This window comes from Camelus ferus, chromosome 8 (genome assembly GCF_009834535.1).
Source record: "Camelus ferus isolate YT-003-E chromosome 8, BCGSAC_Cfer_1.0, whole genome shotgun sequence".
Classification (NCBI taxonomy): Eukaryota; Metazoa; Chordata; class Mammalia; order Artiodactyla; family Camelidae; genus Camelus; species Camelus ferus.
The window spans coordinates 41729175-42017532 of NC_045703.1; the positions used below are offsets into that span (position 1 = coordinate 41729175).

General features: G+C 39.6%; 3 protein-coding genes, 1 long non-coding RNA gene and 1 other non-coding gene across 15 annotated transcripts in view; 2 read left to right on the forward strand and 3 right to left on the reverse strand.

Moving 5' to 3' along the window:
* Window positions 1–7564: 7564 nt before the first annotated feature.
* Window positions 7565–170285, reverse strand: LOC116665380. Of its 2 annotated transcripts, XR_004321974.1 has the most exons (6): window positions 169975–170285; window positions 152977–153095; window positions 140822–140931; window positions 25490–25623; window positions 22543–22759; window positions 7565–8543 (listed from the first exon to the last, which is right to left on the reverse strand). It is a non-coding gene; the product is annotated as an uncharacterized LOC116665380 (long non-coding RNA). The 2 variants fall into 2 exon arrangements; XR_004321973.1 differs by lacking the exons at window positions 22543–22759; window positions 25490–25623.
* Window positions 144192–151683, reverse strand: LOC102510952 (60S ribosomal protein L10a). Of its 2 annotated transcripts, XM_032484826.1 has the most exons (2): window positions 151211–151683; window positions 144192–144435 (listed from the first exon to the last, which is right to left on the reverse strand). In XM_032484826.1, the coding sequence occupies exons 1-2, from the start codon at window positions 151338–151340 to the stop codon at window positions 144221–144223; spliced, it is 345 nt and encodes a 114-aa protein (XP_032340717.1). In that variant the 5' UTR covers window positions 151341–151683; the 3' UTR covers window positions 144192–144220. The 2 variants fall into 2 exon arrangements, with proteins under 2 accessions (XP_032340717.1, XP_014418847.1); XM_014563361.2 differs by lacking the exon at window positions 144192–144435 and having other exon boundaries at window positions 150885–151683.
* Window positions 170286–170652: 367 nt separating the features above from the next.
* HEY2 (hes related family bHLH transcription factor with YRPW motif 2) lies at window positions 170653–184010 on the forward strand. 2 transcript variants are annotated; one of them, XM_032484824.1, is made up of 5 exons: window positions 170654–170944; window positions 172894–172972; window positions 173101–173184; window positions 175510–175591; window positions 179505–184008. In XM_032484824.1, the coding sequence occupies exons 1-5, from the start codon at window positions 170862–170864 to the stop codon at window positions 180188–180190; spliced, it is 1014 nt and encodes a 337-aa protein (XP_032340715.1). In that variant the 5' UTR covers window positions 170654–170861; the 3' UTR covers window positions 180191–184008. The 2 variants fall into 2 exon arrangements, with proteins under 2 accessions (XP_032340716.1, XP_032340715.1); XM_032484825.1 differs by lacking the exon at window positions 173101–173184 and having other exon boundaries at window positions 170653–170944; window positions 179505–184010.
* Window positions 184011–194791: 10781 nt separating this feature from the next.
* On the reverse strand, window positions 194792–194863 carry TRNAE-CUC. Its single transcript has one exon. It is a non-coding gene; the product is annotated as a tRNA-Glu (tRNA).
* Window positions 194864–202420: 7557 nt separating this feature from the next.
* NCOA7 (nuclear receptor coactivator 7) overlaps window positions 202421–288358 on the forward strand; it is a 130639-nt gene continuing 44701 nt past the window's right edge. The window contains exons 1-8 of one of the 8 annotated variants that reach the window (XM_032484827.1): window positions 202421–202840; window positions 203278–203551; window positions 223686–223796; window positions 262361–262581; window positions 279228–279307; window positions 282497–282604; window positions 286959–287072; window positions 287634–287759. In XM_032484827.1, the coding sequence (XP_032340718.1) occupies window positions 223747–223796; window positions 262361–262581; window positions 279228–279307; window positions 282497–282604; window positions 286959–287072; window positions 287634–287759 (699 nt within the window). In that variant the 5' untranslated portion in view covers window positions 202421–202840; window positions 203278–203551; window positions 223686–223746. Of the gene's footprint in view, window positions 202841–202881; window positions 203552–204240; window positions 204302–223685; window positions 223797–262360; window positions 262582–279227; window positions 279308–282496; window positions 282605–286958; window positions 287073–287633; window positions 287760–288358 lie in introns of those variants that run through there. The other 7 variants (XM_032484829.1, XM_032484833.1, XR_004321976.1 and 4 more) reach the window with 7 other exon arrangements.

Consider the following 288358-nt stretch of genomic DNA (forward strand, 5'->3'; position numbering starts at 1 on the left):
TCACCGAGTGAAATGTGTCACCGGCGCCGAGGTCCCTGGCTGCACTGCTTGGGGGGGACCCGAGCCTGAACCGCATGCTCCCCAGTGGCTGCTCTGTCCAGCTCGACTTTGTTTTCCTAGTCTGTTTCTCCCCGGGCTTGTTTGTGTAAGAAAACGTCTCTCCCTGTTTCCTGTGTCTCTGTCATTTCCTCCCATTGCCATTCTGCACCGTGGCACTGAGAGCCATTGTTTTTCTTTCTAACCATATTCTAAGTCTCTGGGAATTGGCCAGTAGGTGCACGACAATGTGGAGGAAGGCAGGTCTGCCGGTGCTATTTCAGAACCACTCTCAAGCACCAGAATATCACAGTAAATGGGCGGGGTGAGTGGTGTTTGCTTGTCAGCTAGGGAAGGAAGAAACTCAGTATCAGGAGACAGCTTCTTGCCAATTAATCCTCAGACGCTATCTAAAAGAAGGCGTGTTCCCAGGAGCGGAGACTGGAGATGCCTGATAGCACTGATAACCATCTTTGCGAAAGGAAGCTGAGACAGTCCCATTTGCTCTCTGGTTTTTGTTGTTGTTGTTGTTGTTATTGTTTTGACATGTTCTTACAGCTTTTTAATTAACTAAAAAATTGACTGAGCTGTATTTAAAGGGGAACTAAACAGAGACCTGAAACCATACACAGGACACAAGGATGCAGAGTGAAACCCACTTAGGAATGGATTTCCTTGTGGTTCTGTTCAGGGCTCCAGCCTGCTGTCCTTTTTGATCAGCCTGCTATTCACCCAACCTGTATTGTGGTGTAAGGTAAACTACTTCATGTTTTCCTGGCAGAGTGTAAATCAGACAGGTTCTCACAGGAGCTCAGATCCTGGGCTGTGCTCCTGAGCACAGGAAGAGGGAACTGAGAAAGTAGTTGGCCCGAGGACAGAGAAATGTGATACCTTTTTATTTACCATGGAAATGCTGATGCTGGGTTTATGTGCTGATTTCCAGCTATAAATCAGAGGAACACTGTGGTCCATGTGCCACTGAAGGACTAAGCAACACACGGGCTTAGTTTTGTAAACCTGACAGTTTTTTTAGTGCAATTCCGATCATGTGAACTGAGCAAGATTTGACATAGGACTTTAGCTTGGTTTTCATAAGAGATGTTTCAAAAAAACACCTTTATTTTGTTGACTGTCACCAAACAGAAGTATGTGGTTCTATTTTGGTAGCATTTGTTCCATAGAACCTTCACAGGTTTTGCCAGTTCCTTTCATGACACTTTTCCCACCAATTATGATACTAAGGGTCACTCATCAAAGAGATTTTGTTTATTTCAGGTTTTAAAGGGCAACATGGTTGCCAAGAACATTTAAACTTCCAGGTTTATGTTAGAAGAGTAGAAAATTGTAAAGCACAAAGGTAACAGAAACATCAAATTCTCTTATTTCAAATAAAGTTGTGTTTTTCATTAAAGGATTAAGGCATGCCCTGTGCCGCCCCCAGGCTGCAAAGCATGATCTTGGGACACATTTTTAAATATCCAACTAGTCTCCATTTACAATTCAAGGAAACAATGGTCCCTCCTACTTAAGACTAGGAGCATATTTTATAAGTTGCAAAATTTTTTCAGGGACCCCTCCCCCAAAAAATCAGATTAATAAAAGTCATTTTAGAGGAGACATTCTACTAAAAATAGAGGGGCATTCTTTTTTTAAAAATGGAGAGAGATTTCTTTTTCAAAGTCAAGTATTTTTCAAAGATTCTTTTATTGTTGGGATTAAGTCACTGCTCTATATTTGGGTTTAAAAGAAAACTCTAGAACATACTAAAATATTTAAGGATTAAATAAAATGATTTTTGAGCTGTGCTTCGAAGTAAAAAGAGAGGTGAATTGGGGAGGTTTATATGAGACAAGACTGAAGAGGAGTTAATGATGTCTGGGGGTGATGGGTAAAGAAGGGTCCGTTATAGTAAACTGTCTACTTTTGCATGTTTCAATTAATCTATAATAATAACGTACAAAATAAGAAAGAATTAACAGAGGCAAAAATAAATGTATTTTCCAGTATAGAAAATTAACTGCTATTATTTCTTGATTTAGTTTCTCTAATTAAGTAACACTTTATAAGCATGCTACTCTGATGAGTCTTCTAGAAGAGGTCAGACATGTTGGGACCATTGGAAGTCCAGAGACCTGAGTAGGTACACCAGTTTTCAGATGTCCAATGAAAGAAATGCAAATCACGTTAAGTGCGTGCAATGGCTTGACAATAACCCAGCTAATAATAATTGTTCGGTCTAAACAATTCCCAATTCAGACCCTCTATTTGTTCCTCCTTAGGCTTGGGGTGGCCTTTTCCTTCAAAGGTATTCCTTAGAAGTCTCTGGTGAAATTTTTTGAGGAGTCAATTATTTTTATCGTTGGATATATTTCTGGATAGAGTGAGCTTTATAAGGAAAATCTGAGACATAGCAAGCAGTATTAGTAAATAAATCTGAGAAACGGGCTTTTCCATCTCTGGCTCTAGAACAAGTAAACACACAGGAGCTTAGCGAGAAATGGTCCAGAATGTGCTTCAGCTAGAGGAGGTCCTTATATGAAAAGATAAAGCTTCCTCAGCATGTGAAAGAGAAAGGGCCATTTTACTTCCATCAATAACAATTCTCGATCCACTCAAATCCGTATTTTCTAGGACTGCATTTCAGGCTCATGCCAGTGTTCCTTCTCGGTATGTCTGAGGACAGTCTGGTGTATTAAGATTTTTCCATCACAGTTTTGCCCATCAGTTATTACGACACCTCCTCCTGGGATATTTCATTTTCCTCAGTTTACCTATTTTACCCAAATTACATTTAGAGACACATAGGTAACCAAAGCATTAAGTAATAAATCACTGAGATAATTTTTTTCATTGTCGAGGTGGCCTGTGATGAGTTCCTTTAAACTTCCACAACCAGCAAATAGGCTACACTTGAAAGTCGGTTAGGATCCTGGCCCAGAGGTGGTTAATCCATTTCATTATGTGGCCTGGATGAGGAGCAGATAACACAGCCCAATATTTTTGTAACCAAACATTTATGGTATTTAGAGTTTGCCCTCCCAGAGGAGATTCGACGACCAGCCTTGGGCACTGCATGGGGAAATACTTCCCTTTGGCGTGCACAGTATTTGTATTTCAGGCCATTCGAGAGACAGGCTGTCCACTAAACTGAGCTGAAATGGAAAAGAATTCCTACCTCTGCGCAGGTTAAATAAAGATCACAGGTTACAACCGTCGGCCTCAAAGGGCTGAATGGGCCTCTCCCCAGACACTCATTCTCCTTATCTGGGGTCTTAATCCCAGTCTGCACCTTTTGATCTGGCAGCCCCCAGACCATGGATGACTTATCAAAGGGGCTGGAATTTGCACTGTGCCCCATACACCCCATCTTGCTGGGCACTTGTAGGCTGGATTATGGGACTAACACTTCAACACTCACAAGTGGAGGCCTGGGGGCGGCTCATGGTGTCCTTCGCAGGCGAGGTGCCACGAGTCAAGTGGGAGGTCAAGCAGAACATGCCAGAAGGCCTCCTGCAGCCTCCGTGGCTCTTCCCCACGCTCCGCGTTAACAGGAACATCCTTCCTCACCTCACAGCAGCAGGGCTCACTTTTCTTTGGAATGTAAGCTCGAAAGTCAGGTTCTGAGTCTTCCTTCCCTTCCGCACATCCTTTCCTTGTCAGGGTGGTCTCTGATCTTGCCTTGCTGTCTCACTGGCTTCCCATTTCACCCCAGGAGGTGGCTCCCACCTGTGCAACCAGACGGCAGAGTCTTTCGAATCTTCCCATCTGGTCTGGTCTGCCTGATTTCTGTTATCAGCCTCCAGGCCTGCTGTCTCCCAGGGTCCACTTGTAGGGACAGTAATAGTCCCCAGGCTTCAACTCATTTCCACGGTAAGCTGGACCACTACTAAGATTAATTAGTACTCTGCTCCCGGTTGGATTTTCCCATCACACATGCCCCAAACCCGAATTCAGAGTCAACCTTAGCTAAAAATTATTACAAAGAGATATGTAAACCTTGGTGGCCCTTCTCTCTGCCTTGAACTAACTCCTGGAATTGCATGCAGATCACTCACTACAAACCCCCACCTTGTCCTGCCATCCTTGCATAGTTTCTCCTCCAAAACTTCCTTCTCCACCTTCCAGAGTATTTAGAAATTAAAATTAGTTTCCTTGCATTGCATTTCTTCCTATCTCATCCCAATGACTTGTCCCCTGAAGAACAAGTTTTGAACAAGTTAATTGGTATTAATTAGCACAGAGATGTTAATAGATAAACGGGGCTGAATGTGTGATACTGAAAGTATCTTAATCGTGACTTAAACAAAAGCAATATTTTTAATGCCAGAATTTTCAAGTACCCAGAGAGATGACTGGCCCAAGAAATATTCATTTAGGGGGAAAGGGTTCTTATCTCTTTTGTCTCTTCTCATATAACACACCCAGCCCTTACTCTATAGGATTGACTATGAGTCGATTCCCATTAACCCTTCCCAAGCTGGAACTCACATAGATGGTTGTTATTAATGCTGCTGCTGGTCACTCAGGGTGGCAGATGCAATGGAGAGAGCCCCAGCTTTGGAATCAGACAGACTTGGCTTCCAGGCCAAGTCCACTGTCTGTTAGGCTGGTGACCTTGACAAGTTATTAACTTCCTTGATCCCTCGGTTTCCTCATCTGTAAAATGGGAATTTGTCACCTACTTCCAAGTTGCTCAGCAAACTGAGTGAGATGAGCTGTGTAATTGTAATTTTTCAGTGCAGCAAGTTGCCTTTAAAGCTAGTGACCGGTAGTTCTTTGAATCATGTTTTTTTAATTTGACAGTTTATAATGTCACTTTACTTTTTTTTAACTTGTATTTTTCTCTTTTTTTTCTATATTTTTTTTTTCTTTTTGAAGCCCAGTATTTTATCCTTGGTTTTTTCTGAGGGGGTGGGAGAGGAAGGTAATTAAGTTTTTATTATTATTATTATTATTATTAATTATTATTATTATTATTATTATTATATTGTTGTTGTTGTTGTTATTATTTTAATGGAAGTACTGGGGATTGAACCCAGGGCCTCGTGCATGCTAAGCACACAGTCTACCACTGAGCTGTAGTCTTCCCTCGTGAATCTTGGTTTTTGACCATAAATGTAGTCTGACAACTGCGGTAAATATGGGTTAATTTTTCATCACTTAACTTTTTATTTTTCACTAATAACTGCTTCATTCAATACAGCAGAACTAGCTAAGTAGCCTACCTGTTGACTTTAAATGCTAGAAAACTCAGGAAGATATTAAGGTCATTTGAAATACAATTTTTGGCTTACGTCTGGACTACTTAGTGACATATCAGGGGAGTTTAAAAATAAATGTGAAAAAAATGTGGAAAGTGAAAAAACTGAATGTTTTAATCCTGCTGCAGACAGGAAATGCCTTCACATTCAAATTTTGAATATAAAGGCTAGTACAGCTTCTAAGTAGTACAAAATTTGGACTTTCCAACCTGTCCCTTGAGAACAGTCATTATAAAATGATAAGTCTTACAGGGAAGAAGTCTTCCCAAATAACAAACCTAAAATGTCCCTGCTTTTTGACAATTCCAGAGGATCTTAAAATATCCAGGAATGCTTCATCTGGTGAAATAGCTTATATCTATATAAAAACAGTTTTCTAAGCACACCTTAGAAACAGAAAACATTTCTTGTTTCTTTAAGCCTCTCAGGAAGGGAAACGCATTTTATCGCAGTTACCACTTCCTCTTACACCAGGGATGCTCTCCCTTCATGGAGCCAGTCTCTCACAGCTTAATAGATTCCTCTTTTAGTTGATTTGTACTATTCATGTAAAAAGCTGAAACTTCCCTACGTCCTGGGCTGGGAAAGGAGATGCCAATATTTTCTTTATTTCACCCTGAATCACTGTTGTAACAAGTTCATTTTCTTGATTAGAAAGTTTAAAATAACAATCAAAAGGTGGCAAATATTTATTGCCCCGACTCAGAGTCAAGGCTTCAAGTCTCCAGGAGATGCTGGATGTGCCTAAGGTCACCTAGACATTGGTGGCAGAATTGAGACTCCAGCATCCAATACCACATCCAATACCATTAAGGTTGTCAGCACAGACTGGCCGAGGGGAGCCAGTCAGCTTTGTGTCGTTCGCGTCACCTCAGCCCCAGCCACGTGTCCTTCCAGAGGGGGACTGGTGCCACAAGTGGTGCCAACAGGTGAAAGGGCGAGAGACGGAGCAGCACACACAGCCCCTGCCACAGTCGGTGCGCCGGAGGGCGCTTGCTCCAGGGGTGAGCCAGTTTGTCTGACTCTGTTTCTCTGTCCTTTCAGAACCCTAGTCCTTCCCTCCGTGCTTCAGTTGGAATAACTAACACGTCTAATTCAGAGTTTACCTTTCCCATATATAATCTAAATAGGCTCCCCTCCAGGCTTTCGTCACCTTTGGTAAACCCTTCACTCCTCTTTCCTGTCACTCAAGAAATCAAGCAACTCTTCCTTTCAAACATTTCCACGATCCATTCCTTCATTTCTACTCCTGCTGCCTTCACCCTGGTCCTGTGTTCTATAGTTTCAAACCTAGGTTCTTGCAACAAGCTCTGAACTGCTTCCCAAGGCTCCAGAATCCCCCTACAACCACTCTCAACACACAGAGATAAACTCACAAACGTACCTCTCAGTCTACTTTCTATGGTATGTCCAGATTTATCAGCCTAACGTCCCGTCGATGTGGTGGAAATCCCTGCTTTTAGTACTGGCTCTGCCGCTGACAGATCTTTGGTTGAGTTATAGAAAAGGTTGACTTGAAGGCTGAACTAGATTAAGTGGTAAATGAAGTGAAGCAGGGGTCTCAGTTTCATATCAGAGTGGCTCAATCTGCCACTTACTTTCCCTGTGCCCCACTGCCTAAATCCAGGAGGCTGACACCTGTGGATGGTATTATTGGACTCCCCTTCGGCTGTCTTCCTTTTGGCCAAAATCAGCAATTTTTAAATTGTCCCAGATGTTTCCAATAGGCACCAAGGTTGAGAACCTCTGCAGAACAGTTTCCTTAGCTAGTTAATTGAACCAGTAAATGAGGCTGAAATATCACAACTGCCCTTGGAAGAATAAGAACTCCAAAAGTTTAGAGAGGTGGGAGTGTTGAAGTAGATCCATTATATGCAAAGTGCCCAACACTTCTCCACCCCTGTTCTGCCTCACCCCTACTTTAGAAAACCTGTATGATGCTCCTCCATCTCAGAAATGCCGTGGTAGGAGAAAACTCTACTATAGGAGGCTCTGCAGGGATGCAGGGCTGTCTATCTGCCAGAGATGGGGGCTAGGGGATGCTGCTGTGGAGCTGGGTTCTGATTTCAATGGCAGTAATGGAATCCTGCTGTGGAGACTAGGAGGGAGGAAGTACCATAGTAGGCTGCAGAGACAGGGAGAGGTGACCAGAGTGCAGACCTGAAGGAATGTGATGGTGACTTACTGATCACAGCACCCTTAGGAATAGGAAAGATGAGCGGGTTACCAGGGTATTGGTTGATTCACATATCTGAAAACAAAACAAAACAAAACAAAACTCTGCGTTTAATCAGCAGGAACCAGACTAGTTTACCTGGAGAAAACTCTAAACGTACAGATGCCATCCCTCCACATGGTCCCCATCAGATGTACAGAGTCTGCAAAGGGAGAGAAGTGGACATTTTTTTGAAAAAGTATCCAAGTGACACTATTATGTCCTGACCAATCCCACCTCCTCTAAGGCTGAGAATGAGTGAATTAAATAATTTTTATTGGAGTCATTCCTGGGTCTAAGACTTCATAGCTCTGTGACAAGGCTAATCTTGTGTCAATCAGAATCCTTCAGCAGTTCTTCCCTGTCCTCCAGGAAACACCAAATTCTTTACCCCGGCACTCACTTCCTTGCAGTAGGGCGTCATGCTACATTTCCCGTCTCATCTTCCGCTAGTCTTGGAGCAGTGCTTCCCAACCTTTGTTATTCATGGCACATCTTGAAAATGATAATATTTGCCTGGCACTTTAGGGTAGATGGTCAGAGCTGGTCACAGCTGGAGGTGGCTGCTCTCAGAGCTCCAGTCCCCTCCAGGTCATCCCAAAGGCTGAGGACATCAGTCTCACACACCTATTCCCAGCTAAGCCACATCCTTGTGCTTCACCCAGGATTGTCTATTCTTAGTGCTCTTAAAAAGTCTTACTCATTATCACCTCAGCATCTTTACTTTCCCATTTCCTACACCCCCAATCTATCCCTCTCTGTCTCTCCAAGCCCCAGCACACCCTCTGATAAGCGGTGGGAGTCTAAGTCTTCCACGGCGTCTCCCCCACAGTGGAATTCCCAGGGCTTGATCTCAGGAGCTCGAATGGGAACTTGACACCGGATGGTAGTCAAACCGGAATCATCACCACACTTCACATGCGACCGCATGTTGCAGGGCCATGGCTCCAGAGCTCAACGGTTTTGAGAAGGCACCGCCAGCACCGCTGCCTTTCGGGGCAATGGCAGTGAAAGAATTCACACCGGAGTAGCTGGAACAGGAGAAAAGAACAGTGAACACCAAGGAGTGGCAAGGGGACTCCCGCAGACTACCTGTGAGGCTCTCTGAGGGACTGCCACACGATCTGCCAGTCATGGGCTTCCAGAGAGAAGTGCTGAGGTGGAGCGGTGGTGGAGACACTGTTTCCAGCCCCAGTCGGGATGGCCTGGGAAACATGGGGTAGACTGGGGCCTGAGCTTCTCAAAATCAGAAAGCACAGCTCATATCTCAGGGAGTGTGCATGCAGTGAATATACAAGGACTCACTCAATCAATATTACTTAAAATTCACTAAAATTGATCTGGGAGAGAGCCTTTATCAATTAATATTTTCAGTGGCAAGAAACAAAAGCTATGACTCAAGCAAAAGAAAGGAGTTTTCTGAAAAACTGTGGGGCAGTTCACAGATTGGAAGGAAAGGCTAAACATCCAAGCCTGAGAAAGGGCAGCAAGGATGTTCTACACAGGAGCTGGTGGGCTCCCTCAGACACTGCTGCCATGCCAGTGGCCTTCATTACCTGGGTGTCTGTCTGCACATGGTCCCAGTTCCCAGGAGACAGAAACTGTCTGGTCTAGCCACAGTCACATGTCCCCATCTGAGATCAAGGCAGGGGCACAGCATAGTCACATGGAATGGAGAAAGGGTATTTCCCCGAGGAGATGATTAACAGGACAGAAAAAGAGTAATAATTGACTCCACAACGCCCAATAGCCTTTTGTATCTGATTGACTTCTTGATTCACTGTCAACATTTCATCTAGCTTTACAGTTAACAAGACGATTTTCACATTTATTATCTAATCTCATTTTAAAAGTCCTGAGTTAAATTTTCTTTATATGCTGCTTTTAGAGATGAGGAAACTGGGTCTAAGAAAAGATGTTCCTTACACACAACGAAATCCAGATCTTCCAAGTACAAACTCCAAGCTCTTCCCATTATATAACACTATGCCCTTTAAATAATTTTCTTTTCCAAAATATGACATTTTGGAATCAGGTCTCCACTGATTTGGACTCAGTGCATGCAGTATTTTTTTCCAAAATACAAAAGTTCTGTAACAATATGAGCAAAAAATAATTCCTGGATCCTACGTCTATATCCATTATAAGCATTTTACTCAATTAAAATAAATTCAATAAATTTACTTAAGCATATAGAATGTGTCCCAGATGCCAGGGAATCAAATATATATGAGATCCAGTCTCTGTGCTCATATAGTTCAAATTAGGTCATCAAAATAAAAAGTACAACAGAGATGTTCTGGGAACAGTGTATTGTAATTAGTCCCTGAACACCAGGCTTCTCGGAATCAGGGGCCCTGTCTTTTTTTGCATTCCTAGCACTAATCACAGAGTCTGGGATGGAACAGATCCTTGATAAATACTTAGAAAATAAATAAATAAATGAAATCATAAAAAAAAAAAGATAAATGTAATGGAAACCTTTGAAAGAGACTGTTTTAATTTCTGTATGGGAAAGCTACATTTTGACAAATGGTAGGATGAGTTTGTAAGAATCCATGAAAACAATTCATCAGCAGGCTGGAATTTGCTGTGTAGGTGAGCATTCTTATGCTCATGACTGGAACAGTTGGAGCATAATCAGAGCATAATCATAATCCTTTGTCCTGTGCATTGAGTTGCATTGTTAGGTTGAAACAAATAGATCCTTCTGTTCCTACCAACAGATACTCCAAAAGCAGACTCGGTTTAGTTCCTTTAAGACCTGCTTCTAATCTTCTCACACCTGCTGCATTTAAATCTAACCCCTCTCCAAACACTTCTACAGTCTCAATTTTCTCGAGCTATCCATTTGTATCATGGAAATTGCCCATCTAGGCATTATTTTTTCATTGTTTTTCTCATATCATGTACACATTCCTTTATTTATTCAATAATCTACTAAGCATAAAGCCATCTACTGTCCATTCTGTGATTCTGGGACCTACATCCTTCCAGCTCAAACATAAAAACCTCCATCATTTCTCTCTAAGCTCATTCCTGCAGTCTGGAACTAACATGTTTTTCATCAGATATTCAGCAAAATGCTTGCCATCTGACAAACTTCACTGAAAGCATCTCCCTCCCAGATATTAGAACAAGGACCACTGTTGTCTTGGTTCGAGTCTAGCATCGACCCCAAATGATACATCCACTCCATTGCAGTTCAAGGGTCAAAGGGACAAAACCCAGGAAACCTACAGGGTGAATGAGAGTCACTTGAAATAATCTGGCACCTCCTGTCAGTTCAACAGTTGGAAAAATGGATTCTTGAAATACTTGGATCTACAAAGTTTAGGGAGTCCTGCCTAAGGGGACCCAAAAAGGAATGGTACAAAATTTAGTTGCCATTTTTGACCCACTTTGAAGGAAAGCATTTTTGGTGGCTGATTTAAATGTTAGTCTTCAATTCAGAGCTCATATTTGATCCTAGACCAAAATCTGTATCCCAAATTGCAAATGAAACTGTTAAAATACCCAGAATGGCCATGGTGGGGTAGTCTTCAGAAACAGCGCCAAAGGCACATGTACAAGCAAAGCCCTGGGCCGCTTTGCAAAACCTTTAACATATCAGCATCAACTCAAAACATCTGGCAGCTCAAAGGAGCCTTTCACTTCCCGGAGAGACGCCAGTCTTCTGTTGGTAGCACTGGAAGGTTCTGTCACAGGAGAGGCTTGTGGGGAAGATACAGTGGCCTGTGTGAAATACATTGGTGGGGGTCTGTCTCCTTTTTCATTGCCCCATATGCTAATGTACATGGTGCAAATTATCCTTTAAGTTGGCATGAAATGGTATTTTATGTTGCCTAGAGAAACTTGGAAACACTTTATCATCATCATTCAGATGTAGACCTTCTCACATAGGGGACTGTGTGGAACCAAGTAAGAGCCACTAATTAAATAATTATTAATAAAAACGTAATTCCTTAAGTGAATAAACTTGCAGCCACAGAGTTGTAAGCCCCAGATTGTCCATAAAAGCAGGAGAATACAGTGTTCTATTAATTGGATCTTCTATGTACAGAGTTGTGTAGGTCCCATACATACATAGACCACCAGTTTCAAAACATTAGAAGACAGCATGCTTACCTAGTATTAAAACCATACTGAGCAAAACCATGCCTGATTCAGCAGTGCCTCAGAATGTTATGTGCCTCAGGGTCATCATTAAACATGTGGTTTTTAAAAGTTGGGGAAGAATAAACTCATTCCCCACAGACCTATCCTGGGATGGGCAGTGTTAAGCAAATTCTTCACACTAACTTAGTTTCTTTTGATTTCTTTCTTTCTCATAAAGTGGAGCTCAGTGTATGAAAAAAAAAAAAAAAGAAATTCCATTGATTTGGATGTGGGAATCTGGATATAGGAACTCAGATTCCCACGTTCAGATAGAACCAGCCTTTTTTCTGTGCATGGTTTTACATGGCTGAGGTTATACCACATAGAAAAATTAACCTCTTCATTTCTCATTTAACAGTGCCTTTACATGTCATGGAAATCCTTTATTACATATCTTAATTGCAATGTAATATTACCTCAAATCAATCACTTGTAATATATCACTTTCCAGTACTGGACATTTATTTAAACTGTCTATGATTTAGCTATTATAAATACTGTGATCATCTTAATGTGTTCATCTGTATCTGATCATCTGCTTAAAATAATTCCCTGGAAGTGAAATTATAATCCAAGTGTTTGGTTCTTGGGTGTTAATTAAACTTACTGTGTAATCATTTCACAATATATACATAAATCAAGTCATTATGTTGGACACTGTAAACTTATTACATACGAATGTCAATTATATCTCAATAAAACTGGGGGGGAAATCAAAGTGTTTGTTTCTTGATGTATGTATCTATATCTGTATCTACCTACCTATCTATCTACATATCTTGACATACAGAGTCTCCCCAATTTATTCTCTCTATATGTTACATATATAAATAAATATGATATCATATAAATAAACATATGGTACATAAATAATTTATATATAAATACATGTATATTAAACATACACATAATTGTAACTGACTATAATCATAAAATAAAATAAAATCAGTTGTAAGATAAATAGGTACTAGGGATGTAATGTATAACATGGTAAGTATAAATTAACACCGCTGTTCATTATATGCGAAAGTTGTTAAAAGAGTAAGTCCTTAGTTCTCATCACAAGAAAAAATATTTTTTCCAATTCTTTGATTTTTTTATCTAAATGAGATGAATGTTCACTAAACTTACTGTGATGATCATTTCATGATGTATGTGAGTCAAATCATTGTGCTGCACACCTTGCTGTATGTCATTAAGTGAATGTACTCAATGCCACAGAGCGATACACTGGAACATGGTTAAAATGGTAAATTTCATGTTGCGTATATTTTACCCACCACTACACCTCCCCCAACCCCAAAAAAAGGAAAAGCGGTGGAGGCTTTTCTATTTTTTTCTTGGCCTCTCTGAGCCCGCTGCTGTCCATGAATCTGCCACGGCTCGCTAGCTGCTGCCAGGGGCTTCAGATCATCCAAGGAAGCTAATTAACTCAGAAACCCCACCCCAGCCGTTCTTCCAAATTAGCAGCAATGTAAGTAGAGCTGTAAACATAAGATATTGGAGACAAGAATCCTGGAAGAGGAGCAGCTGCTGCTTCACTATTGCTGGGTGACTGGAGACAAGGTTTAGGATTGCCACCAGAGGCCCTGACCACAGGCAGCCTCACCGTAAGTGTTCCTCACATTCCGCGATGGGCACATTTCTGGAAACACAGTATATACGTTGAAATTAATGAAATGAATCATTTTACACAGAGAGGAAAGTGGTAGTTGTAGTTCAGTTATATAAATAAAGCAGATGGTGCGAAACACTCTAAAATACGACGTCAACTCTTTAGAAATATAATTTAAACATAAAATTTTGCTTTGTTTATACAATGCACGCCCCTAAGAAGCCCATAAAATTCAACTTATTTCTTGGCTGAAATTAAACAGAAAGACAAGCAAGTCTAAATAAATGTTATAATAGCTATAAGAATATGTTAAAGAAGTAATCATTTTAAATATATGAAAAATTTAAATAGTAAAAAAAAATTGTTGTTGTTGTTGTTTAAGACTTAAGAGCAGCTAAAGTGTGCGGAGCACGTCCTCTGAGCCAGGCCCTGTTCCAAGTGCTTACTTGTACTCACCCTTCATTCCTCCCACGGCGCTACTAGCTAAGCTGCTACTACTGCCCCATCTTACAGATAAGGAAACTGAGAGCCAGAGAGTTTGGCAGCTTGCCCAAGGCTTGCAGTTAGCTGCAATGCTCTTCACCTACACACACTGCTCTTCCAGACTATATCTAGAATCTTACCCTGTGCATAAGATGGCTATGATCTGAAAGAAGAGAAAAGCTGAAAAAAAAAAGCATCTGCTGACTTTTACAAGCCCTCCAAGCACCTCTTTGAAAAAATAATCCTAATTCGTATCTAAAGAAAATTTAAAAGACAACGAGTTATGTTCTCCTGACTCTCACATTTAGTTAATTAAACTATTGCTATGCCTTCAGATTTTCCTCATGATTCAGATTGCTTCCTAGAGACATCAGCTGGAGCCTGACTGAGGACTGGTGAGGGGGAGCCTTCTTGACAGTAGATCCAGAGCGGCATCTTTCCCTGCACGCTGGGATCTTGGCACGGTTACTTTCCATCACAGGAGTCTGCTGCTGGGATGACAGTGAGAATGAGTGTTGTTCAAACTGAAATTCATCCTTTTTAGACCCTGCTCATTAGAAAGTCCAGAACGCTTTGCCAGCCCTACTTCCTGTCTTGAAAGCCTTTGTTACTTGCCTCTACCCAACTCAACTCCCACCACCAGCCCCAGGCTTCCTGCCCCTGGTTATAGACCCAGAGAGAAATCAATAAATCTTAAACATCTACTTACTGAATTCAACAATGGCAAGCCCAGGACTCAGGGCAGGAGAATAACTTCAAACTGGACCCATCTGCAAATGTTTGGAGGTTCTGATCACATCTGACTGGGGTTGGGGAAATGAGGGTTGGGTGGCTGATAATCTATCAGCACTCTGTGCTACTCAGTTAAACCAATGAGCATTCTCTGGGGAAGTGGCCAACAGCTACTCACTCACCTGACCTTGGACAGAAAGGAACTGACAAGTCCATCCTCCACAAAGCTGGGGGCTCAAGGGTTGCCATTAGTGACCAACTTATTTACTTATTTCCTGAGTTTTCATCTTTAGGACTACTTATCTATTCATAAAACAAAGATTATGCTATATTTATTTCCAAGATAATGTTCCAGTGTCAATATGGAAATTAGGACTCCAGCAGAGGACAGAGCATGGCCTCTACTACGGATTCTGGTTCTTTCTAAGGAGAAGCATTAGCACCAGAAATAACATGAGAGACTTCCAGGCCTCTCCTTTACTGTGTGACCAGAAGCAAATCATTAAGTAACCAGAGCTACAGGCTCTTGTTAGAAAATAGAGATAACACTCCTAGGTCTGCTTTTCACACCTGAATGGCGAGACGATCAAATTAAGCAATGTAAATAATCATGTTCATAATAATGTAACAATAATAAAAATGTTTGAGTGCTAAACTATTACCACGTTACCAAGGTGCTAAATGAGATGTTCCACCTATGAGCAAACTAAACAGTCACTTCTTAAAGGCGTTTCTAGATCTCATCTTCTGTAGTTTAGCAGATGGAAGTAAACTTTACTATTTAATTCTGTCAGATAATCACCTTCAATGAGTCCACGGTTGTTCAGTCCAGCCCACTGAGTTCACAACCCCTTCCAAACACTTTGCACATATTGTTTATATGATTCACTTGGAAATTAATTACATGCTGCTTAAGGGTGCTCTGTATTGTTATTTGCCTCTTTTTTAATGTTATTTTATGCACTCAAATATATGTCTCATCTCTCCAACTAGGTAGTAAATTGTTTCAGGACTATTTAATGAGCTTGCATGCATGTTTAAAGAAATTATATATATATATATATATCAAGGACCTAGTATAGTATTTAGCACATGGTAAGAGCTCAATAAACAGCAGTTTTAATTTTTTTCAAAGTATTTTATACAGACTTAGGTCCAGAGTATGTGCAAGTTATCAGTTAAGCATTGCATGTAGGAAACACCACACTGTGGGATATTGTTTGAAGACTTCCTTGAGCAATAATTACACAGGACTTGAAAAGAATACTCCAGGCCTGTATCAAATGACATTCCCAATTGAGCAACAATATTTAAGGGTTAAGAGGGGGCAGTGATGATGAACGCAGGCTTTGGAGTCTGGCAGACCCTGGTTTGAATGTCTACTCCAGCCCTTACTAGATGGGTAGACTTAGCCAAATTACATCACTCTGTCACCGCCAGATGAGAATGGTGACACCTGCTCCAGCAATGTGGTAAGAATTAAAGGAATCAATGTACGTGAAGAACTGACACAGAACCAAACAATATTAGTTACTCCTCTTATTAAGCCTCCAAAAATTTTATGTTCTAGGATTGAGTATAGGATAAAAATTAACATGTTCATAAGAGAGAGAAATGAGAACTTGGTCTGACAATCTCCTCGTCCACCAACCCAACCTTCACACTTTGAGAATTAAGTGGAATAGATAGCATATATATGAACACATTTAACGTATATATATTTTCTGGGAAAAAAAGTTTGAAATTCTAGAAAATGTATTCTGGTTGTTGAAAAGCATGCCTTTCTGGTTTAGACTAAAATTGGATTAGTGGCCATCAGGGAAATGTAAATCAAAACCAAAAGTAAGATACCACTTCATACCCACTAAGATGACTATAATTAAAAAGACAGACAATAACAAATGTTGTTGAGGATATAAAGGAAATTTTTGGAACCGTCATTCACCACTGGTGGGAATGGAAAATGGAGCAGCCACTTTGGAAAAATAGACTGACAGTTCCTCAAAATTGTAAGAATTACCATTAGAGTTGGCATTAAAGTTACCATATGACCCAGCAATCCCACTTTTAGGAATAAACCCAAAAGAAATAAAAGCATGTCGACACAACAAATACTCATCTTAGCTGTATTAACAATGGACAAAAAGTGGAAATAATCCAAATGTCCATCAACTGATGAACAGCTAAACAAAATGTGATATATCCATACAATAATTATTCCGCAGTGAAAGGAATGAAGTGTTGATGAATACTGCAGCATAGGTGAATCTTGGAAATCCTGTATCAAGTGAGAGAAACCAGTCACAAAAGGCCACATTGTATATGATTCCATTTATAAGAAAAGTTCAGAATGGGCAAATTCACAGAGACATAAAGCAAATCAGTGATTGTCTAGGGCTAGGAAGAATGGGGGAAAACAAGGAGAGATTGCAAATGGGTACAGTTTCCTTTTTGGAGTGATGAAAGTGTTTTAAAATTGATTATGGTAATAGTTGCCCAAGTCAGTGAATATACTAAAACCACTGAATCGTACACTTTAAATGAATGAATTGTATGGCTTGTGAATTATTTCACAATAAAAATGTTAATTTAAAAAGATTCCATTAGTGCTATATTAATTAGAAAGAACTCATTATCTCACAGAAAGTGAAAAAGAGCAAACCCCAGAAAACCCACTAACAGTAAAGATTAAAGAGTTTTTAAAATATGTAACTCTATCACTAAAATGTAACTATATTTGACAGTTGAATTTTTAAATGTGCTACAATACATGCAAAAATTAAGTTAGACAATAATTAATAAGACTCCATATCAGTGACATGTTTTCATAAGCTACATAGCTATTAAATTTATGGTTATAGATTATATAACTATTTTGAATGAAAAGTAATTAATTTCAAATTGCGTTTTGTTTCTAATCTTTAGTTTATGTCATCAAAATCTTGATAGATTTGTATTTATAGAATTTGTAGACCTTTTCTAGTCAATCAATAGAAATTGTATAAATATTATGGAGAGCAAGGTGTTACCAATACACATAGTTAAGAAACTGAAAAGATAAAGCATGTGTACCAACCATAATTTGCTACCTAATATGTTGTTCTAAGAATTGCAATTGGATATTTAGTAATATAGTGATCGGTGTGTCTTTTTACCTTTTTGCTGAAAATAATAGTAACTTCATGGAGTTTTCCTTTGGAGGCGGATTCTTACACATGCTTTCATGACTTTCTATGTTGGTAATTATATTCGGGCTTTATAGCATCAATATTTGACATTTTAATTTGAAAATGGTTTTCCTTCTTAAGCTACCTTGAAGAGTCCTGTATTTTATAGTTAAATTACTTATAAATAGATAAAACATTGTTGCTTAAAATACATTCACTCTGTAAATGTATCTAGTATGCAAATAAAATATTTTCTTATGACTTCTAGGAAAATAAAAGTGCCAAGTTTTAGAAAATTCTTTTAGAAAAGAAATAGATGTTGTGTAATAGATAATGCTATTTAATTCTAATGTAAAAAGAAGACAATCTGTGGTAATTTAAAACTTTCAGGAAAGTGTATCTGTAAGTCTTTGCAGAAGAGAAACATAAATTTTTATTAAAGTATAGTTGATATACAATATTATATGAGTTTGGGGTATACAGCATAGTGATTTGATAATCAAATGCATTATGAAATAATCACCTCAATAAGCCTAGCCCATTTGTCACTATGAAAAATTCTTATAGTATTATTGTGACTATATTCCTTAGGCTGTATATTGCATCCCGGTGACTGACTTATTTTATACCTGAAAGCGTGTACCTCTTATTAATCCCCTTCACCTGTTTCACTCAGCCACCAGCCCCAGCCTGCCTCTAGCAACTACCAGTTTGCTTTCAGTGTCTGAATCTGTTTTGTTTTGTTTGCTCATTTGTTTTATGTTTTAGATTGCACATATAAGTAAGATCATACAGTATTTGTCTTTTCCTGACTGACATTTCATTTAGCATAATGCCCTCTAGGTCCATCTAAGTTGTGGCCATTCACAAGATGCCATTATTTTTCATGGCTGAGTAAATCACTTCTTTATTCATCCATCAGTGGACATTTACATTGCTTCCGTACCTTGGCTCTTGTAAATAATGCTACAATGAACGTAGGATGCATATATCTTTTTGAATTAGTGCTTTTGTTTTCTTCAGGTGAGTATCCAGAAGTAGGACTGCTTGGTTGTATGGTAGTTCCATTTCTAATTTTTTGAAGAACATTTCATACTGTTTTTCACAGTGGCTGCACCAATTTATACTTCCACCAATAGTGCACAAGGGTTTCCTTTCCTCCCCATCCTAACCAGTTATTATCTCTTGTCTTTTTGATGATGGCCATTCTAACAGGTATGAGGTCACATCTCATCGTGGTTTTGATTAGCATTTTCCAGATGATTAGTGATATTGAGCATTTTTTCATGTATCTATTGGCCATTTGTACATCTTCCTTGAAATGTCTATTCAGATCCTCTGTCCATTTTTTAACTGGGTTGTTTGGTTTTTTTGATATTGAGCTGTGTGACTTATGTAATTTGGATATTAATCCCTTAGTGGATGTATCATTTGCAAATGTCTTCTTTCATTCAGTAGGTTGCTTTTTTGTTTTGTGAATGGTTTCCTTCACTGTGCAAAAGCTTTTTAGTCTGACATATTCTCATTTGTTTATTTTTGCTTTTGTTGCCCTTGCCTGAGAAGACAGGTCCAAAAACATATTGCTAAGACTGATGTCAAAGAGTGTAGTGCCTTTGTATTCTTCCAGGAGTTTTAGGGTTTCAGGTGTTACATTTAAGTCTTTAATTCATTTTGAGTATTTTTTGTATATGGTACAAGAAAAATATTCCGGTTTTATTATTTTGCAAGTAACCCTCTAGTTTTCTCAATACTATTTATTGAGGAGGCTGTCTTTTCCCCATTGTATAGTTTTGCCTTCTTTGTTGTAGATTAATTGACAATATATGTGAGGAATCTTCCTAACACTCACTCTGATTAAGGATCATGGATCACAGGGAACGCTAACATGGAATTACATGCATTTACATGTTAGCTTTAGAAAATAGCTCAACTTTCAAAGAAGTGATAATTATTAGATGAATCATAAAGAAAGTCTTTAAAAGTCAGTAAAAAGATAGAAATTTCAAATTTATTCCTCCCAGTACCATAATTTGACATACTTAAAACTATTCTTGTAGCCAGAAGTACTATAGAAATCTGGAAGTCATTCTGATTTTAAAAGACAACATTTTCAGCAGCTTACAGTTCCCTTTTAAGTGAAAATTAAAAGCCATGGTTAATGTTTCGTTTTAGTTGGATTTGTTACCCTGAACATTAACAAGATAAAGCTAATGGAAGTAACAAAATATATACTAGATATAACTTAATTTCAGATTACTGAATATGCATTGTATATGGTGAAAATACATTGAATATATGTAACATATTTAAAATTACTAAATGCTATCCACACATTTTTCAAAGGCAGAAAACCAACTTTTCAAAGATCTAACCAAAACCTCCTTATGTACATGCTTTTGAGAGAAATCAAATTGGAGTTCTCAAATTATTTAAATAAACTGATTTGTAATTGCCCAATGGAAATAAGTAAGTTTAGATTAATTTTATTTTAAATGTATAAAAAAGAGCCCAACGTGTGTGTGTGTGTAAATTTTAGCAATAAATTTAGGGCCAAGCAATGTCATTGGAATGAATTCCTTTAACAGATGTAAAGGTCTTGATGACAGTTATTTTCCAGGTCTAGGATCCCATAATCTCATCTCTGAAAGATTTTCGACATGAAGTGTTTGAAGAAGTGGTGGACGTGTCACTGATCTCTGTGGTCCATTCTGGGTCTCCCTTAAGGTGGAGGTGGGGCAAATAGGACAGAATAAAAGGTAATGCTGATAAGGGAATGTGAACCAAATGTTGTCGCATGCTAGAAATGATTAGATGCCCTTGTCAAGGAGCTGTTATAGAGGTCCAGGGTGAAAGAGGGAAACAAGAGGTCAAGTGTGGGCACATGAGCAAAAAAAAGTTTGTGCTGTATAGTACGGGAGAAAATGAATCCTTAATCTACTCCTAAATCTCTCCTTTTCCTCTTTAAATGTTCTTTGGTCCTGGGATGGGAAGAATGGAGGTGGGTCTTGTTGCTATGTATTAACACATATCAGGTTTAGCTACACAATATGTTTGTAATTAAAATGAAAGCTTTAGCAAGAACATTCTGTGCCTTTCCCTTGAGGTTCACAGCACATGGGCTTGGGGCACAGCTACTGAACTGACCTTCGTTACTCAATGCCTATTTTTAAATGTCTATGTCTTATCACCCTGGTTACTTTCTGGCAGGAGACAAGTCTTACACATTCATTCAATAACTATGCATCGAGGACCAGCTAGGGGCCAGATCTTCTAGACAATGATCAGACACACCTAAATCTTTGGTCTCATGGAGTTTACATAATAGCATTCATTTTTAAATGATGGTGAGACGTATTGTATTTTATTTGGTGTTTTTTTTCTTTATAGAGGGCCATAAAGTAATAATACAAACCTTCAGTGACAGCATTTAGGGTTCAACAAAATACAGTAGACTATCAGAGAGTAATAAATACTTTAAGAGAAGAATAGAGAGTGGAATATTGTCATTTTTAATAGTGTAGTCAGGGACAGCCTCACTGAGAAAGTGCTTTTGGAGGCCAGACTTAAAAGATTAGGGAATAAGCCACACAGAGCATTCTAAGCAGAAGAAACTGCAAATGCCAATACCCTGAGACAGGAGAGTGCCCATTTACGCTCCAGGAATACAAGTCCAGTGTAGCTGGAACTGAATGGTGGTGAGGACAGCAGTAGTAAAAGGTGACATCAGAGAAGTAACAAGGGAGCCAGACTGTATAGGGCCTGGCAGATCATTGTAAGGACTTTGGCTTTTACTCTGTGTGAGATGGGGACACATAGGAGAGTTGTACCTGATATGATATGAATTATACACAAAAGGTAAAAAGTACCGCTAGCTGCCATGTTGAGAATGGCCAGACCAAAAGGGAGCAAAGTGGACAGAGAGACCGATTAAGAATCAGTTGCATTATTCCAAATAAAAGATGGTGGTGATCACCAGGCTGTACGCAGTAGAAGTGATGAGAGGTGGTAGGTGGTCAGATTCTGAATAGATCTGGACAATAAAACCAACAAGATCTGTTAATTTGGGATGTGGCGTTTGAGAGAGAGGTAAGTCATGGATGACCTCAAGGTTTTTGGCTTGAAAAACTGGAACTGGGTGTTACCATTAATTAGTCTGATTGTAAACCAGAGGTTCCTCATACCAAATCAACAAGATTCTAACTGAATAGGGACATGTGTATTCAAAATGGAAAATTTCAAACAGTAATGACCATGAGAGTTCTGGACTACAGTACCTGAGAACTGCTCAACAAAGGAAGGGAAAGACAGAGGAAAGGCAGGAGTGAAGGGGACTCACTTCATTGTAACCAATGGTTCAAGTACAGTATCTCATTTAATCCCAGCAACAACCACACAGGGTCAGTGTTACTCTCCCCATTTTACAAGTAAGGGATTTGGCCCTTAGGTTGGTTAAGTAACTTACCAAGGTCATATAGCTATGATTGTCCTTCAGGGCCCTCCCCTTGGAACTGGTTGCAATTCTTTAACCAGGTTTCCAAATCAAGTGCCCCATTCTCAGTTTTCTTACCTTTTCCAGCTGTTTGACTTCCTTCTCCCAGAGGATAGGAAGGATATATTTTTTCCTTGCTGGTCAGTGGAAGAATATTTCAGTTGGTACTACATTGCATTGTTCCAAAATACATCTTTCAGCCAATGTGTGTCAATGTCTCTTACATTTCATCAACCAGGATACCAGTTTTTATCCAACATTCAGCCCCCCTTACACACCCATTTACTATTTTTCCCAAGACTCTTCATCCTGGAAGTCAAACCACAGAACATACAAGTTTTCTAAATGCCTTTGCCCACATCATCATGTGGTGCATGGCAACGTACCCTCAAGCAGTGGTTACACAAGAGCTCCTCATGCTGTGATGCTTGCTGTTAAGTGGTGAGCCTTCCCCAAACAGGTTTATCGAATCCAGGGCAGCAATGAAGAGTGAGGGCTTGGGTGCCTGCTTAACCTTGGTTCAGAAATCTGAGTTTCTGACACTTTCCGGCTCCATGACCAATGGCAAGGTACCCAACTTTTTGAACTTCAATTTCTTTGTCACTAAAAAGCAGAAAATTGAAACGGTGTTGTGAGAATGAAATGTGACAGTGTTTGGGGAGCTCCTAGGGTCTGATACTAGGAAGTGCTTCCTAATGTACGCTGTTACTACTTCCTGGCTCCTGTCCTAAGCAACGCCAATAACAGAGGATGTGTAGTTCCTGCCCTGTGAGCTCCTGGGTTGCAATGGGAGCTCTGCGTTCAGAACCCCACATTAATTTTTCTAATCTGCTTTTTCTCCTAAATAGTCAAGGCTGCATGGTGTTCCCTGTATCTCTGGCTGCTCAGCTCAGCTGGTGAACTGTAACTAAGTTGAGGCAGGGTCATGAATGAGCAAATCAGCAGGGAATGTTGGAAAAGCTACCACTGCTGGAAAATAGAAGAAAAGCCTCACGCAGGGGCTGGCCACACAACCTCTTTGGCATCAGCCGTCTTACTCATGGGCTGGAAAAAAACTTTGAGAAGTGAGCTAGCTTTCTTTATGCTCCTAAAACTACTGCCAGTTACATCAACAGCTATTTTGTAGTTAGACTTAAAAAAAAAAAAAGATTCTCTAGTCTCTTTCAATGTTGTTTTTCACGTGGTTGATTCATTTTTGTTGTTTCATGAAGATGATATTTTTGGAGTCAGTTCTCATTCCCTGCCTCCTGGGTAATTGGTACTAAACTAAGGACATGTGGAGAAGTGGTCCAGTATGGAGGCCTCCTCTCTGCCATGTCTGCGCTGACTCCCTGGAATGAACATTAATTATCATCTCTCTCTGCCAGAGGTCTTAGTTAACAAGATGTCTTATGGGCACTTTAGTCTTAGTTTGTCTAAAACAAACATCCCTCTTACTCCAACCTGCTCCTACTCCTGTGTTCCCAGCACTGATTGGAGATATGCTCATCCCAAAACTCTAAGCTATCACCGCAACAGATCAGGCTCTGAATCTTGTGGATTCAGACAATTCTCTTTAAAATATCCCTCCTTTCAAACTACTCTTTGGTCTTTGTCCTCACTGCCTAACCACCTCTCATCTGGCACGGTGTAACTGCCTTGCCCAAGTCTCCCCATGTCCAGTCTCTTCCATGTCCAACCACCCCAGTAACACAGGACTTATGATTCTAGCCCTGATTTTAGCCTGAACTCTCAACATCCATCACTCAGTTAAGACCTATTATACTCCAGAAATGTGCTGTCCAATATAGTAGCCACTAGCTACGTGTGGCTATTGAGCACTTGCAACATGGCTAGTCCAAACCAAGATATGCTAGAAGTGTAAAAGACACATCAAATTTCAAAGACTTGGTATGAAAACAAGAATATAAAATATTTTATAATTTTTTATGCTGACCATATCCTAAAATGATAATATGAGGGGACATTTGAAGTTAAATAAAATGTATCATTAAGATTAACTTCATTTGCTCTCTTTTACTTTCCCATTATGACTACTAGAAAAACTTAATTTACATATACAGTATGTAGCTTGTATCATAGTTCTATTTAACAATTTGCCCTGGTGCGAAGTCCTTCCTAATTCATAACCTTTGTACCGACTATTCTTTCCTTTTCCCTAAAACATCCTTCATCAAGCCAACCCCTACTTACCCAATATTTAATTAAAATATTACTTCCTCTGTGAAAACTTCTCTACCTCCCCTTTGTAAGTCCCTTTGGTACCTTTACCTGATTTAAGTATTTAGACATTTATTTCTTTAATTTTTATCTCACTCACTAGACTGCAAGGTCCACAAAGGAAGAGATGCAGCTTTGTCTTGAGTCTTTACTAATCTTATGCATTTTTTTTAATGTCTGGGAAACATTGATGTTCAATAAATTCTACTTGAATATTTGAACGAATGGGACATCTGATGTCCTTGCCAGGAAGTGTTGGTCAGGCTGAGCAGTAAGCTAATATTCCATTCCCTACCTGGCATCAATGAGTCAGAATGAAAAAGGGCAAAGTAAGGCTGGTCCACTCTCTGGTTCCTCATTTATCCCTCCATCAGTGGGTTCAGTGAAGAGCTGAGCCTCCACTCCAAACCAGCACCAGTGAAGTGGTAAGAGTTGTCAGGAGGCACCAGAAAGAAGGATGCAGGGGTGACGGGAGGAATGCTGTCTCCTCCTCCCCACTTACCCTGCATTCTCTTCTCTGGGTCAACAGGGCCCAGGGGAGATGAGTTTACACCTAGACTTAGAAACAATAGGACAATGCCCCTCTTTCTTCTGGAAAGTGTCAGTGGAACAAAGGAAAACTAAAGGGCCACGCCTCCTATCTGCAGCAAGGCAATATGAATGAGTGCTCCACTCTGCTGGAATGACGTCAGTGAATTCCAGCATGAAGTTCAACATATACACTCACCCAGCCCTCAAGCTCTACATCTCAACTGAGACTTCCTGCTAAATAAAGAAATTAAATAGAATAGCGAGCTTCATAATATAATATCAAAAATTCTGTGATACCAAAAAGAAAAAAAAAAAACAAAAACCCAAAACCCTAACCCACTGGTCATACCAGAATGAGGAGAATCACAACTTGAATGAGAAAAAACACTCAATAGATGGCAATACAGAAAGGAATCAGATGCTGAAATTTTTTGACAAGGATTTTAAAGGAGCCATCATAAAAATGCTTCAACAAACAATTATTAATTCTATTGAAACATGAAAAATACACAAAATCTCAGCAAATAAATAGAAACTATAAAGAGTAAAAAAACCTAAAAATAACAGAAATAAAAAACTTACTAAGTTCCATAGTACAGTAGAGATGACAGAGGATAAAAGCAGTGAATTTGAGGACAGATCAATATTACTGATCCATTCTAAACAATAGAGAGAGAACTGGAATGGGGTAGGAAAGTGAACAGCGTCTCAGGAACCTGTAGAACAATGAAAAAAGAGCTGAGTTATATCATCGAGTCCCAGAGGGAGAGGAGAGAGAAGGGCAGAAAACATATTCCAAGAAATAATGACTGAAATCTTCCCAAATTTGCAGAAAGACATAAACTTATACAATCAAGAGACTAAACCCCAAATAGAATAAACCCAAAGAAATCTACACAAGACATATCATAATTAAACTTCTGAAAACTGAGAAGAAGCCTTAAAGGAACCAGAAAAATAATGACATGTTAGTACTGGGAAAAAAAGAAAAAACCTGTCAACTGCAGATTCTATGTCCAGGGAAAATACTCTTCAATAACAAAGGGGAAACAAACATATTTTGAAGTGAAGAAAAACTAAGAAAATTTATTGCTTGCAAACTTACCTTTAAAAAGAATGGCTAAAGAAAGTTCTCTGTACAGAAAGGAAATGATAACAGAAGACTTGTAATTTCAGAAGGAAAAATAGAACACAGAAATGGGTAAAAGGTAAAATGGGTAAACACAATAGACTACCCTTCTCATTAGTTTTTTATATTATATTTGATGTTTGAAGCAAAAATCATAAAACCATCTGATGTGAGGATCAATGCATGAAAATGAAATAAAGACAATTATATTTAAAAAGTAGGGAGGTAAAGCGACTAAAATAAAAGTAAGCTTTCTATACTTCACTTGAAGTAATAACATGTCAAGTGAAAAATAAGCTGATATCAGTGGACTCTGGTCAATTGCACATGCACATTGTAATACAGAAAGCAGCCACTGAGAAAAGCACACAAAGCGCGACACTCCCAAAAACGATACGTCCATCAGGATGAAGTGAATGAATGAAGAATGAATGGATGGAAATTAGTTCTCAGGAACTTTGTTTTTTAAATCTTGCTTTCAAAAAAAATTATTGCATAGAATTTTTTTAAACCATCACAATTACCTGTGACCACGATCAAAAGATTTTTGTAAAGTATTGGATTAGGTGATTAAAATGTTGAATCATGAAAAACTACAAAATGAGTATAAATGAAAAATGCAATCACTCTGACAAAAGCAGAAAGTGTGATCATTTCATCCTCAGGATCGTGTCCTGATCCCCTCATTTCATTCATGTTACTTCTGTTTGTTAATTTACTGCCTCTAACTTGATCCAAAGCAGCTGTTTTCCCACAAAAGAATCTTATCTTTTTCAGCAAGGGGAGTAAACTAGGGTTAAAATTGCAGCCAGAGACAGTCCCATCTCCGTGAAGCTTCAGGCTGGAACAGGCTATGAGCAGAGCCAGAAGCTCATAAAGTTGGTTTGAAGGTGGGATTATCTTGTTCTCTCAAGACCAGAGTCATTAGAACAAGGTGGAGGGCGGCGGCTCCCAGACAGCTCCACAGCCAGCAAACGCCAGACCTCTTTCCTCGTCCTTGGCTGCGATGAACTCTTCAAAGGAGACATGTGGGCCCCGGCCGAGGTCAGCTCTGCTGCTCCTCACCCAGTGACCTCTGGCCCAAGTGCACAGAAAAAGGGACACAGCCATTTAGGAGATCAAAGCCCCAGCTTTCCTCACTGCTCCTCTTGACTCTGCTCTGAGGAGGCTGAAGGGGCGGTTAATGAGGGAGGAGGTGGGAGAAAAAGACAGGGCATTTTAGCACAATGTGAATCATTGTGAATCAAGCAACACCTTGCTGAGGCCTCACTGGCCAGGTCGCTAAAACGTAACCAGCCATCTGCTTCTGTCACACCTGCTTTCAGAGACACCAGCCCCTGAGGAGAAGGCAGGGTTGCTACAGGTAATGAGATGAGCAGAAATGAAGTCTGGAGAGTGGCTCTGACAGACAGAACTGCTCTCTAAGGTCTCTCCTTGCAGCAGAAGCCTCTGACTCACTTCATCACAGCTGTCAAATCGGAGGTCAGAAGGAGAAGGGGCACCTCAGGGCCAATCCCCCTTCTCAGAGTTTTGCTTTCTCCTGCACTGATATCTCACAGCAGGAGCTTCCAAGCCTCCAGGGTGCTGATGTTGGTCACACAGTCTTCGTTTTGTTGTAGGGTCACCAGCCAACCCGGGTTACCTGGGTTGCTCCTTCCTCTTGTTCTAGCACTGAAAACTCCACTGCCAGGAATTTGCACGCAGGGAAAACCGGGACAGTGGGCCAGCCTAGCTGTGGAACAGCAAGTTTGCACAGTTTACTGTGCTGTCTGAGGAAAGGTAACTATAGTGGTGTCCTCCCAGAAAGATACAGCCACACCCTAATCCCTCAAACCTATGAATGTGACCTTATTTGGGGAAAAAAAGGTCTTTGCAGATGTAATTAAACATCTTGAGATCATCCTGCAGCATCAGCCATCTTTATAAGAAACAGAAGAGGAGAGGACACAGAGACAACTTGGAGAAGGTGATGTAAAAGCAGAGGCAGACATTGGAGTGAGCTAACACGCACCAGAAACTGAGCAACAAAAAGAACAGAATCTACCCAGGAGGCTTTGGAGGGAGCACTGCCCTGCCAACACTTTGACTTTTAGACTACCAGTTTCCAGAACTGTGAGAATAAATTGCTGTTGCCTTAAGCCACTCAGTTTGTAGTAATTTGTTATAGCAACCAAGGAAACTAATATAGAGAGCCGGGTATTTGAGTGTTCCCTGAGACCTCGACAAATTAAGATTTTTTCTTATGCGAGGACACTGGATGGCTATAGGTAGAACAAAGAAAAGTATGCAGTCCATTAGGCTGAAAAAGAGGTTTAAGATGAATCCTTAGTAATCACCAATGAGTTTAGCCTATTGACTTTTTTCATAAACATTTGTTGAATACAAATTTGCCTCAGGGAGAAAATTCTGACCTCCCTCAGGTATATATATATATATATATATATATATCCCCTCAGAACAACACATCCATAGGGTCTCATATTTTTGCCCAGTGTAGATATAGGTTGACCTTTCATTTTTTAAATTTCTCTCATGAATTAAACTTCCCAAGATAATTTCCCAAGATTAGAAATTCTTTCTGTCTGTCATAGAAGATTCAAGTCTTCTAATAATGTGGCACATATGAAAGGGGGATTGACTGTGACATCCGATTCCTAATTCTGGCTCTGGTATTAAACATCTGGTGATCTTGTGCAAGTCACTGCCTCTCTGGTCCTCATTTTTATCACCTATAAAATCAGGAGATTCCACTAAATTATTTCAAAAACGTATTTTAGCACTCAAGAAATACGGGTCTAAAGCCAGATTTCAAATGTTAGAAGTATCTTATTTCCACATCCAAAAAAAAATCATCTTTTTATAGCAAGAATTACATACGAACTTTTCTGGGTGAAATTACTTTTGTTTCAAGGTGAAGTCATCCCCTATTTTTGCTTCCTTTTATATATAAATAAATTTCGTTATGTATTTTTTTTAACAGACTGAGGAGGGCCAGAACATTTTATTCAGCAAAACGTTATGCTGAAGACATTACAGTTTATTTTTATTGAAATTCTTTAAAGGCTAAAAATGAGAAGGCAGAATTTTTAAAAAATAAATAAATAAAAAGAAAAGGGAGAAGGCAGAAAGTAAACCCATGAAATAAGTATGAAAGCAACACTAAAAGAGATAATGCAATTAGCATCTTAGCTCACTTAAAATGAATGGACTCACTACAGAGCACACCTCCAAACAACGCAACAAGTAGGTAAAACATCTATCAATATCCCCAGAGATATGGGAAAGGAGACTTACGTGTTCTAACTCTCCTTAGACCATGCCCACAAGGATTCGTCTTTAAAAAATTAATCAATTAATTAATTTTAAATTTTTTTTATTGAGGTATGGTCAGTTTACAATGTTGTGTTAATTTCTGGTACACAGCATAGTGTTTCAGTTATACACACGTGTGTGTATATATGTATTCCTTTTCATAGTCTTTTTCATTATAGGTTATTCCAAGATATTGAATACAGTTCCCTGTGCTATATGGTAGAACTTTGTTGTTTATCTATTGTATAAATAGTAGTTAGTATCTGTAAATCCCGAACTCCCAATGTAGCCCCTCCCACTCCCTTCCCCCTCTGTTAACTGTAAGTTTGTTTTCTATGGCTGTGAGTCTGTTTCTGTTTTGTAAATAAGTTCATTTGTCTCATTTTTTTAGATTCCACATATGAGTGATATCTGATGGTATTTTTCCTCCCCTTTCTGTCTCATGTCACTTAGTGTGACAATCTCCAGGTCCATCAATGTTGCTTCAAATGGCATTATTTTATTCTTTTTTATGGTTGAGTAGTATTCCATATATATATATATATATATATATATACACACTGCAATTTCTTTATCCAGTCATCCGTTGATAGACATTTAGTTTGCTTCCACGTCTTGGCTATTGTGGATACTACTGCTCTGAACACTGGGGTGCATGTATCTTTTCAAATTAGAGTTTCCTCCAGATACATCCCCAGGAGTGGGATTGCTGGTATGTCTATTTTTAATTTTTTAAGGAATCACCATATGTTTTCCATATGGCTGCACCAAACTACATTCCCCACCAACAGTATAGTAGGGTTCCCTTTTCTCTACACCCTCTCCAGCATTTATCGTTTGTAGACTTTTTAACGATGGCCATCCTGACTGGTGTGAGGTGATACTTCATTGTAGTTTTGATTTCATTTCTCTGATAATTAGTTATATTGAGCATTTTTTCATGTGCCTATTGGCCATTTGTATGTCTTCATTGGAGAAATGCTCCCTTAGGTCTTCCGCCCATTTTTGGATTGGGTTATTTGGTTTTTTGTTATTGAGTTGTATGAGCTGCCAAGCAGTATCTTACTGATCTCAGTGAGTATCTGCTACAACCCAGTAAGAGAAGCTAATTACAATTTGTCCATTTACTCATCTTTCTTTTCCTTCATGTTGCCCATCTAGCCCCTAAAGTGTAGAGCATGTGCCCCTCCCACGTGTGCCCACGCACTCTCACTTCCCTCATTATTGTTTCTTATGGAGCTACCTTTTTCTCTCCCATAGACTGCAAGGTCCTGGGTGTCAGTGGTACCTCGGTCTTCTTAATCACTGTGTGCCCAGCATTTTATAACCTTGGCTGAACCTATCACAGTGCTTTGCCCCACTACATGCCAGGCCACTGAATTAAAACAAACCACACCAAATACTTTCTCTGTGGACTCTCCTGGATGCATCTAGGTGAATGTGATCACTACACAAGCCGGCTTCACATGAAAAAGCTTGCCACCTTGTCATTCACAAGGTACCTCAAGCGCCCCTACTTTTCCAGCCCACCTAAATATATACATAAATAATTGTCCTCTTCTCCTGAGCACCCTGAGAGATGGATGATGGGTGTCTTCAGAAAAGCATTTTTCAACAAGTGTATCTATTACCTGGGAGGGGGATTAAGGACTCTCAATAGGTGCCTCTACCCAGAAATTCCTAACCTCAACACTATTGATACTTGGGGCTGGATAATTCTTTGTTGTGCAGGTCTGTCCTATGCACTGAAGAATGTTTAGCATCATCTCCAGTCTCTAACCACTCAGTGCCAGTAGTGAGCTCGGTTGTAACAACAAAAAATGTCCCTGAATATTGTCAAATGTCCCGGGAGGTGGGGTCAAAACTGTGCCAGGTTGAGAATGACTACTCTAATCTTTTCTCATGAGCACCTTGGGGGAGGAAAGAAATAGTTTATTAAATTATTGTCACCTTGAAAGCTACCAAGAGTCCTCTCTGAAGTGCATAGGTTTCAATAGGACCAAGGTGAATGAAAGGTGCACAGTAGAACAAAAACCCCAAACGTTTCTCCCATTCAGCGAGCTCCACCTTGAACCTGTCTTCCCTCCCCTCCATGCGGCCCCACCCAGCTCCCAGGGCGAAGTGGAGCGATGGCTGGCCCACCTCTGTGCTCTGAGCTTCCTTTGACTGGACAGACTTTTCTGCCTCCGCAAAGTGGTATAATACCTTCCTCCAAGAGAAACAGCATGTTTTATGACTGGCAAGTTTTATTTCCAGCTCAAGCCGGTTCATTTTCCTTTCTGGACACCCCACTACAGATTATCAGTAGTAGCAACTGCCTTATATAAAGGAAACAATCTTTGTCCCGAATTCAGTTATGAAGAATTCTCAATACGCCATTATAAACCACTGCTCCCAACCAACTGTATTTATTAGAAGTAACAGACAATAGATCACTGAATTCCACCGCTAAAAGTAAAACCCAACTCTCATCCTAAATTTCAGCATACTCTCTCCCACCACCATTAACCACAGAAATGAACAAACAACATGTGATTCTTTTTCCTTGTATCATTTCTCTTTCCACATGCCTTATCCTGATGAGTGTCGGAGAGTTCATCTATGAAAGGGCAAAACACAAATAGATAAATAAAAAGTTGAAAGGAGATGGGAGGTGAGGAAGAAGAGACATAAAGTGTCTGGATAATTTGCAAAGTAATTAGTCAGTCCTTGAGTAATCAAGAGCTAGAGATGCAGGAAGTGCCACACCGATGATGGGGAGGGGGGGAAATGAGCCAGTCACGATGGTGCTAACTGCAGAGGACAACAGATCCTCTGCAGGGGACCTTCTCAGCACCGCAGAACAACTGCCTCCCGTGTGTCCTGGCGTCTGAGAAACAAAGTCCACGTGAAGAAAGCAAATAGAGGCACAAGAAAGAATCCTTTCCTCAGGTAACTGGCTGTCCACAATTACAGTCATCACTGAAGACAGGAAATAAAACTGGAAATGACCACAGACGTTGCCAAAACCTCAGCCAGAATAAAACAAAGTCAGACGGCATGGAAGCCTTACATGCCTGAATGAAAAATGACTAAATAAAACCAAATAAAATGGGTTTTATCCCACAATAAAAATGGGTAAAACTTTTACCAAATTAGAGAAACTCCATCGTGATCAAATATGAGCCACATAATTATTACATGGAACAGTAAACATTTTAATTATATAATTAGATACAAATGTAAGGTTTTTGTTTTCTTCTTTTGTGTGCTTGTATTTTTCTGCTTTCATGGTCAGCAGCCTAATGTAGTGATTTAATTACCTCAGAGTCAGTCAGTTAAGCTCGCTGTCTGAAAACTGCCTTTTCATAATGCCCCGAACTGACCTGAAGTGAAACTCAAACTCACTCTTTGTGTCCAGGGCTTTCCTGACAACAAAAGAGGTATTGGTTCCCCTTTCCCCAGATACTAGCCCTGGGCTCACTTCCCAGTCCTTTCTCTTACTCCCCAGGTCTCCTTCTCCACCAGTTCCTTGCCCTCACCCCACCCTCCAGCTCATTCCCCAACCCCACCCCCCAGCAATGGAAAGGAAGGCCCGATCCACCATCTTATCACAGGGACTGTCCTGTATCTCTGGGCACACAAAATCCCTCAGTCTCTAACTGCTCCGACCTTGGCTGCTACATCATGCAAGTGCTCCAGGAGCAGATCCTAAGATCCCACTTTGGAGTCACATGTAAGAAAAGGAATCAGAAACATCTCCTGGTGAAATGAGCTGGGCAGTCCCATGGCTGTTAGAAGAACCAGAATTAGGCCAGGCGTCTTCAGCTTCTGCTTTTCTGACTCAGGTCCTACTACACTAAGGAGAAATACCTTCTCCAGGAAAGGGCTTAAATGGATAGAGGTGGATTCTCTATCTAGTGTGTCTTCATTGGTTTTTTTCTCTGCAAACCGCACTGCATATGACACACACCAAGATTAGAGCGCATTTGAGAGATCCCTGATACTTTGAGGGTAAGAACAAAGCTCAGAACCTCCTGTCTCCATTTTTCACACAGAACACACCGCCTTGCCCTCATCTAACTCAAAGTTATTATGCTGGTTCGTTCAGAGGGAGGTGATCAGAAGTGAACATCATAATAAAGCAATCATCCAGTATGGACGGGTGTTCTTAAGCACAGAGAGAAGGGTGGTAGGAACAGACAGACACGGTATTCTTGTTACAAACGATGCAGATCGATACACTCAGTCTCTGTTAAGATCTGATAAAAAGAGGTAAGGGGCCTAAGCTTTGGGGAGAGGGCATAGCTCCATGGTAGAATATGTGCTTAGCATGCCTGAGTCCCTAGGTTCAATCCCCAGGACCTCCATTTTAAAAAGTTCAAAAAAAAAAAAAAAAAAGAAAAAGAAAAAAGAATCTAAGCTTTGGCATAGCATAATTGGATGAAGTGAAACAAAAGCCTGTGTTTCTGTGGAGATTATTAAAGTGATTCATAAAGATGACAGACTCGATTTCTCTGTATTTTTTAGTGGATTCTTACCCCATTAATGTGGTTGTTGACAAATAAGAGCAGAATGAATTCCTAGGGACTCTTCCAACATAATTATTTGATTTCAGAAAGATGTTTTAACTGTTAAAGGTAGTTCAAGACTATATATTAAGATAATTTCAAACAAATACGGCTGCTTCCAATTGCTTTGGAAATTGTTATTGCTCTACTGCAGAACATTTATTTTGTACTTAATTGGTTATAAACTGCTGTTAAACTGCTTTTATTGGCCATTCAAGGCCATGCAATATGGCTCTCTGATAAGAACTTACTTGTACACACTTAGCTCTGAATATCCAAATATACGGCAACCCCTTTCTACCAAATGCTACTCAGCTTTTATCTATTTTCTCTGCTGTTTCAGTTAGAGGAAGTGTTGTAAGGATGTCTATGCCAGGTACAAGATGTGCATACTTCGGTGTGAAATCAGCTGAGATCAGGCACTGCACTGACCTAAGGAAATAGGATGGTGAATTTTAACTTTTAGGTCTTTGGCTACCTTTACCTTATAAAATAATTCAGCTTAAAGGAAATAGGGATTTTTTACAATTAGCATGCACTACTTTTGTAAAAACCAAGGAGTAAGTAAATAAATATGCAAAAAATAAATTCAAAATAGTACTGAAATGATCAGCAGTTAGACTCTACCGGCTCATTTACCTTTTCAGTCTCCCCTCCTTCCCTTCCACCCACACATACCCTCCCAGCCATTCTGGTCTTGCTGGTCTTCCCAGATCACCAGACACCTCATACCTGCTTAGCATTGCTCACACTGGCTCCGCTCCCTCGAGGACTGTCCCGTCCCTTTCCTGATGAAATTGCATTCATCCTCCAACACCCAGTTTAGCATCACATCCTCTATAAATAAATGTGCCCTTGACCTCTCCTGCAGCCGGCCAACCTGATACCATTAGAGCATGTCACCTTTTGTCCTGTGCCCCAGTTCCTGAGATCTTATTTCTGTTGTAGTACTTTCACCACGCCAGACTCCTTAAAGCTAAGTCCATTCCTCATTCCCATTTGTTTCTCAGGAACTCCCTTAGGGGCTAGGATGTGGAAGATCTCAAAAATATGGTTGAGATGGCTATAGCTAACACTGCTACCTGATACGTAGGAAAGTTGTTAAGACAGTAAATCCTAAGACTTCTCCTCAGAAGGAGGGTCCCCCCCTTTTTCTTCTTTTCTTTTTATTATATCTATATGAGAAGATGAATAGCTAAACCTACCATAATGATTTCACAGTATATGTAAATCAGACCATCATGCTGCATGCTTCAAGTTATATATTGGTGCATGTCAATTACTCCTCAATAAAACTAGGGGGAAAAGTAAATATAAAAATGTACTTATACGTGGAATACATATATATATATATATGTATGATATGAAAAAAGCACCTAGCTTACCTCTTTTAGTCATTACCTAGAAAAATATTGCTTTTCACAGTGTTGCCATAAGTACCAAATCATTACTGCTGTTACTAAAATTTTAATGCTGTCTAATAATTTGAAATACTATAAATACATAGTCAAGAGTAGTAAAAACAACTATTTGATAATACTGAAAATAAAAACAGACAGAATTTTGAAAAAAACAAAAATATGAATGAGTAGCTAACCTGGCCTATAAGAAGTAAGTAAAATTTTCACCCCTTAAGTCAGCATGGCTAGGCTATGGTGCCCTGATGTTTGATCAAACCCCAAGCTAGATGTCCCTGTGAAGGTTTTTTTAAGATGAAATTAACATTTAAATCAGTGGACTTTGAGTAAAGCAGATTGCCCGATCAAATGAAGGCCTTAAGAGATAAGCACTAACTCCCAAGGAAGAGGGATTTCTGCCTTCACGTGGCCCCCAGACTTGAGCTGCAGCATCAGCCCTTTCCTGAGTTTCCAGCCTGCAGACTTTGAACTTGCCAGCCCTTCCAACTGTGTGAGCCAATTCATCAATAAAAACCAGTAAGTCAGTCAATCCCTCCCTCTATTTTCTCTTTTATACATATACATATGAGACAGAGATGATGATGTATGTATGTGTGTGTGTATATACACATATACTGCTTCTGTTTGGCTAGAGACCTTGATCCTGACAAACACACACCCTTAAAAACTTTAAATTTTTGTATTTTTGTATTATACTAGTCTAAACACCTGGCTTTATAATTATGGATGTTGCCATTAGTGCTTACATATAGTAGACTCAAAAATGCAAGTTAATTTGAATTCAGTAGAATTGAAAGAAATAAATCATGCAGATTTGGTTATTTGATAACCTGATATTTCTGCCTCCTTGTACCCTAAGGGGCACAAACACAGCAAAATAAGCTCAGCTTTCTGACTGACATTATGGAAATCACTAATATCTGTGGTCATCAAACACTTCTCTTTAAAATGAAGACACTGGAATAGATTGATGGGTCTCCAACCATGAGTTTCTAAAATGGCCCTTACTGGGGAAGGATAATTAGAGCCTGGCCCAGACTTTCCAGACCGCTTGCTGCAAGGCAACCTTTGGCCGCCACAGGTATCTTTATTTTAATGTTGTTCTTATATTATATCTTCTTACCTGCAATAAACCAAAGATTCATCAACATCGTTATTTTGATCCTATGAATCTTCCTTAGCAATTGTTACTGTCCCTGTGACTGTCACCATTATCATACCTGGGGACCAAATTTTAACAGGAATTGAATCTGAAGATGGAAAACAAAATGTAGGACAACCTGAAACCATGTCACATATTGAAGAACTGAAAGAAACAGAGAGGTATCATCTAGAAAAAAAGATCTGAAGAATTGTAATATGTAATAGGATTTTGTCTATACATTTTTTCAACTTTAAGACTGCATTAATTTTTCACGTATTTCTAGAAGACAAAACAAAGCAGTAGAACGGTATTACCTGGAGGCCTTTAAATACGAGAATGACTTATCCAACCAGGTTGGGGCTATTTTAACTGGAATGGGCTTCTTTGTAAGGCTGAAGACTCCTTGTCTCTAGATGTTTATAAGAGACTAGCCGACAACATTTCAAGTATGTATAGATGGTGTTTCGTTATGAGATTACACATGGTAATTTTGATTTTCCCTTTCAGTGCTAATCCCTTAAAACACTAAGATTTTTGTGAATATAGACAAGAAGATTCCCTAGGACAATGACATCAAGATTCACTAACTTCGTTCATGGTGTCTGTGAAAAGTCTTCCTAATCCATATGTCTGAATTCATTATACACTGTGTATACCACACACCCCTTCCCACTCCTCAGCAAAAGTGAGCATCTAAGTTTCAACTTAAAGTCTAAAAAAACCCAAAGCTTCTTTTCTCACAAATTTGCTTGTGACTAAAACAAGAAGGCCAAAAGGGAAACTGCAACTGAGAATTAGCACCACCTCTGGGCTGGCTGTCAAGAGCTGGAACGATGCATCCAGGAAACAAATATAACTGAGGCGTGTTGGGCACACGCCAGGGGCACTTAGGGGAGGAACTGAGGTGGCTGCCAGAAAAGCCTACCCTTGTACTTCAAGCATCTAGGGCCTCAGGGTAGCAGCTTGGTTCTGTGAGGTGCACACCAGGGGTAGATCGCCCGAGGGACCAAGCACAGAATGAGGCTCAAAAACAGACAATGGTGCCGCAGAGAGCGAGGCTAACCTCGATGCTGGCGCTGTGGTCTGAGCCGATGCTGATGGGGCAGCGGGGGTGGAAGACGAGTCTGGGATCAGCCCGCAGAGGGCGGATCCGGAGCTTTCCAGGGTGGTCGGTGGAGAAGCAAACAGCCACCAGAGTCTGAGTCACCAGGAACTGAGGACATTTTGAAATGCTGATTCCAAAGGAGAGGCCAGAGAGGATGATGGGACCTAACCTAAGGCCAGGTTGGAAAGGAGAAGGCGCCTTGGCTGCAGCCGTGGGAGGGAGGGAAGGAAGGAGGGACAGAGGGAGGGAGGGCTCAGGTGCCAAGCGGTTCCGACGGCGAACGCCCACGCTCCCACTCCCAGAGCAGTCCAGGAAAAGTCTTGGGCTTTTCTCCTCAGAACGACTTGTGAATAAAATGCAGTCGGTCCAGGAGGTTTCCATTTCATCCCCAAAGGCAGCATCCTATCCAGGCAAGTATTTGAAAAGCCTCTCGGCCCAAGCCCCCAGTGCAGGTAAAATGTCCGCAAAGGAAGCCTGGAAAGAGGTGGGCATTCCCCCCAACCCCTGACTCGGGCATCACGATCCATTGTGGTCTAGCACCTCATAAATTACCAAAGAGGAAAACTTTCCTCATCTCATTTGAAACAGTGAGGTGTATATGGCTTTAGCAGACCCAGGACACTTATCTCAAGCTGAGAGTGTAATTTCATGGTACTAATGTGTCTAAAGTGTTGCTGATTGCTTCCTATTTCTCCCCGTTAATGACTTTTGCACCTTTCCTCTGTTCCTTTTATATGGGCTGCTATGGCAGTTGCCCTGCAGGAGGCTGTTTAGACAGCACAGAGCCTTTCAACAGGCTGCTGGGAACTCTACTGGACACTCCAAAGATCTGGGCACCTCTTTCATATAGAGTCTTCTTTTTTTTGGAAAAAAAAAATGTCTTTTACCCTCCGTCAGTACATAGCTCCCTCATGATGACTACTTCTCTGGTAGTGGATAGATATTCAGGAAGCAAGTGAGCAAAGCTCATTTGCTGTTCATAAATTTCCTGGTGACTGAAACCAGCCTGAGAAAGGTGGTGAGGAGTGGCTCGATTTGAACGCATCAAAGAACACATCTTGGTTAGGCTTCAAGGCCAACGTGGAATGTCTTGGAAAGTGTGTTAGCAGTTGGAGGGTCATTTGAGAGCCTTTTCATCTTTACATTTTTAAAGCACCCTGTGCTTGCAAATTTTGGCAAAGTATTTTCTTCCCCTGTTGGCAAAGGTTTCAAATTTGAATGATGAAGTAGCTTTTTCCTTATTTTGTGGAGAAAAATAAACAGTGTGTTCCTCATGTCATCAGGGAGCATAATGTCTGAAAATGCCAGGCAGTGCGGGGCACACACAGAAAATGAACAACGCTGCTCTCCTCCACCCTCCCCACCAGCCTGCCTTCTCCTCTCTCAGTGTCAGCACGTCTGTTCTTTCCATTTATTCACCTTCTTCCAGCCATTGCTGTTCTCTGTTCCCTGCCCTTCTCAATGCACTTTAATTCTGGCAGAGGCAGGGCAGTCCTGGGATCGGAGAAGAGGCCAGACAGCACAAAAGCCTGGCCACTCAGCTTTGGGTTCCACTGAGCAAGTTCACCATTTCAGCCAAAGGTGAGTGTGAATGAGGAACGGGACAGAGATCCAAGATAGCACACGTGTGTCCGCACCGCTGTGACAGCCCAGGCTCCAGTCACGAGGCGCTTTAATCCCTCAATGGCAGACCCACCTAAGGAAAGGGATACCTGAAACTGGACCAGGAAATATTTGTGCAGGAGGCAGGGAACTTGATCCACCCCGCTTTTCTCAGTCACTCAGATTCTAATTAAAAACAAGGACAAGTCCTAACTTCCAAAACAGAGTGTTCTCACCCCCCAAGTCAGTCCTCCTGAAGTGTAACACAGGAGGAGTTTACCAGGCCTATCATTTCAAGATTCCTTTTTTGGTTCGCCTTCAGGAAAGTCTTCTCCTCAGGGTCCATGCTTTCCTGCTGCCACATCCTTCTTGTTAGGGAAGTAACTTCTGCAGCCTCAGTCTCTGGAGAAGTTAATCACCCCAGTTCATTTCATATTCATCAGACAATCAACTTCATCATGTATAGGTTTCATTCATTCTTCCAGTAAACATATATAAAGTGCCTACTGTGTGCCACACATTGTTGTAGGTGCTTGAGGTACATCAATGGTTCCTGCCTTCATGGAGCTTATATTCCAGTGGTGAGTGGGAGGGACCAGAAACACAGTGAGTAAGTAAATTACCTCATATGTTAAAAGGCAGTAAGTGCTATCAAACAACTGAATAAGGAAGGTCGATGGGGAAGTGGCAATAAAAATAGGGTGGTCACAGTGGATCTTATTGAAGAGAAGACATTTGAGCCAAGTCTTAAAGAAGTGAGGGAGTTATCCGAGCAGACATCAAGGAGAAAGCATTAAGAAGCAAACACCCTATGACAAGAGCATGCATAATGTGATCCAGGAGCAACAAGGAAGCCCCTGGGGCAGGAGCTGAGTAAGAGGGGGAAGGTAGAAGACAGTGAGGTCAGAAAGGGAACATGGGTGTTTCAGGTCCCCGTATGGACTTGGAATTTTATTCAGAGCTAAGTGAAGAATCATCTGAAAGTTTTTGAATAGAGAAATTGAACGACCTGGCTTTCATTTTTTAAAGAATCTCTCTGGCTGCCCTGTTGAGAAGAGAGAGAGAGAGAGAGAGAGAGAGTGTGTGTGTGTGTGTGTGTGTGTGTGTGTGTGTGTGTGTGTGTGTTTTGGAGAGTGGGTGGGAGGGTGAAGGAGAGGAGTCAGGAGGCCACTTAATCCAAGTAAGAGATGTTGGCAGCTCCACCAGCGTGGTAGGAGCAGAGGTGGTGCAAAGGAGTCATATTCTGGAAAAATTCTGAAAGTAGAGCTGGCAGGATTTCCTGATGGATTGGTTGTGAGATGAAAGTGAAAGAAGAGTCAAGGATGACAGAAATGTTTGACCTAAGCAGCTGCAGAGGTGGGAGCTATCATCAGCAGAAATGGGGAAAGACAGTAGGTAGCAGAAGCTGGATTGTGGAGATCAGAAGTTAAGTTTAAAATATATTGAGTTTAAAAATAAAATAAAATATATTGAGTTTAATAGATTTCTATCATATAATAATTACTACCAATATTATAATACTACTGTATGCTATCTTATTAGTTGACAGATCGTGATAATTGAGATTTGCGCTTTGTGCACATCTAGAAAAGATAAAAAGTCACAATTAAGAAGAATAAAGCTGAAAGCAGCCTAAGATCTACAGATAGTGATTCTATGCATTAATAGTACCAGTAAGTTTAAAAAGTACACTGTCTTTTCTGGAGGAGACCACTGGATGTTAGACAAACTCCTTACTTGAGGACAGTGACCAGCTTCATTCCCTCTGTTCCCCTGCCAGGCTCACACAGGATTTCCTGTGCACAGAGCATGGCTCACAGCCTACAGAAGGTGCCAGACCCAGAACACAGATCAGAGAAATGGGGGCTTTACCCCCAAACTGATAGTTTCCATACCAAAATGGTCCATGCTTATGCTGGAAGTAGTAGCAGCAAAAAGTCTTCACGTTAGATGAAACACAGAGTTTCTCGTGGCAGTCATATAGGAAGTGTCTGAAAGCTCAAGGAAAAACCTCTCTAGGGTTTGGTAGTTTGGTAGTTTGGGTGCTACAAGCAGGATGGAACAAAGAATATGTCTGGCTGTTCTGCCTCTTCAGCACACTAACCCAATCTTAACCAAACTGGAAATCAGGTCTGGGCTGGTGTTGCCCAGGCACTGAATTCACTGAAGAATCTGATGGTCCCTAGTGTGTGTTATTCCTGGAGCAAAGGACCCGTAGAGTACATTTTTTTCTCTTTTCTCTTTGGAACATTGGCTTCAGCAAAATAGATACTTGATTCTTGTCAAATAACTATGGAAATTAAACATAATTCCAGAGCTGCATTAGATCAAATAAGTGAATAAGTAGCTTTAAGAAGAGACCTAACAATCATGTGGCTCAAAGAGCAAAGAAATGTATTCCTCTCTTATCTAACAGCTCCAGGGTCAGCATTTCAGGCAACAGGCAGCTCTGATCATTGTGGCCATTCCAGAACCCAGACTGATGGCAGCTCTGCCATCTTCCAAATTAAGGTGTCCAAGGTCACAATTCCTGGAGGAGGGAGGAAAGAATAGAAGTCGTCCACTTCATTTCTGCTCACATTCACTGGTAAGGACCAAGATACATGAGCAATCTTTGCTGCAAGGGGTGCTGGGAAATGCAGTCCTGACCCAGTGGTCACATGCTAGGTGTAGCTCTACCATTACGGAAGAAGACAGGAACCCAGTTTGGGAGGACAATTAGCTGTTTCCACTCCAACTGCATTCTTTACTGTGAGATGGACTGGAATGTATGCACAGAGCTACAAGGAAGGGAAGACATCTGTCTGAAGAGAACTTTGCTCTGTAAAACTGGTCTTATGACATCATTACCACCTCAGCTCTTCCTAACCAAGGTAGAGTTATGCAAAGAGTTAATCTGCCCTGAAATTCTCTAAGGAGAGATTTCAGGTTATCAGGGAGTTTAAGAACTTGATCTGAAATCAAGTTCATCTAATTCAAACACGTCACTTAAGACCCTAGGATCCTAGGATTCCAATTTATTTGGACACTTGACCAATATCAATGTGTACAGCTTGGGTAGCCAAAATCAGTTAGATATATCTGGAGAAACTACACACACACACACACAAAATAACCACACCAGCAATATCAAACATGTACTGACAGCTGGCTGAAAAACTTCCTTTTGTTATATTACTCACTCACACCAAAAGTCACTTGCCTGTGCACTGTGGACTAGAGGAGGCCTTAGTTTAACCAACAGTCTGAGATTAACCTACGCAGGGTAGCAAAACACTTGTACCCTTTACCAGAGAAAAGATTAGCTTATAATAATTGCTAATCTTTATTGAACGCCTGCAACATGCTCATTCTCTCATCCCAACCCTCAGAACTGTCCTGCAAAATCTTTATGAAGATATGGAAACTGATGGTCAGAGAAGTTAAGTTCCTTAGGCTCTTAGAAGTAAGGAGTGACTGAGCCAGAATTTGATCAGACTTTCTGACTGTAAAATCTATGCTCTTTCCTCTACACTACACTGCCTCCAACTGTGCTGGGAATAATTTGTGTATAAGTCACACGGGGAGACCAAGGAATATGTGATAAATTGGGATTATCTTGCAGAGCAGAGGTTAGATTATTCTGTGTGGTACTAGCAGAGCCAGATAAAATGGAAGGAAGGCACTGTAAAGTAGATTTATGTTGAGAAGAAATTAGAGCTTTCCAACAGTCCCAGCCATCTGATAGGAGTGTCAGCTTCACACATGGAAGTGAGTTCCACGCTGCTGGGGGTATCCAGGCAAAGGCTTGGCAAACAGTCTCCTGAGTTCCTTGTAATGGAAAGTAAGTTCAGCGACTTCGGAGGTCCCTTCCAATTCTGTGGTTCCTCTGCTCTAACTTGTATATGATGTCATTTTATCTTTTTTGAAAACTTTTTACATACTTAGGATAATCACAATTTTACTTATAGAGACTTAGATAACTGATTATCTGCTTTCTGAACCCGTTTTAATTCCTGTCAATGATTGTAGAATATAACTGAGAAACAGTGGAGCATATAGGTTGAGAGTTCATTTTTGGAGTCAGATAGTGGGCCCAGTGATACCAAAGCTTACTAGCTGTGTCATTTAAGCTCTTTAGGCTTTGGTCTCCTCAACTGTAAATGAGAGTAATCAAATCTCTTTTACAGTGTTATTATATTACATGCCATATTATTTATAAAATCCCTGGCATAGAACTTTGGGCATGATAAGGACTCAATAAATGATGACTTTTAATAAATAACAATAATATACAATTCAGAGAGCAATGAATAATCTTAATCACACCTCTAGTCCCAGAATTCTTACCCTTCTCTTGGTAGACAACTATCCGTAAATGTAACAGCTACACACACAACATACTACCATCCTCCGAGGTGCTTGATTAGTTGGTTGGTTCAAACCCAAAGTTCACTTGGGTGGCTTTACTGCCCTCTCCCCATGGGAAGAAGTGTGGCAGTGAGGATGGAAAGGGAGGAGGGTCGCCATCCTCCCTGCCACCAGTGAATATGTGAGAAGATCTTTCTCATTTATCACTTCTCTCAGGGATCAGATGTACAAAACCACCTGGCCTAGAGTGAATAGGACCTACAGCTCACTCCCCAGGTATACCTGGAATACGCCACAACCTTCAGAGCTCCACGCAGCCTGCTCTAGCTTTTGAGACAAGTTGATATAAATGTCAAGTAGAAATGTTTAAATGCTGAGAAAGACTAGTGGAACACTGCAATTTTGCTGAAAGTTTAAGAATATGTGTTTATATCTAAGCCTGTTTGAAAATTGCCATATACTATATTTTTTATTTTGTTTTGTTTGCTTAAGGTGTAGAATTTTATATGCATTCTAAGATACATAATTTATATGCTAAAAGTATTTGTCCTTTTGGTGTAGACACATTTGAATTATTGGAAACCTCAGAGGTACCATAACTGATGTGTGATATGTCTCTAACGATTGGTATAGAATAACACTTAACACTTATGAAGGATGTGGTATGTGTTAGGAACTATTTCAGTACTTTGTATGCATTGATTCATTTATTCCTCAAATAATTTATGAAGAAGATGCTCTTATAATCCATTTGATAGATGAGGAAGAATGCACAGGGAGTTAAATAATTCGCCCTGAGTCACACAGCTACAGTCAGAGAGAGGATGTGAACCCAGGCAGTCTAGCTCCAGAGCCTACATAATGATCATTATTTCTGGTTATCTGACTCTGACCAAGACCCAGGCCAGATTTGCAAGGGGCAGCTAGACAGAGGTCCCAGAGGACCACAGCTGCAGCCCTGGCTTTGCAGTTGGTTGACTTACAACATGCACTCACCATGCCTCATAGCACCTCATGGATGACTCTTGATAAATTGACTCTAGTGTTTATATGTTTAGTCTCCCCAAATACACGTCACAGTTGCTCATCTGTCAGTTACATTATTAGTATGTTCATAAATGTCAGCCTCCATTCCTCTACTGAGCTCTCCGCAGGCCTCTCTCCCTCCTCAGTAATGGTGCATTATAGCAGTGGGGGCCCTGGGTCCAAATCCTGTTTCCACAACTCATCATCTGTGTGACGTTGGCCAAGTGACCTAACCTCCTAGAGCAGCCACATCTGTAGACTGAAAGTGATGCTTACTGATAGGGTTGTGGAAGTTTAAGGTAATGCATGTAAAGCATACTGCCAGTTCCCTTTCCCCCAGGGCCTAACATTTAGGCTCTGTAATTCCTGGTTTCTGAACTGGATTTGCTTCTTGCCACATACGCATGTTGGAAAAACACAGAAAATGGCCATTTAATTTTACTTTCAACATTATTTCTTAATGTGGAAACATTAATATTCTTTGAAAATCATCAAATTTCAGGAAGGACATTCCATGATGATGCTAGGGTCTCTCCATGAAGCTCTGTTAAAAATCTCTCTCATATAAACTGACTTTATTAAAAATTGCAGTAAAATACACATAACCTAAAATTCACCATCTTCGCCATTTTTAAGTGTCCAGTTCAGTAGTTTAATACACTCACATTGCTGTGTACCCATCTCCAGAACTCTTTGTGTCTTGCAAAACTGAAACTCTATACCCACAGAACAACTTCCATTCTCCTCTTCCCCAGCTTCTGACAATACCTTCCTACTTTCATCTCTATGAACGAGAGTACTTCACGTGAGTAATCAGACAGTGTTTGTTCTTCTGTGACTGGCTTATTAACTTAGCATAATGTCTTCCATGTTGTAGCATATGTCAGGATCTCCTTCCTGTTTAAGGCTAAGTAATACCTCATCGTGTACATACACCACTTTTTGTGTTTATTCATTCATTTGTCAATGAATACTTGTGTTACTTCCATTTTCAGCTATCATGAATAATTTTGCTATGAACATAGGTATAAAAATATCTCTTTCAGACCCTGCTTTCAATTCTTTTGGGTATACAACTGGAAATAGAATCACTGGTCATATGGCAATTTTATTTTTAATTTTTTGAGTAACTCCCATACTGTTTTCCATAGCAACTGCGCCATTTTGCATTCTCATCAACAGTTCACAAGGGTTCCAGTTTCTCCTCATCCTCACCAACACTTGTTTTTATTTTCCAGTTTTGTTGATAGTAGCCATGCTAATGTGAGATGGTACCTCACTGTGGTTTTAATTTGCATTTCCCTAATAATTAATGATGTCTTGAGCACCTTTTCATGTGCTTCTTGGCCATTTGTATATCTTCTTTGGGGAAATGTCTATTCAAGGCCTTCCTTTGTCCATTTTTAAATTAGATTGTTTGGGTTTCTTTTGTTGTTGAGTTGTATGAGTTCTTTATATATTTCTGATATTAACTGCTTATCAGATATATGGTTTGCAGACATTTTCTCCCAATCTGCAGATTGCCTTTTCACTGTTAATCGTGTCCTTTGACCCACAGTGCTTTTAACTTTGATGTAATCCAGTTTATCCGTTTTTCCTTCTATTGCCTATGCTTTTGTATATATATATAAACAGTTTTGTATAGGTATACAAAATTTTCTGCAGAGGGGTAATAAGGCAAGAATCACTGCCTCTTTCCAGAAGGTCTGGGAATCCAAAACCTTTGCTTCAAACATTCCCAAGGGAGCCTTGCAGGGCTGTGAGTAAATAAACAGAGCAAACCCTGTTGCGGGAACACTACCAAGGCTACTAGGCATAAAATTGGAATCTCTTGTTTGTTTATTTGGCAGCCTGTGCGTAGAAGCCAGAGGGCACTGAGATGCCAGGCTCATGCTTGAGAAGCGCCTGCAGTTCAGCCCAGCCTGCCGTCACCCACAGGACGGGCAGCCCGTGTGGAGGGTCATGTGTCAGTGACTAATTACTAAGAAAAGCAGCTCTCTGAAGGGCTGATCAACACGTCAGGGTCAAGATGCGTCACATGGACATGGAGATGCCTCTGCGTGTGTGTGCACTCATTTTAAGTACCTATTAAAATCTGTCAAACATGATCACGTGTCTTTAATTAAGTGCTTGGGCCAGTCTGTATGCACACATGTGCAACTGTTCATTTCTACCCACTGTAACTTGATAAACATTTTCTAGGGAATTTCATCTTAACTTACTTACCTAAGCAAAGAAATCAAACACACGTTGAAAGAATTTTTTCCTTTGCCCACTCTTGGTATTCCAGTAAACATTTTTCTATTTCATACACATAAAATTCTCTCCAACTATTTATGCAGCCAAAATAGGATTTAGACTCTAGAGGTGGGTGAACTGTCACTTAACTGTCAAAAATCTCTAGTGAACTTTGTTTGTTCCAAATGCTCTGACTAGCATTTTGAAACAATGCACTGTGTCTAGCACTACTTCTCTTAATTTTTAATTTCAAGGGGAATTTAATCCATCTGGTTCTGATTCACTTACTCAGCTCATCAAAGTAGTACTTTGTAATTGATGTTGGTTGTCCAGGATGCCTTGTGGGTTTTCAGGTCCTTAAAAAGATTTACCCCTGCCTGCCCGTCTGCCCCTCCGCAGCACTGGCCATATCAAGAAGTTATATTTTATTTACCTGACATAGTTTCAAATGACCAGAAGTGAGTATTTGACCAAACCTCAGTGCCTGCAGCCCTCCATAGTCCAATTCTGGAGTGTGATAAAGAGCAGTGCCCAGGGTGGCACATCTCTGGGGGCTATGCGTGCTCAGAGGGGCCCGAGTGCCCAGGGGGCAAGACCACACACTCTGTGCTGTCCCCTGGCTCAGGGTCGGTGACCACAGTGGATATCCCTAGGTGCTGGGAGCAGAGTTCTGAAACCGCTTTCATCCAGCACTCACACACAGCACCACAACCACTGCCACGCCCATAGCACTTGCAGACATGAACGGCCCCGGGACAGGCTTTCTCAGCATGCATGCAGTCTCTTTATGATTACTTCAAAATGAGCAATAAAGCCTGGCTGTATCAGGAAACTGATATGCTCTGCTGCTCTGACCTTCCACATCCTACCAATAGGAAACTTTCTACCATCTTCTCAAAGCTCAGCCTTTCTCACAGTCTTTCAAAGAAGATCACAGAATGCTCACATCTCTCTCATGATGAGAGGAAATTCGTCTATAATTTCCAAAAAATGCTGCAGAATTTTAGCGCCGGAAGTGGTCTTTAGGATCACAGGATCTTGACCATCCATGTATCTGCAAATCAGAAATTGTCTGTTTTATTTCTGTATTTGTTCTTTCTTTTAAATATTAGTGACATATAGTTATGGCCTTAGTTGGTTTCTGCACCCAGTAAACCTTTGCTGAGCACCTCCCTTGTGTTGGACACCCGGGCAGGCCCTGAGGCTTCCAGAAGCCAGGCCTGTCCTTGCAAGAGCACTCCCCGCCTAGCAAAAGCTATCAGCTCAGAGTCCTTTCTCCACTGATGCTGCGTCCTTGTGAACCCACAAGAGATGTCAACTGCACATAAGCAGAGTTCCAGGGGTTGCCAGATTGTTACAGACGACTTCTGAGAACTCGGTTTCATTCCCAAGGCTACCATCAATAACGCTTGCCTGACAGCCCTCTTGTTTTGATTTGTGAACTGTAGCTCTATTCGTTTTCCTACCCGACCAAGTCTCTTTGGATGGCATTTTGGAATTCATGGGAAATAAAGAAAACCTATATTGATCTATGTCTGTCGATGAACTCTATTCAGCTCAAAAATGAGCATTCTGCCAGCCAGCCCAGACCCCCACCCTACAGAGAGCTGCAGAGAAACTTCACGGAGAGTGGAGGCAATGGTGAAACACTTCTTAAAAAGAGGTCAACTAGCCAGAAAAATTCTTTCTTCCTTTTATTTTTTTTCTTAAAGGGCTCTATATTTAAGCTTCTGAAAACTTAAGAGTCTGAACAGAAATAAAGAGTCAGTGTTAACATGCCAAAAAAAAAACAAAAATAAACCACATGAGGGCAAAGTAGATAAGAGGTAAAGGGCCACCAGCACATTACACACAAATGCTTCTTGCTTTCTCTTAAAAACAGTCTCTTCAGCTTAAAATCATTCGTCTTTTGCAACATCAAAGACCAAATGTATGAACATTTAATGTCATCTCTAGGACTCTGAATATCACAGTGCCTCATTGCATCTCGACAATCTGCATGTTGAAGATTTTACTGGTGCTTTTAGGTTGTAACGTGAATATGGAATTCTTAGACGTGAGAAGGTAATAAGCCATTACTGGCAACTTTGTCTTTGTGTTATTTACTTCAATCCGTTTATAGAAATAGAAAGCTTCTTTTCAAACCGACCTTTGCTCACTTTTCCCTTTCCTTAACTACTGCGTTTTACTATCATACCACAGAGGAAACGTTTTCAGGCTACTGATTCACACTGTAGTGAGGTCATCTGAATTTTTAGGACCTTAAATAGGAATCAGATTGTGAAAAGAAAGAGCCTAGCTCATACCAGACAAGCCGAGAGCTTATCTTACCAGGACATAGGCTCCCCAGTGGGTGGAGGAGATGGCCACTGCCGCCTTTCTTTCCTTCTCCACCGGAGTTAAGTAGATGTGGTTAGTCACCGTGTAAGGGAGCGTGTGGAAATCTAAGTATTCGAGTTTATGTGTGGTTTCCAGGTCTAAATCAGCCAGGCAGTCATTTCTCTGGGAGCCCCTGTAGGCACTAAATTTTGCACTCACCCACCAAATGGGTACACTTGCCCCTTAATCTGTCTTCCTGCAGGAGGGCTCCCCTGGCACCATCCTCCCTGAACCTGGGGCCAGCCTTTCCCTGCAGCCCCGTCCCATGAATTATGGCCTGCAGTGCAGGGGGCTGAATAGAAAACAGCCTCCAGAAACCCAACTGGAAGGGCTGACCGGAATTCAGCCTAATGTGGAGAATGGCAGGAAAGCTTCTATTATTCTGCTTCATTCTATCTGCTGTGGGGCAGCACGGCGCCTGGAGTCTGACGGAGCTTAACTCATTTCCCTGGATTTCCGAGTCACAGCCACAGTGCCTACTAAAGCCAAATATCTCACTCCTGAGGCTCACTACACTTCCTGATATAGGATGCACTTGCCTGTCTCTTGGTGACCTTAAACACTAATAAAGGAGTCATAATATGACCTAGACAAGACTTGGAAGCCAACCAGAATGCAAATGATTGACAGCACTGCTTTCAGCTATCTACTGTTTGTCCTGACACTTTGGCGTGGTTCTCTTTATTATGACTGTGGGAGTAGGAAGCTTAACAATACATTACAGGCATTGCTTTCCACTTTGGTGGAGGTTAATCCTAAGGCGTGGAAAAAGAAACTCCATGTTACAGACTGGAAACCCACAGGCACCAGCAACAATTTTTGCTCTCTCTTCCCGTGGCTTACTAGAAGGATGAGGTGGCACTTTGGAAACAATTCTTGAATGTGAATTGTCTCCAATTCTGGGTACAGGGTAGATCCACAATTAAAATATTTGCTCCAATTACAGTCAGGACTGGGGAGATTATTGGAGTCATCTCTTAGGTTTGCTGGTTGTCATGTTTCAGTGTCTCTAAGCTCAAATTCCTCTTTTTTTGAGAAATTTTTTTTAAATATATTTCCCTATTCCTATCCCTATCTACTTAATATATTTAGATTCAGATGGCCAACTTATATCCAGCTGGACAGAGAGGTAGGCTGCCAAAATGTTGGTTGCCCTTTTGTATTTGGAAAGTATCGACTGGATAGTCAACTTGCAAGGTGTTCTTGTGAAACCTGCCCTGGCAGTTTCAGTCTGCCATCCTCAAAGACCAGTGACCTAAGGTGATCATCACAGCCATGACTAGGAATGGTCATCCTTCCTACCTGAGCAGAAAGAAATGGGATCAGATTCCTCCACCCAGGGTACCAGGGTCAGAATGGACCAGCACATTATTCTCCATGATAACAGCCCCCAGCAGGCAAGGGTATGCTATGAATATCATTTCTAATGTATTGCCTTAAAACTTACATTTCTGTGTTGAAGAATCCCTCCCCCTCTTTTTAATCGCTTCTATTAGATTCAGATTTAACTAATACTTTTGAGTTCCCACTATGTGCTGGGCATTGTGTTAAATTCTTTCTTATATGATAATATTAATAATAAATACCTTATATTTATTGAGCTTTGTGCATGCCGGGCACTGTTGAAACACCTTACATGGATTAACACATTTAATTCTTGCAACAATCCTATGAGACGTTTTATTTCATTTACCAAGAATAACATTATGGGGGATGGGGAGTGGGAAGGGACACACTGGGATTTCAAAATGTACAACAGATAAACAAGATTGTACTGTGTAGCTCAGGGAAGTATATACAGGATCTTATGGTGGCTCACAGCGAAGGAGAATGTGACAGTGAACGTATGTATGGTCATGTACAACTGAAAAATTGTGCTCTACACTGGAATTTGACACAATATTATAAAATGACTATAATTCAATAAAAAATAAGTTTAAAAAAATTTTTAAAAAAGAATAACATTATGGATTTATATGGTGATTCTTACTATATAGATGATAATTCTAAGGTTCAGAGAATTTTTAGGACCTTGCTCAAGGCCGAGGACAAAGAACCAAGATTCACACCTGAAACATTACCTATGTATAGCATCCTCCAGCCATCTTGGCCATGTTGCATAAATCCATAAGAAACCAACTTTAATTCTAGTGGATGGGTGCTACATCTAACTAATACTTAGAGCCGGGTTGTTTCTGACATGTAATACAGATTTTTTTAAAGTAAATCTCTGAATTATTCTTCCACTGGTCTGTTGTAGACTGATACTACTAATACACAAAGAAGTTAACCTGATACAGCATCTGAACACAATAGAATTGTAGAAGAGCAGACTCAGCCATCAAATAGAAACCATGGTATAAACATACTTTAATTCTCACCTCCTACAAGGTTGCAAATTCCATGTCCTACACAAACAATTCAAGCAAAACCGTTGTTAGCACCTCTGGAACTTACTTCAATTCATTTGCTGTGTTTGGTTACTCACACTTTGGTTATAGAAATGTTATAATACATTAGTGATCTTCTATTGAATGGATATTCCCCAGGAAATAAACTGAAACAAGAAGCTAAAATGAGGTCTCTAAAATTATTTAAATATGTTCATGTTCAAAGGGCTTTTCCTTTTACTGTCCTTTATATTCAAACCTTTTTCCATAATCCTTTCTGCCAAAGATTATTCTCCATCTTTTCGTTCACCTTTGAAGATTCTCCAAGTTCTCTGTTTCTTCTCAAGTTGTGAAGCTCAGAAATGGACATAACTTGCCAACACTGAGTAAGACATGGAGTCTATTGAGAGATCCTTTCCCGCCCTTCTTATGTTTTAAATTCTACTCTAACACATTGCCTCTTTAGCACAAAAAATAATCTCCAGGTTTTTATTTATGTATTTATTTTTTGCAACCCAGATTAAAATATACATATATGTGGCCTGATTTTCTTCTTAAATTAACCACTTTGCCTTTCTCCCTTAATCTCAGACCTGGGTGGGCTTTGTTTTGGCCTGTCCCTCACTGTGGAGGTGTCTGCATCCTTTGTGTTTGCTCTGTTACCCTGTCCAAGACTTTAATTTTAAATATGATTCCAGGATCATAACCTGTACAATAAACTACTTCTCCAGGATGCTACAGTGACCTGGTAATAATGCCCCTCTTTGAGTATGTTGTACCCCAGTCCCCAAATGTAGCTGGTGCAAAATTTCATATAAAAATAACATCATCTGCAAAGTGCTGCGTCAATTGCTTTTTAAATCAGCAAGCTCCTAACATAAATTTGATCTCATTTCCAGATGAGAAAAACTGGGCTGGATGAAATTGACTGCTTCAGTGACGTAACCAATCCTGCCTCAACTCCACTCTAACTAGAGAGGGAAGCAGAGGCTTCATAAACACATGGGATTCCTCGTAGCTCACCGAGCCTGGGGCTATTGGTTTTAAGCAGGGCTGCTCTCCACTGCAGTATCTTGAATCTCCCAGAGTTGGCTTTTTCCAAGAGGCTGATTCAGACACAGAGTCTAGTCTTTTTCTTCTTTTTTTTTTAAATATGCATCAGGAAGAAAGCCCTAAGTTCTCTTGCAGAAATGTCACCAAAATGTTTCCTAGTGATTTCTCAGCAGCTATTTGTCCCTGACACAGATTTTTTTCACTAGCATTTCATTAATGGAAATGCTAAGCTAAATTTTTAGCCATCCTTGCATGCTTTGATAATTAATCAACCTACTTCCACTATTTCTGGTCTTGGTTATATGAATTATAGTGAGGAGGGACGATTAAACCATTATAAAGTACAATAATTTTTTTCAGTTTTTGCATAAAGATTATTCCAAGGGTAAATAGAGATTTCTTATGGATTTTAAATTATTTATAAACAATGAAATAACAATATCCTTTTTGATTTTCAAATACATTACTTAAGCCAAAATGGGGTCCCATTTTTAGTTTTTGTGGATGCTTGACTTTTGTTCCATTTGTTTCAGACGGTGATTCATGAAAAGGGTAAGTTTTTTTCGAAGTAGGGAGGGGGTTTGATTGCATTTTATTTCCTCCAAAGCTTATTAGTCTTGGGAATAAAAATTCTATACTTTCCCAGAAAAATCTAAGATGTTTGGCCTAAAAGAAGCTTCAGAGATGATCAATATCAGTATTGCTCAGAGGAGCCCTCAGGGCTCCTCAAACACACCTGAAGACAGGGGCAAGGGAAAAAGTCAGTGCAGGCGGGGATGGGGAGGGTGGAGATGGCTAGTATGGTCCCCACTTTTGATCTGTGTCACACATCGGACTTCTGTGCAAGGTTTCATGTGAAGAAAGCTACATGTGCTACCTGGAGTATTAATAATATTGCTAACAATGAAAAAGACTTGAAACCCAATAGTCAAATGCCTAAATTTTATAAGTGAGGAAACTGAAGTTCAGAGAGAATAAATGATTTGCTCAAACCAACATAGTTTGGAAAAAGTTGGCAGACTTAATGATTCTTAAAAATTAAAAGGTTATGTTCAGTTCCAGCAAAATTTATCAAAGGCCTACCAAGTGTAAGGTACTATGCTAAGCCCCCAAGGAATAAAGAAAGTAGCACAGAGCCCTAGCATAGAAACCTAGGGTAAAATGCTAAGGAGTACTAGAGATCATCCCATCCAACCTCTTTGTTTTAGAGTCAGCAGCTTTCGCAAAGCCACACCTCAAGTTAATGGCAGAATCAGGACATGAATCTAACTTTTTTACGCCCATTATGATGCACTTTCCACCATACCATGATGTCCCCAAACTTGGTTCATGGACACCCAGTCTCTCAGGATGATCCTCCACTTGAAAAATCCAACTGAACGTCTGCATTTTAAAAGTTCTGAAAAGTCCTAGAGTAAAGAACTGTGCTTAAACTGCAGTTCCAAAACTATTGCCCTGGAATTCTATTCATGTCCTCGGTATTTACATCCCAAAGTACACAATTGAGAGACTGCACCATGCCTCTCCTCTCTTAGGTTTTACCAGATTCAAAACTGAACTGTGGTAGGACGTTCTTTTAAAAACCACATTTCAATGTTTTACATATAAATGGGGCTTGAGAGATGTACTCTCAGTGATGTATTAGACCAGAAATACTCTTTACTTACATATATTGTATTTGAATGTTACAGAAAATATTATGTACATATGTCCAAATAAGCATAAATTAAGTGCAATATACAAAATGCTAACAATGTATTGTTTTAGCCTTGATATCAGTGCACACCTGTTCATATCCACTATGAGATGCTCAATGCTATTTATTTTCTTCTTAAGTATAATGTATGCATTATAACTCACCAGAAATGGTGAAATAATTTTAGTAAGGTAAGAATCGGCAAATAACTTCTTGTCCAGTTTTCAGAGATAAAATGATTTTTCTGCAAAATGAAAATCAATTTGTTTTTCCTATAAAATACATATAACTTTGTTTTGGTCAGAATGTTTTGGTCAAAAATAGAAAAGGAATAAATAGCAAACTTTCCCCCAAAACCACCACGTAAGCTACACTAAACCAAAATAATACTGTAAATCTTGGGAGGGAACCTGTTCTTGCAAGATTTGCAGACCGATTTTTCAAGATCAAAAGTGTTTATATAAGCTCACAAAATCTTGGATCTTTTCCCAGACTAAATCTCCAATACTTCTGAGGTTGGCCCATCACTAATATTTACAATATTTTGACATTTCATAGGATGGACTCCTAGGCCTTTATGATAGGCAGGTTTCCTACCACGATGGAGTGCTGGAACAGCACACTGTGTGTCAAAGGCGATCAGACAGCATTGGCATTTTGCAACAGGAAGGAAATGATTTGTAGGTACAAGGAGCCTGCTGTATCTTGTCAGCTTTGTTAGCTGATAAAATCATGAGGGGGACTCATTACATAGGGGGCCATGCTGCCCATCTGACAAGCACTCCTTGCCAAGCGACTTGAGACCTGTGTTTAAGTGATGTTCCTTCCTGTAGCATTATGTTTCCATAGAGAAAACTTTTACAAGCAGAGTCTCAAGTGTGCTGATTCTCTTCACCCTTTTAAATTAGACCTAGAGTAATGCCTTACACTTAGTAGGACTTTATCATAAGAATTTTCAACAAATTCATGCATTTACCAAGTTGAAACATGTAAGGTAAAGTAAACCCTGTGCTCTCTGGTAACATATACCTCTAATGATCCATTTATCCATTGTGGCTTGTTATTTTTTTCCAGTTTGGTCATTTCTAATAATGCTTCTTTAAAAATTCCATGATTATCGTACTTTCATTGTCAGCAACAATAATAGAAAAAAAAAGCTACAGGTGCTCTCTTATGCACCAAATTAGAATTCTCCTCAAAAATCATCATTACCTGGCCCCTTTTAAGTGATCCATTTCCCTTAGATTATGCGGGTTCACACCTGCAATATTTATGCTCAGGTCTCTCTAATCGCAATAGTTTTCATGTGCAATCAGGTGTAAGAAACTGTTAGGAAAGACAGAAATGGATGGGATGTCAGTCCTGCTCTCAGAGAGCTTCAGTCTCATTGTGGAATCAAGACAAACACAAATACAGGCAGTAACACTTCTGGTCACTAATTAGTGCTACTGGAGGAGTAAGGATGTGGATGCTTCCGTTGACAAAGCGGAGGATTGATGATTGCATATTTCCACCTGCCCTTTGGAGAATAGGGGATATAAACAAGACTATCCTCATTCATCATATGATTTAAAGCCCCAAATCGAAACTCAGCACTTGCCCTCCAGCTTCTTCCATCGCCAGCATCACTGCCATTCTTCTTGAAGTACGTGTGCTTTCTCCTCCATCTTCCCCCGGAGTGCCCAAGACCTTGGTCCTTTTCTTTCCTACCCTGGCCCAACCTCACTCTTTATAGGAGTTTGATCTTTCACTTTCAGAGCTCTACAGCAGGATGAGAGGGGCCAATCTAACAACGGAAAAGAAGTGAGCTCACCCGTAATGGTAATCCCAACTGGGTTCTCTTCTTCTAACCGGTCACCATATCTATCGCTGTAATTGATAATTTACAACTTGCAGTCCTGTAACATGGGCCAGGCTATTTGCAAGGCAGCTCCAGCAGTGAAATGTTTACAGTGGCAAGCAAAAGTGCCTGTCTGGGAGTCCAGCCCTAGTAGACTATGTCCTGTGAGGCAAGGCTGCCAGTTAAAGGGAATAATGACAAGAAGCTGTGTAACTACCATGGCAGCAGAAACCTAACCCAAGGTTTTCAGGTAACTGCCAGCCCTCGGCCTGGCTCCCTTCCACGGGTCCCACAGCCCACGGCCCCATGTGAAGTGGGTATTTTACAGCAAGTTACAGCAATGCAGCTGTTTGCACTGGAACTTAACCCAGGTATGCCAGACAGCTGTGCCAAAGCACGTCTTACTGTTTCATTAATTCAAAAGCAACCCACATGAAAAAAAACCCAAAAATCTATTTGACCCTGACTGTTAGTTTCAGTTCCTTGTCAAGAACTGGTTATTTAATTCAACTTAATAAAACATTTTTGTGGACCAGATATGTGTTTGACCCCTGGAAATGAAGAAGGTACAGGCCCTGACCCAAATACAAAAGCATCACCCCAACTGATGAGTAACACGTTATAATTCAATGATAGGTGCAAAAGTAGAAACAAATGTGAACTAAATGGTGATAGAGAAAAAAGAATGGTCCCTTCCGACTACTCCTGGTAGCCAGGAATGACTTCCCAAAGGTGATGCTGTTTGAACTGGAATTTGTAGGATAAATAAAAATTCTCTAGGCCAATAAAGGAGGGACAAGGCCTAATAGACAGGGGGATATAATGCACCAAAGTATAAAATGCAAAATCCGGTGGGCACGAAAATAAGCAGATTAGATTTATTGAGGTTAATTCTTGAACAAATGAGCCTGGGTGAGGAGCTCCTGCTTATAGAGCCCTGGGTGCCACGCTTGGAATAGGAACCTGTACGGCATACATGGGGGGTGGGGGGGCTTTAAAGGGTGTTGTACAGGGTGTAACATGACCAGGTTTGCTTTTCAATGCTCACTCTGGCGGCCCCTGCCGGAAGCTACATTGGAGGAGGACACTCAAGGCAGCTGAGAGACGATTGCAACAGTTCAGGCAACAAAAACTGAGGGACTGGAATGAGGTGTTCACTGTGGTGACACTGAGGAAAGGGTAATTCTGCTGGATGAGCTCAGAGAAACTGCAACCATTTCCCCATTCCTTCTATAGCTGGACTTTGGGTTTTGTTGTACATCAGTTTGTTGGTGAGAAAGAAAGACCATCACGGTCTCAGAACTACTAGTGGAAGAATCCTGAAATGACAGAATTATAGAAGATTAAAACTGAAACTATCCAAAAAGGTCTATTACAACTCCCTCATTTACCTACAAGTTAGCTGGCTAATTAATGGCAAATTTCAGCCTGGCAGCCAGGTCCACCAGCCAGTGAGAAACTGGGTTGTTTTGTGGGGTATTGTTATGGGTTGAACTGTGTACCCAAAAAACATAGATTGAAGAAGTCCTAACGCCCAGTATCTATGAATGTGAGCTTATTTGGAAATAGAGTCTTTGCAGATGCGATCAAAATGAGGTCACAGAGTGGGCCCTAATCCAATATGGCTGATGTCCTTATAAGAAGCATATAGCCATGTGATGTCACAGAGACACAGGCAGGTGTGAAGGTGGAAGCAGAGATGGTAGTCACCCAGCTGCAAGCCAAGGACTGACGGCCACCACCAGAAGTTAGGAAGAGGCAAGAAGGATTCTACCCAGAGTCTCAGAGGGAGCACGGCCCTGCCAACACCTTGATTTCAGACTTTAAGCCTTGACAACTATGCGAGAAAAAATTCCTGTTGTTTTAAGCTTCCTGTCTGTAGTACTTCTTATAGCAGCCTTAGGAAATTAATACAGATATGTTAAAGTTTAAATGGTGTGAGAGTGTGTGTGTGTGTGTGTGTGTATGTGTGAGAGAGAGAGAGAGAGACAGGGCTTAAATAGCTTTGAAGGTAATGCCACATGCAGGGCTACATTTTAAAAAAAAAGCAAGACTATAAATTTTACACACTGTAAACCAATTTGGTTCGATAGTAAATCTCATTTTCACAGTTTTCACACAATGAAAAGATAGTAGCAACTAAAATTGAGTATACTTTATAAAGCATTTTCATCCATTATCTCATATAATCCTCACACCAGTTCTGGGAGGTGGGAATCCTGAGAAACCTGTTGATTGTCCCAAAGTTACCCAGGGATGGAGTGAAAGTCAAATTATGAGACTTCTAGCTGCAAATCTTCCGCTGTTGCCACATTTTGCCCCATTGACTCTGATAGCTCATGTCTGCTGAGACTCTTTCAGGGTAAACTGAGGTTGTGGACAAGGAAGCTCTCTGTCCTGGAATCACTTAAGTACTACTCAAGAAGAGTGGACTTAAGCTATCAGTGCACGTGAGACAGAGGGGAAGGGGGCAGGGGACAACCAGTAAACAAATGACACAGCAATTAGCACCAAGATGGCAGAAGATTCAACTCCCAGTAGACCTTGAGCTTCATTATACACAGCTCACTGTAAATAACATGCTAAATGGCACTCCCACAGGCACCATGACAGTTGTGAGGCTGACCATAAAAGGTCAAAAAGTGGGTGATGGCCCAGTTCCTGGGAATCCCCACCCCTTCCCCAAAGTAGTTGGAATAATCCTCCCACTTGTTAGCATATGAAGTTACCCAGCCCATAAAACCTAACAGCCCCACACCTTGTGGGGTTGCTGTCTCTTGCCTTCTGAGACTCTGCCTATGGAGTGTGTGTCTCTCTGAATAAATCTGCCTTCCCTCAACTATGGCTCACTCTTGAATTCTTTCCTGCTCAAAGCCAAGCACCCTCCCTCCCTTGGTGGGGGCGCATCCTAGGGACTCATCTGAGACCTGAGACATGACCATCCTCTCACGCCCCATTTTCCTGTATCACAAGTGCCAGCAAGCAGTCCTACTTCCAGGAAAGAAACGTTGGTGATATAATGGAATAATGTAAATAGTCTAATTCATTCCACCAAACATTTATATTCAGAGATTTGGGGAGTGGAAGAAGAGAGTCTCTAAGATGACATGTTGTTGCATCTCCTTCCGAGTCTGAAAAAATAAGCTTTCTTTATAAAAAGGGGTATTTATAGCTTTGGAAACCAGAACCAACTCAGCTTCTCTTAAACAAGCTGGGTCTCCTCTTGCCTCATGCATCTTCCTATAATTTACCATCTCAGTTCTCGTGGTGGGATTTTTACGGTTGGTAAGGAAAACTAATGCCTCAGGCAAGTGACACAAATCAGGTTTTGTTGGTTTTGACTTGGAGTTTTTGTTTGTTTATGTACTTTTTTTTTTTTTGAGGCATTAAAAAGCTCATGTAGGTAGTTGCAGGGAGACAGAATTGGCCAATAATTAGACAGAAGAGAAGGAATCAACTTCTTGAAATGATATGGTATATGGCCCAAAATGCCATCTATCAGAAATCAGGTAGCAGTGTTGTGTTAATTACAGCTGTGCCATGCATCTGACCTGTGGAGGAAGGAGAGGGAGGGAGGAAAGAGGAAGAGGAAGAGGAAGGAAGCCCCTCCACTTGCGCAGATCAATGAACGACAGTACTTTCCCACTAGCCATCTTACTGGTCTTTATTAAAGTAGCAGGAGAGTGATATCCAGCCTCAACCAGGAGTCGCCCTCAGCACAGCAACAGCGAAGCACTACATTCCTGAGAAATAACAAAGCTCAGGGTCGTTCTCTATTTGTTTCATCTCCTAAAAGTCAGGGATGGTAACTCAGAGGGGAACTTGAGCTTTTCATCTTTCCTACTGGGCTGAAGGCAAATTCATTACTAGTCCTCCATCCAGGCCATAAATGTTCGTCATGTTTGGTCTCAGGACAGACACCAGGAACACAGCAAATAACCACATGTGAAATGTCCCCACATCTGCAGTTAAGATCTCCACTAGAGCTGTGACTGAGTGTGTGGAAGAGTTCTCCAGACTCATGGTATTTGTGCAGTCAGTGAAGAGTTTGAGTTGCTGCTTTGAATGTCCTGACACACGCTCACATAGCCGTCTCCACCCTTCATCCACTCACACCTTTAAAGTCAGGTCAGTTACGTGACAATATAATCCTTCACTGGAATGTCATGTATCCTCCATTATTTTATATAAAGAAGTCAAGAATCACATGCTGGAAGTTTTTTGTTTCTTTTCTTTCTTTCTTTCTTTCTTTCTTTCTTTCTTTCTTTCTTTCTTTCTTTCTTTCTTTCTTTCTTTCTTTCTTTCTTTCTATCTCTTTTATTTTTGGAGAGAAGAGGTAGCAGATCTTTCATTTTAATATTTATTATAAAAGGATTTGGATTTGCCCTATAGCTTTTAAAGTAATAATTTCCATCCCTCATCCACCCAGCATCCTTATATTCTTGCAAATGTGTACAAAGATTTTATTCAAAAGTTCCAAAGAAGCTTGAGAAGCATTTCCTATGGATAATTGAGACTCAACAACTAAACCCAGCAGATTAATGCAGATAGATTTTTGTGGATTAGAATTGAAACACCAGGACCCCCCCCCCACCTCTTTATATCTGCCCCTACATTGCATAAGAGAAGCTGAGCACCTAGCCAACCCAGAGGCTACGAAGAGCCATCCAGGAATAGAAGCCCACAGCTGACCCAGGGCAGTACACACAGCTTTTGACTTTTCCCTGTTTGTTCGTTACTCTTCCCAGATTTCCAAGAGGAGGACAAGCCTGCCTGCTCCCCCACTGCCCCAGGGCTGTGAGTGACCTCCCAGAAGCACAAAGGAACTCCGAGAGCAGTAGCTGTGAGGTCCGGGACTCCCCCAGCACTGAAGCAGTTAACTTGGAGGAAGACCCGGGGAAAGAAAAACAGACGAAGAACTGCCTTGTGCTGGGAGGAGGGCTAGAAAACGAGGCTGTTGCTGTTGTTTTCATTGTGTGCACTCTAATCAGGGAGAGTAAGAACAATGATGCATGTAATGCTGATTTTGGAACGTGTCCATGCAGCTTTTCCCAGGCTAGACAGCCTTGGGAACCACTGATAGAGTGGCACACCAGGAGCACAGCCTCAATCACCAAGCCCAGGGCAGGGCAGCCTTTTCTGTGGATAAAATATGTGAGGGATGACAAGAATCTTCCCAGCATGGGAAGTGGCAGTAACAAAAAAACACACACCAGGGGAAAACTGTGACGGCTTTGCCTCTCCCAGCCTGGCCACGGGGACGTGTTATTGGAAAGACAGGCGACTTCTCCTTCTGCCCACCCATCCCATTTCTCCTCTCTGTTTGTTTGTTTCCCTCTTTGCATTCAACTTGCCCTCCCTTCTCCCCCTCCCTGCCCCCCTCCCCCAGACCCCCTCCCCCAGACCCCACCACCACACTTTGAAGCCGAGATGAAAGCCCTGTGTTGTGGCTGCTGGCACCACACGAGCAGGGGGACCGACCGCTGACGTGTGCTTTAGTTTAAGATGCTGCACTTTTCTCCCAAGGAAAAGGGGGGAAAATCAGCTTGAAACAATACATGGAGAGCATACTTTATGTATCTAGGCCTCAAACATGGTCCTAATTTTTCAAAGCTTTTTGTCTCCAAGGATAAGAAAAGAGCCTAAAATGTGGTGTGCGCCCTCAAAGTGAATGCCTGTGAACTACGAAGGGTTTGGGGCTGCTCTTTTTTTCCCTATGGTGATTTTTTTTCAGTTGAAGTATAGTCAGTTACAATTTGTCAACTTCTGGTGTACAGCACAGTATCCCCATCATGCATATATATACATATATTTATTTTCATAATCTTTTGCATTGAAGGTTATTACAAGATACTGAATATAGTCCCCTGTGCTATAACAGAAGAAATTTTTTTATTTATGTTTATAGATAGTGGTTATCATTTGCAAATCTCAAACTCCCAAATTTATCCCTTCCCACCCCCTTTCCTTGGGGGTGCTCTTGTTTATAAACATGAAACAGGAAAGAGGCAAAAATCCAGCACAGGAGCTTTTTGGTACTGACAGAACAGCAGATCACAACTTCCTCAAGTGTTGTTGACACAGCTTCTTTATTTTGAAATAGCATATTCAAGCGATGCTATACTAAATGATTCTGAAGGAATGAGTTCCAGACATTTGCTTAATTATTCGGTTACCAGGTTTAGCAGATAAAAATTCAGGACACCCAATTAAATCCAAATTCCAGCTAAACAATGATAAATCTTTAGTGTATGTGCCCATATCTGGGATAAGCTCATGCTAAAAATTTACTTGCTAGCTGTGTGAAATTCAAATTTAACTAAGTGTCCTATAATATACGTGGCAACTGCACTAGTTATGACAGTTTTTAAATCAATTTATCTTTTAAAAATTTATATTAAAACATTTTAAAGCCTTGTTATAATATGAATTTAATTGCCATTCATCAAATTTGAACATAGGGAATAATTAATCTATCATTCTTACTACAACACAGGCTGCCTGTAGTAAGGCCTTTCGGTGCCCCTGTCAACCCATCCCCTAAACATACACACATATATACAGCCCCCCACACTATCCTCTATGTGCCCCCAGCACACATATCCCATAGGGGTTTAAAAGGATTCTATGTATGTAATTTTTCCATCAAAGAAAGGATTGGCTAATGTGTTGCTTCAAGCAATAGGTCAGTATTTATAATCAACTCCTACCATGGAAAGTGCATATAGTTCCCACTTGGCCATTTCTTAAAACTGCAGCTGCTTTGTCAAATAGCAATAGCTCATGAGATCTAAATGAAGCATAATTATTTTTGGTTAAAACATTTTCCCCAATTTATCTACTTAATGCCCTGAAACCTGATTTTATTATCTTTTGTTTACTTTAAAAAAAAAAAGGTGCTTATAGACACAAAATCAACCCAAAGGAACCATTTGGAAAGCTCAGCTGATTTGGTTCTGAACGCCGCGTCTGCAGACCTCTCATGTCCACTCTAGCTCATGTGATCTTGTGTTCACTTGGAACTTGGGCAAAGTTGAAGGCCTGGTATTTTTGCCCCTAACCACCACCAATCATGGAGACTGAAGAGGGGGCTAAAAGAAAAACTAGGAAGGGAGAAGATGTCCAAGTGGTTTGGAAATCTCAATGTACATGAAATGCAAATGGTGCTCAGATAAGTGGTGCAAGCTGCATTTAAACCTGTGGCTGGAAGATCGTTGAGCATTGGCTAGAGAGTCGTGTCTCCCTTGATCAGCCATCTTCCTCCCTACCAATACTATTGCTTTTGATTATGCAAAACATTTCTGTGTTAGAAAAGTGGTTCTTATTAATCAGATTTTCAGTGTTAAGTTCACTTCTGCTTCCTCTTTAATCAGCACCAGAAAAGGAATTATTAGAAAATTTCTTGAACATCAATATACTTTCCAGGAGAACTAACAGGGTTTCAACTTGAGACTGACTTGAAACTAGATGGCTTTGACACAAACCTAGATAATGTTACATGATCTTAACTCTTCCAGTTTTCCAAACGTAGGCAAGCCAACCTTCTTAAGTGAGTTTTAAAATCTACCTTATTTGTGAAAAATAAAATGGAAGGAATATAGTTATTCACCTCCTTGTCCCACTATTCAAACACTCATCTGCACTCACCCTGTCTCCACTTCTCTGCTTGTACAGAACGAGAGCTTGTTTACCTCACAGATCCACGTATGTGTTTAGCTGGTGAAGTAGTGATGACTGAGTCTGGAGAATTTGGTCTAATTTCAACTTTGATGCTAATAACTATATAAACTTGGACAAGTCTACTCCTCATTTCTAGCCCAAAGGCTGAGAAATAATAATATGCTTGATTTTTTTGAAAATTGGAATGTAAACCAGATGCTCAAAAATTCTTAATCTGAAATTCTGTTTCTACACCAATTTCCATCAATAGGTCTTCTTTCTACTCTCAGTATCAAAAGACAACATTGTATCAATTAATTTCACTCAATTCAACATTTTTTTATGGCAATGGATCATCTTTGGGAAAACTTACCCCCAAACAGAATTACAAAGAATTACATGTAAAGGACTGAAATTGTCAACCATGAGATCTATGAATCCTTTCCTTTGGGAAATTAGAACTTGTGAATATTGTTTTGGCCATTGAATTTTCAAATAAGGACAGCACATGGATATAAATAAGTTTCTATTCATTCAGAGAGTGTGGGCATCACATATGTGGGCATCACAAATTCGAGGATTTTAGCTGCACTGGAGTACAGACAGACACCCAAGGAAAACACACAGTTTTCTTTTAAGAGAACAAATGACACCATCATTGCTTTCAGCAGTATAATCAAATATAAGAGGACTTGGATCAATTATAGGGTTGATACGGCATATGGCAAATGCTGTTCTTTTAGGAAAAAATGCAAAATATGGAGACTGGGAACCAGGAACCAATCAAGGGAATATCTGAAAAATGAAACAAACATCTAGTTTGCTGATCAGAACCAGGACCCAAGGATTATTGTGGAGAAATCATTGAAATCATCAATCGGGCCCAGGGAGAGTAAAAATGACAACCTGGATAAAGGGATCGAGGGAGAAACTGCACAACAAAAGCATCATGAGGGAGCTGTTAGAGTCCAGAGGTCCTTTCTTCAGAACTCCAGGTCTCTGGGGTCAGCTTTCTTCTCTCTGCAGCTCCCCAGCAAATGGAACCAGCCAGGTTCCTGTGCATTCTTCCCAGATTCAGACTTCAACAATCTGGAGGCAGTCTCCAAAGAGGGAATTCATTGCTCTCTCTGTCCTTGTAGGTCTCCTTTTTCCCTTAACATACCATTCCAAAAGCTCTTTAATAATGAGATCACTTAAAAATGAATTCAATATCTTGTAGTAGCTCACGGTGAAAAAGAATGTGAAAATGAATATATGTATATTCATGTATGACTGAAAAAGTGCGCTGTACACCAGACATTGACACAATATTGTAAACTGACTGTAACACTATAAAAAATTTTTTTAAAAAAGGAAAGAAAGAAATCACATACCAAGTTAGAATATTTGACTTCACTGCTGCCAGAACTTCTCTGTGATTAAAAGCTTTTACCTACCTAGGTATTTTACTTAAATATGTGTTTGGGGGGAAAAAGGGGGCTTTTCTATAGCACACATGGTCTTTTGTATGTTTGTTTTATTATTTTGTTCATTATTTTAAGAATGAATCATGTCCTTTAAAAAATAAATGTAAGCCAACATAAAGAGTCTCTTCAATGCAAAGTTTTCTGCACTGACAGCTAACACTACTTTGCACACATCCTTCTTTAACTGGGCCAAGTTATTATTCAAGTTGTCTTCCTATTGTGACCAACTATCTCTCAAGATACAGAAAATGCGCTCAATATTTCACCAAAGATGGGGATAAGAAGTCCACGCATGGAGCCCACTTCTCTACTGATTTGCATGCTCAACTTAGAACTCTGTTTCCTGTTTTTTAAAGGACGTGAAGAGGAGATCTGCATCAGCTTGCCCAGCACCTACCTTAGCTAGAAAGGAGGACAGGAGAAGAGAGGTGGCCCCATGGGAGTCTATTCCAGAGGAGCCTCACAGCCCCTCTTCTGAAAAGGGTCCTGAATATCCTGGGCTTGGGACATTGACTCCAACTCAGAAGAAAGAAATCCCCATTTTTTCTGAGAAACTGAAAGCCTCATTCCTCATTCTGACCATAGCATGGACATTCTAGATGTTTTACCTCACCCTCCTTCTTCTACTTGCCAGCAAGAATTGGAAGGATGTGGCGATCCTTGGGGCCACATAAGCCACACAGCACTGTCCCCGTCCCCCTCGTGAAGCTGAGAGGCATACAGGTATCATGTCTAGCTTGCCTCCTTCTCAAACTGTAGTCCCAGGAGAGGAAGAATTTGTTCACTCATTTAACAATTATTTAACGAGTAATGTACTAGGAGCCGACGGTATGTGTCAGAAACCAGATGGGGCAGATGCAGTGGTAAGCAAGAGAGATGTGGTTCAGGCAACCAAGAAGCTTGCAGTCCAGTGAGAGAGCTGACCATTAGTTGACTGATCACTCAAACATAGGAATGATTTAAAACTGGTAAGTGCTGTGAAGAGGTGTTATAGAATGTCAGGAGGATATAGGGATTTCTAAATACATTTTCACAAGTGCTCCTATACAGTGCTGTAGAACTGATTTTTGAGGGGTTGTGGGGTGCGGGAATGTGGAAGAGGGCATAACTTGAATGCTTAAAGCCTATCCATTCATCAAAAAAAGGTTCCTCAATACTATGCTCTTCTTGAATTTGGTAAAGCTTACATATTCACTGTTTATAAACTTCTATCATAACCCAGTAACACAATATTAATTTCTGTTATTTCTATGTGTGAGAGGAATTGATAAATTTTGTATGGTATCAATTCCTATCTAACCTGACCTTGCCAGCTCCTTCAAACAATGATGTCTACATTATAACAGCTTTACCTGTTCTGGAGTTCTGAAATACACTCCACTGGAAGGTTATCTTCTGTTTGTAGCCATTTGTCCTCTTCATTTGTATCTGAATGGAACGACTGTAGATCTTCTCAGTGGCCATTTTCCAAGACTTACACATGAAATAATACATGCTTGTGAAATTTGTAAACTAGCAAATTTTTTAAATTAATGTAAAAAAATTAAAGAATATTTATTCTATCCAGAATACAACAGATCTAAAGTATGTATGTACTAGTGTACGCCCATGTATGTAAGTAAACAAACCTTCCTCTCTTTACCAGGTGGAAAAATGGGCAATAATAAATGTCAAATACTTGATTCTTCAAGAGGTTTGTTGAAGCTTCCAATAACCTTAAAGCCCTTAATCTCCATTTCATGTCTTTTAAACATGTAAATGAATTCAGTTACACTACCTTCTTATGTGTATCACAAAACTTTTTCAAAATGTATTAATAATGGCAGTGTTTCCATCATGGTTTTTTTTTTTTCCCCAAATTCTAGCACAAAGCTTTAACAGCTAGAAAAAACATTGCTGCTACTGGTAATAACAATAACAAACTCTGCCACTTGCTGTCTGTGTAATCTGGGTCAAGCAACTTATTTTCCTCATCTGTAAAAGGAGTGAATTAAGACCTAGCTTACAAAATTATTGTTACGATTAAAGATAACATGTGAAAAGTGTCTGGGACTTATAAACACTCCACAAATTGCCATGGATGGTGCTGAGTATTATAAGATTCTGGTGGTTTAATTTAGCCTCCAAAGAATAGAAAACAAACATAGAATCCCATATGCAAATTATATTATGAAAATAAGAAAGCTTCAATAAGATAGTTCCTTTTCATAATGGGCTGAGCATTCAAAGTTAGCAAAGTTAACAAAGCTAAGCAAAGTTAACAAGTTCCTACATGAAGCTACACTGTTGAGGTAGAATGAAACAGCTGGGCTCTGAGAATGAGGCAAAGAAAAAAAAAAGAAAGAAAAGAAAAAGACCTAAAATTGCAACCAGAAAGATCTCTAGTTGTGAGACATCAGTTGGGGGATAAAACAAAACTGGCATCTCCTTGGGTGGTTTAGTAAGTGGAAGATCTGGCTTTGGTTAGCCAACAGCCCACCAGCAAAGTAAGTAAGGGCTAGGAAATCCATCAAGGTGCCAATGACCAACTGGAAGTCGTTCATTATGTCTAAAAATGAAATCAAACTCAAATTAAAAGGACTAGTATTGCATGCCACAAGGCTGCATGTGGTATCACTTGACCCAATGAAATAATCTTTTCTCACAGCTTCTGGGAATTGCTGCTACCAACTTGTACATGATTGAGTCAACCAGAGAAGAGGGCAGAGCCATTATGATTGGTTTAATATATTATTCTTATTCACTTTTCAAATGGCATTTATCCCAAAGAATATTATGCTCTGCAAGATAGCTCAATTTGGGTTGCCAATGGGTCTGAACTTCTTAGTTATTTTCAGAAACCATGATTCTACCCTTTGGCAATACAACTGACTAACACATTCTACATTTGGTGAACAGACACTAGTTCCTGCAGAATTGTTTATTTATTACTTTAAATTAACTACAAAGACAGTCCACTGGAAATACTAAACTGGTATTTCAGGAAGATTGCTAATAATTTAGAATTAAATGCCTCCTGACTTAACCATTTGGGAGAAACTACCAAATTTTCATTCTCTAAAAAACTTTAAAAGTACTTCTGTTGCAATTTGTATAACATATGCTCTGCATACAGAGCTTTTTAAATAGGATTAGGTTAATCCACAGTCTTAACATTAAAAACTATTTGACTGTGTGTAGCATGGTCTCCAAATGTGTGAGAGACATGTGGACTGGTCCTCACTACCATGAAATTCTTAGGAAGAATCCCTCAAGCACTTGAATCTCAGCTGGATGCCATGAATTTACATATTATAATGTGTGTTCTGTACTTAAGTAACTCTCTTGTTTGGAGGAATTTACAAGTCAGCAAGAAGACAGCAAAACACAAATGTATGTGTGTGTGTGTGTGTGTGTGTGTATCTATCTATCTATCTATTTATCTATTTATCTATCTATCTATAGAGAGAGAATATGTATATAGAAGGTATATGTGTATGTGCATATCTGTCTCAAAACTCAATACTAAGAAAACAAACAACCCAATTTAAAGAGTGAGCAAACAATTGGAACAGACACTTCACCAAAAAATTATGAATAGCAAATAAGCACATGAAAAGATGTTTAACATCAATAGTCACTAGAGAAATGCAAATTAAAACCACAGTGAGATATCACTACACACCTATGAGAAGAACTAAAAGTAGAAAAACTGGCCATACCAAGTACTAGTGAGAATGTGGAGGAACTGAAACTCTCATACACTTGAGTTGGTAAGAATGTAAAATGGTACAACCGCTTTGGGAAACAGTATCTCTTGATAAATCTATGAGGGCGAGTCTGGGAGGCATACTACAGGGCAAAGGTATACAGTAGTGCACAGCAAACTTCAGCACTATTCACTTCACTGTTGTCTGTGTGCATAGTTTGCCCCCCAGAGACATAAAAAGCATAATCTGGGTGGCCTTCTGTGGCAAATCCTACTAAGGAAGTTGGTTTTGAGGTGATGAATAGGATGTGGCTGGGGGTGGGGGCTGGCGAGACAATACATGTGAAAGCTGAGCAAGGAAGGCCATTCTTGAGGGGCAAGAAACCAGTTTTGCCTGCTGACTGCTGTATGAAAGTACTTGAAATGAGAAGAAGGGCATGTGTGATTCTGTAGGCAGGTCCCAGTGGTATGTGCCCCCAAAGCTGGTGACAAAGAATGAAAAACTCACTCAATACAAACCAGTATTGGCCTTTAAATAGAGGAAAATGAGGTCAATGAAGTGAAATTGCTATACTGGACAGTGTTTTTCTATTAAGCAGCACTGACTTCCGGAAGAAACCGAGAGCCACGTAAGAAAATGGCAAATATTTTGTAGGGCTGGAGAGAGGGCTGGTGCACACGGAGAGATATTGTTTCAGGTTTCTTAAAGAGAACTCAGGCAGGGAGGAGGATGAGGAGAAACTAAGATACTGAGCATCTGTCAGCTATATGTTGACTAACTGTAGCGGGAAAGCTAAGAATGAGTAAGAGTAAAGGTAGCTGCTACTCATTGATACTTCATTAAGTGCAAGGCTCCTTACTCAGATTAAACAGTCTTCATACATAATCCAGTCTAATCTTCACAACAACAAACTGAGACCCATATTATTGTCCCCATTTTATAGACGAGGACATCAAAGAACAGAGACTTAAGGAAATTGCCCATTTTCCTTGGAAGAGGAAAAGTTGGGACTTTGACTCAGATCTTACTTACTCTTTCATTTACCCAAAACTGAGACCAAGAATATAAAATACCATTCTGCAAAAACAGTAAATAGTGTGATTCCAGAAACTTCTACATAGTAATTAATGTCACTAGCTGATGAAAGAGACAGAGTGTGAGAGCAACAGAGGGAAGAGAGGGGAGGGTAGCAAGTGGGGAACACTTTGTCAGCAGTCACCACTTCATGACCCTTGTCCCACCTCGAAGGGTCTCCAGGGTCAGTCTAAGACCGCAGGGTAAATTATCATCTGTTTTAATCTGCCCTCCAAGAGGATTTGCAGTTCTTTCTAAATATGAAAGCAGCTTGTTTTCTTTTTAAACAAATTGCACTTCTAAAATGAAGTTTGATTTTTCCTAGAAATCCTGGGAATTTTGTGTGAATGAGAAGGAACAACAAAAACATAAATTTTTACTTTACAAAAAAAAAGTTTACTTTCCAATGCATCTTGACTCCGTGTCACATTAGAATCAGCGGAGATGCTGGTGCCCAGGGCCTCCGCTCAGACCAGTGAAGTCAGAACCTCTGTGGGGGAGGCCTGGGCATCAGGATATTCTTTCACACGGCTCCTCCATCAGGTATTTCTAATGAATAGCCAAGTTTGAACACAGAGTTTGGAACCTTCTGGGTCACAGCTAATTCATTTAACTAGGATCCTGCAAGTCACATGACATTAAAAGCTATGTGATGACCTCACCCTTGTCTTCGAAAACTATGAAGTGCTTCATCCTGTGTGCTTCAGTGGCTCACTCAAGAGGAGATGAACGTCTACAGGTCTTGCACACAGCCCACCGGAAGATGAGAAGAGGATTTGGATCTCAGTTCAAGTTTTCTGTCACGGGTATGGATGACAGGGGCTGAGGCAGGAGTGAGAGTGGGTAGGCTCTGCCAAGAGCAGGCCAAGTGACAATCTCTCAGCTGTTTGGTTTTTACATTAATGTCTTTCGTAAAAGCTTAGGAAGGAAACATACATGTGTAATATCTATACCAACATAAAGTTCAGAATTTTTCAAGTTTTCAGAGATAAAGTCAAAGCACTGAATGATCCTTCTACTTAGAGTTTATCAGGAAAGGAAAAAATACATCAGGAAACACTTGACATCATTCAACTGTAGAAATGACTTGAAGGCTTGTTTTCTCCATCTCTCGCACCCCAAGCACCTGCGTAGCATGCACTTCACAGGCAGTATTTGGGTGCAGGATTAGGTAACAATCAGAAAACTCTGGTCCAAATCCAGGTTTACCCGCTAGTAACTCTGTTATCAGGCGACTGACCATAATGACCTGTAGAATGGGGGAGAGACACTGTAACTGCTGCCTACCTCTGGATACCAAGTCAGAGAGGAGATAACACACATGAAAACATTTTGTATGGAAGCCCTGTATATATAAATTGTTTTCATTATTTTTTCATTTGCATTACATGAGATTTAGCACCCTGCCTCTAGGCAGGAATGAGGCTTAAACCTCTTGCTAACCTCAGACTAATTGGAACCAACATTTGACAGCTTCCCATTGGCCTGCTTCCATGTGCTGTGGAGTCCTCAGACTTGTCAGCCCCCAGGCCAGTGGAATGGCTAAAATAAAGGGTAGGTGATCTCGTCTTCCACCTGGTATATTCGATTGATTCAACATTTGCAATTATTGGGAAGCATCATGTCCTTGTATATATCAAAATCATTGTATATATCAAAATCATAATCATAAATTATTTTTTAAAGAAATCCTGTATCTCCCTTGCATTCTGCAGGCAGATATTCACAAACTCTTGCACACCCTAAGCAATGTTTGCAGGCCTCTCCATTATTATTCATATTGTTAAGCCCTTGAGGAGCAGATTTCTACCTACTGGGCAAAAACTGGGGACCTGAGACAATAAAAGAGAGAAATCACACTTTCTCTTCAATAAGCCAGATCACAAGTTAAATGATCTGACAAAAGTAGGCCATCTTCTGTACTGTCCAATAGGGTAGCCACTACCCACATGCAGGTATGGAGCATTTGAAAAGTGGCAAAACCAAACTGAAATTCACTGCATACCAGATTTCTAAGAGCTAGTTCCAAAAAGAAGGAAAACAAAATAGTTCAATCATTTTATATCGATTACCTGAAATGGTAAGATTTTGGATTTTTGGATTAAATGAAATAATTATTAAAATGAATTTCACATTTTTTTTCATTTTTTTATTGATTTATAATCATTTTACAATGTTGTGTCAAATTCCAGTGTTCAGCACAATTTTTCAGTCATTCATGGACATACACACACTCATTGTCACATTTTTTTCTCTGTGAGTTATCATAACATTTTGTGTATATTTCCCTGTGCTATACAGTGTAATCTTGTTTATCTATTCTACAATTTTGAAATCCCAGTCTATCCCTTCCCACCCTCCACCCTCCTGGCAACCACAAGTCTGTATTCTCTGCCTGTGAGTCTATTTCTGTCCTGTGTTTACGCTTTGTTTTTGTTTGTTGGTTTGTTTTTGTTTTTGTTTTTTAGATTCCACATATGAGCGATCTCATATGGTATTTTTCTTTCTCCTTCTGGCTTACTTCACTTAGAATGACATTCCCCAGGAGCATCCATGTTGCTGCAAATGGCATTATGTTGTCGGTTTTTATGGCTGAGTAGTATTCCATTGTATAAATATACCACCTCTTCTTTATCCAGTCACCTGTTGATGGACATTTAGGCTGTTTCCATGTTTTGGCTATTGTAAATAGTGCTGCTATGAACATTGGGGTGCAGGTGTCATTCTGAAGTAGATTTCCTTCTGGATACAAGCCCAGGAGTGGGATTCCTGGGTCAGATGGTAAGTCTATTCCTAGTCTTTTGAGGAATCTCCACACTGTTTTCCATAGTGGCTGCACCAAACTGCATTCCCACCAGCAGTGTAGGAGGGTTCCCCTTTCTCCACAGCCTCTCCAGCATTTGTCATTTGTGGATTTTTGAATGACGGCCATTCTGACTGGTGTGAGGTGATACCTCATTGTAGTTTTGATTTGCATTTCTCTGATAATTAGTGATATTGAGCATTTTTTCATGTGCTTTTTGATCATTTGTATGTCTTCCTTGGAGAATTGCTTGTTTAGGTCCTCTGCCCATTTTTGGATTGGGTTGTTTATTTTTTTCTTATTGAGTCGTATGAGCTGCTTATATATTCTGGAGATCAAGCCTTTGTCGGTTTCACTTGCAAAAATTTTCTCCCATTCCGTAGGTTTTCTTCTTGTTTTACTTCTGGTTTCCTTTGCTGTGCAGAAGCTTGTAAGTTTCATTAGGTCCCATTTGTTTATTCTTGCTTTTATTTCTTCTAGGAGAAAATATTTTTTTTGAGTGTGCCTCCTGAAAAATTTAAATTACATATGCGGTTTGCACTGTATTCCTATTGTACAGAGCTGATCTAGATTCTTGTTTCACCCTCAGGAAGACTATTCATAGTTTTCTGGTTGTCTCTACAATGTCCATCTGGATAGAGCTACCACTCTTAAGGACACAAGCATAAACAATAAACTGAACAGGGAAATTAAGTAGTCTCTGGATGTGTGTGTGTGTGTCTACAAGTAGGACTAAGAAGAAAAGTCTGGCTCAGTTGTCCTTTGTGGTTCAAAATAAAAGCTACTCAACCCCTAGAGCAGTGGTGTGGGGTCGCCAGCAGCAGCTTCACCACCTGGGAATGTGTGACCAATGCCAAGTCTCCAGCCCCATCCTCAGCCCTAATGAGTCAGAGACTGAACGGAGGTGGGAGCCCAAAGTCTGTGCTTTGACAAGGCCTCCAGTGATTCCAATGTGTCCTGGATTTGAGAACAATTGCCCTGGACAAATTGAGGCCTGAGACAGGGATTTTCCAGATCTGTATGCTTGATTTTACCAAATTTTTCTAACATTTAACTTTGTAAACGGAGCATACAGCCCAGACTGACCAAATGATGACTTAAATTGAGATCATTAACTTTTATCTGTTTGGCAAATGATGATCATGTTGCTATTAAGTAGAGAGGTCACTTTGGGGGTCCAATTAAAAATGGTATCTTACACTCGAGATATATTTGATCATTTATTGACTTTCAAAATTTTCAGAGACATCTTACAACGTCTTTCTGGTGAGCACGGAAAGAACTGTATTCAAGGCAGGAGATGCTGTTGGTGACTCTCCCAGGTCACCTTTACCAGCCAGTGTGCCCATTCCTCCAGCTTCTGCCAGTGGTGAGCTAAAGGCTTACACCTGTCACATTTTCCAGAGCTTTGCCCGGGGCTGATTGGAGCCACTTCACTGGGGAGCCTTGGGAGGTTACACCACAACCATCACCATAACACCCATACTTCCCCATCCCCAGCAGGTAGCCAATGACTGATAGGAAGATACAAAGGATACAAAGCCTGGCCCCTTGGCCTCCAGGTGGGGCGAGATTTAAACTTCCCACAATCAGATCAAGGACCACACCCTTGCCCAGCTCCTTCCCCTTCCTTATCTTGCTTCCCTCCCTCCCTTACAAGGGTTTCCCAAGAAATGTCTGTCAATAAGTCACATAAAACTGAATCCCTGTCTAAAGATCTGCCTTTAGGCAACCTCACTAAGACAACTGCATTAGAGTTACCTGCTTTATGTTTTATCTACCGAACATTTTTCAACAGAGCCTTCGCCTCATTACCCAGGCATCTGCAGGATGCTCCTCCCTGTCATCTAGCCACTGATTAGAAAGGAATGCAAAATAACTTAATAATATCCCAACCAAAACATGTATAACAGGGTAAATCTGCACATATTCAGCATTCCTAAAACAGATGTCAATGTTAGCTAAGTAGACAGAGGGAGGGGACTAACAACACATCTTCCAAAGAACCTGAGGAGAGGTATGTTCATCTACTGAGGTTAGAGCAATGGTTTTTAATCATTTGGAATCCTGGCAGCTTCTAGGAATTTGATGAACGTTAAGGATCCTTCCCCTCAAATAGGCACAAAACCCCATATACACAGTATTTTCATGAATTTTCAGAAATTTTGTTAGACTTCTGAAATAAATTCTGGATCCCAAGGAAAGAATTTCTGCCTTAATGACCTCCATAATTTGAAGGATTGAAATGCAAGTTAGTGTTAATAATATTTTTAATTCCTATTTCATCTTCCATATTTAAGGTATAGGGCTAAATCTATTACCCCTCTACCCAAACGCAGGCTCCTCAGCCTCTCCCCCAGGCACTGTGGGCCCACCTCTCCTGCGAGGCTGCCTGCAGACTGTCCTGAAGCTGCAAGTTCGACACCAGGAGGCCAAGACATCAGATTCACAGCCATCTCAGCCCAGCCCAGCCCTGAACCAGGCTGACTCGAAAGCAATTAGGCTTAGATTTAACACTATAGAAAATTGATACCATCCCCTCCCTGGCATGCCTTGTTACCACCCAGAACATAACACCCCCCAGAAGTCTCTTCTCTTTAAACTCTCCTCTCCACATTGTCCTCTGCTTCCTCTTCTCTCCTCCACCTTCTCTCTGGCCTTCCAAGCCTTTCCTCTCTTCCCTCCGGATCCTCCATGCTAAGCTAAACAAAACTCTCTATACTCTTGACCTCTGTATTGAATGTTGATTTCCTTCACTCCTTGTGCCTTAATTAACGCTGGGCTTTTCCTCCAGATGCAGATGGAGCAGATGCTTCTATCCGGTCTTCCATGCTCCACGGCCCAGGAAGGAGGGTCAGTAAGAGAACTGGACTATTCTGTTTGCCTAGAGCAGCACCACCCTCCTCTGCTGGCATGTTTCTCCCCCTACCAGATCCCCAACCTTATTCAAAAACAGGCTGTATTTTCCCTCATCTATTTCAGGAAATTTCATCATGTACCAATTTTTCAAGAAGAAGATTCAATTTTAAAATTTGCAAAACAGGTAACTTGAACATAGATGTATTAAGTTAGGCTTCCTAGAAGCAGATCCTGAATGGGGACTCAGTTATACCTGATTTATTGTGGGGACAGTCTCAGGAAACTCTTGTAAGGGAGGAAATAAAGCTGGCCGGGGAAAGGGGTGGAGCTGAACACGGATGGGGTCCTTGACTGCTTGTGGACAGACAAGCTCTAAGATTTAAATCTCACTGCAGAAGGGGCCAGGCTCCATTCAAGGCGCTGAATATACAGTGCTACACCAAACAGACAAAATCTCTACTCCCATGGGGCTGCCGTTCTCTTGGTGGAGGCAAGATAAACAAATATACATCAGAAAGCAGCAAGTGTCATGAAGAAACAGGCAGGGGTGGCTAGAGATTAGAGGGTTGGGGGCATTTTTTTGGACACAGTGGTCAGGGAAGACCTCTCTGGGAGGTGATATGTGAATGAAGTGAGGAACTGAATCACACAGCATCCGGAGGGAAAGCACTTCTGGGAGACAGCAGAGACAGAGATCCTGACTCAGAAGCACATTTGATGTATTCAAGGAAGGGCTGGGAGACCTGTGTGGCAGGAATGGGGACATAGGTGAAGAGCTGACAGGGAATCTGATGGGTTAGATTGCACACATGGTAAGACCTTGGGCTTAATTCCGAAAACAGTCTTACAGGTCCCACCTCCCTAGGCAAAGTGATTGGTCTATGGCTGGACTCTTGATCCTAATTGGATTAATCATAGCCTCCCCACATTACCAGCCACAGTATCAGACCCAACAATGGCACCTAACTGGGCCAGAGTTCTCCCCACCAAATGTTCTCATTGGAGCTAAGGGTTCTTCTCATGTGGCAAAGCTGAAAAAATACAAGAATAGAAGCCAAAAGGTGGAAAGATGCAAAATGAGTGGTAGAGAAAGACAGTGCCTTTGTGGGGGCTGGGCAGCCTTGATTCTGATCACCCAGGAGCAACTCCATCTACTCACACCTTCTCCTCAGTTTGGCCACATTTACCAGTAAATGCTCCTTAACCTGCACTAATGCGACTTGGATTTTCATCACTTGGAAGTCAGCATTCTCCTAACTCCTAGTGCTTCTTCAGACTTAATTCTTTCGCTCATTGGGAGGAAAAAAAGCCACTTGCTTGTGCCATCTCTTTATGGCACATACCATCTTTTCTTGTAACTGTCATTTAGCAACTTCCCAGGCACTCCCTTTCATTCATAGAAAATTGGCATGCATTTCAAAGCGTTCCCTCCTACCCCAGCTCCAGCGTCATCCTGAACATGTACTTGTCAGGACTCTTGACCCTGGCCTCACACTTCCTTGGCTTCCTCAGTTCACACTACTTCCATCTCTGCCTTACTTTAATTAACTATTTGCATGGCCAGACTCTGCAATATGTTATCCCTGAGAAGTGTTCCATATCAGAAATCTTGAATAAACTCCAGCATCTCAAACTCAATCTTATCCTTCCAAATAGAATGAAAGTCTGGATCTCCTGCTACCATGGGGGACCACCTGCTTTAGAACTAGGGCAACTCAGACAGGAGCAGATCCTGAAAGTTCCTAAGGACACTGTTTGATGTCTAATCATGTAGGCTAACATATACTTTTTTCTTAAGACTTGGTTGACTTTTCATCACTTGCAGCAGAAAGAGTTGCTGCAAATGACTAATTCAAGTTCTGGGTTAGTTGCCTGTTATTTTCCTTAGCAAATATTACACGTATGTTTTGTCCCATATCAATATATATTCACTATTCACTAGTCTCCTCAACCTTTCTCATATTTTAAGCATGCTCATATTTATAATTGTTGACCAACCACACTGTTTATCACTTCTTGAGAAAACTAAAGCACACACACTCGTGCATAAAATGCATCCATTTTAAAACTCAACTTCCTTCCTCTCTCTCATCTTTCCTCTAGTCTCAGAGAACATGCTCTCTCTCCTACATGCCAAAACTCCACCTTGTCTAGACCCAGTTCTCCATCCTGTCCCTACCATTTTTTCCTGAGAAATCCCATCTCAACCCTGACTCTTCACTTTCTCCATTCTCTAAGCAGACTCCTTTCCTCAGCTTAAAACCATGCTTATATTTCCACCGCCTAGAAGACTCCCTTTCCTTTATGCCGTGTCCTCCTCCAGCTAGCCTCTGTCTCCACAATTACAAACTCGGTCTGCTAACCTTCACAGGTAAACTCACCCACCTCTCACCTATACCTACCCAGCTATGGGCTGGTAACTGACAAATTTTTATCCAGCCCAAATCTCCCCCCATAGCTTCAGAATCCCAAGTCTAATACCTCCTGACATTTCAGCATCTCAGGGTACATGTCTGTAATTGAGTTCACCATCTCTCTCTCATTCTAAGCCTGCTCTTTTTCCAACGTTCCTTACCTCACTTACCATCACTGCCATCCACCTACTCATCCAAGCTAACCAACCATTCTCCAGTCTTGAGCATCAACTTTCTAAATATTCCTCAAATCTCTGCCTGCCTTTCCACCTCATCACCTAGACCACTGCAGCTAAGTCAGGCATCCCCCAGACCCATCCTCCACTGCTGAAACAACTTCCTATCCAAAATGCAGACATGACCATGTCACTCTGACAAAAATCTGTCACATTTTACAGATCTATCTGAAACTAAACAAATGTTTCTGGGAATATCGAGACTCATCAGTTCATAGAGGCACTAGTCATTCTTAAACCAAACTGGAAATTTTTTCTCCTTTCAGCCAGTTTGAATGATCCATGGCAACTTTACTCCTCATTAAAATGCCATCAAAGACTATGTCCAGCTTTCATCCATCATGTCAATTGTTTGTCCCTCTCTCCATAAAATCTGATGAGTAACATCAATGTAGAAATGAAGAAATGTGTTGGCACAGTAATGGAGTTCATAAGAATATAAGGTATGGGATTTAGATCAATATGAAATATTTGAGGGGTAAGCGGGTTCAGTATCCAGTATGCTTGGTCTTAGCCAAACACGGCTTCCCAAAAAAACACCCAAAATGCTTAAAAAGTTTCCATCAGATGGATTGAAAAGGCTCTGCAGACTTCAAAGTCTGTTTTAAATGTTTTGATGAGTTACGTGTAAATGAACATGCAGATTAAATTTGCATCTAAGTCCACATGCTCTTAAAATATTGAGGGAAAGTTGCTTTGCCAAACATGCTCGGGGTTGTTCTGAACTCAAATCAGCTTGCAATGTTCAACAAACCTAAATGTGGCAGCGCTCACCCATCTCTTCATCAGTCTCTTTACTACTTCAAAGCATAGTCACTAACCAGTAAGTGTCAATGAGAAAGGGGAATGTACGCAGAGGATTAAACTGAAGGGAAACTGACTTTCAGCTCAGCTAAAGGAGCAGATGACGGCTGTTGAGCTATGAAAGTTAGTTTCTTTCTCCAGATTCTAGCTGTCCAAAATCTGACTTGCTCAACAGATGGTGTATTTTTTGAGCACCTACTACATGCCAGGCCCCATAAAGGAATCAAAGAGTTACATGGATCTTCCCTTGGCTTTCCTGGGAGATAGAAAAATTACTTCCTTTACAAGCCTAAATACATCACTACTATCTGGAAGACAGTACCCAAATGCAAAAAAAGCCATGGGAAAAATGGAGTAGAAGGTATAGGAAATGTTCACACACATACACTCACCAGCCTACACAGCAAGAGACAGGCACACTGTGGTTTATGCAGTCCTAGGGTACTTGAAGGGCTAGAAAGCACATCCTCAGCCTCTTGTCCTCCTCAGCACTGGCTGGTCCTGTGTGTCCTGGATCTCAGCATCCCATCTTCCTGCCTGGAGCATCCAGATTGTCACTGGAGTTACGGAAAGCCCAGGTTTGCTAAACACTGTTGACTGTCCCAAACGGAGAACTACCTAGCTCAGAAATCACTTTGCCAGCATACAGCTTGGTGACAAAAGCAAGAGATGCTTAATTTGGGGGTTTCTAGCTTAAAAAAAAAGTTACCAGCTCCCCCTTGCTGACTATGCTGGTCAAAATTCCCTGCAACCCAAGCTCTCAGTCCACGGAGACTGATTCTCTCTTGAGATTCCACCTGATTCAAAGTGGCTGCTGCTAATTAATATTTTTAAATTTTGTAAGTTCTTCCACATTTTCCTGATGAGAAATAAAATATGATTATCTTACTCCCCCCAAAAAAAACTCACAAAAGGGAGAAGAGTTGAGGGACTACCTTTAAAATTTCCAAAACAGAAAGGAAAAACCTTACAGGATAAGGAGCCCTTTGATTACAGGCATTCTGAGAGCAGGGGCCTCACTTTTTTTTTTTTTTTCATTCTTCCCAATAATGCTTAATTCAAAAATCACCATCCATTAATTAACAAAAACCCCCAACACTAAAATCAAGGCTAAAAGAGGGAAGGGCAGGGTAGGGTAGGAGGAAAGTGGAGGAGATTAAGGAGCAAGGATCCCAGAGAAGAAGACTCTCTGGTGACAAACTACATCCTTTTCACCTTCTCCTGGTTTGTACTTTGTCAGTCATTTTCAGCTAGGTAAGACATGGGAACATTCCCCGCCTAAATGATGAGGCTCAATTGACTCCACATCTCTAACATTCTCTGGACAGACTGGAAACAAACACGGCAAGGGAATGAATGAAAGGACCGGGACCATGCTCCAGAAGTAAAGGAGGGTTTTGGTGTGGGTCGCCGCTGTCAGTCTTTTCCTCAGTAATCGTCTCACGGCGATTGAGTTACATTAGATATTGTGGGAATGAATTCTTATGCTGGCAGTGGCCTCGTGTTAGAGCAACTCTCCCCTAGATCAAGGGTTGCAAAACTGAACAAGAAAAATGCACACCCACAAAAAGTCTCCTCCGGAATGTGGAGGCTTTATTATTTCCATTTTGAGTGGTGTTGCATCCTTGCCACAAATTCCAAGGTCATGTGGAGAATTCTCAATTTTTGACCTGCTTCCGAGCTTCCCAAGAACAAAGACTCACCAAATCAGATTTTCCCAGTACATAAATTACATCCAGGGAGTAAATCAGGCACCTCTGGAAGCAGCACTGACTTTTTTAGGCCACCGGGACAACTATAACTGAATTACTGCTTCTGTGAAATAACTAGACCCTTGTCTTGATCTGAAAGAGCTAATTCAGGCTCTTAAAGGGCCGAATCTAGTATTTTTTAAATATTCTGGAAGACTGTGGGTTCAACAGCATGGGTTGGGATTACGTAGGTTCATGTCAGATCAAAGACGGATAGTCTGGTGGTCAGAGGATGTGATAAAGACCTGTAGCAGAGAGCCAAAGTCTTCACTGATGGATATACTCCTGAAAGATTAGTCTTGACTCTCTCCTCATGTCCATTTACTTATCCGTTAACCACAGTGGTCCTGGACGGGACAAGAAGGGGATAAGCAAGCCAGAAGTTGCCCAAACCTCCAGTCATCAAGCAGTAAGGCTACTACCTGTGGTAAAAACAGCAGGAGGAGACTGCTGATGGATGAGTCCAGGGCTAGAAGCTGTCTCTCCCTACCTTAGCCCCACCTTGATCACAGCACTGTTGTGTGGTTAATTCACTGGCTGAATGAAAATTGTTAAATACCACACATGTGCTCAGCTGAATACTAAACAAATCAAGAAAGAGTGATTTCTATAAGTACGCATTTACTTATTAAGTAATTAGAGTTTTGGAGAAATTTTTTAATTTTGCTAATACTTTCAAATGAATGAACATCTTCAAACATCATCATTATGGAAAAGAATGTAAGAAGCAAGCAAATACACTAAATGATACAATTAAATCTGGGGGTAAGATTTACATGATGCAAGTGCTTAAACTATTTCAGGAATTATTTTAAGCACTTTATATTTTAAATTTTTTCTTTGTTCCTCATGTGGAAATACATATTCTCAGGATAATAAAACTTGAAAGTATCTAGTGAATATTTAACCTGATCCCTTTGTTTTTACCGGTTCACTTCATGCTTTACTATATTTGTTAATGTTTTTACTTGAAAGTATGAAAAACAAAAAAGAGACATTCATAAGTCCACAACTTAATCACTGCCATGAAGAAGTTTATAAAGTAAGATATTAAAGTACACCTCTCCGATCACACTATCCAGGAGCAGTTTGGGGTCTTCTCTTTCTTTTTCCTGTATTTATCAAGATATTTCTACATTAGGAAAGAGAGAGAGAAAGAGAGGGCAGGAGGCATTTTTAAAAATCTTGTTCTAGCTTTTGATTTAGAAAATGCTTTTTCAGTCTACAATATATCAGTGACATTACTCGGGGTAAGCAAACAGAGATTCTACTGTTTTTAATGGTTGCATGGTATTTAATCACATTATGAACCATAGTCTAGTCAATCCTTCCTGTACTGATGAACAGTTAAATTCTTTTCTATTTTTTTCTATTACAACCTTAACTAAAATAAAGAATCTTGCATAAATATATATATATATTTTAAATTTTTCTAGGCTCTGGTGAAGTGCTGAAAGGGAAGATGCTAGATCAAAGACTCCCCTTTTCGCTCGCAGAGGAACTGATGCCCCAGCACAGGTCTGTGGAGATTAGCTTGATGTAAGCAGGGGGCTCAGCACCCGCGGAAGTGGATAAAGCAAAGTGAACAGAGGAAGCGTCGAGAAGAGAATTAGACATCAAGGATTCCCGTTTCACTCTGAGAGTTAGGTACCTACTTGAACAGTCATGTGCTGCTATCAGGGCCTCACTACAAAAGGGACTTTGGACAGAGTCCCCTAACCCAATGGAAGATCAGCCATGGTGGAAGCCGGGAGCCTGGACCTGCTGTTTGGTGGCAGCCCCTGAGGATAGAGGAGTGAGAAGGGACTGCAATTCGGACCAGGAACTGTAAGAAGAGGAGAACATGACTAGAGATCGAGGCAGAAGAGGCCCAGCCCCACAGCCACCGGTGGAGACCACAGACAAGAACACTCCCTGGGGGCTTCCAAGACATTGCCTGTTCTGTGATCACTCTCCTTTGTCCCCAGACTGTCCATGGAAGCTGCTATACCCCAAAGCCTTATAGTACTAACACAACAAGCAAGAGAAAGGCTGTCCCAAGTTCCAGGAGGGGCAAAGGCAGCAGAGGCCAGGTTACGTGGGGAGATGGAGGCAACAGCAGAGAAGCAAGCTGATGCCTGGCCCGACTCCGAGCAGAAGAGACCAGACTCTTATCCGAATGTACCAGGGGAAGGTGGCCTGGAAGAGAGAGGCAGAGTCCAGATCCTTCTGTTTTACCCAAAAAAGGGTCTGCAGCAGACACGTGGGCCACAAATGTACAGCACTGTAATCTGAAATCTTTTTCATTCTGGCAAATGTACCAGAAACACATTCACCTCAAAAATCCAATAGCGGCTTCAAGAGGATTTTTTAAGTCACTCATTCCTTACCACACAGATTTTAAACTTCAGTTACCAAATCTCTGTGCCAGATCCAGCGATTTGCTTCCACTACCTCCAGCCTCTGCCAGCCCCTCACCCATGCCGCCTGCCTCCCGCTGGCCCCGAGCCACAGCTCTCTTGTTGCCGTTGCCGACTGCGCCAGGCTGCCAAGTGCTCCCAGTGGCGCACAGACACATTTGGCATGGAGGGGAGAAGGCCAGGACTTATTTTTCCCCTCTGCTGGCTCTTTCTTTCCCCTCCCTTTCCCATCCTTTCCTTCTCCTCCACTGCTCTCTCTCTCTTTCTCTGTCCCTGTCTGTTTCCCTCTGCAGTTTCTCGCCTGCTGTAAGTCACAAACCAAACCACACATTTCTCTCTAGATCCTCTGTTACCTCTCTAGCTATTACATATTACTCTAGGCACCTATTACTCAGGGACACATTGCACCTCGGACTTTGATGTAGTGAAAAGACAGAGAAGAAAAAAACTGGTGAATTCTCTAGGGAAGACCATGTCTGAAACTAAGATTCCTGCAGTTAATCCTTCCACATGTCCTTGCTAACAAATGTTGCAGTAAGTAATTACACCATCATTCCCGTTCAGCCAAAGAACCCAAAGAGTATGAACTCCAACCCCACCACCATCCCCCCAACCACCGCCACCAAAAAAGTGTTTGACTTTCCGACACCATGACCGACTTTATTAGAGTCGGAGTTTGGGAGGAAGCGCTCTGTCTCTTGCTTATCCTTTACACCTTGAGAGTTCAGGTTTAGGGCGCAGTACAGCATACCTTCTTTTTAGGACCATTATGCACTGTGGCACAGGAAATCTGGACTGCTCCCTGCAAGTAGGGATTTACTGGACAGTGACTTGCTGCCAGGAGAATACAATTATTTGTGAAATGAGAGGGCTTTGAGGAAGCAATGTGGCATACTAGAAAGTGGACAGATTCCACATGGCAAGACCCATACCCACCTTAGAGGAATAAATAGGTGATATGTGCAACATGAGTGGTAAAATCCCTCACCCAGGAAGGGTGCTCAGGACTGCGGTTGTCCTTTGCTTTGGCCTGTGGGGCTCTGGGATGTGCGACAGCTTACCCTAGGCTCATCCTTCCCTCTTACCAGGACCCGTTGTTATGACTATTGGATAAATGTGTATATGATTATAGACAAGGGCTGTGGTTGTAAGTAAAAAATAAATGACTGAGGGAAAGAGATGAGTCTGACACTGGCTGGATGTCTCCTATGGACCAGCGTGGTGTTGGACCTTTGTGTATTATCTTCACTTGGGTTTCCTGGAAACAGATTTTGAGATGCAGAGTTGCATGCAGGTTTGTTGGGGAGTGTTCTCGGGAGATACACGTGTAAGGAAGAAAGGAGGCAAGGATCATGCAGAGAGAGAAGCTGATCCATGACAGTAACAGCTGAGACTTCAGCTTATCCCGTGGGAAGCTTTGGAGCTGAAATGCCTTCACTGATATGCCAAATTGAGGCAAGAGGCTGGATTTTGGATGTCCACATAAGCCAGTCATTGACCAGAGACGATTCCCTTGGGAGGGAGTATAACCTTGGGTGAGGCAGTTCCATGCTGCTAGGGCAACTCCTATAGGGACACGGATGTGTGTGAGCCCTCAGGAGCCAATATTCCCAGCTTTGGGTCAGGGGTAGGGGCGGCGCATCAACCCTAAAGAGGGGATCCAGGCAGAATGCCACAGCTTCCACTGCAGTCCATGCCTTGCACCGTTCAGGTCCACTTGCTTCTCCTATCTGGGAACAGCATCTCCAGATTCTAGCTTATCTTGTTTCTTGGGATGAACCAAGTCACCATAGCTGGAGCTGACCTCAAAGCCGTAACAGATAGTCATCACTTCTCCTCCACCTTCCATTCTAGATACCTCTCACTCTCAACTAGCATCTCTGCTGGTCAAGGAAGCTTGCCTGGTATGGTGACCCAGGCCCTTCTTCCTGGCCACCATGCGTTTCCTAGGCCATGGCTGATATACTTGTCCATGTACCGTTACAACTGGGTGTGGGAGCACCGATCATATTCTTCCCTCTGCTCACTGTCTGGCAGCAGCCCTACCTTCTCTTGATGGTCAGGTCAATTGCTCCTGCCCGTATGGTGACTCTTTTTCTGTTGGCCTCTTAGCAAAAAGAAAACTGAGGTGACCAGATGATAACCAAGTTTGCGGCACTCCTACTGTTCCCTAGTGGACACATTCTCCCTCTGGGAACTAAGACCTCTTGACCCACAGAGCCTAAAGCTAAGATTGCATGCTATGTTTTGGAGGATGGTGCCCCACCCTCAGATAGTATTATTGTCATACTGGCATCTCACTTGTGTATTTAAAAGGCCACGACACCATTCAGGTCAGCAGCTTCTGTGTGTGATGGGACCAAGAAATCCATAATCGTGGGCCCAATGATGCATATCCTTTGCTGTAAAGTGGACCCAGTGGCCCAAGGCAACGTTATGCAGTATTCCATGTTGATGAATCAGACTCTCTGTAAGTGCTCAGATAGTGGTGCTGGGCAGAGTTTCTATGGGCAGGAAAGGCAAACTCATATCCCAGAATATGTGATGATTCCGGTAAAGATGAATATTGCCTTTTCCAGAGTAAAAGAGATCCAGAGTAATCAACTAAACCTACATCAGCATATCATAATCACCAAAATCCATAGTTTAACTTAGGGTTTACTCTTGGTAGTGTACATTCTACAGTTTTGCACAAAAGTATGACTTGTATCCATCATTATAGTATCATATAGAGTATTTTTACTACCGTAAAAATCTTCTGTGCTCTGCCTATTCATTCCAACTACCCCCCCTCACCAACCCCTGACGCCTGGCAGACAATGATCTTTTATTGTCTCCACGGTTTTGCCTTTTCCAGAATGTCATATAGTTGGAATCATACAGGATGTAGCCTTTTCAGACTGGCTTCTTTCAATTACTAATATGCATTTAAGGTTTCTCCAGGTCTTTTCATGGCTTGATAGCTCTTTCTTTTTAGCACTGAATAATAGTCTATTGTCTGGACGTACCGCCATTTATGTATATCCACTCACCTACTACAGGACATCTTGGTTTCTTCCTAGTTTTGCAATTATGAACAAAATTTCTACAAACATCCACAGACAAGTTTTTGTGGGAGCATAAGTTTTCAAGTTTCTTTGGGTAATTACCAAAGAGCATGATCGCTGGATTGTGTGGTAAGAGATTGACTATCGTCATTTGTTTGCAAGGAAGGAAAGGGAAGGTAGATATTGGGGGACAGGGGGAGCATTTCCCTCATTGCTGAGTCTCCTGCATGACCTTCAAGCAAAGCACAGCCACTATCTTCTAGTAAGGGAAGATCCGTCACTTCTGCAAGCTCAGCAGACTTAAGGGAATGGGAGCTTTCAAAGTTCGCGCCTGCATCTACCTAGATATCCTCAGCCCAAGTCTCAGGATTCCACTCCTCTCCTGCTTAGGCCCTGACATTGGCTCAGGAGAACTGCCAGGATGTGAGTTCAAACTTCTCCAAAGCTCCAGTACTTTTGTGATTAAGTCCTGAACTTGGTCCTCCTCTTTGCCCTCCAGCTGTGAGAGATTAGGATTTCCCTGAATACTGCCGAAGAGGCCGTCTAATTTTCACAGTCTGTCTTGAATTGGTAATTAATCACTCTAAGCCTGTCATTATCCCTCTTTGATGAGTCAGTGGTGCTAAGCAACAGCCATCAAATTCCAAAGTCCCTAATGTTACCATTTCTGTATACTTCTCAGTACCAGCCAGTATAATGTACCAGCCAGCATACCTCCTTCCACCAACATCCCAATCCAACTTCCTACCAGTGAGAGTTTAACAGTTACACCAGGACAACATGGCAGGGACTGTATATATTCTACTTGCAAGTAGTGATGGGGTCCCCCTTGCCATCCAGACAGCAAATAATTCTTCTCTCAGAGTCTATTTCCTATGACCATTCCTGGTACCAAGTGTCTTCAATTGGGTTCCCTGGAAACACTCTCAGAATGGAACATTGTGCACAGAATATTTTTTGAGGAATGTTCTCAGAAGAGACAACTGTCAGGAAGCAAAAAAAGGTAGAACCCCACAGAGGGAGAAGGTGATCCATGTGAGGTTACAGGTGAACTTGGGCAGATTCTATGGTCAGCCTTAGAGCTGGATGGCCCTTCAGAGTTGCTCCAGATTGAAGCAGGGGGACAGACCCATGAATCCCCACAGAGGCCAAGCTCCAGTTTCAGGTCACCTTTTGGGAGGAGATGTGATCTCGGGTGAGACAGTTCTCTGCTAAGGAGGGCAAGTCCCAGTGAGGAGGACAGCTCTGAGCCATCACTAGCCGTTTCCCCCAGGACCTGGGGTGGCAAACATCAGCCCAGAGGAGAGGATCCTGGAAGAGCTTTATAGGACACATTATTCATATTTTATCTACACTACAACCGTGTGCAACCAAGAGCTTCAACCCTGATTTTTTCCCTGCCTCTAGAAGGACAGTATTTTTTTCATGAACTAAGAGAAATTAGCTTCCCTGCCTGAGACTGAAAAAGTTAGTGAGGGACAGAGACAGCAGGATCAGGCAGACAAGCTGGGTGGATCACTATGAGCATGAGGACAGGGGTGGAGTCACAGTCTTCAGCTGAAGGATCTGAGCTATATCCAGGAAGTCTCTAGAAGAGCTTCAGTATTTGGAGTCCAAAAGTCTTATGAAGCTCATTGTCATAGCACCAGTAGGTGGGGTATGGCACAGGGTTCTCAGACATTGGCAAGAGGGCTTCTGCTTGTTTTGAAGGGGAAACAACTTAGGCCAAAGTACCCTACCCACCCTTCCAGAACAGACTTATGTCATTAAAAGGCTCCTGCTGGTCTCTGACTAGAACTCTCTCCACTGCCCATCTCCAGACAGTATCATCTTGCCTTGTGGCCTGCAAGTATACCAAGAGAGAGTGCCAAGTATCCAGCGATCTTGTCTAAGACTCCACCTTGCTTTGTCATTTTCTCATCACCAGGCAGAATCATGGTCACTCTCAAAGTCAGTGACACCAACCACAGTTGCTTCTCTAAGAAAATGTGTTTGCAACAGTACTTCATCCTCCACCACTGCCGAGTGAGATGTTCTTGAGAGAAGATACACAACCATTGCCACAAACACTACCAGATACCCTTTCAAAGCATATAAAAATATGAATTCATCCCAAAGTTTGCCAGAGATCAAGTTCAATGGCTTCACTTCCAAATCATTGTTGTCACTTTATATAGTTGTTACTAATGAGCCTGAGAACCACTGATTTTGTTGCAAAGTGAGCCCTGTTCTGTGACCATAAGCCACACCTCCAAACACAGGCAGCTTGGTCCCAGATGCAGACTGGGTTACAGGGGAACAGACTGGGCATACGAATGGACCACAAGGGAAGATCACAGCCCGAAGGTCACCCTCCTGATAGCAGGCCAACTATCTTACCCTCCTGAGGGAAATGAAATCCCTGGAAGGGACTGTGAGTGCTGAACAGTTGTCTGTGAAATCAATGGACAAACTCCTTAAAGGAAGCAACTGTTCTCTGCATTTCACATGTCTGCCCGTGGCTTGCCATTTCCGTGGTGGAACTAGAAACTGATGCTGAGCAGACCTTTCCCTCCACCTCATCCACTGGCAGAAAACATATCATGTCTCAGCACACCAGGGGATGCCCGGTGACCTGCTGGGGAGCGTGAGCTGGAGCCGTTCCTACGACAGCATGTGCCACTTTGCCTTAATAAAAATCACCAAACTGAAAACAGATGACAGGCGCAGATGCTGAGAAACTGAAATGTATAAACAGTCTCCTCTCCTTGTTATAGTTTTTTCTCATTTGGTCAGGGTTTTTTTGGCCAACTGGGGGGTGTGTGTGTTTGTGCGTGTGTATGTGTGTGTGCGTGTGTGTGTGTGTCGCCCGTGTGTTAATGAAGACTGTGGGAGGTTCCTGGCCCAGTGCTGTGCACCAGGCTGTAGCCTGAAGACAAGGCTCCCCGGGACACTGACCAGACTTGATGAAATGGCAGGGTGGTCTGCTCTAGAAGAATCCACTTCACACAGGGGGTTTCCTTTGATTATTTCTACTTTTGTCATCAGAAAGAAATATGGGAGTTTGGTCTATTTTCCAGAATTTTGCTGTGTTGGACCAGCTCCCCTCATTTCACACTCTCTTTCCCCTTTAGGTCATCCTATCAGTCAACAATATTTATTAAAACCCTGTTGTAGGTAGAACAGTTTTTCCATAAAAAAACAAAGAAATAAGCAAAATGATCCCTGCCACTGAGGAGTATCTAGCTCAGTATTGGAGAAACCACACACAAGCATGAGGCCACATGACATTTTGTGAAAACAGCGCACCACAGTGCAAAATGTTGTTATAAACTGTAAAGCAAAAAAGCACAAGTGAAAACAGAGTTAAGCAACATGTAAACAGGGCTCCTAGAAGATGTGAGTTTTGAAAAATATCATTGATAACACCTCCATCTACTGTATCCCAAGTTGCCAATAATTCAAATTATCAAGTTCCTTTGATTCCACCTTCAAGTCTCCTTTTGTGTTATTTTTCAAAACTGCTTTTCTTACTACCACCATGACTACAAGTACTTTGCTCCAATAACTGTTTTAACTGGCCTTCCTGTGTCTAGTCTCTCTTCCATTCCATCTCTTTAATATACAATTTTCAGATTTTCTTTGTTAAATGTAACAATTTCTATTGAATAATTGGCCTGCTCAAAAACCAATAATGGCCCCACACTGCTTCTCCAGAGAGAGTAGAGGGGTTACACGTATAGAATTCCAGTATAATCTACATATAAGTCAGCATGTAACAGCTAAACACTATGCAATAGTATTATTAAATTATTGTTATTATTATATAGGTAAATGTTTAGTAAATGGTATATACATAGAGTTGGTTTCATCATTCATGGAGAATTGAGTCCTGAATTAAGAGATGGCCTTCAAGCCATAAAACTACATCAAGTAGAAGTAAAAACAAAATTTAGAATCATTAGCCTAACGTTCAGAGTGGGAAAAAAGAAAGATATATGTTCAAATCTAGATATACCATCCTTTACCGAGATACTCACCACCTAGATGGTAAGTTGATGGGGCAACAAACAGGAAAAGTCTCAGGTTAAAAAGTGCTAACATTTAAATTAATATTATATTTCATAATTTCTCCAGCAAAGCAAGTGACAGCATCTTCCTGGAACCCTGGACATTTTTTCTCACTTAATACTTTTCAGAGATAAAGGTGAAGCCTCCCAAGAACTCCTAGTGTCAAATGAGCTAATCAAGTCAAGAAGAGTGGACCAAATAAGAAAAGTTGAAAACTTTTTTGAAAATTATAATGCATAAGAAAACTAAAATAACTAAAACAATATGGTGTGGGTTCCTAAACAGGCAATCAGATTAATGAAACAAAATGCGTAAGGTCAAAAATAGCTCTTCATTACCTAGGAGAAATTAACATGTATAACATTTTTAAGCAATGATGGAAAGACAGTACTCAGATGAATAGGTAGCCACCTTGGGAAAAATTACTTATTTTTCTGCTTCAACTCTGATTTCAAAACAAAATTTAGGATAAATATAAGACTTAAATATATTTTAAAAAGAAGCAATGAAACTCTGAAAAGAAAATATGCCAAAAATATTTTATAAAACAGAATAGAGGGGTAGCTGTTTGGGAAATCAGTTTGTTAGTTCCTCAAAAAGTTAAACACAGCTACTATATGACCCAGCAATTCCACTCCTAGGGGAATATCCAAGAGAATTAAAAATATGTGTTCATACGAAAACATTCATGTATGTGAATGTTTATTCATAATAGCCAAAGGATGAAAACAATCTTGATATCCTTCAGCTAGCAAATATATAAACAAAATGTGTTCTGCTTGATTCTGCTGTGAACCTGAAACTGCTCTAAAAGAATAAAATCTATTAAAAATGTGGTATATCCATACGTAGGAATATTATTCAGTCATAAAAAATAATTAACTACAGATACATGTTACCACATGGATAAACCTTGAAAACAATATGCTAAGTGAAAGAAACCAGACACAAAAGAACACGCACATGCTGAATGATTCTATTCAAATGAACTATCCAGAACAGGCAAATCCATAGAGACAGAAGGTAGATCAGTGGTTGCCAGGGACTGAAAGGAGGTGGGGATGAGGAAGGGTTTTTTTGTTTTTTGTTTTCTTTTTTTTTTGGATGATGAAAATGGTCTCAGGTTAGATAGTGATGAGGGTAGCATAAACTTGTGAATACACCAAAAACCAATGAACCATACATTCTTAAAAAATTGAATGGGGACAGACCAAAGAAGACACCTCAAGGGAAATTTTGTTAAAAATGCATTCAACTGAGTGAAAATAAAGATGGAACATATCAAAATTTGTGGGACACAGTTAAAACAATGCTGAGAAGGACATTTATAGCTCTAAATAGTTAGAAAAGAGCAAAAATCTCAAATCAATCATCCAGCCTCTGACCTAAAGAATCTAGACAAAGAGAGCAAAATAAACCCTAAGTAAGCAGAAGGAAAGAAATAATAAAGATAAGCACAGAAATCAAAGAAATTAAAAACAGAAAAATAATGGAGAAAAATCAATCAAACAAAAAGCCGGTTCTTGAAAATCAGTAATAAATTTGACAAAACACTAACAAGACTGACAATGAGAGAGAGAGAAGGCACAAACTACCAACGTCAGGAGGGAACCAGGACATGCTACTACAGAACTTGCAGACATCAAAAAGATAAGAGAGCACTCTGAGCAGCTCTACACACATAAATTTGGCAACTTAGATATCTGAACCAATTCCCTGGAAAGCACAAACTTCTATTACTCACTCAATATGAAATAGATCATTTAAATCGCTTATAACTCTTAAGGAAATTGAGTTTATAATTTTAAAACTTTCAAAAAAGAAATCTCCAAGCCCATATGGTTTCACTGAACATTCTACCAAAGGTTTAAAGAAGAATTAACACCAATTCTACACATTCTCTCCCAGAAAATAGGAGAGAGAACACTTTCCAATTCATTTTATGAAGCTAGTATTACCCTGATATCAAAACCAGACAAAGACTGTATAAAAAAAGAAAAGTATAAACCATTTTCTCTCAAGAATATAGACACAAAAATCTTTAACTAAATATCATCAAATAGGGTTCAGCAATATCTGAAAAGAACTGTACACCATGACTGAGTGGATTTATTCCAGAGATGTAAGGAAGGCTTGCCCAGTATCTGAAAATCAGTCAATGTAATTCACTACAGGCAAAGAGTGTTTTTTAAAAAATCACATGGTCATATCTACTGATGGCAGAAAAGGCATTTGATAAAATTCAACAACCATTCATGGTAAAAATTCCCAGAAAGCTAGAAATAGAACTTCCTAAACATGATAAAGAATACCTACAAAAACCTACAGCTAATATTATAAGACTGAATTCTTTCCTCTTAAGGTACAAAACAAGGCAAGGATATCTACCCTTATTCAACATGGTACTCGAAGTTCAAGCCACTGAGTAAGACAAGAAAAGAAAATGAAAGGCATACAGATTGGAACAGAAGCAATAATACCATTCCTATTTATAGAAGATACGATTTTCTATGTACAAAGTTCCAAGATTTTTTTTAAAAAGTACTAAAACTAATAGGGACATAAGATAAACATATAAAATTAATTGTATTGCTATATACTAGCAGTAAACTTGTGGACACTGAAATTAAAAATACAATATTACCTATAATCACTCAGAAAAAAAATGTGATATTTAAGTGAAAAATCTAAAAAAAAAAAAAAAGTATAGAACTTGAATGCTTAAAATTACACCAAACCAACAAAAGAAACCAAAGATCTAAATAAAAGGAAAGCTATACATGTCCCCGGATTGACTCAATATAATAAAGATGTCAATTCTCCCCAAATTAATCTAAAGATTTAAAACAGTTTTTATCAAAAGCTCAGCAAGATTTTTTTTTTTGTAAATATAGATAAGATTATTCTAAAATGTATATGGAAAGGCAAAGGAGCTAGAATAGCTAAAAACAATTATGAAAAAGAAAAATAAGTGTGAGGAATCAGTCTGCCTGATTTTAGGATGATTATACAGCTAATCAAGACAGTGAAAATGTGCTCATTTTCATGTTCACATTAAAGTGATTGAACGTTTCTAAAATCCTAGCCAATATCAGAATGTTCTATTTTTGAATTAACCAGAACAAAATAAACTTTTTAAATGGAAATATAGAAGAATAGATTAATAGATTTAAATCTGGAAAGAAGTTAGAAACAATCTATCATTTTAGAGAGAGAAATCTAGCTGATCAAGGTCACTCAGAAAGTTCACAGCAGGATCAAAAGAAAAATTTTTATGTGCACTATTTCCTGCTGCAAGCTACTAACCAGTTTATGTTCCAAATGTGTATATATATTTGGGGATCATAACAGAAATAGCAGGAAACGCTTCACAGGGCAATAGCAAATCTCTTTCACACATCAGTTGAGTCTTAAAGAACAACTTCTGGATTTTGAGAAATATACTAAATATATTTTTGATTTTTTCAATTTGTTTTAATTAATGTCACAATGTTAACTTCCTCTTTTAATTGTATGACTTTACAAGTATGTTATTTTAAGTAATCTGAAGTTATTTTTTATTGTACAATGAAACCAAAGCTATTTATCTACTCAAATATATCCTCTATTGGTAGTATCTGTGGGTTCCTGGCATCTTTGGGATCTAGAATAATCCATAGGAAAATACAATTTACATTGAAAAATGCATTTTATAGTCAACTCTTCAAGAAGCTGAAAGTGGCAAAGGGGGAAATACCTATAAATAAAAGTAAATCTACACACTAAACTACTGATTTTTTTTTAAAATCTATATAAATTCTATATGAATCTGTGTAAAGGATTTAATGGGAGCTCAAAAAACTAGATACAAATATTACAGTCCATAGTTCCTTTGATGAAACCCATATGACTATGTGGATTTCAAACGTCAGAGCTGAGCGATTTTACCGAAGGTTATTACTGCTATCTACAGTTACTATTACTATGCTATCTACTGCTACTAGTCTATCTACTACATGTTACATAACAGGTCAGCCAAGTCTGGCATCGTTCCCTGTAATCCAACACATTAACATTTCTGCAGCAAAAAGCACAAATATTCACACTCAGTGAAGTAAATAAGACTATAAATAAACTCACATCAGTTCAAGTCAGGTTTTCTACCAAATTTGCTCAGGTCAGCTGAAGTTTTACCATCAAATAAAGGTGGAGGAAAAAAACTAATTTTCTAAGACTCCTGTGTTTCAGAATTGTGTCTAAGGGATTATGGAACTAACATATTGCCATTTTAAAATAATTTTGTCTCGAGACTCTCCATATAATTAATTTACTAAGTAATTCTATCTTTTAGCATTTCTGAGTTTGGAAGGGGTTCTTTTTGATGTCTGGATTTTTTTGTTTGCTCAATCCGGAGGCTTCTTCAACAAAAGATTACTTTATACTTCACTTTACACAGTAAATATGTTTGACAATCAAATCATACTTTCTCTGTGTGGCTGTGTAAAGTAACCTAGTCAAAGAAGTGATCATTCCAGAATTGATGTGTTTTGCACGTAGGGATTTTCGCAGATCAGCATTTCTTAGAGTGAGCCTATCAGGATCATGAGAATCAGTAAAAGGCAGACCAAAGTTTGTAATCTGTAACACAGAGAAGTAACTAGGAAGTAGCAGGCATGGTTTGTCAACTCTCTGATTTTAGAGGGAGAAGTAATCACATACACCCCACCCCCTCCGCTCCCCCCGCCACACACACACCCTCCAGTCTCAAGTTCTCGGAACGTCACTACTGTAATTATTGTTACCTCTCATGGGAGCTTCTGGCTCCTCTGACTTACTTGAATTTTTAAATTCCCTTCCTTTCTCTAGGGTGGTAATAACACGCACCTCATTTTATTTGTGTTAGCATTATATTAATAGCTTATTCAATCATTGTAGATATGCCTTATAAATATCTCATATTCTGGCATTTAAAAAAACAATGTTGTTTTCAAATAGAATGACTCAGGGCTTGAATGCCAGCATGAGCTAAAAATAAGAATCCAAAGAGTTTTTCGCCTTCCAAAATAAAGATTACCAAACATTTTAAAAGACTGAACTTCTTTAACTTTAAAAATCTCAGAAATAATTCTTTATATTATATAAGACTAGTAGATTTTGAAAATTATTTCACATATATAACAAATTTTTAATGTCATCCCTGCTTGGGAGACTGAATTTTATAATGTTATTATTGAAAGTACAGCTCAGAGTTAGAAGGGAGTGTGATCAACCCCTCATTGCACAAATAAGAGAATGCAGATCAGTGAGGGCGGTGAACTTTCCTGAGGCCACACAGTTAATCAGGGACCACGCTGAGATCGCCAACTGCAGGACTAGTACTCTTCAACCCACCAATTTGGTCTCTGTTGCCTTAGGTGTGTTCATCTTGTACCCCCATTCGAACCACCAGCAACCTGACAGAGGAATCAGGCATTAATTTTCCCTTTTACTTCTCCTAAAATATATTCCTTACAAGAGATTTTTATTTCACGTGTGCGGAGCTATCATTATTCCAATAAATGCTTGAAATTACCACTAATCAATCTTTCACTGTGATTTTAACTCACAGCACAGCCGAGACACTGCTCTAATTTTTCCAGCCATTTGCACATCTTTTCAAAGAATTCCAACCCTGATGTAGACTTCCAGCTGCCTGTCTCTACACACAATGATATTAAAATAAGAGCTCAATGCACAGCAGCAAGTAGCAATGCTTATGCCAGGTGAAAATTGTTGATTTTACACTCATAACCCATCTTCCCAAAGGTGAGAAGATTGGGTAACTCAACCATCTTGGGAAACCCTCTTATCTAAATCTTCAGATGTGGGTTGGAATTGACACTAGAAGTTTGCTGTTGGAAAAGGTGGTGGAGGGGTTGTGGAGGGAGTTTGCGCCCCTGCCCGGCACAAACAACATCATGAGCTCAAGTGAAGGATATGGCTTCTTGTTTTCAGAGCTGTTACCACAACATTGTGTCCTATGGGGGAAGGGACACTCAAATGACTCATTTAACCTTTTTAACTCTATTGTCTGTAAAATAAGGACAATCCTTGTAACTGGTTTATGATGATCATGATATCACCATTAATGGTTCACTGGGCCTTGAAATGCCAGAGACTTGACATATTCCCCATTTTTTTTCCATGTTCCATGCCCAATTTAAGCTTAATATTGAATGCCAGAGTGCACTCATGTTAATAGGCATATCCCCTTGCCTACAGGCAGAGAAGAGACCTTTACCAGTGACTAGGTGTCAGGGGACAAGGGTGGGGAGGAATACCTTCTAGACTGAACATCACTTCTAAAAATATCTCACATTTCAAGTAAAAAATTCCATTGTTACTTTTTAGAACTTTTATTTTGATCTAATTTTAAATACACAGAAAAGCTGTAAGAATTAGTAGGACAAGGAACCGCCATATACCCTTTACCCAGATATACTAATTGTTTATATTCTTCCCTATTCTTTGTCTCTCTCTTTTGCAACTATCTGAGAGTAAATTGAAGACATCATGTCCTTTTTACCCCTAAACTCCTCAGTGTACATTTCCAAAGAGCAAGGACATGATTACCACTTATCAAAATCAGGAAATTTAGCACTGATACCATGTATTAACTAATTGTAGTTACTTTTTCCCTTTTGTAAAAATTAATGTACAATGTTATATGTTACAGATGTACAATACAGTAATTCACAATTTGTAAAGATTATACTCTATTTATAGTTATTATAAACATTGGCTATATCCCATGTTATAGAATATATCCTTGTAGCTTATTTTACACACGATAGTTTGTATCTCTTAATCCTCTATCCCTATATTGCCCCTCTCTCTTTCCCTCTCCCAAATGGTAACCACTGGTTTATATAGTTTCTCTATATCTGTAAGACTGTTTTATTTTTTGTTATATTCACTAATTTGTTATATTTTTTAGATTCTACATGTAAGTAATATCATACAGTATTTGTCTTTCTCTGTCTGACTTATTTCATTTAGCATAATACCCTTCAAGTCCATCTGTGCTGTTGAAAATGTCAAAATTTCATTCTTTTTTATGGCTGAGTAGTATTCTGTTGTGTGTGTGTGTATCCATCCATCTATTGATGAACACTTAGGTTGCTTCCTATATCGTGGCTATTGTAAATGATGCTGCTATGAACACTGGGGTGCATATATCCTACAGCTGATATTATAGACCTCATCTTAGTGGGAAGAGTTGTACAATAATATGTAGGGCAAATCTTGTTAACTCCTTGGAGATCTGTTGCTATAATGAAACAGTTGACTTTCCTGCTCACATTTTAAAAAGTAGGCAAAATTAAATAAGAGGAATGAAAGATAAATAAAATGCTTTATATCAGGGAGAGCTGATACCAACTAGTAAATTTCAACTTAGAAACTCAGTAATTCTCTTTATCAAATTCCAGCATTCATTGACTCCAGATTTTGGTTCTCCCACTACTGTTTCTGCATTTTCAATTATGCTGTTACCTGGGGTGCTCCATTATCAAATACTTTACCCGTCAAAATATTACTTAAAATATGCCTAGAATTAGGCATAAATATAATCCCAGAAGCAATATTTTTATTTATGTCCTACTTTATTTCAAAAAGAATTTATGAATGCTTAGATAAATACATAAAATACAACAAGAAAAAGATAAACTTCAAAATTATTGGATTAAGGAAATGAATGAGACCAAGTTAAGAGAGAACCAGAAGTGAAGTTAGGACACCACTGCAAGCTCCCTTCCCAGCCTCGCATTTAGCTTATAGCAGGTACTCAATAATTACTAATTGATAATAAAAGCAAAATTTTACTAAGTGTTTTTTTATGTACTAGGTCTGTCTCTAGGGGCATTAAAGGCATTATTTCATTTAATCCTCACAGTCACCAAGGGGTTAAATTCTCTTACTATCCCCATTGTACAGATGCTCACACTGAGCTTCAAAGAAGCTAACTCGTCAGTATGTGGCAAAGCTGGGCTACAAGCCCAGATCGTCCAGTTCTTGGAATTTTAACCACAGCACCATGTAGCCTCCAAAATCAATTCTCTAGAATCCATCCTCATGAAAAACTTGGTAGAAAAACAAAGACCATCTCAGCATCACCTCAGCTCTGTCAAATGAATGAAAGTATAAGTGAATGTGGTAGAGCACACGCGTTGTCCTAAGCTTTCTAACATCCTAAACAAAAAGGAAAACAAATTTTGATTCACAGCGTCTTTCAGAAAAAAAGAAAACCAATTTCTTGGGAAAAGCATAAACAGAAACTTATGTTAACTGGTGTACACAAAATCAGAAGACAAAATGGAAAGTCTGACAGTGGGAACACCAAGTGTATACAGAAATATAACCAATCATATATATTTTTTAAAGTATGGAGCATTTCAAACAGATAACATAGTGAACCCCCCTATACCCATCACCCAATTCAACCATTATCAACTCACAGCAAATCTTGTTTTTTCTGTACTTATCCCATCCCCTCACTTTCCACACCCACTATATAATTTGAAGTAAAAGTCAGATGTATCATTTCATTCATTAATATTTCACCATGGACTTCTTAAAAATAAGCTCTCTATTTTTCTCAACATAACCACACTACCTTGACCACATCTAAAAACATAATCACTCCTTAATATCTGTTCAGTATTTAAATTCACAATTATCTCTTGAATTTCACCATTTTTAAAAAATAGTTTGTTTGTACAAGAAACCAGATAAAGTCCACATACTAAAATTTTTAACCACTTCTTAACACACAGAAATGAATCGATTTCCCTGCAATTTATAAAGCATGTTGGTCCAGGGGTAAGAAGTCCTGTGATTACAGAGATGTGCACTCAGGTCCGGTTTTATCTGCTTGGCCTTAAGCAAGTCATGTTCCCTCTGTCTGTATAATGAAGAGGGTGGCAAAGTAACTTCCAGAGTTTCCTTCAATACAATAGTGACTGGTCAGACCATCCTACTCTACAAATGAGGGACTCAGGTTCAGAGAGTTAAGTGGATTACAGACAAATTTACAATAGGAAAATTAATAATTTGATAACATTCATCAACTCATTCAGAAATGACATCTCAAAAATCTTCAAGCAACACCCCTTGAGTTCCTTGGAGCCCTCCGATTTGCTTCTCTTCAATGACTAGTTCACCCATAGGTGAAAGCTCATTTCATCCTGTATCACCCTGATTATGATCAGAACCAAATTTAAAGAACACAATACTTTGATTATTCAATATACAAATAGTGTTCAGCTTCAGCCTTCCCATCAGCCTCTTTCCTTGAAGTTAACCTATCCGGATGGTAAGGATGGGAGGGGGAGGAAATAGTGAGAAAAATATTTCTTGAGCCCCTGTCATGTGCCAGGCACTTTTTGAAAGTTGTCTTGTTTAATCCCCAGGGAGGTGAGATGAGATGGCAGAACAGGTATCTGAACCCAACATCACTCCTCCAAAACCCAGGCTCTGTTCTTGTTTAGAAAGTAGAAATACTAGTCTTCAATTCAAAACTACATTGTGAAGATTAAATGGGAAAAAAACAAAAAGAAAGATCTTCTTTAAAAAGAACCTTGTTAACCATAAAGCACTGAGCCCACCTAGAGCAAAGAACATGGTCTCCTAAAGAATATTTTACTTATAACTTTTAAGATGTCCAGACTCAACATTATCCTACAGAACATATCCGGTTGCTTCTGTGGGCTCCCAAATAGAGCCCTGAAAAATATCCTGGGGCATCCTTGAATTTTCCCTTCCACACACATCTCCATCCACAAACAACTGTCCTGAACAACATCTTTCTTCTCCCTGCTTTCCCCAGGACTGCCCAGTGCTGTGGAGACAGAGGAGCCACATCAACTGTCACGCGCAGCCAGCTGAGCACATAGCATGAGACAGCCTGGAAGTACTTTTCAAGACATTTGATTGCATTAAAATCATCACCCTTCTCTTTCCCTATAAATTGAATTTCCTACACAAACAGCAAGCAGGCTGACATAAATTTTTAGATTCCATCTGGCAACCCCAGTATTATGCATGGATTTCTATACCATAAGTGAAGGGTATTGTCAGATTTGAACCTTCCCCAGAGAAACTGGGACACCCAGCACAATTGGAGACAGGAGCTGTGCATGCTGACCTGTGGCGTTCGTTCTAAATGGATGACACATGAACTTCAAAGGGCATTTTACAATGCACTGCATAAAGGAATCCAAGTCAGGGGTGGCTGGAATTGAAAGACAAAACAAACATTTCCATTTGCTAGGTAGGGAGTGAACCAGTTGCAGTGAGCCCCCCTCATTAAAATCAGGGCCTGGAGTAAAAAGCGCAGCGCACATGCAGAGCTCATTACTGTGCTTCCTAGTAAAGTGGACAAAAAGCATATTTCTGAAATGATGTTTATTACCATATCGTGTATTCTCTTAAGAGGCTGAGCAGCTGCTGTCTAACCACTGTCTTAATGGAAAGCAAATTTAGGACTTTGGAAGCTTTTGGTGGTGTTGGGGATTGGGGGCTGACAGGGAGAAAGCGTTTCCTTTCTTTCTTTCTCTCTCTTTTTCTTCCTTTCTTTCTCTCTCTCTTTCTCTCTTTCTCTCTTTCTTTCTTTCTTCCTTCCTTCCTCCCTTCCTTCCTTCCTTCCTTTCCTTTCCTTTCTTTCTTTCCTTTCTTCCTTCCTCTTTCTATAATTTTGCAAAGACTTTAATACTGGATTACTGGTTGAATTATTCAACTACATCAGTGAAAAAGCTTCAGCTACAGCAAGAATTAAAACAAAAACAAAAACAAAAAAACTAGAGTTTATGCAAAGATGAGGAATTTTACTTTGCCCAAATAACTAAATTACTCATTGCTCCAGTGACTGTCCTCAAGAGGAATGGTGTTATCACCCTAACAGAAAGTCAGGGGAACAGTGAGCACTGAGTTTACAGACACATTTTGTAAACTCACTGAAACATAAAGTCATTGCAAAGTAAAACTTCACGGTTTTATTTTTCCATCCCGTTCAATACATAAAGCTGTTCCGGCATGCCAGCCTGCCAAATTTTCAACACTGTCCAAAAACAACCTGCTCAGAGGTTCAGCAACCCAAGCCAAAAAGACACACACACAAAGTCTAATAATGTCACAACATGCAACAGGAGAGTGGTCGGGAGCCCAGTTTTGTAGCCAGATGATTCTGGGCTGCCTTGGAGAAACAGCACAAAGTCTCTGAAAGGTTAACTGGCACATGTGGGGTCAGTAAAGAGCCCCCAGCTCCCTTCTGTGACACTACGCCACAGGGTCAAAACAGGGGGAAGGGGCAGCCCAGGCATCCTAAAAATATTATTTAAAGTACAGAATTTCAATTACATCTCAATAAAGCTGGAGACAATTTTTTTTTTAATTTTAAAGAAATTCTAGTCTACCAACATACACAAAAAATTTTAATTAAAAAAAAAAAGGCAAGCACAGATTTTCAATTTCCACTTCCAGCATTAAACGTGCAGTTTTTAAGCATGGAAACTGTAAGCCAAAAGATGAAAAGGCAAAGAAATAGAGCAAGGAATACATGAACTCAGTATTACCAAAAGAAGGATCTCAGGAAAAATAAGCACTTTAACCCAGAATAATTCTTCTTATTACTACAGATGACTGTGGTGGCTACCATCAAAGTGAGAATGCGTTTGAGACTAATTGGGCATTATTGTATACTTGTGGGATTGAGCCTCCCCACACCATGGAACTTTCAGATTCATCCCATTTCCTGCTGATTTCTGATGATTGGTTCTCATCATCCAACTCTGAAGATTTTGGACCATCCTAATTATATTTTGTAGCTACATAGGGCTGAGCACATCTGCAGCACAGCAGTGAGCACTGTAGACCTCAAAGGAAAGTCATCCACATGAGATCCATGGTGTGTGTTTCCAATGTCAAATGCAATTAATTTTTAAATGGATACTTGGGTTTTAGGAGCATTCAGCCAAGGCTTTCACTGGCGACTGCCTGAGTGATGATTTTAGTTCTGTGCATCAAGGGCGGCTAGCTGTCCTTCCATCTACCGACTCCTGGAACAACCTGACACCCATAGCAATCTGCTCAGCCCAAACGGACAAGCATATCAAGTCTATGCTTGTTCATGATCATTTCCCAAAATACGGTGTCAATGGGAGGCAGAGACCATGCTTGTGAGAAACATTCTCCATTACTTTACACCATGATTAATTTTTTAAATTCCACTTTGAGATGTACAGATTTAATGTATAACAGACTTCAGAGCATAGAGTTTAGGCTTCTCTGTATCTTTTATAATTGTTCATCTACTGTAACAACATGTGGTGTTTAACTGAGGTTTTTATTAAGTAGAAATTTCATTTATATGGAATGCGGAATTGTCCATTTTCTACTAATTAGTTCATCATCTGAAATTCAAAGATGATGTTGTTTCTTTCATTTCTATGCCCTCAAAGGGGTATCATTTCATTCATATGTGAATATTTTTAGATCATTGATATTACAGTTAAGTAGTTTTCCTTAATAGTAGTTATAAAGTGTATGTCCACTTGGGACCATGTAGTTAAGATCAGAGCTTGAGTCTAAGTGACATTCAGATATATTTGTGTATGTATGGCCAAGTGGTGGGGAAAGACTCTGATGTTCTGTAGGGGGTCTGCATTTTACCTGGAATAATTAGAGATATGATCAGTGAAACAGGTAATAGGAAAAAAAATATGCTACTTAAAGTCACCTGATTTTGAAGGTTAGAATTCAGGATTGAGATTCAAAACAACCACATCAGCAATGATCCCACTACATTTATCTGGAACTCAGTTTCATTACATGCTGAGTGGGTAGACTGGTTATAGGTTTTTAGGGTGCTCTGTAGAAAAGGCCAGATAGAGGAATATAAATGTGAATGAATGATTTATGAAGGCGGCCTGTGCTCCAGGTGATCTTATGGTAAGTTTCTAGTTCTTCAGGGTATTTTAAGTTCACCCTGCAACTTATCTGTTGGCTCTCAAACTCCCACCTTTAAGTGACCAGGACAAGCCTACACTTTCATGAGTTGCTTCCAGGATCTGCTGCCTCAAGGCACACAGAAAGTATAGGTCCAGACAAGAAGCAATTTTATCCAAAATCTCTGCCTGAAATTAAGCATCTTAGGTGTGTGACTGGTGCTAAATAGATAAATTTAAAATGGTAAAATAATAATAATTGCCAAAAGGAAAAGGCATGAGATTGAGAATTTATTTACCAAAAAAAGAAGAATTATCTGGATTAAAGTATTATATGTAAATGGTGATCTTATGAATAAAGGAGTAGATCAGCTGATATTTAATCCACTGCTTCTAGAGTGAGAAAATTCGGTTTAACACGTGCCGAGTGACATGTAAGAGCCCATGTCAGCCTGTGACTGCTCAAGTTTATGTTAGATATTTATGCTGGACAAAAAGAAGGGATTCCTGTGCATGTGTTCTATTAGACAGTGAAACTGACCATGAGGGGGAAAAATGATTATGGAGTATCTTTGGTGATTTTAAGGATAAGTATCCACCTGTCTATGGAATGAATCTATTTGGAAAGAGGATAATGTGCCATAACACCTCTCCTCTAATCTGTTACCTTTTTTAATTAATGCTTTTTTTGTTTGGGCCTCTCTGAATATGTTATAATTACAGCAACCTAAAACTTTAGATTTGCATAACATGTATGGTGTTCTATGGCCACTTCTGTCCCTTCATCAAAGAAAGGAAAGCAGATTCTAGAATGAAAGAGCTCTCTGACTACAGACAGTAGCAGAAGTAGCACTGGGCTTGGTGGCAGAGGGCCTGAATTAGAGTCCTGGCTCTGCCACTTACCAGCCAGGTGACTATAGACAATATATGTGTGTGTGTGTGTGTGTGTGTGTGTGTGTATATATGTAAACATGTATATGTATATACATATGTACATAATGTATGTACATGTATATAAATATATATATAGACAGAGAGGGAGATGTTGTATAAAATTATAAAATTCTCCAAGTCTCATTTCCTTCACATATAAAATGCAGATATTGAAAATAACCATCTCCCAAAAGATTATTCTGAAGGTTAAATAGGTCCTGGAATGTAAGCTTCCAGCACCTAGTCCATGCCTGGCATATAATATGTTTTTAATAAATATTACTGAAATAAATGATTATATATTATATATGGGCATAATCACTAGCAAAAAATGGAAGATGACATAACCTCCTTGGTCCCACTGCCCTTCTGTAAATATGACATTTTGCTCCAGGAGCTTATAAGACTGTCTAGCAGGCAAACTTCGTACCGTAGCTGTGATCATAATGGTTCTTGTTGTTCCCATTACAAGTAGCATTTGTCGAGATTTACTAAGCACCAGGCACTGTGCAAGTGTTTCACAGGCTTATCACATATGATGCTCACAATAATGCCAGAGGCAAGATTATTTCCCCCATCCTACAGACGGGGGAGACGAAGCTAAAAGAGGCTAAGTAACTTTTGTGAAGCCTCACAGCTGGTTAGGGTGAAGCTCAGAATGAGAATGCAGAAGTCTGAGTCCAGAGCCCAGACTCATGTGAAAGGGCAAGAGTTTGGAGCAAAGAAGCCTGGATTTGAGGACCTGCATGGCCCCTTCCAAATGTGAAAATATCGACACAAACAACTTCTCCCAGCCTAAATAATCATATCTGAGAAAATAAATCCTACCTCACAGGGTTATTGTGAGGACCAAATAAACTACTCTGGCTTACTTCCCTATGAACATTGTGAAAGTTGGACCATGTTCGACTAATATTTAAATCCTGAGTACTCAGCATATAGTAGACCTTGGGAAATTCTGTTAGATGAACAGAATTTGAGTAATTTAATTTAATAGGAAATTCTGTTGTATAAACAGAATTCTGTTGGATAAACAAAATTTTTGTCAGATAAATTAATATCCGTGAGTTGCTTTGTAACTATAAATCAATGAAATCTCAATTATCCTCATTATCAACAACTTTACCATGTATTGACCAAGAGCCTCCAGGTTGTAGAAGCTAAGTGATTCCCAAACTTTTCCAATGAGCCAATACTCCACTATAATACAAAGGTGACTGTGAACACCACTGCCCATGAAATGCTGATCTAAGACTTATAACAGAAGACGAGTAGCTGGCCACCCTAATTACCAACAGATGATTCCAGAAATGGACCCCTTTTTTCAAGGAAGTAGTTGAAAAATCATTAGAAAAACATTCAAAATGTGGTCAACAGCAGGGACCCAGCGTGAGGCTTGAAGCAAACAGTGGAATCTTTAGAAGTCCCCTTTGTGTTCCCGAGGTCAGAGGAGCAGACACAAAGCATTCTGCAGCACCAAGCCGCTGCGGGAGCCAGAAGTGCTCCTTCAGACACCTTGAATTTAGCAGGAAAAAAGGATTATAATACAAAAAATAAAGAAAGCGATATTGCTCATAATATAAATATCACAACCATGGGCCATATCAGATATGGCATCTCAGCTACTCAAAATAACTCATTTCCAAAACCTAATTTGTCAAATGTCTCCTATTCTGAGATGAGAAAATGAAACTATGGTAAACTATAGCCTGGGGCAGGGGCCAGAAAAAGTGCAGGTCACCTACCCTGATGCTGTCATAAGTACATCAAGGAGTTTCGGTCTCCAGGAGCACGGAGACAATATTCTGGAGGCCTGGCAAAATCTGGAAAAGACCCAGCCCCTGACCATTCTGCTTATGTGAATAAATATACCAAACAAGATGAAGGCTGAAAAAACATCAGAAGGAGTTCAAATCTTAGCTCATGAGGTGAAATCTGACATATGGTTTCACTTGTAAATCCATCAGTATCAGTCAATTCTTTCACTTAAAAATCTTTTATGATATAACTCTAGACACAAAATAGGAGAGACTGAGCTTGATCTGGGTCAGAAAGTTCCTTTTTACCTGAACCTGAAATACTACTTAAAGAAAAAGAAACAGGAAAAAAAAAATAGATATTGAATTTACTTATAAATTCTCTCTTTCATGGAAATAATTTCAGTATTTGTCAGAGAATGTGTGCGCCTATGGTGGTAAAACGAACACCAACCTAGGAATCAGGGCCCTGAAGTTCTGTTCCAGGCTCGAAGTCAGCCCCTTTTGGTTTCTTCATCCAAGATCACCATCACACTATTCCACATTGGACATGTATTATGTTCCGTGCACTTTCGAACCAGCTACCTCATTTAATCCCCTCATTACTATTCCCACACTAGAGACAAATATATATATATATTCACAAGAAGCCAGCTGCCAGACGCAGAGAAAAGAGCATGGGATATGAAGTGAGAAGATGGGTTGGAGTCACTGTCCCACATCCCCCAGCTGTTTGGTCTCTAGTTTAACTTTTACCTAAGGTGTGTCCTGGCATACACCTATCCATACAGACTCTGCATCCTTCTTTCCCCATGCTCAAGAATGTGACTCTCCAGTGTCAAGGCTAGAATTCAAATTCAGATCTACTAATTTAAAAATCAATAAATAACCTCTCTTTATTCTGCAGAGGGGGTGGCAGAGTCTGCCTTGTGCAGAAGGTGACTCAGAGTGTTTCAAGAAAGAGAGCAGAGAGAGCTCAGAGGCCGGAGAGCCAGCAAGACCAAGGCCATGTAGGCCCCCCCTCCAATGAGTCAGGAATAACAGCCTGCAAGACATGACTGATAAAGCACATCATCTTTCACCTCTCCTTTTTGCTGATTATAAAAAAGTACGTCTAGATGCTGAATATAAAGCAGCAGGGCTTAGGCTAAGGAGATTTCTCACTCTGAAATATATAAATCTTGAAGACATAAATTATATATATATAATATGGTTTCACAGAGACCATACCTCCCCAGACAATGAAACATTCCATCTCTGGAAATAGCAAAATAAAAATAATACCCACTAATAATAGAAAAAAATATCAGCTACAGTTATACCACCCTTAATGAGCTACTGTTAACATTTTGGTGCATTTACGTCCAGTCTTTTTTATGCATATATGTTGTGTATTTGCATAGAGTATAAAGGTATATAGATTAGATAGGTAGATAGATAGACATAAAAAAGATGAGATCATATGTTTGTACAGCTCTGTACTCTGCTCTTCTGGATTAACCTAAATTGTTAATGAAATTTTCCAGACTTCAATCTTTCATTGTGGGTATGGTGGCTATTTCCAATTTTTTTAACCATTATAAACAATGCTACAAGCGCATCCTTATATAATTTGGCATATAATTTGGCAAAGCCTTTTTCAACTTTCAGAAACCTGCTCTAGGTAAATATAGAGCATGTTACGAGTGTTTACTATGTGCCAAACACTGTGCTTTGGTTTGCGAGCATTACCTCAGCCCCTGCCAAAATCTTATGAGATAATCTATAATTAATAGTTCCTTTTACAGCTAAGAAAACTGACTTTAAAGAGAGATTAAATATCTCACCCCAGTTCACAGAGAAGTAACAGAGCCAGGATTCAAATACATCCAGTTTGCCTCCAGAGCCTAGACTTTAAATAAGAGTGGTGCCAGACTTGCAAAGTCTTCTAGCATTCTCCCTCCCTGAAAGGGGATTTCCGTCCACATCAGATAAGTGTACGGAACCTGTCCAATTAGACAGTCCACCTGAGACGGCCTGGGAAGACTCAGGAATCTGGAGTTGCCTTGGGGCTTCTGGGATCAAGGTGTCATTTACATGTAACCACCTGGTCTGTGAGGTGGTTGCACCAAATAGCCCCTGAGACTATGCTGCTAACAGCAAAAAGGACATTTACTTCAACGTCTCTGAAAACACACAACCTAATTAAGCCACACTGCAGATGATTCCGCAGGCTCTTTCCCTCAAGTTGACTTTTCATCTTGTTGCTTCAGAACACATCTTTCTTTTCTAAGTGTGTCTTCTCCCCATTTCGGCAGACACAAATTTGTCGTCATCCAGTACATAACAAACCTGACCTGTGAAGATTAAGCCTATTGAGGAAACACACAAGAGCTTTATAATTAGTTTTAGGGGGGAAATAAATTAGAATTACTAAAGTTACAAAAACAAGTTTTGAATAACACCCTACTTTTTCATGAAAATTAGACATCTGTTCCCGGCTCACCTATGAGGAAAGATACAAACAAGACACGGTAAAAGGAGTCCCAAAAGGCGACCTTGCCTTCCCGAACTGAGGGCAGCATATGTAAAGGAGAGTGCAGGACGTGAAAGGAAAGGGTTTTAATCGGTGCTGGCGCAAAGGTGGGAGACAGCGTGCAGCCACCGATAGGGAGGCTTGGTACGAAGGCAGCGCCTGGCGGTAATGCGACCCAGCTGAAGAAGGGAAAACTCGAGATGGGTATCAGAGAAGACTTCCTGGCGGGGAGAACTGCTGGATTAGCGAAAGACCCCCCCGGGGAAGGGCGGGGAGCTCCCTCACGCGGGACACTGGAAACCAGACGGCACAACAGTCCGGCCGCGCTGAAGGAGGAAAGCCTGTAAGATCCGAGGATGAACCGGATAACCCGAGAGGCCTTCCGTTCCTGGAGTTCCTTTGATTACAGTCACACAGTCCTTCCGGGACGCAGGAGAGATGGGAGGGGCGGGATGCTTTACATTTTCAAGTGAACTTAACTCTGATGGAAGGTGCTGGACTGACATCCTAAGAGACAAAAGCTCCCTATTCATCCGCACAACATTGGCAGAGATCCGTTTCCCCCCTGGGCTTTACCAAACGCGTCCCCAGCCCCAGCATTCAAGGAGAAGGAAAGCTATGTCCTTTCTCCCCTTGACTCCTGGCTTCTCCTCATCGCTTCACAACAAAAGCGTCGTTAGTTTGAAACACTGGCCCTTTAACACTGGATCTTCCCTTCCCCCCATCCCACTCCAACAGCTGAAATGCTACATTTTGAAGGCACCACGTAGAATCTTTTAAAGCTTCCATTTAAGAAGCATTAAAATAAGGAAACCACTGTCCTTTCAAGGGATGGTGTGTGGCAGCAAGCCTTGGTCTCTGCTATTCTCCTTCCTACGTGGACAGATGTAAAGAAGGAAGGATGGGCAGATGGACTGGGACTTAATTCCTCTGCTTCTCAGTCTCCAACAGGAGCTTTCAATGCCGCTTCCTGCTCCCTTTCCATTCTTCTTCATCTTCCATCTCCTTCCACACCTCTCCCCCCAAAGAATAATTTTTGTCCTTCCTTAAATTCGTTTGGAACATGCCAGAATGACAGATCTCAGTTACACGGATTTGGAGTTGAGATCTCCACCCACCAGACACTGCGCCAATTAATTCATTTCAGATCTCTTGTCTCTTGTGCAGCTCTCCTGAGTTGCTCAATCCCTTACTTGAATTTTTGCAGAAGTAACCTCAAAGTGCTGGCAAAGATCTGCATGTAAACCAAACAGTAACATTTATCTGAGACCCGGCACTTCGATCTTCTTTGCAAAGTGCCTGTACATTTGGGTGTTGAGTTTTCCATATGTCTCTCTTCTGCCTGAGCCAGACATCACTGGCATGTCCACATAACTTGCCCACCTTCTTATTATATGAAGCCTTGGTCTCTCTATGTCCCAATGCAGATTTTTTTGTCTGCTTCTCTAGAAGGTGTGTGAGCAGAATGCATGCTGCCTTTATATTGTACATTGGGCTGTGTAGACCTGACCAGCCATGCCTCCTGTCCATGGGGATTCAAACCTCAGAGAGGCAAAAGCTTCAATTCAAGCAATGGTGCAGGAGGTGTGACAGCACTTGCCTTGGGTCCCAGTACTGATCTTAGGGATATTAGGCATAAAGAGAAAAATCCCATTTTGACTGCCCCTGTTTTGTGCAGTGATTATTAACAAAATTCCCTGCATGTTCTAACAATGAGCATATTCAATTACTAATTTCCTGTAGAAAGTTTCTCTTACACTTCAATGGACTTGGGTGAAAACAAGGCCTGACACGTGACCCCACAAGGGTGCGGATGATGTCCTGGCCGATGCTTGCCCGAAGGGGTTGGAACTTGTTCTTCCCCCTCGATGTTTAAGTAATCAAACGAACATCTACTCCATGACACAGACTGCTGAACTGGTCAGGAAGTAGCTGTTACCTTTGGTTTCCTGCTCCTTCATTGCAGACAAAAGCCTGCTCTATAGTTACCTCCAATTGGCGTATGGTGTACATTGCAGATCACAATGCAGGTGAGAAATGAATCCTGTGAGAATCCGAGTGACCTGACCCAAGACCCCACTCACAAGTGGGCAGACAACCTGGAGCCTGTAAACACCCTGCTTTTAAGTTACTGAAAAGCAATTTTAAAAAATTAAAAATAACAGAGCAATAGAACACAATGACTCTCCAATGAAGAGTGGTTATTTCCATGGCAAATAAGAGAGTGATTTCACACGTACAACACCCAAGGGTAAAGCATGATCAAGCATAAGAAATGCACCTCGGTGCATAATCACCTCCTTGTATACACTTACTGCCCCAAAGTCTCCTGCTTCAGGACTTGTGTCTCTCCACACCAAAACCAGCTAGCAAGGGAAAGTTTCCCTGAAAAAGTATCTAACATAAACTTGTAATACAGAAGGGCTGTGAATAACCTCTCCGTAACGCCTGGAATAAACGAATCGCTCTATCTGCAGACACTCAGCCCATTGACTCCCTCAGACTTCTAACATTGCAGCTGAATTATCACTTAGTCCTTCAATCTCCAAACAGAAGTGCCACTGGCCAAGCATGCCTCTCCTGAGCTACAGGCCCACAGCCTTCCCAGGATGTAGCACCACTGGCTGTCAGTCAAAGAGACTAACCCACCTAGCAGGGGGGCCGTGGCCTTGCAGGCCGCTATCTAGTACACAGGCCACCCAGCACGGCTGAGGTTGTGCTGGGTCTTTTACACAAGGACCAAGTTCTTGACCAAAAGGATCTGATGCCTTTCTTTAGACTCAACCCTTTCCACATGGTTTTTACTTTCATTTTAACTCTCTTATAAGGAGACCTACCATTCAGCTGGGTCTCCTCTATAATAAAGAAGCTCTTATTCTGAACACATAAAGTAAGTCATAGGCTTACAAAGAGTTTGCCTCTTGCCCCAGAGCCCCTTTGCATCCATATACTCAACCCACATCAGTACAACCCCACTGGAATGCCAGGGCCAATTCTGGACATGCAGGAGCTAGGTTCTCTCAAAGCTTTCTTGATTTGAATTGACTAAGGGGATCCATGAAAGTTTATCTATAACTGTCCCAAGACACCACCTGCCTCATTTCTTATTTGAAATTTCTTCCTAGGGAAGCTCACGCATAACCAGAAGCTCATGGTTAAAATTGTAAAAGGAAACTAAGACCTATGTTAAGTTGGATTATGAAGTCCCACTCATGGATGATAAACCTGAGGCTCAGAAAAGTTAAGAGATCTGCCCAAGTTCACATAACCAGTATGTAATGGAGTTGAAACTTGAGCCCAGGTCTTCTGAAGCTTCGAGTTCTTTCAGTTCTACCAAAGTTTATCAGAATGCATTTACTCCTTGAATTCAAAGGTATAAAATAAAGAACAGATACTTCAATGGAAAGGAATACAGCATTAAGAAAAATGAGGTGCCAGGGTAGTGGAAACAGACATTAAAATAGAAATAGTTTACTGTAAAAATCACACCACCCACTCATGAGTTTTGCCTACAGCCAACAACCTTATTATATTTCCCAGAAATAGTAATCCAGAGGCTTTATCCCTGCAAATATATACAAAGGGTACTTTTCTTGTTTCCAGGGGAAAATATCAGTGATTCTAGCAGATAATTTCTAGCCTTGTGCTGCCCACTTCAACCCCCTTTTAATCCCTCACATCCTGCTTGCAGTTAATGGAATGCAGAATTCTATCTAGCTCTGTTCTGCAGATCTCCCAGCAGGACGTCATTGCTGTGTATCAGTTACTAGGTGTGGGTTTCCTTCTGCACCAGCTTGTCTGCCTTCCCAGGGATGAAATGAAGATTTCCCCACGGAGAGAACCCAACATCGTTGCCTCTTGCCTGGTCAGCTTCCCTGGACCGCCAGTGGCAGACTTCGCTTCCAACAACAGCAGGCTGTGTATCCATAACAAAGGCAGCAGGAGGCTGTGACCTGGCCGTCTTCAACTCTGTCATTTAGCCAAGATGGTTTCCTGAGCCTTACCCCAGAGCCCTACGCTTCTGGTCTTTGGTGGCCCTACCACCTGGCCTACACTAATGGGTCAGCAGACAAGATGAGTCTAGGTCCACCCCTCCTTGACTCACCAGAGCCCGGTGACTATGCTGAATAAAGGTTACTTCCTTTACTCAAATAGCCAGAGAACATCTGCCAAGAAAGCAAGTGACCTGATGCCATAACCATATATATCACTTGGAAAGGCAAAATGCATAAATACTGGCCAGAATTACCACATTGTAATGCTATCCTGAAGCAAGAAATAAACAAGTGCTTTAAATTCTGTGATGACTTTATTTCAAATTATAAACTAAAATATGGTGTGTTCATTAAAGTACACTGCATTTATTAAAATATATATGCTGAAATTCTGGAGAGAAGTATGAGAATTTTGTCCTTGAATTAATTTAACTGTTCCTTCCTAGGGAAATATGCCTAGTAGGATCTGGTATAATAATAAAAGTAGCTCCAACTCTGCAAAGTATTTCACATTACTGTCACCAAAGCAGGGAGAGGCGAAAGGAGCACACACACAATGCTCACCTGTTTAAAATAATAAGAGTTTTAAAACATCAGTTGCATCCAATCCATTTTATTAACTTTGAAAAATATACAAGCTAAATGTAGTCATTATAAACATTAAGGAAAATAATCAAAAAAAGAGAAAAATAAAAATCAACTATAGTCATACAACCTTGACATAACTACTCTAAATGCCTTGGGATTTGTATCCCTCTAGACCTTTCCTGTGTGTGTGATCCTTGCAGTTTGTAATTTTCTAACTATAATTAATAGAGCATAAAGCTTATTCCATATCAGTAAACATACACCTGCACTTCAAAATTTCAGCCTACATTTTATTGAAAATGTGCCCTTTAATAAAGGCACTTACCAGTTAAGCCTGGCTTTGCCAATAATGCGGTTGTCTCATACCATGTGCCTCCTGATGCAATGCAGTAGGAGGTGCACACATCACCTATACAGTGTTCTTGCCTGGTGTGTTTAAGCTGAATTTAATCAAGAAGAAACAGATTAATCCTGAACATGGGGCATTCTGTCAGAAAGCTGGTCTGGACTTTTCAAAGGATTTGATGTCATGGAAAGACAGGGGAACAGCGTTCTAGACAGAGGGGTACTGAAGATACACAGTTGCCAATGCCATCAATGAAACTTCATTGGAATTTGGATCAGAAGAAAAGAATCTAGGGGAGGGTATAGCTCAGTGGAAGAGTGTGTGCTTGGCATGCACGAGGTCCTGTGTTCAATCCCTAGTACCTCCATTAATAAATAAATAAATCTAAGTAACTCCCTGATCACCACCCCCCCCAAAAAAAAATGGACTTTGATCCATAAACCACATCAAAAAAAATAATAATAAAGAATTTTTGGGTCAATTTAAATATGTTTGTGAATGATATTATTGAATTAATGATGATCTTCTCAGGTGTGGTAATGATGTGGTGAGAGAGGGTACTTTTACTCTTGGGAGAGGCCTAATGAATGAAGTACTAAGCGGCACAGTGTCATGATACTGATAGCCTGCTTTCAGTAGGGTTAGCAAAAGGAAATGTGCATAAAGATATATATATAGAGAGAGAGAGAGGGAGAGAGAAAGAGAAGGTATGGCAAGTTGTTAACAGATACTCAGTGCACCATTCTTTCAACTTTGTGTGTTCGAAATGTTTCAAAGTAATATATATTTATACTTATATGTAAATATAAGATATATTTACATGTAAAATATATAATACACGTATTTCTAACCCATCACATTTAATGACTAAATATGATTCTATTATATGGATTTACAATAATCTATTTAACAATTTCCTAGTTTCAATAATTCATTTATTCCCATTTTTAATTAATAAGAAGTTTCAAGGGAAATTCTTAATTGTTTGCACAAATTTTTAGCAATTTATTTTGGAAAAACTCCTAGAAACAGTTGCTCAATCAAGTTCATGGACATTTTTTAAGTTTTTGGTACTACAACCTGTAACACAACTATTTGATTCAGCCCTGAAAATTTTCTGTGGCCCTCAATCCCCAGGACCTAATAATTCCCTTTAAAATGATTAGATTTGTCAAAGCTTCTAGTGCCAATATTCTATTTCCTGGGCTATTCATTAAAATCGTGCTCTTAGTTCTTGACAACACCTCATAACTTTATCTGCATAACCATGGACATGTCCATCTCTACCAAAAACTACTTTCACTGTAAACTGAAGTCCCCTTATGGAATTTAGGAATTTTCAGTTGCCTTTCCTGTCCTGTCCACCTGCTCTAAAAATATCTGTCTTAACTACTGGCAGCAAAGTATCTTTGGTCATTGTCCTCAATATATGTGGCACTACCCTGGCCCTACCAGAGGTTAAACCGAGCTGTGTGCCACAGCCAGCAACACTGTGTGAGACAACCTTTCTGATGAAGACAGTCTGAATCCTGCCGTAGGGTATCACAGCCTGGACCACTGCTTCCAAGGATTCATCACCCAACATTCACTGTGTGATACACACATCATTAAAATGGACACTTATCAGGTAGCCCTTGCCAAACCTTAGCCAGTCTCAGAGCAGTTCTTCACAAGTCTGGTCTATTGAACAAGCCATGCTTATGGTTATAACACGGTCAGGTGCTGCTAATTCACTTGTGTTCTCTCTCTCTCTCTCTTTCCCTCTTAAATGCGCGCGCACACACACACACACGCACACATTTTCCCCACACTTGAGCATGTGCAGAATATTTTCCAGGACCTGGAAAGTGACTAAGTGACCAAAAAGGAAAGGAAAGTTTAAAAAAGAAAAAAAAGATATAATCCTCTTATATAGCATATTTTCTGTCACTAGAAGTGAGATAGTTGACCCAAGAATCCAAGCAAACGTCATTTTAGCTGGATCCCTTTCAAATAATTACAATCAAGAAACCTTCAAGTAACTAGAATCAAGGTCACCACTTAAGGAATCATTGAGATAAATCCACGCCTGCTTCATGCTGCTCACAAGTTGCAGGATCGACAGTTTCTGTTATGGGTTCTAATGTGGTACGCAAGCCCAGATTACATTGACTAATAACAGAGTTCATCCAAAGAAAACAGATAATGAGTTCTATTGAAACTCTTAATGCCTTTCCAGAGAAATTATTTTTTTTAGGCGCTCATGGGAGATCAGGGTTCCAATGATTTTCGCAGTGGTTTTTGGCTATACCTCTCGCATTGAAAACACATTGGCCCTGGTTCTTCCATTGACTCATATGGTAGAACACGTTACTTCCTAGATACCATGTAGCCATGGTAGAATGTTCCTTAGGGTGAGGCAGAATATAAGAAGCACATAGGATATGCATATCCCAGGAAGGTGTGCAGAAGGCCTGGACCACGTGCACGAACTGTGTAACCTCAGGCAAATCTCATAACCCTCCGGAAACAGAGATTCCACATTTATGTTCTGGCCACAATTTCTCAAACCCACAAAGCTTCTGCATAGAATGGATGGAAAATTCTAAACTGCAAAAGTTCCACATTTATTATATTTATTATTTATTATGATATACATTCATTCAAGGGAAAGTACTTGGTACAAATACTGAGATGGTTTTCTGGTCTATTTTTAAGGAAAATATCAGCTAACATGAGACCTTAAAAGAAGAGTCTTATTTGAAGTTATCATTAAACCATAAGTAAAAAAGGAAAATTTTAGTGGCAAAGAAAATTGTTTGAAAATTTTATCAATAAACATAACTTTTAATAAAGTACATGTTCTTATCTTTATTATACAAATCAAAAGATACACATCAGATAACTTTAAAGAAACTCAGAGGCACATTTATTTTACTTCTTAGGTCAGTGTTCAATGGGAGACCATATTCTGCCCTCCTCTGCCAGGGATGATGTATTATCTGGCTGTGACCGTAGGTCTGGAGTCTGGTGGCCACAGGAACAGCTCCCAGCTATTCCACTTAGAAGCTATGTAACTTGGGCACTTACTTTACCACTCTGAGTCTTTTTCTTTATCTGCCCAATAGGGATAAAAATCCTTTCTCTGTACATCCTGTGACTGATTTTTATTCAGAACTGACATCCTCGCCCCAATCTGGGATAACTCTGAAAGACTACTCCAGCTCCAGAACTCCCAGTAGGAGTAGCCAAGGCTTTGATTGCAAAAGCATTATGATTCAGCTTCTTCTCTGTCTAATCCTGTTTTCCTTGCCCCTCAGTGGTGTTGTTGCCAAGAGCACTTCCCAACATATTTACTGTACATAAATCTCAGAGGCTGTATTTAGAGAATCCAAACTATGACACACCTCTTCCATAAACATGGAGGAAGTATCTGTGTCATAGAGGTTTGCAATGCTAAGTATACCTTCCAGAATACATCAAAACCAGGATAAACAACAAGGAAACCTTGGTGATCTGGTTTCTAGCTCCTTCAGCCCTTTCTGCTATGGAATCTTAATTAGAAACGACATAAGGAGCAACGACAGTGTCTATTATCAATTGGTGGTCCTCACTCCCAGAAGCAATTCCAGTGTTTACTTGTTTCTGTAAATTCACCTCCCATTCCCTCAGCATTTATTCTTGCTTTATCTTCCAAATATGCAAACCATGCATCTGATGGGATCTTGGTATAGCCTCAAAACTGACTCACTTTTGATCTGCAATTACACACCTGGCTCTGGCCACACTTGTTCTGATTTTATTTCTCACTCAAAGCTCTGTATGCCATAATCATTCCAATTTCATCTCTGCCTCTATCCTCAACTAAAGATCAGAGAACCACCAAACACAGAGAATGGGAAGACTTCAAGGCTGATATCAATTGGCTCAAGAGGCAAATGCCTCGAAACACTGAGAATGAGTTCCTTCTTCAAAAGAATGCCAAAGAACTCCCAAGTGGCATATAAAACCCTCTATCTAGAAATGAAGCCTTTAGGACTATATTTAGCTCAGGACATTATCTCTTCCCATTTTACTGCTAGTTTATGTCTATTCTCTCTGGAATCTGGTTCTATGAGCTATCCAAGAAAATTATGGAAACATCTCAGAGGTATTGCTAACATCCACCTTCACCGTTGCTTCTATATTCCTGAAGATTCCAAGTGCTTCAGTCAATTAGGTGACAGCAGATGGTGATCCTCTACCTTCAGCCCCAGCTACTGACTGGGGGTGGCCTAGCCATGGTTTTCCAGATGAAAGTGAAAATCAAGGCTAAAGCTAAAGACACCCCCTTGTCAGTGCCCACCTTGACAGAATAGAGCCTCAGAAACCCCAGTGTAGTCAACTAAACTCTCAGATTGTGAGGTTCCATAACAGCACAGACAAAACACCAGTAGAGTCAACTCACTTCTAAAAGCGCTTAGAATATATAAACTTTTCAACATGTCTCTATGATATGAGCTTCACTTTTGAAGTGCCTCTGCGAATGCTGGCTTGTTTCCCCTTCTGTTGTTGCCACACCAAAAGGGAGTTGTCGGGTTGAACTCACTTCATGAGTGAGTCAGATCCATCCAAGAAGCAATGTTTTGAACAACGTAGTGGTAGTTATAAATGCATTATTGTGTGTTTTCCTTCACAACTTTAAACAAAGAAATTCCAGTGTTTCCAGTATGGTTTTCTTCCTTTTTTAGAACTTGGATTAGTGTCTCTTTCTCAACAAAATTTTTAGGAGGCCAACTTTTCTTTTTATGATTTCTAGTTAGTAACAACAAAAACTGTATTGAAATGAGTAAGACACACATTTTTATGTTGTGCACAGGTCATGGTACCTCTTCAATTAAATACTTTCTGCCTCTTTATGTGGCTATTTTCTTAATTTTCCAATGCTACATGATACTAAGTCATCAAGCAAAAAAATTACTTGAGTGTAGTTTGAATATGACTAAGGAGCCGTTATTACTGTTTAAAATCACCTCATGATCAAGAATCAAAGCTGACATATGATTCATTGCACTAAAAAGGTTTAACAAGATGAATTTTTATCACTGATGGGTGCAAACTGTATCTGGCTCTCCTAAATTTGGATGGAACCTAACTGAAAATGAACATTCCTGGAGGCTTCAAATAGATTTTGCTTCTAGTTTGGCCAGAAATGAGTATAAAACTTCCTTGAAAATCCTTTGTATGTAATTCATAAAGTATTAAAAATTAAACAAATGTTATACACTCCTGACTCTGATAAATGTGAGTTGATTACACTTATAAGATTTACATTTCCTATTCCTGCTAATATTTTTTAATGTTACATCTATATTTTGAAATATAAACATTGTATTGTTGAATGGGATTTTGTCCCCTTAGGAAGAAATGAGAGGGAAAAAGTTTGAAATAATCTTTATCCTCCCAACCACTCCTATAATTGCATGTTTATAATTATAGGAAAATATTTTTAGAAACCAACTTGAGTAATCTTGGGGAGTTCTATAAACCTTTCACAACTTTTTGAAATGGAAACAATAATTAATTTACAGTAAATGTTTGTTTCTTCATGCCTGTGTTTGAAGTATTTCTCTGAGGGTAGAGCTTTAGGGAAAAAAAAAAAAACAGGTTAAGAAAGTTTAAAATAGCTATGGAGGTAATTTAGAAACCTTCTTTAAAAATGTTACCTGTAGCTAGAACTCAGTATAGTTTAATTCTGCATCTAGGATATAAGCTACCATGGTGGTGCCTAAGAGATGCAATGTGTTATATCAGAAAGCACAATAGAACAAGAGTTAGGGACAGGGGGCCATGACAAGGGACCCTGTCAGGAACAAGTTATGAAAGCCAGTTAAGTCCACTGGTCCTTGGTTTCCCATCATTACCAAGGGCTCCTCCTGCTCCAACATTCTACAATTCCTTATTCACCTGACAAACTTTACCGAGAGCCTATTAAATGCAAATTTGCTTTGAAAAGATAATTTGTTACATCACCCTCATTTAACACGATGCCAATGCCAAATGTGGCATTCACTCTTCACATCATCTCTTTTAATCCTCAAAATAACCCTATTCAGATAGATAGATCACGCATCACCAAGCTCATTTTTGAACGAGTAAACTGAGCCATGGAACAACTAAGTGACTCGTCTAGCACCAGCACAGCTAGTAACAGAATTAGTTCAAGAATTCAGGTCTCCAGAGTCCAACAGAATAACCTCTCCACTTGAGCACTTCTTGCACAAATGAAAATACCTGGCTGTATTACTGCCTTCTTATTTCTTTCCCACAAGAATATCTTGCATTCGCTGTCCACATGTTTTACAGTTATTTGTACAGAATTTGAGATCAGGGCTGTGGCCTGGTTCCAACCTCTCCTCCAACATCTTAGGTGACCTTGGGCTAGTGATCCACCCACAGAATAAAGATCTACCCCCCTGGGGATACTCTTGGCACTAGGCTACGTTACTGCCTGGGTACAGTGTGAGAGAAAGTATCTGTTGAGTCCTTGAACTCAATAGGGAAGGGGAGATAAGAGCAATAAACTTTATAAATAGTTCCTACCAAAGTTTTTTCCAAAAGAAAAAAGTGAAGTTTCCAATCCTTGCTTTCTCAAAACCATTTTTGACTAACATCTCTTGGTTGTCAAGGATCCAATAAGGTCATAAAGACTGTTATCATGCTTGTTTCCATGTTATATTCTCCAAATGGCAGAGCTGGTGTCAGATTCCTGGAGATGTTGTGCGGAGGGGAATAATAGGGGACTTGCAAATGCTTATGGAGGTACTAAAATATGCTGTGCGCTTTTCATTTATTGAAAACTTCAAAAAGTCAAACATTTTCTGCAGCGAAAGATTTCAACAGGGACTCTAAATTCAAGCTAAGATTTAATCCCCGGAACTCAACTTGTACTTTCAGCCTACTTCGATCATATTCTTTTTATGCCCCCTTCTTCAACCCCTAGTGGGGAAACTGATCAAACACATTCTGCACATACCTCTGAGCCCACAGATTCAGCTTCCCAGCTGCAGCACCAGCCTCGCAAATTCAGAGACCATCTCCAGTTCCCAAAAGTGCAGTGGCTTTCTTAACAAGAGGAACACCTCAGACACACCCACTATTCTCAGCTTGCCTAAATTTTGCATCTCTGTCTTATCATTGGCACCATTTTTTGGTACAATCAGACTATTGGATAGAAAGGATTTCACCTTAATATTAATAGAAAGAACTTTCCTTCAATATCTTCTATCTCCCTCCCCACATCCCAATTTCATCTTCATGTTCAATACTGCATTACAACAGCTGCCTGATTTCTCTGTCAAGGTCCTGACAGTGATGAGGTAGGTGCCAGGGTTTCAGCTGGGAAAAAATGTGGCTTCATGTAGTCTGAATGTAAAGAGTCTGGCAGATTAAAATTCAGAAATGCTGCCAATGAGGAAAATGTGTAATCTCAGAGAAAGCCCTTCACACAAATGCAGTTGACGTAGAGGAAAGGAAATCACAAAACAACAGGGCAATAACGCTAAAGACTGGTTTTCACACACCAAAAGAAAAGGAAATTCAGAGCTGACTTCCATATCCCTTCTTATAATTCATCACAACAGGATGAAATATGCAGATGGTGTTTCCTCTAAGAGACTGGAAAAAGAGCACAAATTTCAAAATTAGATGAACACAAATGTAGCAAAATGTCTGGCTATTCTTTGCACTTTGATAGTTATCTTCCCTTTAATGTTCTTACAAAACTTTGCAACAATTAGTCTCCACACACTGTGGCTGAGAAAAGTGAGATCCAAGCCAAGAAAGTAATTCCTTCAAACACACAGAAAATCAGAGCCACAAATTGAGTTAACAACTTTCTTTTTTCATACCTGTTGTAAAGCTCACTTTCTTGGTAGCATGCTTTTCTCAAAAAGAAATTGACTTTTATTTTAAAAATTTATCAATCAAATAAATCTACTATAAGATAGATCATTGTAACAGTACTCTGAACGACACATGTTCTAGACCAAATTTTACTTCATTTGTAATAATTTGAAATTATTTGATGATACGTCTTTCCCCTTACCAACTCACCTTCCAGTTCCAATGATTCAATAAATTCAAAAGGCATACTCATGTCTAATTTATTCTAAGAAAAAACTTTTACTTCTATATAGTGAGACTTAAAAATCATAAAACATTGTCCTCAACCTCTAATACAGGAAAATAGCTTAAATATTTCAGATAAAATTTATACTTATATAAACAAGGTTTTGTATGCATATGTTGGGAGTTTGATTTGATTTGTTCTAAGTAATGTTTAAATTTATACCTTGATAAATTGTGAGGGAGCTTCCCCCATTCACCCCAAGATCCTTTCTGTCCCTTTTTAAATTAAATGTGTCATCATCTGGAATCTGAATTTTTTAACCAACCCAAAGTTATACCCATAGAAACTGCACTGAAGTCACAGCTTCCAGGATCCAAGCCTGACTTGGAGAGAGATTTATCCACAGTGGCTAGATGCAGCAGAGCTGGAAGAGAATTTGGCTAACAGTCAAAGAAGGAGTCAGGAGCCTTAGCCAAGAAACTGTGTCAAGCCTAGTCTGAAGGAGCAGAATAAGATCACCAGAAAGGAGAATGAGAAGTGAGGTCAAAAGGCATAAGGAAGAGAAGGACAAGAAAATGTAGAAGATCAGGAGGTAGACCCTCCACATGGAACAGGGCACGGTAGTGAAGAAGAGAGAATGAGAGTGGGAATGATGAAAAGATGCCGAAATTCCCATTTCAGTGGAGCCAGATGGCTGAATGTGACACAAAAGAGCCAGTCATGTGGGACCAAATAGGTCCAAACAAATGACATTGAAAAAACGAAAGTCAGGTGAAGGTCAATAAATGTCCACACGAAATTTTAAAAAAAATACTACTGATTCTCAATGCAGAATAAAGATAAAATAAAGACATTTTTTAAACAGGAAGGAAAACCCCAAAAGAGCTACTAGCAGACATGCATCAAAGGAATTCTGAAGGGTGTTCTTTAGGCAAGAGGAAAATGGTCCCAGATGGAAAAATTAAGATATAAGAAAGAATAAAGAGCATCAAAAAATGGCATGTTGGTTAACCTAAATGATTATAAAAGAATGTAACAATAGTAGAGTTAAGCTCAAATCTCATAAAACACAGGATGCAGGGAATGGGATAAAATTGAAGGAATCTCAAGAAGGTTAGTGAAGGAAGATCCCAGGATGACAGCTATACTGGAAGGAGAGAGCAATTAGTTAAGATTGGAACAGTGTGACTCAAGATACAGACCCATGTTGAGGACTTGGCAATCACACCTCCTTTCATCGTGAGTTGAGAGTGCCTGGGTGAGCCACACCAAACTTTTATCTATACTTGGCTTCTCCTGACTACACTCTGAGTAGGTTACTGCTCTCCACTCCATGCCCTGCAGCCTGGATCAGCTGAAGATATTCCGTTCACTCTGCGTAAGTGTTCTGCTTGGATGCTCCTGAAAGCTGGAAGTAAGCTTAGAAGCTTAGAGCAGTGGTTAGCTGAGAAGCAAAAAATAAAGAACAACTCATTTCCCTACTATTTTCCTGCTAGACTTCTAGAACCTAGACCCCAAAACAATCCTGCTTACTGGCCCAACTCCAATATGCCAGCCCAACGTTTCCCAAGATTCACTCAAGATCTTAGCCAAAGACTTCTCCAGGTAAGGGGTCCTGTAAACATTCAGAAAAACTGAAGCCAGACTGTGACCATATAGTTCTGTTCACTCATCTTCTCCCAGAAGCCTTTCACAGTGGCAGTTTTATGCTTTCCCTACACAGATGGCTTTGTGCTTGCTACAAAGTTTTCCAAAACAAAGCAATATATTGTGTAGTTACACATATATTACTAGTAAATCTATAATGAAGCAAAAGATAATGACCAAAACAAGGTAGAACAATGGCTAACTCTGGGAAGCAGGAAAAAGATATAATTGGGAAGAGAATCACAAAGGCTTTTAAGGTACAGACATTATTTTTATTTCTCAGTCTAGGTGGTGAAGAGTCAGGTGTTCATTTTAGCATAAATCTTTACATTGTTCCTGTTAACTCTATAAACAATCAAAACTAACAGAAGTAAGAAAAGTCACTTAGCTGCTGTCCTCTTCCATTTCAAAAATGGATAGAGCAGCTAAAAAGAAGATTAGCAAGGAAACAGATGGCTTGAATAACACTGTAGACCAACTCGACCCACCATATCTATAGAACATTTCATCCAACAATAGCAGAATGTCCATTCCTCTCAAATGCAAAAGGAACATTCCCCAGGATAGACCATGTATTAGGCCATAAAACAAGTTTTAATAAATGTAAAATGATTGAATCAACACAAAATATGTATTCCATTATGTATGACCACAATGGAAATAAATTAGAAATCAATTTCCTTTTGTCACACCCCAAATAACCAGTGAGTCAAAGAAGAAACCACAAAGGAAATTAGAGAATATTTTGAGATGAAACACACACACGAAGAAGCACAACATACAAAATGGGATGCAATGAAAGCAGTGCTCAGAATAAAATTTATAACTGTAAATGCTTACATTAAAAAAGAAGAAAAATGTCAAATCAGTAACCTACACTTTCACCTTAAGAAACTAGAAAAGAAAGAGTAAATTAAACCCAGAGTAAGAAAAATAAAAGAAATAATAAATATTTGATTGGAAGTAAATAAAATAGAAAATTTTAAAATAGAGAAAATCAACAGAACAAAAAGATGGTTCTTGGAAAAAGATCAATAAAATTGACAAGTCTTTAGGTAAGGTGACCAAGGGGAAAAAAAAGAAAAGACTCAAATCACTGAATCAGGAATGAAAGAGGTAATATTATTATTAGTCTTACAGAAATAAAAAGGATTATAAGGAAATACTATGAGAAATTACATACAGACAAATTAATAACCTAGATGAAATGGACAAACTCCTAAAAAGATGCAGTCTAACTAAACTGAGTCAAGAAGAAATAGAAACTCTGAACAGAAAAAACAAATCAACAAATTGAATGAATAATCAAAAAAGTTCCCACAAGGAAAAGCTCAGAACCAAGTGACTTCACAGGTGAATTCTACTGAAGGTTTAAAGAAGAGAATTAACATGAATCCTTCACAAACTCTTTCAAAATATATATAGAAGGGAACACTTCTGAAATTATTCTATGAAACCAATATTAACCTGATACCAAAACCAGACAAAGATATCACATGAAAAGAAAACTATAGACCAGTATCTCATTCATAAATATAGATGCAAAAATTCTCAACAATCATTAACAAACTGAATTCAACATATAAAAATGATCATATATCATGACCAAGTGGGATTTATGTGAGGAATGTAAGATCAATTCAATATATCAAAACAAACCAATGTAATACACTGTATTAATAGAATAAGGGACAAAAAAAAATTTTAAGTGATCACTCAAAAGACACAGAAAAGCATTTGACAAAATCCAACACCTTTTTTGAGATTAAAAAAAAAAAAAAAAAAAAGACATCCAGTAAGCTAGTACAAAGAAATTTCCTCAACCTGATAAAGGGCATCAATAAAAAATCCAGTTAATCTCATACGTAATTGTATAAGACTGAAAGCTTTTCCCCTTAAGTCAAGGTGTCCACTTTTGCCACTTGTATTTAACATTGTATTGGAGATTCTAACCAGGGCAATCAGACAAGAAAAAGAAATATGATGCACTGAGATTGAAAAGGAAGAAGTAAAACTATATGTATTTGCAGATTACATGCTCTTGTATATAGAAAATCCTAAGAAATCCACACACAAAAAACTTATCAGAGCTAATAAATGAGTTCGGCAAGGTTGCAGGATATGAGATCAATACGCAAAAAGCAATTGTATTTCTATACATTTGCAATAAACAATCTGAAAATAAAATTAAGAAATTTTTCATTATAATGGTGTCAGAAAGAATAAAATACTTAGGAATAAACATAACAAAAGAAGTGTAAGACATACACATTGAAAAATTTTAAAAATCATTGAAAAAATTAAAGAATACCTAAATAAATGGAAAGACATTCCATGTTTATGCACTGGAAGACTTAATGCTATTAAGATAGCAATACTCCCCAAATCAATTCAACACAATCCTTTCCAAAAATCTCAGCTACATTTTTTGCAGAAACTAACAAGCTGTTCCCAAGTTCATATGGAAATACAAAAGACTCATATTAACCAAAAAATCTGGAAAAAGTATAGCAAAGCTGGAGGACTCAAACTTCCCAATTTCAAAGCTACATTATTTGCCAGAAAGCTACAGTAATGAAGACTGTGTGTACTGGCATACGGATAAACAGATAGATCAATACAATAGAGTAGAGAGCCCAGAAATAAACCTAAATAATTATGATCAATCAATTGACTTTTACAAGGGTGCCAATCATTCTTGGGGGAAAGAATAGACTTTTCAATAAATGATGTTTGGACAACTGGATATCCACATTCAAAAGAATGAAGTTGGACCCTATCTCATACCACATACAAATATTAACTCAAAATGAATCAAAGACCTAAATGTAAGAGCTAGACTATCAAAGTCTTAGAAGAAAGCATGGGACTAAATCTTCATGACTGTGGACTGATTAAGCAATGGTTTCTTAGATATGATACCAAAAGCACAAGCAACCAAAGAAAAAAATAGATAAACTGGACTTCATCAAAATTAAAATATTTTTACATCAAAGAACACTATCAAAAAGTGAAAAGGTAAACCACAAGATGGGAGACTATATTTACCAATCATATATCTGAAAAGGATTTAGTTTCCAAAATGTATAAAGAACTCTTATAATTCAATAATAAAAGATGATCCAATTAATAAATGAGCAAAGAATTTGAATAGACATTTCTCCAAAGAATATATACAAACAACCAATAAGCACATGAAAAAAATTTCAATATCTTTAGTGATTAGGGAGATGCAAATTAAAACCACAAAACCACTTCATAACAACTAGATGGTTATAATAAAAAAGCCAGACAATAACAAGCATTGCTGAGGATGTGGAGAAATTGGAACATTCATACACTGCTGATGGGAGTATAAAATGGTATGGCTACTTTAGAAAATAATTTGACAGTTCCTCAAAAAGTTAAACAAAGTTACCATATGACCCTGCAATTCTACTCCTAAGCAAGAAAACTGTAAACATATGTTCACACAAAAATCTGTACATGAATGTTCATAACAGCATTATTTACAATAGTCAAGAGGTGGAAACAACACAAATGTCCATCAAATGATGAAAGGTTAAACAACATCCATACAACGAATTATTATTCAGTCATAAAACGGAATAAAGTAACTGATATATTTCATGACACAAATTAACCTTGAAAGAAGCCAGTCACGAAAGGCCACAGATCATTTAATAATTCCATTTATATGAAATGTCCAGAACAGGCAAATCCACAGTGACAGATTAGTGGCTGTTTAGAGAGGGGAGGGGAAGTAGGGAGTAACTGCTAATGGGATGGTTTCTGGGCTCCTTTTTGGAGTAATGAAAATGTCCTGGAATTCAATAGTAATGATGGTTGGACAACCTTCTGAATATATTTAAAAACTACTGAATTGTACACCTTAAAAGGCTGAATTTCATGATATGTGAATTAAACCTCAAATTAAAGAAATCCGATTCTAGGGAGCAACAAGTTGTGTAAAATGGACTATGTATTTTGGGGTTTACTTTGCTGTGTTATATGCACACAGTGAGGGTAAAGTGGAAGAAAACAGGGAGAGGTCTATTGCTTGAAAAATGAACAAAATCAATAATTTTTTCCTTCGGGCAGAAAAATTCTTATGCACCCATGACAAGGAGGTTAGTGACTACTTTTAGAACTGATGTAGGCTGTGAAAAACGAAGTGCCTAGTGCTTAGATATGCCATTTGTGGTTTTAAGACCAAGAAATGCAAGGTGTTTCAATTCCTAGATCACACTTTTTTATTAAGCAAACAAAAGTCAGAGCATAGTATGTTTAATTTTAAATCTGTACCCCTCCCTAATCAGGCCCTCTAGCCAAAGATGTGCTGTGATATTTTCCCCTGTCCTAGACAGTATGGTCTTTTGAGTTGAGAGAAAAAAGCATGTCACCCAAAAAAGAGAACATTAAAAAAAGACTTTGTATTTGAAAAGACTCTACTTTGATTTAAAAAAAAAAAAAACTGTGACTAGTTGTGCACTTTTACTATGGTGAAAAGATATACCATTTCAGGATAGTAGTTACCTCCAGAGAGGTAGGGAGGAAGAAGCAATAAGGGGTGAGGAGAAATGGGGGGAGGTCACTGTCTTTAACATTACATTTTTATAAAGCTACACAGAGAGCTAAAGCATTTACTTTTGTTTAATTTTAGTGATAGATATATGGGCGTCTGTTATTTTAGTTTCTGAACTTTTCAATATGTTTGAAATATTTCAAAATTTAAAAACTATTTTTAAATTATCTGGTATTAAAAATACTATGTATATGTCACTGTAATAATATTTTCTCAACATGAACACATTTTATGCTTTATTTTATTTTTAAAAAATTTTCTGGTTGTAGTTAATAACAACTAAGCACTGCTGTCAGCTGGGAGAAAGTCCTTAAAAACACATTCAGTCAGTCATGAAACATTTATTTAGGACCTACCATATCACCACATGCCAAGTGCTATAAAAGTTGCTCATGAGACAAAGATAATAAGACACAGTCTCTGTCCTCAGAAAGCTCTCATCCTGGTGGATAATTCAGATGGATGACGGTATAATCCCAACACAATTTAGTACGTGCTACAAGAGATATATGCACAGAAGGTATGGACTCAGAGAAGGGAGTGAAAAAACAAAATCAGTCATACATACTCCTGATTCTCCCTAATGCGTTAACAAACACCAGATACATCAACCCTGGGTGGGGGGTGAAGGGGGGCAGTGTGGGGAGACAACAGAAAAGTATTTATTTTATCTAGCATAATGACACAACCCACTGAATGTAGGCCACAAAACTGTAATTTTTCCCCCTATAATTTTTTAAAGCTTTAATTTTATATGTTTATTTTAATCAAATGCATTTAGCCAGCTATGAAATTTTGGCATACTTATACTAAGGAAACTTTTGTGGCTAACATGTATTTTTATACTACATGGAAGTCACCATGCATGGATTATTTCATTAAATCTTCATAACGTCTCTGGGAGATAGGCACTGTCAGTATCCGCATTTTACAGATAGGAAGACTGAGCCTCAGAGTACCTAGAAAATGTGTCCAAGTTTACAGTTCCAGTTAAACAGAGCCCATAACTATCTGTTCATGCTACATCAATGTCAGTTATATAAGGGAAAAATAAAAGATCTGTAGAACTTTCTATTCACACAGAGAATATACTCATCATGATGTCTGGAACTCCATCTAATTTTTAAAATGGTAAAAAGCCCTTGAATTTATTTGGCTTATTACATATTATTAACAGAATGCCTGTATGTTTAATCTTTAACTCTGTGGAGTGTGCAAAGGGAAATCAACCTAAAAGCATCCTTTTTTCTGGGATCAACAACTGGATTTGGTTCTGATCAATTAAAATCGTCTGTCCAGGACTCTCAACAGGATGGTGGTTGATGTTAAAAAAGAGTCCTTACTGAGACCTACAGACTACTCTACAATGAAAACCCACAAGGATACCATTGCTCTGTGGTGTTTAGAATAGGTGTTTAGAAATGGTGCCTAACATTGACAACAAGCAGAGTGTTTGAAACAGACAAAAGAAAAGGCATGTATTGTTTAATAGAGATCTGCTGATGAAGAGCATCTTATCAGAACCTCTTTGTTCCCAGGGCTGGGAAGATTTGCCAAGCTCACCAGACAAGAGCTCAAGCACATCACACTGAAGAAAAACACATCAGAAACTACCCAGGAGCCCAGGAGGCCAGGGAGATAGCCACCTCTGAGAGAGTGTGCAGAGGATGATTGTCCAAACAGCTCCCTAACTTCGTGAGATGCCAGGCTCCTGGGACAATAGGGGCCAAAGCTTCAGGGCTGCCAAGAGACACAGAGCTGTTGACATTTAGATGCAGCCTTAGAGAAAGGACCGAGCTGCTCTATTTGTATTGTTTTAATGAGTTTTAGTTCAGGTCTGGGCTAACTGAACTCCCTGTGTTTCTCAGTGACCAGCCACCTGACAGATGGCACACCCACAGGAACCCTTCCTATCCCATCATGTGTGAGAACAAATGTGGTTGATTCTCCTCCAGAGAGATCTTGGCCATCACGCAGCAGGTTGTGCCTCTCACGCAAAGGCATTTCCTTGTGTTCCAGTGACCTTTGCTTCCCACCTCTGCGTGCCTTCCTCCGGCACTGCGCTCCATATGACATTGCTTTGTGGGCTCTCACGACTTCTTCCGTTCTTTATTATTTGACTGAGGCTATGAGTCACAATTATGACAGCGACGGTCCTCAAAGAGGCCAGGCCAAGGCTGAGGGAACATCCAACTCCCTGACAGTTGGAAACAATGCATAAAACAGGAATTCTAACTGAATGTCCTGGATGTGAAGCTTATGTAGCTTCCCTCTTTTTAAGAACACAAGTTATTAAAATTCAGAAAGCCACACTCAAATGATGAATTACCTAAACAAAGTGAGATATTTATTCACAGGAACAGCTATGAAACTATGAAAAATGTAAAAGCATTCTATATGAAAATGCATACAGCATTGTGAGTTAAAAATTGAACTAAATATTTAGTTTACACTATCTATTTAAAATTCTGAAACCTACCAGAGATAACTAAGGTCAGAATCTGATGGTTCTTAGTTTGTCTGATAAGGACACAATTCAGAAAATGATGTTTTGTGTGCTCAACAATCTCAGAGAAAACAGGGCCCCAAGTTTGGAGTTTCTTAAAAAGAGCGGTCTTCTGTAATGGCTTAGGGTTCCATGTGGTTGTGATCTTTCCAGAATGAAGGACTAAATAAATCCTGATGAAACTCTGAAAGATGCCACCAAGTCTAAATGTTTCAAAGCCAACACTTCAACTGCTAAATCATTCCCTCTGTTTTAAAGGAGTGATCATTTGATTGGCAATGGGGGTGGAGAGAAATCCTTCCCCAGTAATGCATATGGACACATCATCTCCATGATTAAATATGAAAGAGGATGGGATCTGGGGGAGACCTCCTGATTCATTCAGACACACGAATCATCCAGAGGAGGGGGGTACTCCATTTTCCCTTGAACTCTAGTAGGAAATTTCCCGTGCCATAATTGTATTTGTTATAGTGCAGTGATCAAAGTCTACAGATTCCTCCATCCATCCCCATTCAGAAAAGCCATATGGTATTACTAGGAGAGTCACATGTAAGGCTGGTTTGTCATATTCATGATTAAATGCCCACGGGGGAAGGGAACACAAAGGAGAGCCAAAGCATTTAAAGCAAGAGACTAAAAGCATGAACTCCAAGAGGCACTTGGATATATTTCCTACGCCTATAAGATCTAAAGTGGTGGGTCTATACAGAAAACATGCTGCAGTAGGATATGAAGGGAAAAGAGGAGAGATTCTTTAAAACAACAGGTGATTTCTCTCAGTAACTGTGCACATAGAGCTATTTAGGGCTTAATCAAAAATTCTAGGGGGTGGGAAGGGATAAATTTGGGAGTTTGAGATTTACAAACACTAGCCACTATATATAAAAATAGATTTTTTAAAAAGTTTCTTCTGTATAGAACTATGTTCAATATCTTGTAATAACTCTTAATGAAAAAGAATATGAAAACGAATATGAAACATATATATATACATATATGCATGACTGGGACAATGTGTTGTATACCAGAAATTGACACATTGTAACTGACTGTACTTCAATTTTTAAAAAACTATAAAAAAAATTTAAAACAGAGAGATGACCAAACAAAAGTGTGCTTAGAAAAGAAGTAAAAAAAATTCTAGAAGGTAGATATGGTTATTCTGAAGTCTACTGATTATTAGACAGGCTTACGATCTTATGTTCTGGTTGCAAGGAAAATGATACTATTTAGTAAGAAACAAGCAGTAGCATTTTTCCCTTTGTAGATTGGTGAAGATTAAAAAAATCTGGTAATTCCCAGAATTTGTACAGATACCAGGAAATAAATATTCTTGGAGTGAGTGAGTAAGATTTTGGAAATACTGGTCAAACATAACCATATTTATCAAATTTTTTATTTGCATAAACAATGGCCCCACAATTATATGGCTAGGCACAAGATACAAAAACATATACACACCTATGAGTATCCATTGTCGTATTTTTATTCTTGCATAACATGGAAGAAATCTGAATATCTAATAGTAGAAGAACAACTAAATGAATTAGAAAAATTCATTCAATAGAAGCATATGCAGCCAGTAAGAAGAAGGAATAAGGTAAATCTACCTATTTCTCTGTGCAAAAATTTTTATCATAAAATATGAGTCTGCTTGTGAAAAGAAAGAGAAAAGGAGAGACAGAAGAGAAAGAAAAAAAGAAAAAAGAAAAGAAAAAGAAAAATTTTAAAGTATAGGCACATCTGATAAATGTCTGTTTATAACAAACAGTAGAAATAACATAGAAAATTTCTGAAAATTGCCATAAGAAATTGTTTTTAGTAAAATGCCCCCAAGAGGTGGAAATTTGAAAAGGATTTTTACTCTTCATTTTATAGCATTTTGTTCTGTTTTATTTTTTCTTTTAAAAGAGCATGTAAACATAATTTTTAAAAGCTAACTTGTAAAACATCATCTATAGATCAGTGTTTCTGTTTCCTATACAACTTTTATTGAAGCACAACTTGTATACAATAAAATTCACTGATTTTGAATTATGAGTTATAACAAATGCATACAGTCACATACCACCATCATAATCACAATATAGAATATCTCCATCACCCCTAACATTTGCTCCTACAATTTTGTTATCAATCCCATAACCCTATCCCTATCCCTGGGTCCTAGAAACCACTGATCTGTTTTCTTTCACTAGTTTTGCTTTTTCTAGAATTTCATATACTGTAATCATATGAAATAAAATTTTGCTTCTGGCTTTTTTCAACTAGCATAATACTTTTAAGATTCATCTACATTGTTATATGTATCAGTAGTTTAATACTTCTACTGCTCAGTAATATCCATTGTGTGGATATACCATAATTAACCCATTCACCAAGTGATAGATATTTGAGTTCATTCCAACAGTTAACTATTATAAATAATCCTGCTGCTTTAAGTATTCACGTACAAGTTTTCTGTGGACATGTTTTTCTTTTTCCTCAATAAGTACTTAAGAGTGGAATTATTACGTAACATGTTAAGTTTCATTTATTTTTCTCTATTATCTTTCATTGATTTCTGCTTTAATCTTTATTATTTCCCTTCCTGTACTTTGCGTTTAATTTTCTCTTTTTTTCTAGTTTCTTAAAGTAGAAGCTTAACTCATGGATTTGAGAACTTTCTTATGTATCTAATAGAAATTAATGCTTCAAATTTTCATCTAAACATGCTTTCACTGCATCCCATATATTTTGATATATTGTTTTCAATCTTATTCAGTTCAAAATAATTTCTAATTTTATTTATGATTTCTTTCCTTGGCCCATGGTTTTTTAAAAACTGAGTTATCTCATTCTCAAATATTTGAAGATTCCTCAACTTTCTGTTCTTGATGTCTCATTTAAAGTCATTGTGATTAGAGAACATACTGCATATAATTTCAAATGTTTTAATTTTATTGAGGTTTGGTTTATGACCCAGAATATAATGGTCTACCTTGGTTTTTCTAGCTTTATAGTTAGACTTGAGGTTTGGTGGCATCAGTTCTCCAACTTTGTTCTTCTCTTTCAATGTGATATTGGCTATTTTGAGTATTTTGCCTCTCCATATAAATGTTAGACTCTGTTTGTAGTTATCCATAAAATAACCTGTTGGTATTTTGATTGGAATTGCTTTGAATCTATAGATCAAATTAAGAACTAACAACAGATTGACAACATTGAGTTTTCCTTTCCATGAACATAGAATATCTCTCCATTTACTTAGTTCTTCTTTGATTTGGCTCATTAGAATTTGTAGTTTTCCTCATACAGATCTTGTACATATTTTGTTAGTTTTATACCTAAATATTTATACCTGAGCATTGCATTTTGGGGGGTGCTAATATAAATGGTACTGTGTTTTTAAATTCCATTTGTTCATTGCTGGTACATAAGAAAGCAATTGACTTTTGTATCCTGCAACCTTTGATAATCAATTATTAGTTTCAGTTTTTTGTCCATTCTTTTGGGTTGTCTACACAGGCAATATGCCATCTGTAAACAAAGACAGTTTTATTTCTTTCTTCACATGCTGTATACATTTTCTTTTCTTTCCTATTGCATTAGCAAGGATCTCCAGTACCATGTTGAAAGTAAGTGGTGAGAGGAGACATCCTTGTCTTGTACCTGATCTTATTGAGGAAGCTTCTAGTTTCCCCCTATTAAGTATAATATTAGCTATAGGTTTTTTGGAGATAACCTTTATTAAGTTAAGAAAGTTTCCCTCTAGTTCTAGCTTACTGAGAGTTTTTATCATGAGTGGATTACTAAATCATGTTTACTTTCTTTTTGTCTCATCAGTTTTTTATTCTTTTCTTTGTCTTTTACTACATCCCTTTGAATTCACTGAAGATTATTTTATTTAATTTATCTTCATTATTGGTTATTAACTATACCTCTTTCTTTTATTTTTTTAGAACTCCTCTAGAGTTTGAAATATACATCTTTAATTTGCCACAATTTACCTTCAAATAATATTAATCCCTTAATGTATGCTGCAAGAAACTTACATCAGTATACTTCTATTTACCCCCTTCTTGACCATTGTATTATTGTTATACTTTTTACTTCTATATGTTAAAAATTCCACAATACATTATTATTTTGCTTTAAATAGCTTATTATCTTTTTTTAACATTCTAATGTTTTAATATTCTTTTTTCAATATAATTCTACTTCTAGAAATCTCTCCTAAAGATTTCATTAAACAAGCATTCAAAACATATTCAATGAAACAGTATTTATCAGAGTGAAAATATGGCAACAATCTAAATAATCCTTAGCAAGGAAATTTTTTAAATTATTGTACATCCTTACAATCGAATATTAGGCAGCTCTGTGAGTATTTTCAATGACATTTAAGGACACAGAAAATGTTCCTGGTCTAATGTTAAGTGGAAAAAACAGAGACCTGAAGATTCTCTACAGGGTCATAGAAACTGTTTATACTTGAGAGAGACAGACAGACAGAAACAGGGATGTAAAGAGAGGAAGGGGATGGAGAAAGAGAGAGACTGATGCAAGGATACCACAAAATGTTTCTCTATAGGGGTTTAGGTAATGTTCAATTTTTTCCTAATCCATTTGTTTACAAAATTTTCTAATTGTATTATTGAATTAAGAAATTTTCTATCTACTGGCAAAAAAAAAAAGAGAAATTTTCTAATGAACTGTTGAAATAAGAAAATATCTTTTTCATCAAGGGTGCAGATAATATACTATCCAAAAACACTACTGAATTTTAATTCCATTATGTATTTTTTTCTGTGCAAAGTTTACTTTCTACATTGTTGTGTTTGCAGTTTTTCTGAGTTCTTAGCTCTCAGATAGATATTTGCTTGTTTATCAACTAGTCAAAAAAGTTCATTATCTTTAAAAAGATTTAAATAAAATTAAAATTGCCTTTTTTTTTCTTTTACTGACAGAGTGATGATTTCCAAAGCTCTTTATTCCTTTGTGTAGATCTAGATTTCTATATGGTATCACTTTGCCTTTGCCTGAAGGAAAATTTTAATTTTCTTTAATATTTCTTGTAATGTAGATCTTCTGTTAATAACTTTTTCTACATCTGTATGCCTGAAAAGGGTTTTATTTGTCTTTTGTTTTCAAATGATCTTTTCCTTGGGCAAAGAATCCTAGATTGACAAGTTTTTTTTCTCGCAAACAAGTTAAAAATGTTGCTCCACTGACTCTTGACTTGCATTGCTTCCAGTGACAAATTGGCTGTCACCCTTATCTTTTTTCCTTTGTATTTAAGAGATCTTTTCCCACTAACTGTTTTTAATAATTTCTTTTATTACTGGTTTTGAGTAATTTTAATGTTATTGTAATCTGTCCTGGTGTTGGTTTTCTTAATATTTCTTCTACTTGAAATTCACTGAGCTTCTTGGATCTATGGAGATATATATATATATATATAAAATTTAGAAAAATTTTAGTGATTATTACTTTAAATTTTTTTTTCCATTTTTAGGGAGTCCAATTACACCTACATTAGATGGCTTGATACTGTCTCACATTATGTCCTACATGTGACTATGTTCACTTTTTCTTAGTTGTTTTTCTTTCTGTGTTTCAATTTGGTTAGAATCTATTGTTATGTCTTTGAGTTCATTAGTCTTTTCTTCTGCAGTGTCTAATGTGGTGTTAATTACTTCCATTGTATTTTTATCTCAGACTTGTATTTTCAACTCTAGAACATTCACTTTTGTCTTTTCTACATCTTCTGTTTCCTCTCATCATTGTGCTCATGTTGTCCTTTATCTTTTTCAATATATAAGAATATATTTATAATTGCTATTTTACCATTTTTATCTGCTAAGTCTAACTTCTAGGTCATTTCTGAGTTTGTTTTCAGTGATTGGCCTTATTTAGTGATAACCTTTTGGGTCATATTTTCCTATTTGAATGTCTGATAATCTTTTTCTTTGTGTGACAGATTTAGCAAATATTATGTTTTTAGCTGCTGGAATTTTTGTATTCTTTTAATATTATGAAGCTTTTTTCTGGGACACGGTTTAGTTGCTTGAAATCAGTTTGATTCTATCAATGTTTGCTTTTAAAATGTGTTAGGGTAAGTCCAAAGGAGTCTTTAGTCTATAGCTTGGTCCTTTTTAAGGACTGTACCTAATGCCTCATGTATTAGAATGTCTTTCTACTCTGGCTGGTGGAAACCTGAACAGAGGTGTGAGCAGGTAAAAGAAACAAACAAACAAACCCAACAAGGGATGGTGATACATCAAGGAACTAGCAGTCTGTCTAAACTCCAGGGATTATTCTACCTACTCCCTTACAATGGTTCTTTTCCCAGCCTGAACAGTTTCCTCATACGCATGTTTGTAAAAGTATTCACTCAAAGGCTTGAGGGAACCCCTCTGTAAATCTCTTTTAATTCTTTTTCGCCTTGTAGTCCTCTTCTTTCTGGCATTTTTCTCTGCAAATCCTAGCCTTGTTGGCCTCCCTGAACTGCAAATTCTGTCTTCTTAATTCAGAAAATTATACAGGCTCTCTTTGGGTTCCTGTCCCTAGGTTGCAGCCTGGAATCTCTTCCAAGCAGTAAGCTGTGGAAATGATAGAGTTCTCTTCATTGCTCCATTTCTCCTATGGATCACCCTCCTGTGCTGCCTTTATCATGTCTGAAAATCGCTGCTACATGTATTTTCTCTGGTTTTCTAGTTGTTTAAGGTAGGATGTATATCCAGGCCCTTACTTTACAATAGTCTACACAAAGATTTATAATTTGTAAGTAATAGGAATACAAAATACAAATAGCACCAAAACTACTTGAATAAATTCTACTTTTTATGAGATTTCAAAATCTTAGATTGCCTTCTGATCATATTTCTAAGAATCAGTTATCATATATTATAGTTCTGCAGAATGACATTGAGTATATATAAACTTCTGGGAGAGAATATTACATCTTTTCCCCAGCCCCCCATCTCACTGTGATCCTGGGTAAAGCCAATATCTATAGACAATTGCTGCAACTCTCTATTTTCACAGTACCTTAAAGTGTTGATTATCTTCATGCCTGTCAGATCCATCTTCTGAGCTTCTCTGCTTCTTTCTGCCTCCTGTTTAAATTTAACCACCAGGAGGCCCTGGCAGAAGATCCAAGGGTAGAAGGAGACAGTGATCCTATCTTCATACATCCTTTTCTAGCCAAAGTTTTGCCAATAGGTGCATTCATCTAGCTATGGCCAGAGCTCCTAGGAACAGCACCTCTCCCATGGCTACAACACTAGCCAGAGTTCAATAACACCACTTCCTCTTCTTGGTTCCTCAGGCCTAGGTATGAAAATGGCTTGGCTTTCTGTCACTGCTGGTTCTTTGATGTATCACTGTCCCTTATTGGGTTTGTTTGTTTGTTTGTTTGTTTGTTTGTTTGTTTGTTTGTTTTACCTGCTCACACCTCTGTAAATATTCCCTTTATTAGACTCTCTCCAGTTCATCCTTACAGGGTTATTTGTTTCCTGCTGAAGCTTCCACAACCCCAGGCCACACTATTAAAGCTTCACCTTTGAAATCATAAACTCAATATCCCAGTCTTTGACCACAACTTCTTATCCTTTCAGTTCTCTTCACCACTCTTTTCCTTTTATAGTGAATAGTGATATTATTTGTTAAAATATAGTAAGAATGGCATTCAAATAAATTATTGCAATATATAGAAATCACTTTTATTGAAAAAAATATACAATCATCTAGCCAAGTTGAAAAATTAAGGCTAAGGTAAAATATTTCCATGACTCTTAATCTGGCTGTTCTTTCTCCGTTCCTGTGCCTGATCCCTCCCTTTCCTGCTTTTCCCCATCTTTTAGCCTTTTTTTAGATTTATTTCCTTCCCAGTCGAGCCTAGATACAATAGTCCTTCATTTCACCTACCCTTATTTTCCCCCATTATTATAGTTCTCTCCATTTCCAAGACTTCTGTTTCCCCAGCTTGGTGTTCGAGTCTCTCTTTGTCTACAAAATGATGAGTTGGATAACATATCTCTAAGTAGGATAATCATTGCCCCCAACCAGTTTGCTTTTGAGGGTAAAAAGAGAGCTATTAATTGTTACACCAGGACAACAAGACAGTCCCAACGAAACTGGGCCTGTGACCATCTATCTTGATTGCCTCTTTCAGTACTAATTATATGATTATATTACACATATTAAAACCAGAAAATAGATCTCAGATTTTTTTTTTTCTGGAGTTATGAGCTTGCAGCTTACAATATGGCCTGCTTAGTGAATACAACAAAACATTTGGAAAAAATAAAGATAAGAATAAGAAATCAAAGGCATAGAGATTAGGGTTGTGAAGTGTGAAGACAGTGCAAGAAGAAAACATCCACAAACACATGTTTCCTTCCAGATCTCAGGCTTATCAGACAGTTATCCTCAGGGAAAGGCCCTGCTTTTTCTAATAAGCAAGTGGCAGGGAACCCACAGAATAATCTACCCATCTGGGTGTAAATCTAATGTCCTCTTGCCTACTTGTCTCTTCCCTTCCATTTTCAGTTGTCAGTTTCAAACCACACAGAGGCTGATGCTCTGCCCTGTGTGCTGCTTCCTATGCCACAACAAAAAGGCTCTTCTGACTGAATAGACATGGTCGCCATGGTAGCTGGGGGTCATAAACTCCCGAGCTGTGGGTCTTGGCACAATTCCATGCATTATCTGCATCCTGGTGCAAATCAGTCCCTTTATCTAATTAGTAGCCTTACAAATAGCCACCTGCCCCAGAGCTTACCCATTAAAGATGCAATATTGCTGAATAGCTTGAGACAAGGAATGAGGATAACAGAAAACTGAAAGCTGATCTTAGCAAGGCCCTTCTCTTCTGGTTACAGACACCTGCAAGCCCCAGCCCACCCACATAGCAGGAGTTCAAAAGGAGACTGAGAACAAATCGCTTCTGTCTTTTCACTGCTCACCTTGAGTGTCTCCTGATCTACTAGTCTCCCAGAATCTGGGCATGCTGACTTCTGCCTATAGGACCTGGTTGACCATTCCTGCTCAAGTGCCCAGTTGTTCCCTGCCTCAGAGCTCCCTACCTGTCTCTGTTTCTAGAACTTGGCCAACTGACCTGGTCTTCTGTAGTCCACACCCTGGTCTGGACACTGCAGAGCTATCTCTTGATTCACTGGAAAGACTGGATCCTTTCTAATTTGTTTAAAGTATAAAAAGTCCCTTATGCTAATGAAACATACTTCAGATACATATTGTCCAGATATTTGTCAGGTTCATCTTTTTTTCTTCCAGTAAAAATGAAATTATTTTTATTCAGCATTTACTATATAGAAGCAAATATCTTCCTATAGTCATTCTATAATTAATAATAAATCTAAACTGTTAAAAAGTTGAAACCATTGTATTCTGGAGGTGGACAATGAAGTAAATCTGACATTTGCACCCTGGACTGAATTTCAGAAATGATTCCAAGGGCTTAGGATGGATGGGAGTACAAGGATGGCAGACAAGTCCACCTACGATCTTACATTTGATGCTGTGGTGCCATATTTGAGTGTTTCTATCTATTATGAAAGCAAAAGAGGACCCTAATGCAGTATATCCACCATGAGCTTCTGGAATTAGAGCAAACTGAAAACTCACCCAATAGTCTCTTTTATTCTGGGGAATATTTATTCCGTGTGTGCAGAGCAAGTATAGGCCTCACTGTAATTTTACTTTTATGTAATGACTTCAAAATTTCTTGCTTTTTATTATTATGCTATGTGTTTATGAGAATATATATCCAACAAAAACCTAATAAAGTAGGAAATGATTATCTTTTCTATGCTGGTGATGGTCAAGTATGAAAACCATGGCAAAAAGTGTAGAAGGGGAAAATCTTTACTAAGTCTTTTTATCTATTCTTTTCTTGTTGCAAGCTATGATTTCTTCTGTTTTACTATCAGATTAGTCAGTCCAGTTTGAAATGATATCAAGCAACAGGGTTTCTCTTCCTGAGACATGCTATTCCAGAGGCTAGCAGATCTGACTGATATGGGCTTCTTGATATTCAGATATAGTCTCTTTCCTTGAAGTTTCCATTGTTCTTACTTATTAATTTATATTTTCAAATAAAATATCTTCAAGATCTCTGAAAAGAAGTCAGTGTTTTGAATCTGTGCAAGTAAAAATGAAGCCAGGCCAACATTCTCTCCCTGCCCACTGTGAACCTCCCCTCCCCCCAGGCCATTCCAGGAACAACCAGATTAAATAGTTATGCTCTGAACCAAATCCTAAAGGCCATTATTTAGGTTTCTTTTGAGAAAGGAAAAAACTGCAAATTTGAAAACAAGCGCTCTCTTTGTGAGAATTTTCACTTTTATTCTCCAACCGTCTTAAGCAAGGGTTGCCAAGCAATCACCACTATATCCAACACAGATTGAAGTATTCTTATGCACATTTGTCTCTTTGACTGCTTCTAACTATCCTTACCTGGTGTTCAATTGTAATGTTAGTAAACAACAGCATTCAGTACTTACAGAGGTGATGTCTTCCTGGTACATAATTGCTGGTTCAAAGTTTGATTTCCCTCTAGCCTTTAAACTCCATGAGCGCTGGGACAGATCATTCCTGAATCACCATGCCATCCCTGTGAAAGGGTAACAGGGAGAAAGTGTGCAATGATCTCTTTATTGTTTAGAAAGTGTGAAAGAGTAAGTTAAAATTCTATGGCTTTGGAGAACTACAAAGTAGTATTTATATTCTTAGTAACCGTTTAATAATATAAACCAATTTATTGGCAAATTAATGAGCAAAAGCAGTGTCTGGACTTCAAAAAACAATGAAAATGATAAGTTTGCTGAACCTATGAATCCAAGAACTAAAGAAAAAAAAAGTCCCAAACAACTATTAATTTGAAAGGATACCCCATTTGAAACCTGTTGAGTTATTCAGAGGAAGTTATGTAAGCCTAAACTGCATTATTCAGAAACACCTGGGATAATCTGTAATTTCTCACTTATATGGTCTTTAGGATCTATCTTTTGACTTAAAGATGAACTTCCCAACCTGGAAAATTTATCATTATGATTCATAAATATGAAATCTTTTTTTTTCTTCTGTCTCATCCTCCTCTACAAATCTCACAGAGGACACAGCAGAGAGGGCAGGAATGCAAAGGAGGTCTGTGGTTTGGAATTGGCCCAAGCCAAACTGAATTTTTCTGAATATACATTAAACTGTCAGCAAAGAGCACCACGACCCAGAACCTGAACAAAGGAAAAACCCCACAGCCCTCTGAAGTCACTGGTCCTGTTTTAAGGAGAAGACACACAACCAGGAATTATTCACGTGTTTAAAACATGTCCATCCCAGATCCAATCAAACCCCCTTGTGAGCCAAAAACTGGAATCATTTCCCTTTCTCTTTCCCAGGTTAAGGGGGGATTCTGCTGAGCAGCTGCTTTGAGAACACTTGCTGGACCTATGGATTCTCATATCTGCTCTGAGGCTTGCAATATAGGGTCCTGTCCTCATTTTAAAAGAAGGTCTTAGGAAATTGACATCTAAGGTCTGTGACAGCATGGTGCTCAGAACCTGAAGGTAAGCGAAGAGCCTCAATCTTCCCAAAGCATCGCCTGACAGAGAGAGCCAGCTAGTGGTGCGGGGTCCCCGGCAGAGGTGTACAAAGAGGGAACAAAGGAGAATAAAGATGAAGACAGCTTCCTGATGGGATGTGTGTCAGTGAACATTTGCTGTTCTTTTCTAGTCATCCTAGAGAAAATTATGAAAATATAGGTTGTTTCAATATGTAAGAATGTCTCCTGAGCTAAAATGTGCAAGCTCCTAGACATGAGCTGTAGCCGAGGAGTTTAAGTTGTAAAGCTTAAAGACAGCAAGGACATATTATGAGCAGGGCGTGTAAAATGAACAGAAGTCAACGCACAAGAATCAGAGAGGTAAAGAGCTTTGAAATAATAGGAAGTGAGGACCCAGACATATTTGAGAAGATAAGTCATCATCAAAATGAAGGATGGAAAAGATAACTCAAGCCCACCATGACGGATATACAGAGAGGGCTGATGGTGTTGGCCATGAATCCAGTGAGGATGAGGAGGGTAGTTAATAACAGCTGCCACTTGTTGAGCACTTATGAAGTATTAGAACTCTTTGCTGGGAAGTTTATAAATACCTTGTCTGATACTACAACTGTCTCTAAAGGATGCTATGATACGATACTCATCATAAATGAAGACTCAGGAAAAGCGACTTCCCCATAGGCGAACCCAGGTCTGTCTGAGCTGTTTTCAACACACAATCACTGTTTGCCCATGAGCAGTGAAGCCCCTCATCTAGCCCCTTGGGCAATCAAGAATTATTAAGAAAAAAATGTAGTCAGAGGTAACCATTGATAGATCAGATGGAACTACTTCTCCTTGAGCAAAGAGACTGTGTCTTCTTTATCTACTTGTTCCCTGCACTTAGCCAGGTCTGGCACCCCGAGATAGACACAGAGATGTTCCACCCAGATGCCCCTTCAAGGAAAGGCTTGCTGGGAGAGTGGTTAGCCTCCAGTTGTCAGCTCCACCAAGGTTGGCCTCAGCTGTAGATAAATAATGGTCTCACCTGAAATCATGCCCTTTTTCAAAAGCTGCATCCAGCAACCAAGCAGGTGGAGGAGAGGCGTGCTGGAGGATAACAGCCTGAGCTAGTTTGAGACAACAGTGAAGGGCAGTCTGACTCCAGAGCTCCCTGCCAAACTGGCTGAGATCTTGTCAGCTCTGCTTTGCAGTTTGACTTCTCCCTTGGCCCAGTTCTGCTTCTGCCCCCTTCTTTTCAAAGGTGTTGATCCCTAATAAATATCTTGGACTCCATATGCTTCCAGGGGACACAACTTGCAATGCACCTATTATGTACCCAATAAATATTTGAGAAATAAATGGATGGATAAAGTGGTATGAGTTAAGGAGAATTTTTTAAGATTCCTCCCCCCTCCCCCACAAAAAATGTTCCCATTAGTTGGTGACTTAGAGTCTACAATCAATGGTTTATTCCTTTGTCTTCTGCTCTTATAAATACCCGCGAGGTAATTAGCATGTTAAATGTATTGGACACATATACCTCTAATGTAAAGAAAGTCCTGAAAGCACATTCTGACAGGAAGAGAGGGAGACAAGCATGAAAGCACCGATCAAAGAGCACCAAGGACTTATCTTCTGCAGCTCAGTCATTCAGAAGCTGAGCAAAGTGAAACCAACACAGAAGGGTAAGGGAACCAAGGAGGTCGTATAAAGGGAAGTATTATTGCCTTATTTATGCTCCATTGGTGCCGCTTGCACATGAATTTTCACTCTCAGATTTTTTTTTCACCCCTGTGGTGACAGAAAGATTCCATCATATCAGCAAAAAAGAAGCTCAAGCTTTCCAGTGAGTCTTTGTATGATCACCACCACCATCATCATCATCATCGTTGCTATAACAGGCAACAATTATATACCCACTTTAAGTCACCACAGTGCCATAGTCACCAATGCCATTCTCCAGGCTCACTTCTCCTTTGTATGTCATTGTTTTGAATATTTCTTTAAGAAAAAATGAAAATATCATGTCCACTTTTATATACAATGATTTGCAAACTCAACCTCTCCTTGGTCAACTGAAGGAAGGTATCTCCTACAATTGAATAGCTAAATAACATTGAGTTGCTTCAATATACTTTCAATCTCTCCTTATAAATACCTTGATCTATAGAAGCTTCTCACCTCTCCCTTTATGGCTCTCCTCTAAGTATGGCCTTAAAATCTGAAAACAGTTTTCCAAAATGCAGTGAATTTGTTTCTGCTCAGAAAATTCGATAGGCTTTACATTAGATTGTTTATCCACAGTATTTTTTAAATATATGTAAGTACCAAGGAGATGGAATTAGAAGGAAAAATCACTCTAAAGAATTTTGCACCCCCATAACTGCTTTGTTCTCCCTGTTGGAAAAGTGGCTGATGATGCTCTTGTCATCTTACTAATCCTTAAAATCCTGTCAAGCTCCCTGAATCCATCCCCCACCACAACCACACTTTCACGGCCCCCTACCTTGCCATTCCCTATCCACTCATTCCTTTCCACCAATGGACAGCTTTTCTCCTCCTTCTGACACCAGGCTTTGAAAGAAGAAAAAATAAATTATTTTCTAACTCTGTACTCTCATTTAAACTCGCTCCCCTCTTCCCCTTTTTCTCACCCACTTAGCACATCTCCAGCTCACCTCTGACCCCTACACCTCCCCAGCCATTCCATCACTAGCTTGGCCTGAGTCAGAGGGATGATTCATGGAATCATAAAACTCAGGGTGGAAGAGCTTTTAAAGGTCAGCTAATTCAACCACCCAAATAAGTGGAAAAACCAGCTCTTACTTTCATTCTTTCTTCCCCGACTTCCCAAACTCAACTGCAAACATCACAACAGTGTCTCTCGCTATTACAGAACTTCCTGCTTTTGATATCCTTTCAACCAAGGGAGATTCCGTCTCTCTGAGACAGCTTAGGTAGCTTTGTCAACGGTAGACACTGGATTACAGATGAGGAAACCTATAGTCCTCTGAATATAGAGCTGGTCACTCTCTCAAAAAGTGTTTAAAAGTAACCATATTTATTCTACTTACTCCATTTATTCCATGGGACAACTAACTATGGTCCCTGGAAAATATAGACAATTCATCAAAAAGAGATATACAAATGGTCCATAAACATATTAAAATATAATCAACTTCATTCATAATAAGTTAAATGCAAATTAAAATTACAGTGAGATGATATTTCTCATCTATCATATGGCAAAAATTTTAAACAGGCACTCTCATACATTGCCAGTGGGTATGCACAAAACCTTTATGGACAAGGATTTGCAATAGCTAACAAATCTATATATGTGTCTATGTTTTGACCCAGTAGTACCACTTTCAGGAATTTACCCTGCAAATACACCTCGAAAAATATATCTGTACAGTATGATTCAGATTATTCATAACAGTGTTGTTTATAATTTTTAAATATCGGGAACAGCCTCAATGCCCATTTGTAGGAGAGGAGTTGAATAAACTACGGTGCATCCACACAATGGAGCACTAGGCAGCTGTAAGAAAGAATGAGTAAGATCCCTCTGGAACTAATATGGAGCTCTCTCCAGGATACGCTGTTAAATGGAAAAAAAAAAAAAGCGTATCTACAGTACATCACTTTTGTGTAAGTAAGAAGAGATATTTAGAAAATGAGATATATCTACTCATCTGTACATAAAGATACACAGGATAAAATAGAAATGAATGAGATTGGTGAAAAGCATAAAAGGAATGGTGGGAAATTACACCACCTTTTATACAACCCTGACTTGTAGAACCATGTGAATGCCTCATATACTCAAGAAAACAAGGATGGGGGACAGGGATACAAACAGAAACAAACAAATCAACCAAATTGGGGGACAGGGGAGAAAACTTAACTCCAGTAAATTTTCAGTGGAACAGCTGGACTATATACCTTCAGGGTAAAGACAAGAAGTGTTAACAACTATTGAAATCCAATTAATAGGGGTTTTTTTTTCTCATAGACATATAGGCCTGAAACTATTTTCTGTATATTGTAGGATTTAGCAAATAAGTAAATATACGGTAATCAGCGGGAGCCTGATTCCACAATGACAATGAAGAGTTACAAATGTGCAAAGGAGGAAGGTCTAAATGATCCCTGTGGCTTTTCCTAGCTCTGCCTACTGAGAAGGCCAAGAAGCAGTGACACCTGTTCTCCACTTACAAAACATAGTAAGTCTGGAGAAGGAAAAGGATAATTTGAGTCTGGAAAATCATTTTTTTGTGGAGGAAATAAGGAAGTGCTCAAAGACTGATGGAGACATATCAAAAGGTCAAAGAAATCAGCATGAAAGGCTTCCCACTAGTCTAACCATGGAAATTTGAGCATCAAAATAATAATGGTATTAACTTATTATAACCCATTGAATAAAATCAGAATCCATGTGTTATTCATACATACATATGAAGAGAAAGTTCTTCCTTACAGTACAAAACAAACCAATAAACACAGAAGAAATAATGGGCTTGGGAAATCACCATTAGCACCTATCACTGAAATAACTGATTCAGGCAAGAAATCTCCTTTTTTTTTTTTTTTTTTTTGAATGGAGGTACTGGGAATTGAACCCAGGACCTTATACTTACTGAATACAGGTTCTGCCGCTGAGCTATTAACTCCCACCCCTAGGCAAGAATCATTAATGGGTGCTAAACTTGTATGTGTGAATTTGATGAGTAACAGAAATGTCTACATAATCTTAAAGTTTCTCCCATAAGAAATTTATTAATTACAATGAAAAAAAAGTAGTAACTTTTTGGTGGAGTAATCTGGCAGACATTTAACCAAATGATCAAATATTACCAGTAATGGTGCATATCAGCACTACATACCTCCTGGCATGATGCCCTGAGAAGGTCACAGCATGAATCCTGTGGAATTCCTGCCAAAAATGCATACCCCGAATCTAATCATGAAGAAATGTCTGACAAACTCAAACTGAGGAACAGTCTAAACTATAATTGACCACACTCTTCAAAAATGTCAGTATCATAAAATACGAAGCGAGATTGAATAATTGTTCCAGGTTAAAGGAGACTAAACTCAATGCAGTGTGAGATCTGGTAGGGGTTTTTGTTTGTTCAGAGTTTTTGTTGTTGTTGTTGTTGTTGCTGTTGTTGCCGTTGTGTTGTTTTATTTTTTTTTTTTTTGCTTGTTTGTTTTTCATAAACGTAATTACTTGGACAATTCAGAAAATCTGAATTTATATTATATATAAATATTATGCATCAACATTATGTACCAACATTACCTTCCTGATTTTGATGGTTACACTTGGTTATCTAAAATAATGTCGTTGATTTTGGGATATACACTTGAAATAATTAGGGGTAAGTGGCATCCTGTCTACAGGTTTCAGTTTTTATCTTTTTGAAACTCTAGGTGAAGGGTATAAGAGAATCCTTTGAAATTTTCTTGCAACTTTTCTGTCTGAAATTATGTCAAAATAAAAGCATGTAAGAAAAAAAGAACTATTTTCCTCATGTGGTTGATTCCTCAGTTATTTAATGAGCATTTACCACGTGTTGTCTACTCTACTTAGTTTTGTGTATTTGCATTCTATGGGGTCTTCCCCCCCACGCATCCTGGTAACAAAATGGAGAGTTTGGGTGGAGTGGGCAGCCCTTTGTTCTCCTAACTCTCAGATGTAAAAAGCAGACATATTTCCATTTTTGTTTAAAATGTACCCAATCCATCCTTCACACACAGTAGTGGTTGTTCTAGGTACATATGCTGCTCTCATTATGTCATCGACCGAAGGTGGCTGCAAGAATACGATGTGAGACATTTGGGTCAATTCCAATCCTTTTCTATAAATCTATTCTAAAGCAGGAACTGTTAGACACCTAGATAGTCAGTCTAAAGACGACTAAGGGAGACTAAAATAGGAACATGTGTACTTTTTTTAAAGTATCTTTATACTTGAAGAAGAGCTTATGTGCACTACATTTTAGTCATTGTGCAAATGTGTGTGACTCACTCATTCATTCACTCAGAAGGCCTTCATGGGAAAACTAGGACTCGCCAAGTTCTATGGGTAAGTTCTGCAGATTTTAAAGCTAAAATAAATGTTCCTCTTCTGGAACAGTATTTTCAGGAAAGAACAATGTGGTAAGGGCTATAATTGAATTATATGCTAAGCATTATGGAAACATGAAAGAAAGCATGATTAACCTCACCACAGCTGATATTCAGTCACAGAAGCCAGAGTCAAAAAAGCCGTAAGAGACACCTAAGCTACCTGTCTTTGCCAGACCAGCATCCTAAACCTTGTCAGTGGTAGTCCTGACCTGTGAGCACGGGAAGGGATGAGGTGTCATACCTACACCTTGCAACTGACTCCAAGGCAGGAGCGGGGAACAGGTGAGGTGCTGAGGTGCAGTTGATCAGAGCAGCAGATATCCTAGCCTCCTACCTCCACCCATGCAGCGGGCTTCCACTTCATAATTTTGAAATACAGACTCGCCACAAAATAATATTTCATTTGATAAAAAGATGTTGGTGCTAAAAAAAAAAAAAACTAAGCATGAATTTTAGCGCATGATTACTCATATTGATATGAGTGTGTGTGTGTGTGTACATGTGTGTGTGTGTTTCCAGCTGGAATGTAATTCTCTCAATACCTGGCATCTAGGTACACAAAAAAATTGTTCAAAAAGGCTGTGCTAACAATAATTTACACAAAAGGATAAATATTGTTGCAACATTCATAAGAGTGAAACACTGATACTACAACTTAACCATCCAGCAAATGGTTAGATAAACCATCCACTGAGCCATATTAGGAAGTCATTTTTTTAAGGAGGTTGATTAAGAAGATGCTCATTAAGAAGATTTTTCCAGATATAGTGTCAAGTATACATATAATTTTTATTAGCATTACAATGCTAAGGATGTATGAATCTCGATTTACAAACTCAGGTATGCAAGAAATGTAACTTTTTTTAAAAAATGAACTTATTTTCTGTTTTAACCTTATTTTTATGCTAATAGAAAATTAATTCCTGCTATTGCAGCTGAGTTCCAGGAAGGGTTATCTAGGGCCAAGATACAGGTAAGGAGACATCTGGTCCTTGATTTTTGTCCTCTATCACTACTGGCATCCTAGGATCCATTCTCGCCTCATCTGCTCACTCATCTTAGGATCATGCCAGTCATTTCTGCATCCTCCCCTTCACGGATCTGGATCTCTCTCAGCTACTTCCATGCCCTTCCCAAGAGTCATTCCATTCATGCTAGGCTGTAGGAAATTCTGAGAGACTGTCTAGAGTCCAATGGGTCTAAACACACCCTAGTGGCATTTCCCGGGGCCTTGCCAGCACCCCTGACTGAGGCTCTACCAGGACAACAGCAGGCACAACCTCTCTACCTTCAGATTTGCTAAACCTGCTTCTGTCCTGCCTCTCCACTACCAAGTTCACCCGAGTTGGGGAGCCAGGGCAGAGAACTTTCCTTCCCAGGCACCCATAAGAAAGGATGTCATATGTGGTTGTGAGGTCTGAACACTGCACAAAGGTACTTGTCTGAGTACAGGTGGGGAGGAAATCTAGACAGTCAAGGCCCTCGGCATGGGACCAAGGCTGCTGGAAGAAAGAGGGGCTTTTGTGTTTGTTCAAAGGTGTTTTCAGCCACCTAAGCCACTGTCCCTGGGAAGGATTTGCTAAGCAAGTCACCTTATTGTAATTCATTCACCAAAATGTGGCCTTTTTCTTATTATCAGAACAAAGCAAGCTGCCAGATGTCTTTTCTTCCTCTCTAAATCTCTGTCTTCTCCCAAGAATTCATATCTTTTTTTATCTAGTCTTGAAAGCTCGAAGGCTTCTTCTGACTTACCATGTATTCTTCCAAATCTCTTTTTATTCCGTGTCATTTTCTATTCCCACAAAGGCTCAAAATGTTGAGACCCAAAAGTCATTGGCTTCCTTTTTTAAATGCATCCAGTTGGGTCATCTTTTCCCTGAGGCAGTGAATGCAGAAAGTGCTAGCTGATGGAACGGGTGAAAGGCCAGGACCACCAGGAAGTACAGTGGGAAAAAACCCTCTGTCAACATTTCAGTATGTCACCCTCCCATTGTGTGTGCATAGACTAGTTCTGGAAGGCTACACACTTGTCTAAGCAGTAATTCTGCTCAGGCAGGAGTAAAATTTGGAGACGAAACCTCCATCTTTTGCTATATAAAATTCTCCATTTGAATTGTTTTTATAAGGTGCTTGTGTGACTTTTGCAAATTTTTTGGAAAAGAAAAACTTTTTTAAACTGAGGGGGAAAATGCTCCAGTGTACTTTTAGTGATGGTATCCAGAATGATAAAATGTTTATTCTCTCTTCTCACGAGTGTTTTCTGCTCCACCTACCTCTCTATGATAGAGTTAAACTATTTTTAAGTTCTTGCTCATTGTTTAAATGATGACATTAGTATGGAAATGGCAGTATTAACTGATGGAAACAATATGGATTAAAATGTACATAATTGGCATAATTTAATAGGATTTACCTTCCAGGGGGCCACAAAGGGTCCCAGAACCAAAATTCCAATTTCTCACTTCCCTTTGCAGATGAGGAAGGGCCACCACTTAACAGATAACGAGAGTAAATCCCAAAGGGGACCCAAAGGGACAGAGCTGGGAGAGCTGGGACAAAGCTCGTGTCCTCCAGATTCCAGTCCAGTGTCCTTCCTGTCACAGAACATGCTTTCTCAGTTTGGGCTGCTTCCCTCCTTTAATGAATAGAGAGAGAGAATGATGAGCAGAGGTGGATTTAAGTGAATGAAGTTCAAGCTGTAAGCACCTAATTTGCATGGGCCCTTCCTAAGGTCCTGGGAGGGCCACAGTATTGGGTTCACATGGGCTCTTGATTTTGTAAAATGTGCACAATGATTTTTTTTTTTAATAGCAATTGGATAAGGCCACTGTCACTTTCTGCTCCAGCTTCCCCTCCTACTAGGTGGCACTGGGTGGCCATATGCCTTTTTTTTTTTTTTTTTTTTTTTTTTTTTTTTTTTTTTTATGGTGGCAGTTGGTTTATTACGCTGTGCCTTAGTACAGGTGCTGGGGCTTGCCCATGGTGCTCTTAATGTACAAAGCCTGGACGTTTTGCCAATTTTTCTTGAGCAACGACACCAGGAAATTGACAGCAAAGTGGATGTTGTACCCAAGCTCATCATCTCTCATCTTCACATGACCAACAGCCACTGCCAGACACAGCACCTTCTTCATCTGGAACTTGATCGTGGACTTCACTTCAGCTTTGGCCACCATATTCTCATTGTGGGTCAGCAAGGAAAGGAACTTACCAGCCTTATTCAGACCTGGGCCCAGGATTCTTGGGATCTGCTCTGAAGCCAAAAAGGCATCATACTCCTTGGCCAGCTTCTCAACCAGTTCTTTATTCTTGTTGAGTTTCTTCAGAGCCTCGACGTCCATGTAGGGGACATCCACAGCCTTGGCCTCATCACAATGCTGCTGGTTCCCCAGAAGACATGTGGAGAACTTGGGGCAGAGAGTGGACTTCAGCCCAGAGCATCCACATGCACCAACAGCTAGTCTGACTTCTCAAACTAGCCAGAGAGCTCAGCCAAGACCTCCCCACGCCTATCTTCTTGTTTTAAGACCCAGGGTAGGGGTCCCCATATGCCTTTTGAGGATATGATTAAGGGGTGGTTGATTCACTTGGGGATACATACAGTTTTAGGACACTGCCATGTATGTGTATGGTTCAGACACTCCTGTGAAAGTAATTGCCCACTATCCCCATGCAAATGGATTCTAAGAATTCCCTTACCGCCCACTGTGTCATCTCTCTCGGTCTCCTGACACAGACATTCATTCCTCCATAGCTCAGCCCTGACAGCGTGTGGTGCTGGAGGGATGAGGTTGAAATGTATGGAGCCAGAAGATAATCTGTAGAAAGTTCTCCCAATCATCAAGTGTGTAAAACTGTAACAGAGGATTTGGTTCTCATCAAGATCTCAAAACAGGTTTTCTCTTGTCAGGAATATGTTTTAAAAAGCAATATGTACAATTATAAAAGGTCCATATTTCTCACAGTTTATGATAATTGTGTAAGACATAAATTTATCAGAATTTCTAGATTTGAAGGGAACAAACCCTTAACTATATTAAAAATAAAGAGCAGGTCTATCACAGTTCAACAGCATGACAAGAGGTTTTCCCAATTTCTCAACAGTTGTAAAAACTTACATGACATTACTAACAATGATGGTGCTAAAATTTTGTAAACTAAGTAATATTTTTAAAAGATATTCAATAAAGACTAAATTATCTTTCTATTTTCTCTGCAGAACATAAAATTGATATTTGGTAAAGAAGCAAAGCCAAAACAGTATTTTTTTTAAGTAGTATAGAGTTGGGGCATATAGTTAATTTTAAAATTGCTCTTTCTAGATTTTTTTTTTGTATTTGTGGCTTTATGAGCTTTCATAAACTTGCAATTTGTTGTGTTTTTTGTATCTAATTTTGTGTGTTTTTTTTTTAAAGAAAAAAAAAAAAAGGAGGGCCCTCAAATTTTATATGCTATGGGAAGACATTAAGCCCAGATTCACCCCTGAGCAGGAGCACAGTTTTAGATTTTCTTCTGATGCTTGCCTGTAGAAGCTTCATTAATCCCTGCCTTTTCCCACTTCCCTCTACTTCTTCGATCCCTCATCCTTAAAGGTAACACATATGGAAGCCTTCCCTAGTCAGATACCTAGTCAGAATTAACGGTTGTTTTCTTCAGTCTACACAGTGGCCAATATTTGCCCCTGTCATTACGCTTATCAGAATGTGCCCGGGATTAATTATGCATCATATATATACTAAGGACCAGTTATATGTTGGGTTCTGTGCTGAGTCTCAGTACTTCTCTGAAACCAAGCCTTGCCCAGGCTTCTATATTTTAGAAGGTCCTCCACCACACCCCTCCAAATGGGCTGGAGTTCTGTGAGGCCAAAGGGGGCACATTCATCCAGAGCCCAGGTGTCCTTTCCTAGATCACTTGCCTGGGACTCCAGAATTCCCTACTTAAATCTACACTGAATCTGTTTCTTGGGCCTCTTACCATGGTCCATCTTCTAGAGAGCTGACTTGCCATTGGTATGCTCACTCCTAGGGCCAAAGAGAAGCTGTTGCCGCAGTGGGGAGGACGAGGTACTGAGCCTGGATAGAAAGCTGGAGCTCCTATGGTGTAATGGGAAAAGAGAGGAACAAGCTAGTAATTTCCTTTGTATCATGCCCCAGACCCTACATATGTCAGTTATGAGCCTGCTAAGACTGTAGCTGGATGTCTAGGTCTTTTTATCCCAGAGGTTCCTAAACTTTCTCTGCCTCTGTAATTTTTAAGTGTCTTTATAATTTTTTCATGGCATAACTAGGATCAGAGAAACACCTAACAGTTCCATTTATTAAGTCAGTCAGTCCAAACTACTTAATAGTAGTGATTCACATGGTGTCTGACAGATGTCACTGTCAGTGTTGCCCTCAAACATATAAAGTATCCCACAGCTACCTTGTGAATTTGCCACGGTGACCTGGGATGCCTCAATGCACAGCTTAAGAATAGTGGTTCTATCCACTAGAGTACAAGCCTTTTTGGAAAAGATGTTGTGTCTCATTCATCAAGGCAAATCATATTTTCAAAAAATGACCACATTTCCAGCTCCACTGCTTTGCTAGAAACTTACCACTCCCTCAGTGAGATATGAAGTCTCTTTGCCTTGAATTTGAAGAGACTGGTGACTCATTTGTAATCTAATGCAGCAGCAATGACACTGCATGACTTTCAAGACTAGGTCATAAAAGGTGTTACAGCTTCTACTTTGTTAGCTGGAACACTTGCTCTGAGCTGCCTTGTAAGCAATCCAACCGTCTTGAGGCCACCATGCTGTAAGGAAGCCCAAAGTAGCCTACTCAGAGGGTCCACATGGACAGGCCCTTGAAGGAAAAGAGAGTCCTCAGCTCCTCCTGCTCCCAGCTTTTCCAACTCCAATTACCATCTGAGTGCAACCATATGAGACACACAATACCATAAACACCCGTCTGAGTCCTTCCTGATTCCTGCCCCTAGAACCTGTGATCATAATAAAGTGAGTGCTGTTATTTTTAGCCATTAGTTTTGGAGAGATTTCATTGACAACAAAATAACTGGAAAACATTTTTTTATTGCCTTGGCAGCTAGCATGGTATTTTGAATATTTTGGAAGGTTAATAAATGCTCATCTAATTGAATGGAAAAATGGAAAATCTCAGAGTACTAGTAATTAATCTAACTTTAACGATGATTGAAAAGAACAAAATTACAAACATGTTGAAGATATGGAAACAGGTTAGGTATATACTGATTTCATAGCAAACTTCGGACACTAGGGTCTGATTTTTTTTTAGAGTTTTAATAAATCCCTTAAACGAGTCAATTTCTTTGCCTTTACTTTTTGTTCTCATGACAAAAGTCAGGAAAATAATTCTAAATACTCATTAGCAAGCTCACGGTATCATGAGGTCACCATAGGGGTTGTGTATGCTGAATTATCTGAGTCCAGTTAATTGAGGATTGTAATTAGTCACTTCAGATTAAGCAAGGTACTACTATAATTGGTGGATTCCAAAGGCAGCCATCTGTTCCCTTTGTATTAATATTATGTCACGTAGAGTACAGCAAGAAGAAGAATTTGTCAAGTAGAAATTTTCTTACCATTAGCAAAAGGTGAATGCTTATGAAACAAAAGGGAAGAGCTGGGGAGAAAATAGACTAAAGATAGGAAAAAAGAAAAGAAGAGAAAAAGCCTAAGAAGAAAGGAAACAGTCCAATTATTTGCTATGCTGAGAGAATCAAACTGAATTTAACCTTAGACATCTGTTTGTGCCTGGTGTTTTTTTTTTTCACTGGGGTGGATGGAGGTAATTAAAATGCCATGTAGCTGCTTGCCTTGTGTGCATTTCTAAGCATAATTCAAACTCTTATGAATCTGCCCTCTCAAAGAAATAGCTGATTATAGAAACAGAACAAAACCTCTTTGATCCCTCTTGTGATACAACTGGGTCATGAGAAGCAGAATTCCAAATATATTCTGTTTTGGATGATTCTTCATGGAATGTCTGACTTGGGGAGGTTTTGAAATGAACAATGATGGAAACCAAGGCAGAATATAAAGCAAAAGACTTGCTGGCATGAAAAACCACTACCTCTGCAAAGGTTGCCTAAATGGACTTTTTGTCGACATGACTGTTTTTTCCTAACTTCCTTTATAATAGGTTTTTTCCCCTAATGAACAGTGCCTAAAATGTACAATGATAAGTATCAGGTGTGTGTAATGACAGATGAATTGATTATGCCATGCAAAATTCCATAGCATCTTGGCCACTAATGGAAAAAGAATTATAGCATTTATGAGTCTCTCATAAACTCGGATCTGTTTTTCTAGGGGTTTTGTTATCTAACACTACATAAGTGTATCTTTGTGTTCTAGTCAGATGAAAACTACTGTGCTTTTGGAATTAATTGTGTTTCTCCACAAAAGCAAAAACTTAAAATATTTTGTGGAGAACCTAGCATTTTTTAACATTTACCTGTAAACTAATATAATTAAGATAAGGATGAATATCAGTGAAAGTTTTGTGGGTTTTTTTTCCCCCTTGCAAAGAACAGGCAACCCCTTACAAACTAGTTTAAGAAGCATAAAGGACTCATATATCAGCAAAGTTCAGAGTTAGGACTGGCGTCAGGTGTAGCTCAGTCAGGAACATGGCTGTGATTTTCTGCAGTTTTCTTGGTTTTGACATTCTCCACAACGTTATTTTCAGGCTTCCCTCATGATCCCCAAACAAGTCTCCCAGGAAGGTGGCTTTCCTGTGTTCTCCTTCACCTCTCTCGGTCTGCTCACTGATTGAACCCCACGTGACCAACCCCAGTGGCCTGGGGACTGCTGCGCTGCGCACATACGCCCACAGTAAGCAGCAGAGGCGGGTGTTCTGGTTGGTCTATACCAATTCAGGGCCCACCCCTGGAGCGGGGGCCAGTCCCACCCAACTAATGGCTACTACACAGTCGGAAGGGGTGGCTCTTCAGAGGAAAATCTGAGTGTTGCAAGGAAGGAGGTAAAAGAGGTATTGGATACTGGGAAGATAACTGATGCTGACTACAGGTGGTTCATACAAACTGTCACAGCAGCTCTTATGTTTTCAGGGCAAGTGTAACTGTGGGAATGCATAAGATTTTCACTGGAAAAAAGAATTCTCTGTTCTAAATTATGTTTTTAAGAATGCAGAAATAATGAGTTTATCAGAAATAACTCAAAGAATCAAATTAGTAAGGATTTCAATTAAGGAAAGTGGTTTATGTCAATAGTTCTGATTCATTTAGCAAATACCGAGCACTTACATGTCCCAGGTGCTGTACTAGGTTCTAGACACCAAGGGTCTCTTTATTATTTCTACACTAATTCTACATTGCAACAACAATTACCTACCAGACAAACTACAAAACCATTCATTGTTTCCCCATTTTAAGACAGTTAACATGTTTGTTAGTCTATTCAATATTATTGTGGTATAAATAAATAGGTAATATAATTTCTAGTAGCCTAAAAAGCATTAGTAAAGTTTAAATAAATAATATACACAATTTCTCTTAGGCTTTTAGAAATAATGTCTTTTTCCTCCAAAAAATACTCATGACTACCATTGTGAGTCACTGGTGACATGAGGGCCCCAGATTAGGAGTAATAATCAACATGAAACAAAAAGTGTAGACATCTTATATGCATAAATCATGTAAATCCTAAACACTATTGTGTTAACTTCAAAGTTCCATCCTCCACTAAGTCATTCTCTAGCAGGAAGATATACTCTGATGAAGGGCTTCCAAATTTCTTATTCACTGTTTAATTCCCTACAGGAGTCAGACTGAGACACCTGGACTCAATCTGAGTTGTTTCTTTATCCCATGACACTGAGAAACTCAGTGCCACTACCTAGGGATACTACTGGGTATGCAGTATGCAGAATTAGCCTTAAAAATTAAAATCTTTAGTATTCAAGTAGTTCATACCACTTACAAATATCTCTCTAACAAAGAACAGCCCAAATGTTATATATTAGTCAAAAACCAGCCAAGCATGCCGCTGACTTTGTACCAGCAATGAATGCACCCACTTCCCATTTTCCAAATTTCTGTCCTGCCCCCACACAGCCAACCTCTGTTCAGATGATCATTTTTACTCAACACTTCACCTCCCACAAAGCAACAGTGTGCAAGATGTATATAATTAATGTTTGTAAGGGACTGCTAGAGCCTGGTCTGAAAGATGCCTTTGAAGAGGAAAAGATTGTTGATACTGTGATGTCCTGAATTTCTTATCCTTATCAAGATTGCTTCTAGGAGGAAAAGCTACAGAAATGATAGATGGGACCACTTTTATTCAGCACCGTTACAGGTGGCAAAACACTGCTATAGGACTCAGGCAAGAATATGTCCCTAGGCAACATTAATTGTATAAACATGTATCCTGTCAGTCACTAAGAATGCAGGCACGATACTTTATAGACCTGGGATAATGCTAATTCCATCCTGCTTAGTGTGCTTTGTACTGGAAAAGTTCAAGGCGCTTTGCAAGCACCATAATTTAGTAAAGCATGAAATGAAAGCTACACATAGGAAAGTTGAGGCATTTTGAAAATTTAAGACTTTATTTAGCCATTAACCAAGAAGGGTTGACATTCAGTACCATAAATGCTTTTCCCCCATACAGATTATTTTGTTATTTAGGGGAGGAAGGAAAAGGAAATTGATCTTCATGGAGTATATACAGTGGACTGCATATTGCTGGAAGGTTTCACAATATTTATCTTACTTGATCTTTAAAACAAAACAGTGAGGTATATTTTACAGTTGAGGAAACTAAGGCTTAGAGGGAAAATTAATTTGACTGAGATAACATAGGCCACCAAGTGACAGAGCCAAGAACTTAAGCCAGGTTTGCATGATTCCAAAGCTACTGCTTTTTCCACTACACGTATAACAGTGAACTAGTAAACACCACCAATCTAATAGTTTCTTTTTTCTAGGAACTTGTTCTAAATTTTGCAAAGAGCAGAAGAAACAACTTTTTCAAATAAATTATTCTTGAAATGCCCATGCAGCTGTCTTATACCATGCCAGCCCTCATTTCTCTTTTCCATCCCTGCACTCTGGACCAGAATATACAGTTTGGCATTTGATTATTTGCAGGAAGTCTCTAGTTTTAAAATAGTGCCTTATTTATACCTGCCCACTGCCAATCAGGCACACAAACTACCTCCAACACTTCTACCATCACTGGGGTCAAAAATGTCACACCTAAGAAAGGAATTCCAAAGGGAAGGAAAATTAATGGGTTCATTGCTGAAAATGTAAAAAAAAATCTGACAATTAGGAATGCCTTAAGATACCATGGATGGGCAGACACACTCAGGATCCTGTCTCTCAACTCAAAAATAAGTTACCCTCCTATAGACTAAAGTTTTAAAAGATACTTTGTTATGTTATTGGGATTTGAAAAATAATAGCAAATCATTTAAGATCACAAACATCCTTTTCCAAAAATACGCATTCCATCCAGGGGGCTAAGAGGCATCTAGCTTTCACAACTTAGAGATAATTTAGATTGTTTTCTCAATACTTCTATGAGATTGATTGCACTGAGGAAATATCCATGTTTATTAGGAAAATGAAGGTGGAAGTAGCTAATTTTGAAGCATGGGGCAGCTTAAGTGAAGTTCGAGGATCATGGTACTAGGCTTGGGCCAGTGTGAAGGCATTCAGTACCAGTAACCCAGGGAGACAGGATTAATAGAATGAAAGGCAGATAGAAAGGAACATGGAGGATGTTAATAAGACATTAGAGGATGTGGGGGAGGTATTTGACAAAGTGATTCTAAAGTTTTTCCATAAGTGTAACTACAAGGAACATCACAAACAGCTGAATGGACACACAAAATGTGGTATTACTTACAATGGACCATAAAAAGGAGTAAGAAGGAAAGAAGTTCTTACATGCTGCAGCATGGATGAATCTTGAAAACATCATGCTAAATAAAATAAGCCAGGATAAAAGGACAACTACTGTATGATTCCACTTACATAAAATATCTAGAACAGGCACATTGATTATAAGAAAAAGTAAATTAGAGGTTACCAGGGGCTGGAGGAAGGAGGTTATAGGAAGTTATTACTTAATGGGCACAGAGTTTCTGTTTGAGTTGATAAAAATTTTAGAAAAATACAGTGGTAACGATTGCAAATATTGTAAATATAATTAATACCACTGAAGTATATACTTTAAAATGGTTACAATGGGAGATTTTATTTTATGTTATATATGTTATGCCACAATTTTAAAAATAGTAAAAAAAAAAAAAAATAGAAGGGACAAGTCAAGAAAAAATTTAAGAAAAACGCAAGAGGAATGAAATTAGTTTTTGCCTTACTATTTATTAAAATGCATTGTTTTAAAATTACAATCATTAAAATAGTGAGATACTGGCCCAGAAACAAAGAAACAAATAAATGGTATCAAGTAGAAAGTCTATAGGCAGACCTGACTATACCCATGTATTTGGTATAAAATGAAGGAGGAATTTAAGTCAGTGAAAGGAAAGTAAGGTGTGAACATCAACTAATGAGCCACTTGAAGGAGGAGCTGCCTACTGAGGGCAGGAATTCTGCCTGCCTTATGCAGCAACTGTTCCCCATGCAAAATCACGATACCTGGTACCCTGTAGGCATGTAGTTAATGTTTGTTGAATGAACTAAAATTCATCCCTATATAATGAAATATACCAAAGTAAATTCTAAATTGAAAAATATCAAATACTGATAAACTCAACAAAGTAAAAACCTCTGTACATACGCATCAAAAGGTAAACAAGTAAGATTTAAAAGAAAATGAGAAGCTGAAAAAAAAGTGTATTTGTAATATAACGAGATAAATGTTAATTTAAGTGCCTTGATTTTCAAGTAGCAATTTTTAACTCAATAATAAAGGGACAACCACCTCGAGAGAAAAATAAAGTTTATCAACAGTCATAAAAAACTACAAATAGCCAATAAGACCATGAAAAAAACTTGTACATCATTAATAATCCAAAAAAAAACTAAAATTTACATGATAGATACTATTTCACCTATCAGATTGGCAACTATCAAACTACCTACTGTTGGTGATGATTCAGAGAAATTAGCATTTTCCCACATTGCTGGAAGAGATATAATTTGGTCCAACTGTTATGAAAGGTATTTGGCAGGAAATATCAAAAAGTGTTTAAATGTGAATACCATTTCATCACCTGATTCTATTTCTAATAATTTAGACTAAAAACAATTTAAAACATGTACTTTTTTACCTACAACATAGTTTATTTCAGCATTGTTCATAATAGAAGAAAAGATTATAAACATTTAAATGCCAAATAATAAGAAATAGTTAAGTACATTTATGGTCCTTTCATACCAAAGAATACTACATTATCAGAAAAAAAATTTATAGACTATTTAATGAAATGGGAGAAATATTCATTATACATACTTAGATTTAAAAGCAGATCATTAAATATTATTAGGCAAAGTGATCCCATGTTTTATGAAAGGGAGAAAATAGAAAAACTGGTAGAATAATGATCAAAGTACTAATGGTGATTGTCTCTGTCAGGTTAAGTGGCAATTTAAGTGTTATTATCACTAACACAACATACTAATTTTTCTGCAGTGAACATGTATTGCTACTATCATATAAAAGCAATAAAAGATGGTTTCAATTTTAATAAAGAAAAAATTAGTAAGGAACTTGGTCCTCTTTTCTCAGGACCCATGATTAATCAGCTGTAATGTCTGTCTCTTTCCATATGTCAAGCATATTACTAAGCAATTGACACTCATTATTTTATTTGATCCTTACCCCTTTTATTAGCTACCATTAACCCCATGGATAAGGTCCTGGGTTCAGGAAAAGGAGCCTGCTCAAGGTCATGAAGCCAGTGGCAGTTCTAGGAATGCCCCCCACCACCACCCTCAGTGTCTGATGCCAAAGTTTGTTTTTAACCATGAACTTTTCTGAGCCTGTTAAGAGTAGTTAGGCTCTTTGAGGCTAGAGCCAAAAAGGTACAACAGGTATCACCACCAGGTATCACAGTTTCTATGGAAAAATGTCTTTGGCTCTCCAAACAACACACTTATAAATGGTTTTTGGGGAACAGATTTTTCTTAAACTGTGTATCACTTCTTCTGGTTTGCACTGTCTGTCTGTATCACATAAGCAGAGGCAACATCCCGGAATGAGTAAGAGCACTAGCCCAGAATTAGATTCCCTGGGTCAAACCTGACTTTACCTACTCCTTAACACCCATAAAACCTTGGGCAGTTATTTAAATTCATCCAGTCTGATTCCTTGCCAGTAAGGTAAAGATAAAACTTCCAGTTATATGATAAACACGTACTAGGGATGTAATGTACAACACAATAAATATAATAATTAGCACTACTGTACATTATACATGAAAGTGGTTAAGAGAATAAATACTAACAGTTCTTATCTAGGAAAAATTTTTTCCTATCTCTTGAATTTTGTATCTGTAGGAGATGATGGACATTCACTAAACTTATTGTGGTCCTTGTTCCATGATGTATGTAAGTTGAGTTGATGCTGTATATCTTAAACTTATCCAGTGCTGTCAATTATATCTCAATAAAACTGGAAGAAAAAAATTTAAATAATTTAAACTCATCCCATTTTATTTATTTATATATATATATATATATGTCAAGAAGTTCTAGTGAGGATTAAATAAACTAACCCATATAGTGCTTTGTTAGCTAAGTGTCTGACACATAGCAAACACCTGACAAACGGCAGTTATTCAAATCATCAGTGTATTCTCTGCATAATAAATTCCCCAAGGGCAAAAATCCCCTGTTGCATTGCTTTTGAATTTCCTAACGAGCACACTAGATGACGGATCAGTGGCTTGAAGTTGGACGTGAAGAAATATCTGCTGGGAAGTCTCAGCACTGCAAGCTCTCCGCTCCGATTCAACTTCAATGAGAGCCCTACTTTATTAACCTTTGTTCTCTAATAGGAGCCTTGTTATCTGCAACATGTTGACCAAAAGAAAATCATGATTATAAGGCTGTCTTGCATTTCCTTATTATTACTGGAGTTTACTGATTGAGTATCTAATAATTAAAATGCAAGTTTCTTTCACTTAACAGGGACTTTTTAGGGAAGGATGTAACTTTACTAAGTCTAAAAAAAGTTAAAGAACACCTGAATTGTAACATCCTTGAATGCTTGATGGCACCCTGTAGGAAAGTAACTGTAACCTATTTCTTTCTTTCAGCAATAAAGTATCAGGAAAGAGTCGGGCTCAACCTTTCACTGAAAGCGTTCAACCTGGATAAATCTGAGAGAGCTAGCAGCATTCACGTACCATGTGTTACTTTGAAGTCAATGAAGCTGAAAACTTCACTTTAGAAAGTTCTCTTAATCCTTGAGAGCGTAACAGTGTGCTGATTTTAATTATGACATGACAGATTGTAAAACAAATCTATAAATATTGATGTGCAAGTCCTGGCATAATTCTGTGAATACTCTATGAAACAGGTAGTGAACATGTTCTTTCATCTAAATCGGGTCATAGTAAATAAACCCAAGGAACCCAATTAAAAACAATGAGTTTCCCAAGGGCTAAGTTAACATTCCTACCTGACAATGCTCTCCTAGTGGCTAAATGACTTGCACTGAGAAAGATTCAGAATTCCATTTATAAAGACAAATTGCCCTGGAATTTTTCTTCTACTATAATGTTTTTAATTCGAATTAGTGACAACAATTAAAATAAGGAAGGAACTTGACAGAATCAGTCTAATGAATTATAGCTATAAATGCATCACTTCTCTTAAAAACCTCCACTGACTCTCAAATGACTTTGAGACACCCTGCTTGGCATGCAAGTTCCACAACGATTTGGCTACAGCCTAATTCATTTCCCAAGACAACTCTTTCCCTTCCACCTTGCTTTCCTCCAAATCCTTCACTCCAGCAAAGGATCACCCGTCTTTCCCTAAGAATCACCTGCACTCTTCAGCCTTGATGTATCTCTGCAAATGCTGGTCCCTTTCCAAGAGAGTGTATTTAAGACTAGCTATTCTGGACATCTTTCAAGCTCTGCTCAAATGCCACTTTCCCCCTTAACCCCATTATTGCACCAAAGGATAGATAAGGAGTTAGAAAACTCCCCTTCATATAATATTTAACAGTAATAAGACATCTCAATAAGCATAATATCTAAATTAAAAAAAATAGTGTGATTGTCATATAAATGGAAATTGAGAACAAAAATCCTTGGGCCACCCCCACCCTTCCAACAGGATTGCTGCCTCTAATCTCATACAAAAATTTCAGAGCTGCCACTGATGAAATCTCCTTTTAAAAATGAATCATCTTTTACTTTGTGCCCATAGCCTACAGTTTTCCTTTTACTTTGGCCTTGAATACATCCCATCATGGTAACAGTTGTTTGCATTTAAACTCCTCTGTTATTTCTCCTGGTATTTCCTGAGAGCATGAATTGAGGCTTATTCACCAGGTATCACCACCACTGCTTAACCAAGAGCTTTGCTCAAAGTATGTGTTCAATACTTAGTGGCATGGAAATAGGAATAGACAAATTAAGAGAGGGACAGTCTGAAAAATCAGGCCACAATTAATGAGTTAGGCTCCCCATTACTTTCAAGTATTAATAGTTCTGTCAGTGATCTCTGTCCATAATCTCTTTGGTTTTATTTTCAGATCATTTCCTCCCACAGTTCTGTTTATTTAGTCCTCACTGTGATGTTTCTAACATATTGGCTCTCAAACTACATTTTTGAATGGGAACAAAGTGTTTCATTGTTAAAATTAAAGTATGGACATTTTTTCCCCAATTCAAACACATGTACACAAATAAATTTATGGTTACAATGTTTTCATTTTAAATTTTGCTCAAACCTTTGTTAACTCTACTAGAAGCTATGCACAGAAGTATATAGTTAACTTATCAATATTTCATAAGATTGTATAAAGAGAACATGGGTTTTTCAGGTTTTCACCTGAACACCAGTGAGAATCACTCTCCCAACCCTTTAACATAACAAAACCCTCTAACATCACATTGCACCAACAGGTTCAACCACAAAACTCCGTTTTTCTAAGGACCTATATTTTAAAAATCACATAAGGAAACTAGTTTAAAATGTAGACAATAGAATAGATAAAAGATAACATATTTCAGCATTGAAAAAGAACATAAACTGGAATACAGTGAATGCAACTTTTAAAAACAGAGAATATACACACAAAAATATATGATTTATAAATTTCATGTTACAAATGGTGGTTTAATTAAAAAATACATTGTCCTCTGTGATGTGAGCTACTGGTCTGTGCCAAATACAACTATAGACTTTTACATACTAACAATACTAACAATCAAATGGCATGTCAATTAGAAAACCTTTAATTACCTTGTGCCTTTTGTACCTATATAGGAATACATCTATTTATCCATTTGTATATAGATAGATTGATACATATATACCCACATAAATTGTTCTTATTGGTTTTCTGTTTTCTATACATAACTTGGTCTTCTGTTTCAGACACCATTAATGTTCCTGTTGAGACTGTTATTCTAGCAAAACCCTGATTGCCAGCCTTGACAAGTAAATCTTGCAGTGCTGAGAATTTTGATTCATGATTCAATAATACCCTAGGATTCTCGGATTTAAAGTGCTATGGAAATGTATGAAAGAAATGCACCTTTCTTTCATATTCAAGGCACAGTACACAGCCCTTTTCCATACTGCAGCTGAGCATGGTTGTTCTTCACTAAGCACTATGACATTTTGTTTCCAGATTTCATTGCCCCGATGAATACTGCAATTCCTCACAGAACTGTTATTTTCTTTATTCATTTCCTAGAAATTGAATAAGCTATTACTTAAGACCAAAATCTATCTCTAAAAAATTTTAGTCATATGTTCCCAAAACATTATTACACAATTAAATTATTTTGAAGGCTAAAGTTGGGAGGGGGGGAACCTCCCGTGCTGTCTGTCCCTTCAACCAATAGATGCCAAACTTGTTATTTTTCTTTTCTTGTAAAGCATCACTTCAATAGGTTTATAAAGCGTGAAGGTCCAAAAATAGCACGTATTTTTTTCCACAATCAGTCTAAACTTAGCAACTTCTTATTTCCAATCTATGAGGGTTTTTTGCCCCCATAAAGTTTCTATCAACTTAAAAATAAGCAGATAAGAACATAAACGTGCACATCTCTAGTGAAAGTATTTTAATAAAAGTGTTAGAAAGATATAGCTGTTCATTTGTATTCTAGTGGGAAATACTTTTAGCCTTAACATTTTTCCACAGCACTTGGTGCTTCAGAAACCTGTAGAGCCTCTCTCTTCTACTTTCATCAAAGTAATGCCAACCAACCAGATCCAGGAATCCTTGATTTAACTTTTTTCTAAAACTGAAAGCAGAAACTTTCCTGTGGAGGATCCACATTTTTGTAACTTAGGCACTGGTCCTATTAATGACAATTAAGTAAACTTGAGAACATAAAAAATGACTTACTCAGCTATCAGGAGATAAAGTATTATCTTCATTTATACATAATATGAATGTTACCGTTCATGTAGTAATTAGTGTAGATACATGGGGAAGAATTTTAGGCAAAAAAAAATTGTTTTAAATAAAATTAAAATTTTAAATCTGTGAACAAGGCAATCATATAATTCTTTCAGAAGTCAACAGCTAGATAAAGATTTTCTTTTTTTACAAACAATGAACTTCCTCTTTTCTGATTACTAGAATTAGAAAATTCACTGTTTCTCTTTCTGACTTGGCTGCCAGGAAGCTCAGTGCTGAACTAAGGGCCTATTTCAGTAAATACTTTCCTGTTCATATTGAAGTATTTTCTCTTCATTTTTTCCCATGATTTTTTTACTTCATGGTTGTTTATTTCTATTATATTATTCCAACATATCTAAATTCTACATATGTGGAAAGCAGGGAGTTCACTCATTTCAACAAGAAATTCATTCCAAACCATTCATTGTGCATAAATTATGTGTCAGGCATTATTCTGTACTAGATGGGGATGCAGTTAATTAAAAGATGATTTTCATGACAAAAGTGAATATATCTAACTGTATTCTTGAGAGGGGAAAAAAGCTGCAATCAAACCAACTTTAAGAAAATGAAAATTTAAAAGAATTTCCATAAAAGAAATGCCCTCCAACATCAATTTAACCCTCAGAAAGAAAAAGATAACATAGTATAGTTATCTTTTGACTGTCACTTTTATATGGAAAACTAGTTAATTATACAACCCTCTTCTCACGGGTCCTGTAATAAAACCAGCCTTCATCCTTGGGCATGTACCAAGTACGAATAACACTACTCATGAAATAAAAGCTTTTAAATAAATTGTCCTTAATAACAGAGATCAATTTAAACATTCTAACTTCCAAGAAAGGGGCCTTTGGGTCTTAGACTTCCTACATTGGAGCTTCTGATGTAACAAGTTTTTAGTACCTACTGGGGCAAGCCAAGAGATACGACACACTTGTGTGGCTGATCAGGCAAGGGTAACTGTTGACTGGTAAAGCAGGTCTCGTTTATAGATGATTTCAAGGTTGGTGGCCCTAAATTTGCCCTTGCTTTCAGCTTTGTTTTGCTTTACTGGCTTGCAAATATGTGTCACACAGTGACCCTAGGGTGGCCTGCCGGCTGCCAGCCTGATGTTGAGAAAGGTACTGAAATTTACAAGGATCTTGCCCTTGGCCTCCACGCTCAGGGGACAGCATTCTCACACACTTTAAAGTGTTGCCAGCTCACAATAGCCTTGTAGTCAGGGAAGCCAGCCCATCAAGGCTGCCCACAGATGCACGTGCATGTCACCTGCCCCGGCAATTGCAAACAGACTAACACAGCTCTGGGCAACCTGATTGTCTTCCCTTTATAAGAGAAAGCTGTGTAAATAATTATATTTCAGATAGGGCAAACTATTGGATTTCTTAATTTGAACTATGTGCACTTACCCTTCTCAGGCTAACATAAAGGTCTTTAACAGAGCTGCCTGTATTTCACTGAGAAGCTAAGTTAAAACATTTTTTAAAAGTGGTGTTATGCCTTGGTGACTTTCTAAGTGAACCCAAACACTGGAGTGGCCTACACTTTTAAAGTAATTGTGAGAGCATCTCAAAGGATTCAGAGAAGCAACAAATAACAAAGTGACCATTGATCTTGAAAAATTAGAGTGCTCTAATGAGAAAAAAGCAGACCAAGAATAAAAAAAGATACCAAGTTCCTTCCAAAAATGCTGCAAGGAGAATTTTAGACTGCTGCAAAGTAATCACTTATTAATTTACACAACAACACTCAAATTTTGTGGACAGGATACAACAGGGTCAAGATGGTCAGAAGTATAAAATACAGGTGAAAATCTGTAACTTTATGTTAAATGGGTGAGAGAAGAGTCGAAAGAGGATCAGCACCACTGAGTTGGAGGTTTCCAGATCTTGGCATTTGACATCTCACTCTCACGTCATTATGTGAGTTAAATCACAGAAGGACAAAACAGGGACAAGGGGACCAATTTCGGAAAGGCTACTGAGGCTCCCCTCCTCAATTTCGTTTAGATCTGTCTTTCTGGGCTTTCTTTCCTAATGGCATTTCGTTTGTAGGAAAGCCCTTCGTATCTTTCGGCCTAATTATCTCATTGTACGAATCTTTGAAAAGGAAAGAACTGCAGTTTGCTCTGCTCACGGACATCTTTTCTTCTGCCCGGGATCTTACTAAGCCTTCAACTAACTCTCGCTTAAAAGGATGTCGCTGAGGGGCGATGATGCTTGAAATCCCGCGGTTTTCTCATTCTCTTTTCTTTCTCTCCGCAGATGCCACCCCTACACCTCGCTCCCCCACCCTCCACAATCCACTACCGTTTTTAAGCTTGCTGGGGCGTTTTAAACAGCTCCCTCTGTTTCTCCCTCTGACCCGAGAAGCACTTTCAAGTGGAAGACAGACAAGGCGCCTGACTAGGGGATAGGCAAATGCGATACTTGAGGGGAATAAAAGACCTAATGGAAAAATCCAGTGCTGCCTAATTGCGATTAAGTATTCTGCAGATAAGTGAGCATATTATTCTTTTGGTCCTGTTCAAAACGTCGAGGTCTTTTGCCTTATGCATTCTTGTGTATTTAACAGACTATATATAACGCTCCCCATGTACTAGGCACTATTCTAAACACTTTTAAAATATGACCCTCTTTGCTTAAAAAAATCTTTTTAAGCGACGTTAAATCGCCTGTGCTTTTCGAATGTCCCTGCCATATGTTTATAACATGGTACAGTGGTTAAGTCTTCAAAGACAAATATGGGAAAACTTCAACCAGTTGCTACTTTATTGCAAGCAAACCATTTCCTTCTTCGCAATTTTTCTCAATTATTGTAATTAAATACTCTAGTATAGTGAGAAAAAACTCAATTTTTTTTTCCAGTGACGATCTCAGGCTTTGTCCCCGGCGTTTGGCAGCGCCCGCTAATTTGATTCTGTGGGCAAGGTTAATTGCACCTGTAGGCATTCGCGTTCAGAAAAATGTGCAGCCTTCTCTGAAAGTTGTGAAGGCTGAGTTCGCGCCAGGCCGGAGGCGGCATGTTCCCCCTACCCCGGGGGGGCCTGCGCGGACTGGTCGCGGGAGCATCCGCCGGGGAGGTGGGGCAGGCGACGGGCGCGCGTCAGGCTCATCCCTCCCGGGGTTACGAGAACCGAGAGCCGAGTGGCGTCGGGGGAGGTTCGAACCGATGGGATGCGAGCTCTCTCGGCTCCGCGCAGCGCGCTCTGGCGCCGGCAACGCAGCGAAGCAAAGGCCCCGAGAGCCGCGCGGGCGGGACACCCTCCCTGCGGCCCACAGCCGAGCTGGGGGGTCATCGCCCCCCGCGGCCCCAAACTGACCAGGTCCAGCTCCGCCAGGCCCCGCCCGGCCCCCGCCGACTGTACTGCGCCTGGTGTTAAGTTTCAGAAGTCAGGATGGAAAGTTTCGGGTTTCTGTTCACACGGTTATTGCAGGCGCCGCGGAGGGGACAGCACAAAAGAGACGAGGGCGTGTGGGGAAGGGGTTCTGTGGTTTAACGAGGGCTTAGCACGCGGGCTGCAGGTCCTTCCCGCTCTCCCCTGGCCTAACCCCCGCCCGGGCCCGGTCTCTTCAAGTCGCATCCCTTCGTCTTCTCTCCGCCCCGTGCCGGTCTTGTGCGGGGAGAGAACGCAGTGTCAAAGGCACGTGTTAAGCAGATCCCCAGAAAAATAAGAACCGTCTGTGAGGTACGGTTGTAGTGATTATTGATAGACGCCTCTCTCTCAGAGGCTTTTCTGCACTAAGCTCGGAGCTGCCCGGGCACGAGTGGAATCTCGGGCTCCATCCCGACCAACCCGCCGCCCGCCTCCCGGTACCGCGGCGCACGGGAGGGCAAACCTACCCCGACTGCCCTCGCGAAGACATATCGGCATAGCCGGTTCAAAAAAAAAAAAAATACCTCGGAGTATGGAGAGAAAGAGCAGTTTGAAAACATGTTTTGAAAGTACACTTAGAGTTTTATACACGCTGTCCAATGCACTAAAAAGTGGACACGAATTCGACTTTTAGAAAACAAACAAATTTCCAAGCGCGATTTTTTCCACGTCCTGGATTCTAATGAACTCTACCGCTGCGACTACACAAACCAGGGTGTGTGGAGAACTGCAATTATCTGGATAATCCCAGCCTGAGAAAGTCGAATTTGAAAGGTTACTAAAATTGTGTCCTGAAATACCCGCATCACTGCCCTAGTCCTTCCTACCACCAGAGTAGACACAACTCCAGCCCACGGTTACTCAGCGGGATCTATTATCCATAGCCCCAGTGGCCGAAAGGAGAGAAGTGATTTAGAGCAAATCGAAAATCGTCTGGCAGCCGGTCTCTCAGACCCTCCGACCGCCAGCGGGTAAGTACCTGGTCGGGGAAACTCACGTCCTTATCTGTTCACAGCCCAGAGGCCGCGGAAGTAGCCTTGGGAGTTGCCAGGGAGAAAAGTAACTTTGATTTAAGGTTTTCAAAAACCCCAGAGGGCAACTGTGACCGCCAGGGTCAGTCAGTCAGCAGTTTTGGTCCAGACAAGGGACAGCCGAGTGGGGCGGTTCGGTTAAGCCACGGCGCCTCCCGACGTCATACACGCTCTCTCACACTCAGCCACGCTCTTGGGGTTATTCTTTAAACACAGGACTGAAAGTTCACTGGCAGACGGCTGGATGCGCGGGAGCGCCAAAAACCGACGTCCAGGGCCCGCCCCTCGCCGGCCCGCCCCCGCCCCCGCCGCACCCGCGCCCGCGCCCGCGCCAGTGCCCACGTCCGCACGCTTCCCTGTCTAGAGTTAGCAACTTTGCGCTCACGCTCGCCGCGGCCTCTCCCCGCCCGCGCTCGGATCCCGGGCCCCAGACGCGCGGCCGCGTTCCCACGCCTCTGCCCGAGCTCCGCGGCAGGCATTGGCGAGCGCGGCCCCGCCCCTCCGTCCCAGCCAATCGCGGGGCACGCTGACCCCCGAGGAGGCGGTGCCCGGCGGGGTGGCGGGGACTTGCGCGCGGGTGGCGAGCGAGGGGGCCCCGCCCACGCGGGGAGGCGTGGCCGGCGCCGGCTCTTGCGGCCGAGCTGGGTTGCGGCGTGGGAAAGAGCCGCGAGGAGCCGACCGCGCCGCCGCCGGAGCCGCGCCTGCCCCGGCCGAGGGAGGGAGGAGGCAGAGAGGGAGGAGGCAGGCAGGGAGGGCGCTGCGTCCTGCTTAGCGTCCGTGGCTCGGGACTGGCTGTGCCCCGGGACTGGCTGTGCCCCGCGCGGTCTTCGCCGCGATGAAGCGCCCTTGCGAGGAGACGACCTCTGAGAGCGACATGGACGAGACCATCGACGTGGGGAGCGAGAACAATTACTCGGGGTGAGCTCGGGCTCGGCGGGAGCTGTCCGGAGCCAGAGGCGTCGGGGAGCTTTGTGTACTAGCGGCTCCTTGGAAATCCCGAGGTTTCTCTCCGCGGCGTTCTAACTGAACGGGAAAGTTTAGCCCAAAAAACTTTTGAGTGGTGGGCGCTCACGAAGCGTGCATTGGGGTGGGGCGAGGCATGTGGGTTTTCACTCTAGGGGTGGGGCGGAGAGGACGGCTGACGCGACTGAAAGAGTGCAGGAGTTGGCGAAGGAGGGTCCCGGGCTGTCAGCGTTGGGCGCGCGGACTGGCACGTCCGGGCGACCGGCGACGCTCCCGCCACCGAAACTGTATTTGGGAGCACTTTCAGAATGGGCCAGGCTAAGAGAAAAAAATTTGATTGAAAAACAGTTTTAAGAGACTGAAAGATGACTTGCTTTTTGGAGAAATTAAATCAATTTGCGATGTCAAGGCTAAATAGGTTGAAATCTCTGGGTTGATCGTGTGTGACTTGGTTGACGGGAGAGTGAGTGACAGCTGTAAGGGCATCACCTCTTTGACTGCTTGTTCTTAAGTCTGGAAAAGATCGGGGTCGTGATCACGGAAGCCAGACCTTCACTCCAGTGACAGAGGGAAGTTACCGAGGCGTTTTAGTGCCAAGGCGGGTCAAATGATAATTGCTTCTAATTGGCATCCCCAGAAGCGCCTTAATTATTTATCTGCAACTGTCATTCAAAGAGCAGAATTCTTTCTACCTTTGAAAAACTGGTTTTCTTTCAATATTATTATTCTAATATATGCAGACCAAAGCCTGGAACCGGCAGAAGAAAAGATATCTCACATGAAACGTTGTTTGCAAAGTATCTTCTAATTATTAAAGCGTGGTTGTGTCATCTTAAAAAATAAGATCTGAAAAACAAAAGATGTCATGTGAAAGGTAAAACCAGTTGAGAAGGGGTGGGAATGAGGGGAGCAGTTAATTCAGAAATAAGATCCAGAAGTGAGAAAGTGAGGTAATAAGAACCTGGTGTGTGCAACATTTCTAAAATGAGAGAGAACAAATAACAGGAACCTGGAGAATTTGAGAACATGAAGAAGGAGAGTATCCGTGAATTATGAAGAGAAACAGATACATCCTAAAAAGGGTCGTAAAAGTTACAAGTGACAGAGTAGCGATGTGATTGAACTTTCAATATAAAATATTTTTTCATTAGCAAACTAAAGATGGATTACAACTCTGAGAGGTTTAACCTTAGATTGAAGGCTGAGAGATACCTAGGGTTTTATTTTCAAGTAAAACATTTACCTAGTAGTTGATCTAATTTTGATTTTTCTATCAGTGGCATATGTAATTTGCGGGCATTGTTTTGGTAGATTAGTATAGAAAACATTGAATTTGTCATTTTTTTTTCCTGTGTGACTAATTGAAGTTTTGAAATAATAAAGTAACCTGTTTATTTTGAAGATTGCATCTAGGAACAACATGTGATGACGGTGTATCTGTTGCATAGTAGTGCTAAACATGGCCCTTACTTTAAAATAGCTTTGCTTTGTTCAGTGGGTCTGACCAGAGGGAGGAGGAGGGATGCTATTAGAGATTAGCTGACTTTTAAGAAACATTTATGAGTGGAACCAGGAAGTACTAATATCTAACTTCTCACCTGACTCCCCATAATTATTTCACTGGGAGACCTAATAAAAGTTCAGGGATGTTTTTGCCAGTGAATTTGGCATCTGGATGACTCATTAAGATTAAAAGGGGGAAAAAAAAAGGCATGATTCCTACCTGAAAAGAGATATAAGGGCTGAAAGCACGTTAAATATGTTAAGAGCAAGAATTAAGAATAAAATAACATGGACCTGACCTGTGCCATCACTCTGAATATTTATTAATATGTACCATCAAGCACCCAGAAGAAACATTGTTATGTTAATACAGCACCTGACAAACTCTTCTTACTTCTTAGGCAAAGTACTAGCTCTGTGATTAGATCGAATTCTCCAACGACAACATCTCAGATTATGGCAAGAAAGAAAAGGAGAGGGGTATGTGGTTTTTTTTCTTTTTATTTCATGCAATCCAGCCTAATGTATAGCAGTTATATTTTTCCATGATGAGCAGTTTTATTGTTTGTGTATTCATAGACTTTTGTTGTTTTGCTTTTTGGGGATAGATAATAGAGAAAAGGCGTCGAGATCGGATAAATAACAGTTTATCAGAGTTGAGACGACTGGTGCCAACCGCTTTTGAAAAACAAGTAAGCCGCCCCCACCCCTGACCACCCCACCAAAGAGCTCAAAAAATCTGATTCTCTCATCTGGGAATGTGGGTTCTTGTTAAAGCTCATTAAAATAATGGTGTATGTGCCCTGATCTGGCACAGAGCAGCTATTTCAATAAAATGCTTTGTTGTGGCAAAACTATTAAAAACATAATCCATCATGAAGTTGAAAAACATTTCCATTCTCTAGCTTATTTTCCCCTTAAGGGTAACATGTTCATGCTTTCTCTGTTCTTTCTATGAATACCAGTAGTGGTTTTGTTTAAAAACCAAGCTGTGTGTAGTACTCTTTTAAAAACAGTTTTTAAAAGACGTATCATATGTGAAATTTCATTCTTGTCCCAAACTATTGAAAAAAAGTAAGCTTTTTATTTTAAAAAATAACGAAAGCTGAGGAAGTAACATCTCTAGCTCCATTTCCTAAAAATAATACTAACAAAATTTATTTACCAAACCAGTTGGTTTCATTTTTAATCGCTGGGTTAATAGAATGATGTCAGATTTGAGACATCTTTGTGGAAGTTTGGTAAAACTCAAACTAGCCATAAACTCCCCTTTTGAGAATTCAAGTATTCCTTCACCAAAAAAATAAAAGGTTTTGCACACTTAGTAAAGTAGGAAGCCAAACGTTTGAATCTTCCTTTGTTGTTTTGGAAAAGTTATGTTTTTCCTCCCGCCGTGATGGCGAATGGTCAGATTTCTAAGAGCATCTTGTGAAGAATATGGCATCTCATAACTTGTTGAAATACTTTCAATTAAATTCAAATAGGGCATAGCACAGCAGTTGTTTGTTTATTTCATTTTGTTGTTCGCTTCATGAACCACAAACATTATAAAGCAAGCTCTACAAAGCCCTTGGAAATTATCCAGAAACTGCAGTTTTGTTATTAGTCACTTTCACTGAAACTACTGTTCATCTTCAAGGAAAAATTGAATATTGACAGAAGTACAAGATGTCATATGTTGTTGGTTATACATTTTTAAGAGAAAAAAAGGCACGCATTCTATGGGCTGAAACTGTCTTTGATAAGTTAAATGTGACATGCAAATGGTAGTTTTAATTAGTAGCGTTTCTCATGAAAATAGGCTGAAAGTGAAAATATCAGTAATCAGTGAGGTTTTTACTTTGCGTACTGAAATGTCTACAGTTATGAGGAAGAGTTTGGTAATTTTTTTTCTTGGTTTGTTAGATTTTTTTTTTTCCCTTAAATGTCAACTTAAACCTTAAAAGCCAACCTCAGTTGTCTGGCAGTTAGTTACCATAAACACAGGCTTTCCCATTTGCTGAGCTTGGCGACCAACCCTAGTGAGCTGGCCCCATCACAGGATGATTAGAAGAGTGTTCTTTCTAGCAGTTGAAATAACTCTGGCACTCTCACCATGTACTGGGTGCTGACAATTGTCACAAAACAAGTAAAGCATAGGAACCTGAAATAAACTTCAGTTTCCTTTTCAAAATAAAAAACATACTGATTTAATTATTTAGCTCTTCCAAGAAATTAGAAGCCATCCACAGCCCTCTGAGACAGTTTGAGGTGGCATATTTATATTTAAATTGGTTTGGTTTCCAGGGGTTGCCTTGTTTTTAAACGGGGGAAGGCACATAAAATACATTTCCAAGATAATTTTATTAAGAACTATTTTAAATGGTTCAAATATCCTTAAGCATTTCTGATGCTTGTTAGAGAAGAGGTAGATTATGCTTTCTTGTTTCTTGTTTATGGTCTTGGAATTTACAGTGACACCTACTGGTAATTATTGGGGAGAAAAAAAAAATCTTGAAAGTCTTCCCTTTGCACTTTTGGTTTTACTTACCAGTGGTGTCGTATGAATTACCTTAAAGGCAAATTAGAATTTTCTGTTTTTGAAAAATACACTTTTAACAATAATTTGCTCAGATCCTATCTGCTTTTACTCCAGAGTTGGATTCAACTGATCTAGACTTGTGTTATGTAAGAGTATAGTATATCCCCTAATAAAATAAAGTATATTATTAACCACGACAGAATTGGATGCAAAACTTGAGATTTTTGCGGTTGGAATAGTTGTGGTGGAATGATCTTAGTAAAATTATTTTTGTGATTTAAAATTATTTATTATGCCTCTTAGTCTTTAAAAGTTAAAATGGCATTGGGTGTGACATAATTAGTGTTTGTATGTAAAGGCAGGAAAAAATTCACGTTTTTCTGTGAAAAAATTAAATTCAGAATTTTCTAGTGAGGTGGAAAATTGAAAATTCAGAGTAAATTTTTCCAAATTCATTTCTGCAGGACTTCTAAGACTTTATTATTTGTTTGTGCAGGGCTCTGCAAAGTTAGAAAAAGCCGAAATATTGCAGATGACAGTGGATCATTTAAAGATGCTCCAGGCAACCGGGGGTAAAGGTAAGTGGATGACTTCATTTTTCCCCCTTTCTACCTTTCTCTTTTCACTTTTTCTCCCTAAGACTGGAAGGAAGTCATAGTGGAACAGTTCTTTAACAAGCTGAGATAGGAGGTCCCAGATTAAAGCCATGGAAATCAATGCTAATGGCAGGATTGAACTCGTGGGAAAGAACTTCTGGAACAAAAGAAGCACTTGACCCTGGGCTTGTGTTTGCTTTCATAATACTGTGGGAGTAAAGCTGTATTCACAGCAGCCTGGTCAGAGATTTGTGTGGGACTTTCAGAAGCACATGCTGGAATTTGTACAGAAAGACAGAACAAACACACAAACATCCAAACATAAACAGGAGGTTAGAAGCAATCCTCTTTTCTCTTCTTTCCCTTCACCCACTCCCTCCATTACATCAGGGATGGGAGTCAATATAATACAGCTATTCCGAAAGAAGTGAGTCTAGAATTATGTACTTTGTTGCTCTCAGAGTTTGGTTGGTCTTGGATTTAGACCACACAGAGCATTTGAAGTGCAGGTAGTGAGCCTCTGTCCTGGAAACCATTGCTGGAGCTGCATCATGCCTGTGGAGAGCCAACAGGAGCAGGTGCCCTGGGCCCAGTGCCCTGGAGAGATGTCTTCTGTCCTGGATAATGATTCTGGGAGGAATCATCCAGGGGGGTCAGGGATGGACCCTTATTCCATGCTAAAAATGGACCTGAGATCCCAAAAGCTGTCCTATTCACTCCGATTTCATTATCCCACTTCTCACACACCTTTCAGAGTTGATTTTTCCCTTCTGTATTCTTTTCACCCTTCAAGCAGGCCTTGGTATTCATCTTAGCCAAGGGTGCTGTTCCATATATTTGATAACTGGATAAGGAGAGGGTACCACAGGAGGCTAACTGCGTCAGCTGCACCCTGGAGGCTTCTCTCTGCTCAGCATCAGCCTTTGACTACATGGTGTCATAGTTTGCCCTAGATCAGAGAAGGGGCAGGGCATTGAAGGGGAGTAGCTCTTTACTAATTGGTATACGAACGTTTCTGTATTTAACTCCAGAATGGCCATACTGCTGAGGACCTGTAGAACATCAGCCCTGACCATCACCATCTTCTTCCTGTGTTGGGTGGGGGGTGATCATTGTAAAGGAAAGCCCTCCCACATGGGGTGTGACTTACCCTCTGTTGTACTTTCTCAAGGAACCATCCTGCATGAATAACCACCCTGAATGGGTATGGAATTGTGGTTTCTACTCATTAATAAAATGTTACCCTCAGCGTAAGATGCAAATATTCTTGCATAATAGAGAAGAGCCCAGCTTGGCCACTGCCTCGCCTTTAAGCCTGGACAGAAGTGCTGGGCTGCACTGTGAGGTCTACACTCGCACTCGGAGCTCTCAAGGCCCCTCCAGCCCTGTGATTCTATCTCTACAGTTGTGACCTCAGGCTGTGAGGAGGCTGATCAAGTCAGCGATGGTGCAGGAAGTTGTTTGATTTTTTTACTCCCCTTGGCATTGTTAGCTACAAGACTAAGAATTTTTATCAGCATTTCAAATATTTGGCATTAGCAATGCTTTTAAAGAGTAATTTTTGTTCTTACGCCTTATTATAAAAGCTAAGTTCTATCTTGGTTGCTATTCTTGGCTACCTGAACAGTCCTAAAATTCATCCCAAAATAGTTTGTGAACAGACATTTCCTAGCAAGCTTCATACACGTCACCTGATTGCCAGGTCATTAGAGAGGTCATCTGGCAGGAGAGCATGTGGGCCCCAAAGAAGAGGGGCTGGCAATGTGGGCTCAAATTGTTAAAGACTCACAACTGCTATGGGGGCCTCAAAATATACCGGTGAAGGTCAGAGACTCTGCAGTTGGGTTGCCTGGTTTCAAATTCTTCCTCTGCCACTTTTTTAGCTCTGTGACCCTGGGTAAATGACTAACCCTCTCTGAGCCCCAGTTTCCTCACTGTAAAATGAGGACAGTGAGAGTGTTCACTTCACCAGGTTGTTGTGAGTTTATTCACTTAAAGCCCGTAGAGCAGTGATGGAAGTGGTGGGGACCTGTGTGCTATTATTGTTGGCCCAAGATCCATTTACAGGAAACAGCTGCTTATGGTCATTTCCTTCCGCATTCAGCAATAGAATAGGAATTACATAATTTATATTCCTTAAGATGCACCAGAGAACTCAGCCATATACAACAACATACAGCCAGCAAATCACAAATTTCAATTACCTTGTGCCTACTCATGAAAATTCTTGGAGGCCCCTGAGGTTCAGTTCTGTTGGTCTATTCTTTATCTTGGTATTGCAGCCGTTTCTAGAGAGGATTTAGTAGAGTAACCTAAATTTCTACATCCCTCTGGGTTTCTAGACTCTGCTTATTCTGATCACTACCTCCCTTCTTCTTCTGGAAGTCAGAAGCCTGCAAAGCCTTACAGAGAATCCTGAGGACTGTTCTGTGACATCTTTCTTTGTAGGCATCTTCTTCAGGAAGAGCTTTCCCTCCAAAGGCGAGGAGCTTTATTGCTAACAATGCTGAAGTCCTGGGATGATAACCATTTTTGTTGCTGATCTTCCACATTTCGTGGTACCCTCTTATATCAGCTTTGTGCTATTTTTTTTTATTATCTTAATGGTATACATTTTGCTCATAATTTCTTTTGGGGAGTTACAAATTTCTATTGGAATTCAAGCTCTAGGACTTTAAATATTGTGACTACTATTTTCCAAAGCATTTTGATTACATAATTAGTAAGTTTAATTGTTAATAGATGATACAGATAATACTTTGATCTGCAAAAATATAAAAAAGATCACGTAAATGCCTTAGAGGAAAATAACCTTTTTTTGAATATGATATTTGTCATTTATGTATATATACCTCAAAAGTGAGTAGACTAATTTTTAATTTGAAAATTGCTCCAAAGGAATAGTTACAAATGAGAAAAAAATCTGAAAAGGATATGCTTATATATATCAGAGGTTACTAATTCAAAGTGGTGACATTATTCTTTTCTATTCTAATGTATTATTGTTGGATAAAAAGAGCTTCTTATAAACATGATCAACTCTGGCTATTTTTATGGTAGTAACCTTAGCTGTGGGAGTATCAGCATACACACTGACAAAATTAATATACATTTTTCCTTGGGTGGAAGCCAGGAAAAAGTAAGCTAACCAATGAAAGAAATACATATTTGAACTTCGGGAAAACTAGGAGTTATAGTAATTTCATATCAGTAAAGGAGCTTTTTATTGCCTGATAGAAAAATAAGATCTTCAAATTCGTAACCAAAATTTTTTAATCATTCTGCTTTCTTCAGATTTTTTTTCATAGAAAGTAATGTTTTCATTTTGTTGCCAAAAAAAATCGTGAGTCAAGAAGCATTTGTGAATTTATTAAGAGGTTCTAGCACATTTCTAAAAAAGTTCTCAAACTGCTCATATGCATTTCACATCTCTGTTATAAATGCCAGGAGAGCGAGAATGTTACAGATAAACCCTTTAATCTCCAAGTCATGCGACAGAGAGAGAGAGACTGCTACTCTGCATTACCATGATAAAGTTTTCTAGAGAATTTCAGTGTCCCACAATACAAAAGAAGAGACACCACATTTTTTTTTCCTGGAAGTGTTTGAAACACAGATGTTCTTAATTTTTCCCCCACTGTGATATTTGGGTGCAAGAACAATTGTAGTATATAGCATTGCCAGAGTTGTCGCACATGTGAATTGCAAAGTACACTTAATTAACTTTTGCCAAAATTACAACCATATATAGCTGGCAATGTTTTCAGAAAGGATCGGCCTTCTACTTAAATCTGTGGAGAACAGAGTGGAACGTAAGTGGTGGTTACTCCTTGTAACTGTATCATTCTCTTTCTCACTCTCTCCTGGCCCCCACTTTGCGCACACCTCCTTTTAGGTTACTTTGACGCACATGCTCTTGCTATGGACTTCATGAGCATTGGATTCCGAGAGTGCTTAACAGAAGTGGCAAGGTACCTGAGCTCCGTGGAAGGCCTGGACTCCTCCGATCCGCTGCGGGCGCGCCTGGTCTCTCATCTCAGCACGTGCGCCTCGCAGCGGGAGGCGGTGGCGATGACCTCCTCTCTGGCCCACCACCACCACCCGCTGCATCCGCACCACTGGGCGGCGGCCTTCCACCATCTCCCCGCAGCCCTGCTCCAACCCAACGGACTCCACGCGTCGGAGTCCACGCCTTGTCGCCTCTCCACCACGACAGAAGTGCCTCCTGCCCACGGCTCCGCCCTCCTCACGGCCACGTTTGCCCACGCAGATTCCGCCCTTCGGATGCCGTCGACGGGCAGTGTCGCCCCTTGCGTGCCACCTCTCTCCACTTCTCTCTTGTCCCTCTCAGCCACTGTCCACGCGGCCGCCGCAGCAGCCACGGCCGCTGCGCACAGCTTCCCGCTGTCCTTCGCTGGGGCCTTCCCCATGCTCCCCCCAAACGCGGCTGCGGCAGTGGCAGCGGCCACGGCCATCAGTCCGCCCTTGTCGGTATCAGCCACGTCCAGCCCTCAGCAGACAAGCAGCGGAACAAACAGTAAACCTTACCGACCCTGGGGGACAGAAGTGGGAGCTTTTTAAGTTTTCACTGAACTTCTTGCAGTAGTCACTGAATGTCCTTCATTTCAGAGTCAGCTTAAAATCTCTGCACCCTGAAAGCAGCCATACAGATGTCTGCAGATCCACAAAGGAACGAGAACGCTATTTGAGACACAAACCTCACACGTAGAAATGTGGTATTATTATCTTTTTTTTTTTTTTTTTTTTTTTTTTTTTTTTTGGTTTAAGACAGTTTGGTAACTGACATCAGCAACTTTTGAAAACTTCACACTTGTTTCCCTTTAGAAGTTTCCTGGAAAATATATGGACCGTACCATCCCGCCAAGCATCAGGATGTTTGAATTGGGGAAGAAAAAGCCGTGACTGAATTCTCTTGAAACTAGATGGAAAAAAATATTCGTGTGTCATAAGTGCCTGAGCTAATCAAGTTTTCTTTTGAGCGTACAACATTGCACAAGTAAAGAAGAGCAAAGAGGTCAGGTTAAGAAAGGAGAAGCATGGAAGTCTTGCATTAGGCTGCAGACATTTTCACACAGTACCAGAGAAGAGCGCTCTTTTGAAACCAACAGGTTTTTATTGGCCAAAAGGATAAATAATTTTCAAGTTCAAGTTTTATCTTAGTTTGCTTTCTTTGTATAGACTTGCCAAGTGGTGACGTTCAGCAGTGCATTAGTATAAGCAATTATTACATCAGTGCTCAGATTAACAAGCATTTCTGCCCTGCCTGCAAACCCCCAGGGCTCAAAATATTTTTTTTTCATGGCTCAAAATATGGTGCTTCTTTATATAAACCGTAGCTACGTTTTATAAAGTGCACCTAGGAGCAATTGCCTGCTGTGTGCCCACCAGAGGCTATTTGATTCATACCAACTTGAAAACTCTCCAGTTTGTAAAAGTGTAGATTAATTTATTCAGCTTCATTTGGATAATTTTGACGTATTTATCCTCTTCACTTCATCCCGGTAACATGTCAGATCTATTTTTGTCACCTTGTGGGGAGAAGCTGCATTTCTGGAGGTGATGAGAGAAGGAAGGAGAGAGCTTTGGGAAGAGAAAAGCCACAATTTTTAAGTGTTCTTTGTCAAGCCTGTGATTGTGTTTGATCCCAAATCAAGATGAATGTATGCATTGGGATGTACATGAATTATTTTGGTCCATGCCTAGACTAGTGCTACGTAATGGTGTTTTGGTTTTATTGTTTTTATTTTGTTTAATGACAAAATAATCTCTTAATACTTTGAAATTGAGCACGTGAGATTTTACGTTTGAAAGATAAAGACACAGCATGTATTATTATGCACTTCATTTCTCTGCTGTGTGGAGAAAGCAATAAACATTATGAGAATGTTAAACATTATGCAAAATTATACTTTTAAATATTTGTTTTAAAATTACTGTACCTAGTCTTTTTTTTTTTTTTTTTTGCATTACTTTGTAACCTTTTTCTATGCAAAAGTCTATATATCACTAATTAAATGAAGTCCTTTTTGACTGTTTTTATGTGGATGAGTTGCTTTGCAGAATGGAAAGTTGACATGAACTTTAAGCAAGGCCTTCCTTCAGTAACAAACTAAGCCATGGCTTTTCTTTTTCAAAGTCATTCAATATAGTTCACAGCTTACCTGAAAATAGCATTTATCATTTATCTGAGCTTGTAAATCAATTAAGCATAGGTGAGTATGACATTATTTGGAGGCAGGAAGTGGTCAGTTTCCTCTGCCTTTTATTCTTAACCATGGTTCTTGGAAAAATGCAAATACCAGAACTCCAAATAACAGTGTACCGAACACAGGGTATTAAGCTAAAATGCATCCTACATTTTATAACTCAGAAATATTTGTAGAGGGTTTTAAAACATAACATGCATACCTGCTAGGTAAATATATGCCTCCTGATGAGGAATCCTCTGTACCTACTTCAAGATTTCTTTTGATACAGTAGAAATTATGCAGATAATCCCTCTTTCTTCAATGAAGCCTAAAATAGAGTATTTCAGAATTCCTGAAGCTATTGGGTCAAACATATAAGAAAAATAAAGCAATGTTTTTATTATGCTTATCAGAGTTAAAGGAAAAAGTGAGAGGCCTTTCATATTATTTTAGTTTTGAAAAATCAAGCATATAGTTTAGCTGATTTTTTCTTTCTGTATAAGTGGGTTAAAAAATGGGCAAAAGCAGATCCTTTTCCCTCCTGTCTGTAAGCTCTGTGGTTATTGTATCTTCAGTTAGCTGTGATGGGATTAGGTAACAAATAAGGAAACGGATTTAGTGGTATCTGGAGTATGCTCCTTAATCATAGTTTGCGGACAGCAGGCATAGAAATAATTTTTATTTAGGATCTAATAGGTGATTCTGTGCCTATTGTCAGCATTCAAAGAACTTTTTTTTAGAATGTAACTGTTTGGCAGTCAGGATTTTCTTTTAAGTTTGGATTAAATAATTTAAGATAAAAATCCCCTTTCCTTTCCCCCCTTTCTCTTCCTTTTTTATACTCTTACATTTTTTTTCTTTCTAATTACATATGGGTTATTGTTTTTCAATTTAATTGATTAAAATATTTGCCAACCAACTTGCTACATTGTTGCTAAGGGTTGTCAGTGTGCTTAAGGATAATCATTGTCAGTAGTTTCGTTTGTTTAAAGTCAATTGGTTCTAGATCAGTGTTTCACATCATCAGTTTTTAACATCATATTTCATTGGATTAACTTTACCATTGAGTTTTCCGTCTTTGATCCAATGTTTTGCGAAAGTGGTATTCTACCTTCAGGTGTGGGAATTTTCATGTTTGCTACCAAAACAGAAAAAAAAAAAAGTGTTTTTATTGCTCAAGGGGAAAATAACTTTTAGGGTTTGATTTATTTATGGCTTTTGCTTGTATAAAAGTTAATCCCAAAATTAACTCAAAGGATTTTGAGTGGGAGAAAAGGGGGAAAAGAAAGGAAAAGGGATATTTTTAGAAATCTGGTTTTCCCTAAATGATAAAGGCTGTATGTATTCTTAATCAGAACACAGTTTGTGTTTCATATCAGTGAGCCAGAAGTAGTATTGAATACCTATCATGTGCTGTGTATATCAGCTTTCTGCTGTTGTGTAGGACCATCTGAATGTGTGGTCCTGCGCCCGGGCACTGATGGGCATGGCTGCCACCCAGGGACCCTCAAAAGAAAGAGGTGCCCTGAGACTATGAGGAAAGGCGTTTCACAGAACTCCTTAGGGAGGCTTTTTCTCTCCTTGAGATCTTTTGCAATTACAAATATAATGTTTCCTATCATATTTGGAGAACTCTGAGGGACTTTTAAAGTAAAGCTGAAACATAAAAAGTCCAAATATCAGTTAGAATGATGGCTCTAAGATCCACATGTACATGTGTATCATTAATCTTAATAAAGCCTTTTAAATTATTTTCATCATGTATTCAACTTGTCCCTTTCACCAATAATTAAGTTAACACAAAATGACAGTAATCACCTTAGGTAACATCATCACAAAGCAAGATAATTTTAGAATTTCATATTTGCTTAAGTCTAAGACCCCATCAGTTGCAAGATATATTATTGGTTTAAGTTCAGTTTTTAAGGAAAAGTACCACCACAACATAACTTTACACATCCCAATTTCCTAAGTGTAAAAAAAAATTTAATGGCATCTTGGAGTTGAGGCAATATTGTAATGTTGTACTTGAATGTAATTTTATAAATCCTTGGCTAGAGATGTTCAAAGATTAAAATATGGGTGATTTAGCTTAATTTAAAAAATATCCCATCAGCATAGGGTCTTAGTCAAAGGATCTGGATTGACTTTGTAATGGTCTCACGATAGATGTATTTTTTTAAGCTTTTCATGTTTTTATTGCCCAATGGGACTACTCCTAGTTCTGCATTTTACTGAAGAATGGGGTTTAACTTCCCCTTGTAATTCTCTTAAGATCTAAGCAATAACTGAGGTTGTGAATATTTCAGCAACTACAAAAAAGCGTAGCAAATATGACGTCATAAACTGTGACTATAGCTCATATTCTTTGGAAGGAAGGGTAAGTCTTTGAACTTGGTTGAGAGATCTTAGAAAGAAAAAAATCCCCTTGGCTTCCATAGACAATCCTGTACATGTTGCCAGAGGCAGATGAGAAATGGTTCCTTAGGTACCATGTGGCACTTTCTAACTTCACTTCTCACTTCAGAGGATCAGACAGGAATGGGGTTGGTCAGGGAATTGGGTCCTAAATCACAGGTCTAAAAACGAATACAACATGTAATACTAAACCACTAATACTGTTCAGTTCTCTGCTAAACTCTGTCAATTAGAATGAGTAAGTGTTTGAATCTGTTGCCTCATTTAAGCCTCATTAACTGTCCTAAAGAGTAGACAGTCTTTTTTAAAATTTTTTTAAATTCTTATTTTTTATTGAAGTGTAGTCACTTCAATTTACAATGTTAGTCTCAAGTATATATAGTCTTATTATCTTTACATGTTAGGAACTGAAGAAAAAAAGGTTGATTATCCAAGGTCATACCTAGCCAGCTGAGCTGTGACTCAGCCCAGGCCTGTCTGACCCATAAGCCCATACCTTTGCCTGGGAGGCTGTGGCCTTTGGCAGTGCTTTTGGACTCATTCACTCAGACTAACCAAGAATTTCAACCTGCCTGAGGTCACTTTGCCTAAAGAGAAGAGTAAATTTGTATAATATTAGCATAAAAATCTCCACCATCTGACCCTTTTGATATATTTTATGAAAAGAACAACCCCACTTTATTCTAAATACAACATAAAAGAAAATTATCTTGGCAGTTCCCTAGTTTTAACTTTCAACTGTCAAGCATCTGAGATCTCAGGAAGTTTTAAACTACCTATCTTCATGGGTGGAGTCACCCTTGGTAAACCTACCAAAGGCTATTCTATGATCTCAGTCAAGGTGGTTGACAAAAGCTTGTTAAAAATCATGCCATATTAAGACTAGAAAGCTGAGTAAACTGAACTTGAAAAAAAATCCTTGGTCTTCCCATTAGATTTGAAAGAGAAGAGTTTTTTTTTTAAGGGGAAAATGCTGGATTATTCTGAATGTTTATACATTCCAGGTCCATCATGTCATAAAACAACATTCTTCATTTGGCCTAAGAAGACCTGCTCAGTAATCCATTCACTTTAACAAGTCTTGTTATCAGGAAGGGCTTTTTAACAAACCTAGACTCTTTGGCCTGCAGTTAAACATGCTTTCTAAAGCAGTTAACAGTTTATATGTGTATAATTTTTCAAAACTCTTACTTCCAGAGACGTTTTTATATGCCTCTAAATTCTTAGCCTTCTGAGAACCGAATATTCTGTTTTCTTGACCTCTGTTGTCATTCTATTAGTCTATGGGAATGAAGAGATTTATATATGAAATGGAATATGCATGTAATAGAATGCCTTATGAGCTTTTTTTTTTAAGAGATAGAAAGAGGCACATTAACTCTAAAGTTTTCATGCATTAAGTTTTCATTGTAACAGTTTTGTGTTTTCATTGCAGTGAAAACAAAGACACATTTTCTCATGCAGAAGAAAAACTATTTGCAAAGAATGACTATTCATAATATTTCACTCATGGAAGAGGGGTGATGTATTTTATATTGCTCATAAACTCCTAAAACAACTGAGGATCTTGAGTTAACCTTTCCTTTCCTGAGTATAAGCTGTCAAGTTGAACATTATTTACTGTACTATAAAACTCTGCTTCCTAGCTCTTTCATTTTTAAAAAAATCTTTTTCCTTAATTGCAGAGAATCTAAAGACTTTTTTTTCCCACTGAAACAACATGACCAGAGCTTTGTGTAGCTGTGTTTGTGTAAGCTTTCTCCTGGGCCAGCAGTGGCTGGCCCCTTCCCATATCCTGGCCAGTCTGTCCCAGCACAGCTGCCTTAAATAGGCTTCCCTTGGGGTCTGGCAAGACGACGGAGACGTGTTCACAGTCGGGAGAGCAAAACACAGAGGTACACAGACCATATTTTATTGTCATAACACATTTCTCTGTCACAGTCACCAGCCGCCTCTTAAACTGGAACTAAGCCAGTCACTTTTTATGTCTCACAAGTTGCCACTGTTAAATTTATTTTGTTATTCTGACATATTTCTGACAGCACAAAGATAAGCATAGCACAGTACAAATGGTCAAGTGTGGTCATATCAAAACCCACACACAGCCTGGTGACCGTAGATGAGGGTACATCCAAGCTCAGTGGGCAAGTGTTGCCTATGGTCACAAACATCTTTTATGCCATAATAAGGAGGCTTGATGGGCCATTGTGTCCCTTTTCCAAGTTCAAAAAGCCCCGCCAAAAGATATTCATGAGTCCCTGACTGCTGAGTCATTAAGCAGGCTTAAGGCATGTATGTTACACCAAGAGAACCGACTTAAACACCAAGTACCACCTAACTATGACCATCACGGAAACAGGTCTCAGCCATGAATTATCTGGCCCACGTTGACCAGTTCTCACAACACAGCTACTCCTTTGCTGTGATTGTCCAACCCCTAGCCCGCCCAACAGCAGGAGCCACAGACAAAACAACACAGGAGCAATAACTACATGTAAATGCATTTAACTGCTTCTCCAAACACCAAGGTCCAGCAGACAGCTGACTTGCTTTGGGTATCAGGAACTTGAGACAAAAGGAGAAACAACGTTCACCACTGTATGGTTTCAGGAGTGAGAGAAACGTAAAAGTTATTTATTTAATTGTTCCTTTTAAATGTACAGCTTGGGAGTCAAATTCTGCAGGTGTATCCCATCAATACAGGAAAGGCATATTAACCAGGGGGTGGTTTGCTAAATGATAATGCCACTCCACAGCCTCATCCAGGGCAATCCATGCTTAACCAGTTCAGTCAAGACTTTTAAGCAGTTATGTTCAAGATGTGGAAGCTTATTAAAATTTTTGGTACTTAGAGCACTTAGAATCTATAAAATTCTAGTGAATATCTCTCTTCAACAGTTGTGAGTCCTTTTTAACATCTCAGCTTTTCAGTGAGTATAGTTACTAGTACAGTGACTAAAAGGACAAGCTCTGAAATCAGACAGGTCTGGACGCATCTTGAGATGTGTTAAGTGTGTGACTTTGGACAAATGACTGACTGTGTAAGCTTTGTTTTTCTAGTCAGTGATTAAAAACCAACACTTATATCACAAGGATTTTCTGAGAATTAAATGAGATGATGTTCATAAGCTCTCGCACATGGTATATCAATAAATGCTAATGTAGCTGATTCAAATTTAGCTTGTTAAAGATGTCTTTTAAGATCCAAAATAAGTCTCATTTGGTCCAATTCACACACCTCTATTCAAAGATATGCCAAAGTAGTCCCACAACACCAGTTCTCTTCACATTTGATTAGTAGCATGTACACATTTCTTTTTGAATATATTTACAGAATTTCAGAGTTAGAAATACATAACCTAGACTTCATTTGGTTGATGAAAAAAATGGAGGCTCAGCCAAGTTAGCTAACCTTTCCTACAGTCATGTAACCCCAGTCTCCGGGTTCCCGCTATATGGTTCTTTCCGAGACAACATGACCATAAACTAAATGTTTTCTTTTATGCGTTTTTACTTAATTGTAGTCGGTTTACAATTCTTTCAGAACTTTTATATTTTGGGTGCCAAAGGTTTTACTTTTGTTGTGGATAAGCTAACTAAATCTATTTGTTTGTTAAGATAGCATGCTTTATGTTTCCTGCCTTCAAAAGCAATGGTCTTTGGTTTGAGTCAAAATAAATACAATGGAGTCATATTTCTTTAAAAGAAAAATCTTCATTCTATTGCATATGGCCGAGACTGAAATTATATTACTGTTTAAAAATGATGTCCTTCACTATCAAAAAGCTAATCACATGCAGGTGAACAGAGTCGTGCCACCATCAGTACTGAAGGCAGAATCTTTCATAATCACTGAGAAAGCTTGGAACTTACCAGTGACTGGGCAGGGACTCGGAGGTGCTCCCACCCTCCTTTCTGGGGCTCCCTGATGCTCTTAGTGTGAAGACGAAATCCTTACCCTCAGCTATGAGCTCATGAGCTCCTGTTCCCTGCCCACTTCTTAGGCCTCTCCTCACCTATCTCTGCTGCCTCTGACTTGCCACCCAGCCATTCATCCCCCTTTTTCCCAACCCCTTTCTCCTTGCTCTGTCCTGCTGCAAGGCGATGCACATGCTCCTGCTACTCAGGATGTGCTTTCGTCTCTCCTTCTCGCCTAGGTAACCCGTCTTCATTTTTCAGGTCTCAGCAGATGGATCCTCTGACATCTCCAATTGGTTGGTTCAAAACCACATTGTGGAATCTTGTGAACCACATACTTCTCCTTCACAGAATTTGTCAGTTGAATTTAAATTTGTGATTATCTGATGACTGTCTCCATCACTACACTGAAAGCAAATGATGGTGACCAACTTTTTGTTCACCATTAAGTTTCCAGGGCCTCTTTGCTCTGAGTCTGATATAGAAAAAAAATCTCAAAAAGTACGTGTGGACATTGGTTAAGTGACTGAATACATGAATGCATGACTCACTGAATGAGGAACGAATGAATAAATGTCATATGCTGGACCCACTTACTTACTGCATTGAATTTATCTGAATTGTTTCCCCCAAACTTTAATCTGATAACATAGTGTACATGCAAGTAAAATATAGCATAACACACGAAAAGAGAAGAAACAAACTAAAAGGAAAAAAAATCCTCTGCTGCTCCTTATGAATACAATAAACTCTAGATTTTAAGTATATCCAACACTTTCAAGTAAGTACCAGTAACTTGGTTTAAATGTGGCTGAACGAGACACACGAGACTAGGGTGCCACCTTGTGGTTTAGTTTTACATTTATCATTTTCGACGGGCCTGGAACTTTCTACTTTAGAGGAAAAAAAAAAGCACCATTAAAAACCACAGCAATAGAAAGGAGTGGAATTTTTGCTCAACTAAATATTGTTTGCATGTCATTATCCCAAAGACTTTATTCGAACATTAGCATTCATTCCTTTTGGTTTTTTATTTTAATTAAATATTGAATTGATAGAGAAAAGTAGTATAACATATGTATGTTATAAATAATCAAATGAGAATTACCATTGGTGCACCCACCACCCAGCTTACAATTACCAGTACTCGGGAAGACCCCGTGTGCTTCTTGCTGCATCCTTCCTCCATCTTCTCCGTGAACCGGGAATATCCACTATCTTGCTTTTATTTATAGTTTACCATCCATGTCCATATCAATAAGCAATATTTTTAGCTTAGCATTTTAAAACTTCAGATGAAATGGGCTCATTCTGTATCTGATTTGCTTTTTAAATTGAATAGTATTTTTTCTGGGATTCATCCTGTTGATAAGAAGAGCTGTGATCCATTTGTTTTCACTATTTCGTGCTATTTCATGGAATGACTCTACCACAATATATTTAGCTGTTCTACTCTCTTTTAAGGGGGGGTTGTAACCCAGTCCTATGTTACTTATTTAGCTTTCGCTCAAATCGTTCCTAGCTGTACTACTCTTGATGGACATTTAGGTTGTTTCCGATTTGGGTCTGTTATGATGGTGCTACTGCGAACATTCTTGACTCTTCCAGTGCTCGAGTACAGGATTTCTCCTAGGGGTTGAATTGCTGGGCATGACAACCTCCAACTTTACTAGATAATAACACATTGTTTTTCGGTTATTTTATTGCACCAATTTACACTCCCCCTGTTAGTGTATATGAGTTTCAGTTGTTCTGCATCCTTGCCAACATTTGATATTATTAGATTTTTTCATTTTTGCCACTTTGATGGGTGTAAACTGAACTTGTTTTGTTCTAACTTGCCTTTTTAGATTACACAAGAAGTCAGTCCTCTTCTCAAAGGTGTACTGGTGATCCATGTTTCTTATGAGAAGTGCCAGTTCCAGTTTTTTGCCACATTCTTTCATTTATCCACCCAAGAGTTACTTGAAATGCTACTCTGTGCCAAGTACAGTCATAGTCTTGAGGATACATGGACGAATATGACATAGACCCTGTCCTCATGAAGTTTTGGCTTACTATCACTTTATTGCCTCCAGGGATCATACAAATTATCAAGACTGAAAAACAGCGACAAATGTGAGCACCAATTATGTGATTATCACTTTGCAAGACAGAAGAAGTATATTTTATGAACTCGGACCTCAAGGAATTTACAAAACCATAACTTACACAAAACAGCAAATCATTAAAAAGCACTGTATATTACATATATTATGGAAATTCAGAGGATGTGATAAAGGAGGAAAAAAGTAATTGATCAAGTGTGTCCATGGTTTAAATTTAAGTTGCTTTACTTTTATGTAACTAATGCAAAAACATTTTCCTATAGCCTACTTATTAAAGGAAGAAGATGGGGGAAAATTACCATTTTTAAGTCAATAAAGAAATAGTGATCAACATGAGGCTGTGTCAAAGATTAACTTTAAATAAATAAAAGTTGTACTGAAGAAAGAAACACTTTCACAAATCAACATACTTGTCCTTAAATGCAAGTACAGTGTGTTCTCTATTAAACTTATTTCTTAATTAAAAGTTTTCTCCAAGTTTCTAGGGAATCTGGTAACCTCCAATAGGAAGCTACTAGGGTTGACTTTCAACAAAGCTGCAATGCACAGAATTCAATTATACATTTGAAAGAGAACTTGAAATAGCATATAATTCCTTTTTCCTCTATACAGCACTCCCCATGAACCACTATTTGTAAAGACTTCTCTAAAGAATAATGTCACCAGAAAATTTGTTGTAGTGTGGGGGTGTTGTAAAGAATACAGCATTTAGGTTGGGCAAATCCAGGTTGAAATCCTGATTCCTCCATATACTTGTGTGACTTTAAATAAGTTATGTATTTTCTGCGTCTAAGTCTCCTAAACTACAAAGCGAGGATAATTTTAAGAATTGACTCTATTATTGTGGATAAAGTGCTTATTCAGTGTTTAAAACTGTAACTTACACAAAACAATAGCAAATTATTAAAAGTACTATATATTATGATATATATATATATATATATATATATAATACTTAGGAATAAACTTGACCAAGGTGGTGAAAGACTTATATTCTGAGAACTATAAAACACTGATATAGGAAATCGAAGGTGATTTAAAGAAATGAAAAGGTATCCAATGCTCTTGGATTGGAAGAGTAATATTGTTAAAACGGCCATACTACCTAATCAACAGATTTAATGCAATCTCTGTCAAATTACCCATAACATTTTTTCATAGAAGTAGAACAAATAATCCTAAAATTTATATGGAACCATAAAAAACTCAGAATTGCCAGAGCAATCCTGAGGAAAAAGAACAAAAGTAGAGGCATGACCCTCCCAGACTTCAGACAATACTACAGAGCAAAACAGCATGGTATTGGCACGAAAACAGACATATGGATCAATGGAACAGAATAGAGAGCCCAGAAATAAATCCACACACCTACAGCCAATTAATCAATGGAGAAAAGGCAGTCTTCAGCAAGTGGTGCTGGGAAAGTTGGGCAGTTATATGTGAATCAGAGATGTTAGAACACTCCCTCACACCATACACAAAAATATACTCAAAAAGGTTTAAAGACTTAAAACGTAAGACATGATGCCCTAAAACTCCTAGAAGAGAACATAGGCCAAACATTCTCTGACATGAATCATAGCAAAGTTTTCTTAGGTCAGTCTCCCCATGCAACAGAAATGAAAGCAAAAATAACCAATAAAATAAAAGACCCATACCAAATAAAATAACCACCCATAACCAAAATACCCATAACCAAATAAAATAAAACTTTATTTAAAAATGAATCAAACAGGAGAAATATGCTGTAGGCTATTCATGACTACTTTGCAATTCCAGGCTCTTCCTCCTTTGACTTCTTTGACCCTGACTTGTCCTGACTCTACCTGCTCCTTCAGACTTTCCTCTTTTGTCCTCCTCTAGCCAGTTAGATCTGCAAACTTCAGCTCTTATTTTTGCTGCATTCAGTCGCTTGGCAAATATTTCCACTCTAGAGTCTTCAGTTCTCACTTCAAAGCTGAATCTCCTCCAAACCCATCATCATTAGTCAAAAACATCAACCCATGTACAGGACAGCTTCACTTGGATGACCTCTCTTTGGTTCAAACCTAATGCAACATGACTTCCTGCTTTGCCTCGCTCCCAATGAATACCTCTTCCAAATTAATAGGTCATAATCAAAACCTTAATCATTTTCTCCTTTGATACCTACTCTACTGTGATAGGCAGTCTTAGTGCCCTTACTTACCTGTGCCTACAACAGTAACTGGCATGGAGTAAGAATTCCATAAAGGATTGCTGAATAGGTGAATAAATGAGTGAATGAGTGACAGTAGCTCTGTGAAGCATGCAGGGGAGCTATTAGCCTCTCTATTGTACTGACAAAGATCCAGAGGCTCAGAGAAGCTGAGTCACTTTCCCATGGTAACTCAGCTCACATTGGCAGTCAGGACTCATTCAGTCTTTGGCTCCCGAACAAGAGTGTTTTCTTTGCTTTCCTAAGACCTCTTCTTTCTCCTCACTTGCTCTTCTGTAATATCTAGTTATTAATAGGTTTGTTGTCTCTTTCTCACACCAGTCAGCACCTTAAATCATTTTTATTGCTTTGACCTGCCAGACTGACTTGCTTACTGTTCTCTGGCTTCCACCAGTCTTTTCTGCACTCAGCAGCCCTGTCTTATCACCCATCTTTGTTTAATTTCTTTCATCTTCTCCTTGACCATTTACAATATCCTAGTCTCTCCATTGCTACTTCCTTCTTGAATTTCTCTGATCTGGTTATAAACTCTCTTCCTTTGCTATTTCCTTTGTAGTTATTCTAGTCTCACCTTGGTTTATACCCTGGTCTTCTGGCCTTTTCATAGATTTTCTTTTTTGAGAGAGCCCACATCTTCTCAAACATCTATGCTAATAGAGCCACGATCTCTACCTTCAACTCTAAGTTCCATCCTGTATTTCTAACCATCATTTAGCTGTGCTGCCTCTGTTAGGATTCATCCGAACTTACCTTCTCTCCCCAGTCTGCTTCCCCACCTCAACCTCCCTACCACTTTTTTATGCCACTCCAACTTTACTAACCACATAGAACACAACTCATGGAGTCATTATTGATTCTTCCCCATCATTCTTAAGCTTTTATATCCTATCTAACACCAACGCTTCTTGCATTCCCTTTGTAGCTCTTTAGCTTGTCTTGAGGTCCTCCATAACCTTGGTTACACCAGGCTGTCTGACCTGGACCTGCACTACTTCCTAGCACAGGTGCCCTTCTATAGCCAGCCTGACGTAGCCACTCGTAGTGCAGGTGCAGGCCCTGGTCATCCTGGCTCCCCTGAGATGAAATGCGCATTCCCCGTTTTGCAGGCTTTCCAGATCCTTCTATCCTTTAGATTATTCTGGGAATCAGTTTTCCAGTTCTGTTTTCATTCTTGTATCTGCTTCTCTCTCCCTTCCTTCACCACATATTATAATTATTTGAAGTACCTACCACATAATAAATAGTCAATGAATGGTGTCTATTGGTTTTGTTAGTAGCACTAATAATAACAAACATATTTGTCTTAATTCCTCATTGAAAGACTCCTTAAACACTAAAGTCATGTTTTCTTTTTACAACCCCTTGGACCAGTAATAAATACTCATCATTTTCCTCTTCTAAACCAGTCTCAGCACAGCTACAGAGTAAGTTAGACAAAGTCATGAAAGCTGTAATGAAGCTTTTAGTCTCTTTCTATGCTACTGTGAAATTTCAGATTTAAAATGAAATGGCCAAAAAATCCAACAACTTAAAAAGTAGCAAAGTTAGAATTTTCTTTTAAGTTTCAGGATTATGAAAAATGTATGTCTATATAGCACCATTTTGTGTTCTTTCTGATTTCAATATTTCCATGTTTTCTTTTGGGGAACTCCCAGTCTTTCTTTGACCTGAATGTAAGGATTCCAAGTGATACTTAACTTCATTTTTTAAAATGCCTTTATGATCTACCTACAGGGAATTGATATACTGGATGCAAGAAATTCACCATGTCTGTGTGAATCTCTTTGAGAAAAGTTAAAATATAACAGATAAAATAATTAACTAAAATGGGTTAGGAAGAGAAAACATAAAGCAGCTACTTGATAATTAACCAACAACGTATCTCAGAAAAGATCTTGAATTCATAAAGGAAAGTAGGATAAGAACAGCTCCAATGTACACAATCTACAATGCACATAATCTGAATATATGAAACTTGACTCTAAGAATGAGACAAAATAGATAAAATCCCTCCTAAAATTATTTTTTCCTTTTATTATTCAAGTAAAGATCTAGAGTAACAAAGGCTTAAAAAATTAATTCTTGTAGACACATCCAAATCATCACCAAAAGCTGTAAAATGCAATTTTAGAAGTGGCTTAAGTTGTATTTAGAGTACTTTAGAATCAGGAACATTTTTGTTTATTTGATTGCAAATAACATTTGTAAAAATGTATGGCGTATTTTAGATTCAATAACGTTAAAAACTAGCTGAATTTTTATAACTGGAAAAAAATTACTAACAATCATCATTGGAAAACAATGTAAACAAACTCAGTTGCAAAAACCTGGTTTCCCTGACCGGGAATCGAACCCGGGCCGCGGCGGTGAGAGCGCCGAATCCTAACCACTAGACCACCAGGGAACTTGAATAAATGGCTTCTCAGATTGTATTTGCTTCCTTAAAAATGTCCACGTAGACCTGACAAGTAGAAAATGAGAGTGTTGTTTCTAAGCCCCGCCCACTTCCTTCCTGTTTTGGGTCTCAGTCTCCTAAAATCGGGCAAGTTCTCTGAGCTCTCAGGCGAGCTCCAAACCGAATCCTCTTCCGACTGCCCTGCTGGAGAAGACATCCTGAGATTTCTTCCTAATTATGTAACTATCTATACCTAGACAATGTTAAAGTACTGTCCAGAACCTTGTGATTTTCTTTAGTATTTTCTCAATCATCTAGCTGCTTTTTCTAAATCTAACCTCAATCTCTCCCTGTACCTGTCTGTCTTTCTCTCTTATGCAGGTGTTAGTCCCACTAAACCTTTTACTAAATCTAACGACAGAGTGCCGCCGGCGGAGAGCGTTTCTCGTTGCAGAGCTGGGTGCGACATTGCACACTCCTTGGCACGGGGCACATGCTTTGTAATATGGGTGATGAGGGGCCTCGTGGACTTATAGGACGCTTTTGTATATATTTACTAATTTGGGAGTCGATTAACAAAGCTGAGAGGGCCGTGGGTGACTTGCTTAGTGAAGAAGCAGGCCATCTACTCCCGGATCCAAGTAAACCCTTAAAACCCACTGTGTTTCCATTATCCTCCTATTTTCCGAACAGTGTTATTTGGGCAATCGCTTCACCTCTCCGCATTATGTACGAGACACGGCCAGGAAATGATGCAATTACCAAAGGACTCAAAAAACCTTACAGCCCAGCCTCAGTTTAGAAACCCTCATGAAATATGAGCAGAAGGCAATAGGATGTAGCTCAGCTTGGAAAGTGCCAACTGTTACAGTTGGACAAATGTAACCCAAGAGACCCTGCTTTGCTGCAAGATGGAAGGAAGCTTAACTAAAACAGATATAAATTCGTAATGAACTTGCTTACAACACCGGCGCCACTGTGAGTTACAGCCGTCGTCCATCGCCATAGAATTTAGGTGAGCCTGAGCTGAAATACTTTTTTTTTTCTTGTTTTCAGCAACTCAGAAATGGAATTTAAATTATTAATGAAATTTACCTAAAATTATTTAATAATATGAGAACAGGAAGATTAAAAGGACTTATTAAGACTAATAAGTAAAGATGGAAACATCACCAGCGGAAATTTCTAAACTTAATTACAAAGGTACGAAAGGGTACAGTGAGAACTATCATCCCTGTGTTTTCCCCTCATTACGCCTCATTTCTTCCCACAGTTAATCCGGGTTAACAGTTTCTTCTGTAACCTCCTAGAAATGGTCTATGCTATTTTAAGTTTTATTTATTTTATTTTTTATTTCCTAGAAATTCCCATTTCTTTTTTCCCCAACTTTTAATATTGAAACATTCCAAACCTACAGAAAATTGCAAGTATAGAAAATGAACACACACATATCCTGCATCTGTGCTGTCTAATTTAGTGGTACCAGCATCCATCCTGTGACTATTGTGCACTGAAACGTGGCTAGTAAGAATTTAGGTGCTCTCCAAGTGTTGAATACATACTGGATTTTTGAGCCTTAACTTGAAAAAAAAAAGCATGTAAAATATGTCATTAATGATTTTTACACTGATTACATTTTAAATCATAATTGAATATATTGAGTTAAAATATTATTAAAATTAGTTCCACTTACTTTTTACTTTTTAATGTAGCTACTAGACTATTTAAAATTATATATATGGCTTGCATTATATTTATATTTTATAGTACTAATCTAGATTCACCAGTTGTTAATATTTTTCCATATTTGCCTCTTGACCTTTTTCTGAATCAACTGAGGTTAGTTGCAGACACATGATACTTTACTTCTAAGTACTATACCATATATTTCCTAAGAACGAGCAATACAATAACCACATTTAGGAAATTTAAATTTAATACCATATTATTTGTTATACAGTTCATAATCAGATTTTCCAATTGTCCTACCACCTTTTATACGTTTTCCTTTTTATCCAGGATCCACTCAAGGATTATACATTACATTAGTTGTCATGTTTCTGTAGTCTTCGTCCTTTAATCTGAAACAATTCCCCAATCTTTTTTTTTTTTTAAACAGCATTGACCTTTTTGAATAGTGGAGGACAGTTGCTTCAGAAAGTCCCTCAGTTTAGACAAATACTTCTTTTGCCAGGAAAACTACCTTAAATGATGTGTCCTTCTCAGTGCATTACATCAGAATTTGCATAATGCTAGTGTATTGTGTTGTCTCTAAAGGTAAATGTGGGAGGCAGAATAATGGCCCCTGTGAGATGTCCCTGCCCTAATCTCCAGTATACATGAATGTTACTTCATGTGGCAATAGGAATGTTGCAGATATGATTAAATTAAGGACTTTGAGACAGAGGAGATTATCCCAGATTATCTGGTTGGGTCCAAAATCATCATAAGGGTCTTTATAAGTAAGGGAGGGAGCCGGGAGACTTGAGTCCTAGTGATGTGATCTGAGGAAGACTCAACTAGCCTTTTCTGGCTTTGAAGATGGAGGAAGGGGACCATGAACTAAGGAATACAGGAGGCCTTTAGACGCTGTAGAAGGCAAGGAAGACCCACCAGAAAGAAACAGCCCTGCCAAAACTTAGATTTTAGCCTAGTGAGAGCCGTGTCAGAATTCTGGACTACAGAACTGTAAGATAATAAATTTGTGCTGCTGTAAGCCACTAAGTTTGTGGTAATTTTTTATGGTGCCAATAAGAAACAGATACAGTAAGTCTGATCATTTGGTGACGGTGTCTGCCATATTTCTCCACTATAAAGTTACCTTTGACACTTATCATGAACAAATTTCAAAAAAAAAAAAAAAAGGCACATATCACCCCTGGAAATAATACTTGGAAAATGTATGAATTTTCTTTCCCTCAGCAAAATTTCACTCAGTGGTTTTAGCAACCACTGACAATCCTTGCCTGAATCAGTTACTACTATGGTGGTTACAGAATGGTGTTATTTTATCATTCTCATGTAAAGAACCTTCCTTTCTCTACTCCCTCTTTTTATCTTTCATTTAATGTTAAAATATCGGTTTGGACTTATATTCTTTTTCTTATCTTTGTGTTTTCAGTCAATGTATTGTAATCTACCACTGTCATTATTCATTTAATACTGAAATTGTCCCAAATTTGGCCAGAAGGAGACCTTTAAGCTGGCTCCTGTGTTCTTTTGACATGTCCCTATAAATTTTTCAGCACTTTACTTTCTAGCGCAAGGTGGTCCAGGCATGTTCTGTACTTTATAAAACATTGATTTAGGGAGAATAAACATCTTTATGCATATAGCTTTTCTCTGTTAATTTCATTTTTAAAATTTATACACAAGGAGGGGCATACTCTACATACTCTTCTGTAATTTTTAAAATTAATTTCTTTTGAAGGCTGTCCATTTTTTATATAAAGTATTTTTCATCATTTTTGATAACTACATGGTATTCCACTGTGTATTTTATTAAAGCAGTTTTATATGACTGTTCATTTAGATTATTTTCAATATTTTGCTATTACCAAAGTAGTACAATGAGTAACCTTGGCCGACATAATTTGGCATTTGATTTTTATTAATTGGTCCACAAGTTACTCACTTTATAGAATGCCAATTTCTGACTTGAAAATGTTATGTATTGGAAGAAAAATCATGACATCCAATTAAAATTCAGTTATAGTCATAATTCATGGAAATTTAATTTTTCAATTTTGATTTCAATCTGACTCAGCTATTCTTCTGTTCATTTGTTTGTTTGCTGAACAAATATTTATTGACTATCTAATACATGTTAAGGCACTATGTTAGGCACAGGATGCCTGTGATCTTGAAGTTTACTCTGGCGGGGTTCAAGTAAACAAGCAATTACGGTTCATAGAGAAGCGAATAGGAAAAGAAATGTATTCTTCAATTAAATATTGACAATTCTTCAATTAAATTAGTTTATTTAACAGATTAAAAACACATTATATATATCACGTATACTTTGCCAATAGGAATGTAAAATGGTACAGCCACCCTAGAAAATAGTTTGGCAGTTTCTTATAAAATGAAAGATGCACTTAATATATGACTCTTCAGTTGTACCCGTAGGCACTTATATCAGAGAAATGAAAACTTATATTCACATAGAATCTGCACACGAATGTCTGTAGCAGCTTTATTCATAATAGTTTAAAACTGAAAACAACTGAAACATTCAATTTGTGAACTGATAAACTGTGGTATATCCATACCATAGAAGATTTATCAAAAAAAGGAACAAACCATTGATATATGTAACAACTTGGATGGATCCCAAGGGAATTATGCTGAATGAAAAAAAAAAAGCCAATCCCAAAGTTTATGCACAATATGATTCTATTTCTGTACAATTTTTTAAATTATAGAGATGGGAACAGAGCAGTGATTGACAGGAATTAGAGATGTAGGGAGGAGAATGGAGATGACTGTATAGGGGTAGGTTGTGGTACCTTTGTGGGAGTAAAGGAACAGTCCTGTATCTTATAGTGGTGGTGGGAGAAGAATCTATACAGATGATAAAATTGCATAGAAAACACACACACACACACACACACACACACACAGAGGCAGGAACGTGTGTAAAACTGGTGAAATCTCAATGAGTTCTAAAGATCATACCAATGTCAATTTTCTGGTTTTGATTTTGTACTATAATTAAGGTGTTGTCATGGGGGATAACTGGGGGAAAACCCGGGACTTCCCTGTACATGTTTTGCAACTTTTTGTGAATCTCTATTTCCCTCGAAAAACTCCCCTTTCAGCTTATTGCTGTATACATTTTTTCACTCAGTAAATCCAAACAACAATCAGCACTTAATATCACCTTGAGCTTAGGGATTCATTTCAGAATTTTAAATTATATCTTATCACAATATCTTAGTACGAGATTATTTGAATAAGTTTTTCAGAAATTATAAAAAAAAATGAAATCTCAAGCTATTGAACAGAGTATTTTTTAGCAGAAATAAGACGGCAGAAACTGTCTAAGGGTAGATACTTTTTGATTAACTGTAAATAAAAGAAGAGGGCAAATTTATTGCGCTTATTCTAAATAAACAGCCGTAAATTCTACTCCCTGACAGGCACCCAGACAGCAGTCTGTTCCTATAGATGTCAGTATTTCTTTCTCAAACACTCTGGCTGGCTCTTCCTCCTTTTAAATGACAAGAGATTTCTACCTCCTCTTTAGACAAGATTTCTACCTCCTTTTTATAACAAGCTGAGAGAAGGACTGAACCTAGGCCCATTCACAGAAGGACCTGTTTACATCCTTCTCAAAAATCAAGGTGATGTCTGTGATGTGCCAGACCAGTGATCCTAGTTGTGAAAATGAGCCACTGCCTTCAACATTATTAAATAGTGAACTCCGTCCTGCCCCTTTAAGTGCGGGATGTCTCCCCACAGACCTCCACAGACGTTAATCAGTGTTTACCTCCCACGGAACTCCTGTGTCTCAGCCAGTCTGAGTCAGGTGTGTGAAAGAAGGTGTTTCTCTCTGTGCTAGAAAAAGCAGGCTAGTTTAACCTCTAGAGAATGAGCTTTCTTAGTGCTGGTAGGTTAAACTCATCACCCAGTACAAAAATCCCTTCTCCAACGCCTTTACAGAGAAAACTCCCAAAGAAATTTCAATTCTCTCTGTGGCTGTGAACTCATTATTTACCAGCGAGCTTTCCTTTTGACAAAGTGTTGGAGCAGTATTTGCCAATGTGCCTGGAATGCCAGTTCCATGAGAGATTACCAGTGTTGTGGTTAAAAAACAGGCATACTAGCCATACTTCTTCATTACAAAACCATTATTAAATAGATATATAAGAAAAATACATTTGTTACAATGGTTGTTATTATTTGGTGTGGAATTCCTACCCACCTCCTCCAGGAAATCTCTTGGGAGAACACCTGATGCCTGAACTGAGGGAACCAGTTGCCCCCATCTGGTCCAATTCCTACCCTGTGGGGGAAAAAAGAGGATGGCAAGCGACCCTCTTTTCTTCCTTTAAGAGATTAAGTGATCTCCACTTCTCTCTGTCTACACCAAAGTCTCATCAGACAGCATTCTTTACCCCAGAAAAAGTAAGATGACAATTCGACCTAAATTGTTCTACAATGCCCTCTACCCTTCAGCAGAGACAGAAAGGTCAGTTTTCATATTTAACAGAGGCCCTCACACCCTTAAAATCAGTGTAGCAATATAATTTGTCATTCACACACAAGACTTAGGCAAATCAATAAATGCTGAGTTAATGAAAACGAACGAATGAACAAGGTTTAAGGGGGGATTTTCTCCCCCTTTAAACTGAAGAGCAGAAGACTTTATTCCCGGGACTTTCACTGTAATAAAATGTTATAATTTGCCTATGATACAGCCTGCAGCCCTAGAGGAGTTGAAGACAGTAAAGAGGGTCCCTAAATTACAGGCAGTGTTTTTGAAAGGCTGACAGACCTATAGTTGATGGTTATTACTTTTAGAAAACATACTCAGTTATACCTTTGTCTAATAAAAAAGATCATTGCTTAATTTTTCTCTTGACAAAGCATGGGGTATATAGAGAGGAAAAACAAAAGGGGACCCCTGGTGGTGAAAGGATGGAAACAGTCAAGAATTGCAACTCAATGGACATTTCCTGCAAACTACAATCTAAAGCATACCTGTTTACAAATGAGTAAGCAACTGCCAAATTCTCAGTGTCTTCATTCTGTCACTTATACATCACATAGATACATATACATTCCTATAGTCAGCTTGTTCTGAATTTGGGGCAAATTATCATGAATAATAAAGGGTATCTTTTGAAAATAAACTGGGGCTCTAAATCAAATCAGAGTCCCTGAAAGTTGCCAAGTCATGTGCCCTGTGTTTCCTGACCCGTACATGATGCAGCTCCACTTTGCTTAACTCATCTCAAAAAGCCTTTGCGATTTTGTCACAGTTTGTACTGCTATGGGACATGTCTCTTCTTTGACTGTTTTTAAAAGATTAACCTTAGATTTCAAATTACAAAAACACTCACGAAAGAAGTGTGAGAGCAGCTCAGTTTATCTGGAGATCCCAAACCGTGTTCTGATTCAATGAAATCAGCTCTTTATATTTTAGGAGACTAATTTTCCCTTGAAAATAGTTTTCAAATAACACAGTGCCTGAAGAAAAAAGAGAAAATCAATTCTTCACATTCAAACCAAAAGGATGTAAACCTGAGGTCCCACTTCATACGTGCTGAGAGCAGAATCGGGCGATGATTCCGTATTTTGCAGGATTGTATAACATGACCACTTGAAGCTGACATCCCAAAGCCATCGCTGTTAAGCGCTTCGCTCCACCTTCCACGAGAGGCGGTTACAGCATAAGCAGCATCAACAAGCCAGGGGAGGCCGCTATCTAGCATGCCTGTGTACTTGGCCTGTGGCACACCAGTGTTATCTGACCAACTGCAGGCTCCTCCATAAAGTTTTTTTCTATGTGTAAGGGTAAACTTCACGGCCAAATCCTCCTAGTCATCTTGCAGTGCTAGTCATGGGATCTTAGAAGGAACAGCTCCCAAGTGGGGATGGGAAGCTCACAGGCACTGCCCCGCTGATGATGCAAATCCTCCCAACCAAGGCTCTCTCGGGTCTCTGCCAAGAGTCGGTCTGGAGAGCTCAATTGCTACGTCCCGATTGCTGTAATGATTGCAACTTGGCAGCATCCGGGATGCTGTACCGGGGAAGGGGGCAGGAGGAGGAAGGGGATGGTGGGCTCTTTTGCGAAACCGAACGCCGGAAAAGGACAGAAGGGTGAATTTATTGTGACCAGTGGTCCCTGAGCTGGAAGGAAACTCTAGGCTTTAAAGCGCAGGGAGGCGCTCAAATTCCAGCTCTGCTCTCAAAGGTTCACTTCCCACGAAGAGTAGTGGCCACGGCGGGCCAGCTTTAGGGGATGCGGCCTGGGGCGAGGTAAGAAGACCTTCCCAGGGTCCGCCACAGGGAGTCCGCCCGCCCGAGTCGCAACGAGCTCGCTCCCGGGAGGCGTCACAAAGGGCCGAGGCCTGCGGAGGCCGCGCACGCAGCTCTCGGGGCGGAGCCGCCGGGCCCAGGCTGGGGCTGCGACGGGGCAGTGGAGGCGGTAGCCGCCGGCGGGTGGCGGGGGTACCCAGCCTCCCAGCTCGGAGGTCTCCTGGGTGGGGAGGATGCCGCAGCTGCAGCCCGAGCCGCCGAGCCCGGCCGCCGAGCTCCCCGGCCCCCGCCGCAGCGGAGGGGCGCAGAGCGTAGCGCGGGCCGGGCGGAGCTAGAGGCGGGCTTCTGCACCGCGTCGCGCCACCCGCAGCTCCCCGCCTCCGGCTGGGCCCGGGAGCCTGTCGTGGCCGATGTCCTGACTGCGGGCGCTTCTGCAGGGTTGGCCAGGCGCCGCGCGTGAGGAGAGGCTTGAGGAGTCCTGGCGGCGGCCGCGTCCACCAACTCTGGACGCCGGTCCCCTGGGGCGCGCCTGGGCGCTCCTCCCTCCAGCCCCAGCTCCTCGTCACCGCACGGTCCTCCCTAGACCCCTCCTTCCACCCACCCTGGAGGATGCTCTCCCCCGCGCTGAGCGGCAGAGGCCACCGCTCCCAGAAATGCGTGCGCCAGATCCTCTTCTCCCGGACCCGAGGAGCCGGCGCCCCCGCCCTGTAGGTAGGTGGGTGAAGCCGGGACCAGACCTTGCCGCTGTCCGCGTCTGATCCTGCCGCTGGGGAGGGCGGGGGGCCGGGGCCAGGACCCGTCAAACTTGCCTCCCTCCGGAGCTCGGTGCTTCACTCGGAGGTGTGCTAATGGCGCTGGGCGCAGCCCCTGTAAACCTGACAACATCTTTTTGAGTTCGGGAGATCGAGCGGTGGCAACGGAGAGCTTGACCCTTTTTTGCCCACCCCCCTGGGCCCGACTGTGTTCGCGCAAGGGTGGAGAGGACGGGTTGATGTGTGAATTATTGGGGTGAGGGGGGAGACCGTTGGATTTTCAGCAGCTCAGGTGGAAATATGTCACCATATTTTTTCGGCTTGATGAACAGATGCGTTCTTCCTGTTTTCTCCCAATATGTAGCCACGGAAAGCGTTATTTCAGCGGCATATAGAAGTCGCTGTGGATTTTTGTGTATTTCAGAGGTAGCTGGCTGATATATAAAATTGATATCTCAAACCCTTACAGTCAGTATTTTAGGGCCAGTTAGAGAAGGCCCTTCTAGAAGTCCAGTATTTAGGAGATAGATGAGGCTGGGGTATTCTCGCGCTGCTTTCTTGGGAGCCTCCTGCTTTCGTGAAGGCGTGTGCTTAAGAGCCTGGCAAGTTTGATACAGGTGTAGGGAGTTGAGAATCTGCTGGAAGGATGCACGGAGTCGTCCAGCAGAGGCAGCCTCGGGCGCAGCCTGGCTTCCAACTAGATGTTAAGGTTTGTATTTCTGAAAAACTGGTTATGAATTCCTTCTTCTTTCCCAAGTGTAAAGTTCATACATCAGAGCTTTTGGCAAGATTATCTCTATTCTTTCTAAATTTCATATTAAGCAAGACGGTTTAGAGTTTTGGAAAGTGAATTGTTGTAAGCTCCAATTTTATTAACGTATTAAGGTTTAGAGCTTTGGAAAATGAACCTGGTGTAAACTCCAGGAGGACAGAGTCCTCATCTTGTTCAATCCTGTAATCCCCTGGCCTGATGCATAATGGACCCCCGTTAGTTTTTTGTTGAATGAACTGTGTTTCAAGCTTCATCTAAAGACAATTTAGGATTAAAATGTATTTGTCCTGTGGCCATTGAAGTTTAAAATTGGTTATCCCAAGATTTAAGTTGAATTTTGTCAGTTTTAGGACCATATGTTATTCCTTCTTAGTCTAATATATAATTAAATAAGGTAATTCTCCTCAGCTCCTAATATAATTTCACTTCTAAGCTTGCAATTTTTTTCTAATTGGTAATAAGACTTATTTTAATTAAACTCTAAAACACAGTTTAAAAAAGTACAATTCATGTTTAAAGGAAATTCTAGGTTACTCCAGAGGTAACAGTGATGTGGTTAATAGGTGACATATTAACTCATTTTGGAATTGAGTTGTTATGGTTGACCTAATTATAATGTATTTTATTACAGGTAATGGTGAAAATAAAGCATTTAGAAATGTTTGTAAATCCTAAGTGATTCACAATTCATGGTGTAGTCACACATTTTAAACTGCATGGGTTTTCCTAAGTATATAAACGTATCAGTTTCCAAGTTTGACAACCAGGGTGGTTGTGAAATCCAGGATTTGGAAGATTTAGTGCATTTTCTGCTTTTAAATTTTATGTTATCTTGAAATAATCAAGGATAACTGTGTTATGTTTCATGTGCTTTCTTTCTGCACCACGATATTTACTGTTTTGATTTTGTTTTTATTTTCTCATTATGTAAGTTTGATGAGTCAGTATTAACCATTTTTCACTTTGTTTAGCAAAAATTATCTGGGAATGTTCCAGTCACTTATTTCCTCTCTTTCCTTCTTTCTTGTCATTTTAATACATCTTCACCATCTTTACTACTTATTACCCAAAAGACTTGTAATAAAACTATAGTAAGCCATAGTTTATTACTATTGTTTCTCCAGCCTACTTGGGTTCTCCCTAGATGGTGAGGAAATAACATTTTTAGGTAAATGGTAGTGAAATTGGGTGAACCATCAGTGGGAGAGAGCTTATGAAAAATATGCTCTGATTTATTCAACCAGAGCAAAAAGTCTCCCATGAAATAAAAATTATTACATTTCACACATCTTAAGTTTGTAATCAAGGATATTGCACAGTTAATTTACATTGTTCTTCCTTTTAAACTTCTCAAAGAGCCCTCTCCTATGGTTACAGTAAACCCTTTACTTTGTTGCAGTTAATAGACATTTATTTGTTCATTTGAGAAAGAGAAGTTGAGCACTTAGACTGTACTGGCACTCTTGGCCTGAAACCAGTTCCTAATGTCAGGATGGAAGAGGCATTTTTCTGTGTGCGTGTCTTGCATCCAAATGCGCAGCATCTCTGCGACTGAATGACTCAGTACCTGGGTCCTGTCTAGTAAGCCCCCTGCACCCTGCCTCCACAGGCAGCCCTGGAATGCAATCCTGAAACCTGGATTTACTCTTATTTTTCCTGTGTCTCTCCTAAGATTTTATTGCCAAAACCTCTCTTCCTTCCTGGCTAAATGTTACTTACTGTCTTTTTTATTATCCCAGCCCATTTTGTTGTTGTTTACATCCAGTAGGATCCACCCAATTCACATATGTTAGAACCAAAATTGTTACGGTTGCCTAAAAGTTATAGAAAGGAAAATTTCTTTAACCTTAAATTTCAAATATAGGGAACTGGCTGGCGGTTGAAGAATGATTGTTGTGTATTAATCTCCCCTCAACAGTGGTATTCAATGCCAGGGAATATGAATTGTCTGCTCATAAATTTGATCAGAAGCTTAACTGAGAGAGATGATGTTTTTAAAGAGTTGGCTGAGCAAAGGCCATGATGTCCACCCATTTTCCACCAATTCTAAGTGTTAGGCCAGGAGTCCAGACATCTTCAGAAGCTATGTACTTCGGTTCCCTTGTTTTGCATCCTTTGCACCCCCTCCCCCGAAACTGTGCTCTTACAGAAGCATTTTATTAATAAAAAACAGTAACAAGAAACCTACTGTTACGTTACTTAAGAGATGTGGTTATTTAAGATTGCAATTTCTTCTACAGCTCCTGTTTGAAAACTTATGCAAGAAATTCCATTCTGCTTTAAATGTCAAAGGAAAGCTTTACTTCCCCTGAGCAATTATTGAGTGTCTTTTTTTAATCATGCAAAACTAGAATTAGGTAATCGATTATATTTCCGTTTCTAATTTGGCAACCAGGAAACTCAGAGTCAAATTTGCAACTTAATTTTAATAACCTTGTTAAAACCTATGACCTAAAATTGATGTTCTAACTTTCCCTTGAGCTTCTGCTCTACCTTGTTTTATTTTTGATTCTGATTTTTATCTAATTATATTTTTCCATTTTATTGAATATATTATTTTAAGCTGACTCACTTCCTTTGTAAAACAATGCAAAATATAAAACATAAAATTAATCAGTGAGAACATTTACTGAGTTGATCTCTGGACACAGTATGATTTTGATTAACAAGTTTAATAGGTTCCATTAAATATGTTTTGAACAAGTATTGCAAATTTAGTATATTTGAACTTATATAGCCAAGTGGAAAACAGTGTTACGTAGTTTTGCAAAACTGAGATCCACTTATTTTTTAGCTATTAAATTCATGTCCACTTCTGACTAATTTAAGGTTGGTGAGAACCATTCAATTTAAGTCAGTCATTTCTGGAGTACCGGCCTTGTATGCTATTGTTAGGCTGAACAGGAGAATCATTCCATTTAATTAAAAAAAGTCATTTTTAGCTAAAGGGCTAGCCTTAACCCTCACCACACTTGCCCTCACATCTGACCTCTTTTACATCAGTAATTTATCTGATGCATCTTTTTTTTTATAAATCAGATAGATATTCTTCCTTGAGCCTCTTTTATTCACCATAAAATTTAAAAGAGTGAGATCCATGAGTTAATCTATCAGACTTTCTTCATTCTGGTATTTTGACTTATTAAGTTAGTTGACTTTAACCTGGTAAATAGTTACTTACATCTGTATGATGTCAACTTCAGGTTGCTAGCCAAAATCATAGTTAATTTTTACTTGAAAGACAGTTATCTCTTTATGAGAAATGCCTTTATGGAAGCCTACTTGGGGTACTAAATTTCATGTGGAAGGCTCCATGAGTTTATAGAAGGCTTCCATCCTGGGAACAGGCATTTCTCATAAAGAGAAAATTGTCTTTCGAGTAAAAATTAACTATGATTTTGGAGAGCATTTTATGATTGGTTAAAAAAAAACAAAAAAAAGCTCAAGGTTGAAGCTTTTATTTAACTATTCATCCCTTTTCTAACCCTGCCCCCACCTCCTTTCCTTCCCTCAGTAGAACTCCTGTTCATATCATTTTTTTTAACATCCCTGCCTTACCTTATTAATTCTTTCTCAAACATTGTGTTAACTTGCATTTAAAAAAACCTTTCATATTTATTGTGGCCCTTACCTAACAGAGTGTCCTTTTTGCCTTCATTCCTGGGTTTGCCTCTTTAATTGGTACAGAAAGATGCAAAACCCTCCAACTATGGTGTTAATCTTAAAAAACCGGAAGCATTAAACAACCTGGTAGATGACATGAGCCCTCTAGAGATAGTAGCCCATCCTAAGGAGTGACTCCTGAGTCTGTGAATGAGGTATTTTTCTTTCCCAGCCATATAATCGGAGGGTGTCCTAGATGCTCGGTTTTACTGCAAGGTGCCTGGCATGAGATAAATTGCTGTTGACTGATTAACAGAGGATTTGGCGAATAAGAATTGAATAGCGTTTGTTCAGCACTGTTCCTGTGGAATCCTCTGACTCATGGATGATTCTGATCACTAACTAGATTAGCCGTGTAGAATAGGAAAATTTTGTGAGACTGCTGTGCAGGTGTGAGGTCCCTTGAGAACTTCCATTTTCTTTCTGTAATTCTGATCTCACTAAACAAACATCACATTTACTGATTTGTTTCCCCAAACATGGTGATGCGAGGAATTGAGGGTGTGTCCTGAGTAACAATAACGAATATTCAGCCGTTAGATGAGCGCAGCCCCTGCCTTGTGGTGTGGAGCACAACTGCAGGCTGGCAGTCTGCGGGGAGGGCCTGCTCAGCCCTTGTGGTCCCTGGAGTTTACAGCTGAGCCTCAGCCCTGGGTCCTGGTAATTCCCCCAGGGCACTTGCCTGTCCTTGGCTCCCAGTGAGACAGCTAGTTAGCAACCCTCTGATACCTTGAATTACAACATCTTCTAAAGTAGTTTCAATTTAACAAGCTTTAACTCTTTAAAAAGCATTCTAGGAAGGAATCATTTTAGTCCACTTGGGCTTCTGTAACAAAATACCTTAGACCAGGTGGCTTATAAACAGCAGCCATGTATTGCTCACAGTTCTGGAGGCTGGAAGTCCAGGACCGGGGGGCCTTGGTTGGGTTCTAGTGAGGGCCCTCTTCCAGGTTGCAGACAGTAGACTTGTGTCCTCACGTAGTGGAAGGAGCGAAGGATCTCTCTGGGCCTCCTTTATGAAGGCACTAATCCTGTGAGGGCAGAGCCCCCGTGAGCTTATCTCCTCCTGAAGGCCCCACCTCATATCATCACCTTGGGCATCAGGTTTTCAACATAAGAATTTGGAGTGGGGTTGGGGGACACAAACGGGCCATATAACAGGAATAGAAAATTCACAAAACAGGAACTACAAATGGCCGACACATGAAAAAAATATTCAGCTTCATTGCATCAAAGAAATGCTGACTATAATTAGATTTTAAGAGTCCATAACAGTGCTGGCAAGGTTGAGGTTGGGTCCCATTCACTTTTCACAGACGATAGGAGGATGTATGGGGGTATTATGTCTTTGATGGAGAGCAGTTTAGCTCATAGAATCCCTTGGCACCAGTGAATCTGTTTTAAGAGTACAGCCTAAAAAAAAAAAAAAAAAAAAATCAAAGATGAGGCTTAATTTCAGTGATGAGTGCACGTCTCTGGGAGGCAGGTGGTCTGGTAGGTGGGTTAAGAGCAGGGATGCTAGAGCCAGTTGCCTGGCTTGGAGTCCTCTTCCACCGCTTATCAGCTAAGTGAACTTCGGCAAGTTGCTTTCTCTTTGATTCTTTCATCTGTGAAATGAAGATAATAATGATATCCACCCCTCACATTGTATTGAGAATTAGATAAGTTAACACACGTAAGATACTTGGAACTCTGTCACAGAGTAAGCAACTATGTAAGTATTAGTTTTTAGCAAGGGTGATATTGTGAAAACTGGAGACAAATCCTACAGTGGAGTTGTTTTTTAAGTGATAGTACTCCAAACTGTATGTAGAAAAAGACCCTAATTTGATTATAAAGTGCAGCTGCATGGAAGAGAAGACAGGAAGGTGACAAAGTCACACTGATGGGATCACAGATAATTTCTATTTTCATATTTTTTTATCGATATGTATCACAGTGATAATTGTTAGAAATAATTAAAAGGAATATATCATGGGATTCTTATATACTTGACTTTTCTTTGCCAAATTCATATTCATCTTGACATATTTTACTTTCTCTTCCTCTTTTCAAAGCGACTAATATTTCACTTCCTCAACATCTTCACCCACACACCATCTGCTTGGTATTTTCTTGCATTTAGCTTGCTTGTTTGGCTTATAGATCAGCCCCAACGCTGGTTCTTCAAGAACATGTAGACCAAGTGAAAGGATTTATGAGATTTCAGTGGTGGTGGCTTTCTCTTAGAAATTTAGGCCAGAGAATGCTGCTTAGGTGTTAATGGCACTGTATCCCCTCCACATTTCAGGCACTCAGCCTCACCTCTCACCCCCAACCTGTGTAAACTCAGCACTTCTGTAGGGTCAGGAGAGCCCTCAGTACCCCTCACAGACATGGGGGTAATTGCTGCCTTCAGGCTTTTGGCTGCCCGCTCTGTCTGAAACTTCCTCATGTATTTCTTCCTTTCAAGTCAATATTCTGTACCAGGTTGAAATTTAATTCCGTGAACACTTTCCAAAACAGCTACACTACCCCTAATTTCAGTTTCTTTTGGCACTTAACTATTAGTACTACAAATTACAGGCTTGCTTTATGGCTTACTTCTTATAGTGAGCTGATGGGGGCCAGGTCTTGTTTTACTCTGTGCCCTTCAGGTTTCTCTCACAGTGCTGTCCACGTACATGCACATGGAACACAGGAAGATTGGGTGGTGTCGTGCTGATAACATTCTTGGGAGATGATTTATGAGTTTTCTGTTCCATCTTCTGCTTTGCCCATCCTACTCATTTCTTTATTTTCAAGATCAGAATGGTACCTCATTTGGTTCTCTCAGCCTTACAGATATTTACCTGAAATTTTGATAATAGATTTTCATTCCCAAGGTCTAAAAACTAAAGGGTTCAATTGCAAAGAACACCATAGTTAGCAAATGCATTTACAGCTGGGGCTCAGTAATATATGAATTAATCCTAGTTGCAAGGACAACTCTGTCATCAACTCTAAAATATTGCTTGATTGATCAAGACAACTTCATGAATCTGCTGGAGAGTGTGCTTAAAGTTCATATTTATGTTAGGTTCTCATAGATTTTGCATTTCCTAGAAAAGACCAAATCCTAGGAAATGTTTTCACGTGTCTGCTCTCATAGTCTGGACCAGTGGTTTCCCAGCTGGGGTTCGTGTGCCCCTTGAGGGTAGGGGAAGAAATTGTTAGAATGTCTATGTCATCTTTTCATGACTTCTATTTTTCTTATATCTTTTATAATGCATGTGTAGTATATTATAATTACAATGCATTATAAAGCATCTTAGTGTGGAAGACATGGTTTTTTTTTAATGTAAAAACTATACATATTAGGATTTCATGCTCAGATACTTTTATTGATGTGGTATATAACTTTAAAAAATGTAGACCACTAATCTAAATAAAAGGCAAGACTTTATTATTCCATAACCTGAAGTAAGTTTCTGTCATGTATTTAGCCATAACAAATGAAATCAACCTTTTAACAACAAAAAAATCAACCTATTCAACATAAATCCTATGTCTGACCTGAACTAGGGGTTGTAATTTGTGTGTGTGTGTGTGTGTGTGTGTGTGTGTGTGTATGAGTGCGTGCACACTTGCTCATGCATGTGGCACATGACACATTCCCTGCCTTTTGAGAGCTTACAGTCTGAGTGAAAAGAATGTGGGCACGAGGAGCAATTAATCAGAAAATGGTAGAAGAGACCAGGCATGTGTGTGAGAAACCTAGCAGTGTGAGTGTGTTAGGCTAAAGTCACTGAAGGGTGGTGAGAATGGCCTGATGCACGGTGATGAATTATCTCCTGGGTACAGATGTTAACCATGTGAGCTTTCTGCTCTAATATTCAGAATAATATTTACTGGTGCTCTCAGTTACATGCCCACATTTCCTTTAAATTATAAAAGAAAGTGGCAGAACAGACATGATGGGAAAGTAATAATATTTTTGACGCAGTTTCCTTTTGGAACAGTGTATAAGGTTTAAAATAAGTGAATTAGTTTCCTAAGGCTGAACTGACAAAGTACCAAAAACTGGGTAGCTTAAAACAATAGAAATTCATTGTCTTACAATTCTGGAGGATGGAGGTCTAAAATCTAGGTGTTGGCAGGGCGGTGATCTCTCTGAAACATGTAAAGGGATCCTTTCTAGCTCTTTCTGGCTTCTGGTGATTAGCTGGCCGTCCTTGGCCTTCCTTGGCTTACCGCTGCCTAGTTCTAATCTCTGCTGTCTCCACGTGGCATTCTCCCTGTGTGTCTGGTCTTCATACGGCCATCTTCTTATAAGGATGCCTGTCATGTTGAAATTGAGGGCCCCCAAACCCCAGTATGGCCTCATCTTAACTGATGACATCCGCAGTGACCCTCTTTCCAAACAAGGTCACATCCTGGGATACAGTGGGTACAACTTCAACACTTCTGGTGTGTGTGCAGGGGGCACACAATTTAACCCATAACAGTAAGTAATATCAAAATCTTTAGATGAATGTACCAAGATGTACATAAGTAAAGGATGCCTCCTTACAGCTAAACTTCCACAGTCATGCACGTTGGTTATGGGGTGAATGACAGCTGGAAGAAAGGGAAGCTTTCTTGGCTATTTTTGCTAATTGGCTGCTTCTGTCTCTGGGCTTTGGTATTCCAGGCCTTGGTAGAATTATGCCTTATAGACAATAATGTGTCTTATGTGGCTTTGATCTTCCTGATAAAAATCCACAAAGTAGTTTGTGGATCAGGACATTTTGAAAGGCGTACTGGGTTTTTTGTTGTGATAATACTGCAAAACAGCCTCCAAATCTTAGTGGCTTAGAACCACAAATATTTCTTTCACACTTATGAACCTGCAGGTTGAAATGTGGTTGGGCTGCTCTTGGCTGGGTTCGGCAGGGCTGGTCTGGACTCCAAAGTTGTGGTAGGAGTTCAGGTCTGTTCTGCATGTCTTCATCCTGGAGCCTGTGCTGAAGAACCCTTTACTTGGGGCATACTTTTCTGGTGCAGAACAGAAACTTGCCTTAGGGCCTCCAGTTGAAATGGGTCCTCTGTTAATCTTCAGTCCGTTGGCCACAACAAGCCACGTGGCCAAGTAGGTGGAGAAGTATACTGTATATACTGTGCAAAGCCCCACAAAGTGGCATGGGAAAGGGCACGGGTGTATGATTCTCTTACAAGGAGGGAGTGCGTGATTGAGGACAACAGTCCACTCTGGCCAGAACAGCCAAAGGGCCCTTTTTCATTTGAATTCTGCAAGAACTTTTATATTGAAGAACTTAATAAACCTTTAAAAGAAAACAGACTTAAACCATCGACCCAATCTCTTGAAAAACTGGAGTTGAATATTGTATACATAATTTTTTTTTCCCCAAGAAGAGGTCACAGTACTTCCCACTGCTGGTTTAATTGTGTGCTGGGCAGATTTCTGGCCCCATAGACACCTTTCATTATGCCTTCTTCCTGGACCCATGTTGTCCGTTTACCACATTTTGCGCTGTTCTGACCAGAGCACTGTGTGCTCCTCTCCATCTTTACCCTGCTTGTCGGAAGCAGAGCCCGGTGCGGCTGCAGTCCTCTTGAGCATGCTGTGATAGAGGATGTTTGCATTAAAGATAAATCTGTTAATAGTTTACAGATGTGATCACTGACTGTGTAGCACTGTCTGTTGAACTGTAATCATGACTGGCTGTTTTGGTGTTGCCCCACTTCAGACACCTTCCCAGAGAACACTGGCCCGTGTGACCTGGCCCTTTTCTTTCTGTTAGCACTTCTCTGTGCATAGCACATTTTATTGGGCATTAATTTCCATCATGCCTATTTTTTCTGATTGTTTTGTTTATGTAAATTTTATTTTCTTGCCAAAAATTGAAGTTTTCGTAGAGTATATCGAGTCCTGTTTCTATGCATAGGCTTTAGATAAACAGTACAGTGGTCAGCATAAAACAGGTTCCTAGTAGATGCTTATTGAATTGAAGTGACTGCTTGTCAGTATGTGATGACACACTATTTTGGAGTAAATATAAATTGTTTATTGCCATCTGTACTTGCCATGTAAATAAATATGCTGAAAACACGTTAAAAAGAGTGATAATTCAATTATTTTGTATTTCTACAAGTATGAGTGTATGCCAGTGTATTTTGAAAATGCATTCAACTGCCAGTACCATCCACATGAGAACAAAGAAACAGGTGGCTTTTGCTTAGCAAAATGGCAATTTACCAGGTAAAGTGAACTTTACGTCTCTTGATAGGGTCAAAAGATACTCAAATTTAATTCTTGGAAGCTAGTGTTTGCAGCCCATATACTGTGTGTTCTTTGGAAAGGCATTCCATTTATTATATCTTTCATCTGGCAAATTTTGTTGTTTCTATTTGCATCAATTAACTCTAATTCAAATCCATCAAATAGATAACTCTCACCAAGTAATAATGACGATGATAATGATAATAGTAACAATAACAATAATAATAATAATAAAGTAGTGGTAGTGACCACTGCTTACACTTACTTCTACCCTAAAACTGAAGGAGCTGGGGCATGGTGCAAGACCAGAACCTATGCAGTAGTGGTGGCGTTTGCTGTGAGCACAGGGAGCTGGGGAAGCGATTCATATTGGTTCTCTGGAAGGCCTTGGGAAGTAGGCTTGAGTTCTGTACTGTGGAGAGAGACTCCAGAAGACTGTGGAGCTTATTCCTTTTGGGATTTGTCTGCAAAGAAAATCAAACAGGCCAGAGATCCTAGGATTTTAGCAGTGGGTCTGTCTGATAATATTAAAATGAATTCCAGAAGTGATTGAAGACATACTTTTCTTCCCATGTCACCTGTTTATTTATTGATGTCATTTGGAACCTACCACCTTTAGATTCACCTTGGAGATGATCTGAAGTGATCTTGTGGTGCTGGAGCAGTAGAAGGGGCTGTCCCTAGAAACCGCCTTGGTGGGGATGCAGGCATCAGATGTTTTTCAACTCTGGTGAACGTAGAGACGATCATATGGGTGTAGCAGACACCCAGTAAATGGGGACTGATGGTGAGAAAGGGAAGGTTTTCTCTTAGGGTTGAGATATGAGGTCAGCAGAGTAGACTGCTCTGTGTTCATTGTCTCCAATAACTTTTTATATGACTTCCTGCATATTTTCCCCCCTTTAATCTATCTTTCTTTACGAGTAGAAAACTGTTCAAAACTGAATTATTATATCCTTATAAGTATTAATGGGAGAATGTATGCAATATACTAAAGACCCCTGGTAGAATTTTTATAGAATCAAAAATTTTAGTTCGAAAAAGGACCTTCAGTTTTAGTCCCTAGAAAAAGGGGGGTTTTGTAGCTTCAAATTAATAAAGAAATTTTTTTTAAAAGGTCAAAATTCCATTTTTAAATTCTGATTCTCTGTATTTACTGTTTTCATTTTCAGTGGGGAACTAAGTGGATTGGCAGAAGATGACTTTTCAAAACAAAAGAAACAAAAAATTGCCAGCTGCTAAGAGAAATATTTCTGGCAATTCAAAGTTATATCATTACTTCTTAAAACTTAAGAGGTAATTCACTTAATTTAGTGAATTAAGGTAATGTGCTTTTCAGTTAGCTCTTTAAAAATCTAGTTCAATGCAATAAATATTTATTAACTGCATGGACATGTTCAGTGTAGTGCATTTATTGATCAATAGTAATGACTAACCTGAATACAGTTCAGGATTGATGTCCTAAAGGACAGCTGACCAGAAAACTGGTATTCACCTTCTTGTTCTTTTTAATGGTGGATAAGTACAGGAAGAACCAGGTGACTGATGTGAAAATTCTGCGCTCTTGTTCTGTGTTATCCGTGCCTTGCATTAGAGGCCATTATTAGTGGTTCTGACTTTGGCATCATACAAAGCAAATCATCCTGGCCCCAACTCTTATGGCTGTTTGACCTTGAATACACTTTTTAACCTTTCTAAACTTCAGATTCTTTGTCTAAAAAGCATTGCGAATATGGATTCTCTCATATGGTTAAAAAAGATTAAACAGCATGTGTAATAGCACTGAACACAAAATTTGGTACATATGGTTAATGTTCAATAAGTGTTTTCACTGTTGCTGCTTGCTGTCATTTCTGTACTTACCAGGCTGCCTGGCTTGAGTTCGTTCACAACATAATGTTTTTGTTTAGGGGCTAATTTGAATCTAGCTTTCCAGGTGCTTATGAAGGCAGGCGTAATTTTCATGAACACAGGAACATCTGGGCTCATTGAAATCCCAGTGGAGAGAATTTTCTGTTCCATGGGGCACTAGACTCTAGAGACACCTTTTGGACACATTTAATCTCTATGCCAGTCCTTTTACAGATAAGGAACCTGGGGGCTAGAGAAACTGAGTAACTTCCCCAAGGCTGCATAGCTTGGAGATGCTGGAGTCTGGATTCCAACCCACTTGTCCTTCTTAAAGGTTCTGCCTTAGTAGCGTGGGTCAGAGGAGCTGGTCAGGTAAGGCACAGAGAATCTTGAAAATAGAGAACTACTCAGGTGTGTGGGGTTTATAAAGTCTCAGCTTTGAAGGAATTTTTGAAATTAGAAATTTTTAATTAGAAAAATAATTAAAAATATTAGTTCATCCATAGAATTTGACTTTCCTCTATAATAGTGGTTTTTGGTGAGTGTAGTATCAGCCCACCAGGGTGCCGTTTGATGGGCATGGTTACTGGGGAGGGACAGTAGCATTTAGTTGGGGCAAGCAGAGGTGCCAAGTGCCCTGCGATGAGCAGGACAGTCCTAGACAACGAAGAATTGTCCCTTATTCTTGGAAGCTTCCTATCATCTGTACGACCTACGTGAGTGGTTATTGGGACATTCTAAAGAAAAGAAATTTGTTCTAAATCACCATGTATAGAAATATCTGTTTGGTTATTATTTATAGCACTAGTTTTTATTCTAATGTTCAGTGCACCCCCAACGCCCCATTACCCACCCTGTCCCATCCCCTCATCTCTGCTCTCTCACTTTCCTATATATAGTGAAATTGTTTCTGATCTCATTTCACCTGTAGCTAAACTTGTCCTGTATAGATTGATATAAGCATCTGAGTATTTTATTGTGTCTTTCAATGAACTTGTGCCTGAGAATTTACTTTATGATTATGAATTAGTAACTTATAACTTACCTGTTATAAACTACTTTTCTTTTGACATTGTATTGATTTTTGAAACCTGAGAACTTATTTACCTGTTGTCAGTTACTTTCCTTTGGGGCATTATATTAACTTCATAAAATTAAGTGGGCAAGTAGACTATATTAGCTATGAACTTCATTTAAGTATTATAAAGGGTACATAATGAGATATTTATATACAGTTGACCAGTGAAAAATTTGGTGGTTAGGGACCCTGACCCTCCATGTAGTTAAAAAAATGTGTATGACTTATAGTGGGAACTCCATTATGGAGTTTCTCCAAAACTGTGAATCGTGGATGTTACAGTGTATTTAGTGAAAAATAATCTAAGTGGACCCATGAAGTTCAAACCCCTGTTGTTCAAGGATCAACCGTATTTATTTAGGTGAGGGGTATTGGTTTCTGATAAGGCTGAGAACTGCTAGTCTACAGCCATCCCACGAGGTGGTTGTCCAGCTTGTGCTCAGTCACCTTTGGAGATTAGGAAGCTGCTATCTCTGGAGGCAGCTCTTTGCATCAATCCCTTATGTTGAGCCCAGATGGAGAACCCTGAACTCATGTACACACAGCTGAGATCTGTCTGAATCCAAGTGTTGTTATCCAGGATGTTGTTTATCCCTCCAAAAGTCTAATGCCCTATTTTCACTCAAGTCAGTGGTCAATTTACTGATGAGGACAAGTCTTAAGAATGAATACTGCATTAAGCTGTTAGCATCTTCCCTCCATGTTGAGAAGGAAGCCAGCTCCCAGCTCCGGGTTGAGGACAGTCAGCTGGTCAGCAGTTACCTCTTGATACAGTGCTTCAGTGCTTCCCTTAATCCATCTAATCATAGAAGACTCCATCCATGTCACATTTCTCCATCTTATTGGTAAGCAGATCAAGAGAAACTTACAAAGCACCTTTAAGTATGGTTACACTGTGTTCACCTCATTTGCTTGATGCACTAGAATAGTAACTATGTCTAAAAGGGAAATTAGGTCAGTATAGTTGGGTTAAGCCACCATTCCTTGACTTCCTCCCTTCTACCAGCTCTCCGCTCCGACCGTACCAAACCACTCAGGCCTCCCTGAGCCCCATGTCCCCTCCCGAAGGCTTGTACATCCTCATTCTGCCTAATGAGACCAGTCTCTTTTGCATTCAGCATCAAACTACTGTTCTTCCTTCATAGTCCAGCTCTGGCATCACCTGTGGAGTTTCCCTGACCCTCCTTCCCCTGCTGACAAAATAGTTGCTTCCGCTCTTTGCTGTGTGGTTCCTTGTACCCACCAATATCAGACCACTTGCTATTTGTCTTACCAGCTGATGGGTGTCAGTTGCCTGTTCCACCTGAGCTTCCTGGCCCACGAACGCTGTCTTCATCTTTGTATCTCCGGCAGAGTACTTGGCCTATGGTAGATGCTTCAACAGGGGATCCGCTTGCTTGTTGTTGTTGTTGTGCTGAGTGGTTGGTTTTCTGTGAACATTCTGGATCTTAGTGTTCACCTCCTCCTCTTCTAAGTCCTTGCCAACTTGCCTTTAATTATCATGTCTAAAGTTTTGCTGGGCAAATATGTGATGTTCTCCAGTGTATAATTTGCACATTCCCTTTTCTTTCTATTGTTGGAAATTAAAGTGTGTTTGCCTCTTGTCAGGCTTTTGGCACTTCCCACATCTTCAACAATTCCTGACCCTGCCAATGACATTTTAGAAATCTCATTTGCACATTCTCTTCCTAGAGAGAATTTATAAAGTGATCTGTCTAGCCCAGAGATGGGTCTTCATTTTGAGTATCTGAGAACTTTGATGAAATCTCTCTGCTCATCTTAGGTAAGAGAGCACTGAAACCCACATTTAATTCTTTCCAGGCCTAATTTCAATTCCCCAGGCAGAGAAGAATGGAATAAGAGCTGACGGGGTCTCCATTCATTTTGCTATCCACTGGCTTCATCCCATTTAGGTAGTAGACCATTGACCCACCTTTGATCATCACCTTGATTCAGGCTTAACTTTTTAGCTCTTTGTGGCCATTAAGTTTTGTTGCTTGTTTCTGTAAGTATTGTCTAGGAGGGAATGTCCGCGTAGAAAGGTACATTTCGGTCTGTTGCTTATGTGGCCAGATTTAGTGTGACCAAGCCTCAAAGCACGCTCTTGTCATTATTTCATTTGTGTAAAGGAAACATGTTGTTGGGAAAACAATTGATAGGCATCATGGGTGCTCTGCTGTTTTTCTGGTCCTGACTGGTTATACCTGAATGGACAAGGAGCTGCAGTGCATTAGATGCGAAGCCAGGCAATCGCCCTGGGCTGTGTGGGTCCACACCGGTTCAATGTAGTTTGGGAGTCTCTGATCACTCTGTCCTTCAATCCCTTCTAAGTGACATCATGGGGAACATCAAGCATTTGCTGGTAATACGGAAAGTACTTTGTCTTTAACATAGTGCTTAGGAAGTAAGGGTTTGTATGTGCTTTTTTTTTGAGTGATGAACCAGATTTATGTTTAAATTGACCATCCTGATTTAAGATCACAAAAGAGAAATATTTAGATAGAAGATACATCTTGTGCTTCCTTATAAAGTTCTTTTGGGTCTGTAACACACCGTAAATGCAGAAGACTGTTGTAATTCAGTGTTTGGGCCAGTCTGGGGTTTATTGATGTGAGGAAGACGGCAACGTTAAATGAAAGAAGGGCTTTTAGAAAGTCCATTATAACCACTTATAATGGAAAATGTAGTTCCCATTAGAGACTGATTTAAGGAGCTCTGGTTCTTCACTGAAGCATGAAGGCTGCTGGGTGGTGCTCTGTGCAAATCATTTTTATAGCATCCTTTGCTGATCTCTTTCTGGTTAATCTGTTGGTGTGTCTAGACCTGAAAGGGCTGCATCTGTCTTGTTTAAGAAATGTATAAATTACCAGAAATTGTAAAGAAACCAAAGATTAAGATATTTTTAATTTATCAAATAGAAAATGGAGAAGGAGCCCTGCCAGTTCTAAGCAGACACAGCCACACCAGATGTCAGTTCTTGGATCATTTAATCTTTTTCTCTTGTGCTTATTTTTGTCAATATTTTTCCACTAGAACCAAATATTAGTTTCTGGCTCAGCTTGCAATATAAAAATTTTCCAATTAGATTGTTATGACTTCATTTTTATTCATGAAGGGAAATCTAATAAACAGAGATCATCACATATGGTGGCACGCAGGAGAGGAACTTTAAAATAAACCACCTGGCCCAGCACAGGGCCGAATGCCAGGATTCTAATTCTTTCTAGAGTTCAAGATATGCTGGCTTGAGCCTATGCTCCTGGTATCCAAGTAATTTTTACTTTGGGAGGAGTCCTTGGGTTGGTATCAGTCTGCCAGATAAGTGACCTTATCCCCAAGACTGGATTAGTTCCTTGCTTGGCTTTTATGTGGATTTTCTGCCTAGTTCTGTGTTAGGTATTTAGGGAAGTCTAAGGAAGTGAAACACAGTGGTTTTTGACTTGAAGAAATTTCAGTGTGTTCGGGCCTGAGGAGGCTAAGTGAAGTGGCATTGTCGCGCAGTGTGCGATTTGATGCCTCGCAGTGAGTGATAAGGGCATGTGAAATAAGCTTTAAAAAAGAGAGAAGGGCACACAAGTGGTCAGGGAAGGCTTTAAAGCAGAGTTGGACCTTGTGCTAGATCCGGTCAGGAGGAGGAATGTAGCAAAGGTACCTTTAGCCTGGGGAAAGGGTCAGGATTCAGGTACAGAGTTGGGGAGGAGCCCAGTGGGTTCAGGCCACAGTGTGAAATGGAGCTCTTGAGAGCTGGACACTCTGCCAGTGTCTTTTCTTTTCCTGCTTTCTTTCATTCAGTTCTTGAATGAGCATTATCCTGTGCCATGGAGGCGTGGCTTCCGTTCCCACTGCTCTACTGAGGTGGTCCTGGTGGAGGCCTCAGTGACCCCTCCCCCAGGGCCAGGTACATTTGTCTTACCCTGAAGAATCTAGGTGAGATATTGGATGCTGCTGATTCCAGACGACTTTTTCTAGCTCATCTCCACATGCTTTCTGGCCCCAAAGGTTACTGAAAGGCATTGAAGTATACACCAAACTGGATTTAGATCTCTGCTCCACCATAACAGGTAATGTTGAACCAGGCAAATTATTATCTCTTGGCCTCGGTTTAGGGGAATGAGGATACCTGACTGACAGTGTGGTTGTAGGGGTTTGAAGGAGAACGAGTGGCTGATGTGTGGAGATAATGACTTCTGGATGCAGGCCTCACGGTCAGCTCCCTTTCCCTGCCCGGGGGCCGCTCTGCCCCTCTCGCCGATGCGTCTCGCCCTTTTCAGGTTCGCGCCTATGCTCAGGTGTTCTCTCATTCTGGAACGCTGTCCCTTTGTCCTCTTGTACCTAGTGAATCCTCACCACCCTGACAGGTTTACTTTGTCCCCTCAGCCAGAACTGAACCTTGTGTCTTCTGGGCTCTTGGTGTTATTCTTTGGACAGCTTCAAGTTACTAACCCTACGTTTTAGTTATCGGCACACATCTTATTTTCCCTACTGGTTGGTGAGTTCCTTGAGGGCAGCGCCCATGTCAGGGACACGGAGGTGAACCGCTAAGGGCTGAGACCGGGGCCCCCATTGTTTCCACACAGGGCCCTGTGCGTAGTTGTCATGCGTGCAGGGTGTTGTCATCATACTGTTTTTGTCCTTTTTTCCCCCTTTACTATAACCATATGCTGATAATTTCTAAATATTTTTCTCTAGCCCTCACCACACTCCTGTGCTTTAGACGAAGTCAAACATCTGCTGGATGTCTACAGCTGACTAGCCAGTGGGCCTCTCAAAGGCATCTGTTTCTGCCCCCCCCATCCCACACACATGCCCACTTCTTATAGATTGTGTCGTATCTGTGGCATCACAGTCTACCCAGTCCCCAGAGCAGAAGTTTGGAGGGCATGTCTCCCATGTTGTCTACGTGGAATGAGTCATCAAATCTGGACTCATTTGCCTCCTAAATACCACTTACACTCATATGCCCTCTTCCTACGTCAGATACTGCTGGCCTAAGTGTGGACCCTCCTCTCTCAACTAGTTTTACGGTAATTTCTTTCCAAAAGGTCTGTTCACCCTGTTCTCAGTCCTCTTGGATCCATCGTCTGTAATCTGCATGCATTACACTCCCTCCCTCCCTCTGGTATTGTCTGCTGGGAGCGCTGCTGCAGGGTCAGCATGACACTTAGTGACATGGTGTGACATGGTCCAGTGGAGTGGGTGGCAGCACATATCACATAGCTAGGATTAAGTCCCTGCTCTTCAGCAGGACGTAGAAGGTCTCCCATGACCCTCATCCTGCCCATGTCTTCATCCTCAGCTCCCACACTTAATCCTGGAGCAGCAGGGAAACACTGTGTCTCCTTGCTCTTCTGCAAGCTGGACCCGTTTCCTGCACGCTCACCCTTCACATCTTGGTGCCTGTGGGGGTTGAAGGGGTGGGCCCTGCCTAAGGCTCAGTGTCCTTCCTCTGGGCTCTGTGCTTTCTCCTTAGCGGTTTGTATCACCCATGACGTGCCATCCTAAGTGTCGTCTTTGTGAGGCAGTAGGTTCCACTAGGGTGAAGGGCATGTCTTATTTATCTTTGGTCTCTGATCGTTATCACAGTGTCTTTCCTGTAATTTGTATTGTGAATTAAATTGTTTATGGAGTTGAAATAAATCAGTAAATAATTTTGATTGATGAACATTCTTTGCTTTTACTTTGAGACTCATTCAGGGTGAAAAGACAGATTTTAGGAAAGGATAATGCTCTGCAGAAAGCTTAGATGAGTGAATCGGGCAGTAAGACATTGGGGCTTTTTGAGCTAGAGTGTGGCATGATGAAAGGGGTATTTAAGGAAAGACTGATCTGGAGACAACCTCTTATTATAGGTTTAAACCAGGTTGCTCCTGGGAAACAGAGGTGAGGCTTGCAGAGGGGGAGAGGAGAGGAGGCAGGGGCAAGCATGGAAGGCCAATCTGGAGAACAGCTTCCTGACGCCTGTAATTTCATTTCCACATGTGCTCAAGTGGGATGTACTTGCTGGCATGTTTCTGAAAATAAAACAGAACACTAATGTTACTTTTATTTTTTAAAGAAAGAACATTCTTGTAAAACACTTAAGTGATCCATTTTTCATCATTATATGTGAGACACCTTCATCGTTAATGACTTGAAAAGAGTGATTATGAATTAAAAATTAAAAACAAATAGCTTCTGCATATCTAGTCTAAAATCCTCCGAAGTCAGTGGTTTTCATTTTGGCACATTTTGAAAGAATCGTTAATTATGAGGAAGATACTTCGGTTTATTTTTCCAGCCACTTTTTATTTTACAGTTTACCACCTCTGTTCTAATTGTCGTCCCCTCTTTCCTGCAAAGACATTTGTATTTTGTATATGACTCATGTGGCTGCTTACGGGTTAAAGTTTATCTTCCATTTGTTGGGACCATGTAGGTCTGCTTCATTCTTCATACTGGCCATTATAAACTTCTTAATTGACAGTCACTTTGTTATTTTTTTTTTACAGGGTTATGACTCATTAATTAAAAAGAACTTTTCCAAATACTTTGCACTTTTGATTGCATATTATGGATACCAAGGAAGAGAAGAAGGAACGGAAACAAAGTTATTTTGCTCGGTAAGCATTCGCTTTGCAAAATTGTATCAGTGCTTAAAAAAAAATGTTTGAGAGGACTTTGTCCTTGAGTGTTACTTGGCATTTTGTGATTTGTGACTGTTCATAATCAGAGCAGGTAACCGATAGAAGTTCAATATACTTTGTTTCATCCTTTTTCTTGTTGATACTAGAGAAATAACATTTGGTTCTTCTGTATCTTTGACGGTTCTCTCAGGCCAGTGCTGCTCAGGGAATCTAGCGGTCCTTAAGCATTGAACTGCAGATTGCTCAGAATCCCGTGTTTAGCAACCTGCATTGAATTTTAAATCCTGAATATTTAGTTCCTGCTGTTCTGTGGCTTAATTGGTTGAGCTATAACTAAAAATCTGTGACATATTTAAAACTTACTACCTGGTGGGGAGTCTATCACTGAAAAGTGTTTTTGTAGGTAAATGGAATGGATGAAATTGTATCATTGGAGTCCCTGGCATTTTTAAAGCTTGAACTCATCCAACATGTATACACAAGTTGGTATCTGAATAGAAGCAATCTACTTATAATTGGTTACTCTTTACAGATTTAAACATCTATATGGCAGCCACTACTAATCGTAATACCATGCATGGTACACCAAAAACATTTATGAATCATTTTGATGGCTGGAATGTTTTCAAACTCAGAGTGAGAGCATTCACTTAAAATGGTCATTATAATCTCCTAAATTGGAATATTTCTTGTGAACTGAATTCAGCCTCATCATATCCCCAACCCCCAATCTATGCTCTTTAAAGATACATTTTCTATTTTCCACATACAAGTCTTGGAAACTGAAAACCAAAGTTTTTTTGTTGATGTTTTTATCCAGAAATTAAGCTAGGTTTTAAATTATTCCTGGGAAAAAGAAGGTAATGAACATTTAAGGAACTACTATGTGCCAAGTACTTGATTTATTATTGTCTTTATCTTTGCAATAAACTTGTGAGATAGGTTTTCCCCCTATTTTATCTGTGAGGTAACTCAGTAAATATTTTGTCCATTTCTTGCAGTATGAGAGTCAGTATTCAAATGTAGGGTTATGTCCAAAGAGCATGTTTCACTTGATAATAGGAAACCATGAATAAGAGTTTTTAGAAAGCAAGAGTTAAACTAATTGTAATGAACCGTTTTCTGCGATTAGGACCAAGATTGTTTGGGGAGGGAAGAACTTAGGCATCTAATGAGTGAAACATTAAAAAGGTAGGACACTTAGAATAAGTAAGAACTATATAATGCCTTTTAAAAATGTTTATTTTGAGATAATTGTAGATACACATGTAGTTCTAAGAAATAATACAGAGATACCTTATACCGTTCACCCAGTTTCCCACCTTATGTAACTATCGTATAATAAATATCACAACTAGGAAATTGATGTTGATACAATCCACTAACCTTATTCAGATTTCACTCGGTTTACAAGCACTCATTTGTGTATGCAGGTGTGTGTGAATTTAGTTCTATTCAGTTTTATCACGTGTAGATTTGTATGGCCACTATCACGATCACGATACAAACAATTCCATCAAAAAGAGCCCACATGCTACCCTTTTGTAGCCACATTCACCTCTTTCCTTCTGCCCGTCATTCCTGACAACCACTAATCTGTTCTCCATGTCTATAATTGATCATTTCAAAAATATTATATAAATGGAATCACGCAGTATCTAACCTTTTGAGATTAGATTTTTTTCACTTAGTTCAATTCCCTTGATATCTTAGTTTATTTGGACTGCTGTAACAAAATACCACAGACTGAATGGTTTATGAACAACAAAATGTTATTTCTCACAGTTCTGGAGGCTGGAAGTCCAAGATCAGGGTGCCAGCATGGTCAGGTTCTGTTACTGTTGAGAACCCAAGTCCTGGTTCATAAAAGGCCATCTTCTTACTGTCACCTCACATGGTGAAAGGGGCAAGGAGCTTTCTCAGACTTTCTCATCTTTTATAAGTGCCTTCAGCCCCTTCATGAAGGTTCTGCCCTCATGACCTAATCACCTTCCAAAGGCCTTCTCCACCTCCTAATACTATCACATTGGGTGTTAGATTTCAACATATGAATTTTGGGGGAACACAAACCTTCAGAAAACAGCACTTGAGAGCTGCCCAAGATGTTGCATAAATCAATAGTTTGTTCCTTTTTGTTACTAAGTAGTATTCCCAAGATATGGGTGTTTCACAGTTTTTTAACCATTCACCCATTGAAGGATATTTGAGTTGTTTCCAGTTTAGGACTATTAGACATAAAGCTAGGATCATTTGTGTGAAAGTGTTTTTTTTGAGGGTATCAGGTTTAATTTATCTGGGAAAAATGCCCAAAAGAGCGGCTGAGTGAAATGATAAATATATGTTTAATTTTGTAAGAAACTCTTCCAGACTCTTCTCCAGAGTGGCTGTACCATTTTCCATTCCTTCCCATCAGCAGTCTGTTAAATGATCCAGTTTCTTGGCATCCTTATCAGCATTTGGTATTGCCACTATTTTTTGTTTTAACCATTGTGATAGGTGAGCAGTGATATCTCATTGTGGTTTTAATCTGCATTTCTTTAATGACTAATGAAGTTGAACATCTTTTCATGTGCTTGTTAGCCATCTGTCTTCCTCAGTGCAATGTCTTTTCATGTCTTTTGCCTGTGTTCTAATTGGGTTGTTTCCTTATTCAGTTTTGAGAGATCTGTATAAATTCTAGATACTAGTTCTTTGATACATGGCTTACCAATATTGTCTTTCAGTCTGTGGCTTTTCTTTTCAGTTTCTTAACAGAGTCTTTTGCAAAGCAAAAGGTTTTAATTTTGATGTGATTCAATCTGTTTTACCTTTTAAGGATTGTGCTTTTGCCCAGCCCTAGGTCCTGAAGATTTTCTTTCATTTTTTTCCTAAACATTTAACAGTGTTATGTTGCATATTTAAGTCAATCCATCTTAAGTTAATTTTTATATAAGATGTGAGTTTAGGTCAAGGTTCTTTTTTTTGGCCTATGGATGCTGTATGTGGTGCTTTCAGAAGCCATGGTGCCTTCTCAGTCAGCATCCAAACTGATGCCAACAGTAAGAGTGACTGTGGTTCATGAACAAGCTGCTCAAAATTAACCACGTCTTGTTCCTAAGATGTAGAGTGAGGGGAGCCCCTGAAACTGAGAATACAAGATGAAACTTCTGAAAGAACAGCATAATTTTTTCAATTCAGAAATACAAAATTTAATTGTCATGCTTGTCTTGACCACTTGTGAAAAGTATTCTAACAATGAAAAAGACAAACATATCCAAAAATGGATTGTGACCTTAGGAGCACAGAGATGGCAGGACAAGGTCAACAAGCGGTGGTACCATTAAATAGTAAATCAGAGTCATCAGTTAGTAGGAAATGAGAGAGAGACAGAACAGACAAACCTGCAGTTTGGCTGTTTTAATGCAGTTGCAGCTCAAAATGGTCAAGCTGTTGAAAGCAAAAAGAAACAAAACTCTTCATCATCAGAAAAGAGGCAGCCAAAGTTATAAGTCTTTTCAGATGCCTCTGACTAAGCTGTGGAATTCCATAAAGTGGGATTACCAATAGGACCTGCTTGAAAGCCAGTTTCTGACAATCTAGGGAAGTTTGCTCTGGAGTGTGAATACGGGCAGTGCAAGCAAGATCTCCGGGGAGGAGTATAAAGTCAGGCCAAGACTAAGGCCACATGGATACGGCCACACCATGTTGCACAAACCTCTGCCAGTGTGCGGAGGAGAGCCAGAGGAAGGTTCGCCTTGATTCTGCAAGCTACCAAAGTATGTATCAGAGATCCTAAAAATTGCTCTTAGGCTCGTCTCCTCACCCCATCCCTTTTCCCTTCTGAGTAGTTAAATAGCCTGTTTCCTTGGTGCACTGTTTTACCCTGTGCTTTCATAAACATTGTATGATTGTGTTTAGTAAATAATCCTTTATCCACTCCCTTTGTTGATGGTTCTCTCTCTCTCTCTGAAGTTAACATCAAAGCAAAGTTAAGTTTAAAAGACCCTGTTGTAATAATTTTGGGTTGAAATTAGTGATTTGAGAGTCACCCTATACTTTTACTTGCTTTCCTATAATTTATCTTGAAGCATGCCTGTGTAGCTCCAAGTGGAAGTGTGAATGAGCATCACTGCTAGGCAAACCTGTTCTGGGTAAGCCCTAAGGACTTCTCAGGATCTCCTGGCCCGGGCCCACATGGTTTTCTGCATCTTCAGTGTTTTGTACCAGTTGTTCATTCCAGATCGAATGAGTCATGAGACATTTCCCCATGCTTTCGCAAATAATTTGCATAAACAAAATTAGTATATTATATGTATGCGTATTAATTCCTTGATACTTGACAGGTCTTGAAATCAAATGAAAAACTGAAGCATTAAAGCAAATGATACTTTGTGTACTCTCCTCTGGAGGGATCATGATTCATCATGGCCCTGCTGCATCCTTCCCCCAGAGTTTAGAATGCAGGTGTTTCTTTTTTGTAAAGTGGTTCCACAAGGGCTCTCTTATTCCACACCCACTGTGACATTATTTGGCTTCTGCAGAATTTAGAACCCTTTTAGTGGTTTTTGTGTAGGTCCCTTTGTGCTCTTGGTGTTTGTGTTTGAAAATTCTTTAAAAACATGTTTTTTAGGATCGGGTTAATTTAGGGTATCAAAAAATAAAATTTTTAGTTAACCCAAAGTGGTGTTTTCTAGATTTACTTTCCCCCCTGTGACAAGATCTGAGAGGGCCTGTGAGTAGACCCTGAGTGCTGGAGACTCGTCGGGAGACTGTGGTTCACGCAGGTCCCTGGGACCTGCTGCCCCTCCCACACTTCCCCACTGTCAGGAGGCGCAGGACGGCTGCTGCTGTGCCTGCTCTCTTGTCTCACCCACCCCTCCAGAGCGTGTGGTAGGCAAAAAGGAGGGGGATGGTTTTTCTTTTCACCTCATCGCCTCACAAACCCCGAAGGAGGTAGAGTGTGGAACCCACCTTAGCTCATGTCTCCACTCCCCTGACACCTCCCCCTTCCAGCCCCATCCTCTGCCCTGGCAGTTCCTCAGCCTTGGTCCTCTGACCCATCAACAGAACACTTGGTGTTTGAAAATCACTCCAGTGGATAACCTTGGCCAAGTTTTCTAAATTTCACCCTGCATGTCTTCAGTCATTGAGGGTGGCTGATAACAACCCACTAATGAGATGGTATTGAAGAAGGAAGCTCCTCAGCCCAGACCAGGGAGCCCGAATGAGACACAGCAAGGAGGACTAGAGCTGGCCCGGGTCTCATCCATTTGTCCACGCTGACTGAGGTTTAACCCCCTTCTTCAGCGGGGAGGATCTGGAGTCTGATACTTGAACCCACTGGGTAGCCCTTTTATTAAGTATGCATAGTAAATTGTGTAGCTCTCATTCAAGCAAAACCAAACAAAACCTGTGAAGGCTGAGGTAACATATAGGGTGCCTGGCACAGTGAGTAAAGAATCTTTTCTTTAAAGACACATCATTCCTGACCTTGCTTCTGTGTCTACCTGTACCTTCATCTTCACCCAAAAGAATTCTCATCTTGAGGGAGGGTGTAGTTCAGTGGTAGAGTGTGTGCTTAGCATGCATGAGGTCCTGAGTTCAATCGCCAGCACCTCCATTAAAGTAAATAAATAAACCTAATTACCTCCGTCCCAAAAAAACAAACAAAAGAATCCTCATCTTGATACACCACTCCCTTCCCATGGGCTGCTGCTGTTCAGACAGATCAGGGACGAGGGAGCAATTACAACAGTCCAAAGTGCAATTATACAGTTTCCCAAAGGTACATTGTAATGACCACTGTTAGGTTCTGGAATGTCAGAAAGGGAATTTATGTAGTCCAAAGGGCCTTGAGAAATCTATGGCACACTTTTATTTATCAGTTTGACCCTAGGTCCGTGAGGAGGAAGTGTTGGTGATGGGTTGGTCCCATACGAGGGCACTGCTCATCAGAACCTCACCACTGGTGTCGCCTGACACAGTCTCATGTCTCATGCCAGAGACACGCCTCAGCCCTCAGACCTCAGCCCAGACACCTGGGCTGGTCTCCTTTAGCAGTGAGCAGCATCTTACCCCAGAGCACAGTGTAAATATTTTCCTCATTCTGTGCATCTTCTGTTGTGAAAAAGGTTAGGAGAACTGGTCCAAATTATTTTCATACCAAGCCTCTCATATATAAAAATTTTCATCCCTAAATATGATTTGTCTGCTGTGGAAATTTAGACTCAAAGGGGCAGAATAACTTCAGTGAAATTATGTAGCAGGTGCATGAGGCAGCATTTGAACCAGCCCTTTCCTCCTCCAACGACTATGCTCTGGATGCTGCCCGGGCCCAAGTGGCAACTCAGTGGCATAATGGGGCCCGTAGAACACAGGTTACCTGACCTGCTGCCACTCACATTGTGGGTTGATTAGATTTCTGTGGGTGGTCCTGACAGTTTAACATTAATTGATACCACTGTAAGTTAATGTGCAGAAATGCATCCTGAAGTCTAAAGATCTAATTTATAAGTGATCTTTTCTAAAAACAATTCGGTTATAACTTGAAGATTTCCCACAAACCATGTCTCGTCAACTTTATCCATCCATAATATGGTCAATGGCAGAGTATTAAGGAATCAAGGCAGTAGGAGACATGCAGTATGTATACTCCACCTGTGGAAGGCAAGCTTTTGCATTACAGTGGTCCATTTTATACCCTAGGATTGCATCTTGTCTAAAGAGTAGTAGCCTGTAACAGAAATGAATGCAGAAATACATTTGGACAGAAAATCTCAGCTTGCTCTCTTGGTCAAGTACAGAGTCTAGGATCCAGTAGAAGGTGTCACCTGGCTGGGTCTGGCTGGTTAATCCAAGCACTGCCGAGGACACAGGGAGTGCACCCTGCTCTAGCCCCATGGAGGCAGTCTTTGAACCTTAGGAAAGAGCCATCTCTTTGTGGTATCTAGGGATGCAGATGTGACATGGGTGGAGTGGTGTGATGTGAACTCTTGCCCTTCCTTTAATTAACAGTCTCTACGCTGTTTTTTTCCTGCTGGCCAAGAACCATTGGAGGAGAAACTTAGTATGTCCCAGATTTGAGGAAAAAGCTTATTATTACCAGCTGTTAGATTCAGATAGTGCCATATTGCAGACTTTAATTGAGTTGACATATGAAAAGCAAATAGAACCATTTTAAGTGCTTGGTACATGTTAACTCTACACTTTCTTAATATTTGGTTAATCTCTTATCTTCTCAGTTTTACTATGCTTACTGATTATAATGAAAGTTAATAATAACAGCTTTATGATACTTTATAAAGTGCTTTCTTGTGCATTCCCTCACTTTAACCTCACCATGGTCCTCTGAGTAGATATAAATGCAGATGACATATCTATAGTTCAAAGGTTAAAAAACTTGTCTCCAGTCACGTAGCCTTTAAATGGAGGATCTGAGCCCTGAATCCCTGAATCTGCTTTGTCTGATTATTTTTCTTTATTCCGTGTTATCTCACTCTAAATTGCACTGAGCATTAAGTTTTACTTTGTCTGAGTGGGAGATTAGAACATATTCTTAGCATCATAATGTGGTAAGCCGGGAAAGTTGTATACAGATTTGGAAGTAAAATGTTCTAGTTGACTCTATTGGAAACCGTATCTAATTTTACCTGCTAAGTGCCAGCCTACAGGGCTGTTGGTGCTGTCGGGGACACAGGCCTGTAGTGATCCACAGCCCCACCCAAGAGCCCTCTTGTGTGTGACCTTCTTAGCCCTTACTTCCTTGTTTATGTGTTTACAGTCATTCTCCCTGCAAATGGGCCATCTGAAGGGAAGGGACTTGGCTATAGTTCAGTGATCTTTCCCTGTGCTTTGTTAAATACTGGTTGACCTATAACAAGTGTTAAATATTTTTTTGACCAACTGACAGACTGAGGAAATTTATTTAGAACAGCTTCTTTAATGTAGGGTGTAACTGGTTTATGAATCTTAATTTCTACCACTATAAATTTTTTTAGTATTTGGAAATTTTTTAATCTTAAAAATACTTAAGAATATTTTAAGACCATTTCCTATAAAAAAAAAAACTGCATACACCTTATTTGAAAATATTACTGGTTACCAATTAAACTCATGCATGAGCTGTAATATTGTTTAAGGCTTATGTTTCCTGTTTTCTTGATTGAGTTCAGATCAGGCTGCTCTTAAGAGAATATTTATTTACATCTTGCTTATCATTCGTTATTGGGAAAAACATGGATGGCCAAGTTTGACCTGCTAATGCTTTCAGGAAATCATTAACTTTTTTTTTTTTTAACAGATTAAAAACAAGACATAGAAACATTTAGCCATTAACAGTTAGACTCATGCTTTTTGCTTTATTTTTAAAGAACAGGTAGAGTTACCTGATTTAATTCTATGTAGAATACTGCTTTTCAAGCTGTAGGTTACTAACCCATTGGTGTGTCATGAAATCTATTTAGTGGATAGGAACCAGCATTGTTTTAATGGAATGGAATAGAATAGATTAGTCTGGACTGAGCTAGACTGAATAGAAATGTGTTATCTATAGTCAGAATAAATAATATTTCATGAAAATTTTGTTTTAAATATTTATAAGGGTGTATATATTGAATCACAATTAAATATTTTTTTTTTATTGTAGGCCAGGCCATGATCAAAAAATGACTCATTGATTTAGCGGATTCTTTGGTGGTTAATATACTGGGATTGAGGTTTTTTTCCCTTATTGAAAAACAAATTTCTTTGACAGTTGATCAAACACAAATTAACCAATTGTTCAAAGACAGCTATACATAAAATACTTGTTGTATAAATATACCTTCCTACAGTACAGTGTAATGGGTCCCTGTAAAGCTGATTTTAAGGATGAATGACAAGCGCACCTCTGCTTAACCTGAGATACCTTGCTGATCTGGACTGCCCCAGATCCTGGAACAAGACCCAAGGAAGTTTCAGCAAAACCACCAGGTGGAACTACTATGGTCAGGAAGCTTGGGCATCTTCTGCTTTGGGGCCTCCCATGGGTTTCTTCTCTATAGAACTACTTACAAGCTGCAGGGCTGTGTAGTTTTCTCTAAAATGAGAAGAAGAATAATAATACTGATTTTATAAGATTGTTGAGAGGATTGACTGAATTAAGATATATAAAGTCTTTGGAATAAGCGCTACTGAAAAAATAAGCATTAATGAATTTTAATATAAAAGCATGCTACCTAAATAAGGAATCCAGGAATAAGTGAGAAAATGAGAAAAAAGTAAGAATAAATATATAGGCATAAATTTTGTGTAATTTCAGGGGGTTTATTTATCCCTTGAAACATGTCCATAAATATGCTCTGGTCACAGCCTTCGTTGAGATACTCAAGATCTGACTCCAAGACAGAAAAGAACAAAGTGCATTTAAGACTCCTCCCTCCTTCTTTCATGTTGTTGCTGACAGTCAAGAAAGACTTCAGCTGAACTAACTCCTGAGTTTGGACTTGAACTTGGCACTGCTGGGTCGAGATAGGTCTGTCACATGTGTTTGAAACCTTTCACTGTTGTTGGGACAACAACTCTTCAACAAGAGAAAATCAAATTCTGAACCAGGAAGTGCTTTGTGCTCACAGCTCTGAAAGTTTATAACTTGTACTTGTGGTCCAGCTGTTGGTGATTTTAGTAGAGATACCCCTTTCTTCTTCCCCCAGCTCAGATTCATATCTGAAAATTCCAACAATCTTCACTTCCTCTAACTCTTAAGTCAGATGCTAATTGCACATCCCTCCCACACATCCTCCCAGGTTAGTCTCCCTGCAGCACACTTCACATGTCCCTTCTGCACCCTGCTTCTCTGGAATTTGAGGTTCTGCACAATATGGTTCATTCCTACCTGTCTGTCTTTATCTCCCACTTTGATATTCTATACTCTTTGCCCCCTCAGAACTTTGCTTTCATTATACAGAAAACAGCTCTTTGCTTTCCTCTTTTTATCTACAGTGATGTCAGACCCATGACTCTGGCAAACCCATCTTCAGTTGTGACGCTGTCTCCTTGAGCGTCTTGTGACTGTCTCCTGACGCTGTTTCATTTAATCCTTCACCACCACCCACACACAACTCTCTGTGCCCCCCACCCCTTGCCCCTGGACCTAAGACATTGCTAGGCTCCCTTATGCCTTTTCTTGGGGCCTTTGACACAGCCTGTCTTTGGATACACCCAGTAGCACTCTCATCTCTGCCTTATTTGCCTGTATTATTTATTATCAGTTCTCTTTCATTTTTATATTCCTCAGAGTCTTAGCTCCATGCCCTGCACCCAACAGCCATTCCCTGTGAATGATAATTAGCGTTGGTTGAACATTTACTCTGTAACAGAGATTGATTTGTGTACTTGTGTAATCTCATAATTACCCTGTTATCGTCCTAATTACAGACAGAGATGCTAAGCCGTATCATAGATGTTATGTAGTTTGCCCAACGTCACATATCAAGTGGCAGACCCAGGACTCACGCTCTGGGTGCGCCTGGCCTCGCAGTCCATGCTCCTAATCATCAGGTTGTATTCTGCATTCAGGTATATGGAATTGAATTTTGTAGAACCTTGTCAGTTACCCATACAAGGATAGGTGTGACTCACTGATCTAAATGACAAAATACTTAAATGTGTTTACGTACTAAACCGATAGTGTCTGATTTTCAGTGTAAAGGAACTGTTTGGAACTTTGGAACAAGCGAGGGAATCTCAGGGAAACTTTGTAAGTCCCTACATTACCAACAGAAAAGCCAGCAATTTCCTGACCTTGCTCTGTATTTGGGGCTATAATAAGAATCCCCCTGTTATTTCCTCTCTAGATTCAGAGTTGGAGGCCCTAACAGGTGAAACTCTCCCACGTTTCCTTCTGTTGTAAAGGTGAAGGCCTCGTGCTTGCTTAAGCCACAGGGCCTGTTTTCATGAATTTTCACTTCCCTCTTCCTTCATTTACCATTTTAAATAAAGTTTGCATAAACAAAATCATTAATGTCCCCTTTTTCTTGCTCTCCTTTTGTGGTATATTGTACCAGTGAACACGCAGCAGCCCTGCCTACGTGTTTTAGCTTTTTGCTTCTCACGCATAAATGGGAACAGTATTGAAAAGGACAGTGGGCCAGGTTTAATGAGACTGAGCAAGACGTAGGGTGGCTTGTGGTTTACAGATGTGATTCAGCACCAAGTAAAACAGACAGACGAGTCAGCACCACAGAGCATGCATCTGCGGGTCCGAGGGGCAAGGAAGGAAGGTGTAAGTTGAATTGGGGGACCTCCTGGGTCTCTTCCCCAGAGCAAGACAGGATCGAACAGCTGCTGAGGCAGAAGGTGGGGGGCGCTAAGAAGAGAGCTTTCCTTAATAGTTCTGTTACTAAAACCATGCAACTAATTTCACTTGAAGAAGAATCCAAGGTGACTTTGAGGCGGATGTGTCATGGACTGAAATGAGAAATGTGGCTGGGTGGTTTTGAGACAAGATTTGTTTAGTTGTGAACAGAGAGCATGAAGTACATATAGGAGAACCAGAGAACAAGACTGGATTACGTCAAAATTTAAAAATGGTATTTATTGATGTATTTATGTAATACTTGACAAACGAGATGGCCAAACTATGATCATGTGAACTTAGGAAACAGTTAAATTAGAGGCCAGTTTTTCATGCTTAAAATATTCTTTTCTATCCTTAAAAAAAGAAAACCATGAAACCTAATTGTGTGTCTAAATCACTCTATGGCATTTAAAATACAGTTTGCACATACATGTTCAAGAACATACCTGTTGCATCAAGCAGAAAAGATTCAAAATTAATTGATCTCACTTTTGAATAGGTGGCATGATTTGAATCAAGTTACTGTCATGAATGATTTGAGCTAAGTCATTAATTATTCCATTAAATTTTTTGTGTATGTGACAATGTGTTACTGTTGATGATGACAGCCTTGGTGCTTATTCTTCACAATTTAGAGCTAGAAGGGATTTTGGTTTAGAAGTTGCATTATATATAATTTAAAGCAGATGAATTTTGAATTTCAGATTAACTTTGTTAGCACAGCAGAAAGCTGAACAGTAATTTGGTTATTTCATTTTCAGAAGGTAATTGAAGCAGATGCTGGTGAGGTCATTGGGGACTGAGCCATCTCCATTTCAATGGCTCCACCTTTTTTTTTTTTAAGTGGGGGAGTATTTCCTTTTACTTTGCGAAATCAACTGCTTTCACCAGATAATGAGAGAAATTTAATTTTTTAAACCACGACTCTGAGCTTATATAATCAGGATTTCAAGTTTTTTTTTCTTTTATAAGAGTAGATGCATTTTAAATGTAAAAATGAGTAATACATGCATGTTATATATATGCAAGCAATTTTTCTTTTATAAGAGGATCTGGATTTTTAAAATCTAAGAATTAGTTATAAACACACATATATTTCATCTTTATGTGCAATTTGCACTATCTTAACAGGTCATTGAACACTTACAATTATAAAACTGGTTGAGTTATAAACCTAATATATATAATCTTTACCTTCTTATTTATTTTTAATGCATAGGAAAATCTTTCTCTAATTTTGAATTTGGTTTTTATATTATCTGATACAAGTAGATACTTAAGAGAACTCCCGGTTCTTTGACTTAATCAAATATAAGACTTTATTAGAGTCACACAATGTTTATCCTTGGATTTGCAATATATTATTGTGTTACGAGGAGAAACGTACACATTGCTTAAATCTCAAACAGACCGTCTGTGCCTGCACCTGTTAAGCCCAGAGGATTGTGCACTGAACACAACAAATGTGGGTCTTGCTCTTGTGGAGATTACCTTTCACAAGGACATTAAACAAAGAAACACATACATGCATGTGTCAGTGGAAATTTGGGTGTTTGTTATGAGGAGAATTAACAGGGTGTTATGAGAGAATTGCAAGAGAAAGATCCACTTTAGACCAAAGTGGTGTTCAAGAAAGAACTCTGGAGAGAAATGATGCTTAACCTGATCCTGGGTATGAACAGGAGTTTCCCAGATGATCTGTGTGTTGGGGAAAGGCGGAGGGAGGGGACTGTTCTCAGCAGGCGAAACACTGAGACCCAAATCCTTCAGGTGGGAAAAAGCTTGGCAGGTTCCTGAATCAGCAAGAAGGCCGGTGTGGCTGGAACAGAGTACATTTAGGGAGGCTAGCACAGGAAGGGTGGAGATGAGGCTGGGCAGGTCATGCAGGGCTTTGTTGGTGATGTTTAGGAATATGGATTAAGCAATAAGATGGATGGGGGTGCCATGACGTGAAATGGGAAAACTAGAAAAGTAATAGTTTTGAGAGGGAATTTCAAGACTTTAAGTTTGGATGTGTTAAGTTTGAGATGTCTATGAAACATCCCTGTGGAACCACTAAATATACAATTGAGTGTGTGAATCTGTGTGAAACAGAGTGGTCTGTGCTGAGATGGAAATTGAAGAGTTGTTGGCTCCAGCCATGGGAATGAGACAGTGTGTACAGTGAAAAGAGAACAGAACTAAGGAATGGGGAACAGAATGGGGTAAACCCAATATTTAGTGATCTACTAGGATGAAATCCAGAAGTGGAGTCACAGTAGCCAGGAGAACAGAGCAAGCATTTCAAGAAGGGAGAGAATGACCAGCAGTTGTGAAAGCAGTAAGTGATAAATTAAGATGAGGCCTGAAAAGTATCCATTATGGCTACTTGGAGGTCACTGATGATTGAATAAAAGTAGCTTCAGTGCAGTGATGGGAGAAGCCAGTTTAATATAAATGGGAAATAAGGGAGTGGAGACAGAGTGTCTAGGCAGTTCTTCTGGGAACTTGTCTAGAAAGGGAAGACAAAAATTAGAGCCATAACAGGAGGGAGATGTAGAGGTCAAGGAAGGGTATGTTTTTAAAGATGGAGAAGGAAGATTTGAGCATGTCTGTCAGCTAATGGGGATGAACTGTCAAAGGGGAGGTCCCTCAGGGAGGCCAGCTTGATGACTGACCCTTCATGAGGACATTAGCAAGGCAATAAAGCATGAAATGAGCCACACCAGGCTGCCTGTATCCTGTCCATCCAGCGTCTATAACATGTGGTAGAGTTTTACTCGTGTATATTGGTGGCACTGCCCTCTCCTGTGCTGATTGCTCACTCTGTGCTGGGAGCTTTACAGATATGACCTCATTTAATTCTCAGAACAACCCCTGAGGTAGATGGTGGTATTTTTCTCATTTTGACAGGCTCAGAGTGGTTTAGTAACTTACCAGGTTACACAGCTAGCAAGTAATGGAACCAGGATTGCTTCCCTTTTGTGTCCAACCCCAAAGCCTTTATTAGCTACTATCTCCAGAGTGCCCTCTAGGTATAATGTAAAAATAATTAGAATAAATCTGTTCCATAATAGAAATTTTAATTGTAATAACTTCATGGAAAACTTTATAGAAATTTTCCCATAAAAAGTTTCTTAACAGTTAGTAAAAAAATTCATTAGAATATGCCTTCTTTCTAGTATTTGTCCACAGGTAGTTGGAGAATTCCTAAACGTTTAAGTTTACTGAGTAGAACTTCTATGCATTATTTTAAGAAACAGGTGTACAAGCTTAGAATCAGAGTACCTTGATGGTATTAACTTTTTTTTTAACTGATATAAATTTTAAAAATAAACTGAGTGACCGGATTTTAAAATATTAGTATTTTAATATAATTATTGTTGTAGGTGAGCATCAATTGTTCATGTCTATTTTAAATGAAAAATGCTAATCTTGATGTTGTGAGTGGTAACATCTGCATAGGGACTCGATGGACAGCCTGGTGAGGATGGCTAGTTGGGCCTGTTGTGTGTCCTCTTCTATGTACAGAAAACCAGGCACTAGCAAATCTTCCTACATTTTCAAGTAATACTGTACGACGGAGAATCTGTGCATCTCTGATAACGGCTGGTAAATTTCTTTTCCTATAGTCAGAAATCTACTGAGTGTCTCCATGACTTTCTTTTAGTGCACTATTTCACAGCAATTTAATTTTATAGGCACATTATATGAAAAAATTCAGTCCTCTTAGAGGCACCAGGTAATACAGTAATTAGGCAGTGCCCTGGGGGCCTGGAAGAAGTGACTTAGAGATTAGAAAGAGAAGACAGCATTTTCTTAAATAAATGTCAATAACTTGATATCTCATTTTTCTTTGGCCACTCCTCATCTTAATGCAAACACCATGTTTAACTTCAGAAACAGATAATCTTTTAACTGAAAGACAGAGATCATCTGGGCTACCACACCATGGCCAAAAACTCCACTACATCTGACAAATAGACCTTTTCCAACCTGGATTTGAGCTTTTCCAGCTGTAGGAATGTCCCAAGGACTCCCAAGGCTACTGGTTTCTTGCTTGAAGAGCTCTTTTTAGTAGACAGTTTTTTTTTTTTTAATTTTTAGTTGAAACTTCTTACAATTCTAGTTATTTTCAGTTACTTAGGATCCACACAAAATAAATCCCTCTTTTCTATATTATCATTTCGCACATTTGAAGATAACATCAGGTTCCCTGAACTTTCTTTTCTCCGGGCTGAATATCGTAAGTTTCTAAATCTCTGCACCTAAAACAAAACAGTTTTCAGATTCTTCACCGTCTTGGTATGGTCTGGCGAATGCATTTATAGGAATATTACTTGTGATCCCTTTATTTCTGTTAATATAGCATCCTATTTCATTAGTTTGTTGACAATCATATTCACACTGAGGGAAAAAATGTGTTTTTCATTATAATTGGAATTTTAATTTTATCTTATTTGTTTTCCATTCATTATTCTAATTTTCCAGGAATTTTAAAGCCTGATTTTTAACATCAAACACATTTGCTGTCCTTCCTAGCTTGGGTCGAATTATACAAACTGAACAGCATGCCTTCTTTGTCCTTATCCAAGTGGTTGATCAAAATGCTGAATCGGAGAGCTTTTTGTGTTAAGGCAGATTAGTACCATCAGTAGATTAAATTATTATCTCTAAAGCCTTTCAACTTGCTGGAAATCAACTTGCTCTAAGTTCACTTGTCCAAATTCTCTGGCTCAGCTATTTCTATCCTACTTTTAAGAAGGTAGCAACAGACACTTTCAAGAGCCATAGTGAGATCTTGATATACTGCCTCCTGTGATGTGCTCACCAATAGGTCAAACCTAGCAGCCCTATTAAAAAGAGAATTATTTTAGTTTGTATTCACTCATTTTAGCATACGCATGGTGGCATCTAGCCGCCAATAATTCATCTTCAGGTAATCACAAATGATTTGTCAGTTTATTTTTCTAGGAGCTGGTATCAAGCTGCTTAGTGTGTCATTTCTAGAATCTGGGTTTTGTTTTTTGTTTGTTTTTGAAAACCAGGATTTTTTTTCCCTACGTTTAATCTTTCCATGTGATCCTTCAGAGATGGTTGGTAATGGTTCTGCAGCTCAAGGAGCTGCTGCTTACAGGGCTAGCGACTTGGTCCCGAATTCTATTTTCTTCTTAGCCATGATGCTCTATCCTTTTTAGTTTTTCACTTAGTCTGTTTGAAGAGCTGCAAAATAGGATTGAACTAGATCTCCTTCCTCTCTGCTGTAAGTTAACTTCATCCAGGGTGCAGTAGGCGGTGGGTCTGTTGCTTCTTACCTCTTCATCATCTCAACATTCCTGAAACTTCCTTGTTACTTTCTGCATTGTATACAAACTTCTCTTTATTCTGAGCTTCACCTTTCTGTTGTAGTTCTTATAGGTCATTTGCTTTTTGCTTTTCTTTGAGCTTCATTATGTGCCTTTCGGCCATCCCTCCCTTACACGTACCCATTGAAAAGGTGAGTTCATCACGAAGCATTTGTTTCTGGAGATGCTTTCTGCTTTGCCTCTTCAACAGGCTTGTTTGTGATGGAGTTGGCAGAATTTGTTTGGAAAGAACATATGCCTCTTGAGCCATTTCCCTTTTAGACTCTGACCTTGAAGTCGTATTTATCTGTTTTTTTTTTTCCCTCAGCAGACCTTTTTAGGAATGCACAGTCTGGTGTAATAACAGGATGCTTCTAAAGTAGTAACAATGGGATAAGTACTGGAACCAGTGTGCCTGCCAAGTGCTATGAGTATGTGGCAGAAGAAGTGACTGTCCAGAAAGCCTGGGCATCATCACAGAGGAGGTGACATTGGGCTGTCTTCAGATGCCTTGAAGAGAGGGCAAAGAAAGGGAGCTTCACACAGAGGGAAGACTGTGCAGATGTTTGGTCACATGAAAGTATGTGACTGGGACACTGAAAGATTTCCTTATGTCATTTGGGTCAGTTGTTCTGCACTATCTACTCTCTGCTTGCATATCTTCCTTTTGATTTACAGTCACAGCCTTCAGCTGGAAGGCAAGGGAAAGAGATTACTGAAGACCCAAATCCACAAGATTCCTACCCAGAACTTCACAGTCACTAGGGAGTCATTTCAGGTTTTTTTTCATTGTGGATCAATCCCTGAAATATGTGTCTGGACAGGTTCCTCTTGACTGGTGATTCTGATAATTCTTAGGAGGTTCTCTGCCACTTTGTCCTAACTAACCCAACCAGCTCAAATTTTGGTTGCTTTTGCCCACCACCCCACCCCAGAAGGGATCCCCGAATACTTTGTTCTTTCTCTTTTAACTATTAAAGTGATCAACAAAACAAGCACTAAATTAATTTATTACTTGCCAGGCAAGAGATCACACACTCATTCATTGCTTTTGCTAATGAAGGATTGAAGTTTACATTCTGGAGAAAAGGATTGAGTCCATAGCCCATGAACAGTAGGTTTTCACTAGTTCCATTTGTCATTGGTCAGTTAAGAGCCTTCACTTATGGTCCATGAGGGTCTAGCATACCAAGATGCTCAAAAGTTAACAGTTTTTTAAAAATCAGCTTTGACTGATGGGCTACTCAAAATCCACAACCAGTTATGGTGAAACTCATCACCAAGTTTACCTCCTGGGGAAGTGTTGCTACGAGTGGAAAGTTCTTTGGCAGGACTCAGGAAGGACAGCTCTCATCTCTCAGCAGGTTTTGTTGTTTTCCATAGTCGGACTTGTCCAGCTCTCTCACCTGTGTGACATCTCACTGTGTCCCAATGTGGCATGGTCTCTGAGCCTTCTCTCTCCCCTGCCACCTGTTCTGCCCACCACAGTTCTGTTACTGATTTCAGTTTCTCTCTGGAGCCACCGAAGAATTTTCTTTCTTGCATCTTATATAAATGGTTTTCCAACTTCCAGAAACTGTGTTTAATGAAACAAGTTAATTTTTTCAAGGTAAAATTTTGCTCCAGTCTGTGTTACCATAGAGTGAAACTGTTGGCCCTAGAAATGTAGTTACTTGTTAATCTGAGGTCATAAATTGTAAGTGATTCTCATGGTTTAACTTCATCATGGAGAAAATGATAAATTAAGGACAAAGCAGAAACCAGGAAAGACAAACGTGCTTATAGTGAAGATCACACACAGACACATAAAGCATTTAGTCATCTTGTCTGGCAGCTGAAATGCTTAGAAGGAATAAGTAGGGCAGGTCTTTTGTGTCCGTCAGGGTGGGGGCAGGAGGTGCTCTGGGGGCTTTGGTAACCGCCCGAACACCACTGCCATCAGCACCCCGCAGGCTGCCCCAAATAACCATGCACTCCTAATAAGAAGAATCTGTCTGCTTAGCAGATGCAGCTTTAAGGCAGGTCCCCAAGTCTTCCTAACCCCTCCAGAGCTCTGTCTGCCCCTCACTTCTTCCTGTAGAGAAATTAGAGAGTGGTTGCTTGCTTAAGACCTCCTTCCCTCTGTTTCTTCCTTCCTTTTTGTTGGTTCTACAAATTGTTCCTCTGAGAAATAATAATGGACCTTTAAAAAAAAAAAAACTGGCGTGTTAAGCTGCAGAGTTTTCATGCTTTTTAAAAATCCTAATGCATACCAAAACATTTGGTAGGCAGATTATCAAGAACTGATAAAGAATCTCTTAAAATAAGATGTGCTTTGATACCCAGTGGGAGAGTATTAAAAGAAACATGGTGGGTGGCTTATTTTTGTGCTTCATTTTTTAATAAACACAACTGTTTGGCTTTAACCGTGGAAAGCAAGCTCTCATGAAACATCTATCTGTATGTCTGAAGTCACTGGATACAGCTAAATTGACTTAAAAATATAAACAATGCTTATTAAATACATGTGGACACAGGAAGGTTAGTCCTCTGCAGCTGTAAGAAAATTCTAAGATATTTCAAAAAAAAATAATGAAGATTCTTGTTTTCTGAATAATCAATCTGCATATGGTTTATGTTTGTTATTTACTAAATTTTTTATTTTTGCAGACATTTAGGGCTAGAAAATACTTTAAAAACTGCTTAAGCTAACTTCATGGTAGAGATGAGTTAGGTTGTTAGAGTCTTGAAAGGGTCAGTTAGTGGCTAGTTAGGGAATTATTCATTCATTCATTCATTGACTCACTCAGCAGATATATATTTGGCTTCTGGTGAAGCACCAAATCTACGGTGATAACTAAGATAGGCATTGTCCCTTTTCTCGTGGAATTTACTTTCTGACAGAGGACCAGCTATTAAACAGCTAATTGCGATAGTCATTATTCAGTTGCACTATTGCTAAGTGCCCCAAAGATAGAGTAGATAATAGCATAGAGGCTGGAGCAGGGAGGCCTAACCAAGTCTGAAGTCGGTAAAGGTGAGGGGCGTGAGCAGCTTGTCTAAAGGTAGCAGGTAAGATCAGTAGGAAGTAGAAGTGGTGGGATGTGGAGATCCAGATGGAGGGTCCAGGTTTAAACAGCTGAGTGATGGTAAGATAGGAAACAGCTCAGGAAGCCAGGATTTGGAGAGGCAAATGTCAGGCTCAGGTTTGGTCGTCTTGAGTTTGGTGTGTCTGTGGGAAGAGCACATAGAAAGGTAGAGTAGGGGGTTGGATCCTCAGGGGAGACGCTCACAGCATAACTCTGACCTGGTTGTAAAGCCGAGTCATCGGTGTGGGAGTGAAAGTGGAAGCCACGGGCTGGGTCTTCTGAGAAGAGCGTGAGGAGACAAGCCCGAGACCTGTTCCATCCCTGACCTTGCCCATCACAGTAAGCACGGCTGCCCATTAACTTCAGCCAAAAATCTAGGATCCGTGTTAACCTTCTTTCCCTCACTTCCCACACCTAATCCGTTAGCAAACCCTGTCGACTTCTATGGAAGGTAACCTGAATCTGTCCACCTCATCTCCTGGTTCCCGTCCTCTCTCCCGGATTGCCGCCATCACCTTCAGCTGGCGTCCTCGCCTCCACCCCTGCCCTTTAGAATCCAGTCTTCACGTGCGAGTCAGAGAAGCACTTTTAAGACACAAATCAGATCATCTCATCCTCTGCATTAAATCTTCCAGTGGCTTTTCATAGGCCTTGAATAAAATCTAAACTCCTTATTCTGGTACAAAGCCTGTGTGTCTCCGCCTCTGCCAACCTCTCTGGTCTCATCTTTCCAGTGTCTAGCTCGGCACCGCCTCCCCGTCGCTGGTGGCCTTCCTCCTGAACACAAACCCAAGGGAATTGAGATGGGGCGGCCCCTCAACACGAGGAGTGGGGAACATCAGGGGTGCCAGCCAACATCTGGCCAGCAGTGTTGTTTGCAGCTGAAGGGTCAGATGAGGCCAGAATTAGAAAAAGTCTCGGGCCTCACAGCCCCGGCCCTGCTCTCTGCATCACTGCCATGGCCTGCGCGGGGCATTTCCTGAAGCCGCCGTTCTGTGACTGCAGCATCCCGGGGTGAGTGTGTCATCCTGTGATGCCAAGAAGCTCATAATCCAGACGGGCCAAGGGCGCTGCACACGGAAGCATTATTTCTTGTTAAAACAAAACATAGGGAATCTAAAAACAGAAGAGTAAGGGAGAAAGAATGCAGTTTTTAATAATTGCAGAGGCTCACCTCTTTTTCATGATTTGAAACAGTAGTAAGTGGTAAAGATAAGAAATTCAAACAGTATAAAAGAGTGTATCACACATGATGTTTAAGTCTTCTGACCTTTTTTCTCCCCTTCTCCTCGGCAGTTTCTATTCCCCAAAGGTAACCTGGGTCATAGCATCATACCTGTCCTTTCGGAAATACTCATGCATATATAATCCGGTTTTCTCCCCTACCCCTGTTACTGGGCTCTTACTGCTCTGTAGTTCCCCACATTTTTTCTTTTGAAGCTTAATGCTGCATGTGGACATCTTTCAAGGATTGTTCCCCTTTTCTTTGCATCAAATTGTGTTTTATATTTATCTTCGTGTTTTTGTGCAAAGATTTCTGTAGAATAAATTCCTAACAGTGATCAAAGCCTATGTACAGTTAAAATTTCGATCATTACTCCAAACTGCCCTCCAAAAATGTTGTTCCAGCAGTGTTTTCTGTAGGAAGTTACCATTCTGCTTCAAAACACATGCTTTTTAAAAGTTGCTCCTTGGGGGATGTCTTGATCTGTTCAGCCTCTCTCTCCCTCCCCTTTCCTTCTCCCGTCTTTTCGTCTGTCTTTCCTTATTTTGTCTTCTCTTTCTTCTTTCTCTCCTTCCTTTCTTTCTCCCCTTTCTCCTTGTCCATCCACGCCACCAGCAGTGTTTACTCATAGGCTGTCCCATGTTGGACAGTGCGCCATACCAGCCCTCAGCCTCTCCAGGAGGGAAGGCCACTTGTGTTCCCCGCCTGCCTGCCCAGGCCTGGGTGCGAGACAGCAGGCCCCGAACCGTGATGGCTGCAGCGCAGTGAGCATGGCAGGGGCACGTGTGTACCTTGTGTGAAGAGGAGTGGAAGGGACTGTAGGTGTTTAGCCGGAAGAAGAAGGAGAAATAAAAGTTGGTGTGAGGGTGGGTGTGCGGTCTGTCTCACAGCTTGAAAGGCCTGCCACAGGGAGCAGAAACCTGAGTTCTCAGAGGTACGAGGGAGAAGTCAAACCAGTGGATGGAAACTTCAGAGGTGGATTCTGGCATTCAGCCTTACGAAGAACTTTGTAAATGCCATTTATTTATTTATGAGTCATCATTGCTCAATTAGTATTCCTTTTCATGCAAGTGGGAAGAGTAGACGTGACATTAAGAACAGAGGGTTTCTGGGTTCATATGCAACATCTCTCGGCTGCTTCCCTCGTCATACTCAGACCCTACTGCGAGTTGCCGGGGTGGCTCTGGACCCTCATTGTGTGGTGACAGGAAGACCACCGCAGCCACAGCCACAGTCACCCATCTTCCTGGTGGGAAAGAGTTCATCCAGCTGCCTACTCAGAGTCACCCTGATTGTGCTGAAGTGGGGGCCCGCTGGGGAGGAGCCCGCGGTAGCCAGCGGTCTGCTGCACTCAGCGGGGCTCGCTGAACAGGAAGGGCCGGTTCTGCCTGCTCTGGCCGTGGGACAGGTCCCTGGGCAGCCCTGGGGCAGCCCCGGCCCTGCTCAGAGCCGCTGACTCTGGTCCACTGTCCTGACAACGCGGAGGAGGAACCTTCTGGGAATTGGACTTCGTTAGTGGCCGTTTTCCAACAGCATAGATATGGAGACTGAGAGATTCCTTTGAGAGTTGAGCAATTACAAGTCCATTTTGTTTGACAAAGCAGGGTTTTTTTTTTTCTTTTTCCCGGCAATTCCATTTAAAAATTTAGAAATTATCAGGCTTTCATTCTATTTTCATTGGCCAAACATAATGGTTGGAAACCAGACCAGTAGACTTGGCAGAGCCATGGTCTTTGGTTGGAGGTAGAATTTGGTCTCTCAGTGGTGGGCTGGTAATCATCTCTCTAGCCTTAAGAGCAGTGCTCCCCTCTGGGTCTCTGCTTCAGGGTGGTAACACCTAGTGGCCTGAATTAGGGAAGCACTATTTATTCCCTTCTCAGGAGCCTTGGACTATTTTTGCTGCATCTGTTTAGTGGGACCAACATCATGTGTGTCTGGCAGGAAGAATAACTGAGGCATTTGACAGGGGTCAGAGGAAGATCAGCTCACAAATCCTCATCTCAGAACAGTGAAGTCCCCTACTTTTTTTTGTACTGACTTTAGTTTGGGGCTGACAATTTGGCTTTCCCGCCTTTGCAGGACTCCAGGTCGCCAGACCCTCAGCTACTGCAGACCGCAAACAAAGGTCTTCTCAGCAGAATTGTAGTTCCATCTATCTAGCCTTACTTTCAGCAGATCAGTTACAGCTCAAACTTGTCTCTTTTTGTAAGACCTTACTGAAGGCTAAATTGGTAGACAGTTCTTTCCAGAACCCTGAATTCTCTTAAGTCTCCTAATAATGCAGTCCTGAAAGACACATGATCTAGTTTTAGATACAGCAGGCATCCATTTTATTGTCATCTGACAAAGAAGGCCAACTTCCCAGCTGCTGTCCAACCCCATCTCAGCCAGTCTACCTTTTTGAGGTCATTCACATGTAAATTTACATAATAGGAGTTTTCTTCCCTGGCCAGTGGTGGGGGGAGGGGCGGGGGTGGGAGGTGGTATGTGTCAGATAAAGCCAGTTTAGGGGGAAAAAAAACAGTTGGGGGATTCGCTGGCACCCATAAGTTAAAAGTCTTGGGATAGATTTTAGATTTGATATAAGGAATGCCTGGATTTGGGACCCAAACAATGTCATCATGACTCAGCTTCTCTGTATCTAAGTTCTTCTGTTCTTTTGTCTTCCTTCTCAGGGTTCACTTGATAAACATTGCCAATGCAGGATCTCCCCTGTGCAACAGCAGGCAAACTGAGTGTGTTACCAGTGGTTCATAGCAGTCCTTAGATTCACTCCAATTGGACCAGCTTAGATCATGTGCTGGTCCTTGGAGTAATTACTGCAGCTGGGTAGATGTGCAGGAGAGGCCTCAGTGCTTTGACTGGCCTGGGACAAATACAGTTATCCCTTGGACAATGCAGGAGTTAGGGGCTCTGCCCCCCTCCGCGGAGTCGGCCCTCCGCATCTGTGACCCCTCTGTATCCATGGTTCTGCTTTCACAGATTCAACCAGCCTCCGATCCTGCAGCACTGTAGTATTTACTGTTGGAAAAAATCCCCACGTAAGTGGACCTGTGCAGTTCAAAGCTGTGTTGTGCAAGAGACAGCTATGTTTCGTCCTGGAGCTGGGTGGAACCCTACCCAGATATGGTGTTAAAAGTGGGGAAAGGGTATATTTATTGAAAATTGGTCACTGATGCTAAAACAAGGAGGAAAAGATTGTAAGGAGGTCAACAAAAGTCTACTGCAGTTATCTGTAGTGTGTCAGGCACTGAACCGGGCACTGGAATTGAAGTTTTTAAAAAGAATGATCTATGTTGAGTCGTGGTGAATTTCTAGGCACTGAAGTGTATTGAAAGAGTCTGTAAATATATTTATTCCATTGTTGGTTAATTCAATGAGATGACTTTTAAGGAGCTTTCCTACCTGAAAATTTTATGATTTGTACTTCTTGGAAAACAAAATGGAAAAGATAATTTTTTATTAGCTTAGATAATTATTTTAGCATTTTAAATTATTATTTTTACCATTTTAGAATTTTAAATATTATGACAGCTTTATGTAGAATTCTGAAGTCTCAATTCAGTGCTTTCTTTAACATCACAGATCACCTAAAACAATATCTCAGTGTAGAAAAAATTAATATAGGTTGATGAAGAGCACCTTATTTTTGTGTGGATAGTAATCTTGCAAAGAATATAACAGTTGCTAGATGCTGAATTTTAGTTTTTGCCCGTGCTGCTGTGAATTGCAGTGTGTAATATGTGGGTCACATGTTGAGCCTTGCTTTTTACTGACTGGGGCTTCTTTGCCCTAATCCATATAAACAGAGATGGAACTTTCCTTTATTTGACTTTCATTTGAACTGTAGCTAATATACTGCCTGCAGAGAGTCTCACTGGTAGTTAAAAGCACATTTATTTTCCTTCATCTTATGAAATATTATTGTCATTATATTTTGGTTTTGTTCAGAAGCCTTCTTCAATCTCAGCTGAAATAAAGCCCAGCTGAGTTTTCTTACGGCTTAATGCAGGAACATGGAAATCCACAGGAAGTTTGGATGACTATTATCCCAATATTATATAGGGGTAAAAGAGTTCTATTATGTGCATGAAAATTAAAAGGAATTTCTCAGATCGGAACATTTTAAACTGCACAAACAAATGTAGGTCTATAGGAAATTACCTTGCCTTTTATAAATTGCTATTAAAAATGAAAAACAAAATGTAATAAAATCAAAGTGAAAATTTCTTGGTAAAGAACCCTTTTGGAGAGGGTGGTTTGGTTACTCGGTTAACGGCATATAATGAACTTTGTTTCACCACGGTGCGCCAGATGACATATTAGGTATGAAGAGGAGTTAATGATGGGAAAGTCCAGTTCTCTTTACCGGGGGAAATGGGCAGGGGTTCGAGTGGGAGGGGAGTTGTTAGGTCTTAGGGTAGCTGTCCTCCTCAAAGCACCTTATATTCTTTAAATTAGTAGATTGGCGTTGGGTGGAGTTTGACTTCTGTCATTGTAAGGATCTCAAACAACTTTATTTGCAGTATTAGATTTTTTTAGCCTATGTGACAAGGTGTGGGATTCAAGGATTTTATCAATTTGTGGAATTTGACATAGATAACTCAGCTTAAAATAAGCCTACTTTATCATTCCAGGACTGAAGTTTGTTCATTTCTTGTTTATCTGTCCATTCATTCACTCATGCCTCGTCTTATTCCACAAAGATTTCAGGCACCTTATAAAAACTGCATGTATGTAACCCATATATATCAGCAGCCTTGTTTTGGTCTAGTCCCCGCATTACATCACATTCAAAGAAGTAAGTATGACTGTGAAAATAATTCAGATATTTACCTCTCATAAAACATCCCTCCCAGAGGGGAGTAAATGCATTATATATAACAGAACTTAAAAAAAAAAAATCCTCTTTCCCCATCTCTCTGAGCTTTTACATGGCTGTCAGCTATTTCCCCAAATTTTGTCTGTCTTCTTGAAACCTACACAAAGGGTCTCCTCAAATCCAGTCAGTCCTTACCTTTCCCCTTCCCTCTCCCTTCTTTTTTAGGTACCTTTCCTTCTGTTTCCTCTCTCACTGTATGTTCTTCTCTACTTCTCTCCTCATCCTAATTTATTTTATTGTGTCAAATTTATTATTTTTTTTGTCAGTAAGCCCAGAACCAGGGAAAGGGGAAGAAGCCCAGACTCACAGCCAGCATTTCCCTCAGGAGGCAGCGTAAGGAATGAGGTTGCAGTTATCCGCACATGAACGTATTTTCTCTTTGTTGCCATTATAAAAAGTTGTCGAATACTAGTTAAAAATTTGCAAGTCCAAGCCAGGGAACATATAAATTGAGATGAACAACAGAACACTAAACTACATGTTGTTAATTGTGTAGTTGACTCAGAACTATAGTTGACCCTTAAACAACATGGGTTTTAACTGCTTGGTCCACTTATGTGCAGATTTTTTCAGTCTGTCAGCTCTCTGAGTCTGCAGATTCTGCTTCCGTGGATTCACCCAACCATGGATCGACCATTTACTATAGAATCTGAGGTTGGTTGAATCCGTGGATGCAGAACTAGCTGACATGAGGGGCTGACTATGGGACTTGAGCATCCATGGATTTTGATATGTGGCTGCAGGTCCTAAATCAATCCCCCATGGATATGGAGGGAGGACCATACTTCATGGTCAGTGATATAAAGGGACTGGTTTTCCGTTGTTCTCCCTAATCATGAGTGGAGCACATCCCCACCTGAGTTCCCCAGGTGACAAAGCCCTTCCTAGCCTCTAATCTTAAAGTTATATGAGACTTCACTTCCTAGATAAAAGAACACTTTAAAATGTAGTGGTAGTGTCTTTAACATCCATAAAGACAATTTATTGCAGTGACTGTCGGTGAAAAGAGTGGTCATGATGCCAAACCATGACTCAGTTCCAGACCTTCTGCAGGAGGCCAGCACATATCGTCCAAGACTGCAGCTTTCTGATGATCTGAATTGACCTAAGAATAAAATCTGATGCTGTCTGTGGCAAAAAATGCAAACAGTGACCTTAGGGACCAAAACAGTGATGTGAATGAGTGGACGATGAGTGGTGGCTGCCAGCCTCAGGCATGGGGCACAGCATGTGAGAGGGGACTGGTGACTGGACAGCATGTGCCCTTTCAGAGGAGGGAGGCCACTGTTGCTCTGCTCCATCCTGTTTTGCCATGTGGGGCTCCGCTCCAGTGCTATCATGTCTTCTAATTCTTCAGGGTGAGCCTGAAATCCAGATTTTAGTGTGCAGTGCCCCCATTTTAAATGCTCATCATTTAGTCATTTGGATTTTTAGAAAGCGCCTGTGGACCAAGCAGAACTTGCCAGCAGGCGTTCAGTCATCATCTCTCATCAAAGGAAAGGGTCACCTGCCTGTTTTTCATACAAGCCTTTATCAGTGTCCCCTCCCTCTTCTCTGCTGTGCCCAAGGTTGATTGGTTCTCTGGCAAAGTCTAGAATCTGGTGTTCTCTGATTCAGCTACGCCAACTGGGTGTCCAACCAGTCAGTTCAATTCTGACACAAACAGCCCTGAGTCAGTGTCAGACTCCACAGATTTAAAGGCTCAGTTTCTCAAGACTGCCCGCACTCCAGATGCTCCTTGTAAGTTCCAGATCCCCAGTCAACCCATACATATAACCAGTTTGGCTACAAATTCCCATGATTGCCTCCTCAGATTTGAATTCACTAGAATGACTCACAGGACTCAGGAAAACACTTCACTTACATTTACCAGTTTATTATAAAGGGCTTAACTCAGGAATGGCCCAGTGGAGAGAAGCATAGGGCAGAGTGTGGGGGTGGGGCTGTGCAGAGCTTCCCTGTGCTGTCTGCATGGGCCACCCTCCTAGAATATCAGTGTGTCTGTCCACCAACCTGGAAGCTCTCTGAGCTCTGTCATTTAAGGGCTTTTCTGGAGGTTTCATTTGGTAGGCACAATTGACTGAATCTTTGGCCATTGTGACTTAACTCAAGCTCCAGCCCCTCACCCCACGCCCCTCTCCTGAGGTCTGAGGGGTGGGGACTGAAAGTTTCAGGTTTCCAACCACGGCTTGGTGTTTCTGGTGACCAGCCCCTATCTGGAAGCTATCTAGGCCTCTTCCCTCCCTCCCCCGACCCCACCAGGAGTCATCTGTTTAGCATACAACGACATTCTTATTACTCAGGAGATACCAGATGTTCTGGAAATTCTGTGGCAGAAGCCAAGGGAGGAAAAAGATCACATATTATTTTTTATTGAACCACAGATATTTTTTTGATGTTTAAGAGCAAACTAGTGTACTTGAGAGATGAACACTGATGAGGGTTTTTGAAGACCCCAACCAAGACAGCCACGAGGTTGGAAGGTCATTGCCTTGGAGATGCGCCCTTAGATACATGAAAGCAAGGCCAGGATTTAAAAAAAAAAAAAAAAAATCTGTGTTTGGGTGACTCTTATACACAAGTGAGTCGCCCCAGAGTTCTATGCTCATTTTAGAAGGGAAACGTTTCCAAGTCGGTATTACTGGTCTCCCACTCCCTGAATCCTGTTTTTGAGCATTGAACTTCCCAAGGATATGGCTAGTATGTATGTCAACTGGAAAACATACATCTGAGAAATTGAATGGACATACTGGACGTAAACAAACTAAATTGCAGGCATCTGCCAAATAATGTTTTAAAATTTATGCCTGATATTAGATTATTCTTTATGAAAGCATCTATAATGATATAAGATGAGTTACGAGCCCATGTTCATGACATTGAAATAACATTATCATAAGCGGGTAAGTATACGTGTGTGTCTAAAGTTGTTCAAAAGCAGTTAAAATATTAGAATATATTTTAAAAGTTGGAAGGGGAGAGAAGTTGAGTTAGAGCATATTATAATTTTATGCCACTCATTGTTTTCTGTCATCAGGCCATTTCTGCTGATCATAAATGTTACGTTTCACTCACTAGGCCTTAGGAAAGCATTAATTTATACACTAAACTGATGGCTTTCAGGATTGTATTTTTTCAGCCTTATTTTTCTTCCATGTTTCTGTAATTTTAGCAGTTCACAGAGAATTGGGTTAAAAATATGAGAGCAAAATCCTTGGCAACTTTGTATTTCTGCTTGAAAAATTTGAAAGTAGCTATGCTTTAATTAGTCACTTGTTTTGCTGAAATGGTTTCAAGAAATCAAAATTTTCTGTTTCTCCATAAGAATTGTGTCCCTGAAATATATTGCTGTTATACTGAAATATACATCCTAATGCTGTGTTTGTACATGGGGAGTCTGAGCATGACTCATTGTGAGTAAAAAATATTCAAAAAAAGTTAACTGACTTTAAAAAAGATTTCTGGGCATGCTAAGGAGCTCTAGGAAAAGAAAGAAAGTATTTGGAGGACTTCTTGGCTTCGTAAGTGATCATAAACAGTGAATAACTGATTTTGGTGAAGATTTTAAAAATCAGATATGAAAATGAAATGGACTCTTTAGAAATAGTCTGTTAAAATTTTTCCTTCCAATATCTCCACCTCCAAGAGGCTGTTTTGGAGTCACCCAACATGAAATGAAAGCTCATGTCTGTAATGTTTTCATTGTACCTCTAGTTTTCAGGATAGTCCTAAGGAAATTTTTTGTTTTTTCTTAAGAAATACGTGCTTACTGCCAGTCACTTGCAGCAGTGAACTTTCCTGAGTGACATGGACAAGACACTGCATAGGTGTAGTCATGACTGAGACATGAGAAACGAAGACACTGAAGTCATAGGCTGCTCAGTTAACAACTATCTATGACGCACAAGCTAATTTAGCTAGTGTGGTAAATGGAACAATGACTCCCAGCGGTATCCAGGTGCCAGTCACTGGACCTCGGAATGTTACCTTCTCTGGCTAAAGGACCTTCAAGATAAGATTAAGTTACCGAGCTTGAGATGGGGAGATAATCCTGGATTATCTGAGTGGGCTTCTAAGTACAATCTCTGTCCATGTAAGAAGGAAGCAGAGGGAGACGTGACTGCAGCGAAGAACATGGTGTGACACTGAAACCAGGTACTGTGCTTTGAAGATGGAAGAAGGGGCCACAGGGAGTGTGGCTCTAGCAGCCGGAGGAGGCACGGAAGGAGCCTGTGCGGGGAGGGGGGCCCCGCACTGATTGCGGACTCCTGACCGCGGAACTGTAAGGGAATATGTGTGTGTCGTTTTACGCTGCTGAGTTTGTGGTGCTTTGTGACAACAGCCATCGAGAGCTAGCACAGCAAGCTAGTTTGACCATAGTAAGTTAAATACCCACATACATAATACCGTTGTGAAGGAAAGGGGAATTTTAAAGCTGCCAAATACTTTGTCATCACTGAACACTTTTATTTGCAGATTTTGGTTAACTTCTGTCTTGCTGTTTCTCAGCTTATTCTTGACTCAGAAAAGGTAAAATTCCTAATATTTAAATACTGTATTTACGGGACTTTACTCTTAGCACAACACAGTTCTCTTATCTCCCAGAGCAAGTTCCCTTTTCTGGTTCCCTTCCTCAGTCTCGCTGAGGCGTGGATCACCATTGTTAGTGCTGTCGGTTTCCCTGTAACTCTTTTAGGCTGTGGCTCAGCATCCTGATTTTTAGAAAAGGGAACCAGGCTCCCACACAGGCAATCCATATATGCAACAAAAGCCAGTCTTGTTTAATAAATACAAGGCAAACATTCTACACAATATGCATGCATCTTGCGGCAGTGCCATTGTGATCCTGGTACTGGGGGGGAGCATATAAGGTTCTCTGAAGTCTCCATTATGAACCCACCCCAAGGCTGCTCTGAAAGTGTGACTGTTTACGTCCACTCCTGGCACCTGCACTGTGATCACCAGAGTCCCTTAAGAGCTGCTGATTCCATCACTGTTAGAACAGCACAGAAAAGGGGAGATTTTGTGGTTTGTCCCCGATTGGCATTCTTTGTAGCAGTCTTTATTAGAAAGCAGTCGTTTGTTGAGGCCAGGGGAAGTTCTGTCACGTGTATGTGTGTTCACCTGTATGGATGTATTGAGCTCAAAGCCAAAGGATCTCTTTTTCTAACTGCATTTGTTCTTTGGAACCCCAGGGTATTTCCATTTGAACTGATGAATTCTCTTGGAGGTAGGTGGGGATTTCATTACCAAAATTAGACCAAGTGAAAAAATGAACGCACATTTCAAAAGGTAGCACTGGAATCAGGTACATCTACAGATTTTTCCAGGGATTGCACCTGAACTTTTAGGTTTTATTTGATTATAATTCCAAGAGAGAATTTTCGTTAGGTGAGTGTTTTGTTTTATTTTTCAATGATTTCCCCCCGCCCCCCCGCCTCTGACGTGAAGTTTGATTTTATTTGGCATTTATCCCAGTTGGGAATTTGCAGAGGGAACTGAAAACTGACCTTGCATTTGTGAAATCACAAAATAAAGTGGAATATCAGAAATGATGTTCTTCTAGAAATAATAAATAGCTTTGTGCTGGTGACTACATTCACAGCAGAGTTAACTAAAATTAATGTTTATGCACAATGAGAAGAAGAATGTCTAGAACCTCTCAGATACCTTCTGAGTTGTATTTTCTTGGATCCTGAGGAATCCCCGAGTAACGACAACAGCAGTGGCACAACCGAGTAGTAACGTTGGGGTATTGAGCTCTTAACTGGGAACCAGGCAGAGCTCGTGTTTAATAGTACAAGTAAGCCTTCTGTATACTACTTAGTTTAATCATCAAAAAAGCCACCTGAGGCCATTATTTCCCTTTCACAGACAAGGAACCTGAGGTTGAGATTTAGGAACTTGCCCAGGGGTGCATACCTAATAAGGAATAATGAGGATGCAAACATAGATGTTTCTGGCCCACAGGCTGAGCTTATTCCGTGGCAATGCCCCGTCTCCCTGAGTCTGGAAATGGCACGAGTCAGGTGTAGGCAACCAGGAAAAAACAGCTTAGACTCTGAAGGTCAGAATAGTGCAGTGACAAGGTTGCAGTGGACCAGCCAAGGACAAGAACTAAGAGGAGGTCCCCTGAGGGCGACAGACCAGCTCTGCCTTGATACAGAGGGGCGTTGGGGCTGCAGGGCATTTGTTCCCTGTTGATGGCTGGACTTAGGAGAAGGAATGAACCCCTGAGCAAGGCTGAGCGAAATGTGGCCATAGCTGCAGGTGTTTAATTTTTTTAAATGTGTTTGCCATATAATTACAAAAGTTGCATGTGTCCTTAACTGTACAAAAAATTCAACAACACCAGCTTACACAAATGTGACATGAAAGTTGCCCTTCTTCTCCACTGACCAACCCTTTAACTGTACCTGTGTATCTAAACCTAAGTACATATGTAGCTAAATGGACTAGTTGTTGGTCTTGGAGGGTTTTACTTTATTTTTTGTTTTGTTCCACAAAATTAAATGCATGCTATAATATTGTTGTATAACATTTTTAATGAAACAATATTACATCTCCATCTTTTATCTTAGTACTCTGATTTCCCTACAGAGGCAATTTTTGGGGAGAAATATTTGTCTTAAGACTGAGTTGAGGGGGTGGGCAAAATGGGTGAAGGTGGTCAAAAGGTGTACATTTCAGCTATAAAATAAGTTCCAGGGATGTAACGTACAGCATGGTGACTATCGTTCATGTGTGTTGTATATTTGAAAGTTAGTAAGAGAGTAGATCTTAAAAGTTCTCATCACAAGAGAGAAAAATTTGTAACTATATGTGGTGGTGAATGTTAACTAGACTTATTGTGTTGATCATTTCACAAAATATGCATATATTGAGTCATTATGTTGTTTGTACACCTGAAACTAATATAATACATGTCAATTATATCCCAATAAAAAAATACGTAGGGCAATTGCATGTGATTTGAGAGGTCCCAGCTTGGACCTGACCTGCTTGGATACTTCCAGTGATGGGGAGGTCATGTCTTTGTGAAGCAGCTGGTTCTATTATTGATTGTTCTGATAGAAACTTACATTGAAGTAATGTTTAATTCTCCGTGACTTCCTCTTGTTCATTAGTATGTTCTCTGGACTTCACAGACCACATCTCATCCCCTCTTCACCTGTAACTGGATGAAATGAGACACCAAGGGAATATGCATAAGAAAATTTAAAAATGAAAAAACTGAAAAAAGACTAAGACAAATAAGAAGGTTATATTGCCTCCATGGCTGGTCAGTTTTGACACTTTCTAGTTTTCTTCATGGAGCTACTAGCTCCAAATTGTAGAGCAGAGCTTCTTTGCTGTTTTTGGGGTTTTTTTTTTTTTTTTGGTTTGTTTGTTTGTTTTTGGTGTCTGAAGGGTGTTCTGTCTTGGCCTCTGGACTTTCGCAGGGCTTAAAACTCTTTAGTGGAAGGAAGATGAAATCAGATGTGAGGGAGCACAGGAAAGTGCAGACTCTTAGGAAGGTTCAGTTTGGATTTAAAAGATTTTTTTTTAACCTTAAAATAGCTTTAGCAAGTTTTCTACTCTCAGCCAACTGTTAAAACTAGGCAGGACCTTGAAAATCATGTCAGCCTCTTGCTTTTGTTTACCTTAGAAGTCCTAGAGAGTTTACCGTATTTCCATAGAAGGTCACAACTGATTACGGGCACAGCCAAGCCCAGAACCTACCTCTTTCCTTCCTGTGAGTATGTTTTCCACTGAAGCCCACTAGACTGCCAAACCATCATCCCCCAGAGAGCTGTGAGAATCCCCAAAGCCCAGTGGATTTTATTTTAGAGTCACGATATGCCTACATGCCCTAGAGCACTTGCAGGAGAGGTCCCGGAGGCCTCGTGGTGTGGCCATTGTGAATTCCGACTCCGAAACTTCACTAAGCCCGTGACCTTGGGAAGCGGCCCTAGTTTTTCTCAGCCTTCCTTCTCTTATCTGTAACATGGAGATAAGACTGCCTCCCTCCTTGGCTTTTTGTGAGGTTAGGATAATGTTTGTAAAGGACGTAGCACAGAGCCTGGTTCATTAGTAGTTGTTGTTAGAAGAAAGCCCTTTCAAGCTTTTCATGATAATCTTTTTTAAAGTTTTTAAAATCTGACAATATATGTGTTAAATTATTATAGGAAGGAGACTTCAAAGACTAAATACTTAAAAACATTTTCTTTTTTTGGACTAGCTATTGTACATGGTTTAAAATCCAAAATATACAAAAGAGAACTCAGTGAAAAGTAATGTTTCTTACTCTCTCTTTACCCCCAGCGACTACCTTACTTTTACTGGAAACTCACTTAACCAAAATTTTTGTGTACCCTTATAGACATATTCTATGCACATACTCAGTAGGCTTTAAATATTAAATGATTTCTACCTTCACTCTTCCCTCTAGTCTCTGGCTAATAGGGCTGTTGACTCAATAGTGTCGGTCAGCACTGTCCTGTACTTTCTGTGATGACAGAAGTGTTCTGTACGTGTGTTGTTCAGTACAGAACCCACCAGCACATGAGTCTGTTAAGTTCTTAAAATATGGCTCTTGCAACTGGAAAACTGTATTTTACATTTTTATTTAATTTTTATTAAATTTAATAACCACAAGTGGCTAGTTAGTGGCTACCATATTAAACAATTTATGTCAGTGGCACTTTGTATATAAACACATTGACCTCCAATTGTGGAATTAAGGACAGAGTCATAGAGAACCACTAATTTGATAGTAATGAAGGAAGTCTATAGTTTAATACATTTTAAATTATATGTGGCTAATATATTTTATTTTTAATTATCTAAATGAGGAGATGGGAGTTTATTTTTGAGAACATAATGCAAATTAGAGAAAGCTGTGGAATGGCATGCTTGTAGAGGAGCAGATCTCAACCAAGTTAGAGCGTGGCCTCATTTATCCATTTCTTCATCTAGGAAGTATTTATCAAATAGCTATTATTAACATGCTTAGGCCCTGGGAGTATGGCATTTAACAAAACCTAGGCAAATCCCTGCCCTCGTGAAGCTTTCCCTCTAATGTTAATGAAATTCTTCTCCCTCCATTCCGTGCGCTCCACTGGAGGTCAGCAAGCAACAGAGGAACCCCCTGGAAGGAACTTGTTCCAGGCGCTGGCTTTGATAGCTGCCCGTGCTCTGAACTGACTTCCTTTAGTAAAGGAAAAAGCCTCAGAGCAAAACAATTTTCATTCAATTACTAAAAAATGCTTTCTTTATCTGTGTAACCTTATTGGTTTCTTCAGTCTGCTAACTCTGGGTCAGATACGAGTAGGGAAAAACACGTGTGTCTTACAAGTACACATGATGTTAACATGTTAAGAGCCAAGAGACTCTAAAGCAAGCCCTTTAGTATTCCTTTGTGGAAAGGTACCTAGAAGAAGCCCAGACTCATGATGGTGAATCATTGTCTCATTCTTCTGCCCTTGGGGGAGGTCTGGATAGTGTAATGGCCCTACCTTCGCATTGTCTCCCCCAAACAGTGATTCCTTCTTTAGTGTTGGCATTTCATTTGATTTGAGTGTTATTCTTTTACTTTTCTGCATTTTCCAGATTTTCTAGCATTAATATGTATTATAAGAATAATCAATTTTATTGGGGAAAAAACAGTCCAGTCAGAGAGATGATGAAAGCCTGAAATGATTCCATGGGAACAGAGATCAAGAAGAGAAGATAAATTTGAGACCAAGAGGTTTAGGAAATAGAACTGACGGGACTTGTGAGAGGAGACTGAGCAATAAACACTTGTTTTATGTAATGTGATCTATTTTAAAGAAAGGCAAATGTAGCATCACAAAGGTTTTGTTTTTTTTTTTTTAAATAAGCACCTCTCCCCACAGGGGTTTTTTTGGTTTTTGTTTTTTTGCCATCATAGCAATCAAATGTTAAATATGTCTTATTATTTTCAGTCACTCACCTGTTAAGATGATTTGCCACGTATTTTTTAGTTCACCATATAAAATATGTGCATTTGGGGTCATTAAAAAAGCTTAGGTGAAACAAGGGGAGTTTATTTTCCTGTATAACTTTTTGTTTTCAGTTTGCCTTAATTTAGTGATAACAAACCCTTCTGTGAGACTGCCTTACAATGATAGAGACTGACTTAGAGAACAGAAGGGAAGGCCCAAGAGATAAAAGCCCTAAAAAAGAGTGTTTGAAGAGCACTGACTATACCACATTCATCAGATTGGCAGTTACTCCCCCCTAGAAAAGGTGTCAGAAATGTATTTCCATGCTTTGAGGGAGGATTTTACAGCAGGCTTCCAGAACTCCAGCCTGATTTCCAGTTACAAGATCAGCATGTTCCACTCATATTGATAACCTCCAGAGAAACAAATTCTCATGATTCTCTAGTCAAAACAAAAGATGTGGCTGATTGTAAAATTACTGAAGTGTTAAATTCTACTCTGCTGTTAAACAAGCTTGGCATTGCTGTTTTCTAGCATTTTTTTTTTCTGAAATAACCACGATGTTTGGCTATATGTGAGGACAATAACTGTGTGGAAAAGGGGAAAAGTCAAAGAAACAGTGTGTCACAGTGTGTCCCGTTTTGTTATTTCCACGTGTGAAAATCAGTCTTTAATGAGATGTCCCAAACAGTGCTACTGTTCATCAGAACATGTGCCCTAAGTCTGAGTGCGTTTAATTATTGTGGGGACAGTGAAATGAGGACATTTAAATCAACTTACAGTGGAAAAATTCAGAAGATTAAGAAGCAACAACATCTCTCAGGCTGCTCAGAACGAATTTTTGAGCTCTCTTCTCTCCTCCCGGGAAGGAATCACTGTTGGAAGTGGGCAGTAAAGTTCATCACCAGCATGTTTTCCTTTAACCAGTACGTCAGGACAAGATCAGCATGTCGTCTGGATGTAGCAATCCGTGCTCTGCATAGACCTCCCGAAGCAAAGGGCTGGTCTCTGTGTGATACGTAGGTTACTGCATGTTCATTTCAGCCTCATGCAGAAATCGTGGTCGAGAGAGAAATTATTTTAAAGGAGCATTATCTGACTCAGTTTTGCAAAGAGCCACTTAGTCTTTTACCAGGGAGGGAAAAAAAAAAACAGTTTAAAATCTGAGAGTAGAAAATAAAAATGTGTTTACAAGGATGTAATGCCTTTTTACGAGTTTCCTGTTTTGTTTAGTTTATGGTTTTGTTTGGTTTTTGACAAGTAAACATAAAGAGGTAGCAAAACTAAGAGCTGGGGGAATATATTCAACTATGATTTTTCCTCCAGCAGTCTTTTCTCCTAGGTTGTGTACTCATTTATTAGCCAATGAAAATCTAAGAACTTGGATGCTGAGTGTTCAGTGACTAACAGCCTAGTTGAAGTGTTTTGTTAGAACGTGGGGCTTTATCTCAAAGCTAAGTGTGTTATATATCTTACCATGCTTAGTTCTCATGTCATCAGATGACTGTATTTGGGTATATTCTACTGTTTCTGTTTCTGTTTGTGTGTGTTCTGTTGTTGACGTATTATTTCAATTGATCCTAATAAAAGACCCTGTTAGATAGTTAAACCTCAGTGAGGGATCTCTTTAGATTGTTTAATTGATTTGTCCATCATCAGAGAGTAACGCAGCATAAAATCAAATATTAGTCCCTGTACAGTCCTACTTGTTTGTTTATATGTATGTATGTTTATTTGTTTATTTAATGGTTATCTCCTTTTTCTCCCCAAACCTGTCCTTATCCATTGCCCAACATCAAATTGGATGGATGCTCAAGAGAGCAAAGGAAATAGATGTGTGAGAGAAAGCTGACTGCCTAAATGGAAGGTGGTGGGGAGTGGAAGGGAAGGATCCTAATTTTAAAATATTTATGTGGGCAGACTGCCACATATAGTCGAGGCCAAGGCCCTTATTCTTTGCATTCTGGGAAGGTAAAAACGTTCTTAAAAAGCTTAGTGAGTATAGACTGACACATCAATTAATTGGAGTGATACATCAATTGGAAAATATTTTGAGTTATTGGATTATGATGAATTATGTATGATAAACTTCCTCTCTTAAATATCTTTGACTCAGGAGTGAAGAATTAAAAACATCAAGTATGTTAACTAATGTATCTGTCAGCAGTTATGTTGGTAATCATAGTAACTATATTGTCATTATGGCATTTTCTATCTCAGGAAATATGGCTGCCTCTTCAGTACCACGATCATACGTATAAAGGAAAAGAATTACTCAGACCTGAACCAGTTCACACCTTGCCAAACCTTTATACTCAGTGTGTGAGCCAATTATACAAGATTTGTTTTTATAAATGTGCTTGCCCATCAGTCTGAAGGTACCCTTGAAATCAGCAACACTTCTTTAAAAAAAAAATGTAACTCACCAAAAAACATGTCTTTAAAGCAGGGTAGCTGTGTATCTTGATAAAAAATATTCAACATTTTGTAGCCTACAGAGAGTCTAGTTTTTCCTCAGGACTAAAGCATTTCCCAGTCATTTTTTGAGATGTAAGTACTGAGGATATAAAATTGAGGAAAGGCCACAGATCTCCACATAAGAATTTTTAAGTGATTAGAAAAGAAAAAAAACAGGAAAGTATAATTGATGATAATATAAAGAAAGTGTTTTCAATATCAGCTAATTAGTTTCTTAAAGCCCAGTTGCATGAAATTAATATAATTTTTCCTAGCAAATCATTTATCCAATGTTTTTCCCTTTTTTTCCTCCTCATTCCTAGATTGAAAAAGAAAAAGCAAGCCAAACAAAATGCAGAAGCAGCCTCAGCTATGGCTACAAGGACTCACACTGGAAAAGAAGTTCCTAATACAGTCATTTTAGAACAAGACAAGTGCAACGTTGCTGTGGAAGAGGAATATGTAACTGATGAGAAAAAAAAGAGAAAAAGTAGTCAGTTAAAGGAGATCAGGCGTACAGAGCTCAAGAGATATTATAGTATTGGTGAGTATCAGTGGCCATTCTGCAGCATTTTCATTTTAAAAATCTAATAATTTTTAAAAGATCATGATTTGTAACTGATGATGATAGTAATAATAGTAACAGTTTACTGAGCAGCTGCCATGTGCCGCCAGCCCTTGTATTATATACGTGATCTTATATAAAGGGAATGACAATGAAATAATGTTGGTGTGTCTTGTTTAATTTTATGTTCCCAGCATGTAACACAGTGCCTAGCACCTAGCTTGTGCTCATAAACATTTATTGAATGGTCACTTTCCCTATATGAGAAGTATTTTTCTTACTGTATATAGGCGTATACCTAACAGTGTTGATAGAAATGGCCTGCCCTGTGTGGTATCAGCTGGGCAATAAGAAATGGACAATAGGACGTGGCCTAGCATCCATTAGTTAAAAAAAAAAAAAAGATGACAATGATGATGATGACTTTGGAACTATAGTTAAGGGGGACCTTAAAATGAGTCCACAGTGCGATAGGTTTCTGAGGTTAGACCCTGCATCCGAAGCTGCATTAGCACAGGTGGCATGTCCGGCATGACGGAGGTGATAGTCTGCTCTGCTTGGACTGTCCATCTCATCCCTACTGCTCCTGTCACGTGCAGGCCTGGAGTATGTTCAAAAGAGAAGGCAGAGAAAGGGAACCAGGAGTTGAACCTTGACGTGTCATCCAGGGTACAGAATGCTCAAGATTGCTGGGCTCAGAGGGAGAAGACTGAGGAAGTCTCTGAGAGTAAACTGCATTACAGAATGTGGAACGTGGGCTGGTAGCAAGGACTTGTTCCCCACGGCCCCAGACCTGGCCCAGTTAATGCCAAAGTTACCAGGAGACAGATCTTGTCTCTGTGTCTAACATACCTTTTCTCCTAGTGCTGATCAAAGATAAAAGGGGTGCCACTGGGATGGGTATAAGTGTGGTTTTGCTGACATCGCTCCAGCTGAGGCAGAAGAGGTATCTGCAGCAGAAAGCCTGTGGTTTGTAGCATTCTAGTGGTTTCCTGTGATTGTGTCATGTAGTACATAGCTTCGTGGATGCCTTTAATCTGAAGCCATTCAGCATTTTATTAAAAAAAAAAAGTCAACCTATTTGAAAGAGACTTCTGTGTGATTAATAACATTCCTTTTAAAATTTAAAGTGTTGGGCATTATCCCTTGCTTGCTAAAAGGGAAAGAGGAGTAAGGAAAATTGCATTTCACATCTTTTACATAGGATTTGTACACATTGGACGTTTGAAAATGTGTGGTTTTTACAGTTGCACAGTTTAAAATGTCATCTTTTTTCATCCTTACTTTAAATGCTGTTGCTTTCGAAGCATGTTAAAGTGGAGACAGTTTGTTCTGGAGGGTTTCCCTGATAGCGGCTGGTGGATCCTGTACGTTGAGTTTTCTTTTCTCATGAGGCTGTACTAACTGCAGGTACTGCATTAGGATAGCTTTTTAAAGGACTGCACTCTGTTGCATGTGTAGTTTTGAGTCTGTGACAATACCCTTCACTTTACTCTTTACTTAACAGCTCTCACTTGACTTCACAAAATCACCTCAGTCATCGCTTTTCCAGGAGGCCCTTCCTGTCCCTGTACCAGTTAGATGTCCCTTCTGCATTGTCATCATGGATTTATTTATCTGCTTCTGTCTTTACAGGCTGTCATGGCTAGGACCCTGGGTTATTTAGCTTTGGGTAGGATCTGCATTATAGGTGCTCTTTAAATGTGCATTTAATGGATGAATTAATACAGAGATGAATGAATACTTTGATTTGTTTGAGTTTCATGAAAATTCTGGAAGGTTATAGGCGACAGTGTAGTAGTTGGGTCGGAATTATCCTGTGATTTTATTTGGTGACAGTAAGTAAAGAGATGCCATCATAGCTTTTCATCTTCTCTCAAGAATGGCTGTAATAACAACTGGTTTGAGAGTTTGGGGCATTTCCTCAGGAGAATCTAGTGCTTATAGAAAATTGCTACGTGGGCCACTGAACCCTGGGGTTCCTTGTCCCTTTTCACATCTGACTGAAGCTGACAAACACCCGTGTTGGCAGGTTTGCTTGATCTCATCGGCTGACCTGGCATATTCCCTAGGTCCCCACCCCAGCATGTTGTCCTGCACCACTAGGTGGAGCGTTAGACCTCAAGTCGAAAGTAATCCCAGTTGAAGTTCTTTTGGTGGCTCTAGTCTGGGGAGGAGAGATGCCAAAATGGGAGGATCTTGTCAGCCACATTAAGGATTTGGACTTTATCCTGTGTCAGTGATTGCCATTGAGGAAGCATCATTAACTCTATTTTAAGATGATAAATCCAAGGACAGTGAATGGAGCTGAGCCTGAAGGCAAGTTGTGCTGGTTGGAGACTGGGGCAGAGGAGAAGGGGCACCTAAGGAGAGATTTTGTTCACAGAATCAGCAGTAGCTGGTGACCAATGTAGTGTGTGAGGGAGAAAAAGAAGAGAGTCAAGAATTGACAAACTAGAAAACTCAAGAAGAAAGAAGGAAAATTTTGAATTTATGTTTGGAGATGTTTTAGAGGTGCCAGGTAAATGTCTAGAGGAGCCTAGAAATTTCAGGGGAGAGGCCTGGAAATTGCTACTTGAAGGTGTGAGGTAAATGCATGCATGTAAAAGTAATCCAGGGAATGCACAGAAAGTCAAAACAAAAAGTTAATGGATGACAAACGGAAGGATCTGTAACAGTATGTTGATTATTGTTTTCTCTGGTTACAGAAATTGCAGGGGAGTTTTGTTTCCTTCATTTTTTACATATTACACATTGAAAAATTATTTTACTATTAATTTGAAAATTATAGAGAAGTGAATAATATAATAGAACAAACCCAAGGGCTTTGAAAAAGAACATTAGACAAATATTAAATTCTATAATCAATATAAAAGAGATTAATTTCTCTTTGTAGGTATCTATTTCCACATCTACAACATTACCTCCCTGATCTAAGGAAGCACATTTTGACAAAATAATGTTTTTACTTGTTAAGCTAGATTTATCTGTGCCTCATTTAAGCCTTGGGTAATAATTTGTTACTTTCTCCTGACACTTAGAAGAACACAACAGCTAAGATATCGATGAAAGATGTTATGGAGAGATTGAGTCACTAGAATTGCCTCGTAACGAAATGGTACCAATTCTCAAAGTGTTTTGTTTTTGAGAAGGGAAGCAGGAGAAAGGAAGTGGAGTAATTACATTGGGGCAGATGCCATCAGATAAATCTAGATCTAGCACCTAGTGTAGCACTGGCACACGGTAAGCATCCAAATAAAAGCTTCTAGAATAAGTGAACTCAACCCTCAGTGCTGTACAGGGCTCTGTATTCTCTTACTCTATGTATTTGTATAAACTCTTAAGGAATTGTTTGATAATAATGCATCTTAATGTATTTTTCAAAATAAGCTACTAAGTAAGTTATGGTTAAATTTGACTCAAGTGTGTAAGAATGTTTACATATGTATCGAATAAGTGTTTGGTCCATATTGCATATCAAAATATGTTAAATGGCATGAATTATGTCAAAACTTTCTTTTATACTAAAGGAATACATTATTCCTTAATCTTAGAATAGTATGCATCTTTACTTCTGTGAAAGTGGAGAGAGGAATGGGGATTTTATAAATGCAGATTACAACTCAATGGGAAGTTCTTTAACTGAGGCACGGGTATATAGGTGTAAGACCTGAAAGAGTTGGAGACATTTTAAAAAGGTAGGAGACAAGCCTACCTTGGAATAAAATGTATTCCTAGGCTTTTGTAGTGTTTTAATATAAAAGATTAATACTAAGAATCCTGGATAGTAAAGTAGGTATTTTAAGAGAATTGGGAGGTGATTTTAACAAACAGAAAACACTTAAGTAGGAATATGGCCAGTTCTGTGGCTATTACAGTAAAGATTTATTTAGGGAAAACCTTTGTAGTATAAAGAACGAATTTAGCTTTTCAGTATTAAATTTGTAATGTCTGTATTAACCATTTCGATTCATAGTTTTTCCTTCTGCATTTAAAAGAACTTAATAAGAGTGAAATAACTGAAACTTTCCACTTTTTCTTTGTTAAACATTTTTGGGGTTTGCTACAGGATGAAAGTAACCAACTACTGATAATTTCCCACGATGGCAACCCTGACACTTGTCCTCACACAGATTACTTTTTCCTAGGGTATTTTTTAACCACATGTGTGAAGACTTCCTATCTGTCTTTTGTCTTTGTTTCACATAGGAAGTTCTGAAAGCCAAAGTTACGCTATTTTGATAAATTAATTCCCAAACATAAAAGTAGGTCAAGCCACAAACATACAGTAGCATGACTCTTCTGTTCAAACACAGTGATCATTCTTTAGAGCTCGAATTAAAGGATTAAAATGTACTTTGATGTGGAAAGAAGATATCAGGAACCTAATTCATATTTTTTTATAATCAAGCAGAATATAAAGACTTGAGGGACTTGGGTATTAAGCAAGTTGAAATTATTAGGATGGCAATAATTGGGTCTGTGCTTCTAGGGCCTATCAAGGAAGTCAGATTACTGTTTAAAGTGAAGTCATACCATGAAAGCCTGGGTGGTGAGCAGGTCCAAGTGCCCCTGGAACACACAGGATTGTCCCAGAAAGAATGCAAGCGTTAAACGAGAAGATAACAGATGTGAGAGTTATACGTGAGGAGGCTGGGAATTAAGGGTGTTCTTGGCAAGGAGGTCAGAGCAATGGTATTCGAATAGAAGCAGGAATCAGACGTAGTATAAGAATACTTTCATGAGCTGAAACTCAAACCTGACTTTTGAAGTCAGAAGAGCTCATCATATTTCAGCAGAATTAAGGGGGAAACTCTGCACTTAGATAAATGGTGGCAGATGTTTACAGATTATAGATAAATGGTAAAACAACAACAACAAACAGGCAAGGAAAAATACTTAAAAAAAATGGCCTACAAAGGAGCAAAGAAGAGAGGCGCAGACTTCTCCACAGCATGAACACCAGAGGAGTTAAATCTTCAGAACTCTGAAATGAAAGTTGTTTTTCAGACTCAGAGACAACAGCACATCCTCAGACATAGCTAAGGAGTCAGGAAGCATACTTTTTGTGTCATACTTGTCCTGAAACAAAGTTATTGAGAGGGAGTGAGGTTCTTTTCTGAGACACACGTCAAAATGTAGTCCTCACGAATGGAAAAATTATTTTATAAAAGACTTTGTGGTCAACATTGCAGTAAGTAAACATAAAATTAGAAATACATAGTCATTGTAAATATGGTTATAAACATGAGTATAAAAAGGCATCATAATTCTTTTTTTCTAGCTTTATTGAGATTTAATTGACATAACATTGTGGAAGGTTAAGGTATACATACAGTGTGTTGATTTGATACACGTATATATTGCAACATGATTACCACCATAGGGTTAGCTAACACCTTCATCTGGTCACATACTTACCATTTCTTTTATGTGGTGAGAATGTTTAAGATCTACTCTCTTAGCAACTTTTAAGTATATCATATAGTATTTTTAACTTTGATCACCATGCTGTTCATGAGATCCTCAGAATTCATTCATCTTATAGCTGGAAGTTTGTACTTTGACCAACATATCTCCATCACCTCCATCCCTTGCCCGACCCCGATCCTCATAACTTGGCTGTGATTGTACCGGGTTTCCCTCAAGGAACACTCTTTCCTTTTCCTATCACACCTTTAGCCCTGCCATTAACACAGTATATTGTAATCCATTCTAGTCACTGAACCAAGCAGCTGTGTCTTTAAAAACCTGCTGTACTAAGAGTTCAAATTCAGAATCTAGTCCTGTTAGGATCATGGGTCTGCATCATGGAAATCTTACTTCCTATGGTCTGTCCTGTGATATCACGTTTGTGTTGTGAGAAGTCCCAACTGTAAGAGAAACACCCAAACATAATTTGAGCTGAGGGAAGACTAAACAGATTCGACTAACAGATTAGACCAAAGTCTAACAGATTAGACTAAAGTCAGTGATTTTTCAGTTTGAGTGACTTTGAAAAATCAAATTATAAGTGAACTGGGAAGCGTGTAAGGAGAGAAACACTTCCTGGTTGATGGTGGGAGAGGAAGGTGGATCTATTTGGAAGGCAGTTTGGCCATTTTTATCGGGGGCTTTACTTTTGTGCACGCTTTGACCCAGCAGTTCTGTTTGCAGAAACTGACCCTAAGGAAATGGTCCTGAGCGTAGTAGATGTAACAACAGCAACTATCATTGCATTGTCTAAAATAGTGGGAAGAATAAATATAACATAAATAACTTAAAGTGGAATAATATGTGCCATTTTTTAATGATGAAGAAAATCAGTTAATGACATGGGGCATTGCCACAAAACATTGTTACAGTAGAGAAGCAGGTTGGCAATACTCTGAATGGGAGTAAAATGGGTGGTTGGTTTGTTCTTTTGTTCAATTGTATTTTTAAGTGACCATATATCGTTTGGATTCATATAGAATTATTTTTCATATTTCATACATTTTCTCCTAAAGTTTAAATTTTCTCAGTGAAGCCCTTGATCCGTTTGTGAAAAGAAAAAGCCATTTTGGAAGAGTTTTCGGAGGGTGGGAAAGAGAGTGGGGGAGAGGAGAAGGAGAATCAGGCAGGAAGAAGAGCAGAAAGAACCTTTTCTGGGCAGGTGTCTCCCATGGGCGAGATGCTGTATTTCATTGTTTGATTTTCTACTCATCACCATCTACTGCAGGCAGTAGTAGCCTGTGTTGTAAATGAGAAAACCTTTAGAAGCCAAAAAGCTTGTGGAAGGTCCCACTGTGGGTCAGCATGAAGCAGGGTTCAAGCCCAGCTTTCTGGTACCGAAGCCTGAGTGAAGCCTTTGTCTAACATTCTGCTTCCCCTGAATCCTCGGAGAGAAAAATAAGGCAAAAGTTAAATATAGTTTTAGTGTCTTCTCCACTGATCCCAAGACATTGTTGTATCTTAGTAAGGAAGAAAAATTTGACTATACAAGGAATTTCCTTTCCCCTGGGCTATAATGAGTGATGATAAGATTGGAAGTTCTCTCTGGGCTTAGCTGCTTGACCCAGTCACATATATAGTTAACATTCAGAACACTCACTGGTTTTACGACTAAATCAAATGCTGACAGAACGACTGAAATAATCTGGTTCTTCAGATTTTTCTTTTTTTTTTTTTTTTTTGATGTAAAGCGTTACTTAATTTTTTTCTCATTTTTCAGTTTTATTAGGTAGAATTGTTACAATTTGACTACACATATACAATATATTGCATGTAAATACATACACAATATACTATACTCATTTTTTTGAGTTTACATATATGTACTGTTCATTGTTTCTAAGAACGTTTAGAGCTTTAGCTTTTTAAACTTACAGTTACCAAAGGAATAAAGCCAACCACAAAACAGGAATTAATTCAAAAAGAAAGATACACCCCGCTATTAACAGCAACATTCTTTATAATTGCCAAGATATGGAAGCATCCTAAGTGCACATCAGTAGATGAATGGATAAAGATGCAGCATATATATATAATGGAATACAACTCACCGATAAGAAAAAAGGATGTTTTGCCATCTGCAGCCCTTCATTCACTTTTTTTTTTCTTTTCACTTCAAAAACCAGAATTTTATAACTGGCATAAACATTTCCATTGCGTCAAAAACAACAAAATACCTAGAAATAAACTTAACCAGGGAGGTTACCTGTACCCTTTGTTCCTCAGAATTATCATGAGACTAGTTCGTTCATTCCACGAACAGCTGAGTGCTTGCTCAGAGCTGAGGGTGGTACTGGGCTCCGTGACAGACAACTCCTTTACCTTTCCTGCATTCTTGGTTTCCCTTCAGTGCGACTCATTTTAGTCAGGGACTGTAGTGCCTGTGACATGCTTAAAGGAAGGAAAATAACATCTACTGAATGATGTTTGTGTCAGCAGAGGAGGAGAGCGTGGAATTCACTCTGAGTACAAAGTTCTTCCTCACGTTTCCACCCTCTCTAGGCTCAGGAGAGGAAGGCGCCTCATGATACAACTGTTTAAAATTTTATTGTTGATAGCTTATGATCAGGTGTTCCAGAAGTTACGCTTAGAATGTGTACTATTGAATATTTTAATTGCATTCCTGGCAGGAGTCAGGCCGATAATATGGGAAGTGTGTATCACTAACAGAGAAGATGGTTATTTCTTTCAGCAAAGACAAGTCCTGTATTTTCTTCAGAGACATTTATGACTTGACTTTTACTGTTAAATCTTTGATCCATCTGCATTGATTTGAGAGTGATCAGGGTTTTTCTCCAAATGTTAGCTAGTGTTCACTAACATCATTTAATAATGATCCCTAGGGTTTCCTGAGCCCTTTCTTTGCACGTTGTGGGGTGCTTCACCTGAATCGAGTTGCCTTATCTAATCCTTGCAGTAACTCTCTGTGGAAGTCCGTTGGAATTCCCATTGTACGCTCTAGGAAACTGTCTTTGTTGTCCAGGGTTGCACAGGGAGCTGGGGCAGACAAGGACTCGCTCATTTCCCTGATGCCAGACCCTCCCTCCAAACATGAAGTTAAATGACATTTAGCCTTTTCATACTGATTTCTAAAGCCACTTTTCTTTTACATGAAATTCCTTCAATATAGCTCTGATTTTTAGTTATTTCACCAGTGTTTAGTTGCTTTGGCTTTATAATTATGTGTTTTATTAATTTAATTTTTTGTTGTTGTTGAGGGAGTAGAAATTAGGTTTATTTATTTACTTATTTTTTAATGGAGATACTGGGAATTGAACCCAGGATGTGGTGCATGCTAAGCACACGCTCTACCACTGAACTATATACACTTCCCCTTTATAATTATGTGTTTTAACATCAATACAGTGTATCTACCCTTTCTCTTTTAAAAATCATTCTGGATAGTCTTTTTTTTTTGGCTTTTTTATTTTATTATTTTTTTAAATTGAAGTATAATCAGTTACAGTGTGTCAATTTCTGGTGTAGATAGTCTTACGTATTTATGCTTCTGGTTAAACCTGTTTATCAATTTGACATGTTTCCCTTCTACAAATTTAAAAAAAATTTTTTGACTTAAATTGCATTTAATTTAAACCTTAAATTTGAAGAGAAAGTGAAATATTCATGAGATTTCCTATTTAGGAACATTCTTTGTACCTCCCTCTTTATTCAGGCTTCTGTTTATATATTTCAAAGAACCTTTAAAATTTTCTTCATGTATCTCTTGCCATTATCTTGCTATATTTATTCCTATTTTCTAGTTTGATACCATTATGCCTGGGACTTTTTCAGATATATTTCTGTCATAAGTATACAGGACTGTTACATCTGGTTACCCTATTGAACAATTTTATGATTGCTGGATGTTTTTATGATGTTGGTTTTAATTTAGGTATATAATTAATTCATCTGTTAATAATCAAATTTTCATTTCTTTCTTTTCAGTATTAAACTCTTTTATGTGTTGCTTGGACTAGAGATTCCAGAACAAAGTTGAGTATAAACCATAATAGTAGGAATTCCTGTATTTATTTTGGTTAGTGTTTTACTTTTTGTATTTGCTTTCAGTTTCTGCTGTAAGAGCTCATCTCAGGTTACTCAGGTATGCTTTAGGAGGGTTTAGAATAGTGCTTATAATGGTTGATTTCTAAAGAGACCACTGAGGTGCAAGTGGATGCCTGGAGTCCATTCTGCAACAAGCTGCCTTTCAGGCCTGTAGGAGGGGCCCCCGTGAATGGCAGGGCTCCCTCTTACTCCTCCAGGTTTCCACGCTGTCTCCTTGTATTTCTAGTGCTTCTGCTTTCATCTCCACTACCAAGTTTATTTTTATTACCTTAAATACTTATGGTTTAGCCTTGCATCACATTAGGTTAGCCTTTTTGTTGTAATTTAGTGGAGTGGGAGATACTATGTCCAGAAGCCTTAAGAGCTTTTGCTGGGAGGTCTCTCAGGCACTTGTCTTGCACAGAACAACAGGAATAAAAAGCATGAGTGGAGCTCATGCAGTGCCCGTGGGTATCTCCCACTGCGCACCCTGGAATCCTCCTTTTATAAGGCTGGGCTGGGGGCCCCACTAGTGCCTTTGTTCAGGCTGCATTTAGGTAATTAATGAGCCACTGCAGTCCTGGAAGTGATACCAGAAAGTCATTCGGTTTTCATTCTTACGGGGAAATTGCGTTTGATGCATACCCTTTGGGGCTCCAGTGCCCTTTCAGAAGCACATTTCTAATGAATATCAAAGAGGGACTAAATGTTCATCATATTACAGAAGTTAACTCCCATTCTTAGTTTTCTAACAGCTGAATTTTTTTATTTTGTTCTTTTAAAAAATATAATAATGGCTGTTTAATTTCATTAGATACTTTTTTGACATGTACCAAAGTAATCAGATGTGGTTTTTCTCCTTTAAACAATTTATAATCATCTATCATATCAATATTGTTATCACTCCTGTATTTCTGGAGTGAAACCTTTTTGCCTATGGTATAATTCTTTTAACACCCTACTCTATTCAAATTGTTATTTACTTATGTTGACTGTATTATTATTAATAGCACTTCTTAAACACTTACTCTGTGCCAGGCTCTGATATAAACGCAATATCCATTATCTCGTTTAATCTTTTGAACAACATTGTGAAATCTTCATTTTACAGATAAGGAATGGAGGCACAAAGATTTCAAGTGACATGGTTAACATCATACAGCTGTGAGGGTTGCTAGGCGAATCCAGCTCATTTTGACCCCAAAGCCAAATTATAATCAGAAAAATGTTTGATGACATAAGGGAAATGACACATGACTTGACTTTGGTTAGTATCATCAAATTGTCATAACCAAATGTATCTATTCCCAGTATAGGGATATGTCTGTCATTGGAAACAAATTTTCCTGTTTACAAATCAAGGTTCCCCTTTCTTAGAAAGATCTAGAGACATAGACAGTTGTTGCCTCTCTAATCTCCCTTTTTGGCTGCCATGGAAGCCATCTTTCCTCATGGACAAGTGTGCTGTGGGTCCTGTGCTGTGAGCCTCGTGCACGCTGTTCAGATGGTCCTAAGATAGGGGTAGAAGGAAGGGAGAGAACTGATCATTCAAGAAGAGTAAGGGAAGAGGGGGAACATACACCAAGTAAGTGTAGGGCCAGTGCAGAGTTGGTCCTGGTATAATCTGAAAACCTGATAATTTTCTAAGTTGTTTGTGCTTGTTCAGATAGTTGGCAACAGAGGAAAAAAAGACTCATACTGTCTTTTCTGTCCTTCCTCTATGTAAAGATTATGGAATCAAGAGCCAGGGAATTCACAGGTGTCTCTTGTTTCTGTTTTCAGTACGATAATAGATAATGTCCACCATCCTGACTTCGCTCAGTCCCCAGTGGTCGGTGACAGGAGCCAGGTGTCATTCCTGCAGGTTTTTCTCAGAACTGAGACATCTAGCCAGAGCTGCATTCTTTAACACCCCCTTCCCCAGCACACTCATACTCACCTGAGCTCACTACTTAAATAGATACCCTCTTTGGATCTGACCCTCTTTTGTTTTTTTCCCATAAACCTGTTCTCCATCTGTGGTAGGCAGAATAATGTCACCACCCTTCCCACCCGCCAAGTCCATGTTCTAATCTCCAAACCCTGTTAGGTTACACAGCAAAAGTGAATTAAGGTTGTAGATGGAATTAAGGTTGTTGGTCAGCTGACCTGAAGGAGGCGTGCATCCTGGATTATCCAGGTGCACCCAGTAGAAACACGAGGCTTCTTAAAAGTGAAAGATGGCAGCCGGGGAGGATGCGGCTCCGCGTTACTGGCTTTGCAGGCGGAGGAAGGGACCTTGAAGCAAGGAAAGCAGGCTACTTCTAGGAGTTGGAACAGGAAAGGAAATCGGTCTTCCTGTAGAGCCCCCAGAAGGAACGGCCTGCTGATGCTGTGAGTTTTTGCCCTGCAATCTCTAACTGTAAGATAGTACAGACGTGTTTTTTAATTTGGAGCCATTACAGCATGGTAACATTTTACAGTAGCAACAGGAAACAAATACATCAGGCCATTCTCCTGACTCTGCCATCTCAGTGCCCCTCACTTCAGCTGCCCTGCTTGCATGTCCTAACCCCACAGGTGGCCACTGCAGCAGGGGATTTGCTTACTCCTTCCATGGTCTGTCACCCTGGTGTTGAGACCCACCCCTGGGTGAACCCCGATTGCTTCTTTCTTGTTCATATTTTTGAAGCCTATTGACCATAGTAACTCTTCTAAATTTCACAACTCCTTAAGCCCCCAGTCCTGTCTTCACCCCATTACATTTTAGCAGATGACCGTGTACTTACTTTACTGATAGCTTTAGCACCATCTGTCTTGAGGTCCTCTACTTTTCACGTCAGGAACTCTGACCTCCCAGTTGCCCATTCCCAGTTTTCCATCTCTCATCCTCTGGGCAACATTTGACAGTGTCTGTACAAGATTCCTTTAGCTTTTTTCCCATGGCCTTTGTGACACTGCACTCACTTTCTTGTCTTTTCAATCTCCCCACCCCGCAGTCAGCCACGCTTCTTTTTATTCCCCAAATCTTAGCCTTCCTTAGGTTCTGTTCTGAAACCTCAGCTCGTCTCTTAAAATTTATCCCCTTAACAGTTGTAACCTCCTCTAAGACATCACAGATCTCCTGGAAAGGATTCCTTTACATCCAACCTTCGTGCCTTTCCAGGCCCTGAACTTTTCTCCTGAACATCAGCTTCTTTCAGTCCCAATGCACGGAGAGAGAGGAGTGTTTCCATAAACGTATCCAGGATACCCTCAGATGCAGGAGCCAGGAGCCTTGTGTTCCAGACATTCCCAGCCTTCCCGTGGGGTGGGAAGGGAGGAGGCAGGATTTGTGGGCACAGTACCAGCGCCACCTGGGGTGAGGTTAATGTAGGCTTTCCCCCTTCCCCGTTTCATTCCTCTAGGATTTTGGTCACAGTTACATTTCCTTATTGGAAAAGCTGGCTCTGAAAACTTTTGAGAGGTGGAGTAAATAGGAGGTTCCATGGCTTTGCTCTGAATGGCTCCTGAGGATCACCCGGCCAATTTTCCCCTCTGGCAGCAGATACTTTTACATCACTCACTTCAGGTTTTTGTAAGCAGGGGGAGGATCTGAATTTGAGTAGGCATAAAGGGTCTGAGGAGGCCTGCAGCTGGAATTAGAGGTGTTAGGTGTCATTGGAAGATAATTCCATCCTGCCTTTCCCGAGGCAGCTTGGGTTCCTTCCCAGCTGTCTCCAGTGCTCTGTGGACCATGTGCTGTAGAGTTCGTCCAGGTGTCCAGGGCTTTGCTCATTGTTGGCCATCTTTAAAACTTATTGCAAAGAATATTAGGGTGGAGTATGAAACCTTACCTTGTGCTATAATGATGGGAAGACAGGTCCGTAGAATGTGCCAGTTACTTCTCTGCTTCCTGTACTGAGTCAACTGTGAAACATAGGATTCAGTTGGTGCTTTCATTCGCTCATATGACTTTCCTGGTGTGATATTTTGTCAGTGAAAATGTTGCCTATAGTCAAGCTTGTCAGGCTTATTGATCTATATTGGAAAGTTCATCATTAAAAAGTCTACAAATAATGAATGCTGGAGAGGGTGTGGAGAAAAGGGAACCCTCCTACACTGTTGGTGGGAATGTAAATTGGTGCAGCCACTATGGAAAACAGTATGGAGTTTCCTTTAAAAACTAAAAATGTAGTTACCATATCATCCAGAAATCCCATTCCTGGGCATATGTCCATAAGAGAATGAAATTCTAATTCGAAAAGATACATATGCACTCCAGTGTTCATAGCAGCACTATTTACAATAGCCAAGACATGGAAGCAACCTAAATGTCCATCAATGGATGAACAGATAAAGAAGATGTAGTGTATACATATACAATGGAATAGTACTTAGCCAGAAAAAGAATGAAATAATGCCATTTGCAGCAACATGGATCGACCTAGATATTGTCATACTAAGTGACGTTAAGTCAGATAGAGAAAGACAAAAGCACAGGATACACTTATGTGGAATCTAAATTATGATTCAGATGAACATATAAAACAGACACAGACTCACAGACATAGAAAACAAACTTATGGTTACCAAAGGGGAAAGTGCGGGGAGGGGTAAATTAGGAGTTTGGGATTAGCAGGTACAAACTACTATATATATAAAATAAACATCAAGGTCCTACTGTACAGCACAGGGAACTATATTCAGTACCTTGTAGTAAGCCATAAGGGAAAAGAATATGAAAAAATATATATATAACTGAATCACTTCTGTACACCAGAAACTAACACAACATTATAAATCAACTATACTTTAATAAAAATTTTGAAAGTTCATGCAGGCATATGTAATGGGTATCATATTAGGGCACAAGACATTCAAAGAGGTCACAGTCCTGACCTCAAGTATTTCAGAATGTTAGACTCTGGAGGAAAGATTTTTTTTTCAGTAATATTACCATGTTTGCTATTTTTCCGGCCTACCCACTCATGCCAAAGAAAAGTAAGTTAATTTTTGTACTAATTCAGGTGTACACAGTATGTTTATCTTGAAAGGATCGGCCAGCACCTGGTTTTCTTGGACAGCTGAACAATATGGAAGCTCTCGTGACTGGCTTACAACAGTGGCCCGATTGGAACCTGAGATAATTATGCACAGCCAATGGAAGGGCATGGGCTGAAGCTGCCCCAGTGGGAAGCAGCAGCCTACGCTCTAGAAATAGGAAGCATCTGCAGAAGAATATGAAGAGACTGTGCTGAGAGCACGAGGACCTACAGTGACTGCTGTTCATGGTGACAGCGAGAAGGGCAGGAGTGTGGGACAAGGAGTAGAGCTGGGATAGTAAAAGGAATGAATGCTGGTTAGGTCGTTGGCGATGGAAGATGTTATGATTGGGTTTTTCAATAGGCTGTGTAAATTTCCTGATCTGCAGAATTTGGGGATCTAAAAAACACCGTCAGTGCTTTCATCTTCCCGAAGTAATTCAGGTGTGGTCCCCTGAAGGGAGGGAAGTCATTGTTTATAGTCTACAGGGGTTTTTAGTGTTTCTCTGGTTCTACAAATGACTGGAAGATGACTCTAATAGCATCTATTATTTTTCTCTTGGTTCTTAATTTTAAACAATATAGAGAAAATACTTAAAAGACAGATAAATCCCATGTGACTTAACTCTTTTCATGTTTCTGTACTACCTTCCAGTTCTCACGCAGTACACCTGTATTTGTACACCTGTTGGTCTGTGTGTGGAGTGTGGGGGTTGTAGGACCTCAGGGGTAGAGGGGTGCACTCATCACACTTCTGAGTTCATGGTGGGTCCTCACCGGTCAGAGTTGGGCTCCTTAGGCTCCTTTACTCAAAAATCCCCTTTTGTCCTCGTTCCCCATCCCTGTTCCTCTCCCTGCTCCACTCCATTCTGTTATGTGCAGTGTGTATGGGCTTTTATTTGGATGTGGTCTTGAAAAATGTTTGTAGTTGTTCTGTGTGCCTCTCTTTTAAATAGATAGAATGATACTGTCACGTACATCCCATTCTGTTTCTCTCGACGTGAACATATTGCAGTGTGTGCTTCTGGCTTGTTACTGCTGATCACTGCCTAGATCCCCAGAGCATGTTTTTCTTGCCTGCCCACTCCCCACTGCTGCAGAGAACGTGGCTACGTCCACCCTCGGGCGGGTCACTTTATGGCACTTCCTGGGACAGGATGCATGTCTGTGAGTTAGGTTGCTGAGTCAAATGGGCCATGTGGACTGAATTGGCTGGAATGGCTATACCAGGTTATGTTCCTAGTAGCCGTTCTTATCTTGGCTGACATCTTGCTTTCTGATGTTTGCCATGCTAATTGGTGTAAAATGAAACCTTGCCTTCTTTTGAAGTTTTTCTGATCTCATACAAGTTAGAGTATCTTTTCATAGTTAAGTGACAAGAAGTAGAAAATTGACTTAAGTATGTATCTGTTGAAATATGTCTTTCTGGTTTTCAGTATATGGGTTGCTAAATATATTAAAATATAGTTAATCCTAACAGTTGGGTTGAATCATATGCAGCTGCCATACTATTAGGTTGACCAGTTTTTGACCTTTTAAAAACAGCAAAATCTATGGTCCAGCTTTATATGTTGTTGGACACAGAGGTCTTTCCAAGTTTTTATTATTGTAAGTAACATTTCAGTAACCATCCGCTGTGTGTAGCATTTTTCGTCTTTTGAATTTTTCCTTAGGATAACTTCCTAAGGGAAAGATGACTGAGTTAAAGAATGAACTTGTCTATGGCTCTTGTTGCGTATTGGCTAATCACATCCTGAAAAGGGCTGTACCGATTTACATAATGCATCCTTTACCTCGTGACCGTACTTATCCTATTTTAACTTCATCACTATACATTATCATATAAACTACCGAATAATACCTTAATAACTACGCAGCTTAACTTCATTGTTTGTGCTGTTTGATTACAGTTAACGTTAGTCATTTATTCAAGTGTTCATTGATGAACAACATGTTTTTATGAGTAGGTCTATTTGTACCTTTAGGCCATTTTTCTTTTGGTGTCTTTTTTTAGAAAGTCAACTTGAAAGTGGGTTTAATATCTTGTATATTACCCTGTTCTCAATTCCTGAAAATGAAATCATTTATATACATTTTATTCTTCAGATGACAATCAAAACAAAGCACATGATAAAAAAGAGAAGAAGATGGTGGTTCAGAAGCCCCATGGTACTATGGAATACACTGTAAGTATGAACAGTAGTATGAATTGTTTTTGTTACACAGCTAGATTTACATGATGTTTCTCCCTGACACATCGTGCCCCTTAGCTACCTTCTTGTTGTGTACCTATTAAATAGTGAAGCTTCTTAAGACCTGTTCTAGGTCATTTCCATTCCTTCCATATTTTCTCCTTGGGAAAACTCATATAAACCTGTTACTTGAATTACCTTCAATATGCCAATGATGACCAATTTTAGGTCTCCATCCCGGACATGCTTTCTGAATTCTAAAACCATAGATTCAGTTGTCTCCTCAACACACTCACTTAGACCTTTATACTCGATCTTTTTTGAAGAAGTAATGGCTTCATCATCCATACATGTCTACAAATCAGAACCTTATCTGTAACCTCATCTTTCCACTACTTTCCACATTCATTCTTCTCTTCTGCGACCATCCAGCAAGTCTAGGCTGGACCCCTTCATTTCATTCATAGTCATGTTCCTTTACATAATTTATCTCAGTTTAACATTATTGATTCACTAGTGTGATTGGTATTTTAATGTCTCTCTTGTGGAGACAGACTGGATCCCTTTCTGGTCACCATGCTATTTCTGGTGCTTGCAGGGTGTAGGGCTCCATGTGGTTGAATCGGTAGGTGAACAGTGCGATGCGTGTGCCCATGACTGCACCTCCACATCGTGTGCTCATCCCTCTCACTGTGCCGTGAACTCCTGGCGGACAGGAGCTGTGCTCCTTGTCCTAGGCCTGGCACAAAGTGGCCCTCAGTTACAGATCCGTTTTAGTCTGCTTTGAACTTGCATTGTTGAGGCGTGTTCTCCGACTTTTAGGAAGAAATTAAGTGCTGTTGCCATTGCCTGGTTGTGTTCTCCTCGTGTGTGTTCATCTTCTACTCATTATTTGTGTTCCACGCCAGGCTCTATACAAAGCAAGCAGCCAGACCTGCCCCTCCCTGGCATTTCTTCTGGAATGGTGCATCTCCTCCAAGCCTCTGGGTGGAGTCGCCTTGAAGAGCCCTGGCACTGGCATTTCGTGCTCAGTGCTCTGTGAACATCCCTCGGCATCTTTCTGTGGTATATAGGCCTGGTCCTTTCCAGACAGGATTTGGGGTGACTCTGTATCTTACGTTACCACTGTCTACAGTGTCTTGTTGATCCCCGTAACACCTAGCCAGTGCCTTACGTCATACTCCTATTAGGTGCTGAAGCAGTGTTGGACTATTTATCACTAATAACAATATTAATACTAAAGCCATGTATCTGACTGGCAGTGAGATTCACAAACTCCCCCAAAGAAATGAGAAATGTTTGCTAGGAAATACTTCACACAGCATACACTAAAACAGTGCAGTGAGGGTAAAAATCAACCCCAATTAATTCATATAAACAGATGATCAAATGAGTAATGCAGATCTGTCCACCTGTTTGATTTATGTTATGGAGATTAGCTTTAGTTGGCAAGTTTTTTGTGTACTCATCATTGGAAATAAAAGGTGATCCGTAATTTCCTGTTTTGAGGACCATGGCCAGAACCACTGACTAGATTACTTCTTTTGCTCCAGAGCTATGGGTGTTCAAGCATTCTGTTTAATTTCAAACATTCAATAATACCAGTATCCCTCCCAGGGTCTGGAGCTTGGTTCTGTATGTATGTCTTAATCTTGGTGTAATAATTCGAGATTGTTAGTTTTTCTCCTTCTTTGAACCCCCTTTACATAATGTCTTCTAATTTTTGCATTAAAAATATGAAGCAAATTTATTGATCACTTGCTGTGAAGTAACTGCTCTGAAGTAGAAATTACAATTATGTTGCCTCTATTTGATGGATGAATAAACTGAGATACAGAGAAGTTAAGCAGATGACCCAAGGATGCACAGCTGACAAGCGGCAGATTTGGAATTCAGATGCAACAGTCTGGCTCTACTCTGTATTGTCAGTCTATATCTTACACTGACTCTAAACCGAGAAAACGCCTAGATTTGAATTATTATATAAATATATAATATTTGAAAAAATACATATATTTAAAATTTTTTTTCATTTTTACTAGAGAAGATTTTGCTCGGTAGAGGTAGGAGCATGTAAGTTTTCAATGATTTTTAAAAAAAGGATATATGTATTTATATCTTGTTCCAGAAATGCTTTGTGGTAATTTTAGCACAGTCTGTATGAACTTGATCAGCCTGAGACAGTTCGTCTAGTTGGTGGGTTTTTGATACTTAAGGGCAGTGGGTGATGGGTTGAAATCTACATCTGTATCTTTTCATCGGTCCATAACCTCCTGCAGCCACCTCAAATTCCCAGCTGTAATTCAGGATTCCCCTGGTGGATCCAGTTCTGCTCACAGGGACAGCCACCCATGTTGACGCAGGGACATATTTGGGACCTTCTTAGTGTCATTCACCAGAGTGACCTCCCACTAACAAGTTCCACCCAGTGACCCTGGATAGGGAGTCTGTCCTGGCTGCTGACCTGACCCGAGAGAGCAGACTTCTTTTTGGATGGAGTTTTTTACTGGGAAGCGTCACGTCTTCTCACTGCTCTCTTTATTCCTGCTCCACCTCTGTTAGAGAAGCAAAGAAACACACACACCTGAGACCCAGATCACAAGTTCTGTAGATTTAGAGAATAACACCAGTTTGGCCGACCATGGGAAATCATCATTTTGATGTCAGTGAACAATTATTGGTAGCCAGTCTTAAGTTCTTTTAGATTTCCCTGCCTTGCACTGTATTCATTCATCAGATATTTAAGTGCCTTCTGTGTGTCAGGCACTGTGGGGAAAATGGATATTAACAGGCCACAGTCCAGGAGCCTACAGTGCAGTGAAGAGATAGGCAAATAGAATAATGCAAGGAGAAAGGCGCCCCATTTCCCCTATGGTTGGGACTGGGTGTATGTTTTATTTCTTCTCTTCTTACAGCTTTAGATTATTCCTTGTGACCTAAGTTGTGCCAGAGTAAGTTTAGAAATCTGTTAGTGGACAGTGAAACTTGAAGATAAGGAAGACCAGAAATGAATAATAATTAAGACTTTTTTGTTAAGAATTCAGAATGCATTCACTTTTTTTCATCATACATTTGGACGTGTTACTTTTTTATTCACTCATATCATAAATAGATTAATGTTGACTGTCGAAGTTTTTGTTTGTTTTTGCTTTATAATGAATCTTTTTTGCTTGATTATTCTAGGCTGGAAGCCAGGACACCCTAAACTCCATAGCCCTGAAATTTAACATCACTCCCAATAAATTAGTGGAACTGAATAAGCTTTTCACACATACTATTGTTCCAGGCCAGGTAATGATTTTCTTGTTGAATTTTACTTTAGAAATTTTACATTTATTTTTTCTTGCCATTTTTAATGACTCACTCTTAGTGTCATGGGATTATCATAAGTGATAATGTGTGTTAGTTCAGTCTTTTTTTTTTAGATCCAAGGATTCTGAAAGCATCCTGGTACCTGGGAACTGTTGAGAGACGAATGCTTTGCAAATGATTAACGCAGTTTACTTAACTATCGTTAGTTGTAGATATTTCCATAAAGAAAAGTTAAAATGTAACTTTTTCTCCTGTATAATTTCATACATATTCTTAGAATGTTTAATTTAGAATTGCAAGTTTCAGTTTAGTCCACTCCTGGGGTACGTTATGGTCATCGTTTTATCTTAAATTAGGTAAAATTTTTGTCATTTTTATCATGATTTGATACCATGACAAAGGTGGAGACACTCAGCAGGACCATCAAGAAAAGGCCACAGACACATGAAAAGATGCTCAGCATCGCTAATTATTAGAGAAATGCTAATCAAAACCACAGTGTGGCATCACCTCACACCGATCAGAACAGCTGTCATCAAAAAGTCTACACATAATAAATGCTGGAGAGAGTGTGGGGAAGGGGAACCCTCCTTTACTGTTGGTAGGAATGTAAATTGGTGCAGCCAGTATGGAAAACAGTTTTTTTTAAGTTTCCTTAAAAAACAAAAAATAAAGCTGTCATATGATCCAGCAATCCCACTCCTGGGTATACATCCAGAAAAAATGTAAACTAATTCAGAAAGACACATATACCCCAATATTGATAGCAGCACTATTTACAATAGCCAAGTCATGGAGACAGCCCAAGTGCCCATCAACAGACAGATGGCTTAAGATGTGTGTGTGTGTGTGTGTGTGTGTAATTATATGTATATATATTATACATATATACATATGTATTTATATATAAAATGGGATATATGTATGTAATGGAATTCTACTCAGCCGTAAAAAGAATGAGATATTGCCATTAGCAGCAACATGGGTGGAACTAGAGAATATTATACTTAGTAAGTCAGAGAAAGACAAATATATGTATCACTTATATGTGGAATCTAACAAATAATACAAGTGAATCTATATACAAGGCAGAAAAAGACTCACAGACATAGAAAACAAACATAGATTACCAAAGGGAGAAGGAGGGAAGGAGAAAGGAACAAATTAGGAGTTTGGGATTAACAGATACAAAGTACTATGCATAAAATAGATAAGCAACAAGGATTTACTGTGTAGCACAGGGAAACTGTGTTCAGTATCTTGTGATAACCTATAATGTAATATAATCTGAAAAAAACCATATAGTTGAATCAGTTAACTATATAACTGAAACTAACACAATATTGTAAGTCAACTATACTTCAATTTTAAAAGGCCATGGTTTTTTTTAGTACTTTATTTGTTAAACTGAACAAAATTGACAAATTGTATAATTTTGCCATTCTAGGTTAATCCAGCAAATTTTTTTCAGTGCCTTCTATATAAGATATTCTTGTATTTCTACTTGAAAACTACATTTGGCCAATGAATGTAAATGACCCAGCCATGGACAGATCCTTGCTGAGGCCAAGTTTCCAGTCCCATCCATAGAACTGCTTGGTTGCCATGAGCATATTCTTGTTCCACTGTTGATTTACTAGACCATCTTCCTGCATCTCTATATTATAGTGACATTTAATTCTTTCAGGGTGGATATTGCTACTTCTAAGTATATCTTCATTCAGGCAGTAGTTATACTGTTCTTTGCATTTCTTTCAAGGCAGCAAATGGAGCCAATAGGCCATAAATTGGCCAGTTTGTACTATCATGCTTTTGGTATTTTATGTTCGTGTCAAAAGGAGAAATTAGTATACTGTCAGTAGCAGGTACTTGAGGGGAATTATGCATTAAAACTTTTCAAAAATTAATACATTTTTATCTCCAGGAAAATTAACAGATATCAATCTCTTTTATTGGGTTTCTTATAATCTGGGGTATTGCTGCATAATGTGTAACTGACGCATAGCAGAGAACGTAGGCATGAACTTGGTAACTCAGGCTGAAGACCATAGTCACGAACTTAGTAAAACAATTTATGGTCATTGCTTATTCTTTTACCAAGTCCATGAACAAAACAACTTACTGGATTAAGGTCCAGCAGCTAATAGGAGGTATAGGGACTTCTAATATGCTGACTATGTTTTAAAAATACCAGAAACAGATGCCTCAGGGCTTCACTTCCTTTGGCCTTTTAGTAGCTGACCTGGGTAAGTCAGTTCCTTTTTTGGACCTCAGTTTCCTTATCTTTGAAATGCGGGGTTCAGCTGTGTTATCTCAGAAGTCCCTCCTAGCCTTTACTGTGCTGTCCGACTCTCAAATTTAACTGAAAACACGTGCTGTTAGTTGTCCACGATCTGACTGTACTCATGATTTTTCTGGCAAAGATGAGGAATTGAGAAAAGTGAAATTGATTGAGGGGCTTTCAAAAACTATAGATAATCTTTTGCTTTCAAAGATTTTTAAATATGCCTGTTAGGGGTATGTTAGGGTTCGGGTCTCAGTAGATCTGATAAATCAAAACCAGTTTTATCTGCTCTGGTTCCAGAAAATTTGAGACTCACTCTTTTAGAGACTGATTTGATGGCCACTGTGAGGTAGGAAAGAAAACTGACCTGACTGGATGAGTGTTGGAGCAGACCCTGAATTATTTTCTGAAGTCAATAAAAAAATTCACCCCTGCCCATAATCCAGGCTCACCTCCATGGTGAGGTAGCTCATGTTCTGGCTGAGTTTCCCAGTGTTCAACTGCCACCTCTGTCTATAGTACAGTGAATTTGAGTTCAAGTATAGGAATTATCTTTAAAAAAATTTTTTTTCATTGAAAAAAAAAAAGGTTTACAATGTGTTGATTTCTGGTGTATAGCATAGTGATTAAGTGATTCAGTTTTATGTATATATATTCCTTTTCATATTCTTTTCCATTATAGGCTATTATAATGAATATAGTTCCCTGTGCTATACAGTAGAGATTTGTTGTTTATTTTATATATAGTAGTTAATATCTGCTAATCTCGAACTCCCAATTTATTTCTTCCCACCCTCTTTGCCCCCTGGTAAGTGTGTTTTCTGTGTCTGACTCTGTTTCTGTTTTGTAAATAAGTTCATTTTTGTGTTTTTTTTTTAAGATTCCACATATAAGTGATATCATATGGTATTTTTCTTTTTCTTTCTGGCTTACTTCATTTAGAATGACGATCTCCAGGTCCATCCATGTTGCTGCTGATGGCACTATTTTATTCCTTTTTATGGCTGAGTAGTATTCCATTGTGTATACATATGTGTGTATATATATCACATCTTTAACTACTCATCTGTCAATGGACATTTAGATTGTTTCTATGTCTTGGCTATTGTAAATAGTGCTGCTATGAACATTGAGGTGCATGTATCTTTTTGAATTAGAACTTCCTCCAGGTATATGCCCTGAAGTGGGATTGCTGGATCATAAGGTAAGTCTGTTTTTAGTTTTTTAAGGAATCTCCATACTGTTTTCCATAATGGCTGCTCCGAACTACATTCCCAGCAACGGTGTAAGAGGATTCCCTCTTCTCTAAACCCTCTACAGCATTTATCATCTGTGGACTTTTTAATGATGGCCAGTCTGACTACCTCATTGTAGTTTTGATTTGCATTTCTCTGATAATTAGTGATATTGAGCATTTTTTCATGTGTCTGTTGGCCATTTTTAGTCTTCACTGGAGAATTGCTTGTTTAGGTCTTCTGCCCACATTTGGATTGGGTTGTTTGCTTTTTTGTTATTAAGTTTTATGAGCTGTTTTTATATTCTGGACATTAAGCCCTTGTCAGTTGCATCATTCACAAATATTTTCTCCCATTCCATAGGTTGTCTTTTTGTTTTGTTTAGTTTCCTCTGCTGCTGACCACATTTTATGTTTAGAAGCATGCTATGCTACACTCTCCTCTATTCCCTTGTACTATTAGTACCCTCCCTGGAAGGCTCTTCCCTCTCTATCCAAATCCTATATACTGTTTAAGGCTTTACTGGGACCCACCTGCTTCATGGGGCCTGTGCAAAATATTTGCCACCTTGCTCTCCCCTTCTGTGAGCTCCTGCAGTGTCTACAGGTGTGTTCAATACCCTTTGTTTTGCACACATTCGTATTGCTGAGTACCATCTCATGGATTAGTCTGAAAGACCCCCACGTTGCTCATGAGCTCTGCAACAGCCAGCTAGGTCTTAGTCATACACCCTTGCGGAGAGTGACTGCTCTAAACGCTGCTAGTGGTTGGCTTGATTCTTGGGACTCACCTAGCTTTGCTTTCCCATTCTCAGGTTCTTTTTGTGCCAGATGCCAACTTTCCTTCCAGTACCTTAAGGTTATCATCATCCAGTCCTGGTGCTACTGTCTCTCCTTCATCATCAGATGCAGAATATGATAAACTGCCTGTATGTATGCCATTCCTGCACTGAAGCTCATATTTATCAACAGTGGTTTTTGAGTTAAGGAATTCTACATGTTGTTTTTCACAAGATTTTTTCTGAAATTCCCACCCCTTTGGTAATTTGTCATTAGTTGAGAGAATGCATCCTATGGAGAAGAAACTTGTTCACATTTAAGGTCTCAAAGGCAGAAATGCATGCCTTGTGTACGTAAAAATATGAAGTTAAACTCTCAATGAGACCAATAGTTTATTTGTACTACTATTATGCCTTTTTCTAAAGAATTTGAACCCTGAGTCAAATATAAATTCTTTCATTTAAGGTATTTTCTAAAGACATTTGATGAGACATTTTTATGAGTTCATATATGCATGGTTTTGTTTTTTGTCTTTGTTTGATTTAGGTATTTGTGATTTTTTGAAGGACAAATGACATTTGCCTTTTTTTTTTAATGTTTGAGTTAAATAGAAACAGGTTACTTATAGGGAACTTAGACGGCTTATTTCATATAAATAATCTTTTGAAAAAGTGCTTGTATTTGATTTTGGAAATTTTTGCTTTCTAAAGGATGCTGACTTAGCAAGAAAGGCCTTAAAACCCATTGAAAGAGTCTTATCATCCACTTCTGAAGAAGACGAGCCAGGCGTGGTAAAATTTTTAAAAATGAATTGTCGATACTTCACCGATGGAAAGGTATATGGCAATGCAGTTTGTTTCCTTTTCTTGGAATGTATGGAAAACTAAACGAGGTTCCAAATTACTGAAAGCAGCCTACTGTAAATAAAATATCTTACCCAAAGTTTCAGCTTAAGATTTCACAACTGTCCATTAGTTTTGCCCTGTTGGATGCCTGGCATTTTACTTGTTGAGGGAGTAGTGATGATTGGAAATGTCAGTCTTTGTGACCTTGAATTTATCATTTATGTTTGAGTTCTTAATGCCTATAAATTGTTAGGGAGACAATATAGAATATGTTTAACAGCAAAAGCTGGAGTCAGACTTGCTGAATTTAAATTCCAACTCTGGGGGAGGGTATAGCTCAAGTGGTAGAGCACACGCGTAGCATAACTGAGGTCCTGGGTTTGAACCGAGTACCTCCTCCAAAAATAAATCTTAACTACCTACCCCTCACACCAAAATAATAATAATAATAATAATAATAATAATAATTTTTTTAAATAAATAAATTCCAACTCTATTACTACCAGCTCTGAGACCAGTAGCAAAGTATTTGGATTTCGTAAGCTTCTATTTTCCTCATCTATAAAATTTAATTAATAGGATGTGCTAAG

What these genes read in the sequence shown, in the direction of transcription:
- LOC102510952 (XM_014563361.2), bottom strand. Translation starts at nt 151,340, where the DNA reads ATGGACGTCGAGGCTCTGAAGAAACTCAACAAGAATAAAGAACTGGTT.
- HEY2 (XM_032484824.1), top strand. Translation starts at nt 170,862, where the DNA reads ATGAAGCGCCCTTGCGAGGAGACGACCTCTGAGAGCGACATGGACGAG. An exon ending in AGCGAGAACAATTACTCGGG is followed by an intron (nt 170,945 to 172,893) that starts GTGAGCTCGGGC and finishes CTTACTTCTTAG; the next exon opens with GCAAAGTACTAGCTCTGTGA. An exon ending in CAAGAAAGAAAAGGAGAGGG is followed by an intron (nt 172,973 to 173,100) that starts GTATGTGGTTTT and finishes TTTTGGGGATAG; the next exon opens with ATAATAGAGAAAAGGCGTCG.